The sequence below is a fragment of the Pelodiscus sinensis genome, chromosome 2 (genome assembly GCF_049634645.1).
Source record: "Pelodiscus sinensis isolate JC-2024 chromosome 2, ASM4963464v1, whole genome shotgun sequence".
NCBI lineage: Eukaryota > Metazoa > Chordata > Testudines > Trionychidae > Pelodiscus > Pelodiscus sinensis.
Window position 1 is genome coordinate 20,476,841 of NC_134712.1, and position 288,358 is coordinate 20,765,198.

A 288,358-nucleotide genomic window follows, 5' to 3' on the forward strand; every position below is an offset into this window, starting at 1 on the left:
ATGGGGCCAGTTCGGGTGTCACTAATATGCCACTAGCATAATGACTAGCATACCCCCCATGAATAGGGGAAATGTCTTATTGAGTGTAAGTAGCTCGATGTTAGTAATGAATCCAAAGCGATAGTTTAAAGTAACTCCAAGGAGGCACTATCTCTTCCTCCTCCATAGTGCTAACCCTTTAAAGATGAAAGTTCTGCAGCACACACTGAATTGCGTCCTAATCAATCTTCCTCCTAGTACTGGAGTTTGTGGCAATGACTTAGGAAAGCAGTTGGGAATCACGCTGTGGCTCAAACATTTGGTCCAAATTCATGCCTGATGTAATTCTAATATAATAGAGTTGACCTGGGGATGATTCCCCCCCTTGCCTCTCTCTAAATTTAAAAGAAGATTATAATTCTAGAAAATCATAGAAGATTAGAGTTGGAAGAGACCTCAGAAGATCATGTAGTCCAACCCCCTGCTCAAAGCAGGACCAAGCCCAGTTAAATCATTCCAGCCAGGCCTTTGTCTTAAAAACCTATATGGATGGATACTCCACCACCTCCCTAGATAGCCCATTCCAGTACTTCACCGCCCTCCTAGTAGTTTATCCTAATATCCAGCCTAAACTTCCCCCACTGCAACTTGAGACCATTGCTTTTTGTTCTGTCATCTGCCACCACTGAGAATAACCTCTCCAACCTCTTTAGAACCCTCTCCACCCCTGCCCCAGGTAGCTGAAGGATGCTATCCAATATCAAGATATCTAGCTGCTGTCAGGATATTGCTTGGCAAATACAAGCTGGAACACTTTTGTGTCAAATGTGCACAGCTGCAAGTTCATCAATGTGGACATCATGCAAGTCCATTTGCAGGGACTTCACATGCCAGTTGCAGTACTCACTTTAGGAAGATCCATTTTGGGGGTGGGAGGAATCACAAAACCAATTATTGTCCGTTCCCAGTTCAAGGTGCACTTGCCTTTTCTAAAAAACAGAGCAGAATGTTTAAAAATCCCTCTACCAATCCAAAACATTACAAGGAGGAGTCACGTGGGCCAGATGTAATTAATTTCACTTGATACACTGCTGAAAGTTGCACAGATATTTCAGTGGTGCATTGAATTTTTTTTTTTTATAATGGAGATTGCCTATCTCCTAGAACTGGAAGGGACCTTGAAAGGTCATCGAGTCCAGTCCCCTGCCTTCTCAGCAGGACCAAGTACCATCCCTGAAGAGCCTATATTTAACAGAAGAGAACATATGTTTGATTAATCAGAGGAAGAGGATTACCTCTTGGTATTAGATTAATGAATGAAATGTTCATGAAATGGCTAGCCTACACACAGCAGCAGAACTATCCCCACTGTCTTGGCTCACAGTACCCCACCAATGTTGTTTAACTATGATTTGGATGGGCCTTTCCCCAGATGGAAAGCTCTTTTTCTCATTCAGTCTTTAGCCTCTTTGCTGAAATTTCTTACACAGTGCCTATTCTGATGGGAATATCCACACATTAGGAACTGATCTGAAATCACGGAGCTACTTGTGCCCATGTAATGCAAGTCAAAGTGATTGCACAGGAGCCATTGAGAGCATAATTTGGCTCACTAGTTTTGAAAGTCCTGGTAAGATGGCCACTAGCAAAATGGCTAGTGAAAATCCAGTTTTGTTTTTGGAATCTATTGTTTCCTTCTTGGTCTATTCATCCAATCATTTGAAAATGTGTGAAAACAAAAATTAATTTTATTGACCTTACTTAACAGAGAGATACACACTTAGGGTATGTCTACACTGCACGGCTATAGCTACCCCACATCTACATATGCTGCCCATTTTATTGAAATATTTTTCGAAATAATGGGTGAACTATTTTGCCATCCTGGTAAACCTCGTTGTATGAGGGATAAGGGATGGCTCGAAATAGCACATTATTTTGAAATTTGGTGCTGTGTAGATGCACCAAATTTCAAAATAAGCTATTTCAAAATTCAATTGAAATAAGATATGCAATTTGTGTGGCACAAATTGCACATCTTATTTTGAGTTTAGGGTGTTGTGTAGATGCACCCTTATTTAATATTTACTGGCATTATTTGTTACAATAGAAGCATATACGGAGTTCTTTATATGCTGCAGGGGACAATTTAAATATTTTGCAGCTTCTTAGAATCACTTAAAAACTATTCTGTCAACAAATGTGTAGAATGTGTATAGCCTGTCTCTCCAACCACTCTCAAAAGCAGATTACAGTTGTCTTTCATGCTGATTTTAATGAAGGATTATATTTATTCAGCAATAATTATTGGATGGAAATAGTACGTTTTTACCAATGCCATTTATAAAGGAGCACGGATTAAAGGATTATTCAGGTAGTTTATTCGCATTTTAATGAGCGTCTGACATTCTAACAAACTATCGAGTTTCCAGTGATCTCTCATGCAAACAATACAAAAGGAAATTTCTTAGCACCATATTCCTGAGGTTGTGATTATAATAATTGCAACCTCAGTAGAAATGGTCATTTAAATTGGTTTTACAAAGAAAAGTGATCAAACTTCTGAAATCCATAAACAATATAATTGATGAGACATAAGGAAGTAATATCTTCCGCAGATGTTTCATGTCAGACAATAATCCTGTTAGATTTTGTAAGATAAGCAGGGTTGAATCTGGCCAGTATTTTGGATGAGAGCTCTCCACAGAAACATATACACAGAAGAAAGTGGTGTTTCTGATTCAGTAGATGGTATTATTTTCTCTGAAAACTAATGGAAGCAAAGTGGTATTAGGAAACACTGTTCTGTTAGAGGTATGTCTTTTGGATGAGAGGCAAAACCAAGATCCTGAGCACTTCTGATCATTAAAATATCCTATAGCACATTTTTCAATTGCAGGTGTGTTTCCCTATTGGACACCTTCCAACACAGGTAATTATATTCTCCTGGCAATAAATGATTCTAGAAATCCAAGAAGAATTTATGGCAGAAAAATTGATGGTCTGCTCCTTATTTTTTGTGTGACAAAGATGCATGCCCCATTTTCTTATATCAAGGATACTTTCTTCCTGGGTTGGCAATGGGACAATTATTCTCATGAGTAATGAAGCACATCAGAACCAATTTCTCTTTTCTCTCTTTTTCTCTTCTGTTTCTTGCTTAGAGAAATAGGAAACCATCCAGATACTTGTCCTTTGTCTATTGAAGGCATTGCAAGAAGGGGAAAGACTTGCCTGAAAGACCCTGTTTACCGTTACAAGATGGCTAATGGGAACCATCACAAGCAAAAATGCTAATAAGCTTATTTATGTTGAAATGAACAAATTACTGTTAATGTTTTTCAGCTTTTTTATCAATTCATGGAGCATTTTTTTAAATTAACCCACCACTGTATGCATTCCCTGTAGATAAAAACCAAACATTTTTCTCAGTAGTATATTGTCCAAGCACAATAAGTATGGGATTCTCTATCACAAGGCAATTAGGAGTTACGGGTGGTTACGGGAGGAGTGGGGATGGGCTATGCTCAGGTGAAGTGGGAAGGAAGAGGAGGGGTTGGGATGGAGGTGAGATGAGAAAGGGCATAAGTTTGGGGGTAGGGCCTGGAGCGGAGCAGGGGGTTGAGCACCATCTGGCAAAATGAGAAGTTGGAGCACATGGTTTGTCATGTATCTTCTGTTACTCCTGCAGGTTCCATATTAGGAGTAATGATTTTATTACAAAATGATTGCTGCATGAAGAAGTTTTGTCTCCAGGTTTGGGGTGTATGTGGAATGGCTGTTGCTCAAATGTACTCCCCATCCACTTCCTGCACCACTTTTCTCTGTACATGCCAGTGTTCAAACTGTGGGTGTGCAGGGACTGGCTCAGGAACTGGGTTCCCTGTGCAAAGGCTGGAAAATGGTTTTGTGCATGTATAACATGATGGTGCATTGGGTCTGATGTAGAAATGTCCTAGATAGGGGAAGATAATGGATCTATAGCTCTGTGCAGGAGCTAGTACATGATAGGTTGGAATATGCTTAATTACATTTGTTTTTTCTTTTCTTGTTTTATACCTGGTAATCAAGGTCCATATTTTTAACCATTTATTGTAACTTTTCTCAGGACCTGCCCATTGAAAATGTCAGTCTTGCAATGTCTGGAATAGCCAAATACAACTTTATTGGATCTTAGTTTATTTCTATTGGATTTAATCTACCTTTTTTTTTCTCATCCTAGTTCTCTGACTTGCTCTTCTTCTTTCACTATATGTAAACAGCAGGTGGGCCTAACTCGTATCCCATACAAAGAGCTGGTCCTCTTCTCAAATGTAACAGATGATATTCAATGGGGAAGAATATGTGGTGGCATAGCTTTTGAACAAATATGTAAAGGAAGCCAGAGAATGTTCCTGGCTTTTGAGTCTCAAAGCAATCATTGAAGAGGAAAATTGATTTAACCCTATCAAACAGATCCACATGTGACATTTCATTACTCCAACAAACATATTTCATAACTGAGAAGACTGAAAAACTCAAAAGTGATGGAGCACAAGTTTTCTTCTTGTTATTCCAAAAATCAAGAGAGGTCTCCATTTTTGCAAGGAAAAATTTACAGTTTAAGCTACAGTATTAGACTTCAGATAAGAGAAGTATGAAGGCTGGCAATCATTAACACTAGTATAAATGAGGTGGATTTGAACATTGCTAATATATATACTCCAGTTGTGGCGCTCCCAATTTTTTCCATATGTTGTCTTAGAAAGTACAAGACATGAGTATTAACAGTGTTATCACAGAGGAAGGTTTTAGTCTGACAATAGAGTTGATGTTGTACAGATCTATAGGAATACATCCAGAAAAAAATATCAAGCCATGAATGAAGCTTATTCAACTTTTTAAAAGATGGTGAAAGATTTAGGTTTGTTGAAGCATTCATCATACTTTTTTTTTTCTCCTTCTCATTATGCTGTAATTGGGGGTTCCTTGCTTTCCTGCAGCAAACAGTATGTCACATTGCACTATAGCTACATATTATGGTAAGATTGGATCCTGTTCTGGGATAGTTAGCCATTAGTAAATAATGACCATTCTTCAAGTATTTAGTACATTTACCATGTAAATGTCTGTACTGTAAATAACCCAGAAGTTGTAATTTCCCTTTCAGGGTATTTGCAGAATGTCATTCCCATTCAAGGCAATTATTGGGATTGCTTGATGCACTTCAGAGGTGCAGCAGGCAAAGAGCAGCTGGAAATTCCAGAGTCAATACTTCACTTCCCTGGAGTTCTGATTCAAATTGAATAAGTCAGTCTGGCAACTTCATAGCTTTTTTGAAGATCATACCTTACCAACTAGTGGCTACATTTCTGTGAACACACGAGTTAATTTCCTATGCCAGACTAGTAGGCAAATAACCATCATTAGCATTCAGTGGAAGAATATGCCATAGAGATAGCTCAAGGATCTTAAAACTGCAATATCCAAATTGTTTGCTTAGGACCAGGATGTGCTTGGTCCTCACATTTGTGTAGTGATGCAAGGAGGAACATTCTCTCTTTATGAACCTGTCTGCTACCAGTCGTCTAAGCTTCTCCTGGCAGACCTTACTAGCTGTTTGATTATATACACCAGGCATCTCCTCACATCCAAAGTGTTTGCAAAACTTCAGTTCCACTCTGAGGCTACGTCTACACTGGCCCCTTTTCCGGAAGGGGCATGTAAATTTCACTAGTCGTCGTAGGGAAATGCGCGGGGGATTTAAATATCCCCCGCGGCATTTAAATAAAAATGTCCGCCGCTTTTTTCCGGCTTTTAAAAAAGCCGGAAAAGAGCGTCTAGACTGGCCCCGATCCTCCGGAAAAAGTGCCCTTTTCCGGAGGCTCTTATTCTTACTTCAAAGTAAGAATAAGAGCCTCCAGAAAAGGGCACTTTTTCCGGAGGATCGGGGCCAGTCTAGACGCTCTTTTCCGGCTTTTTTAAAAGCCGGAAAAAAGCGGCGGACATTTTTATTTAAATGCCGCGGGGGATATTTAAATCCCCCGCGCATTTCCCTACGACGACTAGTGAAATTTACATGCCCCTTCCGGAAAAGGGGCCAGTGTAGACGTAGCCAGAATGTAATGATATTCTTTGGAGGTGCACCAGCTAAGAACAAATACAGATGCCAGAGTTCATACTTCAGTTCCTCTGAATCATTCAAATATAAATTGAATGAATCAGTCTGAAAACAACAGAATAGTAACGGGCAAAGTCAGTAAAGCAAATATAAGGGAAAGAAGCTTACTGGGGCATTCCTTTCTTTTTCTTTATCCAGTATCTATTTGCAATGTGTTGCTTTTGAGCATCGTAATATATCTCTGTTACTTAATAGATCCCTGTTATATTTTAGAAGATTAACTGATTTCCTTTTATCAAAGATTTACTCATAAAAATGTCAGTTTATCAGAGTTAAAAAAATGTAAGTCTTTGGGGGTATGTCTACACTAGCTCGTTAATTTGAGCTAGGTAGGCAAATCAGGGAACCGGGGTTGCAAATGAAGCCCAGGATTTAAATACCCCGGGCTTTATTTGCATGTTCCCATCCAGCCGCCATTTTTAAATCCCCCTTAGTCCGAACGAACTGCCCACGGCTACACGTGGCAGTTAAAAGTTAATCCAAACTAAGTCTTTAGTTCGGATTAACTGTTACTCCTCATTCTACGAGGAGTAACAGTTAATCTGAACTAAGGACTTAACTTTAAACTGCTGCGTGTAGCCGCGGGCAGTTCGTTCGGACTAAGGGGGATTTAAAAATGGCGTCTGGACGGGAACATGCACATAAAGCCTGGGATATTTAAATCCCGGGCTTCATTTGCAACCCCGGGTACCTGATTTACCTACTAAGCTCGAATTAATGAGCTAGTGTAGACATACCCTTATTTATTTTCATTAAAAGGAGTCTGGCTGTGGCATGAATTCCAAAGGCATGCAGATTATCCAGGAGTTTCATCACCCTTCAACCACTTTTCCAGGCTCTTATGAAGAAATTGTATCAGGTGGATAGATTTTAAAAAACCCCAAAAGATCAAACACAAAACAGAAAAAAAAGAGACAAAAATAGTGAATTGGATTGTTCAAGTTACAAGAGGCTGATAAGAACAATTTGCAACTCTATAAGTACCCATTGGTTGGTTGGTTGGTTAAGTCTAGGATGTGGAAGGTAGTGTGCGAGCCAGTCAATATCATTCCTCTCTGATAACTTCATTTACAAGTTTGACTCTAAGTTCCAACCCTTCCCGTGTATTTGGCTTATGGAATTGGCCTGAAACAACACAGTGACTTTGAGATCCATTACTGAGTGCCTGGGAAGGTTAAAGTGTTCCCCAACAGGTTTGTGTGCATTGCTTTTTCAGATATCTGATTTGTGTCCATTAATTCGTTCCTGTAGAGACTGTTCAGTTTGGCCAATATACATGGCAGGGGCATAGATCACATTAGTGGATGTGCAGTTAAATGAGCCCCTGATGTAGTGTCTGATGTGGTTAGGTCCAGTGATGAAATTGCTTGTGTAGATGTGTGGACAGAGTTGGCACTGGGGCTGATTGCAGGAGTAGATTTCTGGATGATTATGATGGAGGTATGATGCTTGGTTACTGGAAAGAATTTGTTTGAGGTTAGGGGGTTGTCTGTAGGTGAGGACTGGCCTGTCCCCCAAGGCCTGTGAGAGTGATGAGGGGTCATTTTCCAGGATAGGTTGTAGATTGTTGATAATATATTGGAGGGGGTTTAAGGTGGGCTATAGGTGATGACAAGTGGAATTCTGTTTTCTCTTCTTGACCCTATCCTCCAAAGCAGTTGCAACCCCTCCCAGCTTGGTATCATTTACAAACTTAATAAGCGTATTCTCTATGCCATCATCTAAATCATTGATAAAGATATTGAACAGAACTGGTCCCAAAACAGATCCCTGCAGAACCCCACTTGTTATGCCCTTCCAGCATAATTGTGAACCATTAATAACTATTCTCTGATTATGCACCCACATTATAATATCTCCATCTACCTTGTATTTCCCTAGTTTATTGATAAGAAGGTCATGCGACATTGTGTCAAATGCCATACTAAAATGTAGGTATACAACGTTCACCGCATCTCCCTTATCCACAAGGCTTGATAGCCTATCAAAGAAAGCTCTCAGATTGGTTTGACATGATTTAATCCTGATTCCTGCCTTTCCTTAAATCCTGATTCCCGCCTTTCCTTTCAGCCTTCTTAGAGTGGAAAACATCCAACATCCTTGCTCATTGAGCCATACTAATTAGAAGTAAAGTCTGAGTTGGTCATAAGCTTGTGGGGCTGGTGCCTGTTGATGCCTACTGTCGGACTGGTTAGAAGACATAGTCACCAGTTCAGAAAGGATGAAGTCATCTTATTTTTGAACTAATTTACTGGCTTCCCCAAGCCCATCACCACACAAGGCTGTTGCAGGTCAGTTGTCAACCTCATCAGTAGCACCTATTGCCTTGTGTTTATATATCTATTATGAAGTAATACAGTGTGTATATCTGAAGGGAAATGGAGTCCGTGTTTCATCTTTCTTTACCTCTTTTACAGTGACAAGGGCTGGATAAGTGGAACTGTTGAAAGAAATGTCCCCAAACAAAGGCATGTTTAGGTTGGGACTGTGAAATGTGGCTGTTTATTTGATAGTGTGATTTATTTTACATAGGGGATGCCTGGGAAAGTGTTTCTTGTGCACCCTTCTTTGGAGGAACCTGCTTTGCATCACAATGCTCAACTTCTCCTTTTTTTATCCTGAAATTCAGACTGAATGCAACAGGTAGAGTTCCTGTAGTCAACATGGAAAGTTCTTGGGCCCACGAAAGCTCATCATCTAATAAACCATCTTGTTAGTCTTTAAAGTGCTACATTGTCCTGCATTTTGGTCCTCCACAGTTACCAGAAAGGACCAGGATGTGTTGCCGTAGGGGCTTTATACACATTCCTGGTTAGGGAGTTTTTAGTTGCTGCTTAAAATGTGGCTCTTTGTATCTATGTCCTCCCATTACAATCATCATCTCAAGTACACAGAATACCAGATGCATGTCCACAAGTTGTAGCTTTCTGCATGTAAGCACTTATGCTCATGCACCCTAGACTTGTGTGCTCCAAACAGAAGTTTTGCCCACACAGCTCCTAGAACCGTGGTCACCACCGGCACCGGTGGGGTGAGTCTAGCGCAGGGGTTTCCCTGCGCCGCGGGAGTGGGGGTCGGCCTGGGGTTTGGCCCGGGGCAGGCACCCGCAGGGGTTGGCTGCGCCACGGGAGGGGGGAGGGTCAGCACGCACCGAGTTTCCTTGAGGCGGGTGGAGGGGGGAGAATCCTGGGAGGAAGCAATAGCAGGGGACTCGGCCCCCACTCCCCCCTCTCCCCAGTCCCCAGCCTCAGAACCCTGTCTCCACTGGTACCCTGTCCCCTGCCCTCCCAGCACCCTGTCCCTTCTCCCATCCCCAGCTGCAGAAACCTGTCCCCACTGGCACCCTGTCCAAACAGGTTCCCTGCCCTTCTCAGAAATAAAGACAATGCAGAAATTTTTGGTGTTTGACATAGTATTTTATTTGAAAATGAAGCCTGGCCAACAAATCCCCAATTGGGGCCAAGCCCCCATCTGGCCACAGCATCATGACACTCCTGCATTCCCCTTTCCCCCAGACCCTACATCTCAGCCTATCGTACACTGGAACCCCCTGCCCTGAGCCCCTCACATCCCCCAACCCAAATTCCTGAACCCTCACATCCAGAAGTCTGTGGCTTACATCTGACTCCAACAATGCCCAGCCTGGAACTCCCTCCCCAAGCCAGCGTTCCCTTATCCACTTCCTCCTGCATCCAGATTTCTTCCCAAAGCTTGCACCTCTCAACCCTTCCCACACCCAAATCCCTCATTCCCACCCCGGAGACTACATATCCTGTCTCAACCCAGTGAGGGTACGTCTAGGCTGCAGGAGTTTTTCAGGATTCCGGAGATACCCCAGAAAAACTCTTCTGCATCCAGGGATGTGTTTGTTCTTCCACTTTTTTTAGTGGAAGAGCAAACATGATCTTTCAGTCACCCCTATGTTCCTCTTTTCATGAGGAATAGGGGGGTTTCCAAAAGAAGGGGTTTTTCTGACATTTGGTCAAGTCTAGAAAGGCCAAATGTTGGAAAAACTTCCTACAGAAGAATTGGGGGGGGAAAAAAAGCAGGGATGGGTTGGGGATAGCAAGTGATGGAGAGGAGGAGAACAGAGAGGGCGGGGCTTCAAGGAAGGGGCAGGGCAGTAGATCTTGGCTTGTTCTGTCATTTAAAAAATGATCTTGGGTGTAAAAAGGTTGGAGACCACTGTCCTAGAATGTGTGCCTTAGCATTACTATACAAAATTAAGAGTCCTTCATGTTCAAAGAAGCTTTCTCTCTCATTTAAAAAACAGACTGAATTCAGTATAGGACAAAAGTGTGGCACTGAGTAAACAGGCAAGAAAAAAATGCTACCATTCCAGTAGATGAGAATACAGGCTATTCCTGCTTAGTCTGTGCTAAGGAGGTTGGGAAAAGCTTCCCACAAGCATCGGGCCAGAAGGAAAACACTGGTCAATAGACTGACTCATGCAATGCCTTTGAAAGGGTGCGACTTGTGGATTTAGGGCATGTCCAGCCTTTAAACTGGCAACAGCTTACATTGCTATCTGCTGCACTAGCTGGCCTTGCAGAGACTCAGAGGAACAACAACAAACAATTCCTTAGCCCTTGCCGATAGGATTTCTGTGAACTGGGTTTGTCCTCTCTTCCCTCACTTGTGGCAGCCATCGGTGGGTGCAGCTCTTTTACAAGCTGTCAGTCTTTACCTGATGCCAGGAGGCAGAACGACCTAGTGAGTAGTGCACAGGACAGGGATTTCAGAGACTTGGGTTCACAGCTTTGCCCATGGCCTGCTGCATGATTCTAGGTGAGACACTTTCCCCTTAAATAATATGGGGATAACAATACTGACCTTTGCAAAGTGCTTTGAGAGCTGCTGAAAGAAAAGTATTATTAAATGAAAAACCTCACTTTTTTATTGTAGAGCAGGGACCTGCCCCCACCCCTCCATTTTAAGCCCTCATCTGTGCATAATAATTTTCAGCTTGTGGCTGAGGAATACCTGTCCTTTTTATTTCCTCACCGTTTGGGAAAGGGCAAACCTTCCTATTCCCTAACACAAGAAAACAAACAAACTTCCCATGTGATTAATTGGAAAAACTCAATGAGCTAGCCTGGCTATAATTACTACATAAACACAGTCCCCAGGCTGAGACCAACTGCCCCTGAGGCCCTCTCATGAGGCCTAGGTAAACCCGGGTAGTCTTGGAAGCCTACTTGGCAAACAATAAATGAAAGAGTGATGAAGTCAAGCTGTCACTTGCTGTGAGGTCTGTAGTCTACATCACGCGGTGGGAACCTCTTAGCAAGGTTTTAATTCTAGTATGAGAGTCACTACTTTCTAGATCCAAACCTGACAGTACTTCCGGGCTCACTCCTTGTTCACCCACATTAAACTCTCAGTCACTCAATGGGGGGCTGCAGGATTTTGACCAGTTTGTGATAATAGAATAGTAATTTATTAATTTACTAAAACAGTTATTTGCTGTACAGGCAGTCCCCGACTTACGCGGATCCGACTTACGTCGGATCCGCACTTACGAACGGGGCTTTCTCACCCCAGAGGTCGAGGTGGCGGATGGCTGCCTGCGAGCTCCGGGGCGAGAAAGCCCCGTTCGTAAGCTGCTCCCGGTGCCCCTGGTCTGCTGGGGACCGTCTCCAGCAGACCAGGGGCACCGACTGAAGCCGCAGCAGCGGCGGGTTCCCGTGCTTCTGAGGCTTTGCCAGAGCAAAGCCTCAGAAGTGCGGGAACCCGCCGCTGCTGCGGCTTCGCTCCCGGTGCCTGTGGTCTGCTGGGGACTGTCTCCAGCAGACCAGGGGCACCAGGACTGAAGCCGCAGCCGCGGCGGGGTCCCGCGCCTCTGAGGCTTTGCCAGAGAAAAGCCTCAGAGGCGCGGCACCCCGCTGCCGCTGCGGCTCTGCTCCCCGTGTCCCTGGTCTGCTGGGGAGGGGGTGCAGCTAGTGTGCCCCCCCCCCCCAGCAGACCAGGCTTTTGTTGTGGACCCTGGGGCAGAGCAGCTGGGGCACTGCCGATTGGTCCTGCAGCGCCGCTCTGTGCACTACTGGACCATCCCGGCAGCACCCCAGCTGCTCTGCCCCAGGACCTGATTCAGCCGCTGCTGGTCAGTTTCAGCAGTGGCTGAATCAGGACGCCTGGGGCAGAGCAGCTTGGGTGCTGCTGGGTTGGTCCAGTAGCGCCAAGGAGCGAGGAGCGGCGCTACTGGAGCAACCCAGCAGCACCCCAGCTGCTCTGCCCCAGGCATCCCCAAGTCAGCCGCTGCTGAAACTGACCAGCACTGACTACAGGAAGCCCGAGGCAGAGTTGCTCTGCCCCAGGCTTCCTGGAATCAGCCGCTGATCAGTTTCAGCAGCAGCTGACTTGGGGACGCTTGGGGTTCTTAAGTTGAATCTGTATGTAAGTCAGAACTGGTGGTCAGTTTCAGCAGCGGCTGAATCTGGACGCCAGTTCCGACTTACATACAGATTCAACTTAAGAACAAACCTACAGTCCCTATCTTGTACGTAACCCGGGGACTGCCTGTATTTTGAATCCGGCCATTAGTCTTTGTAGGAGTCCTGTTACTATTAATGTAGTAGGATTGAACAACACAAATCTTTGTTTTTAGAAGATTAAGCCAAAGGAAAATTATTTTCAAGAGTCCTTACATCCTGTTTTCAAGAGAGATTTAGCATCTTAAATACCTGTCACTTTTGAAAGTAGGACTTACGGTCCTGAAAATATTTTCCAAAGGCTTTTCTTTTGTTTTCTTTGCATGCAGAGTGTGGTCTTAAATTTTCAGTAGTTTTCTTTCCTTAACTAGTATGTATAACTGCAATTAATGTTACTAAGTATGATATATGTATGTATAAAAGGTCAGATCCAAAGATCATTGAAGACAATGGGAATGTATCAGTCAATTTCATGACTTTAGGATTAGGCCACAGATATAGGCAAATTGATTAGGAATAACTGTATGAAACAAGATAGTGAATTAGCTATATGACTCATTCATGTTACTGGGGGAATACAGATGACTATGGACTAATCCTGCAGAATGTTGAGTGTCTCCTGCCACTCAGAGAATGTTCAATTAAGGACATTAAGAAGGAGGTTTTATTAAGTATAATAGAAACAACAATAAAAAAGTTATTTTCCATTACTAGATGGAAATATAATTATTAATATTAATTACAAATGGTAGAAGTATCGAGTAAATATTTGTTCTGTATTTGTGAAAAACAGATGATGTAGTCATATCACATGCTAGTAAACTTTCCTTTTCATTAATCTCAGAAGGATGTTAAAGCATCTAATAAAGATAAACATTTTTAATTCAGCAAAGCTGGATAACTAGCATCAAAGAGTGTTAAAAGAGCTTGCTGAGGAGTTGCTGGACTGTTAATGTTGTTTTTTCAATAAGTCTTGGAGCATGGGGGAAGATTCAGAAGACTGGAAGAAAGCTAATGTTGTAAAGTTTAAAACAGGGTAATTATAGGCCTGTTAGTCTGACATTGCTCCTGGAAGGATAATGGAGCAACTAGTATGGGACCCAATTAATAAAGAATTAAAGCAGGGTTATATAATTAATGTTGATGTAACATATTTAGACTTTGGAAAGGCATTTGCTCAATGCTGTGCAGCATTTTAATTTAAAAAATGTAGAATCATATAAAATGAGCATGACACATTAAATGGATTAAAAGATGGTGGATAGGTCTCAAAATAAACCTAAAAAACAACAAATAGTCTGGTAGCATTTTAAAGACTACCAAAACATGTAGATGGTATCATGAGCTTTCATGGGCACAGCCCACTTCTTCAGATGACTGGAGCGTTGTATATCCAGAACTAAAATAAATAGGGGAAATGGGGGGGGGGGGGGGGAGGCGGGGAGAGAGGGACGACAAGAAGAGGCAGTGGGTATAAAAATATCAAGGGGAAAACGGAACTGGAATGTAACAGGAAAAACAAATAGTCCATAAGCACCTAAAGACTGGATATTCAAAAGAGGCAGATAAGAACCATTAGGCAATTAGAGAGGAAGAGTACTAACACCAGATACTATACAGACAAAGAACCATTGGCACCTTCATGGTTTGGTAGATTGATAATCCGGTATCTTTATTTAAATCGTTAGCATGAGTATCAAACTTTTTGTGAATGAATTGTAGTTCTACTCCTTCCTTGTGTTTTTGGCTTGTGGAATTGGTCTGTAATAGAACAGCCACTTGAAGATCTGTTAATGAATGCCCAGGCAGATTGAAGTGTTCCCCAATAGGTTTTTGTATGTTCCCTTTATGGATATCTGATTTATGTCCATTCATTCTTTCCCATAGGGACTGTCCAGTTTGTTCAATATATTTTGTAGTGGGGCATTTCTGGCATTTGATGGCATAGATTACATTCCTGGATGTGCAGTTAAATGAACCTCTGATTTAGTGATGAATTCTCCAGTACTGGAAATTCTAAAATCAAGATTGGGTATTTTTCTAAAGCGATACACTGTAGTTCAACCATAGCTGCTAGACTTGAAGCAGGGATTCATTCAGGGAAGTCATATAGATTGTGTTACACAGGATGTCAGACTAGATGATCGCAATAGTTACTTCTGCCCTTGAAAAATCAATAGTTTTTTGTATATGTCAGAAATAATTTAGAAGCCAGCATATTATCACCTTTAACACTGGAGATGAGAAAACACAAATATACTAAATTAAGCCATGTATTTTCACATCCAGGCGTATTTTATTTGTGTATGATGTAAAGTTTTTGAAAACTTTGTCAATGGACAAACCACATAAAAACACTCAGAATGTATGACATGGAGAAAAATATATACAATGAAAGCTTTGTTAGAGGAAATGGCAATTGCCGGTTAACGGAATGTGCTGGATAACAAAGCAGCCCTTGCCGGCTCCATTCCAGGCCCAGGAGTGGAACCAGCAGCCTATCCGGCACTCTGTTAAATTCAAACTTTGTTAACCAGCTGTGAGCAATGCTGGTTAACAGTTTTTTCTGGTTAACAGAGTGACGGATAACAAAGCTTGTACTATAGTGATAGAAATGTAGCCATGTTAGTCTGGGGTAGCTGAAGCAAAATGCAGGACAATGTAGCACTTTAAAGACTAACAAGATGGTTTATTAGATGATGAGCTTTCGTGGGCCAGACCCACTTCCTCAGATCAAATAGTGGAAGAAAATAGTCACAACCATATATACCAAGATCTGAGGAAGTGGGTCTGGCCCACGAAAGCTCATCATCTAATAAACCATCTTGTTAGTCTTTAAAGCTTGTACTATAATTAGTAATTTTCCAAATTGGATTCCTCTGTTAGAGTCACTAGTATTGTGAATAAGCACGTAGCCAAATCCAGCTAAAATACTGTTGGAGTTGCAGAGGATACACGATATCTTTCATCATTTAACACACATTTTCTTAAATAAATGTATTGGTAAATTTCTTATGCTCCATCATGAGAGGACTGAAGCGGAGCATATCTAAGTTAATTTTACATAAGTGATCAAAAAGAGGAGCATTGTGTGTCTTTAGAAGCATAGCAGGAATGCTTCTCTTATTTGGATAATAACAAAACCTACATATTTTTTCCTAGTAGGAGTTCTTGACCTTATTAACCTTAATTTGTAAACATCCTTTCTGAAGCTGGATGAGCTTTGAAGTACCCAACTTCTTATCACTATTCAAATGTTGACTTCGGAGCTCTCTTTCTTTCTTTTGAATTATCTTGCAGTCTGAAGTGGCCTCAGATCCGATACTTTTAATGTGACACCCCCGTCATCTAGCATATGATGTAAAACAGGAGACCTGATTTTTCAGTGGGCTCCCTTTCCTGGGGGAGATAGCTGGGATTCAGTGTTTCACCGGAGTGACTCTTCACTTTCTAGTAAGCCATGCAAGAGAACAATAATGTATCTTCAACTTTTCTGGTTAGTCTGAACTATTTCACACTTCTGATTTCTGCCTCCCAGCTGAGGGGTGAAATCCAAGCTCTATAGAGTCAACGGGAGTTTTACCACTGACTTCCGTGGAGCCAGAATCTTACTTTAGGGACTTGGAATTTGCCCTGTTACCGAATTTGCCAAGCCTAAGACTTTTATTTCTGTAATTGGCTTGTTTGGTTACATCATAATGGATCAGATCTCAGGAAGGAAACCAGGATGGGAAAGGGCATCTTGTATAGTAAACATCTAATGACATTCTCAGTGAGGTCACATTACATTATATAGTTGCTGCTGCTGACAAAATGAGCATGTGCTTTACGCAGCCAGTGGCAGCCCAGGACAAAGATATTGCAATATCAAGTATTTGGGTTTGCTGGCAGTTCCCCAAAATTGGGAAAAAAATATTCATTTTTGGTCAAACAAAACATTTTGTTTCAACTTTGAGCATTTTTTAAAATAATTGACAGTAAAATGGAAAACAATTTCAAAATGAAAAGTTATTTTGAATTGAAATAAATCTTGTTTAAAATGTCAAAATAAAACATTTCAACTTTTTAATGTTAATTAATTAATTTTCTCTTTTTTTGATAGAAGTTTTGCAAATATCATAGATCTGCATATTTCAGGAAAAGAGGAGCATTAGCTTTTGTTAGTGGATCATAGCACTGTTCTATGTTCAGCTATAAAACTGCTTCTGCTTCTGTCAGCAGAGGTAGCACTAGTTGCACTCTCTCCCACTTCCAGAACCTAAGCCTTTTTGGCTTACCTTTGGGCTGTGTCTAGACTGGCCAGCTTTTCCAGAAAATCAGCCGCTTTTCCGGAAAAACTTGCCAGCTGTCTATACTGGCTGCTTGAATTTCCGCAAAAGCGCTGACGATCTCATGTAAGATTGTCAGTGTTCTTGCAGAAATACTATGCTGCTCCCGTTTGGGCAAAAGTCCTTTTGCACAAAACTTTTGTGCAAAAGGGTCAGTGTAGACAGCTCAGATTTGTTTTCCGCAAAAAAGCCCCGATCGCGAAAATGGCGATCGGGGCTTTTTTGCAGAAAAGCGCATCTAGATTGGCACGGACGCTTTTCCGCAAAAAGTGCTTTTGCGGAAAAGCGTCTGTGCCAACCCAGATGCTCTGTTCCGAAAATGCTTTTAACAGAAAACTTTTCCGTTAAAAGCATTTCCGGAAAATCATGCCAATCTAGACATAGCCTTGGAGTCTGAGGAATTTGTTTACTTGCTCTGTATGTCTATGGATAAATAAAATTCCACTTCAGTTTTCTGATCCAGTTGCAAGAATCATTTTATAGTACTAGGGTCCATTCCTAATGACTATATCTCATCATACTACTTACGATTTTACCCTTCTGAAGTGCACAGGTTGCTTGAATCACAAATTTTTATTAGAAGGAAAATAAACTTTTTGGAAGTTTTATCATGTCAAACATACAAAGTTACTGCTTTGATATTCACTATATCCTTTCTTGTTTTTACTTTAAATCTCATAATGACATATATAGCAAAAGTCTCATCATATATCATGCCAGATTATTGTTTCATAACAACCTATCAGAAACAACATAACTCATTATGTTAAGGGCAAGGCACATAATTGCTGATGGAGTGAATTGACCCCTGAGTGAAAAAAGAACCAAGCTATTTAATAAAATAAAAGAGTTTTAAATGGGAGATGGAGATTCTTTGGAAAGAAAATTTACTTTGTACTTGTAGGATGTGCATTTGAATTGGGTGTGGGGAAATAACTATTATCCTTGTTTACATTTTCCCAGTTGTGTTATTTTTTGTATTATAGATGTCTTTTGGCATAGTTGTTTGTATACGGAAAAATGTCACGCACATTCTGGTTTCCATTTCAAATCAGAGAAAGACAAACCCCTCCTTCCCACAAATATACGTTGCTAAGTAGCAAGTTGAGTGCTAACCTAAACTATATAACAAACCTTCACATGTAATGTTCATAAACAGACCTAAGAGGAAAACTTCTCCTGTATGTAAATTTGTTTGGTATGTAAACATATAGTCGCATTTGCTTGTGAAAGTTTTGAGATCAAAATATTGAAATCCAGTAGTTTTGTTGCATTTATCTGTCCCAATTTGAGCTGTTTTTAATGCATTTCAGATGTCAAGTGAAGAGAAATAATGAAGAATATTATCATAAGGAACGGGAAGATTTTGCAAAATAACTGAAAAAATACTTTGTCCCACTTAAGGACTACAGAGGTTCACCATGCAGTTCATGTGTCAGTTCCATGGGAAAATTATGTTGTGTCAAGAATGTATATCTTTGAACTTATGTTTCAGAAAATATATGTTGGTGTTCTACCAGTTTTAGTAGAAACTATTACATCACCTCTTTTGAGCAGTGTGATCTACTGGAGAGCGAGGCAGTAACCTCTCTTTACATGCCAACTCTATCCTTTGAGGTTCCATTTTTCCATTTCAATTAGCCCGTGCTTAATAGATCATACAAAGTTCCCTTTCCCCCCTTGATCAGATGCTGATTTTTCCTCCATTACATCTGTGATTTTAATTCAAACTGATGGTTTCAATGAAAACCAAGCAAAGATTTTCCATTTAGTAAAAGGGTTGGCTTCTGAGATGTTAGGATCTATTTTCTAAATCAGTCCTTGTATATAACCACTGATGGATAAAATTACTCGGCTGAAGAGCATCTTTGATAAAATCTGGTGTTTATTCAATGATGTATGTCAGTTCATCAAGCCCAAAGTGGCTGTGAATTGCTGCTAACAGCTGCCTCTTAGCTCTTGTCCAAGTTACAACCTTTAATTAAGTCCCCCACCCTGCCATTTGATCCACACAGGTGATTCCTTGTGCTCAGGAAGAGCTGCCCTGATATCAATGCAATTCTTTTTGTAGGAGTCTATCTGTGTGGATCTGACTGTAAGGCTCCAAGCTTGTAATTAGTCATTGCCATGGCAAGTTCAGACTATGGGTTGTCTCCACATGTGTCATAGCTTTTATACTGCAATTGTTCACATTGCAGTCAGGAGGTACAATTGCTGCTTGTATAGGCACACCCAGAACTAGCTTTAATTCAGCTAGTCAGTGTAATAATAGCAGTATAACCATGGCCTCAAAAGCTGTCATGGGGTAGGCTTCTGAGTAGAACTCTGCTGAAGACCCTGGTCACATATCCAAGGAGCTAACCTGTACTGTCACCCCTACTGGCACAACTTTGCTGTTGTTACTTGAACTGGCTTTGATCTGGTTTGGAGAGGCCCACATGAGTTGTGGCACATTTCCTGAATGCATATTCAGTTAGAAACCTTGGCAGAGAGCAGCATTTCCCCTATCCAGGTAAGCAACTGGTTTACTGTAACCAGTGACACATCCTATCATTGGTTCTGTGTGCAGTATTTTTGCATGATTCAGGTGCCTCTCCTGTGCTCCATATGACAGGATGTCCCAGAATGCATTGCCCTACCTGCTGCTGGAACCGTTCTGAAAACTTGTCCTCTGGGTACACTAGTCTCTGCTTAGGCACTACAGTGAGTAACTGCTAAATTCCCCCCAGGTTACACTTGTACAAACATGATTAGGCAGCAAAAGCTCGGTCATGGTTCTACTATGGCTGGGAGGCAAAGAACTTGTATTTTTGGACCCAACTCAAAACATATTTGTGCATGAATAATAAATTGCTTTGTAATGTTGACTATAATGTGTGATCAAATGCCGCATGTATATGTGGAAAGTGTGTTTCACTTCTAATAAATCCTTTGAATGGTGCAACAATGCTGATTAATATTGGCATCGTGTTTACATCATCTTGACATACTATTACCTACTGTAGTGGAAAGAAAGGATGGATCCTTCATTCTGCCTTCACATATGGGGCACACATGTGGTCAAAATGGCAATTATACTGAATTGGCTGAGTACAGTAATTTATTAGGGCATAAAGCCAATTTATTAAATAGTAAAACAAGCCTGAAAATTCATCATGTAGGTTTATGGGCTCATTTGCTGCACAGGTGAATTTCGGTACAGAGACTTCAATCAATGAAAGTGCATGTGCATGGAACACAATATGTAAAGACAGCCATTGAAATAATGTTCATTTCCCTAGATGTTGTTTTCATGAGTCCTCAACATTAATTTTCTTTTGCAATTGACTAATTTCACTTTTTCAGACTGTGATAAGGGTCTTCCTGCTTGCTTCATGATCTTCATACATCTGTTCAGCAAGGTAGCTGGCTATAAAGTAGTATCACTCAGCTCTTACCTGTTTCACAGATGGAGAAACAGAGGCATGGGTAGATGAAGGGACTATGGAACACCATGGTTAGATGAATGCAGTCAGACAGATGCCCAAGACACCACATACAAAGTGCAGCAGAAGTGTTGATAAAATCTACACATTTAAATAAAAAGAATCTTATTTTGGGGAATAACTTCTTTAAATTAGTTATTATAGACATTATTTGTCAGTAGAAGATATGACACTTTAATATCAATGGGCTTGTATAAGCGGTATCTCTTTAATGTAAGAGATGCCTTATTTTAAGATATGCCTTATTTTGCAGAAACTAGTCCAAAATAAGAAAAAACCCTTTATTTTTCTCTTAGTATTTCAGTCACTGCAGGTTGGGTGAGCTGATCCTTTCCTCACTTATTGTGTCCCTCTTCAAAGCCCTCATGCTCTTGTAAAGGCAGATATGCTGATGTCAGTAGCCAACAAAAGATGACACATCCAAATCAGTAGCATAGCAGAACAAATTGTTCTTCCACTTGACCTTTGAAATGAATGAATGCTTAAATTATAATGCAATTAGTTAAATCCATACTTGTTCCAGCCTTTGTTGCAGTCTAATGGACAGAAATATTAATGTTTCACATATGGTGCAAACAATAGAGGTCTGCTCTTCTGTGTTAAATATTTTTACTGGCCTGGCAAATTTGTGAAATAGCCAAGATGAATTTTATGTAAGGAAGCAAATTACATGGAAATATGAGCCCTGAACTGACTCATCATAGCTTGGATTTTCAAAATACCCAGCATGCCTTAATGGATCTAACTATAGGAGGGCGTGGAGAAAGGCTGTGGACAGTGTTTCCCAGCTGTACTTACATATGGTTCAATTTGCACTGTCAATAGCCTGTTTGGATATGTCTGTTCCACACAATGACCCTGCAAGACTAGCAGCCAAGTCTTAGCACTGTTAGAGAAGAAATAGGTGATCCAAGAGCGGATGGGGTAAACGGAACCACTTTATTACCTACGCACGTATACCTCGGACATTCAACACAACGGCCGAGTGGCAACAAACTGGCATTAGTCAAACCCTTTTATCTATTTTAGTATGTTAATTCACACGTCTATCACTACTTTCCCTACAGCCTTATTTAATAATGTTAACTCCCATAAAATGAATATTAATAAGCAAATAATAAATACAATTATGCCCGCCCCTAATTACTATTTACAGAAAGAATCAACACTTTCTAAATCAACAGGTTACAGAGATTACAAGAAATTTAACCCTGAAGATATTTTATACAGCGCCAATGAGGATAAGCAAAAGACACCACAAAGTAGAGCAGCTGCCTGCTTATCTATTTCTCTAGGCTGTAAAAACGAAGGGAAAGAGCATGTCCACGGGTAGTGCTTGCTGTGGCTGAAATCCTTACCACCATCCCAGACCTGTATTCATTTTACATATCGCAACAAGCACTAGATAACCTTGCCTGAGCATGAGTGTTCCTGCAGAAAGCCCCGTCGCCCGCATGATTGTCTCTTCACTGTTCCTGCACTTCCCTGTGTTTGTCTGGAGGTATATTTCAGGGTTCTGCAGGCTGAGACATTCTAAGATTCTTTTCCAGTCAGCCGTGGACATCTTCTCTGTCTGAGCCTTGTGGAGAATTGTGGGAAGAGCACACAAGACCCATCAGCACCCAAGTGATCTTACCTGCATCCTCACTGCGAAGTTGGGCAGGTTCCAGCTGGAGCTAAGACATAGCATGGGTTCTAGCCCATACCCCTAGCTCTTTAGGCATACATGGCTTCAAAGGGCAACTTTGCACATAGTAGAGAAGTGTGTGGCTGTTAGGGGCAGAGGGGAGTTGGAAAAAACACATGCAAGGGGATTGGCTAAGACGATGGTGTAGACCAGGGGTAGGGAACCTTTTTTGGATCAGGGGCTGCTGACCCACAGAAAAATCAGTCAGGGGCTGTACACAAATGAAAAGCAAAAAACCGCAACTAAACCCTCACTGATGTGGCTCCTGATTGAAAGGAGAAAGACACTCCCCACTAAAGCCTAGGGGGACCCAGGCAAGTAGATTTGGTGTGCGCCAGCGCCACAGGGAACAGCATGGGGGCTGGAGTGCCAGCACTGGCTCCCCAATGTTGGGGGGGAGCCCTGAGCCTGAGGGGGCCAGATCCAGGCAAGCCAGGGGTGGCATCCAGCCCCTGGGCCTTAGATTTCCCACCCTGGTACTCTGAGACAGTTAGCTCACTGGGCCAAGGACTCTGTCTTCCAATGTGTTTGTACAGAGTGTAGGACCCTGGTATAGAAATCAGAGATAGCCTCTGTGTGGTTGAAAAATGAAAAGCCCATGTACACAATATGAATTTTACGTGGGTGAAGTTTTTGTGTCATGTTTAAAGGTGGGATTTTCCCCTCCAGCTTGTATAGTGTTAGGAAGACATACTCTGAGTCTGGAGAGCAGTCAAACCAGTTTCACAAAGGTAGAAGACAAACACCTCAGCCAGGTGTAAACAGGTCAAATGCTGCTCAATGACTACTCAGTGGCAGGAAAAAGGAACAAGCGTAAAACATTTCCATCTTAAAAAGAAGCAGCTTGGGGTTCCTCCCATCCATGCAGACTTTTTGTGTCTCCTGAACCTCAGCGGGAAGTTGTTCTCAAATAAGAGAAAGAACCACATGAAGGAAGGGGAGATACCCCAAAACATTCCCCCCTTTCTCTCTGCCCACGGCACCCACGATACCTGAAGAACAAAGGAAGCAGAATTGGCTTGGGGGAGAGAGCCAGGTTAAAAGCAAGTCCACCAGGACTGGTGAGCCATGGTGAGAGAGAGACCTTTGCTTTGAATTCAGTCTATTTTAAATTAGGCATTGGTTGTGTTTTACTCCTGTGCTGAAATCAATTCTGATTTTTAGTCCTCGGTACTAGTGTTCACTTAAAATCTATCATTTTGTAGTTAATAAACTTGTTTCATTGTTTTGTGTAAAGCAGTGTGTTTGAATGGCTGTGTTTGGGAAACTCCATGTACGATAACAGGATTTCTGCATATCAGTTTTATTAAGAAAATGAGAAACTCTCTGAGCATGTATTTTCCAGGAGAGATCTTGGAAGTACAAGACATACATTTCTGGGGAAAGTTTGGTGATGCTGTTCTGTAGTATAATTCAAGAGTAGCTGGCTGCAACTCTCAGATAACTGGAAATAGCTTTTATGATGGAGGCTGTGTGAGAGCAGACTAGGAGTGATAGTTTTCACAGTGAAACAGTCTAAAGGTACCCCAGATGAGAGAGTTTATGGGACACAACTATTCATAAATTCAGATTATATCCTGGGCATGTCACTGATGCAAAGTGCTTGAAAAGAAAGCAACAGCATATAACCAGTACTAGCCTGAAGCAAAATATCACTGGAAGACTTTATTCAGACTTCATGCCTGGGCTAGTCTGGCTGGACTACTAAGTCTCTACCTGCAGGGTATTTGCATACACTTTTACATACACTTATTTAGGGACAATACCATTGCCACCAACTTTAGCAATCTGTCAGGAACAGCACTGACCAACTGCATTTGTTCTTGGGCTCAGAGGTGAGATAAACAGACATGCCTAACTTGCGTGTTTGCCCTGCAGTGTGACAAGATGGGTCAGATAATAGTTTTTATTGGACCATCCATTGTTGATGAGGTGAGAGAGACAAGCTTTCAAGCCAGAGCTCTTCCTCAGGTCTGTCAAAGAGACTCAGAGAGTCATAGCTACTTCCAAGATCAAACAGCTAGCTTAGCATAAGTAGCTAGCATATATTCTAACAAGCCATTCAAGGTGAAAAGGCCCATTTAATAACCCTGTAGTTATCGGCCTAAAAGCACAGGGGGCAGGTATTAAGCAGGTTGCAGATTTTAATGAACCATAAATCCAATGTATTTATTAAGATCATGACTTTTAGTGTTTAGCAAAATTATGACTATAATAGCCCAGACTCATCTTTTGAAAGTGTGGTACAGGTTGCCATTGAAGATGGGGACTGACAGGGTCAGCTGTAGAGTGATTGTTTTGTGAAAAGTCTTCATCCACAAGCTACAGAGTGGATTTTTGTTGTTTATCATTTTTCTGTGTGAGTTCATTTGAGAGTGTGGTGATGGTCTGGTTTAACCCTTATAGTTGTGGGACATTTAGTAGACAGGAGGTAGTACACCACACTTAGTGATAGGCATGTGTCAGACCCTTGGATCTGGAAAGGTGTGTAGTGTGAGGCATTCTTCATTCTAGCAATGCAGCTATGTCCATGGATTTTGCATCTGTTGTTCTGGCAGGTTCTGATGCCATTCTGAGTTGCTGTGTCCTGGTCTGTGGGAAGCTTGCTTCTGAAGATGAGCTTGAAGAGAATGGGGAGGGGAGGGTTGTTTAAAAACCAGAAAAGCGGGTTCAGGAAAGATTTCTTTCAGGCTGGGTTCCCCGCTGAGTATGGGTTGTAGTTGTTTGATACCCTGTATGGGTTCCAATGTGGGATGGAGGGTGACAACTAAAAATCTGGGGCTGAAGGGGTTTTATTTTGTGTTGAAGCAGTTTCTCTTGGTTGCCCCATTCCACGATGTGGTCTACTTCTCTGGTGGAATAGCCTTGTTTGGAGAAGGTGGCTTTCAGTGTGTTAGGGTGTATATCTTGGACTTTGTCCTCGGAGCATATGCTAGGCAGAATATTATATTGTGGTGCAGACCCTAGTCATGGAGCATGGAGAAACATGTAGATGTAACAAAGGTATCAGGAACAAACTAGCCACGACACAGAGAGTCAGCACTGAAGGTGGGTACAGTGAGATCTAAAACTAACTCTCTAGGTCACTGCCAGCAACCAGAGTAAGTGGGGATGAGTCCTGGAATGCTCTCCCTTATCCCCAAACATCTTCCACCCATTGCACCTTTTCTCACACCAGCCATAGATTTGATAAGGGCTAGATGTGGGGCGAGCGTGTCCTGAGAAGCCCCATTCAGCATGTGGAAAACCGTTCCAGGGCTTACTCACTGGAAAATGTTGCTTAAGTGGCCAGCTCTGGGGGGTATGCAATGATCAGGATTTTAGCTGGAAGGTTTCCTTGTTCATTCCCAGAAATTAGTTGAACGGAAGAAACGGTCAAATGCACACAGTACTATATATCAATCTATACCCCAATGCAGAGAAAAGTGGCCCTGTCTAGTACTGAATTACTAGTATTTCAACACTGAATATACCATACAAGCTATTTCAATTTGATAGCTCAGCTCTCTAACACAATATAGCACAGTATTACCCTGTCCTTGTGCCAACAGTTACTTAAGAAATGACACAGAATTCAATATACTTATGTTGTGCTGGATACTTTCAAAAGCAGTGTACACAGCTTGCTACAGTAAAGATGGTCTTTCTCCTCTATGATATTTTAAAACTACTATAGGAATTTCAGGGTTTTTAATATCAGAATTAGCACTTTGCTCTATCAGATTCACTGCACCCTCCATCCCAACCCAACAGAAGTTAATGTTCGATCTTTTTTTTTTTTTTTTTTTTTTTTTCAGATAGCATTTTTTAACATTGGGATCAGCCTTTTGAAAGCTGAATTTTGCCAAAGTGTAATGAAGCCTGATTTTTTAATAACATTCAGATTACTGGTTTTTATGTGCTGTATGTGTACCCATCAGTTTACAAAACCAGCAGAAAGACAGCATCTCTGCCCAAAGGCGTTTTTAATCTACCTCATATAAATATAATTCACAACAGCCCAGTTCCAAAAGATAAAGTTGTTAGGGCATGCTCAGTGGAAAGATTTTGAAGTTTATTAGCTTTCCTTGTATAAATAGTCTCCACTGTTTGCTATGCATAAAACACTGAGAAAACAGAATATTAACTACAAAGGTATTTTATATTCGTTCGGGTCTTGATTCTGGAAAACACTTACGCATATCTCCAAGCTTAAATCCACCTCTTTTGGAACATATATCCTGGACTGAAGCACCTCTCCACTGGCTTTCCTGAATTGGAGCCCAGGACTGTACGGGTATGTATATATTCTTGCATAGTGGAGTCTTCACAATTGGGACTTCTAGGGCTATGTCTAGACTACGTCTCTCTTTTGAAAGAGGGATGTAGTTTAGACGTACCCTAGATGTTACTACAACATAGAATAATAGATTTACTTGGTGCCTTTTATCTAGTAATTCTGTCTACCTGCATAGTATATCTCTTGGTCTTCAAAGTACTGATTCACAAAAGAACGTATCTTTCAAGGCTTTTGTGCTATACTCATCTCTATGGGGTTTCATCTCTGAGCACTAATCATAGGTGGCTGGATTCTGCACACTTTGCTCATGCTGAGTAGCACTTGCCCACACAAGTAGTCCCCATGTGCTTTGGGGGGGAGGGGGTGTTAATTAACTTGAATAAGCTTCAAAATTTGGGTTCTAGAAACCAAACCTGCATTAGCCACCTGATTTGAGTAACTCTCTATAATTAAAAATGCTCTGGTCTTCTACCCTTATTCATACAAAGCAGTATCATGAGCTTCCATTGCAAATAAAGGTGGACTCCTTTAGCTGATGCATAGCAAATGCAATAAAATATATTGAAAAGTAATGGATTAACAAATGCACATGCAGAAAAAAACAAATGCCTTATGTAGAAGAGTAAGGAATGTGTTCAAAATATCAACCAATACAAAACCATCATGGAAGGATGATGGTGTCTTACAACCTATGTTAATCCAACATGTTAAGTCTAATGAAGTCATTGCAGAGTGTAATGTTCACATTTCCATCATCTCCATATTAGTTCTTTTTTTTCTGGAGATGAGGGGGGTATAAACTCAGATATTTTAAAACGATTTGATTTGAAGAAGGGTGGTCTCCATGGTGTTAAGATGTCAACTTAGAACACATGGGTTTCCAACAAAAGCTCTTTATTTTAAACAGATGTACAGAAACAAATGAAAAATAAACTCACTGGCTTTGGTCAAAGGAGTAGGCAAAATGCTGCCGGCTGCTCATTTGAGCAGTGTAACAACTGCCTTTCAAAAATCCTTCACTAACTCATAACTCTCTTATTTCAGCTCTTCCATAAGCCACAGTTATTTCACACCCCTGCAATCAGAAGCCAGACGAGCTCGGCTGTTCTGTTTTGAACCATGTTTCCTAGAATTCCTGATGATTAAAGAATGCATGGCCTGCCTACCAGGTTTTTCCAGTGGCTGGCCTAGAGCAAGGAGGGCGCGCAGGCCATCCTCTGGCTTCTCCCTAGGGCCAGCTCAGACTGGTGGGAGCCACTCGGCGTGGTGGGTGGTTTCTCCTTGTAGGCAGCCCTGGGTGGTGGGGACTGTGCTGCCAGTCAGATGATGTTCCCCAGGCAGGGCACTCGCTGCCCACTGTGGTCATTCATGAGTATAACTGTCCCTGCTGTCATATCCTCCCCTTACCATTTGATGTGAAACAATCACAATCCACACACATCCCATTGTCCTGGCACAACCACCCCTTCACCTTGCTTTTAAGTTATGATAAGAGGAAGCTGCATTCCAAATTTGGTGGTCCTAGCTCTTGCCATTTAGGAGTTCCTGAACAAATGGACTTAGACGGATGGACACACAGACAAATGCACAAACTCTCTAAAATATATAATAGATAAAGTCTGCACATATAAAGACAGTGGACAAAATTGTGACTTCAGTTACACCAGTGCCTCTACCATTAGCTTCACTGTTGATGATGGAAGGTGAAACTTTCAGTGGTGAGGATGAATTTTGCCTAATATCTCCCTAATTGGGCCAATGAAAAAATTTCTAGAAGATCCTTAGTGATTTGGGAGCTGAATCCCCGTTGAAGAGAATTCATAAATGCAATGGAAAATGGTGCTGAAACATTTGCATCTCCTTGTGACTGATTTTGTCCAGGACAGCTCTGCTTTGCAAATCTTTTCTGATAGGCAGGTGTGAACATCCCGGGCATGAGGTTTTCAGCAGCTCACAGAATTCTATTGTGATTCTGCTCAATTTACCAGAATCATCTGTAGATATAATGTATCATATATGTGGCAGCTTGGAAAATAGCACAGATACTCAATCTGCTCTTCCTTCTGGTGGGGGAAGCAGATACACTTTGAAGAAACTGGTCTATTGGCTACGGTCTCTTTTCTTTTTTACAAAAATATTATGGCCATCAATGAATAACAATGCATGTGAGCTACGCAAAACACATTAGTCAGATTAACAACATTGTCATGATTAATCACAGTTTTCATTGCACTGTTAAACAAGAATAGAACATGAATTTAAAATGAACATAAATATTTTTCTGCATTTTCAAATATATTGATTTCAGTTACAACATACTCGAAAGTGTACTGTGCTCATTTTATATTATTTTTATTACAAATCTTTGCACTGTAAAAAAAGATAAACAAAATAAATAGTATTTTCAATTCATCTTATACAAGTTCACTCAGTCCTGTTTCTCTTTATAAAATTATTCAACCACGCTCCTCCCTGCCCCAAAAAGGACTCATTTAGCATGAGAATGAAACCAAATTTTGAAAACTCCATGGGCTGTGTCTAGACTGGCAAGTTTTTCCGCAAAATCATCTGCTTTTGCGGAAAAACTTGTCAGCTGTCTACACTGGCCTCTTGAATTTCCGCAAAAGCACTGACGATCTCATGTAAGATTGTCAGTGCTTTTGTGGAAATACTATGCTGCTCCCGTTCAGGCAAAAGTCTTTTTCCGAAAGACTTTTCGGCAAAAGGGCCAGTGTAGACAGCAGAGATTTCTTTTCTGCAAAAAAGCCCCGATCGCGAAAATGGCGATCGGGGCTTTTTTGCGGAAAACTGCGTCTAGATTGGCCACGGATGCTTTTCTGCAAAAAGTGCTTTTGTGGAAAAGTGTCCTGCCAATCTAGACGCTCTTTTCCGAAAATGCTTTTAACGGAAAACTTTTCCGTTAAAAGCATTTCCGGAAAATCATGCCAGTGTAGACGTAGCCTACATGTTTAAGGAAACAGAATTTTTCTTCCCCAGCCAGCCGTAGTCATGCCCAGAATATATTATTAATAACGTATACAAGCCTAATATATAATCCTCTTCTTCAACTCTGCCTGTTTATTAGTAAGGGCTCGGCTGTTCAGAGCTCTTAAGATTTACAGCCGTTCTGTATGTAAGACTTTACTTCACTGTTAGCTTTATTTCCTCCAACACATTCCCTCCTCACATATCCTCCATTTTAATTTTCACTGGGAAGAAGCACAGCTCAAGGACTCTGGTATTTATGAGCTGAGTCACATTTACATTTACAATGTGATGAGCAGGAAGCTTGACCATGGGCTACTACTCCGTTCCTTCATGAGCTCATGGGCCATGAGCTCATGAGCATAAAGGAGGAAGAAGGGGCTTGTCGCAATGTATGCACACCCCATTCTGTATGGGCATGGCTAGTGTGTTCAGGAACATCACAGTTATGTCTATGGGATGCTCTCTAGGCCTCAGAACCCCACAGTTCAAGGCCTAGGGTGAAGGCACTTGGCCCAGTGCCCCTAGGGAAGCATGGCCTGCTAGCCCGAGATGGTATAGCAGCCCTTTGCCATCAGACAATGTGTTCTAATAGCCTGAGTCTCTATCAACAAGGGGCTAGCAGCCCAAGAAGTGTTTCCTGAGTCAGGACCCAGGCAGTAGCAGAGTGATACACCATTGGTTCAGCAGGGAATCCCACCGAAACATACTGAGGTCACTCAGGTGTGAGGTACTTAGGGCCATCCAAAATGGGGAGTGGGGCCTGGAGGAGTCCCCCCGCCTCCACTCCAGGCTCCTTTGGCAAGATTTCTCTTCGTGGGTAGTGTACTTTTTATTATTAGTAAGTACCTAGAGGCCGCAACCAAGACATGGGCCCCATTGTGTCAGGCACTATATCAGCATAATAAAAGACAGTCCAGCCCCACAGATCTTATAACCCTTTCTGTATAATGCTGCATATAAGCGGATTTTGACATCTCCCAGTCACTTTACCAGCTTGGGAACTAAACAGACAAGGACTGGAAGAAGTATCCCGTTTTCACAAAGCTTTTGAAAGGCTGCTATCATAACAGAAGCAGTTTTCCTGCTAAGAGCAATATAACTTAATAATTAATATTTGTTTATCGTAATGCTTGGGCTACTCTACCCAGTACTACTACTTTTTAAACAATTAAGATGATAGTGAAGCGCAGAAAGTGATTTTTTCATGGGGGTGAACATTTGTGATGACAGTAGTACTTTGAATGGAGGACAGAGATTCTGAAAACATGGTAAAGCTTTGAAAGCAGTACTTTCATAGAATCATAGAATACTAGGACTGGAAGGGACTTAGAGAGGTCATCAAGTCTAGTCCCCTGCCCTTACGGCAGGACCCAGTACCATCTAGACCATCCCTGATGTCATCTAACCTGCTTTAAATATCTCCAGAGATGGAGATTCTACAATCTTTCCTTGGGAGGGAAGTACTACTACACTAATATTATCAATAGGTCATTTATAGATAAGTAAATAGAATACTTCGTAATGTGTTCAATGGGTTATTGGGTATTTTGCAAAAGGGTTCACAGACACCATCGCAGTTCCTGAGGTAATTGCACCTCTGACCTCTTTGTGGCCTTCTTGAAGGAATCTTTCTTGGTTCTCAGGCGTGTAGCTGGCGCCTTTCTGGGGGTGTAGGGCCTTAACTCATTCCCTCTAGACTGGGGATTTAGGCAGCAGTGTGTCCTGCAATTTGTTCTGATCACCTTAGCAAGTCTGACTTTAGTTCAACAGTTGCTTCCTGCTCTCTGACGGGCAAAGACACGGTTCATCAGTGACCAGATGGCCTTCATAAAGCCAAATACTATTTACTGAGAGCAAAGGTTGGTAGCAGAGACAGTGTATCTTAAAAATAATAAAGAGCTTCTATGCACTTAGCTTACCTAGTGCCACCCATCTTCCATATGGAGACCCTAACAGAATCTAATTCATCTCCTCTCACAGAGCCTGTCCCTCTTGTCACAAACTCACATCAGTCAGTTCTTGGAGAGAGTTGTGACTCTCCAGTGTCAGGCCTGTTCTTCACACAATTTTCAGTCTTTGCTTGCTAGGCCTCCTGACCCAGGGCAAAGCAGAACATGAGGTAAAAGTCCTTCAGACTTGTTGCCTGCCTAAGAATTTGCATTAATTACTAACTCCCACCCAGTAATTTTAGTTCCTGAGGGAAGTTCCTGCAATGTCCCCATGGATCTAGAATCCAATCCCTAGCCCATAAAGATGGACGTGACACTTATAAAGTTGGTGGAATTGTCTTTGGATAGTCCATATGCCCAGGACTTATTTATTTATTTATTATTTGTCACAGGCAACAAAGTTAAGGACTATGATTTTGATAAGGCCTCATCTTTTGTGATTTTCGAGGGCCTCATCTTTTGACTGCTCATTTTAGCTGCCTAAGGTGACTTAGGCTGGAGATGCAAAAATATATGCATACAAAATTATGAGCAATTTAAAAAATGTGGGCCTGGCAATGTTTTGTCCAAGGTTATGCATAAAAGCAGTGGCAAAGCCAGGAAAGCAATCTAGGCGTCCCTACTGCTCTAAAGCGCAGATTGCATTTTTGTCTCTTCTTTCTTTAAAAAAGCAATATAGTGTCTCCAAAGAACAACCTTCTCTTCTCTCTCACTGGTTGGAAGATGAAAAGGCAGAACACATCAGTGATGGAGAGACGGCTAAATGCGTGTGCAAGGAACAACAGGATCTGTGTTACTCCTGCGTGCATTTAAGGTCCTTTACCCAGCAGCCAACTGGTGAAATCTGAGCCAGATATGTTTTATTCCCCCCTTGACCTCTCAATGTTCATATGAGCAGCCCTCTCAAGGCAGCGAGGGAGCTGTCTAATCAGCTGGCCAGCCAAACTGCAGATGAGAATAGGTGAGGATGTTATGCCTTCAGAGAAGGTACACATCCAGTATCAACTTTTTTTGGGAGGGGAAGGGAGAGGGGGAAAGCTAACTCTTCTGATTAAAGAGGGCTGTGTTGAGGATGTTTGTAATTGCTTCAGTACTGTTGTGTGAGAAAACACACAATAGCTTTGTATGAGGGTATAATATAAATCTCTTCCACTAGCAGAGCCTGGTAATTGAATCAATATACAGCAGAGGATAGAAAAGTAGTATGAAAAAGTTTGGTTTCAGGTTAAATGTGAAACAGATGTGCAGTGACTTTCCTCCCATGTCCTGCCAACTGCAGAAAGGAAACAACTTCCAGTACACAGTCAAGTTCAGAAAAACAGCAATTGCATGATCCTTTGGCATTGCTAACAATGAGTTGTTGATCGTTTGAGGCAATGCATCATTTTTCTGAGCGTAAATGGCAGTGACTGTGAAAAGACCGAGAGGGGTGGGTGACACATACACTTCGTGTGAGGCTATGGGGGAGGTGGGCAGTGCCTCTTTGGAACATTTCCTTTCTAACCCAAAGTTTGCAGAAGGAGGGTGGAGAACCAGAGACAATTATGCTGATTAAGACAATAGCTGCAAAGAAAAGGGTGCTTGTGTTGCTGAGGATTTCTGAATCAATGGACCCTTTCCATTCAGAAGAATTAAAAGGTGCTATTTTTGAAAGGAGGGTCTGTTGTGGCAGACATAAATATATAGTTCTGCTGCTGCTTAGTCTTAGACATAGACTATGGGCTCCTGGAAGATATGCAGGTGCTGAGCATGTGTGGCAATGCAGCATGTGAGTGGAGGTGCTATGAAGCATTCTGCCTTCACATGATAGATGAAGGCAGAGAGCCTGAGGCACACTGAAATGGTGGAGGACACTGAACAGAGCTGACCCAGCCTTAGGAAGGTATAAGGAGCAACACATGCTCACCCCAGCCAAGCCTGCATCCATGCTGTGCATGAGAGGCCTTGATGGCTATGCAAAATGAAGCTATGCAGAATTAGGAGCTGCTGCAGGACATTTGAGACTCACCCCTGGCACAGAAAGAGTCAGATGAGAGCAATAGTTGACCCTCATGGTTCGCTGTCACCAAACCCAAGTACCATAATCATCAGCCCCTTCCCCTCAAAAATGTTCCTCATCTAAGATGTGGTTCATTATCATCTCTAGGTATGAAGAGGGGAAGAAGAGAGGGGAACATTGCATGAGAGATGGTCAAATGTATTTCCTGAATATTTTATGGGACATATTTCACCATTTTCCATGGAATGATTTATTCACTGGGTATTCCTGTGGCATTCAACGTACTGTGCCATCATTTGAAAACTTGTGAAATTTGTTGAATCATCAGTCTGGCAAATACTTCAATGTCCTTGCTTATAGATGTCTTTGAATGAAAGGCGTGGTGCTTCCCAGGGGTGTCACAGCTCACCGGCTTCTGAGACATCTCACTAACACTTGCTCTTAGTATATGAAAGCCTTCTCTACAGCTGCCACAGCTCATCTCCCTGACACCACCAGCCACAGGCAGCCCGAACCCCCCTGTCTCAGCCCACGCAGGCTCTCGAAATTAGCAAGAGGCACACTTCATCCCCCGAGTTCTCCAAGCACCCCCTGGAGTATCCAGCCTCTTATTCACTGGACACACACAGATTTACCAGTCCCACGCTTCCCAAAGGAACAGTACACCACAGCTTACCTGTTGTACCTTACAACATAGCTCTGCTAAACTCACAACATGACAGTTTGTTTCTAAAGGCTATGTCTACACTACAGAGGTTTTTTTTGGAAAAGCGGCCGTTTTTTAAAAAAAACTTCAATTATATACACACTGCAATCGCATTCTTTCAAAAGAAAATTGACAGAACAGAGGGTTTTTTCCAACATTGGTAAATCTCTTTCTATGAGGAAGAAGCCTTTTTCTGAAAGAGCTCTTTCGGAAAAAGTTGTGTGTGGACGGGGAAGAGGGAGTTCAAGAACATATTAAGGAAAAAGCAAAGGTGCCCTAGTGGCCATTCCATCCATAGTAATCCCAGTTTACATGCAAGAGAGCGTCTATTCAGTGTGAATGCTATCTTTCAAAAAAGCAGATTGCTTTTTCGATGCACTTTGGCAGTGTGGATGCTCTCCTTTGGAAGAAGTTTTTTCAGAAGATCTCTTCTGGAAAAGCTACTTCCAAAAGAAGCCCGCAATATTGGGAAAAAAGCATGACACTTAGATAAAATCATAAACGACAGACAAGAATCTGAACATAACTAACAGGATGTTATTATGTCATAAAAACAGAAGCTCACTCAAAATCCTTCCAGTGTATGATCACAAGGCATGGCTGTGATCTTCTGTTTGTAAAGCAAGGCCACTGTCAGCTTACATGATAGGTAAAAGATGCCATGATTTCCCTTTGAAACTCCAGATATATCAAAACAATACTTTGACCTTTATTCGTAAACTGGACAGAGACCTGCTTGCTGTGTGTTGCTTCTTGTGGATTTTGGCCTCTCATATTAATTTTTTTTTATTTTGATTAGCTGGCGACTTAATATGCACATATCCATTGCGAAGTATACTATTCTGAAATGGGACTGATGGATAAGTGTCTCACAACTGCCTGAAAGGACCATGATTGTTGCTTCCTGGTGATCTTCTCAAAAGCACAGACCCAAAGAAAATAATTTCAAGTACAGGTTCATAACTCTTTACTTATTCTTCTGACATACATTTTGCAATGTTTATAATGACCACCGTGTCACTGGCTCTCAGTTGGTACTTCTAATGACATCCTTTATCAAATTATTACACAAGTATTATTATTAACATTACATGGTTGGTTTAGGGGACTCCTAAAATTCTGTGCCCTCTGCTAGCTGCCATCAAGTGGTTCCTGAGTAACAAAAGGATATAACATTTTTTAAAATGAGCATGCAGTTGGAGTGTGGCAGCCTTTTGTGTTTGGTAAAAATAGAAGGATGAAAAATGCATTTACTCAGAATTGACCTTCGTTGTAATCCAAAGAAGGCAAAAGTAGAGCTGTTAACGCCTCACACAGTTGTCATTGTCTTACTATTACAAGGAATTAGGATTGGAGGTAATGTTTCAATTTTAATGAAGGCCAGTGTGTATTGAAGTTATGTGCCCAGAAGCTACAGTAAGGATGTGGTTTCTAATCCTGACTCCACTACTGACTCACCAGATAACTTTGGGGCAATCACATAATTGGTCTGTGCCTCAGTTTACATTTCTGTAAAATGGGGTTCTATATCCCTCCTTTCAGAGGAGACTGAGGGGGGATATGATAGAGGTATATAAAATCATGAGTGGTATGGAGAGAGTGAATAAAGAAAGTTATTCATTAGTTCCCATAGTATAAGGACTAGAGGACACCAAATTAAATTAATGGGTAGCAGGTTTAAAACTAATAAGCGAAAGTTCTTCTTCACACAGCGCATAGTCAATCTGTGGAACTCCTTGCCAGAGGAGTCTGTGAAGGCTAGAACTATATCAGACTTTAAAGAGAAGCTAGATAAATTCATGGAGGTTAGGTCCATAAAAGGCTATTAGCCAGGGGGTAGGAATGGTGTCCCTGGCCTCTATTTGTCAGAGACTGGAGATAGATGGCACAAGACAAATCACTTGACCATTGTCTTCGGTCCAACCCCTCCGGGGCACTTGGCGCTGGCCACTGTTGGCAGACAGGCTACTGGGCTGGATGGACCTTTGGTCTGACCCAGTACAGCCATTGTTATGTTCTTATGTGGTGTTGTGACTCTTAATAAATATGGCCTCAAAGTGAACTCCATAACACAGGTTGTTCTGATAGCTTCCTTCATGCATTTCTTTCCTTACTCCTGATCTGCTCACATAAAGAATATCGGGGATTCATTGACAGAGCTTTATTGCTGTCAGATAGGCCCATCGCAAGATATTAGGTAGATACTGTTGACCTTATTCTCCACTCTCTTGCATGTCATCTGTTCATTTGGTTGCGAGCCACCCAGGCTGAGGACAGACTTTGCAGGGCCTAGGGTGGGGAGGAGCTCTTGGCCTTCAGGAGAGGCAGGGCCTTGAGCAAAAGGGGTGGGCTGGAGGCTCACCTCCCCCTAGCCAGTCCTTCAGCGCCTCCAGGAGCATACCGCCCATGGCTCTGGGAGTGATTTAAAGGGCCCATGGCTCTAGCCCCTGCTGCTGCTGAGATAGCAGAAGCTCCAGGTTCTTTTACATCACCAGGCTGCAGGCCAGCTGCCCTCCTGGCCACTGGAGTCATCACTGCTCAGACTGGAGTAAATGAAAATTCATTCATTATATTTATCTAGAGCATGATCACGTTTCTGAGTTTACACCCACTTGGCAGAGGTGTAAATGATGACACAACTCCAAGGCAGAAAGGACTTGAGCATTGTGTTTAGGGCTGTCCTCATGTACATCCATGAGATTCACAACAACTTCAATCTCAGTAAATGCATCCAAGGGCAGTATTTACAAGCACAGGAAGAGACACAGGCAACTGATCCAGGAGACCATTTAATTGAAAGCAACAGACTCTCAGAACTCTTGCCTCTGTTGAGAGCCCTATTTCTTGCTGATTACCTGGATTCAAAAGAGCGCTGCCAATTTTATCCAACTCTAACACAATCTGATTGCTGTTTAACTTTCAACCAGGATAATGAATTGCAGCAATCTCTCAGACAACCCACACAATCTATTTCTAAGCATCTGTTTTAAGTTACTTCTTTGAATCTGTAAGACACAGTAAAGACATGACAAAATGGTAGTAAACATTGCCTCTAAGAAATTAATTGGCTTGTAGTGACTGGGTGTAGCGTTAAATCATACGTGTGTAACATTTTTCATGCGCTTTATAGACTTGAGCTAAACTAGCTCTATAGAAAAAGCAAGTGTGGTGTCAGCTAATATGAAGTCAGGAAAATCCCACATAAAGCATGAAGCCCTGAACATATGCTGCATTTCTAGCTAATCTTTGCTAGTATTTATTGATTCAGATGAGGAATGTTGGCTAGGATACTGGGCTATCCCATATTAGTGGAAAAGCAGGTCATAGCTAACAGACATGAAAACTACAACTTACATGAACTCCAAGCATAAGAAAAAAGGAGCAATTTAAAGATCACGTAACTGACACATTTCCTTTTGAAAGACTATAGTCTTTCCATTCAACTCACTTCCTGTTCCAACTGTGAAATGATACTAACATGGGATGTGGAAAAATCTCTTTGCTTTCAGTTTCACATCTCCGTGCTACTGACTTAAGAACCATTAGAACCAGACCTCTGTGATTTTTGGTTACTCATACTGTAGCTGCCAAAGTATTTGGGTTACCTTAGAGCTTTCAGGGAAAATTTAGGAGGCTTTCCCTCTAAAATATCTGTCTATGTTTAATATTCTAACATGATAGCAACTGATAACATAGATATATGACTTCCCAGTGACTTGGCTGGTGGATGATGGCACATTCTCAGAGACTCAAATTAGCAGTTTGAGCAAAATATTAGTTTTTATATTTCCTGTGAAAAACCACAGCCATTGAGAAAAAAATATTTAAATTAATAGTGTTTGTATAATATTCAAACCTCTGCTCCTTGTTCAGGAAATGACTGCACCTGTGTAAACATTTGGTCTGGAGAAGTTAAAGGTCATGTTACCACTGCATAGTCCATGACCTCTCAAGGATAAAATATCATTTTACAAACAAAATATTCATGCCCTAAAGGGGATGGTAGGTATTCTCCAGGCTGTTGCTGCAGCCGCTGGCCCCAATCCTACAAACACTGATGCACATGCTCAATTTTTCAGCATGCCAGTATTTGCTCACAGGAGTATTCTGAGATTTCATTCATTAGTGTTTATAGGGTTCTTGGACACTACATTGATGGGTCCTGGGGGAGAGGGGTTCTCTGGGACAAGAGCAGTCAAAGAACAAGCTATGCCAATCCTCAGGGCTAACCTAACCTGAACAAGCCCCAACAGAGAGTTGGCAGGAACCCAAAACGATCTGTTTATTCAGGAGCCAGGTTAGTCTTTTACAGAAGCCCTTCCCAGCATGCCTTTCTGGGAGCTATCCCTTTAAATGTAGCGCAGACCACCAGCTACAACCTTACAATAGCTATTTTGTTGGCAGCTGCTGCTTGCTATATCTTCATCTCTTCCAGCTGGTGAATGCTCTTAACTCCTTGTATGTTTTCTCCTTTTCATTCCTGAGGGAATGGCACATTCTGAGAGCTGCAAATGAGAACAGCTTCTACAGTACTTGGGGCTTTGGGCTTTTTTTAGACAGCACCAGGCACAATGGGCTCAATGACTAGGTCTTCTAGGCACAATGGTCATGCAAATAAATATGAAAAATATTCTCAGTAACTGCAGGGTGAACTTTCAAAAGTTCCTCAATGACTTAAGAACCAAAGGCTTCAGAGGGGTAGCCAAGTTAGTCTGTACAGGATAAACTTTAAAAACAACAAATAGTCTGGTAGCACTTTAAAGACTAACAAAACATACAGATGGTATCATGAGATTTCATGGGCGCAGCCCACTTCTTCAGATGACCAGAGCGTTGAAAGTCCAGAACTAAAAATAAGGAAGGAGGGAGGGGAGAACAGGGGAAGAGGAAAAATGGGAGGGGAGGGAGGGGAAAGAGGCAGTGGGTATATAAATATCAAAGGGAAAGCCAAGCAGTATGTAATAGGCAAAACTATAAGAACCTAAAGACTGGATAGTTAAAAGAAGCAGATAAGAACCATTAGTTAGCCATTAGAAAGGAAGGGTAAAAACACCAGATTCGACATAAACAAAGAACCATTGGCACCTTCCTTGTTTGGTTGGTTTATAATGTCAAGGCCATTTGGTATCAGACCATTGGCATGAGAATTAAACTTGCGAATGAATTGTAGTTCCAACCCTTCCCTGTGTATTTGGCTTGTGGAATTGGTCTGTAACAAAACAGCAAATTGAAGATCTCTTAATGAGTGACCAGGCAGATTAAAGTGTTCACCTACAGGTTTCTGTATGTTCCCTTTATGGATATCTGATTTGTATCCATTGATTCTTTCCCATAGGGACTGTTCAGCTTGTCCAATATATACAGCAGTGGGGTATTGCTGGCATAGATCGCATGACTGGATGTGCAGTTAAATAAGCCTCTGATTTGGTGGCATATGTGGTTGGCTCCAGTGATGAATTCGCTTGTATAGATATGTGGGCACAGTTGGCACCGGGGTTGATGTGGGCAGAGTAGGGACTGGGGCATGGCTGGGTTCCTGGACCAAGGTCTAGTTAAGGGAACTAGACAGTTAAGAGCCTAAGGCCAGGTCTGCACTTGGGGAGAAAATCGACTTAAGATCTGCAACTCCAGCCAGAAGAATAGCATAGCTGGAGTTGATGTACCTTAAGTTGAATTTCTGTGGCATTCCCATTGTGGTAGGTCGACAGGAGAAACTCTTCCGTCGACTTCCTGTACTCCTTTTGACCCTGTGGAGTACCAGGGTGGACAGGGGTGTCATCAGTCCTTAAGAGATTTACTGGGTCCTTAATAGACCGTCTAAATTGAACCCTGGAAGAGTGATATCTTGAGCATCCATCTTCTGGTAAGTATAGACAAGGCATAAATCTCATGAAGGGTGGACTAGCATTAACAGCTTTACATAACCACTCTGTACAAGTCTATAAGTGGCAAGCACTTGGAGCAGTTTTGCTAACACCTTCTACTATGATTCCCTGTGGTGCACATTACACGTAATTCTGGTGTAGAATCTCATCAGATCGCCCACTTTCTCAAATCTACAATGTTAATGACTCTTGCACTCAAGTTTGCTCTTAGAGAGCATCATAAATTGAAATGTTTAGAAGAATGCACAGGATTAGCAACACATCTTCCATCACTGTGGCACATGGGTTATGTAATGTTAATGGAAGATATGTGACTAAATATGAATTATGGTGACTACATCCACATTCTGGGAAATAGTTCAGGAATTGGATCCATTTGGTTATCAGTGATACTGTGCAAGCTAATCTGTAGCCAAACATACCAGATGTAGCTATATTACAATAATTGGTTTGTGTTCTGTCTTTTATTTATTGCACTGGATCTGATGGCATGATGGAGCATCAAAGTACATCTCTCCATGTAGCAGTAAGTCTCAGGCAGTGTTTGCCATAAAAAAGTTGGTCCTTGCCAACAGTTGATTCACTGAATATTAAGCTTCCCAATATCTTTATAACAGGAAATAACTCTTGTACATGTGGTGTGACTATGGTAAATGTTGACATTTTAATAGTAGCCAGTAATATCTACACTTAGACAATGCTTTTACATAAGCCAAGCACTGTACGTTATTATTTAGTATTTATTTTTATTGACCATTGGGTGCTGACCACCTTATGGAAGAGAGAGATATATGCTCCTTGCCTTGATTTGCTTACAGTCCAATGTCATACATGATGCAATAAGTAAGATTAGAAATAATAGGAGGGGAATTATGTAAGTGGCAGATGAGGGTTACAGAAATAAAGCCATATGGTATCACAGTCGGCATGTATCTGATTCTAAAATATAGTCCTCAATATGTACAAAACTCTTCTCACCACCATATGCTCAATAACCACATCCCTAGAGCAAAGTGTCCCCTGGCCTCATCCCTGCCCAACCTCTCCACCCAGTTGCTTACTATCCAGCCACCTTTTGTTTCCCTTTATATGGCAACATCCTATGTATCATCCAATAAACCTTTCATATCTCTGGTAACTTTCCTTCCTTCCCTTCTCCTCCCTGCCAGCTACCTGCTGATCAGATAAGTGGCCCTGTCTCTGTGGCAGGAAAGGTCTGCTCCATCCCTCTGCTTTCAGAAGGGAGTGTAGTTGTTCAGGAAAACAGGACCAATCAGTGTTCAACCTGGTTCAATTATGCCATGAGGATCCTGAGGATACGAGTCACAATTCTGGTTGCTGATAGTGCAGTTTCTGGCTCCCGCTGCCCTACCCTGACTCTAAGAGTAATTTTTCCTCCTTTCAGCACCATAGGAGGGGGATGCTGCAATGGACTAGAAGTAGGCACAGCTGGGCAATTGGCATTTATTTAGTGTCAAAGAGGTTGCCATTTCTACACTGATAAAGGGATTAATGACAGCTGTTAAAGTTGTATTAGGAATCTTGTTTGAGCATGAGTCTGTTGCTGTAATCATCACATTCAGGTGTGATCTCATCTCTTTCATACAGTGTTCTTGATACCTCACATTCAATGCCACAAAACAAACATGTCTCCTATTGAGACCGGTTGACTGCAAACATCTGCTCTTTCAGGTCTCACTACAGCAATTGACCTGGAGAGCTGCAAATTACAAATATCAGTGAAGTGAGGTTCTGAACTCATGAAGATTATCTCTTCAATATCTAGAGGGGGTCAAATCAACTCTCCTTTTTGGGAACACAATTATGTGGAGTGTCTTCCCAAAAAGAAGTTACCAATTCCAATATAAGCTAACTTAGTCTTTTTATAGAAATGCTGGCATTGAAGCTGCATATAGCTTATATTTTTAATGATTGCTCTTGAATTTAATGCCTACACCAAATTTATCTTGCTGTCACAATATAAAAATGACCATTACTTTGATAACTATACAAGGCAAGGTACTAAATTGGCATTTCTCAAGAGCCACATAAACTACTTTCTTGTATTCCCTTCAGTTCAGGCAGGATACATATAGAAGGAGCAAACTGGTTCAGATTCTTTGAAGGCTGCCAGTCCTCATGGAAACTTGTGTTTCAAAGAGGACACAGTCTGATAAGAGCCTCAGACCCTGGGGTCTTCTCAGTTTTGCAGCCATTTCTATAGCCTTATAACATGTCTTGCATCTATTCTTTGGGGGCAGAGTTACAGGAGGAGTGCAGCATTATCACTGAGAGGCAGAAGATAAAACACACCAACTGCTAGAGCCAAAACAAGAAAAGAAAAAAGTTTGAAAAAATCCTGTTTTTCCCTTGAAATTCAAAATTTTGACAAAGAAATTATCCCCAAATTCTGAATTTTGAAAAATGTTAACTGGTTGTAGTTAAATACAATTCCAAGAGTTTTGCTGTCTATCTCTAGCAGTCTCTGCAGTTGCAAATCTTAGGAAGATGTGGGTTTATTTAGAAAGGGAAAAGTGCTCACAGTGAGAATGAACTACATTTTTGACAATGAGGAATCTGCTGGTAAGTGAGGAATATGAGGAATGAAGAGTGCATACCTACCATGTGCATATGTATGTGTGGGCTTTCTCTGTTGGATCTCTGAGCAGCAGGACAGGGAGAGTGAAAGGATCCTCCCTCTTTCAACACTTTGGCTATGTCTACACTCGCGGCTTCTTTCGCGAGTAATATGCAAATGAGGCTAAACGTGGAATATCGCCGAGCCTCATTTGCATACCTAATGAGCCACCATTTTTTCAGAAGAGGCTCTTGTGCAAGAAGGATTGTCTACACTGCCCCTTCTTGTGCAAGAAAAACCCTCTCGCGCAATGCCGTTCTTCCTGAAAAGCAATAGGTGTAACGGCATTGCACAAGAGGGTTTTTCTTGCACAAGAAGGGGCAGTGTAGACGCTCCTTCTTGCGCAAGAGCCTCTTCTGAAAAAAATGGTGGCTCATTAGGTATGCAAATGAAGCTCGGTGATATTCCACACTTAGCCTCATTTGCATATTACTCGCGAAAGAAGCCGTGAGTGTAGACATAGCCTTTGTGCCAAGGTTAAGGACCACGGGGAGTAAGAGCTGCTCCCTCTGGGCATGTCTACACAGCAGGGCAAAAGTTGAAATAAGCTATACAACTTCAGCTACGTCAATTGTGTAGCTGAGTCGAAATAGCTTAATTTGGCTTTTGGCACTGTCTACATAGCAGGAAGTTGAAGAAAGAACACTCATCCTTCGCCTTCCCTTTCTCCTTGTGAAATGAGGGTTAGAGGAGTTGGAGTAAGGAGTCCTTCAGCTCGACATTATTTCGAAATAACGGTTTGCTGTGTAGATGTGCACTTTGTTTGAAATAATGTCAGTTATTCTGAAATAACACTGCTGTGTAGATGTATCCTCTGTGTGCACATCATTTCACAAGGGGTAAGAACATGGAAAAGGTGCGGGGAGGCACTTCCCTTGTCTATGGCATTGCTCTGGAAATAGAATTATTTCTGCTGCTGATTATGTCAGGCAGTGCCTAAACTGTACAACAAATAGCGATAAAACCAGATTTACACTATGGTGTTGGAATGTAGTACAAGGTATGGACCATGTTAAGCTAACCTCTTTGAAACAGTGTTACTTTCCCATCCCTACCACTTTCCCAGACCCATGCGGTGCACAGGACCAGGGAGACCCATTATTGTCATGCAGTGATGAAGAGGAACACCTGCTCTTTATTAAAGAGATGTGGAATTAATTTTGTGGGCAATGATATGTTTATGTTGGTAACTTAAGCAGCTTCTCTGCCTTATAATAATAATAGTAATGCCTTGAATAACCCAATGAGCCACAAAGTCCCAGAGTAAACCCCCACTAGCACCTGCTGCTCTAAAACATCTTCTCTTGTTCACCAGGCCCTTATCACTAACAATCAGATACTTTTGTATTTTGTTTTCCTATGTTTCTGCTGAGTGAGTGCTTGTCTCTCATAAATATGCAGTCAAAGTTTGTTCTCTGTTACATTGTTGAAAGTACAGTCGTAAAGTAAAGATAGTAAGCAAGATTTTCTAACGTGGCTCCTGATTTTAGACTTCTGGGTTGATGAATGCTAACCCTGAGATACCTGATGGGGCCAGATTTTCACAGGGCACTGAGCACTTCTCTCTGAAATTCATACATCTCCAAAGTATCTCCAGTGGGGGACTCAAAATTCACTATTGTCCTTTGAAAATCTTGGCCAGGTGATTTTACATCTGTGCAGGTGACCGCAAAATCTGACTTTAACAAACCCTGTAGGTGGCACATGCAGAGTGAACTGAATAGCTCTGATATTTGATGGAATTATATGAAGAATTTGCAAAATGCGGACACTTTGAAAAATGCTTTCCTAAATATGCCATTAAAGCATTGACAGCCTCCTAGAGGCTTCAGTGCAACATACTTCATATTACAATTTCTTTGCCTTGTCTATCAGTCTGATTTGTGCGGTTAAACAAATTGTGATAGAATAGATGGCAAGTATACTTTTGAGAGAAGGTCACTGTAGGCACATCCATATTTATGGTCAGAGATATAGAAGCTGCATTATTTTCTGATTGTGTTGCTACTATTTATATAATAATTGCTAAAATGCATTTGCAGCCACAACACTTTAATATTAAACATAATGAAGTTTACGTTTTACCATGTGAGAACTTCAGAACTGTTTTAAGTCCCTTATATCAAACACCTGAGCATTCAAGGTATACAATACCTGTAACATTCCTTTGTGCTTTAATATACTGTAGTAACTACCATGAATGCTACAAATACAGGGGGTATTTTAACTTCAAATGTTTATTTAGAAATAAATTATGATCCTCTCTGTATGTGTATGCAACCTTATGTTCAATATTATGCATCTTTCAAACTTAGTTTGATTCTTAAGTCTCAATGAGATCTCCATATTAAGTCAAATTTGAAGAAAACAGGTTAGCCGATGTTGAAAGCATGGATATATAAAGGTGAGTTTCTGAGCATCATAGATAGACTAATCTTCTGAGTTCTAGTTTTGAATTGATGAACTTCTGCTTTAACCATTAGAACTAAAACTAGAGAGACAAAGTAGGTCAGGCAAATATCTTTTATTAGACCATTTTCTGCTGTTGAGGGAGACAAGCTTTGGAGTTTACTCATGTCTAGGTAATCTTTAGGTTTGGGCAATCTGATTACATTTCCCCAAAGAAAAGCTCTGTGTATGTTCAAAAGCTTGTCTCTTTCATCAAAAGAGGTTGGTCCAATAAAAGATATTGTCTCACATCCCTTATCTCTCACATATCCCGGCACTACAATGACTACAAAAACACTGAAAAGAACTAAAGCTTAAAGGAATAGATAAATAAAGCACTGGGCCTGATCCTGCATAACCCAAACTTTCACTGAAGTCAAGGAATCAAGAACAATGGCATAATGTGTCATGAATAATCACTCTTCTGTGGTAACTTCAGAATGAAAGAGAAACCATATATTTTTGACAGCGGGCCATATGTGTCAAAATAATGTACAGCCATTAAAACATATTTAATAGCATGTTAAATATATATGACATTAAAGTACAGATCCTGAAGTGTATTTAGGTTCCTAATGCCCATTGATTTTTACTGGGCCTTGGGTGCCTAAACAACTTTCAGGATCTGGGCCTAAAAAGCAAACACACAATTTCACGATTTTAAGTAATGAATAGCTGCGATATTCACTTTTCTGTTTCAAAGTATTTATAGCTAGACCAGTTTTAGGGCTCAAAAAGGTACAGAACAAGTTGTGGCTTCTTAAAATGCAGGAACTACAGCTAAGTGCCGAACATGTGGGTGGTCTAAAATCTACAAAGGTGGTAGAATCTAAACGGACAAGGAGATAACTGGGAGCTGACAGCTATCTGGAGGAGTAAAGTATCACGTATTCCGGAATTACAAGTTTTCCTAAGAGACTAGAAATATCTCAATATTTGGTTTGGGAACACTGAAAAACAGAGCAAAGACTTGTTTCTGCCTGACCTCCTGCATTGCATCTAACCTTTCAGGGTAGGATTTTACACCTTCTAAGCATCTAAAGGACTGTTTCAATTAAATGAAGTGACAGCTCCCCTCCCCCAGCTTCCTTCCCCAGGGTTAAGTTTCAGCTATGGCACATTTGAGTTAGAATTTCATAGGGGACCATTACTCTCTAGTAATAACCATTCAGTGTCAATCACAGAATGTCTGGGATATCATATAGGGCACAGAGAGTGATTGAATTTGGCCACTATAGAAGAATGGCAACTGCCTATACTGGTTTTAAGATGATATGGTGTATAATGGTGGAACATTACTCTTTGTGGTAAGGATTTATCTTCCTGCATTTTGTACGGGAGGGAAGTTCACAGAACACATTTCAGTAATGCCTTAGCAGAGTATCTCATTTAATGAAATCAGTGTTCTGGGAGCAGGGTGAAACTTAGGCAATCACAGCTGCAGCAGATTCCCTCGGAGAAGGGAACTTTCAGGAGCACAGCTTTCCGCAGCAATGTGGACTCGCACAATGGAAATCTCCCTAGCAAGAAAGAAAATCTACCTCCCAGTCTGTGCCATGCTGAGCGGTTGATATTTGGAAGCTCCCCAAAGATGTGGAATGTATACAAAAGGGGATCTACAGAGCTGAGTCAAAGGAAATCCTTCTGATGTAAAGAGTTTGCAAGGAAAAACCCCCTTCAGCAATGGGACATTTGGGAAGTCTGATCTTCAGTGGAGAGACATGAATGAATTTGCATTGCAGTGGGAAAAGTCCCTCCAGTTCACTCCAGTCTAAACAAAAACTCCACAGCTGGACTTAACCAATGAGGCAAGTTGATATGGTTTGGAAGAAGTTGAAGAGTTAAGAGGCTTATCCTTTTTCTCCCTCCCAAACATAAAGATTTTTAAGTGCACATTTACTGTGTGGATAGGATTGCTTTGTTTTTTATCATGCGTAGAAAACATAAGGAAAAACAAAGAAAAACTGCTCGGTTCAAGGCTTATCTGTTTCACTATTTTCCAAGCTTCCTCAGAGAAAGGCATTTGGGGCTAGAAGAGGGTTGGAAAGAGCTGCTGACATGCTAATTGTGAATTTATTTGTAAATTGATCTGTACATGTGCTTTTTACAGTATGAATAAACAAACAAACTCTCCAGGATGCTAGCGCCCCCTCTCCCGAAGTTTCTGTGATTCACAGAATAAACAATGACCTTGTGTTTGGAAGATAATTATCCACCAGTTTAATGGCCTCAGTCAAGTCCTGGTGGATGTACATATTCTGCCTTGAACTACCACCACAGTAGGTATTTCTTGGAACTTATTTTGACAGCCTCAGCAGAGAGATCCAGGATCAAATTGACCAGCAGGACCGAATTGCCTTTTCACTCCTACCCTCTCCCCCATATTGGCAGGGCAGAACGAGGACATTTGGACTCCTGCCTGTGCTATCTGCGGTATGTGGATATAAATAGGAGACTCCATTTGCCAATGCTGACAATGTGGCATTTTTCACAAGCCCAAAATCTGAAGTCAAATACATAGACACACTTATCTATCTCCAGATGGGTATAAAACAATTCTGGGCTGAAATCTGATCTCCGTTATATTGGTGGAGTAATTGTGGATTAATACTGGGGACAGGGGTATGAGAGCAGGATTTGGTCTCCCTTGTTACATTTAAGGGCATAGGTTCCCTCTCCAGTTCTACTCTGCATTTGCTAAAAAGAAAAATATCCCTTGCAAATAAAAACTACTGATGCCAGCATGTGAGCCAACACAGCAAGCTGAAGGCAGGATTAATATCTATCTGACCAGAGCACCCTTCTGTTCCAAGTGCCCTTCTGTTCTAAGTGAATGAGACTGGGGAACACTTTATGATCAGGATTGCCAGGCCCTTTAAATTGCTGCTAGAGCACTGCACAGTGTGCTCTGGGCAGCTCTAAGGGCTGGGGGTCCCTGCTTCTTCTGCCCAAGGCCCCACCCCTTTTCCCAGGGGCCCGAGTGGCTGTGAGCTCCCTGACCCTGTTCTGCCTCTTCCCTTGACATCCTATCACTGTTCTGTCTCTTCCTCCAAGACCTGCCCTTCACTCGCTCCTTTTCCTCCCATGTCCAATTGCCCTCTGCTCTTCCCCCGCCCCCTTCCTTGTCCAATCCTCTCCAACGCCCTCCATGTCCAAGTTGGGTTCCTTCTGCTCTGGGCTGGAATAGGAGTTGTAGCCCCTGACACAGAACTTGCCTGCCCACAAGATGCAAGTAGGAGGTGGTCCCAGCTGAGCAAAGTCTGGTACATTGATGATTCAGTGCTATGCCTCCTGCCCCGTTCATGGTAACTGGACTTTTGGAGTCTGATCAGTACCTCTGAACCAGACACTAGAGAGGCTCCCTTTTGCCCAGACTTTCTGGTTAAAAAAAACCCAAACACCTGACAGCGACCCTGTATTATAATGGTTGCTGAGGAAGGTTTCAACTACGTGCAACAGTTTATATAATAAGAAGTAACTGCTTGGAGCAGACGGTATCTAGTTAAAGAGCAGACAGCAAGGTTCAAAACTAACAAGGTTACATCTAGACTGGCATGATTTTTCGTAAATGCTTTTAACGGAAAAGTTTTCTGTTAAAAGCATTTGTGGAAAAGAGCGTCTAGCTTGGCACGGACACTTTTCCGCAAAAGCACTTTTGCGCAAAAGCATCCATGGCCAATCTAGATGCACTTTTGCGCAAAACAAATCTGAGCTGTCTACACTGGCCTTTTTGCCCGAACGGGAGCAACATAGTATTTCTGCAAGAAGCACTGATTTCTTGCATGAGATCGTCAGTGTTCTTGCGGAAATTCAAGCGGCCAGTGTAGACAGCTGGCAAGTTTTTCCGCAAAAGCAGCTACTTTTGTGGAAAAACTTGCCAGTCTAGACACAGCCTTGCAAGTGTTTTTGTTCAGACTTAAAATGGGTAGAGATTTTGGGTAGAGATTCTTCCATTTACATGAAATGATCCTTTCAATATAAAAAGGTCTGCCTTTAGTAAAGAAGTCTCTGATAAATTAACATTCCTTAATGTGATCATTTTACACCAGCTGGTTGGAGGGCTGTTTTGTGCCAGTGGGGCAGAATCTGGCCTATTTCCCTGCATTAGACTGACCCCCAAGATGACGCCAAAGTTTATGTTAACACTCAAAATTCTGCCCCAATGACACAAAACAGCCCTCCAATCATCTTATTTGCCCCCTTAAAAATGCATCCTTCTTGGATGGCTGTAGCTCCGTCCAAGACATATCTTTCCTCTGGTGATTAACTAATTCAAATTACTGACTCAAGTGTCACAGTGTGTGATTCATGGTGACTGTGATGTTCTAGTGCTTGTAGAATTCAACACAGAGTCATTATGGAGGTACAGTTTATTTCTGGCTCTTCTGTAGTGGGGAAGGGGGGAGGGAGAGAGAGGATGGCTGCACCTTCCCACAATGCCTCCAGGTGAAAGCAGGATTAATATCTATCTGATCAAAATCCCCTTCAGTGCCCCACAATGTCCCCTGATGCAGCCCTGCAGTGCCCCAGCTCAGGAAAATGATCTGTGAGCGTGAACATGCCCTTCCCCCATTGTGAATGATCAGATTTTGTGACACTTCCTGGAATAGAGTGTTGATAAATGGTCTGTAACATCTTATTAATATGAAACCTCTTTAGATAAGATCCAGCTTTTAAATCATTGCTGAGAATTGGAGTGTGACCTCTGGTCAGGGGGGAATGGGAAGGGTTTTTGAGATAATTATTGTCTTTCCTTCATTATGAAGTCAAAATTAGTAAGTTTTAACTATCATGACATGCATCTGACGAAGTGGGTCTTTGCCCACAAAATCTTATGCTCCAATAAGTCTGTTAGTCTATAAGGCACCGCACGACTCCTCGTCCTTTTTTAAGTTTCAACTCTCTTCTTTATATTTCACAAAGAAGATATTCCTGTCATTGAAGAAAAGATGGGTAAGCCTAAGAAATATTTGCATGATAAGAAGGCAAAGAAGAAGGAGGAAAAGTAATAATAATAATAATAATAATGATTATTAATAATAATCACCTGGCCAGAGCCACCCACGGAGAGACCACAGAAGTGAATAAGGAATACATTAACATGAAAGGAAAGTTGAGGATGTTACATGTCTCACGGTGCTATTTCAGTAACCACAATATCGTGTTGACAGGGCTAAGCAACACTACAATAAAGAGAATTAAATAACTATTCAGCAGTGTCACCAAGAGCTTGGGAGATGTAAAGCACTGTACATCTTAAGAATTATTATTATTATTTTATTTTATTTATTTATTAGTCTAATCTTCTGCCTGATTGTTCACATCTAAGGATATTTAGGAAGCACAAGCTATGCTTGGACAAATCCTGAATTCTTTGGAACCCCAAACTGCCACTGACTTCAATCCCAATCTTGCAGCAGCGAGGCAGACTAGATCTGGCCAAAACACCAGATTTCTGGTTTGTGAGATTTTTTTTTTCATTTTGCATTGGACCAAACCCCAATTCTTCCAAATGTCTTGTGAATCAGAAATCCCAGCAAATTTTCCTTTTGGAAACTCTGGCATGTGGGTTTCAAAAAAGAAATATGCAAACCAGAACCTGCGACTGAAACTGGAGTGGGGAAACTCAGGGTATGTCTACACTACCCCGCTAGTTCGAACTAGCGGGGTAATGTATGCATACCGCACTTGCTAATGAAGCCCGGGATTTGAATTTCCCGGGCTTCATTAGCATAAGCGGGGAGCCGCCATTTTTAAATCCCCGCTGCTTCGAACCCCGTGTAGCGCGGCTACACGGGGCTCGAACTAGGTAGTTCGGACTAGGGTCCTATTCCGAACTACCGTTACTCCTCGTGAAACGAGGTGTACCGGTAGTTCGGAATAGGCACCCTAGTCCGAACTACCTAGTTCGAGCCCCGTGTAGCCGCGCTACACGGGGTTCGAAGCAGCGGGGATTTAAAAATGGCGGCTCCCCGCTTATGCTAATGAAGCCCGGGAAATTCAAATCCCGGGCTTCATTAGCAAGTGCGGTATGCATACATTACCCTCCTAGTTCGAACTAGGAGGGTAGTGTAGACATACCCTCAGGGAGCAAGCTGGCCTGGGAGCCTGGAAGCTTTGGGATCCCTAGCCATGCCATCCATGTGCTGGGACTGTCCTAGAGCTGGAAGCATATTCCAAGAATCTCTTCCAGTTCCATAGAGGTCAGCCTGGAAGTCCTGAGAGCTCTGCTTTAAAGCAGAGTTGTCAGCAGGGATCAGCACCACCATCTTGTGTGATGGACACTAGACAAAATTACCAGACTTAGCGATGGATATTGATGGGGGGAGGGGTATGTTATTCAGTCATTCAACCCATAAAAAACTGCACATAATTTTCTACACTGAAGAAAAAAAGGTAAACTAGCTAGTTAAATAAAATGATGATGATGATTTATTTTATTATTTAAACTCATTAATCTGTATTTCCTCTAATGTTTTCCACCCATGTGCAGAATAAATTTTGTTATGTGCACCAATATGGAGGTGGCATCACCTTCATATTGGTGCACTTAACAAAATTCCTGTGTCGGGAGGGGGGTGAGGGATTCAGAGTGTGAGAGGGGGCTGAGGGTTGGTGCAGAAGTTGGGGTGCAGGCTGTGGAGTGCGGCTAGGGATGAGGGGCTCATCAGGGCTGGGGCATTGGGTGGAGTTCAAGGAGATGAGGGCTCTAGCCGGGGGTAAGTGTTCTGGGGTGGGGTTGGAAATAAGGTTTCAGAGCTAGGACAGAGGGTTGGAGAGCAGGGGTCTGAGAGCTCCAGTGGGGCTGTGGGCTGCGGGGAAGGCCTGGCATGAGGAGTTTGGGTGCACAAGGATGCTCTTGAGGAGGAGCAGCAGCATGTGGGCTGAGGGAGAAGAGGTGCTTTTCCCTGCTGTGGCAGTTCCAGGGGTTAGGGTGCAGGATAGGCTCTCCTTTCCTGACCCTGGCAAGTATGGATCAGGCTGGGTTTGGGCCAGGAGAGGAGCGCCCCAGCCACAGCAGTTCTGGGCTGAGTCACAGTTGGGCCTAGGGGAGGGGCACCTTAGCTGCGGCAGGTCCAGGCCCAGGGCTGGCCCAGCTATGTCAGATAGGGGAGTTGTGATCTCTTCATGCTCCCAGCTGATACAGCTATTCCAGTAAGACTTTGTAGTGTCGACATGGTCTATAATCTTAATTGGGAATGTGGGAGGCACAAGGAATGCAGGATGAAGCAGGCTTTAATTTTCAGCCCTTAACACACAATGCATCAGCTATGGGAAACACTGCGAGAATCACAGTATATCAGCAGAGCCCAGGAATCCCTGTAAGTGTGTGACGTTTCTTTTCCAGCTGTTTAAACAGCCTGGGAATTTCCATCTAAAATAGTCATGCTTACTGGAAGATTCTGATCCCATCTCCCAGGAAAAAAATGGAATTTATTTGTTCCCACTGGACCCCCTCCTTGCCGCCTCTCCCACACCCTCCCCTTCTTGTAAATTTAAGGAGATTGTTGTGTCTTATTTCAGTTTCCTATATTGGTTTTATAATTTGGATAGGATTATCTGTTGGGATTTTTTTTTCAAGAGAAGAGGAAACGAGATTTTAGAAGCCACTCAAACACTATTGCATCCTGCGGCATAAATCCTGGAGAGACATAAGCACCTGCATGTAGTTTTACAATGGCTATTACAAGCCTCAGAAAATGAATGTAACTCATTTTAAGTGTGTTTTCTAAACACTGACAATCAGCCAATCAGATAGCTCTGAATTTTAAATTCTGTGGAGTCCTAAAATAAGACTATTTTCCTTTTTAAGCCAAAAAGGGTGACCCGATTTCAAAGTCAACATTATTTGAAAGCTTACTTCAACTGTAACAGGATGTGATGCTGAGATGTGCCAGGAGCACAACACCTGTTACTTGGGGTTTTTTTCTGTGGGAAATATAGCAAGATTGACTTTCTGTGCCTCTCAGAGGGAGCCTAAGACACCAGTTGCTCTCAAAGGTTTGGAATAGGATACATTCCTGCTCTGACTTGAATGGGAAATGCTTTTGACCCAATAAAAATTGTGAAAAAGCAAAAGCAAGATTGCAAAAAATGAGTGCCTAAAGTAAGGACTCAGAGTCCATAGTTAGGGATTTCAGAGGTTCTGAGCCCAGAGCGGTTGCTGGATTCGTCTTGCTTTTGACAACCTAAACCACTTAGGTCACTAACATTAGGCACCTGTTTTTGAAAGTCTTGGCTTAAATGTTAAGTAGTTGGGAGGAGTGCAGTATTGTATGGAAAAACCATCTGCAGTACAAATAAGAATTTCCATGTGCAAACAATCCATTGGTATTCTGTTAGTATAAACCGGTGATTTAGCAAGCTAGCTACTTGATTTATGCTTGTAAATCTGTTCTTGTAAATTTTGCTGGCACAGCAAGTGATTGAGAATAGGCTAATCTAGATTTAAAATCATCTTCCTGTTGCAGAGAACTAGCATGAGGCTCTTCTGCTACCACATTCCTTTCCATTTCTTGTGGGAAGCATGAAAAAGAAACATGGAAAAAACTGTTCCCAGCAATCCTAGTTGTTGTAATAGCCCTTAGTGTTGTGCTTGCAAAGCTGAACTCAGGATATGAGACAGACAAGAAAGGAGAGGTAATGCCTTTTATTGGATCAACTTCTTTTGGTGGTAGAAATAAGCTTTTGACCTTTGCAGATCTCTTCCTCGGGTCTGGAAAAGATAACCAATGCGTCACAGCTCAATCGAAGAGGGGACAGATTGATAAATCTAAGGGGTTAATACATGTTGCAAAAAACCCTTTTAAAAAGAAGCGGACTGTAGTGAGAATAGAGGGATCTTCCTTGGAGATTATTGGGGAGGAGCCAGTGCCCATCCCCTGCTGGGTGGTACCAGGGGTGGCCCTAGACTAGCTGCCAGCTACTGGCGCCCTAGGTGAACCATGCAATCGGTGTCCCCAACTCCAACCCCCTTAATGATATTTCACCACCATTTGGCGCCCCATTTAACTTGGTGCCCAAGACGACTGCCTAGTTCGCCTATATGGACGGGCCGCCCCTGAGGACAGTCATGCCCATCACTTCAGAAGCAGAGGGACAGGAAATATAACAGGTGGGCACTGAAACTCAGTTGGATTGGAGCCAGATGCCTCCCATCTGTTGGTGGAGCGGGAGCTGAGGACCCGTCAGCACTGTCAGCTAACCAGGATGCTGAGGAGCTGCTGGGACTGCCACTGGTTGTATACGCTGAGGAGACAGAGGACACACATGGAACAGAAGTACACTGTGTCCAGGTCATAGGAAGTAGTCCGGGGAAATAGACTTCAGTTCGGTTTTAGGTGCAAGAATCCAGGGAGCGTGTTTTGATTGGATCTCTGCTGTTCCAGCGGCAGAACTGACTCCCACTGTTAGGATCCTGGGTTGGGACCTGAAGGAGTAGAATTACCTGGGTCCCCTACACCTGTTGCTGATAACACTGCCCTTGTTTGACAGCCTCCCTCTTTTAGGCCAAGTGGTCTGTGTTCATCTGCCATAGCCCAAATGTTGGATCTTTTTTTGATGCTCTGTCCTGCCTGGGGGCCTGAGTCTTTAGTCTGCCTATTGCTCTCCCCTGCCCAAAGGCCAGAGCCCCTAGATTACTTGGTACTCCTCCCTGCCTGCAGACTTGAACTCACTAGACTGTAGCTTAGCCTTGCCTGAGGTTAGAGCCCTGGACTATTTGCCACTGGGCCCTGCCTAGAGGAGCAGGCCAGGCCTTAGAGACTACAAATTCTACAATAACCCTTGCCTTGATAGTGACCCAAGAGCGAGAGGGTGTCACAGGCAACCAGCCTAATTTAGAGTAGCATCAGGTTGTTCTAACTTACACATCAGCCTGAACACTGGCAATGCAAAAGTGGCTTAAAGCTGCCTTCAAGATCAGGGCAATTCAAAAGTGGCTTAAAGATGCCTTTATCCCTACACCAATTTACCTGGTATGATCTTTGGCTGCAGCCACTAATTATGACAAATTAACAATATGAAAAGATGTACTAAAACTTAATGCCTGCAGAAAATACAGTACTCCAGATTTTAGCTTTTTTGTAAGAAATGCACAAGGAAGTATCTTTTCTCTTTTTAAGACAAGTAGGGGGATTTGAAACTGTAGATTTGTATTTTTATTTTTTCACAGGCTTTTAATACCTCAGAGACTTTCTTATGGAACTGAAATAAAGCAAAATCTGGGTTTATTCTCTTTTGATTCCTGCACGGTGGAAATGTTGGGAGAAGATCAGAACTTTTGGTGCTTTGACCCCATAAATGGCTCTCTGAGGCATTAAAAAAAGCTATAAAAACATAAAATCCAAATACTGGTTTGTTTAGGTTTTCCCATAATTCATAGTTTGTATTCCTTTGCAGAATTTGAATGGCAGAGCTGGTGGAAGGCAAACATTTATCATGAAAAATTGCTCAAGACTTTTGACTGATGAAAAATGACCCTTATTGAAATTTCAAAAATTAAAAAAAATCTGGTGATTTTGACCAAAAAAATTCTTGTTCACTCCGCTTTTCTTTTTTACCTTTCATCTTTTTTTTTCATTGCCTCTATTTTTCCATTTTGTCACTGAAGAAATGAAAAGAGGGGGAGCTGAAAAGGAGAAAAAAAGTTTTGGATTTTGTTGTAGTAAAGTTGATTTTTTTGACAATTTTCACAAAAGATACTATTTATTTTTGACCAGTTGCATGTTGGATGGGAATGAGGAGAAAGAAATAAAAGAAAGGTTTCCTAAGAAGGGACTGGGTAAAATCTGAGTAAGGACCTAAGGATTTAGCCAAGGGAGAATTGGATCTATAAGCATCTGCTGTGTCATGGAGTCTTGGGACTCTTGTGGGAGATGGTGATTCATAGCTGCATGGACGGCTGAGGTATCAGCTCCTCAAAAAGCACCTTCTCTCCTGCAAGTAGAGTCTTTTGTCTGGGAAACACGGAATCCCATTTACACTCCCATCTATCCTGTTGTCTTTCAGATACATGTAGATAAATATTCAGAAGTCAGGGACCTTCCCTAATTAATGGCAAACTGTATCACATGGTCCCAATATACTTCATCAGGTGTTCATATCTATGGGACAAACTGAGGACCTTTATCAGGCCCTGCATAAGGAAATCTTTCCTATTCAGGGTGTCACTTAAGCATATGCTTAAATGTTGTCTTGAAGAAGGCTGGACTAAACATATGATTAAGTGCTTTCCTGAATTGGCAACTCAGTTTTTTTTCATCAGACATTACTGACATGAAAGGAGATTTGCTATTTTGATTCAGGTCTTAAGGGTTTAGTTATGTGACCCCAACCAAGCAAGAAATTCTAAGCTGTTGGAACCCTGTATCCAGACAAAGTCCCTTTGTAGTCAGTGGGTCTCCATACAAATTCAAAGATCTGCCAACGAGGAAATCTTTGCAAGGCTGGAATCTATATGGACAATTATTTTGGATAGAGATGCATTTCTGCATTTTTTTCTTGTAACAATGTGTTCCCAGCTATAGTTTCAGAAGTCTGAATAGATCCGAAAAGAGAAGAACAGCACAATATGAACTTGATGTTTCTTTCTGATTGGAGACATGGGAATGGATACTTTGGAAACTTTGAAGCATGCTTGTTAACCTAAACCGTTCCCTTAGTCTCGTGTCATTCAGGGACCAGCAAGCAGATCTTCTTTGACTATGCTCCAGTGGTATTTAAATTGCTCAAACTACACAGGATGGTTTGAATTAGCTCTGAACAATGGTGCCTATTCATATTTTTGGTGAACCTACTAAACCTGTTTTGGCTGGAAATAAAAAACCCTATTCTTAATATTCCTGCTGTTGAAAAATAATAATAAAAATAATAATAAATTTTTTATAAGCTCAGGTTTTAGAAGTAAAAAGACACTGAGCAAATGTCCTTTCATCTGGATTTGATTTGTATGCTCCAATTACTAACTTTCCAGTACATGTTTTCATACAAAATAATTAATTGTCCTATTTTATAGTTATAAAATCAAATAATATGTCAGAAAACACCAACAAGTAAAAGTATGGCATGCACTATGCTGGGGGCTGGGGAAAATAGTGTAATCATTTTTTATTTGACTCGTGTTCAATGTAACCTGGGTTTGTGTAAATTTTATACTCTTCTGCATTTTACATTTGAAGGCAGTTTCCACTGATGCATGAACCTAATCACAAAATTCTTTTAGCTGAGTGTGAAAGAGTTGGGTGTGAAACATGGAGACTTCCTAGAACTACATGCTCATATCCTGACTCAGCCCTTCCTCCTATTGACGCCTTGTAGATAAACTGAATACCACATGCCAGAGTGTTGTGAAAAGACAGACCCCTTTTGACTTACACATTGGCAACTCTTGTATAGCTTGTCATGCCAATAAAGTCCTATTGAATTAACTGAATGCCATACCGAGTTGGCATTTAATAGATGACGTCTTAAAAACCAAGATTATGTCTGCCTGCATGGTCACTGTGACTACTTGCATGACCTGGATAATTCAACAAACAAATGGCTAGCTATATATGTAACTGATCTTTTGCATATGTAACTGTTAGTGTTATTTGCCTCAAACTAAGCTATGTTTTTGGTAAGAGTGTTGGCTTTTAGCCTAATATGTCCCCTCTTCCCATCTTTGTGAAATCATGTAGGTTAGTTGCCATTTTCTGTGAGGCCATGTCTACACTTCAGATAAGATCAAAGCAGCTTCAGTCGATCTTCCGGGGTTGGAATTAGCGGATCTAGTGACGACATGCTAATTCAAACTGAAAGGGCACTCCCATCAATACAGGTAGTCCTGCTTCTACGAGGAACAAGGGAAGTTGAAGGGAGAGTGTTTTCCCTTTTAGTTCCTGAAGTGTGGACAGCACCAAAATTTGACTTAAGATCCTTTGACTTCAGCTACACAGTTAACATAGATGAAGTTGCATATCTTTATTCAACTTTGGAAGCCCCAGGAGCCACAATGATGCTCACAGCACATGCTGAGGGACGGAACTTAAGTGTGGTTGCATATACATGCAAATATATATGCAAATATATGCAAATAGCTTCTTTCATACATATGGGCATGAATAGCAAGATTAAGCCTTAAGTGCTGGACCCAAACGTGGCCAGTGTGAGCCACTCAACACCTCTCAGGCTTTGCCCACAAGGCTAAGCAGCCAGCACTTCCCATGATGCCCCGGCACCTCCTCCCTTGGGGCTAGAAATGCCGACACCCTGTATCTATCTGTTCCAGCCATGCACGGTGTGTGACTCTGAGTGCTGGGTGGGGCTGAGTGCCTGCTGCACTCCAGGCCGTGCTGAGAGTTAACGGGGGAGAGAGAGTGGTGGTTTGCTCTTGGGCAGCATGGCGAGCTGGCTGCCCCAATCCTGGCCCTTCTGCCTGAGGTCCCTCCCATTCTGGGAGCCGGCTCCCCCACCTTGCCCAGAGGTTGACAGAGGCTGTTGGTGCCCTTGGGCCTGATTGAATGGCCATTACAATCAGTGGGTATTGGACAGGGTCCTTAGGCTATAATATTCAAATGTCACGTGAGTGGTCAAAATTCTACACCCAAATCAATATTTAAGTAGTTTAGAAGAGATGGTTTGGATTCTAGAGGTGCTCCAGTTCCCCAGCTTTGGGAATGTCTCAAAAAGAGCCCAGAAACCAATTCAAATTTTCCACAACCCTATCTTTAAAATATCTGAGCCAAATTCCCTGCAGATACTCATGTTCTGGATCTCAGTTTGGCACCTGGAATCAATTACTAATTGCTACAGTGCTGCTTCTGCTACCCTTCCTCATAGACAATTAGTACCTTACCTTACTCCATGATTATTCTCTGTGGCTATGTCTACACTGGCAGCTTCTTGCACAAGAACAGCCTTTCTTGTGCAAAAACTTACCTGCTGTCTACACTGCATGAGCGTTCTTGTGCAAGTAAATTTACAGTATAGCATTGTAAAACAGGGCTTCTTCCAGAAGAGTTATTCCTCTCCCCATGAGGAATAAGCCCCCTTGCACAAGAGCTCTTCCACAAGAGGGCAGTGTAGACAGGCAACATGAATTTTTTGAGCAAGAAGCCACTATGGTTAAAATGGCCATCAGAGCTTTCTTGCGGAAGAGAGCGTCCACACTGCCATGGATGCTCTTGCGCAAAAGCACATGGCAGTGTGGACACACTCTTGTGGAAGATTTTTTTCCACAAGTACTCTTCCGCAAAAGAGTTCTTGCACAAGAAGTCAGTGTAGACGTAGCCTGTGAGTAAAGGGGCAGAGTAGCCCTTAAGAAGGCAGAGACTTTATTTTGGACAGTAGAGATTGCACAGGAAATCTGAATCAAACTCTGGCTTTGCTGATGCTTCCAGGATGTAATTTTCAGACACCAGAAATCCTGAAAGAGTCAAATATATGTAAAGGCATTGAATAAGACTGGAGAATACAGTGAAGTCCTTACCACAATGTTTTTCCTGCTAATTCTAGCTAAGCCAACTAGATTAAAGCTAGAATGTGTACAGCTATCCCAGTTGCAATCACACACTTCCTAATCAATGCATGGCAACACACTTAAAAGAGAAACCCTCTTGGTAATCTGACCCACATTATGGGTGCTGAATACTTGAAAATCTGGCCTCTGCTTATATGATTTTTATGAAATTTTTGGACTAGCATTTCTGCTGCAATGAATAATTTATAAATTTAAGGTCAGACCCTACACTTCTCAAATGAATAGGAATGTTGTCATAGTAAGCGAGTGTTGGACCAGAGTCTACATGTATTGCATGGGTAAACGCCAGTTAATTAGTTTCTATTTTTCATTTGTCCAGTGCAATAGTTACTGGCATCCCATGCAATGTGGTGACAGCATCTGTTGTTTTACCTTCAGGGCTGTGCCAACTCTTTGACACTGGCTGACATCCTGAAACAAGGAGCAGAATGGCTAGACGAGAGGGAAAGTTGCTCATTGAAACAATGACCTTCCTGAAATAAATAGAGTAGTTGTACATCAGCAGGCCTGTTCCTGCCACTGGAACAATGGTGAGCATTTGCTGCAGCAAAACGAGGCTTGTGTCTTGCCAAATCTTCTGGAACAGACTGTATCACTTTGGCCACCTGCTGATAAAGCCCTGGTGATAAGGGCTGAAGTCACCAAAAGGCAAAAGGAAATAAAAATGAGATGTGCACCCGATTTTAAGTTATTGTGCCAGTTAATTATAACTGATGCTGTCCCCCTATTGTTTCCCCCTGTTTGTCTCTAACCAATCCTTTGACCCACTGTGTTTGTCTTTTAACTGATATGAGTAACAGAAACAAAGTGAAGCTACTTCAACTGTCCTCACAGTGGAGCCAAATATCTTCAAGCCTCAACATCCAAGGTTTGGTTACTACATTTCACAATGAAAACCAAAATGATGGGATAAAATGTCTAAGAATATCGAGGGGGTGGATAATCTGGATAATCTGGATATTACCTCTCCGCGGTGTCTGCCATTCTACCTCTGGTTTCTTGGTTTTGCCTGATTAAAAGTAGGGATTGTCTGCATCTGTTTAGGATGAATGAAGAATTTCAATCTAAAACACAACACAGCTTCACAGTAAAAGAAGCAATACAAAATACAGGTGAACCCTGCTATATGTGACTGTTTGTTAATGCGTGATAGCTGCTACATTTTCCAAAGCAAGTAGAAATTACAGTCGATCCTTTCAACTATTTTAAACTGTGCTAACTATGTAACTATCTTAAGATAGGCAACAAAACTGTAACATTTGCTTTAATTCCTGTAGGAAGTTTCAGTGTAATAGGAAGGCTAGAATTCAGGTTTTCTTCTTGTTCAGCTATACAATAAAATTGTAATGCTTTATCTTACCCACATACTGGCCCTGAGTCAAGAAGGCGTTTAGGTATGTCCTTAAATCCCACTGTAGCTTGAAGTTAAGTATGTGCTTAAACACTGTCCTCAATAGACATGCTTTCTTGAAGTCTTGATTTGGCCCAGGCCTGCACAACTCGGAAAGTGACGAGGGCCATATTACTCCAAAGAAAACAGCTGCGGGCCGCAAGTAGGGATGCTCTCCCAAAAAATACCAAACACGCAGCTAAAAATATTTGTTGAGAAAAAACAACAACACACATGTGTCTCCACTTGGTCCCCTGGCATTTGTCTCTCCTTCACCCTGCCCCTTGGTGTCTTCCCCTTTCTCCTGACCTGCCTCCCTCCCCTCAGCACAAGCCCCTTCTCCTCCTCTACCTGCCTTCTGCCTTTTTGAATCCAGTGGTTGCTGGCCGTGACATCATGATGTCTTGCCAGCATCCTGGCGTCTGCTGGCATCCCACCCTCTTGCTCATGCCCCGCCTCCTCGTGCCGGAGCTGCACACAGGCAGCCTGGCAGTGAGAATTGCCACACTTCCCCCACCCCGGCGACACTTTGCTCCTCCTCCCAGCCGGTGGATCAGATGGGGCTGCGCGGCCCCTAGTTGTGACGGGCCACACAGTGATCCCCTGCGGGCTGCATGTGGCCCTCGGGCTGTATGTTGTGCGGGCCTGATTTAGCAGAGAGCTATATCATTTATTTTGGGTTAAGTGTATTAGGAAAAGAACCTCTACCTGGGTTCTGTAATTTCTGTTGGATTTGCTTTTGATATTAATTCTGAAATGGAAGTATTTTTCCATCATGCCGCACAACTGACTAGATGGAGCTTTCTGATGGGAATCTTTGAGTTTTCTGCGATTGATTTTTGCAGTAATATTGGTCAGCTTGCTGCTGGGAGCATCTTGACATTGTCAAAGAGGGAATTGCAAACATTTAGAAAAATGAATTCTAATGCTGAGCTAAAAATATGTTCTGTGAAGTTAATGTCTTTGTCTGCTCATGGATTCCAAGGCCAGACGAGTCCCTTGTGATCGTTTAGTCTGACCCATCTAACACACGTCATAGAACTGTCCCAAAATGATTCCCAGAAAAAAATCTTTTTGACAAATATCTCATTGCACAGCAATGGAGCTAACTCAGCTAGTGACAGCTGTCAGGGACAAGCTCGAAGTAGCCCTAATGCTCTTTGCACCAGTCCAGTTTGCACTTTTCCCACAGTTGCAAATTGCTCTGGGGCTCCTGTTAAAATGAAGAGAGTGTTGCTATGGTTTCAGAGTGAGGCCCCACTGCTTGATGTTTGGTGGTGTCAATGTAGTTCCTAGCAGAAAGGCCGCACACCACAAAATCTGCCCCAATAATTAACACCTAGCTCCTCAGAGAAGCCAACAATTGAATGGGGAAGTGAGATAAGTTACTACTCACCCCTAGAGGTGTTTACTGCAAGTTGGGGTTTGGTTACATCAGTGAGGCAGCATGAGAAAGCCTTGCTTCAGTGGATAAACAGAAAACATCCGTTATCAGGGTTGTCGATCCAATGCATTCTAATGGCAATAGATCCAAAGACAACATGTTTATAACATTTCAGGACTCAAAACCTAAGGACATTTAAAGCAAAATGGGCATAATTGGGAAGAATTTACGACAGTTGAGAGAAACTCGTTAAGTATAAGATTTTTTTTTAAATATATGCCACTTAACATAGTTTTAGGTGCTGTATCAGTATGATTCATTCTGACAATTTCATTTGTTGCAGTCAAAAAAGAGGCAATGACTGCAAGGAAGGGGGCCCAATCCGACAATCCTTACTCACTTAAATCCCATTGTGGCTTACAGACAGACAACACATTGGAGTAGGAGTTGTATATGTTTTTAGGACCCATAGGTGGTAAATACCAGCCACATGGCTTTTAGATAAGTGCCAGATATCTTGGCTCCTGACTTAGAGGTCCATCCACACTGAACAGAGGACTTAAGCAGATAAGCCAGGGGCAAACAATAATTTTTGCCCAGGGGCCACTTCAAAAATTTTGTGAAGTAGGCCCAGGCCACCCCAGAAGGGGCGGGGCCTAAACAGGAAGGGGCAGGGCTACCCACCCCCAGACCATGATTGGTCTGGGGGTGTGGGAGCCCCTTTGCCCTCCCTTCCTACTAGGCACCCATGCCTTGGAAAAGGCTTGGCATGCTCCCCCACCCCCAGGCCAATCAGAGCCTGGGGGCAGGGGAACATGGGAATCCTCCTCCCGCCCTGTGAGGAGCATGTGGCATTTTGAAGTGATGCGAGCTCCTTGCAGGGCTGGGGCAGGGCGACGGAAGCTTCATGCAGCTCCCCCGCCCCAATTGGCCTGGGGATAGCAGCACACAAAACCTCCTCCGCTTCCTCCTCCCCCCGCCCTGCGAGCAGCACACGGCACTTCAAAGCACCACCTGCTCCTGGCAGGGTGGAAGGAGGCTTTGCGTGCTCCCCTGCCCCCAGGCCAATTAAGGTTTGGGGGTGGGGGAGCACCTGAAGCCTTCTCCGCTCTACCCCTGCCCTGGGGTGCTGCAAGCAGGGTGAGGGCAGAGCATAGAAGGCTTTCTGTGCTCCCCCGACCCCAGGCCCTAATTGGGGCTGGATCTATCCACTTGGCAGATCAGATCCAGCCTGCAGAGGCCCTTTTGCTCACTTCTGAGATAAGTCCTGGTCTTTGCAACCTCCTCTGGCAAGGAGTTCCACAGGTTTACTGTGTGCTTTTTGAAGAAAAAATTCCTTTTGTTTATTTTAAACCTGCTACGTATTAACTTCATTAGGTGACCCCTAGGCTACATCTACACTGGCGCGTTCTCGCACAAAAACTCTTTTGCGGAAGAGTTCTTCTGCAAAAACTCTTCCAGAAGAGAGCGTCTACACTGGCATGTGCTTTTGCGCAAGAGCATCCATGGCAATGTAGATGCTCTCTTGCCCAAGAAAGCTCTGATGGCCATTGAACCATCGGGCTTTCTTGGGCAAGAAATTCATGTTGCCTGTCTACACTGGCCTCTTCTGGAAGAGCTCTTGTGCAAGAGGGCTTATTCCTGAGTGGGAGTGTCAGAGTTCTCGTGCAAGAAGCCCTGATTTTATACATTAGAACATCAGTTTACTTGTGCAAGAACACACGGACAGTGTAGACAGGCAGCAAGTTTTTGTGCAAGAGCGGCTGCTTTTGTGCGAGATCACGCCAGTGTAGACATAGCCCTAGTTCTTATGTTATGGAAACAAGTAAATAACTTTCCTTACTCAGTTTCTCCATACCTGTCATGATTTTATAATCCTTTATCATATCCCCCCCCTTAGTCTCCTCTTTTCTAAGCTGAAAAGTCCCAGTCTTTTTAATCTCTCTTCACACTTAATTAAAGCATAGTTATCTCTTAGACAGATGACTCCCCACTGAATTTTTCAAGCTTGTGTATTGATTTTGTAAATCCTTTCATGTTGTTTCACTTGCTAGTCTTTTATATCATCAGTATTAAAAAAATCCAGAACAATAGCTCTGCTTGACATTTTGTGGCATTCTTTTACTTTTGTGGCATTATAGCCATTGTGGATAGAAGATACCAGGGGAAACACTTAATAGTTAACATGAGTTTGCAAGATAATTTTCCATGTCTGCCTGCAGTTAAAGGTTAAGTCCCCTGGGCTGAAAATGGGTGGTGGTGAACATTTAGGGAGGTGGTTCAGAGAGAATATTGGTAAGCCTATGAGCAATACTACCACATTTTTGACAACTGAATTACTTTACTGATGAAGCATTAAAGAAAATGGAACTTCTGGGGAATAATTATTTTCTGCAGTTTTCCTGTTTACCTTGTTTTTGAGTATATGTTTGACATTTTGAAAGGATATGTCAGTATCTAACATTTCTTCCTTTCCCCCCCTCAAGCTCCCAGATTCATACGGCAGGCAGACTGGTATTTCTCCAGAGCCTTTCAGCATTTCTGCTTTAACAGAGATCGAAACCAATAACACTGTCTTTCTTTTATACCTCATTGATTTTATTACAATTCCAACTTGTTTGTTATGTTAACCACAGCAGTGACATGAGATCCAGAGGTTGTGGGATAAAATAGCAACCAGATTGATTAGTTCATTACTTCTTTTAAAGCTAAGACAACATGGTAATTGATTTTGTGGGAGTGATTGGTAACAGATAGTGGGATAAGCAACATGGGCCTCATTTTGAGAGGTGCTGGTCACTCACAGCACTTAGCCCTGGTCTACACTAGGAATTTATTTTAAAATAACGTCCCCCCCACCCGGTTGAATTTATAAGCGGTGCTTCCACACTACCAAGACTGTTATTTCAAAATAACGGGCTGCAGAATTAGAAATCTGTACTCCTGCTTTTCATTGGGAGTAACTCTAAATCCAAAATAGTTATTTTGAAATAATTACTCCCCAGAGTAATTAGAACAAATTACTCTCCAGGGCTTCCTGGTGCTCTAAGTCCAAGGTAGCTCATCCACATTAACGGAGCCTGCCTCAGACCAATTTCAAGGCTTCCCTATAGTGTGGACACACTAGTTAAATCAGGAGTTATTAAATTGAATTTAGTAATTTCAAAATACTTCCCTAGTGTAGACATGGCCTTGCTGAATTCAAATGGAGTTGCAGATTCAGAGCATTTTGGAAAATCAGGCCTCATGTACTTGAATTAATTTCTTTAAATTGCAGGTGACTTTCAAAGTAAAAAAAACAAAAACAAAAACAAAACAATACCAACCAACCAAACAAAAAACCCTCAGTGGAATTCTGATAATTTTTTGGGTCAGGGACTGCTGACCCACAGAAAAATCAGTCAGGGGCTGCACATAAGTGAAAAGAACCCCCCCCCCCCCCCCAATCCTCACAAAAAAGCCTTCACTGATGTGGCCCCTGAGTGAGAAGGAGAAAGACACTCCCTACATTCCCCGCACACATCAGAGCCTATGGGGTCCCAGGATAATAGATTTTTTGTGGTCCAGCCTTGTGGTGGGATAGTGGGGGATCTGGAGCACCAGGCAGATGCCTCAATGCTAAGGGGGAGACCTGAGCTTCGGGGGCTGGATCCAGAGAAGCCAGGGGCTGCATCCAGCCCCCAGCCCTGAGGTTTCCCACCCTGCTTTATAATAATGAAATTACAGCTTCTTTCATCCTAGAATGTGGGCTCATTAGTCTCTGGGCTCAGTTCAGTATCTTCAACTATCTATTTCTATATGGTTATTTCAATTGATAGTGGAAGCAACATTTTATTCTATTCACCAGAATAATCATGTAGGATTAGAAAAGGGAGCAGAAAATGGATAAGTCATGTGTTGCTTTTACATACAGAAAATAGTGCACTCATTCTAAGAAAAGGGTAGTGATTCTTTATTAATGGCACGTGAAAGATTAATGGAACAGCTGGAGTATGACAAGCATAAATACAGTGGTCAGATCGGTAAGTACAAATTATTATTGTAGTTGTTTACATAGTGCCTAGTTGAGATACAGAATAATTGAATAAAAAGGAAAGTGGCTTGAAAGTAGGAATAAGAAATCCTCCGGAAAAGGGCTTATTTTCCGGAGAATCACGTCTAGACTGGCACTTTTCTCCGGCTTATCCCCAAGCCGGAAAAAAGCGGCAGCCATGTAAATGCAAATGCCACGGGGGGATATTTAAATCCCCCGTGGAATTTGCAATTCCAAAGTCTACATTAGCATCCCTTTTCTGGAAAGGGATGCCAATGTAGACGTAGCCCTTGTGAAAGCAGGACTACCAGCATTGACCAGAGTGTCCCTCTCACTTCAAAATAGCTGTCTTAACTATGCCCGCTAATTTGAACCCTGAGAGATTGACAACTGCAGCTTCGATCTTCCTCTGTAGTGTAGACACCTCTCAATAGTTCTCTATGCTTAGGCCAGATTTATTATCACTTTGCATCCCCTTTGCACCACGCTGCTGACAACAAGAGTCTAAAATCAGCATAACCAGCTGTCAGAGTTCCACTGCTGGTGGTGCTTCTTGCCAGGAATTTTGCCCCTCTCTGGTGGTGTCTCTCCTGCTGTTCTCTCATCTGGCTCCCCAGCTCCTTCCTGGAACTGCACTCTTCTTTTTTGACTCAGCCCTCTAGCCAGGTCATTACATGACTTCCCCTTCTGGGAGGAACGTAATAAAGTCTTTCCCAGACTAAATGGTCCCAAGCCACTCCACTGTCTTCTGCCTGGTATTCGCCACATCCCCAGTGGCTGGTAGGGGAACCCAGACTCATCCTCTACTCTGGGCTCCAGCTCAGGTGCCCCCTGTCAGCAGCCAGGGCCTGGGCACTGCTATTCCTTGCTACTGTTCCCCTGAGCCTTCTTCTACCTTCCTGGCTTCCTCTACTTTGGGTTTGCCAATGTCTCTCCTCCCAGGAAACAACTGTGGACTATCCTCTAGAGTCCCAGCACACCTTACTTGAGGGATTACAGCCTGCCATTCTGTTGCCCTCTTCTGCTCTCCGCTCCTGGGCTTTATACAGGTCCCTCCTCTTCCTGCCCAGCTGGGCCTGATTAAATCTACCCCTACTCCCTAGCTCTTTCTCAAGGTACAGCCTGAGAGCTAATTGGCCCACCTGCCCATGTTATCCCCTTCTAATCCTGTGTAGGATGTACACCAGCCTTGGAAGGTTCACAGCCCTTCAGAAGGTTGATGTGGTGATGCCGATTTGAAAGATTGCCTCGTCGCTGCTGGTACTTGTGATAAGACCAGATGTGGCAAGGTGTATCAGCCCCACTCTGGGGAAGCTGGGCCTAACCAGGCTCACCTGGTTGAAGAAGCCCCACCCCCACAGCCCTGCTGGGCATACTTGGACTGCAGCCCAGATATAAAGGCCCAGGAGGTACCTACCTGAGCTCCTGCAGGTGAACCACATGGGACCAAATCTGGGTACCAGCCAGCAAGACACCAAGGACCTGGCTGAGGATCTGGAGGAAGGAGTCTGGTAGGAAGTAGCCCAGGATGGGAGATTTTATCCTGAGGAGCTCAGTGTTTTGTGGTAGGATTCACTACTGAACCAGCAGTCAACCATGACACTGTTAATAGCTCCCTGAGCTGGGACCCAGTGGAGTAGGAGGGCATGGGTCCCCCAACCCCTTGTCAGTTCCTAACCTGTGGGTCCTATGCTCACTGCTAAAGACTCTGACTGCTAGGCTGCACTGCCCCTCCGGGAGGGGTGCTTGCTAGGGACTTTGGCTGCTAGGCTGCACTGCCCTAGTGGGAGGAGCATGAGTGTAGAACTGCTGCTGAGTTTCAGGACATGTGGGGTTGGGTGTAGGCCCAAGAGCCCCAGGGGTATGACAGCCTTCCCCAGGAGAGGGACGAGTACCTCACCGTGTGACCACAGGGGGGAAAAAATCTGGCTATGATGCAATGCGGCTTAGCTATCACCAGCTGCAATATTAGCCCATTGGCGATTTTTGGCATCAGGACATGTGAGCGAACAATTCAGCCCAGAATAAAATCAGCCTAGGAATGCTCATTGGCTTGCCGCCAATGGCCAAAGATATAGTCCCTGGAGCCTAATTTCGGCTGAGAAGTCATCCTCTCATTCAGAATCTCTTTCAGTTTCCTCACTGCTGTGGAAGCTGAGTGTACCCATCACCTCTGAAACTCATGCCACTTATTCCAACTCCTGTATTAAAATAGACGAGCATATCAGTTTTAGGGACCTGAGTTTAAAAACTGTGGCTTGAAGGCTATTTTCAAACAGTGAAGCTCATTGTCCATTATGCGCAGGCCCTTTGACCGGAGTGGGGCAAGTGGGCAGTTGCCTGAGGTCCAGCGATCAAAAATGGCCCTGGTCTCCCACTGGCTGCCACTGTTTAGAGTAGCAGTGGCATCTGGAGACTGGGACCTTTAAATTGCTGCTGGAGCACCACATAGGGCATTCTGGGCAGCTTTGAGGGCTTCCTGGGGCCAGAGCGGCCATGATGCAGAGCAGCATGTTCTGGGTGATGCAGCGCCAACCCTTCCATCTGAGGCTCTGCCCATCTGAGAACATGGAACCACTTCCCTCTCAACCCAGGGGTCCAGCAAGTGCATTGGCTCCTCTGATTATGCTGTATAGAAAAGCGATGTGTTCTCATAAACATCAGGACTGTCAAGCTGGTCTTCTCTGGATTTGCTGGTGAAACTTTATCTCAGAATGGTTATTGTGCTTACACATTAATTGATAGGACTTGGCTATTAAGTCTTTCAAAGATATCTTTTATCCAGAATGATTATTAGTAATTGAAGTTAAAGGCTTTAACAAAATAAACAGAAGAGAAAAGGCCTGAATCATTGTAAAGTTACATCACTTTTAGGCCAGAATATTAGTCCTGGTTGTGACAGACCGGGCCGTGTCTGGGCACAGCTGAGGGCGTCAGCTCAGGGTGAATTGCCCGAATCCGGGGCTCCTTACAGCCCCCCCAACTGGTGACCTCTCCACACAGGCCACAAACCAGCCCCACAGAGCGCTTCAGCAGCCTGCCTGAAGCCTCACGAGCAAAACCCCTCCGACACCCCAGCAATAACCGTGCCCCAGATGGCCCCAGACCTCATACACAGGTGGGGGGTCCTAGCACCCAATCCCACCTACAACAAACAAGTTCTGTCGGGTTCCAGGAAACCAGCCCCAGATCTCTGGCCAATTTATCCTTTGGACCTTACCCACAAATCACGCTGGGCCAATCCTTTAGAATCTATATCTAAAGGTTTATTATTACAATAAAGAAAAGCATGAGAGTAAGGTTGTTAAAGATTAGTACGTTACATGCACCGAATCTCCCAGTACTCGATGCAGGCTCTAGCAGAGATGTTACAGCTGCTGGTTTAAAAGTTCTTGTTGCACATCCTATCATCAGGATGGGTTCACAGGTCTTCCGGGCTCTTCGATCCCTGCAATGCTGCCTCTGGGATGAAGTGCTGAGCTGAGAACAAAATGGCATCGACCACATGGCCTCTTTATTCCTCCTTCCTGGCCTCTTCTTGTATGCAGCAGGTCACCTGGTCAGAGGCCAATCTCTGTGTTTCCTGCTGGCTGCTCTCAGGTGACAGCCCCCATTCTTTGGGTGTGTCCATAGCCCATTGAGAGCCATTGTTCCACAGGGCCTCGGTAATTAGCATGTCCACAGGCTCGGCCCTGCCCAATGCTTAACCACATGCAGGGAAATCTTCAGTGTCCATACAAGTACATGCTCATATTTGCACACACAGACATTATACAAACACAAGAACAGCATACATAGGATTATCAGATAATAAGTTTCTATTCAATACCTCACATGGCCCCCTCCTATGCCATTTTTGGGGCCAACACCCCCACCTATGGGTGCATCAGTGACCTGGCTGCTCCCCTCAAGACCCAGCAACGTGACACTGGGCAAGTGACAGGTCCTTTAATATATAAAAATACTATGCCTTTAAGCACAATGTATCATATTCCCGCACTATTGGGTCCATGCATTTGGCTAGTAGGTGGAGAGTTACATAAAATGGTCCCAATATAATATTTTAAACTTTCAAATATTTGTAAAATATTTTAATAACATATTTGCTATATACACAATTACTGTATATGGATGGCACAACATTTTATCAATATCAAATATGGGATTATCTGCATAACTCATAGGTAGACTCCTTATAGTTGAGTAACAAGGCCATTTCAAATTTATGCCGGTGAAATCTTTACACCATACACTTACACAGAGATTCATGTTATGCACACACATCTGTCAGTTTCATGATGTGGAACTAATTCATGGAAATCTTCTTATCCTCATGAGGCATCATGATCACACCATTTGCGTTGAGCCCACACCCCTAGCATGCTGGAAAAGCTAGTGAACAATGGCAGTGCAGAGTGTTTTAACATCCTTGTTTTTTGGCACGGTGCAATGGGAAAGTAACAAAGACAGTACAGTGGTCAGGCATCCAACCAAAACACTAAGCCAGCTGACATGTAATAGAAGCCTGGCTGTTGTTGTTGTTAGTAATATTACTAATATTTAGTTGTGCTCTAGTTGCATCCGCAGTGTACTAGGTGCCTTCCAAACATGTGAGAGCAGACATTCTCTGTGAGAGCAGACATTCTCTGCCTCAAAGAGCTTGCAGTCTAAAAAGATACAGCAGACAGACAATAAGACACCCAAATGAGATGGCTGAAATGAGAGAAAGTAAGTGGGCGAACTTTTTAAAAAGCATAGTGATTTGAGTGCCTCTATTTGAAAGTGTCTCAAGCTGAGAATCCAAAAAGGGCTTGATTTTCAGAAAGTGTTGAGCATCCGCCTTTTGAAAGATAGGCCCATTTAAGATGGCTTATGTCCGACACCAAAAATTGAGAATTTTGGTCATTAATATCTTGTTAGATGTCTTTTTTAATCCTGTTCCTTGCCTTATTATAAGGACGCCTCTACAGGCCTTGCCAAGTCCAAATGCGGCAACTGCCCATGGCCTTTAAATTGTTGCCAGAACCCCTGGTGGCACTGAGGGCTGCTTGGGGGAGGGTATTTCCAGATCTGCTCCTTCCACCCAAAGCCCTGCACCTTCCAGGGGCACAGCCACCCCCCTCTTTGTCCCCCGGCCTTGCCTGGAGGCCCAGTGAGTCTGTCAGCCCCACTACACCTCTATGTTCTGTGTATAAATGTGATTAACTCTTTTCCATTGTATATGCTGCAGTCATGAGACTGAATATATCCTATAACCATGATGCTGAAGGTAGAGTGCACTTAAAGATAATTTAGATGTGGCCCCAAAACTAAATTAATACTTTGCCTCAGTTTTCAATAAGGATGATAATATTAAATATGGGTATGAGGGCAGGATGGCTGGTGGAAATGAGAATACAGGCAGTCCCCGGGTTACGTACAAGATAGGGACTGTAGGTTTGTTCTTAAGTTGAATCTGTATGTAAGTCGGAACTGGCGTCCAGATTCAGCCGCTGCTGAAACTGATCAGTTTCAACAGCGGCTGAATCTGGATGCCAGTTCTGACTTACATACAGATTCAACTTAAGAACCCCAGGCATCCCCAAGTCAGCTGCTGCTGAAACTGATCAACGGCTGATTCCAGGAATCAGACCAGGGGGACGGGGAGCAAAGCGGCGGAACACGCGGGCAGCGGACAGCCCAGACGCGTCTGGGCTGTCAGCTGACCGCGCGCTCCGCGGCTTGGCTCTGCTTTGCTCTGCTTTGCCCCCCCCCCATCCCCTTGGTCTGCAGACCAGGGAGACGGGGGGGAAAAGCAGAGCAAAGCAGAGCAAAGCAGAGCCAAGCCGCGGAGCACGTGTCCTGTCCGCTGCCCGCGTGTTCCACCGCTTTGCTTCCTCTCCCTGGTCTGCTGGAGACCAGGGAGAGGAAGGGCCCCGTTCGTAACTGCGGATCCGACGTAAGTCAGATCCGCGTAACTCGGGGACTGCCTGTATGTAAATGAAAATTAACATATCTGAGTTGGAATGCATAAAGAACTTAATGTGCTCAGTTTGGGGGCACCCTATAATTTCCATCCCATAATGTGTGTAAGCAGGGTCTGAATGACTACTTGCAATGCAGCCAGCTGAAAGGGGAGAGCAGCTCTAGGTGTGGTTATGCTCATGCAAATTGTTTAGCCCTGCAAAATTAACTGTTGATATGTAAATACAGATCATGCTGGAATGGGGAAGGAATCTGGGGTGTGGTTATGTAAATCCAATTCAGCCAGGCCTGATGGATGATGATTTGTTGGAATGGAATGTAGTGTATTGTAACTAATTTGGCTGTTGTGGAGTCACAAACCATGCTACCCCTAAAAGTAGGAACTGTAAAATGACACCAGTGCTTGCAGGAGAGACACTGTCATTGTAAAGGGTCTCAGATGAACAAGCCTTCCCCCTTCCAGATTTGAGTGGAGTGAGTTGGGGGAGAGGAGAGGGAAAGGGCAGTGAGGTAGCTAGCTACATGCCTACCAGGCATGAGCTGTAAGGCTGGTTCAACCTATCTCCGTTCCCCCTGTTCTAAGGATAGACCTAAAGCAGACTCCATAAGGAGTCTCTTTGTTCTTCCAGTAGAAGATGGAATCTTTTGGACAATCTAGGTGGTGGCTAAGAGCTGAAATCACTAAAAGCTGAAGTTGCTAGTTTGGCCTGGAGCCAGACCCAACATGACCAGTAGGCTCAGCGGAGTGGCTGGCAAAAGCAGGGCGGCCAGCAGGGAGGCCAGCAGAAGCAAGTGGTCAGCGGGGCAGCTGGCAGGAGCAAGTGGGCCACAGGAGCAGTAAGGTGGTCTTACCTCTGACTCAATGAGTGGAGTCATCAGGGTGAGATGTCTGGGTCCGCACTGACTGGACTGATCTGTAAGTGGGGCATCTGAAGTAGGGTACGGAGAGAGTTTGGGCACATGAATGGGACTCTTACATTGTTGGACGAGTGAGCCTGAGAGGCAAAGGACATTGCTCAATCCATTTGAGCTGGGACAGTTACTCATGGGGCGTTATGAACTCTGGTTGTGGTATTTTCCCAAGCTAATGCTGTATGACTTCTCTCCCTCTTTCATTAAAAGTTTCTTTTCTATGCTCAGACTCTGTGCTTGCGAGTGGGGAAGCATTGCCTCTCATAGGCGCCCAGGGGTGTGTGAATTTCCCAGGCTACTGAGTAGGGACTCGAGCCGTTTCTATGTGAGATGAAAAGGAACCCCTAGATATTGAACCTGGCTCTGACTGCTGCCAGTGCTACAATTATGTGAAATAATTGGCATATGAGATTGCTCAGTTAGTGGGAAGGATTATTAATACATCTATCTATTTGGGGGCAGTACAGTATGAAGAAGAGTTAATGTCATACCTGTATTTAAGAAAAGGGGAAGAAGTGATCCAGACAATTTCAGACTAGTTAGTCTGACCTCAATAGAATGGAAGTCTTTATAATTTGTGAAGGAAAGAATAATTAAATTCACTTAAGTAAACAGAAAAGGGGATACAATATAGCATTGCTTTACCCAACAGTATAAAAATATATTGTTCCAGATTAACCTGATTTATGTGAACTCATTTTTCAGATAAGGAAAATGACGTATATCGAAATAGATTTCATTATAACATTTGACATGGTACTACATGAAACATTAATTAAATTAGAGAAGATGGGGAATAATATTGTAAGTTGGGTAAGGAACTGGACAAAGGGGAAAAGGGAGTCAGTTGTGCATATTGGTGAACAATCACACTGGAAGAAGATTACTAGTGGAATTCCTCAAGAAAAGACAAATCTTATTTAATGATTTCTGCACAAAAAGTAGGAGCATGTTAATGTAACTTGCTGATAACCCAAAGCTGTGAGCCCTTGACAATACAGAGTAGGATCAGAATATTATAGAGGAAGATCGGAAGGCTGGAATAATGGCAATGGGTATGAAATTCAACAGTACAAAGTACAAGGTCATGCACTTAAGATCTAATAAGATTTTCTTCTGTAAGCTTTAGGCTAGTAAGTTGGAACAAAAGAGGAGAAAAGAAATCTGGGTGCATTGGTTGATTGAAGTGTGACTATCTGACCCAAATGCATCATGTTGCAAAAAAGATCAATGCAGTCTCAGATGTATCAAGTGAGGCATTTCCAGCAGAGATTGGTATGTCTACACTACAGATTTTTTTCAGAAAAACTGATTTATTTTCATTCCACTGCCTAAGAGTTGCTAGATCCATTTTTCTTCCATGCAGTACAATAAAGCTGTTTGGAAGCTGAGAACATGCACATTAATTTCAAACACAAGTGAATCTGTCCAGCTTATTTATAAACCCCTCTGGAAGGAGACCCATAGAAAAATAGTAGCACAACTTCAGTGATAGTTCTATATAGTGATAGGCAAAATATGGTCAGGAAATGTTCATAGACATCTAGTTAAATTCTGTGTTCATGGACTTTCTTGTTCACTTTGAACTTTCATTCTAATGGAGTGTCTTTGCACAGTATTTTGGGGAATGGCTATTCTTTGCACAAATGCTCATTTCAGTATTGGTGAAATTTATTCCTGTGAAGAGAATTAGTCCCAGCCTAGGAAAATTTACTATCTAACCATGAAAGCTCATGATACTAGAGGGTACGTTTACACTGCATGGCTATTTCGAAAAAGGCTATTCTGGAATAGTTATTCCAAAATAGCTTATTTCAAAATTGCATATCTACACTGTATGGCTACTCCTCTGAGACCATCTATCTTTTTTTTCTATGTTAGTACAGCATCTATTAAGCTACATCTACACAGCGAAGCTGTTTCGGGTTACCTCCAGTATCCCCAAATAGCTATTCTGCGTCTTAAAAGCTAGCCCCTTATATTGAAATATAATGGGCTCACTACTCCAACATCCTTGTAAGTCTCATTGCATGAAGGATAAGGGATGTTTTGGAATAGCACCTTACTTTGAAATTTGGCCCTGTGAAGACAGTGCCAAATTTCTAATAAGCTATTTTGAAATAACATTGAATAAGCTACACAACTGATACAGTGCAATTTGCATAGCTTATTTCAAGGTGAGCCAAGCTATGTAGACGTACCCTAAGAGTCCTGTCCTCTAGATGCCAATGTAATTAATAAATAAAAATTATAGTGTGTGTCTGTTAATAAGCCCCACGTAGGCCCATGTATTATATAAATCCCTTACTAACAATGTCTGTCTGCACAGAAGAAAATTTCATTCCATGCATTTATTTTGCTCCCATTAAAGTTAGTGTTATAGCTCCCAGGGCATGTCTACACTAAGAAATTATTTCAAAATAATGTACTTTGAAGTAAAAACTCCTGAAATAATTATTTTGAAATAAGATTACTCCCCCAGGAAAGCAGGAGCTGATGTTTTGAAATAACTAGCCCCTTATTTTGAAATATCAGGCTTGGTAGTATGAATGCTCTGCTTGTTGTTTCAAAATAAGGGGAGTTTTTTCAAAATGACTCCCTAAGTAGAGCAGGGCCCAGTGACTCCAGGACTGGTCACCATTTGACACCGGAAGTGCTTCTTCCCAATGTATAGATATCTAAGCAACCAATCTTGGAACAGAAGCAATGCTTTTGACTTAAGTGACCATTCATACACTACAATTAATGAATAATGAAGAGTGAAAAGTTATGCATTGGTGTTTGTATGTTACATGTCTCCCTCTGTGCGTCCTGAACAGAAGACATGAATGTGTCACAGCTCCCAACTACAGGGGTTGGCTCTTTTGCTCAAGCTGTAGCAGCTCACATTTTTTTAGCATTGAAGACCCCAGGTTCAATCTTCAGTGTATTGGCTGAGGATGATAACCAAACTACGGCCAAAGTGGATAGTTTGTAAATAGCCTATAGGTCAAAATATGTTTGCAGAAATAAAGTTTTCAATTTGTATTTTAAAATAATGAGCAAATCAAATGAATAAATTTGTAGACATTTGTCTGTTCACCCACATAATTCATGCAGAGAAAAAAAGGGCTCATTTTAGCAGATAAATGGTTTGCTTGGCATATTTTGCCAATCCATGTGCATATAGAATGGCTGGAAAAACTCACATGAATGAGTTAATAGTTTCCATGACCACTGTTCCATCCTGTCTATTTTCAGTGTAGGTTTAGCCTTTGAGTGCTGTTATCTTGAGTCACCACTTGGTTCCGGTCTGAACTAGCCCCTTGTGACATCAGAGGAGGCAGTCTGAAGGGTCTCTTGTGATTCTCCATATCATCTAGCACTCTGTCTGTAGCTTTGTTTTTACCCATTCAGAGATATCAGCTACATGTTTCCATCCATTACTGCCTCCACTTATTTTACTAACACTACCAAGTACTTCAACTTCTATATTGTGTATTCTTAAAGAAACAGAAGTGATTTCTCATTGGTAGTACTTTGCTATGTTATGACAATACAAACTTATTGGACTAGAACTGAACATATCAAATATAGTCATGGTCCTTTTGTAAGTTTTGTATTTGTTTGAAAGTACTAACAGGCAGTATTACACTGGGAAAGTCAGTGCTATTGCTAATGTTGTTGTAGTCTTTTGTCTAGGGGATCTTTTCATACTTTGGTGTTTTCCTGACTTTTTTGCAGTATATGTACTTAGTGGCTAGAGGTCAGTATTCCTGGATCCTGTGCCTAGCTCTTGCATATCTTGCTAGGTGACTTTGGGCAAGTGACTATGGCCAACACTTTCAAACTCTAATTCACTAGGTCAGTTTGCTGACTAATCCACTAGGTCAGGTTACCCACTGATTTTTGGTGCTGTAGATTTTAGAGGACCTTGACATCTCTGAAAATTGGAACCAATGTGCATGAGTTGGACATCCAAGTGGTCAGGATCCCTAAGGGTACTTTTGGAAAAGACAGGCCTTATCTTTTCTGTGCATCAGATTACTCACCTGTAACATGGATGCCGTCTTTACCAATCACCATCATGGGGGGCCTTCTTAGAATGAATTGTTTAATTAAATCTAAATCAATTCCCTGCCATTTCCAGGGCACTGAGACCTCAGTCTCACTTGTCTTTGTCAGAGACAAACAATAGTTCAGTCCACTGAACACTGTAATCATTCAGACTAATTCTGGTTGTAGGGCTCGGTGTGGGTATGTCTACACAGCAGGGCTAAAGTCGAATTAAGCTACGCAACTTCAGCGACATCAATTGTGTAGCTAAAGTTGAAATAGCTTAATTCAGCTTTTGGTGCTGTCTATGCATCAGGAAGTCAAAGAACACTCGTCCCTCAACTTTTATTATTCCTTGTGAAATGAGGGTTACCATTCCTTGTGAAATGAGGGTTACCATAAGTCGGAGGAAGAAGTCCTCCACTTTGACATTATTTTGCAATAAAGGCTTGTATTGTAGACGTGCTTTTTGTTGTTTTAGAATAATGCCAGTTATTCTGAAATAATGCTGCTTTGTAGGCATAGCCTGTGTGAATGATGTTGCCTTGGATCAACAGGAGAGCAGATGAGAGAATCCTGAGGTTCCCTTTGGCCTGAAACTCTGTGTCTTTACTAAGGAACCATGGAACGCTAAGGAAAGGTATTACCAGACAACATACAGTACAATATGTCTAGGGTCCTATCAAATTCTCAGTCCATTTTGGTCAACTTCAGTCATAGGATTTTTAAAATAATAAATTTCATGATTTCAGCTATTTCAGTGTTGTAACTGCAGGGATTCTGCCCCAAAAACAAGTTGTGGGAAGGTCACAAGGTTATTGTGGTATAGCTACGATTATTTCTGTGCTGCTGTTGCAGCAGTGCTGCCTTCAGAATTGAGTAGCTGGAAAGAGGCGGCTGCTGGCTAAGATTCTCTAAAAGCGGAGCCACCACCATATTTCATAGCTATGAAATTGGTATGGCCCTAAGTATATCAGTGCAGAGTACAGGGTTGCTATGAATGCATACAATCCAGTGAGCTCAGGGCCTAGCTTGAGGACGGAGGATACAAAGGAGTCATTTATGACTCTCTGAGCTTGGGGCTGGTTCTATGGTGATGCTTTCCCTAGTATAGTTTAGAGCAATCCGGCAATGATGCCCTAGAGTGTTTGTAACACCTGAGGAATGATTAATAGAGGGACACCCATGTTCCTGTCATGTCCCTTTGCCCCTGAAAAGTTATCCCTTGCATTAGGATTCAGAGGGGCATGATAAAGGAAGTAATTTAGCAACCCTTTGACATGAAAATTCTTCTCACACTAAGGAAACACTCCACTGGCCTGAAGAGCCTGTTAATTCTTCTTTGAGATAGGGAGACAAGTACAAGTTCCTAGGCCATTGAACTCTGTACTCTTCATCTTAGGTCAGCTTTTCCAGCAGGGGTGCAGTGAACATATTGCAGCCTTTCCCTCAAATTACAATGAGCAAATATTTCAATACTACACTGCCATGGAGAAAAACTAATGAATAAATTCTCAGAGGGGTAGCTGCGTTAGTCAGTAACTTTAAAAATGAGTAGTCCTGCGACATCTTAGAGGCTAACCAAAATATATAGCAGGAGTACTCAACACGCGGCCCATGAGTCACATGCAGTCTGCAACCCATTTGCTTGTGAACCATGATACGGTTTGAATTTGTGGGGCTCAACACACGGTCCACGGGTGGGAGCCAAAACAAAAAAGTAGTGAATGTAATGGTCTTCTTTTGATATGAATTTTAGTAGTTAAATTCCTGGACTGTCATTGCTCATTGAAAGTGCTGTCCTGGGGTGGAAATCAGGAAAATATTGCATTTTATTAATATCAGCAGAACTGACTTAAATGGGGCCTGCGTGTTGTGTAGTCTTGCCGTAATCTTTTTATTCATGCTCATCAGTGTCAACGAAGCTGTTTGAATAGATTTGCATATAGATTTGCATGTATATGCAACCACACTTAAGTTGTGGCCCTCAGCATGTGCTTTGAATATCATTGTGGCCCTTGGAGCTTCCAAAGTTGAGTAGCCCTAATATATAGGATCATGAGCTTTCATGGACAAAACCTGCTTCATCAGATGAATTGGAGTTATAGAGAAACTGTTCATTTTCTTTTGGAAGCAAATGTGTTAAATATCACAAGGGAATTTTGTGGGGAGGATAATCAATTGTTTTCTGTTTGTGTGGCTGTTTGATTTGATCTGGGATTAACTGACAGACTTTGAAAAGATTGTCATGGGTTGGATGTTCTATAGAGGATTTAAATAAATGGAACACATAAAATGTTTTTTCTTTATCTGTATGATTCACATTTGGCACATGGTGGTGTTTGATTCATAGCATGTACTCAGGATAAACAGATTCAAGAGACAGTCCAGTAAGCTCTTCCAGGATGTCCCCCCTCATATCCAGAGCTGTGGAATTCTGCGGAATGTTGAATAGCTCAACAGTCTCTTTGGAAAAGGGACCCACTTCTAATTGGGTTTGTGCTTGTGGGTTTATTTGTGAGGTATGTGAATGACCAAATATCAAAACTAATGTTCAGAAATAGTATTGGGTCAATAGATACAGCAGAAGTTTGTCTGTGGGCTTGTTTCACTGGCCTTCGTATCAACTTTGCACCACTCCTGTGATGCAAAACAGCAATGCCTCGATGTCCCAGACAAGGCTCATTGAGCTGGGTATGGTACACACACATCATCACTATCCTAAAATCAAAATAAGCAAGATAGACAAAAGATGGAAAGGGGACAGAGATTAAGGAGCTTGACCAAGCTCATAAGGAGGTAAATAACAAAACTGGGAGTAGAAAGTGAAGTTACTCACCTTGGTGCAGTAACTGTTGTTCTTTGAGATGTGTGTCCCCGTGGGTGCTCCACTATAGGTGCTGGGCTTGCCCCGGCACCGCAGGATGGAGATGTTAAAAGCTGTACCTGAACGGACTGCGCATGCGCGACAGGGCGTCTCGCGGCGTTCACCATCTCCCACGCTGCACAGTCTAGTCCCAACCAGTTCCTCTGACCTGCCTCAGGATCTGCAATAAAGAGAAACAGACTCCGAAGCATGGAGGCGAGTAGGTACTGGAGCACCCATGGGGGGGACACCTCTTGAAGAATGATAGTTACTGCAGTGAGGTGAGTAACTTTGCTTTCTTCGAGTGATGTCCCCATGGGTGCCCCACTGTAAGTGACTGAGTAGCAGTACCCACCCGTGGAAAAGAAGGTGGGATTCGGAGACTACTATCTATTAATGGAGGAAAGAACAGCAGATGCCACGGAAGTATCCGGAAGCCACCTGCAGTGAATAGCATAGTGTTTGGCAAATGTGTCCTGAGAAGCCCAACTGGCTGCTCTACAAATATCAGAAAGAGGGATCCCCTTTAGAAAGGCAGTAGAGGTAGCTACTGCCCTCGTTGAGTGGGCCCTAGGGCACTGTGGAAGTGGCACATTTTGTGCAGTATAACTTTGGGTGATGCAGGAAACAATGTTGGAAATACATTGTGAAGATAAGGGCTCCCCTTTAGAATGTTCAGCAAGGGAGATTGTTAATCTGTCTGTTTTCTTAAGAGTTTTTGTGCATTCTATGTAAAAGGCTAGAACCCTACAAATGTCAAGTGTGTGCAAGAGTGCCTCACATGGTGATGCGTGAGGTTTCAGGAAGAAAGCAGGTAGCTCCACTGGTTCATTAAGGTGACATTCCAAAGACACCTTAAGGATGAATGCTGGGTGATGCCTGAGGGTCTCTCTGTTGAAGATGGTATATGGAGGTACTGCCATAAGAGCTGAAATCTCACTCGCTCGTCGCGCAGAGGTGATGACTATGAGAGAGACCAATTTCATGAGAGTCTGAAGAGAAATCATAGCTAGAGGCTCAAAGGGTGGTGCTGTAAGAGCCCACAGGCCGGAGGGCAAGACTCAGTACCGAAAGTGATCTGTACCGACAATCATAGAAATTTCCTGTGGGCGGGATGAATTGTTATGTGAAAATAAGTGTCCTTGAGGTTGAGAGCAGCAAACCAATCACCCCACTCCAGAGTGGGGAGTATGGAGGCCAAGGTCACCATCTTGCAGCGTTGTTTGTGGAGGTATTTGTTTAGCTGTCAGAGGTCCAATATAGGTCTCCATCCACTAGTTTTCTTTTGAATCAGAAAGTAGCGGGAGTAGAACCCTCTCCTTTGGAATTGAGGAGGAACCTTTTCTATGGCACCAATATGAAGTAGGTAAGTAATCTCGGTGCGTAGTAAGTCCTCGTGAGATGGGTCCCTGAAAAGGGATGGAGATGGTGGGTTTGTGGGAGGTAGAGATAGGAATGGGATGGCATATCCTGACTGGGTTATTTCCAGAACCCATCTGTTGGTGGGAATGTTGAGCCATTGATGGCAGGAATGTTGAGCCATTGATGGCAGGAAGGCCTCAGCTGGTGGTGAAACATATTGGAGGTTTGGTGGGGTTGTCTGCCTGCTCTCGACCAACACGTCAAATGTGCTGCTTGTTACCCGATTGACTTTGCGCATGGTTGGCTGGATTTCTACATCTCAGGTCTTTGACGTTGTGGTTGATGTGGTTGATCAAATTGTCATGGCAGCTGCTGCCACTGCTGTCTGGTGTGAAAGTAATCATAACATCTTTGAAATGGAGTATAACGTCGTCTTCTGAATGGTGGGGTGTATATTCCTAGTGATCTAAGTGTTCCAGAGTCTGTACTGGAATGTAGCACAGACTCTGTCTGTTCACTGAATAATTTGTCTTTATCAAAGGGTAAGTCCTCTACTTCTGTTTGTAACTTTCTAGGAACTCCAGCTGACTGTAGGAAAGAGGCCCTTCTCATAACCACAGCAGTAGCAGTGGTTCGAGCTGCAGTGTCGGCAACCTTCATCGTCCTTTGTAGACTTGATCACGTAGATGCGTAACCCTCCTGGATGATGGATTTAAGGAGCAGCCTTTTGGACTCTGGCAGTGCTTCCATTAATGGAGTCAATTTAATATAATTGTCAAAATTATGGTTGGATAGGTGAGCAAGGTAATTCGCTATCCTTAGGAGTAGAGTCGAAGAAGTATAGACCTTTTTACCAAATCAAGTCTTCACCTCCTTGTCTGATGTATTAGTTTTATATTGAGGTGCCTTTACCCTTTGGTGGGCTGCATCAACCACAAGGGAGTTGGGTTGTGGGTGAGAAAACAAGAACTCGGAGCCCCGGGGGGGGGGGGAGGGGGGGAGACAAAGTACTTATCGACATGCTTGTTAGTTGGGAGGGCCGAAGCAGGTATCTGCCACAATTCATTGGCCATCTCTAATATTGCTTCATCCAGAGGTTTAGCTAGTTTTGTGCTCTGGGTTGTTTGTAAATTTAACAGGTGATTCTGTTTTTCTTTAATTTCTTGTAATTGTATTTGTTGTGATGCTGCAACTCTTTTAAAAAGGTCTTGAAATTGCCTCACATCTGGTGGAGAAACATCCCCAGGTATAACAGCCTCATTGGGTGAGGAAGACTGATCCATTGGGGATACCTCCAGTGGCGCTGCATCCTCCATATTCAATTGCATCTCTCCCTGGTCAGAAGGGAGGATGGGTGGGACGTGGATCTTGTTCTGAGAATGCAGGAGCTGAGAGTGCCTGAAAGATGAATATCTCGTTGTGGATCTCGGTGGGGATGTGGGCAAATAGTGGGAATGATGGTAACGAGGTAAGTAGTCCCTGAGAGGTCGATAATAGTCATAGAGGTCTCGATGATGGTATGAGGACTGTGATGGAGAGCACCTATAGGGGAGGTAGCTGGGATAATTATGTCTAGAATAGGATCTCAGAGAATGAAGTGATGGAGAATAAGATTGCGTATCCATCACCTCTTCATAGACAGAGAAACGAGAGTCTCTTCTGGCTGCCCTTACAGGTGTTAGGCTACCATCATCATTCCTATCTGGTGCTGCATATCTCTGGGAAAGCCATGGAGATCTCCTTCAAGGTGGTGATGGTGGAGAGAGAGAATGTTAAGGGGGCGATGGCGGGGATGGGCTACGGAGATGGTGAGTCTTTGCCCGCGCTTTAGCTGATGCTGATGTCTCCAGCACCAAGGGGAGGGGGGCGAGATGTGTGGTAATAAGGCCAAGACAGTGCATCTCATGTCCGTTTTGCATCATGGCCGTGTGCCGATGGTGTCAGTCAGTGCCACGGAGGAGTTAGTGGCTCACTGTTCCATGCTGTAGACGGTGCCATGTGGTCTCACACTGGGGCTGGTTCCATGAGCTCCCGTGCTGGTGTGTGGCTTGTTTGCTCCCATGCCTGAGTTGGGGCCGAGTCTAGCTCCAGTGCCGGAGGGGCTCTGGTCAGTGCCAACTGTCTGCGGTTCCGTCGCTGCGGACGGTGCTGATGGCTGCGGCACCGAAACTGTCGGTGCCGCTGTTGTGGAAGCAGCAGCTAAATGGCCCAATGTTCCACCCAATTCTGCCTTTTTGGGAATGTTAGAGGAAGGTCCAGCACTGCTGGAGGAAGTGGCCGACTTCGCAGCCCTTGACATCTCAGGGCAAGCCTAGCTCAGGAGTGATCTGGCTGGGGATGGCTTGGACTTTGGGGGTGCCCAAGTTGGGAAGGAGGCACTCCTTTTGTGGCTGACTTGTGCTTGGCAGTGAGGATGATCCCTGGGGCTGAAGGGCTCTGTCAAATTAAATCATCCTCAGCTGCATTTCAGTCGCAGCAAGTCCTGGCCGTTAGCTTAGAGCAATGCACTCATTTCTGCAGCACATGGCTCTCTCCCAGGCAGCAGATACACGCCTCATGGCCGTCTTAGGCTGGCATGGCGTCGCGGCATAGGGAGCATTTTTTTGAAACCTGGGGACCAAGGCATTTTAGCAGAGAATGAAAAACTTTTCTTTGGGGTGTAGTGTGTTTTTGTTGTTTGTTAAACTATATATACAACAATGTGTAAGAGGAACAGAAACTTAGCCATAGAAGAGTTCGAATGAGGTATTATGAAGGTGGTGTTTTTTGTTTTGTTCTCAAAAAACAAACAAGAAAAACCAGGAACAGGTAAGTTGAAGAATTTAACAGTTTTGTGTCAGAGTGGATGACGAGGAGAGAAGATCTTGTCCACCTGCAGCCTGAGGCAGTTGAAGAGGAACTGGTTAGGACCAGACCGTGCAGCACAGGAGACTGCGAATGCTACGAGATGCCCTGTCACGCATGCGCTGTCCGGTTGGGTACAGCTTTGAACATCTGTCTTGCAGTGCCAGGGCAAGCCCAGCACCTACAGTGGAGCACCCACAGGCACATCACTCGAACTCCTCTTCCTGAGTCTGAAGCTAGTGCTCTAGCTATTGGATCATGTTGCTTCTTTCTGGAAAGGATTCCAGCTTTGATTGTGACACTTTAGACTCATGGCTATGTTAGCTATAGCTCTTAAGTGGGATAATTTTGGGTTGGGGGATGGGGGCGGGGGACAGTAGTAACTGCAGTTTATAGATTTCTCTTTATCAAAAGTTACCTCCCATTTTTACCAATGTACTTACTCTTGATAACTAGGCCTGTTGTGTTGAACATATTCTTTCCAAAAAGACTAATTTATTATCCCTCTCCTCTGGCCACAGGAGATATTCTGCTCCATATGGCAAGATTTCAACCTATTGTCTCAGCCAGCTACCTCTTTAGAGACTACTTGATTAAAGTGCCAGTTCCTAAGGAATTAGAAGAAATCTGCACTGACTTGGGCAATAATTCAAAAAAAAAAAGTTTTACTGTGTTTGTCTGCCACTTTTCTATTCGCCCATGACAATGATAAATCGAATGCAAATGGGCCATGGTTTGAAAAACAAATTGCACAATTGCTAGCAAGATGCATGGACTTTAGTTTTGCAGCAAGAGTCATGCCTTGAATACAGTGCCCTTTCTAGCTAATAAATGCCCAGGGCTCGACAAATAGTGTAATCTACTAGCCCGTGGCGAATAGATTACACCCCGGAAGAGCCGCCGCAGATCGTTCTGCGCATGCACATGCACAGAGCACAGAACCGCGCGGCTGGCCAGCAGGGCTCACCACCGCTCAGCAAGCCCTGCAAATGCTGTTATGTGCTGGTGATTCGGTGGGCTAAAAAGAATTGGCAGAAATAAGGGAAAAGAGAACAGGGCTTATGTTAACCCATTGGAAGTTCTTGCACTTATTATACTTGGTGCTTCATTACATCTCTAACATACAGAACAGTGAAGACTGATATTGCTGCCAATATAAATAACTAGCTAGGAATAGATGCAGAAAAAACAGCTGCTGTTCAAGATCTGGAAAAATCAGACCTATGTACTGTCTCAGAATCATTGGGCTATAAGGGATAGCAAGAGTCAACAGGTCTAACCCTCTGCCATGGTGTGGGATCTGTTGTCGGCAAAATATCTTTGCCTGCAGCATACAAATGCAAGGAGATCTTGTTTTCTTCTGTCCCAAATTTGACTCTTTGCTGGCTTTTTCTTACTGATGCTTAAGACCTTCCTGTTCTTGTCTTGGTCTCCTTGTCTATACTACTCTGTTCCTTTGTGCACTGATCTGTTGGCAGACAGCAGAATGAGACTGGTTGGAATGCTAGTTTCTGGGCTGGTCTGCTGAACAGCCCTGTAGAGATCAGCATTCTAGATTATTTTTTTTCACTCTCTTAGTAGCACACTGGTGTCAGCAGCATGGCAGGGGAGTGTGATGAAAGAAGGAATGCCATCCTGCACAGGTAACTCTATGCTACCGAACTGACAGCAAAAGAAACCAATAAAAGCCCTTTTCTGGTGTAATCCTTCTGCCAGATGGAATCAGCAGCAGCCAGGGCTGGGTTCAATATCTAGGGGTTCCCTTCCATCCATTCAACACAGAACAGGCTCAAGCCCCCACTTAGTAATGGAGGAAATGCACACACCTCCCCAGGGCACCTCTGAGAAGCAGTGCACCGCCATTCGCAAACAGAGTCTGAGTGTAGAACAGAAACTTTTAAGAAAAAGGAAGGTGGTAACTTGGCATTAATTTGGAAACACCACTAACTGGGTCATAAACCATGAATAAAAGTCCCACCTCAAGTAGGTTGGGCAGTGTCCTTTTCCTGTCAGATTCTTAAGTCCAGCAATCTAAATCTCCCTTGTCCTTCTCTGCACCCCATTCATTATTGCTATCCATGGTCAATGCAGACCTGGAGTTCAGAGGTGCACCAGCAGAATTTACCTTGCATCCTAGATGAGGGGAGATAAAGAGGCATCTTTTGTTCTGCTGGTCACACACCACCCATCAGTTCAGTGCTCTCTGCCAGCCACTAGTTACACCTCTCCAGTATCCCCCTAGGCCATGCAGGAACCCACCCCACCACCTTACTGTCAGGCCACCCCTTATACCTCCTGTCATGGGGCTGCCTGGATTTTGGGTTGTCCTACCCCAACCACACCTGGGGGAAGGTAGGACTTGAACCCACCACCCTGTTCTCCCCAGGAGGGGGGTCCCCTAAGCCACACAGGGCCTTGCCCCACCACTTTGTCCTGATGGCTACTTGGTGCACCACCATCCTGCTGGCTTCTCATCACATCTCCACTGCTGCCCTGTTGCCTGTCAGTTGCCATCCACCTCTTGGTTGAGACTTCTGCCCATCAGTCTCAAATGATTTTGGATCTCAGTGATTTCAACTCTTAGCAAGCAGGATAGAAGAAACACAGCTCTACTATAATTAATGTAAGAGATTCTCAACAATGCCTATTCAGCTCTGTTCTTTGAACAGTAAAGGGACCAGGTCAATCTAGCCCAGGTAGGGGAGGGTATGTAGTCTCCTGATAGGAATAACCTTCTTTCAACCCTTCTTAATCTCATAGGCTACGTCTACACTGCGATATGCTAATGTATAAGTTGCAATCTCCGTAGCATATTTCCTGCTGTTTCTTTTTGTGCAAGAGGTTTTTGCGCAAAAAGAAGCAGTGTGGACCCCCCCCCCCCCCCCCCCCCCCCGCAAAATCCCCATTTTGTGCAAGATCCTTATGCCTGTCCTGGAGACATAGCTCTTGTTGGACACAAATTAAGTTTATTACAATGAGCAAAACACCACCCCAACTGCTGAATATCTAACAAATCTAAGCAAAGCAAGGAACAAACTGCACCCCATCCAAAGTCTCTGTCCCTTTCTAGCTACCTGATGGGAAACATTCCTTTAGATCCATCTTACACTGTTTGTCCTGGGACTAATCACATCTTTTTTTGTTTTTGGTGATGGTGGGTTTTGGTTTTTTTTGTAAATGTTTTTCCTCTATGAAGACTTCTGCAGAGCAAAACTTACAGGCCAACATTTCTAAGCATGGCACATCATTGTGTAAACTAATAATATTTTCACTGAGTTTTTGCTTGCAATCCCTTTGCACATCAATAGGAGATCTTGCACAAATAGAATCTGGCTGTCCACATACATTCTTATGTGGTTATACACAAACACTTGTTTCAAATGAGTACAGTAATTTATAGCACATATGAAATGAAATTGTGACCCCTTAAAAATCCAACCCATTGTTTCTATCATGCCTTTACAGTGACAGATACTTATTGGGTCCTAAAGTCTCTTCCAGTTTCTTTTCATTAGGTGGCAACGCAGAATGGACAACTTTTTAAAAACTATTTCCCTATCTGATCTGGGAGCTGCCTACTTAAAACACTTCTTATTTTCCTTGTTTCATTCTGCAATCAAGCTACGGCCTCCATATTTAAAAGTAAGGCTCAACCATTGGAACTCCTTGATCCAAGTATCCTGGACTTGTTAGCTATTAAAAGATGCCACAAGACCCATTCATTTTGTTGGGGAGGATTGTAGCATAGTGGGTTGGAACCTTTGAAATACATTTTCAACTGTATAAGTTTTTGTTGCTATGATGATTGAATTTGAAAAACTCGATTCCTCTTTTTTATTGTATGATTTATGATTAAAGTAACCAAAGACTTGAATTGTGTGTGTACATTCATCTATTTGAGAGAGAAAATTAATACCTCAAATCCTTTCTTGATATTTTTTTTTGCTACACTCCCTCCTCACATTATTTGATGCTGTGATAGAGTTTGAACTGTATCTTTTGGCATCATTGTTCCCAGCAAAAGCCAGACAGGGAAAAACCCCAAAACAGTAGAAGATTATTTTGAGTAACATGAGCGACAGAATTTAAGAATCTTCAGCCATCCTAAAACTTTTACAAAATTTTTACTTACTTTTTTTTTCTTTCCTGACATCTGGATTTGGTCCCTTAGCTAAAATGTCTTTAAAACTATTTAATGCATTATTTCCACCAATAAAAATGGAAACATGTCACACATATGAAAAGGAAAATAGAAAAGAAAAACAAAGTGCTGAAGCAAAGGTTCCAAACTCTCTGATGATCCATGTTAGTGTCAATATGATTCCATGTGGTAATTTTTTTTCAGTTTAATTTTTTTAAATAACCAAAGAAATTCAACATAAAACTTCCTGCATTAAAATAACATTATTAAAGTTGCAAAGCCAAGCCCTCAAAAGTTCAGAGATGCCAACATTAAGGTGGCACGTGAAACCGTATTTCAGCTCTTTGTACCTATGCATTATGATACAGTCTTTAATTATGTGATCATATACTATTTTTTCCATAGAACCCCTACTTCATTCAGTACCTTTTTCAAGTTTAAGAGTTGGTGTGACACAACTGCCACCACTAATTGGCACCTGATTGATAGGGATGCCAGGGACTTCACTAGAGCTAGGAACACTATCTTTAGATTGTTTAGTTTAAGTATGGTGGCAGAGGGAAGCTTCCATGGGATTATGTGTATGGTGTATGTACTGGAGATTGGCTTTAAACTCTAAAGCTGTTACAATTGTTCTTTTGAACCAACTACACACACACGCCCTATCCTAAAAACACATATGAATAAATGTAGCAAGAAAGAGCAGTGAGAGAGAGATAAAAAGCTGAAGCTCCCATTGATTTCAGTGGGATCAGACTTTCAGCCTTATGGTCTTATGCTTGTAGCTGGGGTTGCATAGCAATTTAATTCTTCAAGCTCTGATGTAAACAAAAAATAAATACCGGTAATTAAAAAAAATAAAAGGCTGCACCATCTCTTTGTGCAGATTTATCTCCCTCACCTTCCTCTCCCATATGAACATGTTTCTCCCAGGCTCATCCAATCATTCCCTCTTACACAGCAACCCACAAAGCATTCACATCTTTAAGCACTTTGGCCAGTATTCCAGACTGCTATCTCCTAATCCTTAGTTACAAGCTTCTGTACACATACACACTTCATGAAACACAGCCGTACTCGAGATAAAAGTACTCTTAAAGCACTTCCTTTCCTGTTAGTGCTCTTTTGTGTGTGTGTGTGTGTGTGTGGGAGGGCGAGGGCGGGACAGGGCAGGGGAAGGATAGGACCCTTTCTAGTGACTGAATATTCCTTCTTAAATCCATCAGTTAGTGAAGGAAGTGGGGGTAGAGAGCAGTTATAGTATTTATCTTCTGCCAAAAATGATTCAAGACCGTGTGCATATGTTATCTTACTGTAACCACAGAAACAGTAGGCCCAGATACAGCCAGCTCACTTTCAGTTTCTGATAAGCCAACACTCCTCCTCCCACACCCCATTTCCCCCACTTTGTGTGGTGACCATTGCATGATTGGTGAACGGCACATACTATCTGTACGTCTGTAAATGCTGATATATATGATGGCTATTTTACACACATTTTAGAAAAGAATTTCACATAAATTTTGATCTGCTCTGGTATTTGCTTAAATTGTGAGATCTTTGATGCAAGGTATTGTCGTCTTTTGTGTCTGTCAGCTCTGAAGACAATGCAAGACATTAATAAATGATGAGACACGGAGTAAGTTTGCCTCTCGTATTCATGGTGCATCTAAGGCTGTGTCTAGACGACATGCCTCCGTTGACGGAGGCATGTAGATTAGACAGATAGGCAAAGGGAAATGAAGTGGCGATTTAAATAATCGCGGCTTCATTTAAATTTACATGGCTGCCACACTGAGCTGACAAACAGCTGATCAGCTATTTGTCAGCTCAGCGCGCTAGTCTAGACGCTCCCCTGCCGACATCAAAGCCCTTTGTCGGCAGCCCCGTTATTCCTCGTGGGATGAGGTTTACTCGGGTTGTCCACAAAGGGCTTTGATGTCGGCAGGGGAGCGTCCAGACTAGCGCGCTGAGCCGACAAACAGCTGCTCAGCTGTTTGTTGGCTCAGCGCGGCAGCCATGTAAATTTAAATGAAGCCGCGATTATTTAAATTGCCGCTTCATTTCCCTTTTTCGAATACACAAATCTACATGCCTCCATCGACGGAGGCATGTAGTTTAGACATACCCTAAGTGACTGGTTCAAATGCTTGTTTACTAATCACTAGAGCTGGTCTTACTGTAGGAAATTGGAAGGGAAATTATTCTGATTTTTTTTTTTCATTGTGAATTTTCGATAAATGTGATCAAATATAGAAACTTTTGAACAGCTTTTGTAATATTTTTTTAAAGCCATTTTGTCTCAAATTGTAGGGACTTCCCAACATGGAGTGATATCTTTTAGAATACAGCACATGCTGTGATAGTAAGACATGGCATGTTTATCTTAAGCACAGATTGTCACACTTAACTTTGAATTTCCTTTCTTTTGCTTGTTTGTTACACACACACACACACACACACACACACACACACACACACACACACACACACACACACACACACACACACAAAGCTCTGCTCTGCTCTGCTCTTTAATATCCCCTCCTTATGAAAGACATATGCATAAGCCACATCATGATTCTTGAATGCATCTGGATACATCCTAAATGCTACTCCAGGAACTAAATTGTAATTCATGGGAATAACTATTGACTTTACATTATTGTAAATATACTTTGCATAGACAATGACAGTTCCACACTTTGCATGATATTCTCTAGTGCCTCCTAACTAAAGGTAATCACTTGTAAGCTTTAAAAACACAAATCTGTATGTGTTGTCTGTAATGCTATAAAATCTGGCAAAATAAGAACTAACATAACTGTAAACTTATGCGCAAAAAGCATGTTTTTATTTGAATTCAAAACTTCATAGAATATAAAACACTACCTTGTCTCAGTTTTGAGAGATACATACAAGGGTTGTGTTACGGGTGAATGTGTGTATGTTGCCTACACTGTAAGCTCTGTTCTGTATTTGTACAATATCTGGCACGGTTCATAGATTTGAAGGTCAGAAGTTACCATTATGATCATCTAGTCTGACCACCTGTGAAGCAAAGGCCATAGACCTTCTCCAGTATAATTACTTTGGGGACCTAGCCCATAATGTGGACTAGGGGCTCCTAAACACTATTGAAACATAAATAATAATCTCTGCTTTAGGTCCAGTGCTGTGCCTCCTAAGAATGTGTTTCTCTAACTTTTTTTGAATGATGATGCTGTGGGGAGCATATGTGTACTGCATATAAAACTGGAAAAAAAAGGGTGTAAGAGTACTCACAGATATCAGTGAGATGACTGTTCCTGCTTCTTCCCGCAGTCTGTCTATCTTTAGGGTGGTTATGGTCAAAAGTGAAATAGGGGTGGGGACGTGCCCCATACAGATCGCTGCCTTCCGTTTTTCCCTGCGTCAAGAAGTGTTGTGGCTCCTTGGCAAGCTGCTGCTCGCTTGGGGTACAGCTACACTAGTTCGTTAGTTCGAGCTAGCTAGGGTAATGAGGGCAAGCGGAGTTGCAAATGAAGCCGAGATTTAAATATCCCGGGCTTCATTTGCATGTTCCCGGGCGCCACCATTTTTAAATCCCCCTTTGTCCAAACTCCATGCCCACGGCTACACGCTGCATGGACTGGGTAGTTCAAATTAGAGATCCTAATTCGAACTACCGTTACTCCTCACTCCATGGGCTTCATTTGCAACTCTGCTTGCCCTCATTACCCTACCTAGCTAGAATTAACGAGCTAGTGTAGACATACCCTTGTGGAGCAAATGGCTATGAGGCAACTCCTTTGGATGACAAGGGAAGAGCTCTCTTCTGCACTGATGCTGCAATTTTTGGTTGTGCCCCCTAGCCCTAGTTTGACAACCTCTGGTGCTCCTTTCCCGAGCCTGTGGAGGGCACAGAAGCATGTTTGGGGGAGTAAGTGATGATGGCAGACAGCTCAGCACAGCACTGCATGCTGGGGCAGGGAGAGGAAGGATCAGCCCCCAACTCATCCCAGAAGCTACGCAGCAGATGTGTGGACCAGGGATGTTAATTTCAGGTAATTGATTAATCGAATAGTCGATGAAAATTAATCGACTATTTGATTAGTCGATAAGGCGCATCTGCCTTTGAAGTGTTGCTACATTTCAAAGAGGAAAGTGCTGCGGGGACCACGGGGACAGCGGGGCAGTACTCCACACTGACCCTGGGCTCCATGCGGTGCTGCCACTTTGAAACACCACGGGGAGCCCAGCACCAGGCTGCAGGTGGAGTTTCAAAGTGGCAGTGCTATGTGGAGCTCAGGGTCTGGCCCCAGGCTCCACACAGCACTGCCGCTTTGAAGTGCCCCTCCTCTTCTCCCTACTCTTGCTGCCTCTTTTTGATAGAGGCAGCAAGCGAAGGGAAGGGGAGGGGAGGAAGTGACTAGTTGACTAACCTATTAATTAGTCATTCACATTCACATTCACATTCCTAATTTGCGGACATCCTGTGCAGTCTCTAAGGACTCCCTGTGGTCCATGGACCCCAGTTTGAGAACCACTGTTCTAAGAAATGAAGCATACAAGGGGTCTCACTTTTGTTACAGAACTGCTGCAAGGCCCTTTGCTAAAATGAAGTGATCCTGGGGGCGGCTGTGACTCATGGAAGTGTCTTCACAGATGCTTCTCAGCTGAATCGCTGTAGTACTGAGTACTACGATTATTTTCTTCCACCTCTGATAAGCCTCCTTCTGGCAGGCTGTGCTAATAGGCCCTGCTGTAGGAGGTTATCATGAGGACAGACTGCATAGAACTGCCTATATCAGCTCTGTTCCTACAATGCAGACATTTTCCATCAGTTCTTTGGAGATCATTTATTGCCCTCATATGGCACCGGAGTGTATACTTGGCCCACAGAGGGTTCCAGAATTAAATCCTCACTTTATTAGTGCCTAAAAATTGGGGAGACCCTGCCCTTATCTACCATGTCCAGGGTTGAATACCAAAGCCAGAAAGAACAGGACTGACATAAAACTTTAAATTCCCCCACGGAAGAGGACATCCATAGAGGGAATGAATCAGGGTTTCCATAATTCCAGATTTGCCCAGAATCTAGGAGAATTATGAATCCCACCTCTCAGTTTCTATTTGTTTCCCACTCAGATCTGGCCTCTTACAATGGCATCTTTGTACTCATACAGATCTCTATTCATCAGTATGAGTAAAGGGTTCACTACCCAAAGCTTAATGAGTAAAATTGACCATGGAAATGGTTATGGTGCCAATTTGTTTTCCCTGCATTCTGAGACAGAAGAACTTTGAAATGTTTTCATGGCATTTGTTATAATTACAGTCTTTGGGAAACTTCTTCCTACATGCAGGATCTCCATTTACTGTTAACTTTATTACAAAAATAAGTATATTCGCTGTGAGAAGCATTTTCTCTCCCCCCTTCTTTGATAGAGATCATAGAATCCTAGAATAATAGAGCTGGAAGAGATCTCAGCAGGTCATGAAGTCCAGCTCCCTGCCCAAGGCAGGACCAATCCCAACTAAGTCAACCCAGCCAGAGCTTTGTCAAGCTGAGACTTAAAAACCTCTGGGGATGGAGATTCTACCACCTCCCTAAATAACCCATTCCAGTACTTCACCACTCTCAGGGTATGTCTACACTACAGAGTTAGTTCGAACTAACTTAGGGTATGTCTACACTACAAAGTTAGTTCGAACTAACGGACGTTAGTTCGAACTAACTTTCATAGGTGCTACACTAGCGCTCCGCTAGTTCGAATTTGAATCGAACTAGCGGAGCGCTTAGTTCGAACTAGGTAAACCTCATTTTACGAGGACTAACGCCTAGTTCGAACTAGCTAGTTCGAACTAAGGGCTGTGTAGCCCTTTAGTTCGAACTAGTGGGAGGCTAGCCCTCCCCAGGTTTCCCTGGTGACCACTCTGGCCAACACCAGGGAAACTCTATTGCCCCCCTCCCGGCCCCGGATCCCTTAAAGGGGCACGGGCTGGCTACGGTGCCCGTGCCAGGTGCAAGCCTGCCAGCACCCAGCTAGCAGACCCTGCACCTGGCACGGCACAGAGCCACCCACCCGATGCCCCCCAGCCCACCCCCTCTTGCCAGGACCAGGCTGGTGGCTCCCGGGAGCTTGCCCGGGACCGCAAGAGGCGGGCACCTTCCTGGGCTAGTGCGGACATCGTGGACCTCGTCCACGATCTCCGCACTAGGCACAGGAAAGTGGCCGGCTAGGGCAGGAGAGCTGCCAGCCTGGCCACCCAGGACCAGGTGTGCATGAAAATCAAGGGGGTCCACTGAGACCCCCGACCCTGAGCCCTGAGCTTAGAATGGCCGTACTGGGTCAGACCAAAGGTCCGTCTAGCCCAGTAGCCTGTCTGCCGACAGCGGCCAACCCTAGGGACCCTGGAGGGGATGGACCGAAGACAGTGACCAAGCCATTTGTCTCGTGCCATCCCTCTCCAGCCTTCCACAAACCTTGGCCAGGGACACCACTCCCACCCTCTGGCTAATAGGACTCCATGGACCCAACCTCCATGACTTGATCTCACTTCCCTTTAAACTCTGTTCCAGTTCTATCCTTCACAGCCTCCTGCAGCAAGGAGTTCCACAGGTTAACTATTTGCTTTGTCAAGAAGAACAACTTTCTCTTACTAGTTTCAAGCCTGATACCCATTCCTTTCCTTTGGTGTCCTCTAGTCCTTCTTTATGGGAACTCATGTAGAACTTTTCTGAATGCACCTCTCCACCCAACCCCTGCTTTTAGAGACCTCTATCCTGTCCCCGCTCCGTCTCCTCTTTTCTAAGCTGAACAGTCCCAGTCTCTGTAGCCTTTCTTCATCTGGGACCTGTTCCCAACCCCTGATCATGTTAGTTGCCCTCCCCTCTCCCAGCCTTTCTCTTCCCCTCTCCCACCTCCTTTTCCTAGTCTCCCCCAGTTTTTTTCAATAAAGACAGAGTCAATGTTGGAAGAAACGTTATCTTTATTTTGTACATCAATAAGAAGGGGGGCTAGGGAAGGGTAAGTGGAAGGAGGTGAGGGAGGAATGGGGTACGAGCCCCCGATGGGGAGGACTGGGCTGGCTCTGCGGGCTTCTGGGGGTGGAAGCTCTCCTGCAGCCCCCCAATTGCTCCCTCTCCCCAGATGGCAGCCTGCGGCAAGTGCAGCCGGTCTGATGGCCGAGTGCTGTGATGTGCCCAGTGTGGGCACTCCGGGCACTCCAAGCCAGAACTTCTTTGCAAGCGGGGCACCCCTTAGAACTGTGTGTCCCGTTCCAGGTGCAGGGTCTGCTGGCTGGGTGCTGGCAGGCTTGCACCTGGCACGGGCATCGTAGCCAGCCCGTGCCTCTTTAAGGGGTCCGGGACAGAGAGGGGGGCAATAGAGTTTCCCTGGTGTTGGCCAGAGTGGTCACCAGGGAAACCTGGGGAGGGCTAGCCTCCCACTAGTTCGAATTAAGGGGCTACACACCCCTTAATTCGAACTAGCTAGTTCGAACTAGGCTTAATCCTCGTAAAATGAGGTTTTCCTAGTTCGAACTAAATGCTCCGCTAGTTCGATTTAAATTCGAACTAGCGGAGCGCTAGTGTAGCGCCTATGAATGTTAGTTCGAACTAACGTCCGTTAGTTCGAACTAACATTGTAGTGTAGACATACCTTCATAGTGAAATAGTGTTTCCTAATATCCAACCTAGACCTCCCCCACTATAACTTGAGACCATTGCTTCTTGTTCTGCCATCCGTCACTATTGTGAACAGCCTTTCTCCATCCTCTTTGGAACCTCCCTTTAGGAAGTTGAAGGCTGCTATCAAATCCCCCCTCACTCTTCCCTTCTGCAGACTAAAGAAACCCAAATCCCTCAGCCTCTCCTCATAGGTCATGTGCTCCAGCCCCCTAATCATTTTGGTCGCCCTCCTCTGGACCCTCTCCAATGCATCCACATCCTTTCTATAGTGGCGGGCCCAGAACTGGATACAATACTCCAGATGTGGCCTCACCAGAGATGAATAAAGGGGAATAATCACTTCTCTAGATCTGCTGGCAATGCTCCTACTAATGCAACCTAATATGCCATTTGCCTTTCTGGCTACAAGGGCACACTGTTGACTCATATCCACCTTCTCATCCACTGTAATCCCCAGGTCCTTTTCTGCAGAACTGCTACTTAGCCAGTTGGTCCTCAGCCTGTAACAATGCTTGGGATTCTTCCATCCCAAGTACCGAACTCTACACTTGTCTTTGTTGAACCTCATCAGATTTCTTGTGGCCCAATTCTCTAATCTATCTAGGTCACTCTGGACCCTATCCCTGCCCTCCAGCGTATCTACCTCTCCCCCAGCTTAGTGTCATCTGCAAACTTGCTGAGAATGCAATCCATCCCCTCATCCAGATCATTAATAATGATGTTGATTAATAAAGAAGTGCCTAGAATGGCACTTCTCTTCCTCTCACTGCTTTTCTTTCTTGTCCCACTTCTGTTAACAGGAAAAATAAATATTCAATATATTATTTTACAGGGCATGCTGCTATTATGCCATTAAACCAGTGAGAATGGGTTAGTATTTATGGACCTATTTGATTCCAACCAACTATGAGATGCAGCAGAAGGAAATACATACTAGATCTCTCTGAACCCTCCCCCCAAAAGGAATTCCCTTGATTTCCAGGCACTCCCCATGTAATGCTATGTGTTAGCAGCTAGCAGGATAAGACAACTGAAATGCCATAGAATATAACCATACTAAGAATAATGAGACTGGAAAACTCGTTCTGTAATACTATTATAACATCATTGGTAGATCTGCTAGTCAAATTGCACTTTGCCCTGTGGTGTAAAATCTCTGTGAGCCGCAAAGGTTTTTCACCACAGTGGCATTGGGGGCACTGTGATTGATAATGTTTGGTGACATTAACATCCATGTGGCTAATGAATCTTCTGGATCAGCTCAGGATTTTATGGCTACCACAATGGTTAGAGGGCTATCCTAGGTCGACTGACCTAACTCTTCATCTAATGCTTACGTTGATACCGGAAGTGAAGCAGTTAGAAATGTAGTCTGTCATGAACCAATCATTACTTTATATCATTTGATGGTGGAATGCAACTAATCTGTCAGGCTACATTTACACTATAAAGAAAAGTTGGGAAAAGATACACAAATTGTAGTTCCTGTCTACACAGGGCCAAATGTTGGAATCCCCCCCCCCCTTTTTTTTGGGAACATCCCTTCTTCCTCATAGAATGAGGTTTACAGGGATGCCAAAAAAAGCATCCACTTTTTCCAATTTTTTTTTTTTTTTGGAAAAGCAGACACATTATTTGGACGCAACAGAGATCTGCAGTGTAGACATAGCTTCAATGAGGTACCATTCTGACAATCCACCTTTAAGGGAATATGAAACCAGAGCATTTTGGAAAACCCTGAGAGGTGGTTTTGTCCCTCTCATATGACAGAATTCTCTTTCTTGGTGGAACTTACAATCTTTCAGTCTTAACTCTTGATGGGATGACCACTATGTGTCCTCTTGTCTGGATTTGACCTCATAACTCAATTTAGTTTACTGGTCACCTGTGATGAACGTGGAGGAAAGATGTTTTTAATCCTGTGTTTATACAGCACCTGACACAATGGGGTCCTGGTCCATGAATTGAGCTTTTAGGTGCTACCATGATACAAATCAATAATTGGCAAAGAAGATAAGAATGCTAGCTGGTGGCAGAAGTCTCTTGCTGAATCTAAGTAGGTGCACCAGCAATTTTTTTAAAAATTCCAAATTTGTGGTTGTGCAAGAGACAAAGAAAAAGCTCCACTTCCACCAAGTCTTACTCAATAGATGTTTCCAAGATGTGGACAGTTTGGCTATTTCATGCAGCCTTTATTTGGTGTCTGATTCAAGTTCTTCCCCATGCCAAGAAATTTCTCCTCAGCCCCCATTATCCTTCCAGACCTAAACCTTTCTGCTGAAAATAAAAATTCCTTAAGAACTCACAATGTGTCTGGAATCCAGAGGCACAAGTTGAGAATATTTTGGTGCTTCTGGCAGTTAGCAACAATCCAACATTTTTTCCTGGTTACTGGGTACTGAATCATTTCTGTAAGAGAAAGTGTAAGAGCCTGTGCCAAGTATGTTCGGAAGGAAAGTTAGAGGGAATCCTGGCTGAACTTCAGCAGAAAAATATTTTGACATAACATGGAATGAAACAGGCAGTTTAAATTAATCAGTATGCATAAAACTGGACTAACTAAAAGCTTTGACTCGTTTAAAGGTAATGACATGCACTATAATGACTTTCACTCATTTGTGTTTAATCGTCCAATTGGAAATCTCTTCTACATCTATATACATTTTTCACTAAGAACACAAAGGCTGCTAATGTTTAAAGCAGGTTTTGCCTCTTGTGTGAAGGGGACAACATTACAAAACTGGAGAAAGATATACATATATCTGCCTAACCATTGTCTGAATAAAAAATATTTAACAATGAGAGCAGCCCATCATTATATATTGGATATTTAGAATATAATTCCTCATATAATAGAATGTACAGTAGTGACAACAATATGAAACATCTATGCCAAGCTCCATATTTTGTGAAAATTGATTCTATTAAAGCAGTAGGGGGAACCTTTTTGGGTCGGGGGCCTCTGACCCACAGAAAAATCAGTGGGGGGCTGCACAAGTGAGAAGCAAAAAAAACCAAATACCTAACCCTCATTGACGTGGCCCCCAACTGAGAAAGAGAAGGGCACTCCCCACATTCCCCTTGCACACCAGAGTCTAGGGGGGCTTAGGCTAGTAGTGGATTGCCAGTGCAGGCTCTCCAATGCTGAGGGGGAGCCCTGAGCCTTGGGGGCCAGATCCAGGCAAGGTTCCCCACCCCTGCGTTAAAGGCACATTGAAATCTCTTCAGCAGAAACTATCCATGGCCAGCATTGCCGTCCAAATCATTGGCAATTACAGAACTTGAATCTGTAGAAGTCTTGTCTGACCTGTTGTGCAGAAAGCCCCTCCTGATGTGGAAGTTCTTACATTTCTAGGAGCAAGGGAAGAAATATGCTTGTCACAAATAGCTCTCCTGAGTTGGCCTCCCAAATTTATATCCAGTTGATCAACATTCATTTCCCTGAGGATAAATCTCTCTGTTCCTGCATGTGGGGGCATCCAGGCGTCTTCCAGGGCAGGGTTAAAATCAAGAAAACCAAGCCAAAATTTATTGATATCCTTTTAAAAACAGTGGTGTTCCTGAATCCAAATGATCTGTGATTAAGCTCCGCAGGGTTACTATCTGGCCAGTTTAGTAACCATACCTCAGAGGCTGTGGAAGGAGTTGTCTAACGATGCTACCTTTGATTTAGCCTAAAGCTGATGGGCCATGCGGGCTGTTCCGGAGTCGGGTGAAAAAAATCAGCAGCAGGCCTCCCACATTGCTTCTCTCCAATCCATGTAAGTGCAGCTGCTGAAATCATCTTCCTAAGTAATCGTTCTGACCACAGCATTCCCTTTCATCTTTCCAGTAGCTTTCCTGGCTCCATTGCTGCAATTTCAGGCAACTTGCCCTTGTTTTACATAACTTTACATCTATCTATCTATCTGTCTCAGGTCTTAGGTCATTTGTCATACACATACTCCCCCCCCCCCCCAAGCTTCCCACCCAGCTAGTAATGACAGCCAAATTCTCTTACCTCTTCTCATTTGCTCCCCTATAACTATCTCCAGATCATTTTTCTGTGCCATACCTTATTCATAGAAAATACTCTCATGCTTGCTCTCCAGGCTCCTTCCCCAACCCTCTGCACATTCAGATCCTCATTTTAGATGCTGTCCTCACAAAATGTCCTCCAGAAGTGATTTGAGTAAGACATTTTTAAGGCACATATTCTATGTACAGCGTTTTATCACAATCTACAACAGACCAGTCAAACTTGTCCGGTCATGCTGTGAAGAAATCTTTGCTGAGTAACCATGTGATCCTATTCCCATGCCTTTTTCTTTCTCTCTTCCTTCCTCATCTCATTATTTCGTTTGTCCTTTCATTGTGTTCTGTGATGGCTCTATGTGTCAGGGGTCATGTGCAATTTTTCTGCGCTGTGGGGTACCTGGAACAGCATTGGGCACCTTGAGGTCATAACAAATAAAAATAATTGGTGGCGATAAGTCTGTTATTCAGGAAGAGAGAAGTCAAATTTATGGCAAGAAAGGCCTTTCTATTTCCTTCACTAGAAAATATCACACAGGACAATAACAAGAGGACTACAGGTTCCAGAGCTGTCCATTTGACTGCTTCTGAGAATGCTACATTCACTTTAAAAAACTCCACTCAACCACAGAAACTCCACTCAACCACAGAAACTAGTTATTTAATCTGGAATTAGCCTCGTTAAGCCAGGAATTCCAATTTATTGTATGGTTATTTCTTTGTAGAATCAAATTCTTGTTCTCTCTAATGGTGGTTGAGGTTCATAGAGTCACAGCTATTATAAGCTTCATATTACTGCAGGGTTGACCTATCAAAAAAACTGATAAGCATTATAGCACATTTCAGTGGATGAAAATCCACTGCACAACATCATGTCTTTTTTACCCTAATTGTTTCAAACCATTTGGACAGCCCACTTAAAGGATCTCATTATAGTGACGACAACATTGTCTGAGGGGTTGCCAGCTAAACATTCTTTGGCCTCCATCTTGATGACTATTGCCAAGGTGAGATTACAAAAGAGCAGACGGTCTATAGCCTACTTATGCTGATTGTACTATAATGAGGTGCAAATATATACTGGGGAGACAACGGTTATCACAGGGCTGATGTGTTTAAGATTTTGCATCAGTCTCCCAGCATATGAAATCAACCTGACTTCCTGTGTTGTTCTTCAAGTATCTTCCACCATTTATTGTAAGTGCTCTAGTTCTCTGTGACAGTTACAACCAACTGCTGATGCATTGCTTCCTGTTCATTTTCTATAGATTTTTAATTTTTTTTGCCTCTACAGGCACAATCACACAACTGCAACTTTTTCTTTCCCCTTATTTTTCTCTACCTGGCTTAGGTAATTACATGGCTTCCATTACTGGGTGTCTGCAAACACCGACTTTATTTATCCTCCCATCTCTTCTGTAAATGGGAAAGTGCTGTTATTTCAATTTTAAAGATGAGGAAATGAGGCACGGAGAGTAAAAGGAGCTGTTTATTAAAGGTATTTAGGTACCTAAAGATGTACATAGGCCATGGTGTGGTAATTGGGCCAACGGATTTACCCTAATCATGAGCTCAGCTGTAAAAGTATGTGAAAATTCACAGGATGTCACAATCTCCTGTCATTACAAATGTGGATGGGAAAAGGTATGAAATGGACAAAGACTGGCTCAGTATAAACAAAACACTCAAGGACCATGTTAAAGTCATCATGCCTGGTAAAGAGGAACATGTGGGTCCACAAATTAATGAACCAAAACGGGTGTGTTGGATATTAAGCCTTATTGGTGGACAAAATAATGAGGGTATGGACTATTATACCAAGCACTCCATTTTTGGTTCCTTAAGGAAGGAAATTTGAAGGATAAAAATGAGCTGCTATCATGACTTTCGCCATCATGGCTGTGACTCCCACTGTCTCCGGGGGCCCTGGGTCTTTGTCCTATTCCAGAGAGATGTTCTGGTCAGTCTTCACCAGAGAGAGAGAGATCCAGTTGACATCATCATCTTCACTGGCTCCAGATAAATCCATAATACTACCTGGAACAAAATAGGATTGGACTTTAACATCAAGTTCAACCCATCTCAATTAACTTCTTTTTTCCCAAAAGGACCTTTATAATCTTTGATACAATCTAACAGACTGTCAGTTTTTTCCTTCTCCAAATCCTTCCATTTTAGGAAGGGGAACAAGGGCTGTTGTAAAAATGAAAGTCCTACTTAATACTTTTTACTTAAGATGCTATACCTGTTTTTCCTTCTTTTCTTTATCTTTCATAAAAGGTTGAAAGGATTGCTAATGGTGCACTTGCCCTGGCCCTAAGCAGGCTTAAGTCTCTGTATAACAAAACCCAAATATTGTTTAGCACTTTTTCATGTTGGACAGTGATTGGATTATGTTAACACCTTTGGTCCATTTCTTTCAGCTAAATTAATACAAGCGCAGCTGGTGGGATCTTCAAAGGCACCTGGACTCCTAGCTCCCAAATGAAGCAACCATCTTCTCTGCAGCTGTACTATAGATGATGCAATTGCAATTAATGCATAGGACTTTCCATCTTCGGTATAGGTTAGACAGAATAGTTATTTAATTATAACAGCAACTCTTTGAAGCAGATACTGAAAGAGATTGGCCCTGCTCCCCTTGTGCACCAGCCAGAAGATCTGGGATTTTTGACATTGACTTCAATGGGGCCAGGATTACATCCCAGATGTGCAGTAAAGGACCAGGATGCAGAAACCTGAGGAGTGGTGTGCACACACATTCTCCCAGCATCAGTCTGAGGGTGATCATGCCACCCTCACAGGCTCTGTCTGCGCTCGGAGCTAGGGGGTGTAATTCCCAGCTCCAGGAGATAGCACACTAAAGACAGTAGTGAGTCTGCAGTCATGTGGGAAATGCTGGAGGCAACATGGGTGAGCCATACCAAGTATGTAACTTGAGTGGGTCACTGCAGACAACATGGCTCTGGGAAGAAGGATAAAGGATTTTGAGGAGCAAGTTGTTTTCTTGCTCATTCTCCTTGTTGAAGAAAAAGGCCCATTAAATTGTGGAGGAATTGTGGTTGCAGACCTTTGCTTCTCATTTTTGGGTTACCAAATTTAGGCACTTAGCATCTGTTTTGTAGCAGTGCTGAAAACCTATAGTCAGATTAAAGCTATTGAACAACAGGTGTTCCTGATATCTGAAATTCAAGTAATATAGCACTCAAGTTGGACATTCAGAATTATTGCAAGTTTTGAGAGTTTTGGCTCAGTGTCTTCTCTGATTGAGTATACACTGGTGTCTCACTCTCTCTGAGGTCATGTCTACACTACGCAGAAGATTGACGCTGCCACAATTGATCTTCTTCTAGGGTTGGATTCAGCGGGTCTAGTGAAGGCCAGCTAATTTGAACTGAGAGGGCTCTTCTATTGATGACGGGTAGTTCTGGATTGGTTCCTGAGTTAGAGTTATTATGGTGCGGTGTATAGTTGCTGGGACTATACACTGCACCATAATAACTCTAACTCAGGAACCAATCCATGCAAAAAACCTCGGTGCCAACTCTGCCCACCTATATACACCAGCAACACCATCACAGGACCTAACCAGATCAGCCATACCATCACTGGTTCATTTTCCTGCTCATCTACTAACGTAATATATATCATCATGTGCCAACAATGCCCCTCTGCTATATTCATCGGCCAAACTGGACAGTCCCTGCGTAAAAGAATAAATGGACACAAATCAGATATTAGGAATGGCAATATACAAAAACCTGTAGGGGAACACTTCAGTCTCCCTGGACACACAATTGCAGATCTAAAGGTAGCCATCCTGCAGCAAAAAAACTTCAGGACCAGACTTCAAAGAGAAACTGCTGAGCTACAGTTCATCTTCAAGTTTGACACAATCAACTCAGGATTAAACAAAGACAGTGAATGGCTAGCTAATTACAAAAGCAGCTTCTCCTCTCTTGGTATTCACATCTTCAGATCAGCTACTAGAAATGGGCCTCATCTTCCCTGATTGGATCCACCTCGTAATCTCTAGCCTGCATATTTATACCTTCTTCTGGAAATTTCCACTACATGCATCTGGCAAAGTGGGTCTTTGCCCACGAAAGCTTATGCTCCAACACTTCGGCTAGTCTATAAGGTGCCACAGAACTTCTCACCGCTTTTGCAGATTCAGACTAACACAGCTACCCCTCTGATACTTGACACATTTACATGGTATTTGCAGTGACTTTGTAAGACACTCATGAAAGGCACACATTTATGAAAAACATGTCACTTGCAATCACTGTTATACTTGAAAGGCCAATGAAAATTTCCTTAAAGTAGTTCTGGAGAAAATATTTTTGCAGAAATTAAGTGAATATTGGGAACATACAATATTTGGACTTAAATCTATGTCAGATCTCCAATTTTGGCATCTACTTTATAGCTTCAAAGAGGGGAAAAATCAAATAATTTATCTCCTTATAGTTCTGTGTTGGCTCATTAGCCTGACAAAAATATTTTTTCACTTAGAATCTATTTAGAATCCTGACACATGATTCTGTTTTCGGCACTTCCCACACACACGTTCTAAAGAACAAAACAACATTGGGCAGTGTGGGAACAAACTGAGAGGCAGGAATGTCATTTTAGCAGTTTGGAAAACTGAGTTCCAGAGATTTGCGCCAAGTTAGGCAGCCAGTCCGTGAAAGGACGAAGATAAAACACAGGTTTACGAAGTCCTAGGTTAGTGATCTATCCAGATGAATTTTCTATGGGAAATTAAATTGAAAAGGGTAACCTTGGACAAGTCTCTTCACCTCTGTGTGGGCTCAGTTTCTGTATCTCTAAAGGAGAATAATGATACAAACTCCTTTGTAAAGTGTTTTGAAGTCAACAAGCGAAAAATACCATAGTAGAGTGAGGTGGCATTGAGTGCTGAGCTGGCATTGAGTGCTGAGCTATTGTGCATTTGAGAAATGCTCTAACTACAGTAGTCAAGCTCTAGTTCAAGTGCTTAGGAGTGTGACAATTAGTGCTTGAGATGTGAAGTATTTAAAAAGGAGGACTATGATCAATTGTCAGGGATTAATCATTCTCTATGTCCATTGAAAGTAAGACAAGAAGTAATGGATTTAATCTAAAGCAAAGATTCGATATTAAGATAAACTTTCTACCTGGAACAGGCTTCCAAGGGAGGTTATGGAATCCCCCAAACTGAAGGTTTTAAGAACAGGCTGGGCAAACATTAGGCAAACTGTGGTTATTCAATACTGCCTCACCACAGGGGACTTGATTACAGGGCCTCTCAAAGGCTCTTTGAGCCCTACACTTCTATGAGTCTAAATAATTACTGTAAATTACACTTTACCCTTTTATGACTATCAAATTCTCCTACATGCTTTTCATGAGTAGGTCTCAAAGTGCTTTAGAAAGGAGGTCAGTATCCTCTGCATTTTACAGATGGAGAAACTGAGGCACAAGGAATTAACATAGCCTGTCTAAACTCATCCAGCAAACAAATGGCAGAGTTTTAAATAGAACACAGGTCTTCTTACTCCCATATCAGTGCCTTATGAACTGGGAAACAGAGCGAGAGACATACAGGCAGGCAGAGAGACAGATCTTCTTGCTTACTACCTTGAGCTATGAATAGATAATGGTTATCTTTAGTTCCAGATCCAGACTTGCTAAGCAGGATGGGCCAGGTTATGGGTATATCTATATTACAGAAAAGATCAAAGCTGCCACTGTTGATCTTCCTGGATTCGACTTAGTGGGTCTAGTAAAGACACGCTAATTCAAACTGAGAGGGGCAGTGTGATCAGTGCTGGTAGTCCTGCTTCCACGAGGAGTAAGGGAAGTCGAAAGGAGAACACTCTGCCTTCAACTTCCTGCAGTGTGGACAGTGCCAAAAGTCGAGTTAAGGTACTTCAACTTCAGCTACTCAATTAACATAGCTGAAGTTGCGTATCTTAATTCGACCTTATCCCGTGGTGTAGAAATACCCTTGGATACCTTTATTTACAATAAGTCAAATCTTTTCTACAAAAAGTTCTATTCACTGCAGTGAAGTTTCTCTTGAATTAAAGGGGTAATGTAGAGGATAATGGGTACAGTAACGTGCAGCTCAGAATCAAGGTAAAATATCACATATCAGGAAACAATTGGAACAGAAAAGCCTGACTCTGGTGTCTCATCACTTACACCCTATTACTACAAGTGTAGTTTTTTAAACTATCTAATATATTTATTGGCTAACTAAACAAATAGAGTAATTCTCTTTGTGAGAGAGTAATGCAAATATTATGTATTTGAGATGCTCTATGGGAAAATAGTACTTAGGAGCAACAGAACAATTTTCATCTTTCCAGTGCTTTCCAGGCATTGGTTATGGAATCTGCATTAGCTTCTCTTGTTTTAAGGGAGTAATTTATGAACAAAGATTAAGAGCTGTGAATATGCTACATTTTGCAGAATGGCTACCAAAGCAGCTTTGATAATTGTTTATAAGTATTGAAAGAATATAACTACAAAGATGGGAAATAGTTACTTAGGATGCTATTTGCAGTACGTACGCCTAGAAATAAAGGGATTAAATGGAACAAAGGAAAACTGAACCTCCATGAAAGGAAACATTCTTTACAGTAGGTTCAATCAGAGTGTAGAATAATCATCTGAAGGACTACACTGTTTGAGTCACTGACAATGAGATTGAAGAAAGCAGAACAGACTTTAATTTGGAGAGGGATGATTTAAAGACTTTTTTCCATCTGTGATTTCTGTGACTATATAGTTATTATCAATGATTAATCATCTTTCTCAGAAGTATCTACATATATGGTCTGATTGTACAAGTAATATACAATCAGACTTCTAGAACATACTTTAATGTGCTTAATTTGGAGAGAGGGCACCTTATTAAAGCCTTAATCTCATCTAACATGGGATCTTCATTGTTCCAGATAGGAATGTAAAAATATCCAGTATATGTATGAAGTGCGTTTTTTATTTTCCTTGCTGCTGGTTAATCTGCAAATTCATCAGTTCTTTCCCTAGAATTGAAAAGAGAAAGTCTAATTGTAGATAGAGTACTAACATAGGAACAAGTTACATGGAGGGCTGGCTGACAAATTTATATCAAAGCTGGATAATTTGACAGAAATCTTTTTTTGTGTGTGTGTTCATCAAAATTCTTCATGGATGAAACCCCCATTTTTAGTTAAAGGAACGGGGAAGGATAAAAGGAAGGATATTTACTACAGCAATAGGAAAGCTAAATACATATTATAAAGCTAAAACATTTGGTACAAAGACTAATGGTTGAAGAGTGTTCTGTAATACAGTAAAGTTGGGTGTTCAAGGATGAAACCAGTAAACCAAATCAAATATAATACACATTTTGTGCAACATGCTTTCCCCTTCCTCTTTTGTTTGTGTCATCTGTTTAGATTAGAAGTAATTTAGGGCAGTGATCTAACCTATTACATGAACGTAAAGCACCATGGACACTTTAAATAATAAGCTACATACAAAACAATTATGCAAGAAGAACATTATTAAGATTGTAAAGTAATAAAATTTCCTCCATTCATCATAATTTTTTATATATTTTGTCCATGACTAATCAAGAGAGTCTTTAATTATAGAACCACATACTATTTCGTCCCCACGCCACACATGGGATCTCAGCTGTTCCATACTACACCCTTTGCATAAGGCCTGTGATGGAGTGTACATACCCCACACAGGGCAACAGGGGGTTAAGAAATTATTTGGGGTTCAGCCAGCATTGCTCCCCTCCCCCACAACTGCAGAAAATGCTCCATCTGCTGGAGGAATTAAAAGACATGGAAACAGCTAATTAGGGTTGTGGCGCTGGAGGTGAACTAACCTACAGAGGGAAACCTAGCATTCTGATGCAGCTGCCCAAAGGAGCCCTCCCTGGAGAAAGGGAGGACCCATCGCTGGGACAATCTGAGAGGGAAGTATCCTGTGGAACTTGGATGTTAACCTCCCTTGCTTATTGTCGTTTGGGATTCCACAGCAGGGGAAAGCTTTGGGTTAAGCTGGATGAGAGAAAGAAACCCAAGGAAGGCAGTAATAAACAGAATTAGTTGCCAGACTGCAGGTGGGCCAAAGAGCCATGGGTCAGAGCCTGGTGGAGAGGGAGGGCCCAGGCTCTTCTCCCCACATCTCCCTTGGCAGTCAGGAGTTGCAGCTGTGACCACAAGACCATGCTCCCCAAGAAAGAACTGTTACAGGCCTGTATAAACTCTCAGTAACAGATGAGCTCATGGCAGTTGGATACTTCTAGCTATGTCTGCTCTTTTCTGGTCAGTGGTTCCAGGGACAGACCTAGGAATCAAAGGCTATATCTACACTACTAGGTTATTTTGAAATAAATTATGATTTTGAAATAGCATGTCCACTCTACAGGGAAGCCTCAAAATTAGTCCAGGCAGGCTCCCTTAATGTGGATGCTCTATCTCGACTTAGAGCCCCAGAAAGCATTGGGGAGTAATTAATTTGAATCACTCTGGGGAGTAGTTATTGCAAAATAACAGCAGCTGAGCACCCACACTAACCCTATTTCAAAATAGCAGTTTCAAAAAAGACATTATTCCTCGTAGAATGAGGGGTTATTATTTTGCAATAATAAGCATATTATTGCAAAATAATTTTGAAATGATTTTAGAATAATGGGCTTGCTGTGTGGACGCTCACCTCTATAACTCTATAGTGTAGACATGCTCAGAGTTATCTGTGTGCTCACATAGTAGCACAGAGCTCCCTCAGTTCTGTTTAGACCATACAATCTGATAATAGGGTTTGCCATTGCTTTAATCTGTTTAATGTAATTAGCTATTTTTTAAAAAACAAAACCAAAACCAGAAGAAATGAATTAACATGGCTTGTATTTAATCTCTAATTATTTGCTCTGGAAAATGTGTGATCAGAGTTTCATAAAAAAAAAGCAAACCTATTAGTCATAGGTTTACACCAAATAAAGGCCTAATCAAAAACGCATTGAAATCAGTTTTCATTTTCCATTTACTTCAAAGGAATTAGGATCATGTTCTCAATACATGTACCTTATTATAAAATGATAGGATCTTATTTTCAAATCAGGCTTCCTGGGCGGGCGGGGAGGGATTTTGCACCCACATTGGAGAACAAGATCAAATTTAGTGGAGTTGTAGGTCCACATGCAAAAAATGGAGAGCAGTTTTGAAAAGCAGAGTAATTGTAGCTGTATTTTTTATATTAAAGTCAACTAAAGAGTGAGCTTTCCAAACTTTCTTCTCTTTCATCTGAGCCATTTTGCCTTCCCAGAGAGGTTGAGCAAATTGCAGATTGCAGTAAGAAAATGATATAAAAACCTGGGTTATATTCTTAAGTGGTGTAAAATAACTTCTGTTGACTTCACTGGTGCTAGACCCATTAACAGAAGCTGAAGATCTGGCCCAGTGTTTCCAATTTTTCTTCTGCTTTGAAACCACATGCGCTCCCAAAGGTGTTTGGTGGAATATCTAGACAACTTACCACTCATTAAAACAAATGTAACGACTGTAAATAGTATCTTCATTTTGTCACATTACCACTTTTCATAGGAGCAGTTAGTAAAAAAAAAAAGTTTACTGATTTTCTTTTTTCTTGACTATAACATCTCATCAGTTTATGGTCATGTCGGTTTCAACCACAAGGATATCTCATCATGCTCACCGGGCTGCAATTCTATGATGAATTCTGATGAAAGCAGCTTCTCAGAGGGATTGAATGTATCCTGCAACTATTTATTGATCCACGGTGATGAGACATTTTTCTGGCTAGACAGAAGAATCTGTGTTTTTGCTTGTGTCTTTCAGCTCGGGAAGAATTTCAGAACATACTGCTCGCTGCTTTAAAAGCAATGTTGGAGCAGAGATCTGAATTTGGAAGATTATATAATCAGGATTTAAAACTTCTCATGGGTTAATGGGGATTCTCTCATATCTTTAGCTAAGTAATAAAAGTGCTTGTAAAGCTCACTTTAGAAGCACTTTTCTCTCTTTATTCCATGGTTTCTTTAAAGTTTTTCTTTCCTTGGAAGACCATTCATTCAGTCTGGGATGAAGTTAACCACCTGATATCTGGAGTTGCAGTTTCACAACATTCCTTGTTTGTTTGATCCAGATGCAATAGTGTTTAGTGCAATTGTGGGACTTCTTAATACCAAAAGGCTAGAATCCTATTTAGAGATTTTTCTTAGCAAAAGCATCTAGATTTTTTTGTAAGCACGGCAATGTTAAGTCACTTTTTGTTAAATAAAACTATATTCAGTACATTATGAGCATTTCTTTATGGGTAAACCTTTGAGGGCAGCCTATATTGATTATGATCCAATTACTATGAAAGGCCGTTTACATATGTAATTTTGAAAGGCTTTCTAAAGTCAGTAGAGAGAAGATTTGGCTTGTAGTACATATTACACTTCAAAAGTATATTGGTGCTGTGGGGCCAAGGCAAGTTCCCTGACTGCTCTGGCTCTGTGCTGATCCCAGAAGTGGCTGGCATGTCCATTCCCTATGCGGAGGGCTGAGTAGCATTGCACAGTGCACTCTGCCTATGCCTATGCTTGCAGGCACCACATCCATGGTTCCTATTGGTCACAGTTCCCGGAAAATGGCAGAGTCTGCACTGGGGGCAGGGGCAGTGCATGGCGGTTCCCTGGTCGCCCCTGCACCTAAGACCACAGGGAAAGGCTCAGAGTTTCCAGCCCTTGGCACAAAGATTTGACATAGGCTGGATAAAAGGAAGCTTCAGGCCAGATCCAGCCCATGAGCCACAGATTCTCCATCCTGATATCTAGGGTTTCAAAATCTCGGGACAGTGTTGACCTCAATACACAATTTGCACTGTCTTTGCGGCCCATGGAAGAAGAAGAATCCATTCCCGGGATATTCAATGGTAAAGGAGTTAAATTAAAAACAAAATTAAAGGGGGCTCACACCCATTTCACAGCAAATTTCCTGACTCTGTTATTTTGACTTTATTAAATCAAAACTTAAACAAGTTTCATCCAAGAGAGGCTAAGGCAGCGGTGGCAACTTTGTTTAATCTTTAAATGACTGGAAACTTCCCAATCTTCTACCTCAAAGTTTGTTTTTTTTAGTGAAGTGTTTGGACTTCTGACCATTAAAATCATTTTAGATTGGAGTCAGGGATAAGATGCTGGACAGCTCATCAAGTGATTCATTCCAAAAATAATGCCTGTCTCTGTGATGAGTATAATAAAGCCTCTGTGTGCAATTATGAGACATATAATATGTTTTCCATGACTTCTCGCTTTAGCTGTGTATTATCATAACCTCTGTTAGCCTGTTACAGCAACCAAGCCCTGAAACCTTGAAACCAAGGCTACAACTTATTGTTTAAGAGTAGATTAAGAGGCGGCATTGGTGTCCTAGCATCCTGTCTCAAATGAGACCACATCTTTTCATCGCAACAGAAAAAACACTGCTTTTGTGAGGAAGAAAATAAGGCATTGTTTTTTGTTCCAGTTCAATGATGTTTTATGCCAAAAAGAAGAGAAAACACCTAACTTTGACCACGGATAGTGAAATATAGAAGCAGAATTTAAATTTGTCCATACATAGACTGAAAAGGCTCAAAGTGGTAGCTGTGTTAATCTTTAAAAACGAGTAGCCCTCTGGCACCTTAGAGACTAACAAAAATATATATGGAATCATGAGCTTTCATGGGTAAAACGCACTTCATCAGATGAGTTAGAGTGGAAATAACAGAAACCAAGATATACATAACAGTAAAAGAAGTACCTGTCAGTTGTGGGACCCATGTTTATGCAGCTAATTAAGTGGTTTATATGTGTCCCATTCAAAGCTTTTGATGTGAAAATGTGGATGTTAAAGGCAGGAGAAACTGGCAGGAGAAAAGGTTATACAGGCAGTCCCCGGGTTACGTACAAGATAGGGACTGTAGGTTTGTTCTTAAGTTGAATCTGTATGTAAATCGGAACTGGCATCCAGATTCAGCCGCTGCTGAAACTGATCAGTTTCAACAGCGGCTGAATCTGGACACCAGTTCCGACTTACATACAGATTCAACTTAAGAACCCCAGGCGTTCCCAAGTCAGCTGCTGCTGAAACTGATCAGCAGCTGATTCCAGGAAGCCCGGGGCAGAGCAACTCTGCCTCGGGCTTCCTGTAGTCAGCCGCTGGTCAGTTTCAGCAGCGGCTGACTTGGGGACGCCTGGGGCAGAGCAGCTCGGGTGCTGCTGGGTTGGTCCAGTAGCGCGGCCGCTCCTCGGCGCTACTGGACCAACCCAGCAGCACCCCAGCTGCTCTGCCCCAGGTGTCCTGATTCAGCCGCTGCTGAAACTGATCAGCAGCAGCTGAATCAGGACTCCTGGGGCAGAGCAGCTGGGGTGCTGCCGGGTTGGTCCAGTAGCGCCAAGGAGCGGTGCTGCGGGACCAACCGGCAGCGCCCCACCTGCTCTACCACAGGGCCCAGGCTTTGATCCACGTCTCCCTGGTCTGCTGGGGGTGGGGGGCACTAGCTGTGTCCCCCCCCCAGCAGACCAGGGAGCCGCGGAGCAAAGCGGCGGAGGACCCAGGCCGGACCGCGGCGCTTCCAGATCAGACTAGGGAGACGGGGAGTAGCTTTTCTCGCCCCGAAGGAGGCGGGCGGCGGGACCAGGCGTCCCGCCGCTCCAGTCTTCCGGGGCGAGAAAATCCCCGTTCGTAACTGCGGATCCGACATAAGTCAGATCCGCGTAACTCGGGGACTGCCTGTACATAGAGAACAAGCCAGGTTAAAAATAAAGGCCAAGACTGTGAAAAGTGACTAGTGACTTTTGAATACCTCATTTTATGGGTGTCCAAGTTGAATAACCTTTAAAGTGGTCTGATTTTCAGAAAATGCTGGGCATTTTGATTCTCAAAATCAGACTTAAAGGTCTCTCAGAATGGGCACCTGAAAACGGAGGGATCCAGCGTCACTAGTCCCTTTTGAAGGTCTCCCTGTTCTCCCAGAAAGATAATGACAGAGGTATAGAACCTCACAGCAGGCTGTCCTTATCTCTGGAGCATCAGGAGTCCTCTTTCCCACTTACAGAGACAGGGATGGCATCAAGGTTTCCCTTACTAGTGTGAGGTGCATTTATTTTGTGTGAGGAACACAAGCTCACTCATCTCTTCCTGCCATAAACAGAGTACTGTGTAGGGTAGTGTTAACGGGGGAGAGGGGGCAACAGTAGTAGAGTTTGGAGTTATCATCAAAAGATCTACCCAACGTCACAATCAGATTGCTCTCCCTATCCCTCAGGGCATGACATCACAGCTTCTTCTGGAGTGTGCCACCTTCTGGAGTGTCTGGAGTGTGAAGCTGACCCATAGCAGATCAGGTACGATACACATTAAAACATTCTCATCAGCTTCTATTTATTGTTACCACTGATATCTCCCATTTTAAGTTTCAGGGGAAATTCTGTTTATTATTATTTTTATTATAGCATCTGAGAGGGTCAGTCACTGGCCCGGATCCCATTTTCTTTGGTGCTGGACAAGCAAAAAATGAAAGGACAATTCCTTCCACATGGGTCTAACAATCTAAGTATAAGGTAAGAGTCAGCAGATGACCACACACACATTTGAGGGGAAGGGAAGTGAGCAGATACAAGGAAACAATGAGACAATAGTGGTGATAGATGGCAGTCACAGCATACCAAGAGCCTATGTTCATGGTTTTTGTAGACAAAGGAAAGTTTTGAGGAGGGAACTGAAGGTGGCTAATGAGGTAGTTTTGTACATGTTTTATGAAGAACATTTCCCAAGCACAAAGGGCAGCATGGGAAGAAAGCATGAAGGTGCTTGTTTGAAAACTTTACAAATGCATGATTGAGACTGAATCATGAGCTGATCAGGACAAGTATTAACAGCTTGACAGTGAATGAGAGAAACTTTGGTAAATGCAAATGCCATTGCATTGTAATTATTCACAAATGCTGAGTATCATAAATGGATTTTTTTCTTTGGTTGCATGTTTCCAACATGTTTTTTCATCAAATGTTTCATTCATTATGAATTATTTTCATTGGGCCTAATCCGACTTTCTTTTACTCACTCCCTCGGGCCAAACTTTATCACAGTCAATGGACCAAATCCTGATCCAATGGAGTTCATTGGGAGTTTTCCATTAATTTTACTGAGATACTATCAGGGCGGGGTGAAGGCTTTTAAACATTGTTTTACAGTTATGTTATTAGGCTTCTCTGTTGCTAGGATCACAGCTGCTGCTGCATTCTTTTATCAACATTGGTGCCTCCAGCAGTCAATTCACAAAAGCCTATTGAAATACAAGTATAGTTCATAGCTTCCACATAACGAGAATTGCATTTCACTTTCTGAACTTTCAAATGCTGAGCTGAACAAGATGGGTGGAATTTGTCATTACTCTATTATGAAAACAGAATGGAAACTGTCTGACATTTTCTGACACCTGGTTCTTAACTGCTTACAAAGACTAGATATTGTCGTCCAGATTATGGCTGCCATCAGGAAGCTTAGAAGGGCCACGCAAGTAATCCTTCCCTTGAGGGAGGTCACAGTGCAAAATGGGTCTGACTCTCATTAAAACTAAAGAATTTCATGAAATAGTTTTTAGCTACATTAGTAAATTGTTACATGAACTCTCTGTGATTGAGTCCAACTTTCCTCTTGTTTCTCCTTCGTCATCTTCCTGTCCATCTTCCATAGGTTGTACTAGTTCTTATGTTATGAAGAATGTTTTTATTGGGAAGTTGTGTGAAGTAACTTGGCAAATACTTCTATGACCGAGGAAAGACACTTTACCTCCATGCATAAGAAACTCTTGTAAGATGCCAATCTCCTTCCCCCTCAAAAAAAACCCCCCCAGCTTTCTGACCAAACAAGTATTTTTTTTAATGAGCTTCATTATTCTTAATTTGGCCATCCACTTATGAGTTACCCCAGGGTGTAAATAAACACTGCAAGAATTCACAGTAGCCATATTATGCAACATGTACGAGAATATGTACAGAGTTTATAGCCAACTGGAATAATTTTCATTTCACCAACTGCTGATTCTTTGCAACTGAAAATGAGCTTTGGCCAGGTCAATGCTATTATAAGAGGGGAAGGCAACAGAGAAAATGTACCAGTGAAAATTCAAACTTTCTTCCAGCCAAGGTGTTACTATTTCATACATAATAACACTATCCTATGATTAAATTAAGCTGAGAATTTGAAACTCTTAATTTCAATTAAAAATATTCTAACAAAAGGCCTGGAAGATGGATAGATTTAGGGGATTACCAATGCAATAAGGAGGCATTTACTTGTGGTTACTCTTTCAAATCCAGCCCAGACTATGAGTGGCTGAAAGTCCTTATTAATCTAAAATCTACTGGGAGGTTTATGGGAAATGGGCACCCGATCTCAGCCCAATTATTTGCTTGTTAGCAGTGTCCAGCCTGGGAAGCTGGAGGCGGCTGCCCATCTGTTGCAGTAGCTGGAGGACAACGGAAAAATGAATGGGACACAAAGAATGGAACAAATACCTCGTTTTTTCCATGGTGATCCCTCTGTACCAACTTCCAGGTATGACCGTGAGGCATGTGGAAAAGTTTGAAATCACTGTCTATAGTGTAAAGACTAAGAGGGAGACACCCTGGCTGCTCCAGGGTTACCACTACAAGACCTTTCTCCACTCCGGGCTAGTCAAATCTCACAAGTTTTTCGTGAACTTCAGTGATAATTCTCCTTCCTCTTTCAGAGCTGTCCAGAAATTTTAAAAAGCAACAAAGCGCTCTACTGTTCCACTGTTTATGGTGACCTGAAAAGTAAGTTCAGGTATTTACAATAATGTTAATCACTCAGCGGCTGGTGAAGATCAGGTACGCCCACACGCAATCACCTCCCAATGTAACAATATGCCGTTTTCTCATTTCTGCTCACTGGAGAAAGCGTTCACCTCTAAGAAGCCCATGGAATGGGAGGAGTGAGCCTTCTGGGATGATATTACTACTCCATAAATATTGTACAAGATTAGTTAAAGTCAGCTCCAGTTTATGCAATCACCATCATGTCACCAAGCATGTAAATCCAACACTGTCTGTTTCTCTAAACAATATGGAAGGAAAGAGAGCTCAGTCCTTTCTCTGAAACTGTATACCTATGAGAATGCAGGCCACAGACCTAGCCCTTAACAGCTTTGCCCCTTAAGGCTGAGATATAGTCACACAGTCTGGGGTCAGTGCTAGAGAAATTATGAGTCTGACAGGTTTATTGCTGGTTATGGATTGTACAAACAGTTCTGAAAGATTATCACTTTGTGTTGAGGGTTTGATTCCTCTATCAGAGAGAAAACAGTTTAAGGTTAAAATAAAGTATCCAGTTAATAGTATCGTCACTATGGCAGAAATAATACTGTACACTAGGTCTGAAAAAGCATCCGTACTGAGGGTGGATGGTCAGAAACAGAAGGACAGGCAGAGCTTAGATTATTTGGACTGAAGGAACAAAGCCACTGATGGCAGTGGGAGAAAGGGAAAATATATAAGAACATTAGGGAAAGAGGGGGGTTTAAGAATGGGTCTCATGCTACAAGTATGGAAGTGACTAGGCAAATATTTTGTGGGATCGTTCATAGATTACTTAGTATTTATGATTAGAGGGGATCATTAGATTATCCAGTATGATCTCTTGCATAACACATTTCTCCCAGATACCCCTATATTGATCCCAATGAGGTTAAGTGTACCAAGGTATTTCAGTCCTCAGGAGTCTAAAGTATTCTGTGATACAAACAAAGAATATAAGAGACCAAAGTGTCACCAATTTACTTATGTTCTGTCTGATCTATTCAGTTAGCATTGGACAACACAAAGCCTCCCTCATTGCCACAATACGATACAGTTGTTAAATCAGGGGCAGGTATGAGAATTTGAGTGGTGACACTGCTTCTACTGGCAAAAAAGGTGTTATACTAGCAGGGAGGTATAATGGAGGTTACACTAGGGCTTCTGGATGTACAGAAAGTCACATCCATAAATAGAACAATGCGGCTTGTGATGTTATATCAGCAAAAATTTCCCATGTAGATATGGGCTTTAGTGAAAAGTTCATTCATAGGGTGAACATCTGGCTCAATAGCAAAATGCCCATGAACTCCTTTCGATTTTGAGCTCTAAAGCATACATCTACACGGGAATGAAAGACCCACAGTTTGAAATAACTAAATTCAAAATAAAAACTCCTGAAATAATAATTTTGAAATAAACTTATTCTCCAAGGAAAGCAAGAGTACAAATTTTGAAATAACCAGCCTGTTATTTCGAAATAACAGGATTGGCAATGTGGCTGCACCGTTTATTATTTCAAAATAAGGGGGGTTAGTTCGAAATAATTCTTTAGTGTAGACTTGGGCCCAGGCTCACAGGGCTTGGCTGCAGGGCTAAAAATGGCTGTGTAGACATTCAGGTTCAGGCTGGAGCCTGAGCTCTTAGACCTTGCCCCTCACAGGTCCCCAAGCTCAGACTTCAGCCTTGGCTAGAAAATCGACAGGACAATTTTCAGCCCCCTGAGCCTGGGTGAACACGCCTGGATCAACTAGTTGGGGTGCCTGTAGACCTAACCTAAGTGATACAATTTTTGCTTCTTGGCACAAGCCATTTTGGAATTCTTGAAAATATAATAATGTAATATATTGTTAAGGGTTCCATTCATAGCAATGTATTGTCTTTCTTTAAAATTAAATACTTGTGAAAAAACTGAATATACATAAAATAATGTAGGCTAGACATGAAAAATTAGGTCACCTAGGTTATTTATCTGTTCCGTACAGTATCCTACTCCAATTTCAATTAGATTTCACAAGGCCACTGAAGTTCATTTAGATTCCATACTGTACATGATTCTTCTTCATGAAGAGCCCACTGCTTATATTCTGCATCTGAGTCACAAGGATAACAAGGAAGTTGAGTCATTTGCATATATAGAGTGCACCTGGAACAGAGTTATAGATAAAATGTAGCTATAGGTATGAGAGAGCTAATTTTCAGCATGTAAAGTAGTTAAAATTTGCAGCAGCTGTAAAAATGTGCAAAATTTTATTTGCCATTACTATTCTGATTGTTGAGATGTTGCTGTCTGATAAGAACTGTATTTAGTACATAAATCTTGGGGAATTTAAAATTGTGTTTTGTAACTTATTGTCATATAGCATTATGACTGAAGAGGTACTGATTTCATTTCAATGGCATTAGGGCCTACTTCTTTAGCACCAGTTGCTATTCCAGCTATATTTTGATTGAAATATTCCTCTCAAATAACTGTCAGCAACAGAAATCTTTCTGAAATTAAATAGTTGAATGTTTCTGATCAGATTGGTAACACTTCAGTGGAACAGCATCAGGCCCTAAATACATTGTTTAGGATCAGACACTTGGAACTCATAGAATTCTTTTATTTAGATTTGGACATAGCAACATGAAGACAGAAGCAATAGTTGTCTTCACGTAAACTCTATAGACAGTAAATGATGGACATTTTATATCCATACAGATTTTTATAGTGATAGATGCTAAAGAACATAAAAAAACTGGGTCATTAGAACCTGTAGTGAGATTTCATGCAATTGTATTGTTTCAAATTGTAAATTTTATTTTGCATCTGAAACAATGACACACGCAGAGTCTCAGACTTTAAGTGGTACCAGAACTGTTTGCTTGGAGAAACTCGGATGTCTTGTCGCCAGCATTATCTATGGGAGATCTTTTAAAACAGTATCTTTGGCCTTTTGACTTTTAAAAAAAGGAAAAGGTTTTCTGAGGTTTTTTTATGTAATACAGCATATCAAAGATTATGAAAAACTAAGCCAAATTCTTACTTTAAAAATGAATAATTTTGCAACATTTTGGAATTTTTTTCTTTACCTTGAAGATGCCTGCTGCCAGAGACCAAATCGGTATTTGAGCATAATGTGAGCCATAGTTTGTAAATCCTGAAACAGATTGCCTGATTTGAAGTGGCTATTTCATTGTCACATGTATTGTTTAATTATTATTTTTATTCTTAAACTAAATACGTCTAATAAATCTGAGTTAATGCACATAAACAATGAACAGACTTAAACCCCCTATTCTGTCCATGTTGTACTCCTGGGGGAATGCTGCACAATGCAGATTCTGCAGAAGGTAATATGCATGCACAATTTTCTGTTTGCTGAGATATAGGCTGCAAAGCTGCTGACTGCCACTTGGGACTACTGGACCTAGTAGAGCCCACCCTGCAAATAGAAGACGAGGCATGTGTGTGAGAGACAGAGACAAGGTGTGTGTGTCTGTGTGTGTGTGTGGCTGCGTCTAGACTGGCAAGATTTTCCACAAATGCTTTTAATGGAAAAGTTTTTCCATTAAAAGCATTTGTGGAAAAGAGTGTCTAGATTGGCACGGATGCTTTTGCACAAAAGCACTTTTTGCGGAAAAGCGTCCGTGCCAATCTAGATGCGGTTTTGCGCAAGAAAGCCCCGATCGCCATTTTCGTCATCGGGGCTTTTTTGCGCAAAACGGTTCTCAGCTGTCTACACTGGCCCTCTTGCACAAAAGCATTTGCGCAAGAGGGCTTTTTCCCGAATGGGAGAGTCATTGTATTTGTGGAAGAACACTGACTATCTTACATTAGATCGTCAGTGTTCTTGCACAAATTCAAAGTGGCCAGTGTAGACAGCTGGCAAGTTTTTCCGCAAAAGCAATTGCTTTTGCGGAAAAACTTGCCAGTCTAGATGCAGCCAGTATGTATGTGTGTAACTGAAGGGTTCCCATGCAGGAGAATTGGAGCAACCTTGGGACCCAGCATCAGGCTGTTTCTTCCTTTGGATCCCTTACAATTGCCAACTCTGACTGAAGCTATTCTGGGAAATTTTTCCCCAACATGATGTAATGTCAATTTCTTAAAACATCCTATTAAAATCTCCAGGATTAATTTCAAGTGTCATGAGGAAATCAAAGCTGATTCCAGGAGACTCCAGGCCAAAGCTGGAGGATTGGCAACACTAGGATCCTGAGACTCTGGGGGGTAGACTGTGTGAGAGTTTGGTTGGGGGTCGGCCATGTAGATGTTGCCAGGGCATGGCTGGGCTGTGGGTGTAGAGGGTCTGAGCGTCTGGGTTAGGGGGTTGGCCCCACACCTAGTCTGGGCAGATGGCACGGCTGGGTTCTGAGTGGGAGGAGGTGTCTGACCACTTCCTCAGCTGGGCTGTAAGGGAGCAGAAAACAGGAACTGGGGTATTGTAGGGAATTCTTTAATTTTATTCCAGGGGAATTTTTTTGTGTGCGCCTGTATCATTATAGACATACTTGCTGATGAGTATTTTGAAATAAATTAGCAAAATAATCGAAACAGGTCCGATTGTATAATGTTCTTTTGAGAAAATAACATTTTCAGAAATTTGCAAAATTTTAAAATATTATGAGCAGCATTTTTTATTTTTTGTCACAGAAGTCCTCCTGGAGTAATATCAGGCCTGATTTGCTCCTTACACCTCATGTAGTCTTTGAGTAAGAGTCAATGAAGTTAAATGTTAGCCCAAGTTCCAGTGGATCAGTTTATGATGCTCTTTAGGAGCTATCATTGTAAATCAGTGGGGATATAAAATTTCCATTATTTACAGTTGATAGATTTTACATGAAGACAGCTCTAGCTTTTGTCTTCATGTTGTGATATCCAATGCAGTCAATGAAGTAGTGAAGACCAGGACTTTACAGGGTTCAAAAAATAACTAGATAAACTCATTCCTCAATCATCTCCTGTGTTTTAGGGAACACTGCAGAAAGTGTACACGAAGCCTTATTTGAACCATACTGTTATAACTGCATATACAAAATCACTTTCTCCAATCTCCATATAAAATACAAGCTTTGTTATGTGGCATTCATGGGGTATGGGGGTTTCCAATTAATCAGATGTGCTGGTTATTTTAACTTTACACTGATGGTTCATGAATTTTTCACTGTACGCTAGCCATAGTTGTAGGATGGGTTAGATAATATCCGATAATGGTATTATATGTAGAAGCACAACACGAACAAACTTTACTGCTGCACATTTACAAACTTGACTTCTGCAAGCACCAGAAAATGTTGAAAAATTATGCCAGATGGCAATTGGAATTTTTCTGGTTAATTGAAGGATGTATTGCCATCTATGACAGATGCTAGTTAACTGAGTTTTCTTGATATTAAAGTGCCGGATTATACAGCTTTTACTGTAACTCAAAATGAGTTTAGAATTACAGTAGAGGAATGTCAGAAAAAAAATCTCATTTTCCTTTAACTTTCAACCCATTTTTTTAAAAAATTAAACTTTTTTATAAAGTTCTGAAAGAATTAGATACATATTTTGTACGTTCTGTTTTTAAAATACCAGAATTTTAAGCACCAAAATACTTTAAGAAAGGTTATTTCTATAACTTTTTTTGTCAACAATGAAAAAGAATATTTACCAGTTTTATAAGCTAAAACAGTTGAGATAGTTTCAATCAGACTTAGATACATTTAGATAGCCAAACCCACACTCAGAAACTTTTAGCTTCACTTATCGCTAGCTCAGTAAAAACCAATATAAACCTGTTATTGACTTTGCTAGTGTAATAAATCAAGTAATGTGACATAACAGAGTAAATGTTTTATTTTTTGTTCATAGTTTCTGTAGCTACATGTCTAAGCTAAAATGAGCAGTAAGTTGTATACAATACTAGATTCATCCCTAGCTATAATTGAAGTTCTTTGTTTTTTTTCTGTTTAAGAAAAGTTACAGCGGTCAGATCTTTCTGTGGCCTCAAAGTTTAAAGAGAATTTTTCTATACAATGAGAATATAATGAGGAGAAGAGAACAGGGATTAAGGAGGATAAAATTCAAACACTGATGTGGCCAGCACAGATATTGCACAGATTTAAAATGTCCTTGGAGATGAATGAAATTGTATGGAAAACGTATGTGAAATTACAATTTTCTTTTCCCAAGGAAGTAACAGACGTTTTTAATTTTTTTCCAACCCCTGATGATTAAAAAGAAAAGTTTTTTTAAAAAGTGAATGAATTTCAGCTAGATGTACATTGTATCCAGTGTTGTTTAGGACTATGAAAAAACACTCCAGACTCTGATATGTGAGTCATATATCCAACATTTTGTCTCCACACTAATTTTTGTAGTTGCTATAGGAGTTTCTCTTCAAGATGTTTGTATCCTTCATCAACCTGAATGCCAAGGTTGATACACATTTGAATGAGAAACACCATTTGGTATAAATTAAAGATACTTGTATATCAAAATTATTCTATTAGCAAATTTTTCATTACTATTGGTGCAAAGTCACATGAGCACACAGTGGGTATCAGAAATAAGTATTGTGAGAAACAATTCTCTCATTTTTCAAGAACATTTACTCGTGTGTTTACTTCCTTTCAGCATGTTTTAGTCTTCACTGTGGGCTTGTCTTGACTTGAAAAATACTATGACGGGTCAGGACACCTTCCCTTCATGTGCCTAGATCCCACTGAGCCTTCTTTTCTTGACAGCCTGGGCACCTTGTAACTCTATCTTGCTATGCCCAGCTGTTCAGCCTCTGCTTAAGTACAGATACAGGGACAGGGCAGGGAAACACCCCTAAGGCAGCTCAGTGTAGGTACGTCTACACAGCAGCGGTATTTCAGAATAACTGATGTTATTCCGAAATAACAAAGAGCGCATCTACACTGCAAGCCATTATTTCCCCAGTTCATTCTTAGTTGTTTCCAGCAGACATTTTGGGTAGGGTAAGTAGAGAGCACTGATGGCCTGATTATGTCACTTCCCAACCTTCAATAGACATTTAGTAGTACTGTAGCACCTTAGGGTATGTCTACACTAGGAAATCATTTCAAAATAATAACTCCCCAAATACTATTTCGAAATAGCATGTCCACGCTACAGGGAAGCCTAGAAATTAGTCAGAGGCAGGCTCCCATAGCACAGTCTATACAGCAGGGTTTAAATTAAAATAATCTATGCAAATTGAGCCATGTCAATTGCATAGATTATTTCAAAATAGGGATTGTCTACACAGCACTAATTTCAAAATAGAGCACTCTTCCTCTGACTTTTCTTACTCCTCATACAATAAGGGTTACAGAAGTTGGAGTAAGAAGTCCTCCAGCTTGACAGTATTTCAACATTATTTCAAAATAGTCTGTGTCTATACAGCAGGCAGTTAAGTTATTTCAAAATATCACTTGTTATTTTGAGATAATGTTGCTGTGTAGACATACCCATAGCATGAGGACATGCTACCTCAATTTTGGAACCCCAGAAAGCACGGGAGAGTAATTACTTTGAATTACTCTGGGGAATAATTATTTCAAAATAGCAGCAGTGCAGCATCTACACTACCGCTATTTTCAAATAACCAGGGCTCGACAATTATAGCCCGGCACGGCGCCACAGCGCGATCAGCACATGCGCAGTGTGGTCTGTGCATGCGCAGTGTGCTGAACCGTGTGGCTGGCAAGTGGGGCTTGCTGCGTCTTGGCGAGCCCTGGAAATAACTATTTTGAAATAAGCATTATTCCTTGTGGAAAGCAGGAGTTCTTATTTCAAAATAACCAGCCTCTTATCATATATATAGTAGCCCAGTGTCTGTGAGTCTGTAACACTGAAATGCTGGCTGTTCCCTCTGGGGGGCGCTGTTGCCTGAAATGCTAGCTGTTCCCTCTGGGCGGCCTGTGCTGCATGGGGAGTGTGGGGCCCAAAAGGCTGCTTGCGCCACTTGGTCTCCTGCGGTGGCCCAGCGGAGCAGTGCAGAAGTCAGCTGAGTGCCACGGCAGAAGGGGAAGGGGGGGTGGGGCGGTGACGTACATGCCCAGGAGATGGGGCCTGGCCATGTACATCACCGCCTTGCCCCCTTTCGCCTCCTGCCGTGGAGCTCAGCTGATTTCTGCGCTGTTCAGCTGGATCGCCACAGGGAAGCCCGAACGGCTGCTTGCTGCCTCGTGGTGGCCCGGCTGAGCGGTGCAGAAGTCAGCCGAGTGCCACGGCAGGAGGCGAAGGGGGGGCAGGGCTGTGACGTGCGGCATGACAGCGGCTCCAGGCCCTGCCCCCTGGCCGTGAACGTTACTGCCCCCCTTCGCCTCCCACCATGGTGCTCTGCTGACTTCTGCACCTCTCAGCCAGGCCGCTGCATGGGAGCAAGTGGTGCAAGTGATCGTTTGGACTCCGCGGTCCCCCGAGTGAGAGGCAGGAGGGGGAAGAGAAGAGAAAGAGAGAGATGGAGAGAGAAGAAGGAGGTGGAGGAAAGCTGAGAGAGAGAGGAGGAGGAGGGGGAGGAGAGGGGAAGAGAGACCGGAGGCTCAGGAGAGAAAACCAATGTGGAGGACAGACCTGAATATCCCGTCTTATGATGGGCTAATTGGCTAGTTTTGAAATAATGGGCTTGGTATTGTGGATGCTCCGTGTGTTATTTTGAAATAAGGAGAGTTATTTTGAAATAACTTCCTAGTGTAGACCAGGACACAGAGACTAACAAAAATATTGTAAATATATTATCATGAGCTCTCATGGGCAAAACCCACATAGGTTTTGCAAAAGGCAGGAATCTTTTGTGTTCAATCTAAGCTTTCCGTTTGCTCTTGTGAAAAGAATACCACATCCAAGATGGATCCCAGCATTAGGCGACATGGTCACATGTCTCCGCAAGGCCCCTGTCTCCATATTTCATAGGCTGACCCACATGTCGGCAGGCAGGTTAAGCTCCATTTTCTTTTGCTAATCGGCCATCACAGCCCTGAAGTGTAAACAGTAGGAGGGTCACAAAGGAGTGAGTATACAATCACAGATACACAGGTCAATATTCCTAATGTGATCTTTGCAGTTAGCATAAGTCATGTGCCATACCAGGTATTGGTTTACGAGTGAAGTATATTGTGGTCAGAGTTTCCCCATAGTTAGCTGACACAATAATGAATATAACTTGTCTTGTCTATACCAACTGCAATGTTCTGAACAACAATTATGTTAGTTAAAACAACTCAGGGCTGTGGTCTAGCTCGCTGCAATATTCTAATTAAGACAAGCCTTTACCTGTGAGACTGAACATATCCCTAAATCATTGAAATTAGACAATTCTTACCCTATTAGATAATTTCCTTCATTCTCATGCCTAATCAAGATTTTAATCTAGAATATATACATAAAATCTTTGTGCAATCTAATTTCATATGACTGAAGCCATCCATCACTTCCCTCTGAACTATTTCTCATAGACTGCATAGCAAAATCTTCTGACATTTTCCTTTGTTCAGTCTCATGCCATTACTTTCACCTATACCATCCGCAGCAGTGCCTTTCATACCTTGATATTAAATCCTTCAAACACTGTCCTTGAACAGTCTCACACGCTGTGTCTAGACTACGGAGGTTTTCCAGCATATTGGAGGTATCTTGGAAAAACTCTGCTGTGTCCAGGGAACACCTCTGCTCTTCCGACATTTTTTGTGGAAGAGCAGATGCGCTCCATTGGAAGGCCTGTTTTCCTCATGCCACGAGGAAGAAGGGCTCTTCCGAAAGAGGAGGTTTTTCCGAAATTTAGCCCAGCGTAGATGGACCAAATTTCAGAAAAGCCTCTTATGACAAAACTATAGGAAAAAGGTACGCAAATTGTGCTCCACAATTTGCGTACCTTTTTCCAATAAAAAGTGGCAGTGTAGACATAGCCACAGTCTTCTGGGTTGTCAGTTAATCAAGCATAAGTCCCAACATCACTTTTGTTTCTCTTTTCTGACTTCCAGTTCATTAGTCTATTTCTAGTCTTGAAAAGCCCCTGGGTGAGTACAATATTCCAGTTTCTTTCCACAGTGTTTTGTGATGAGATGCCTCTGTGTCAAAAGCCACACATCACAAGGGTTGCTTTGGCTATGAAATTACACTGTATGTTCCTATCCCCCTTAGTGCACACTATCCTCCCTACTGCTATTTTTTGTGTCTGTGTTTCAGATTAGTTGTCACCAGATGGAGTAGCATGCATTTATTCGGGTGAAATTCATTTTGTTTTCTTTATTGATACTTTTAGTAGAGCTGCCTTGAACTGTTTTATTGGTTTCACTGGCAATTTTTACAGGAAAGTTTCACAGCTCCAGGATTGGGAGGAAGAGTGTAGACATGGGTCCACACAAACCAGAATAACTTGCTGGTTAGGATATACTCACCTAAGGCACTCACGTAGGCTTTGTCTGCATTTGTAAGTTTAAAGTGCAGCTGTGTCAGCACTTTAATGGGGCAGTGTGGTCATGCAGCAATGCTGGGAGAGAGCTCTCCCAGTTCCTTTGGTAAACGACCTGCACCAGGCAAGCAGCTAACAGTGCTGAGAGCACAGTTTGCAGTACTGGGAGCCTGTTTACACTGGCACTTGACAAAATTCTAACTTGAGACATTTGGTGTTGGGAGGCATTTTTTCACACCCGCGAGAAAGTTACAGTGCAGTGAAGTGACAGTGTATACAAGCCCTTCGATGGAGCAGGAATTAGGACCTGGTTCTCCCTGATGAGTGCCTTAAGGTTAGGATGAGGTCTGTCTTGGCTTTGCTTTTGTGAATTTTTTTTAAAGATCTCAGTTTTGTTCTACATGAGAACAAAAACAAATTTTGAAAACTCAGTTTTTTTCATAAAACAGAACTGTTGGTTTCCAGCCAGCCATGATTGTTAATCTCCGTTGGTTCCTTTATAATTTCTCTGCCTGCTCTGGTGTTTGCAAATTTTTAACATCTGTAAACAAAACCAATGTACTACAATTCCTCTATACTGTTATTAAAAATGGTAAATGAAACTGGCCTAACATTAATGCAGGCAGAGAATTTTGAAACTCAGTTTAAATATATTAGGGGTTTGGGGTATGATTAATTCTTTATAAACATTGAGGACCATATACGGCATTGTTTCAGTGCTTGTGTAAGACAATATGCAGACAATATAGTTACCAATGGTGTAAAGCAGAATAGAATTTGGGCCAAATTTGTTAGGTTTCACTTATCCTATAGGCTTATTCTCTGGGCCCTTATTCTGTGATGTTCTAGGTACCTTTCAATAATTGCGTTGGAACTGGACAGTTGTACACTATGGCCTGATTTTTTAAAGTCATTTAGATGCCTGAAAATACAGAAAGGGACCTCACAATATTTACAAATGTCTAACTGTAATTGATTTAAATGAGAGGTAGGTACCTACACATATTTGAAAAGCAAGGTGCTTTACTTGTGATGAAAACTTACGGAGATTTTTCTGAGATTTCATTTTTTTGCAAAAAATGCAGATAAAGCAACATACAAACATTTAATAAATTAGTGTTAGTTTTATTGAATTGTTAATTCTGGAGAAAAAATAAACAACAAATCCAAATATTAAAAATAAAGTCAAAATGATTAATTTTGGCATTCTCAGGTACAATGTTTCAATTTCAGTTCAAAATGACTTAGAGTACGTCTACACTGCATCTACACTGGCCCCTTCTTCGGAAGAGGCATGCTAATTTAGAACTTTGGAATAGGGAAATCCGCGGGGGATTTAAATATCCCCCACGGGATTTAAATAAACATGGCCGCCGCTTTTTTTCCGGCTTGGGGAAAAGCCGGAAAAGAGCGTCCAGACTGGCGCGATCCTCCGGAATAAAGCCCTATTCCGGAGGATCTCTTATTCCTACTTGAAAGTAGGAATCTCTTACTTGAAAGTAGGAATAAGAGATCCTCTGGAATAAGGCTTTATTCCGGAGGATCGCGCCTGTCTGGACGCTCTTTTCCGGCTTTTCCCCAAGCCGGAAAAAAAGCGGCGGCCATGTTTATTTAAATCCCGCGGGAGATATTTAAATCCCCCGCGGATTTCCCTATTCTGACTTGCCTGCTTTGCATTCCTCTTCCAGAGAAGGGGTCAGTCTAGACGTAGCCCCCGGCTATTTCGGGATATTGGAGGTATCCCAAAATAGCTACCCTGTGTTTACACAAGCCTCCCATTATTTAAAACTATTTTACGAAATTACAAGCACACTATTCACCATCCCGTTTAACCTCGTTGCACGAGGGATAAGGAATGGCTCGAAATAGTGTGTTATTTCAAAATTTGGCTCTGTGTAGATGTGCCAAATTTCAAAATAGATTTGAAATAAGATACGCAATTTGCGTAGCGCTAATTGCATATCTTACTTTGAGATTAGTTTCAAAGGGCATGTCTACATTGCACACTTATTTCAGAATAAGCCATTCCAGAAGAAAAACTCCGAAACAGCTTATTTAGAAATAGCGCGTCTCCACAGCAAATGATGAGGCTCAAGCTTAAAGGAACCCGTCTGTACAGTTGTGTCTCAGGTTCTTCACCTTTGCATACCTCATTGACGGATAGCAAAGCCTTTTCTCTGCTTGCTGTCGTTGCCCTTGCAGACACCACAGAACTCCAGCCATGGAGCTGGAGCAACACCCTAGCATTCGAGGACTCTTGTAGGTTGTGCTGCACCTCCTGCAGGTCTTTCTGTGGGTCGCCTTCCATGCCCTGCAGGAACAGAACCCCCGCTTATAGTGGGGCAATTCCTCATTTCTCTAGGGATACTGCTCATGCAGCATGACCCTACCTGCCCACCCTTGCACACCATGCACTGCTGCTTCTGGCATCTGGACACCAGTTCCGACTGGTAGGACCGGATTGTTATGGAGTGGTGAGGTGACCAGCAATGGCTCTAGAAATTCTGCATGCAGGAGGACACCTTTCAGGAGCTGCATGAGTGGCTCGCTCCTGCCCTCAAGTGACAGGACACACACATGAGACCTGCCATCCCCCTCCAGAAGTGTGTCACCATCGCCATTTGGAAGCTTGCCATGCTCCATCGGGCGTGGGAAAGTCGACTGTCAGGGCCATGCTGATGCAGGTATAACTCTTACTATTGTCCCAGGAGGGTGGAGAAGCACTGAAATAGGGCTCCCTAGGGAAGTGGGGTGGTGGTAGTGGAAGCCCCCTTCCTGGGAGGTTTTTCAGTCCCGGCTTCACAAAGCCCTGACAGGAATGGGGTCATCAAGGGGTTTCTCCTGGTGTGTGGAGGGGGGATGGTGGGCTTATGGACCTCTTGAGGGCCCTGGCACTGCTGTGATTCTCTGTTTGTTTTTCTCCTCCCACAGGTGGTGCGGGTCATCAACACTGTCCTGCTGTTCAGGATCATCAACTTGGGTGACCTGGACCCTATCATTGCCGGCTTTGCCACCATTGGCTTCCCCAACTGCGGGGGGGAGGGGAGATTATTGACAGCACCCACATATCCCCATCCAGGCCCCCATCCACTGGGCAGCCGAATTCATTAACTGCATGTGGTACTTTTCAATGGTCTTGCAGGCCATCATGGACCATCGTGGGCAGTTCACAGACATCTGTAGCGGGTGGCTGGGGAAGGTGCATGATGCCCACATCTTCCGCAACTCCAGCCTCTACCAGTAGCTGCACACCAGCACTTTTCCCCCGACTTCACCAGCAGGGTGAGGGATGTGGACATGCCAGTCTATATTGTGGGGGATGCTCTCCTGGCTAATGAAGCAGTACAGTGGACACCTGGACCAAAGCAAGGGACGCTTCAATACCAGGCTCAGCAGGACCCTCATTGTGGTAGAAAGCACCTTCAGGTGTTTGAAGGGGAGGTTTCGCTGCCTCCTCAGCTGGATGTCAGGGAGCAGAACATCTCCCAAGCGGTGGCTGTGTGTTGTGTCCTTGCAGGGGGGAGATATTTCTCCCAGGGTGGAGGACAGAGACTGAACAGGTTGGCAGGGCTTCTGAGCAGCCATGCACAGCTGCCATCTGGCAAGCCCATCAGAGGGCTGTGAACATCCTGGAGGTGTTGAGGGACAGTTTCACATGAGGACCCCAGTGACACTCTCCCCTGGGCCTTCCCACAAGTGTCCTGTGCATTGCCCTTCCTTGCCTTTCCTCTCACTCTTTTCCTCTCCCTTCCCCTGCTCCCTTACAGAGACAATAAATCTCACTGGGTTTTTTTTGCAAAAAATAAACTCTTTGTTTTTATTTGGGGTCAATGGTAACTGGGGAGGGGCTGGGGAAAGAGCCTTGGAGGGGGAATGAGGGACTTAGAAGAGGAGAGAGGGGAGATGAGAACCTTGGACAGGGAAGGAAGGATTTGGGAGGGGGAAGAGGGTAGAGGAGAGGCTCAGGACTAGAGCTGGGAATGGTGCCTGGCTCTGGTGGTCCCACGGCCTTATGTGCGGGGCCCTCAGCAGCCATGAGATGGGGGGCTTAGAGGGAGAAGCAGGAGTTGCAGAAGCTGGGGAAGGAGCAGCAGAAGGAGCCGCAGCGGACGCGGGCACCACAGTGGCAATCACTGCCTATAGAGCAGAGCAGATGTGCCATCCCTGCTCCCTCATCTCCTGCCAGGTCTCGTGGAACAGCTGCAGGTCCTCCTCCGTTCTGAAGTCCGTGTGCAATAGCACAAGGATCTTCTGTAGCTCATGAACCCACATGCACAGGCTGCTGTGTGATCCCCAGGCTGAGAGAGGCCATATTATGCCTCAGCCCCTCACCACCTGCCACCTTCACCCGTGTGTGTGTGTAGGGAATGAAATGGAACTCACCCGATAGGCCTTCCCCAACTTCTGATGATGCCTGGAAGACATCCAGGGCCTGGGGTACTGGCTCCAGGGACTGACCCACCCCCCAGGATGTGGTGGAGCTGGGCATAATATGGGCAGGCCTGTGGTACCACCCCAGAGCAGGAGCTGCACTCCCTGGTCCTGGCATAGGGCTGCCTCATTTTTTCTGGAGTATGGGTTCTTTCAAAAAAGGGCATTTTTTTTTTCAAAAGAACCCCGTCTAGACTGTGGGTTCCTTTTAGAAAAACCCTTTTTCGAAAAAGTGCTCTCACACGATTATGCAAATGAAGCATGAGATTTGTAAATCTGCACTTCATTTGAATTTTCTATCGGCTTCATTTACATTCCTCTTTCAAAAGAGGAATATAGATTAGACGTGCCCTTTTATATGTAACATTTCTTCCATTATTTAATAAGGACTGAAGTTAGATTGACCAGGAGTTATATGCCAGGATTTGCTCTTATTCTCCTTTTTATTTTTTGCTCAGTCCTAGTGTGGGGATGATAATTGCAAACTGTTGGCTTTTTCACCACCAACTGGGTTCTTATTTGATGTTTTCTGGCCTACCAGATGGAAATAGCAAGGACATTTATTTTTAGGGCTTTATTGATTGATAAAAATTAAATATATGTAAGTGATCAGATTTGTTTCCCAACCTGTTCTCAAACATAGTTCAGAAATTTGAACAGTTCAAGTTCACCCCTTTCCTTGGGTTTTGATTTGATAACACAGAACAGAACAATAAGATAAAGTTGTTCTCCAAGCTTGGCGGTTTCTAGGTTTTCTCCCACTGGACTGTTCAGACTACATCCTTGATCCTCTGATTATATCTTTAGATTTCAGACTCACTGGATCAGCAGAATCCACTTAATATTCCCCAGCAGAATAAAAACGTCTAACAATGAAGTGTTTCAGGCAAATACTGCAAGCCCATTGCTCATATTTAAAATACATAAACGTTACCTGTATTGGACAGGAAGAATATCATCTTTATCATCTGAGATTACATGGTCATTTGAACATTTTATAGTGAGTACTCAATGTTTAAAAAAACTATTTTATTTTTCTCTATTGAAATTCTAATGTGATGAAAGGAAGACACCCCTTCACATGATACCTCACAAACAAGGAGTGCTAACACAAGCAAACATTTACACACTGAACATGTTTAATTCAATACATGCAAAAAAAGTATTCCACGAGTTGTAGAAAAAGTAGGAAGAACTGGGTTGTTGGGCATGGAGATTAGCAGAGGGAGACTTGTTGAGGGGGGCCCTGAGAAGTCACCTTTCAAATATTTTGGTCGGATCATCTTTACGATGAAAAAACAAAGGGTATGTCTACACTGCAGCACTAATTGGAACTAACTTAATTCGAATTAGTTAATTCGAACTAAGCTAATTCGAACTAACGTGTCTAGAACTAAAAACTAGTTCGAATTAGCGTTTTGCTAATTCGAACTAGCATGTCCACATTGAGTGGACCCTGAACAGGGCTTAAGGATGGCCGGAAGCAGTGCCGGCAGGGCATCAGAGGAGGACTTAGAGCGTGGAGATGCTGTCTCAGGCTAGCCGAGGGCTGCGCTTAAAGGGACCCGACCCCCACTCCGGACAGACAGTTCTCAGGGGTGCCCCGCTTGAAAACCAGTCATGGCTTGGAGTGCCCGGAATGCCCACACTGGGCACATCACAGCACTCGGCCATCAGACCGGCTGCACTTGCCGCAGGCTGCCATCTGGGGAGAAGGGTTAATTGGGGGGCTGCAGGAGAGCTTCCACCCCCAGAAGCCCGCAGAGCCAGCCCAGTCCTCCCCATCGGGGGCTCGTGCCCCATTCCTCCCTCACCTCCTTCCACTTACCCTTCCCTAGCCCCCCTTCCTGATGTACAAAATAAAGATAACGTTTCTTCCAACATTGACTCTGTCTTTATTGAACAAAACTGGGGGAGACTGGGAAAAGGAGGTGGGAGAGGGGAAGAGAAAGGCTGGGAGAGGGGAGGGCAACTACAATGATCAGGGGTTGGGAACAGGTCCCAGATGTAGAGAGGCTACAGAGACTGGGACTGTTCAGCTTAGAAAAGAGGAGATGGAGCAGGGACAGGATAGAGGTCTCTAAAAGCAGGGGTTGGGTGGAGAGGGTGCATTCAGAAAAGTTCTTCATGAGTTCCCATAAAGAAGGACTAGAGGACACCAAAGGAAAGGAATGGGTATCAGGCTTGAAACTAGTAAGAGAAAGTTGTTCTTGACAAAGCAAATGGTTAACCTGTGGAACTCCTTGCTGCAGGAGGCTGTGAAGGCTACAACTAGAACAGAGTTTAAAGGGAAGTGAGATCAAGTCATGGAGGTTGGGTCCATGGAGTAGTCTTAGCCAGGGGGTAGGAGTGGTGTCCCTGCCCAAAGTTTGTGGAAGGCTGGAGAGGGATGGCACGAGACAAATGGCTTGGTCACTGTCTTCGGTCCATCCCCTCCAGGGTCCCTAGTGTTGGCCACTGTCGGCAGACAGGCTACTGGGCTAGATGGACCTTTGGTCTGACCCAGTACAGCCATTGTAAGCTCAGGGCTCAGGGTCGGGGGTCTCAGTGGACCCCCTTGATTTTCATGCACACCTGCTCCTGGGTGGCCAGGCTGGCAGCTCTCCTGCCCTAGATGGCCACTTTCCTGTGCCTAGTGCGGAGATCGTGGACAAGGTCCACAATGTCTGCACTAGCCCAGGAAGGTGCCCGCCTCTTGCGGTCCCGGGCAAGCTCCCGGGAGCTGCCAGCCTGGTCCCGGGAAGAGGGGGTGGGCTGGGGGACATCAGGTGGGTGGCTCTGTGCCGTGTCAGGTGCAGGGTCTGCTGGCTGGGTGCTGGCAGGCTTGCACCTGGCACAGGCACCGTGGCCAGCCCGTGCCCCTTTAAGGGGTCCAGGGCCGGGAGGGGGGCAATAGAGTTTCCCTGGTGTTGGCCAGAGTGGCCACCAGGGAAACCTGGGGAGGGCTAGCCTCCCACTAGTTCGAATTAAGGGGCTACACACCCCTTAATTAGAACTAGTAAGTTCGAACTAGGCTTAATCCTCGTAAAATGAGGTTTTCCTAGTTCGAACTAAGCGCTCCGCTAATTCGATTTAAATTCGAACTAGCGGAGCGCTAGTGTAGCGCCTATGAATGTTAGTTCGAACTAATGTCCGTTAGTTCGAACTAACATTGTAGTGTAGACATACCCAAAGTGAAGAACTTCCAAGAGGCTATAGCTACTTAAGAGTATAAGAGAACATTTATGTTTGTAATACTCATGTAACTCTGATAGCATTGCCAGACCATCGATAATTTCAGTTTATTTAGCCTGACCACATTTGTGAGCTCCAGAAGGGCATTAGTCCATTAAACATTGCTCAGCTTATCTGAGAGAAACAGAAAAAGAGAGGATAATTTTCTTGTGTGTTCATGGTGGCTCTCAACAACTACTCATTATTATAATTATCTAAGTTTGTTAGTTGATTGTTATCTCCCCATTAACAATTAAAATCCATATTGTATTTAAGTAAAGTCTAATGGTGGCCTCTAACAATATAAATTGGATTTTAAAGCATTCCAACACGTACCTTTAAATTGCTCCAGGAGAAACGCACTGAACACTCTTGGCAGCAGTGCGGGCAGTCTGTGGGAGACATGATGTTCTCTGGACAGTGCTGAGGGATTCCTACCCACAGCCTCACCCCTGCTGGCCGAGGCTCTGCCTCATCCAGGGTTGCAGAGAAGGGCTCCTCTTCCTTGCCCAGGAGCCCGGCAAGGCTGTTGGCCCTCCATAGTCTACACATCTGCTCTGCCCATTCCCTACTCACTGTACGTGAAGGGGGAGTGCAGCCCCAACTTCTTCACTTCTGCCACAGTAGAGTAAGGGTATCACAATTGGACCCTGAATATTTTCTGTTTTATTTATTCACATTTTTAAATAGCCAATCTGGGGTCCTGTTTTTGGTTTCCCCATGGCCCCCAGTTACTTGTTTAATATTGCTGATGGCTTGTGAGCACTCCACATTTGAAAAAAAACATTATTTTGTTTTAACATGATCATAACAGGCTGCTTTCCCCAAGCTTCCTCAGCTGTAATAATAATTGGGAATGATTAAGAATACTACAGTGACAGCCTCAAAAAATGAACTCCACAGCGTCTAAATGTTGTAGCTGCTGATTCTTCATCCTTTGTGATTTGACGTTCCACCTCCCACTCTGGGCCAGTTCCTTTCGATAAATGAAAGCAACGCTTAGGCAGTGATTTATGCCAATTGCAGGATGAACGTGACAATGCAGGACTGCATGTAAAAGTGACTTCCAAACAATCTTACACATGATAGACTGCCAATTTGAGAGTGAAAAACGGTCAGTTTTCAGGCCCCTAAAACCACAGAGATGTGAAATTCAGGGTGTTTCTTTAAAGGTATTATATAGTTCACAAATAGGGTATGTCTAGATTGGCATGATTTTGCGCAAAATCTTGCCACCTGTCTACACTGGCCACGAGTATTTGCGCAAGAACACTGACTTTGTAATGTACAAAATCTGTGGTTCTTGCGCAAATACTCCGATGCTCCCGCTCAGGGATAAGCCCTCTTGCACATGTATTCTTGCGCAAGAGAGCCAGTGTAGACAGCCACGTTAATTTCTTGCGCAAGAAAGCCCGATGGCTAAAATGGCCATTGAAGTTTTCTTGCACAAGAGAGTGTCAACACTGGCATGGATGCTTTTGCGCAAAAGCAAACCTTTTGCGCAAAGGCACATGCCAGTATAGATGCTCTCTTGCACAAATACCTTTAATGGAAAAAATACCGTTAAAAGTATTTACCAAAATCATGCCAGTCTAGATGCAGCCATAATATATTTTACGGGCCTGTTATTGAGGAATGGTCTGGGGAGGAATGGGTTAAAGAGCCTTTCAGCTTGTGGATATGCATTCAAATCTAGCCCAGGGTTGGAGGTGACTTAAAGTGTTTCCCAACTGACAGCTATTCATTGACCTACAGCATGTCAGTTATGTTGGTGGTCTTGGTCCAGTGGCTAATGAGCAAATGTTCATGTCACACACATACAAACACTCTCTGCACATCCCCATTGGAAATGGTCCTAACAGGTATCCTTACTGACAACCTAAGCGAAGGGATACTGGGAATTATTTGGCAACTCTCAGGAGTAAAGAGTGACTGTGAAAATAAGGAATAAAAATGAACATAGCTGGGAACTGGACAATGTTATTTCATTCGAATGTCAGCCATCCAGGTTTGTCTCGTTAGACTCTGATTTCACCCTAAAGATCATCTAATTGTTTATTAAATGACCTTGGTGTTCCTGCCCCTGTAACCCTGTCTGGCAGGCCACTGCACACATTTATTATTCTGAATGAAAATGTGCTTTCCAACATCTGTTCTGTGTTTGTTTTCCTTTAATTTCCTCTAACTCCCTCTCCATCCCTGATCTCTCATCTGTGCTGGTCTGAACAGAGTAATATGGGCTGATGTTAATACAAGACTGTTTATCTTGGCTTTACCCCTGCTATGGTGCAAGATTCTCACCTCTCTGTGCCCAGCCAGCAAAGTGGACAAATGGAAAGGGGGAGGGACCAGTCTATGCATCTGCCGCCTCACTGCCCCTTTTGGGGGAAATGCACCCCAAAGCAACAGCTTAATGCCCTGCACAGAGTCATGACTCTGTTATCCCTAGTGTGGGCATGGGGAGGGTAGTGTTGGCAGAGGCTTCTTTTTCCCACACCAACCCTGCACACCAGTGTAAGGGTCTAGGGCAATCCAGGTCATATTGTCCGGTGTGTGTAATCCCAAACAGGGATCCCGAAGCACACTTCCTGGTTTGGATCACCTATTGAGTGGAGTAACGCACCGGCGAGATCATGCTAACGAAGCATGGGATATTTAAATCCCCGCTTCATTAGAAATTTTGGTCGTCTATATTTGCATCCCTAGCTCGAACTAGGGAGCTAGTGTAGATGTACCCTATGAAATCCACTGAGAATTTTGCTATTGCCAATCTACTTTTCATGGAAGATTCTCAGCTATCATGGGGATAGGTGACAACAACCATCTCTGTCTCCCCCTCCTCACAAGAAAGATAGGGTTCCTATTTACAACAGCTAAGGACATTTTGCACCTGAAGATTCTCCAGTGCTCCTTTCCCCAGTGTCTGGATGGCAGCTTTATTTTGAATGGCCTCCTGCATGATAAGCTATAGCCACTTTAAACTCTAAACATTATGAATTGTTCATGTCTGGTTCTGAGTGCTGACACTTTTTAAAGCTATACTTTGGTATCCTTTTCTATTCATGCTCCCAGTATTAGGTAGACGCCAGTAATGTGGGTTAACTGAATCATATTAGTATTTTATTACTCGTTAAAAACCCCATGCAACTAGTCTCTTATTAGAAAATCCGTGAACTGCTACTTAGCTACTGTTACAACTTAGGTTGGTTGCTTTGAATACATGAAATTAAATTGATGGCTTCCTTTGTCTTTTCTTTTTTCAAGTTTACTTGTTGGGGACAATCCTGAGTTCAGATTGCAGGTGTGCATTGCTGAGTCCCTTGTTAACCTAGAAATGGTGCCTGTGCATGCATGCATTGTAGACGTTTTATAAGATATGAACTGATGCACCACACTGAGTTTATATATTATATTATTTTATGGTTCTGGGACCATAATTGAAGGTACAGTGGACTTGTTGAAATACGTAGCCCCACCAAAATTTTCTGAACATATGTTTTAGGCTTTCACTATACACTAGCTTTGAAAAGAGTCAATTTTCAGCATCATAAAGACACTTCAAGTCTACTGTTTCTCAAAGGTCCCTTTCAAATCCTTGAATGTTCATTTACTTTTTTCAATGTTAAATTTTATTTGCCACATGGCAGCTCAGTCATAGAGCAAAGCCAACTCCATTTCTTGCTCCCTAATTTCATTAATCAGTTAATATAACCCACATACAGTTTCCAATCTGTCTCAGTCACTTATATAGATTAAAAACAGCCAAAGTACAAGCAAAGGACCATTGTGGGGAGAATTCCCCACATCTGGGTGGCTTGTCTTGCAAGAAATTGCTTTTTACCTTGTTTTTTTGTAGTCATTGCATTCTCCATTTGCATGTCTATAGATTCTTAGATATTTAAAGCCAGAAGGGATTCATCTGACCTCCTCTATAATATAAGCCACATCATTTCTCCCAGTTACTCCTGACTTGAACCCAATATATTGAGCTGGTCTATTCCAGTTTTTTTCCCTCTTACCAGAAAAGTCTTATGAGGTTATTATACATTAATCTCAGTAGGATTCCCATAAAATGCCTACACAAAGCTCCACAGTTTTCAGGCCTTTTTATTGTCATAAAATTTGAAACTTACAAGTATCAGAACATATATGTAAATATGAGCACTTAACTTCTGTGAGTTTTCTTTTCAAAGCCCTGTGCTAACATTAATTAATTGATCCTCATATCTCACAATGTGTGTGAGCATGTAGGATCAATGTATTTCTGTTTTTGCATGTGGTTGATGATATCTCCATTTTTATAGATGGAGAAGAAAAGTTTAAGGAGTAATACCCACATCCTCATAAGTATTTATGCACCTCTCTCTCACTGATTCCAATGGGAGGCCTAAATTTCTGTGATCTGGACCTAAATTTTCAAGCTTGGGTGCCAAAAACTGATGCATAAAATGCCTGATTTTCCTAGTTTGCCATATAACATTCTTTTAATATTAAACCCAATCTACATAATAAGATTCCAATATCATAACTCGGTCTATATCTCACTCTGAAACATAGGCTGTCCATTGAGTCAATGTGAAGTAAGGAGGACTTTTTGGGTATAGAGTATAACCCTCATCACAGTGATTCATATTTTGTTAATCAATTTTTAAAATCTCAGCCATTTTGACTTTACAAATTACTCTTGTGTGTACAGCCAAAGTAAGGAATATATGTATGCCATGCCAAGAGTCCTAGACAATTGCAGTAACAAAGGTAACTCAACCAGTCATTTTCTTACTCTACAGCTAATTTGCATGCAACAATTTCATTGGTTGTATGATGACCATACAAAACGGTGATCACTCAGTGGTTACTTGGCTACACTGTCACACCCATACAATAACATGGACCTTCAGCCAATAGGCTGCATCTAGACTGGCAAGTTTTTCTGCAAAAGCAGATGCTTTTGCGGAAAAACTTGCCAGCTGTCTACACTGGCCGCTTGAATTTGCGCAAGAACACTGATGATCTAATGTAAGATTGTCAGTGTTCTTGTGCAAATACTATGCTGCTCCCATTCGGGAAAAAGCCCTCTTGGCAAATGTATTTGTGCAAGAGGGCCAGTGTAGACAGCTAAAAACTGTTTTGCGCAAAAAAGCCCCTATGGCGAAAATGGCGATCTGGGCTTTCTTGCACAAAACCGCGTCTAGATTGGCATGGACGCTTTTCCGCAAAAAGTGCCAATCTAGATGCTCTTTTCTGCAAATGCTTTTAATAGAAAAACTTTTCCGTTAAAAGCATTTGTGGAAAATCATGCCAGTCTAGATGCAGCCAATAGTGTTTCATTTAATACACCAAAGGGGTGTTATTGGCCTGACTTCTCTTCTACCAGAATAAATTAGGACAACTCTATTAGAATTAGCATAATCACATTGGTATAAAACTAGTGTGGAAAACATTAGAATCAGATCTTCAAAAATTGAAAGTGAAACCATGACTCCATTAAAGCCAATGGGAAAACTCCAATTGATTTCAATGGCACCCGGATTTCATCCTAAAAGAATGCTGATTTGTATTTGCTCAGTTCCAAAATATTTAGAAGCTTTTTTCCAAAGATTTTAGTTTATAAAGTGCTGAGGGTATAATAGATGATATTTTAATTTGGGTTAGGGATCTCAAAGAACACAGTAAAGGATTTAGGGAATTTTTACAGAACAGCATGAGAAAACAACTCATTCCAGCAAAAGTGAGAAAAGAAACACTTGCTATAATATATAAGACTCAGTTGCATGTAACAACATGTAAACAAAAGGCAAGTGAGTTTTTGTTTCCAGCCTGGGGTGAGTACTCAGGTATTAGACATAAATCAGTGTGATATGTATGATCCCTCCTCAAAAGCAAACAAAAGAATCAATATGAGTTTGTGAATTCCCACGCAGATCATGGCAAAAGATAAAAAGGGGGGATTTTAATTTGATGAAGAAACCTACAGGTATTTACTGGTTAGTGCTGTCACTTAATGGAAACTTCAAACCCAACAAAAACAAGCAATGAAAAGATGGTTATCTTTATTACATTAATTCATAGTATGTAAGGAATAGAATACAAGAGGTTCTGGTTGCTGAAAATTGACCCTAGAATTTTAATAAATTGCTTAGATCTACCAGTTTGAGTCCAGATACCTTACTTGCAGGTTAGCAAGATATTTTGAGAAACCTATTTATACAGTGAAAAACTCACATGAAGTCCTTGGAACAGAAACAGTCTTTTTCTCTTTGTACAGTATCTGCCTAACACAATTTTGTTTAGACTCTACTGTAGTACATACAATTATAATGGAATAATTATTATCATATATAGATTTGTTGGACATTAGAGATGCACCTATCAGGAGGCAGCCATCCATCCAAGTAGACTTTGCTTCCCACAAAACATGAGTGAGGTGGGAATTAAAGTTCTTAAAACTCTGAAGGTCTCTGGGAATTGCAGGACTGGGGATGTCCATAGACACAGGAACTGCTCATATGGACATGGACACTTGAAAGCCATTTGAATCTCTCCTAAATTCCTGCCCAAATGCTCATCTTACAGGGACACTGTTCTCAACACTTTTCAGCACCTCTGAGAGAACAACATCTGTTTCAAACCCTAAATCCAAGGGTATGAGAACATCACAGATGGAAGGGTAATTTCCAGCTCAAGTAGAACCACACATGCTAACTTTGATCAAGCTAGAGCACTTCAATTGGCAGTGTAGTTAAGGCGGTATGGACAATGGCCTGGGCTAGTCACCTGGGTACATATCTCAAGTCTCAGACAGGGTTGTATTTGGACAATTAGATTGTGCCATCACCTGCACCATTGTGGCTAATCTGATATTTTTAGAGTGCTAGCTTGATCCAAGCCACTGTGTGCACATCTACTTGAACTGAACTTGCACCTCTGACTGTAGTGCAGACATAGCCAAAGGGTTCTCTTTTAATTACATCATCCATTTTAAAAAGCTACCTTGCTGTGTAATGCAGTACTAATTAAGGTTGACTGGCTGTTCTGAAAAATTACACCCTTTTTACGTTTAACAACCAGTGTTCCAGAAATCAGTAATCGGAGCCTCATCAGAACAAAACTGATGAGATCACTTCATTTGCCAGCCTCATTTATTCCACCTCTTTCATGGTCAGAAATTCACCATGAGCTGTTTATTAATAGATGTCCCCAGAAGCAGGTGAAATAAAATAATTTAGCAGTGACGAGACTTACACATTCTATTACTGGAGATTACGAAGTGAGAATGTCATACAGGGATATTGCCACTTTGACATCTCTAAATCAGATGTGATCAGAGAGGAAGAATGGTGCAGGGATTAATAAATTTAGGTTCAAATCCCACAGGCTTCCTGTATGGCCACTTAATCTCTGTATCCAGTCCCCCCATCTGTAAAATGGGAAGAACAGCATTGCCCTACCTCACTAGGATTTTAGGGAGTGTAATCCTTCTGCCAGGTGGAATCATCAACCACCAGGGCTGGGTCCAATATTGAGGGGTTCCTTTCCATTGATCCAACACAGAACCAGCTCAAGCCTCCACCCAGTAACCTGGGAAAGTTGCTTACTATCCCCAAGCACCTCTGAGAAGTGGTACTTCCCCACTCACAGAGTTATTAAAACTTTTTTTTCTACACTAAAAAAGGAGGAAAGTAACTGAGCATTAATTTGGGAAAACACCACAAACAGGATTCATAAACATAAACATGAACATAAACATAAACATGAATAAAAAACCCACCCCAACTAGGTCCTCTCAACTCAGGTTCCTAAGTCCAGCACCCCAAAAGTTCCCTTCACATGCCCAATCCTTCTCTGAACCCCACTCACAGTTGCTGTCATTGGTCAGTGTAGACCCAGAGCTCAGAGGTGCAGCTGGCTGAGTTCACCTCCCATCCTGGGTGGAGAGGGGGAGTAAAGACGCACCTTATTCATTCAAGTGCTCAGACCCTTGCACTGTGCTTCTGTCTGACAGCCGCACTGCTGACCATTCGCTGGCCACTTCCACCAGGCAGCTGATAACTGCTCCCACCACACCCTGCCAACCACTGGCTCACTACTCTCGCCATGCCTCTCCACCAGCCATCCAATTGGCCAATCATCATGCTTCTTTGCCATCACCCTGCTGGCCACTAGTTACACTTCTTCATCTCACAAGTCACTCATACTTTAGCTGACTGTCAGTCACCATCTGCTGCCACCTGCCTATCAGCTGTGACGGCTACACATCAGTCTCACTACACGAAAAATGGATGCTGCCGTGGTCAATCTTCTGGCATTTGATTTAGGGGGTTTAGTGATGAATCGCTAAATCAAACTCAAAGGTGCCCCTCTCGGTGCCAGTACTCCTGCTCCTCACGAGCAGGATTGTGCGGAAACACAATCAGGGCCAGCCCACAACATTTTGGCACCTGAGGCAGGGAGCTCATATGACACCCCCATGCCCCCTCACTTGGGCAAAAAATTGGAAAGGTCTCAATTCTGCCTTCTTCCTGTTCTACTTCTCTCGTGGTATTGCTCTGCTACCTACATATGCACCAGAAGTAGACAATTTTCTACACTCTGGGTCCTAGTGGTGCGCCGCTCCCCCTCTCCCCCCCCAGTCTGGTACCTGATGCGGCTGCCTCAGTTCGCCTCATGGTAAGGCCAGCCCTGACCACAATGTAAGATACGTTGACTCCGGCTATGAAATTAATATACCTGGAGTTACATATCTTAATTTGACCTTCTGCTGTAGTGTAGACTAGGCCTTAGTGATGTCCAGCTCTGGGCAGAAACACAGTCTTGCCACAAGTTGGTGCAAATCTCAGTGATTTCCAAGGCAGGGCACAAACACAGTTCCACCACTACCGATTTCAGTTCCTACTGAGCAACTTAAAATAACAAAACAAACTCCTAATGAAGCCTATTTAGCTCTATTCTTTGAACAGTGGGGAGAAACAGGTTGAACTAGTCTTACAGATGACTCTTGCTGTGGGTGTGCAAACTGATAACAAACTGGGAGACTTGTCCACTACCCCTACAGGCCTCTGACGTTTGAGCCCTTGTCTCATGGAGGTTCCTTTAACTGAGAGTGATTCCCTGATTTTGCACAGGTTAGGCATAGTCCTGCTTTTCTGTATTCCCACTATAATTACAACATTAGTAACCATGTTTCATTAGCCCTGTATTCTGAGGTGCTCAGATACCCCAGCTGTGATAGATGAAATACTCTGATGAAGAGTTGAAATTATATAAAAGTAAGGCAAAGAATTGTTGCACTTGGAAGATTTCTTTGATTTTGAGGGTTCTACTGGTTTGAGAAAGATCTCCTGTACCTAAAATGAGGAGAACCATATTGCTCCTCAGTAAAATGCAGTCTGCCCCAAGATACTTTCAGCTAACACAGGTTAAGGAACACTAGTTTCTATAGCCAATGGTACACCAAGAAGTGATGTGGCTAGTATCACACACAATCACCTTTAATGTCCTTAGCTCAGGTACCCATTTTGTGGCCAGGTGAACTGAAGGCAGATTTACAGCATAAGATTAAGTGAGACTTGAATACAACACACAACCTGTGGAACTCCTTGCTGAGGATGTTGTGAAATGCAGGACTTTAACAGGGTTCAGAAAACCTAGATAAATTCATGGAGGATAGGCCCGTCAATGGCTATGAGCAAGGTTGTGCAGGAACGGTGTCCTTCGCCTCTGTTTGTCAGAAGCTGGGAATGGGTGACAGAGAATGGATCCCTTGATGATTGCCTCTTCTGTTCATTCCCTCTGGGGAACCAGGCATCAGCCACTATCAAAGCACATTATACTGGGCTAGATGGGCTTTTGGTCTGACCCAGTATGGCCATTCTTATATTCCTGTATTGAACGCATAACTTACGGGATTGCAGGTGAGCACCTTAACCACTTGGTCACTACACCTCAGTAATCCCATCATCTTGATATAAAAAATGTACAGGAGAAACATTTTCTGCTAAATAAATTCATGTTGTTTTTAACTGAAGAACTGAATACCAAATACTGTGCAGTGTTTGGCCAGTGCAGAGAACATTAGATGATACTCCCATATATCTGATGTTTTACTGCAGCAGGATGTTAATAATGAAAACCAAAACCAAGAGTTAGCCAACTTCAAAGACTCACAAAACATATGAACCAGATACCACTTCCCCTACTCCATTTTACTGATAAAACTAGTTAATATCATATCATGAGCTATGATCTACTTAGTTCTCTACAGAATTTGAAAAGTAATTTCAGGCAGGGATCCAGGCAGCCATAGAGCTGAATAGCCAAGGAACAGAGCAGCTGGAAGCTGGAGAGTTGGCTGGTTTCAAGCTCAGGAGAACCAGGCAGCCTGCTGTCAGTGTGTCCGACAGCTGGTAGGGTGGATGGCCACCTGATTCTATGGAAAAATTTGACAGAACTAACACATTCCCATGGAATATTTCAGTTCCATCAAATCTTCGCTTCTGAACAGAAAACTTCCACCAGAAAAATTCCATGCTGATCAACTCCTAAGTCATGTAGGTGCTTTGGAAAATGTTACCCTTTGTCCCTTTGAGTGATTACAATGAAACTCCTCTCTCACCCTTATTTGTAATGGTCCTAGAAGCCTTTGCAATCTATATAGTGTAATATAAAACTAATTTTAGACTAAAAATGGGCTGCTTGGTTTCTGATTTGAGCTACTGTGAGGCTAAAACTTCATGTGAAAACTCAAACAGTCAGAGTTGTTTTTGAAAAGGATCAAAATAATGTAATGCTCTTGGTTAGATTAATTCCTTAGGGTCTTCAGTAAATCAAGTAAAAGGTCTTTCAGCCAATTATTAAGAGGCTGCTCTTTGAAGGTATTGCTATAGTGCCTATAAATCTGCAAATACATTTATTGGAAAGTCAAATACCACTTTAATCGGCTATCAAGTAAAATCAATTCTGAATCCAGAAGAGCAACCTCACATTCCCAAAAGGATTTCTTCTGTCTCATCTTTATCTTTTCTATCTCTTAGAGGGGGAAAAAAATCAAGGTTGTTCTTATTCCCAGAATATATTTTATCCAATATGTCCAAGATTTCTCATTTGTGTGTCAAATCAGCAAAGCTAGGGAGGATAATGAGATACAGGATAGTTAGAAACCCGACTTCTCCACCAGGCCTGAGATATGCTTGGCACAGAAATAAAGATGAAGTTATTCCCTGGAAGAGAAAATGGCTGCCTTTATAGCTACTGTGACGTTTCACCAGCCAACATCAGTTCCCAACTTGGTGTTAGAATGTGCCTGCTTGTCATTGGGCTTGATTCTGCTGTCAGCAACACCAATGTAAATTAGAAATAGCCAATAAAGTCAAGTGAGTTATCTGGGTGTAAAATTGGTGTGAGTTCACATTAAAGCTCCTTAGACTGTGGAAGAGATATAACTGGGGAAAAGAGTGGTGGTGCATGGAATTTTTCCAATAATGGGCACAATTTATGGTCTACAGGTTTTTTAAAAAGCCACCCATCTTTATTTCCTTAGATATTCATAGACTTCAATGCCAGAAAGGATAATGGGGAGGATCTGGTCTGACCTCCTGTGTAACACAGGCCATAAAGTTTCACCATGTGATTCCTGTATCATGCCCATAACCATGAGCAGTGGGTACAAGAGGCAAAGGGAGGCAGTGACTTCCTTGGGTCTTAGCACTCAACCTCTCCCCTCTTCTTATCTCTACTCTGAGCCAGCAGGCTCCCATAGCAGGCTATTTGCAGCCTGGGTGAGAGTCTCTCCTCTCCCCCACGCCCCTGTAGTGAATCTATCATCTTAAATGTGAAAAGCCTTCCAGCTTGCCAGACCTATTAGCAGAACACTGAACCCATCAAAGAGCTATTAAGTGGTAATACAGCCATTTAACGAGCATGTGCCAACTCCACGATATGTACTGTCAGTTTCTGAATGTACTGTATGCTAGTATAACCTTCCCACCCCTCAACATCTGGCAGGGAGGGATGGGGAGGAGGGGGAACAGAGCATGAATCACCAGATCCATGGCACTCTGAAAGCTCTGGGCGGGTGGAGAAAGGAGGTAAGTAGGTAAGTGTGGCGCTCCAGTGCCCCAGTATGTGAGAGGCATGCGGGAAGGGGGCAGAGAGGAGGCGCATGGGCTGCAAGTAGAACCCCAAAGGACCATGGGCTGCAGATTACCAGCCACTGGCAATCATTCTTCCCAATGAGAAGAAAGAGGGCCACTGATGAAGCCCAATAGTCTTGGTTGCCCATTGCTGCTTTTGGCTATCAGCCAGTTCCTGGGGTCTGTACTCCAGCAGACACCTTGCTGTATAGGTTGGCCCTGTATGATCTAGCGCAAACAGGAATTATTTCAGGAAAGTTCTATGGTCTTGGTTAGATAGGAGGTCAGATCAGAAGGATCACAAAATGTTCCTTTCGGCTTCACACTCTACGAATCTAGGCCATGAAGAAGTAATGAAACAGCCAACATTTTTGGAGACTAACCAATTGGTCATATTGTAATTCAAATATCCTTGGCAACCAACTATTTTCTCTGCAAATAGAGAGATGTTCTCTGGTCATTTGTTTCCATGTTCTCATCTCTACTTGGAAAATGTCTAGAGTGCTTTTAAGGACTTGATCTGGAAAGGTGCAGAGAACCTGCAGTTCTTACTGATGTCAGGGAGAGGCAAATGACAGCTCTCAAAATCAGACCCAGATCCTAAATCCTTGTCCTTTTTAATACTCTCACCAAAACATTGTATTAATTCCGCTCATAAGACTTTGTGCTCCAGGTCAAACTTGATCCTAGAAGTGGGAATCTCCATGTCTAAATCTTTAATCCGTACTTAGCTTTTGGCATTTAATTGTTCCACCCCGGAGTCAAGACACATATGGTAAGTGTCAGCCACTGCACTTCCTTTATGACTCACATACAATGTCTGGGGCTTGTCACAAATAAACTTTCTGCAGAAGATTAATGTTAAATAAAGGCAGATTTTACTGATAACTGGTAGCAGTGTTCTGAGTCATTTTAGATAGTCTCACTGCTCATGGTATCCATTAGGCTTTAGCTGCTAGTGGTGTTTCCATACTGGTCCCTGATATCCTCCTTAGAGTAGGAACTTTTTCCCAGCATGACTTTCTGGAAGCTGGTCCTTTAAATATAGCAGAGAGGTAGCAGCCACCATTTTAAAACTGACTGAGGCTCACTCTCCCTCCATCTTTTCCAGCTGGTAGGTACTCTTTAACTCCTGTTACATTGTCTTTTTTTATTCCTGGAGAGATTGCACATTTCATAATCATATGCTTGCCCTGCATTTGATGCTATGTGAGATACAAAGGAAAGGACTGATATCCCTACCCTGTGGTCTTTGTGCTCAAGTACAGGGATGAATCAGACCCAAAAGGACTACTTCTCTCCCTCTGTGTAACTATGTAGAAGTTTTGTTATTTATTTCAATGAACTATTGAAGTGGATATAAAAAAGGTATAATTCTTGCCTTACACAGTTTATAATCTAATGGCCCAACTGCTCTGTGAATACAACTTTGATTTTGTAGCCAGTTTGTGACACTCCCCTCTGTCCTGGTTACAATAGTACAGTTGAGTTGTAGGAAGCTCAGTAGTATTGTTTTGCAAGATAGTCAATTGCCAGCCAAGCTTGTGTGTCCACACCCATCATGTTGCCTAATTATGTTTGTAGCTGTCCAGTATGGGAAGATCTGCCTCAGCAGAGGAGAGAAGGCCAAATGGCACATGTGCACAATAGGAATGGTAGTACAATGGAATGTCCTACTACAAAATGAACTGGAAGGAAGGCGAAGCTGGAATGTTTATGGGGGTCTATTTATGCTGAAAATAAATTTAATGAACACTTTACAAGAAGGTAAGTCTGGAAATTTTGCAAAAACAAAAGATGCCCTAGTTACTGACAGTCTGGTTGTATGTGGATGCAAGCCATGGTTAAGTCAAGTATGCAACTAAGAGTTTGTATGCTTGATTAAAAGTCATAATGAAAGCCGGGCCCATAGGACAGAGTATATACTGGGAGACTCAGAGGTACTTGAATTTTGCATAGATTCAAATTCCATGCTTCCTTTTGAGACTTTTCTTCTAGGTTACTTGGGTTTAGATTCTGCCCTCCTCACTTGAATGACTATTTTGTTCCTCAAGCAATCGCACTGAAAACAGTGGGACAACACTCAGAATCAAGTACTACTCAGTAGATGAGTGGTAGAATTAGGCCTTCAGTTTTTCTTTTCTTCTCTTGCAGTTTTATTTGGTGGTGCTGTAATGAACTTTAGGTGAGAGACATAGCACTGTTTAAAGCCGGGCGTGTTGCAGACAACATCTTCTCCATTTACCAGTATTACAGAACTGTAAGATCCCCTGATAATCCAATCTTGAAATTCACACCAGCTGTCCTATTAAATAAGAACAAGAGAAACCTACTATTTTATGGCATTTTATCATTCCTCCCTTCAAGATTAACACAATCTCAACTGCCCTTAATTGTTTCAGAGGATTTGCAACACACACTTTCCTCTCACAGCTCACTCTCCACAGTAAACAGCTGATCCTCCTCTTAATTGGATATAGTTTCAGATAATTAAATTAATATTTTATTGAGAAGCTTGTTTAGTCTTTGTAGATAAGTATGTTACAAAACATATCTGACAGCACTGAGTAATGGCCAGATGAAAAATATAAACACAGTACAGTAAACATAACACACACAAGTAATGATAGTTTTTTCATGAATTCAATACCGATGCCTTCATGAGAAGAAATGAAAAATGCCTGGCATTGTTTTTATTTAGTTAAACTTGATTACTTTGGAATCCTGGTGTAATATGTTGTGTTTTTGTTTTCATCGCAATCAAACAGTTTGCTGAAAAAAGGATTTTTTTTGTTTCCCAGTTGTTCACTCTGAGGACAAACAAAACTAGTACAAAGCAGAGGGACTTTTGGTAATAAGGAGTCATATAGTAGGATCTACTACTGTAAACAAAATGAAACTCACCCATTCTGTTGGTATCTTGCCTTTCAATTTTATTTTCAATTAAAATAAGTAAACTGTATAGCTAACATCCTGGTTTACTTTCTAATTAGCAACTGATTTCCCCCTCTTTTTTTCCCCCCACAAAGGAAAATAGTCAACCTTTACAACTAGTGCAGCTGGTTTGCCCAGTCCCCCTCAGATATGTCTTAAAGGGGAAATACCCCCAACCCTGAAAGATATTGCTGCACAAAATAATCTCATCACCTCATTCTCTCTCACATGTAGCATTGTAAATCAGGAATAACTCCCCTGCCTTCAGCATTTATACTGATATTAAAGTCCCGGGCTGTGGTAAGCAAATAGGAAATCTGGCTCTCAGAACATAGGAATATGAAAATTAGATACTCGGAGGCTGCGTCTAGATTGGCAAGTTTTTCTTCAAAAGCATCTGCTTTTGTGGAAAAACTTGCTAGCTGTCTATACTGGCTGCTTGAATTTCCGCAAGTACACTGATGATCTCATGTAAGATTGTCAGTGTTCTTGCAGAAATGCTATGCTGCTCCTGTTTGGGCAAAAGCCTTCTTGCGCAAATGCTTTTGTGTAAGAGGACCAGTGTAGACAACGCAGTATTGTTTTGCGCAAAAAAGCCCCGATCGCGAAAAGGCTTTCTTGCGCAAAACCGCATCTAGATTGGCAGGGATGCTTTTCCACAAAAAGTGCTTTTGCAGAAAAGCATCCATGCTAATCTAGATTCTCTTTTCTGCAAATGCTTTAACGGAAAAACTTTTCCGTTAAAAGCATTTGCGGAAAATCATGCCAGTCTAGATGTAGCCAGAGGGTCTGGTGTAAGTAGAATTCTGCAGAATTTATGCTGTTGCAAATGAGACCAGATCAGAATCTAACTCACAGTGAGCTATTTATATTTCAGACCTGGCATAGTTGGTACACCTTTCTTAGCTATTCTAATAATGGGCGCACATGCGCGTGCACACACACACACTTTTCACCTTCCTCCAAGTGAGAAGCCAAAACACAAAACCAAAACAAAGCCTCACTGCTCACCTGCTCCCAGTGTGGGAAGCAAATACATACGTATATACATACATAAAAGAAAATCCACCCACACTCCCTTTCACATTTACTTCTGCACAAGCAGCATGCTCTAGCCCCATGGGGCAGTGGGGAGGAGGTGTTACCTAGGCTCTGGGCTTCTGGCCTGAGGCACGGAAACTTGTTGTGGGCTGGATCAAATTAAGTTGGGGGCTGGATCTGGCCTGAGGGGTGAAGTTTCCCCACCCTTGCCCTAAACAAAAAAATAAACCAACCAGCCATACTTTTAAAAAGGATCCTATAGTGATTTGTAAGAAAAACCTCAGACAAAGTTGGAAGACACAACTATGGCTCTACTTTTGAAAGGCATTGAGCTCTCTCATCTCCCTCAGAGAAAACAAATCCATCAACTGGTCTGAAAGCTCTAAATCTTATTTTTCTGACAACGCCCTCATTTCTACTCTATCCCATCTGTGGTTCAGAGGAAAAGGGGATCTTCACACATCCACTGCCAGAGAGTCTTCCTACGAGGTCCCTAGGATTTTAGCAACCAGCTGTGTTAGCCCTTTGGCTCCAACTCCGAGGAATTCCTTAATAGAGCTAAAGTACGAAGGGGCTGAGTCATTGGAGGCAGATTAGTGCACCCAACAATGCAGTCAGTGAGAGGTGACCAGTGAGGGGCCAAGGACAGTTTCCTACCCAGTTCAAGATAACCACAGAAGTTATCCTCCTTGTCTATTCTAAGAGGGAGGAGGTGGAAAGGAAAGGAAAGGAAAGGAAAGGAAAGGAAAGGAAAGGAAAGGAAAGGAAGCACAAAGCAATGGACTGAAATGGAAGGATTATAGAGCAAAGAGTAGAACAGGAGATAAGAAGATTGTGGTGGGCCCAGGATTTTTTAATATCCACGATTCATGATACAATCACAAGAGTTGGCAACACTGTTTTACTGGCATGAATAAGTATAACCATGTGTGTGTTTGCAGAAGTATTTGGGTCTTAGCCTTCAATATCAAACAGCATGGATAGGTATCATAAGAAAAACACCATCAAAGGAATAAATCCCAGTACATTTACTGTCTGACATTGGACCAATGATTCTTTATGCATCTATATAAGTGGATGAATATATATTTGCATATATACATCTATTTATACCTCTTTAGATTTATAGACATCTGTTATGCATCTACAACTAATAGCTTCTAGATATTGAAATGCCCATAAAACACACATACTGTACCTAAATATTTACCACATATACTTAGCCTGCATCTTTCTTTCTGTTCAATAACTCTGAGCATTTCCTCATAGCTCCAGTTAGTTGGGTGTTGTGCATATTAGAGCCAAATGCAGGGACTGGTTGAAACAAGGTAAAAATATTTAAAGCAATATTCTGCTTCTAAAAGAAGACAATGATTGAAGAATTTCTAAACAAAGATTGGTGTGGGTGTGTATTTAAGGAGTAGCTTTCTACTTACTAGGATGATTCTACATGTGAATGTTGTGTTACAATTTTGCTTATATTCAGTCTGTGAGGTGCATTGCAGAGTCCAGTGCAATATGCTCCAGAGGGCACTGTGGCGGGGGTGGGGAGAGTGTGTGATCCAGTCACTGTGGAAAACTGGCTGCCCGGTCCCGCCCTTTCTGCCCGAGACCCTGCCTCTAACGGGAGCACGAAGCTGCATCCCCCCACCTTGTGCAGGGGCTCGGTGAGTCTGTCAGCTTGCATAGCCAACCCCCTTCTGAAACATATCATATGGGAGTTGCCTAAGATGGCAAAATATCCAGTGCGGAGTATGCTCACTATGGATACATCCAAACTACACACTTCCTTTGGCAACAAGTGGAGAACCTACATGAGCAGGATGTGGGTATGTACCATACGGGGGGGGGGGGGGAAGGGGGGCACAATCTAAAGCAGAGGACATGTGACCTCATATGTCTCCTTTGCCCAAATGACCACTCTACCCTGTGCCCAGCCCAGGGCTGCTGCACTCTTCCAGCCCCACAAGAGTTACCTGTGGGGTGCATGGGGCTCTGTTCTTCTCCCACTGCACCTTCTGCCTCTGGCACATTCAGCCACTCTTCCTCACAGCTGGGCCCACAGGGCAAGCTATGTGTACCTACTTCTCATGTGGCTGTGAGGAAAATGACCTTATGCCAAAAACTCAAATATTTTTAGTTCACAGTTGACTAAATCTTGCAATCTTTACGCAGACTGCCAATAACTTCAGCAGGCTTTTTTCCCATATAAAGACTCCTACCTTTTCCCTGATGTAAACTTACATCCTTTCGCTTTGGAGCGGGAGGGAGGAGAAACAAAACAAAACAAAAAAGCAAAACAAAACATGTAAATTATCTGAAAGTTACCAAAAGCCATAAAGGTGCCATAACTTAAGGAAATTAACAAGCACAGTCCTGAATGCATCGTATATTTTCTGGGGATTGTTCCATAATCTTTTATTACTTGGACTGTTAATATGAAGCATGAGAATTGTTCCTTATAAATTTGTCTCATTGTGCTGCTTATTTGGCCATCTGAACTAACCATCTTCCTTGGATCATCATAATCACCAGCAGCTAGCAACCAATTGTGACATTAGAAACAGAACTGTTATTTCAGACTGAAAATAAACAGAAGCAAACATATTTATTTCAGTGAAGTTATAAAATGCACACTGTCCAAGATGTCTTTGGATACTTATATGTTTGTATTATATCATGTGTGCTGATTACATCCTTTTTTAAAGGGAAAAGGGCATTTCCCAAGACAAAACAATTGAGCATGGTCACCCCCAGCCCTGTTTGGAGTAGGTTCCATTGTCATCTAAGGATGCAGAGGATGGATGTAGAGACACCAGGTCACCCTCCATCTTAGAAAATGGGTTTCTGTACTTTGGGGTCAGACCAGAGAGAGGAATCTTGCGCCACAGGGCAGCTTCTGGCTTCAGTATTATGTAAAATACTGGAATAAAAGTAATACCATTGTTATATATGAGTTCTTGTTGCCATGACTCCCATCTCATGCTAGCTAGGCTACCCTTGAGTATACTTTTTTTTTCACTTTTCGTGCATGATACTACTTCCCGAAGCAGCTGTACCAGACTTCTTGTGGCAAGAGTATAAATAATGACTTGTTTTCAGGAAAAGAGACATGAAACAAAGGCAAAAATATAAGCACAAACTTGAAACCAATCAACAAAACAAGGAGTCCTATAGACTTTGTGACAAAGAATAAATAAATAAAATGACAACATGGGAGAATTCAGCTTCCAAGTTTCCTAGCTAGCCTATGGCTGTATTAGCCTTTTAGTTTAGACAATGTGGTCCTTTGTGTTCCCTTTCCCACGCAAGAGAAGCTGTACCACTAGACACAAAAGAACGGATCCATCTCTTATTGAAAACAATGGAAGCAGTACTCTAACCCAGGCAGTCATTCCCCATTTTGCATGTGTGCAATTGCTCCTTCCTAAGTGGAGTCCTTTGCCTTTGTCCCTTTTGAATTTCATCCTATTTACTTCAAATCATTTCTCTAGTTTGTCCAGATCATTTTCAATTTTGATCCCGTCATCCAAAGCACTTGCAAGCCCTCCCAGCTTGGTATTGGCTGCAAACTTTATCAATTTACTCTCTATGCCTCTACCTAAACTATTGAACAAGACCAGATCCGAGACTGATCCCTATGGGACCCTACTCAATATGCCCTTCCAGTTTGACTGTGAACCATCAAAGTAACAAAACTTGTAGATGGTATCATGAGGTTTTGTGAAGAAGTGGGTTGTGACTATGAAAGCTCATGATACCATCTACATCAGTGTTTCTTAAACTGTGTTCTGTGGCAAAAAATCCTTGGTGTTCCTCTTAAAAAAATTGTTTGGTGTTTCTCGATCTTAAAAAGTTTAAGAAACGCTGATCTACATGTTTTGTTAGTCTCTAAGAGTATGTTTAGACTACATGGCTCCATCGACGGAGCCATGTAGTTTAGACGTACCCTAAGGTGCTACCAAACTGTTTGTTTGTAAAGCTTGTGAATCATAAATTATTATTCCCTGGGAATAGTTTTCCAACCACCTTATAGTAATTCCATCGAGGTTATACTTCCTTAGTTTGTTTTTGAGGAGGACCTGTGAGACAGTATTAAAAACCTTATTAAAATTTTCCTCCCTATACACGAGGCTTTTCTCCCTATCCATGAGGCTTGTTATACTGTCAATGGAAGCTAGTAGGTTGTTGGATATTATTCAATTAATTCTTGACAAACCTATACCGACTGTTACTTATCACTGTGATGGGGTCCCCAGTGTGCGACCTGGACTGTGGGGTGGCTGAGTCCTCTGTGCCACCAACCTGGGTCATCTTTCCCACTATGTGATGCTGTGTCAAACTACAGGCAGACACTGCACTTCCATGGATATCCATAGGCAAGGAAACACCCAACTGAGTTACATGAATGATCTCCCAGCCACTTGTAAACCATCAATAGGGAGGCTTCAATCAACTTCCTCTAGCTCTTCAGCCTTGCACCCCAGAATTGTATCATCTTGCACTTGTCCAAAGCCTGGCCAGAGTGAGCTCATTAGCCAGCCCACCTTTCCTCAATGTGTGAAGGATGCACACTACAGGTTGGACCTCCCTGGTCCGGCACTCTTGGGACCTGACTGGTCCTTGAGTATTCCAAAATGTATTTCCTCGGGCTTTCATTTTCACTTGTATTCACTACTAAACTTTCTGGTGAAAACTGAAACAAAAAAATTGTTTAGTACTTCTGCCATTTCCACATTTTCAATTGTGGTTTTCACTCCCTCATTGAGTAACAGCCCTATCCTGTACTTGGTCGTTTTCTTGCTTCTAATATATTTGTTATCCCTCATATCTCTAGCTAGTTTAATCTCATTTTGTGCCTTGACCTTTGTACTTTTGCTCCTACATACACTTGTGTTGTTTGCTTATATTCACCCTTTGTAAAATGACCTAACTTCTACTTTTTGTGGCACTCCTTTTCTGAGTTTCAGATCATTGAAGATCTCCTGATTAAGCCATTGCTTAGACTCATGAATTCTATCCATTCATGATAACTTTTATCCAAGCTGCTATGCACTTTCAAATTCTCAACCAGTTACTCCCTATTTGTCAAAATCAAATCAAGCATAGCCTCTCCCCTAATAGTTTTGTCCACCTTCTGAAATTAAAAAAATATGTATGTTTCCAGTACACTCCAGGAACTTTTTGGATAATCTGTGCCCTACTGTGCTATTTTCCCAACAGACATCTGGGTAGCTGAAATCCTCAATCATTGCCAAGTCCTGTATTTTGGAAGATTTTGTCATTTTTTTAAAAAAAGCCATATCCATTTCTTCTTCCTAGGTAGGTGGTCTGTAGTAAAATGTTACCATAATATCCTTGTTTGCCCTTTTTATCATTAGTCAGAAACTTTCTACTAATCTGCCTCCTATTTCCATTTCAACATCAGTCCAAGTGTACACATCTTTGATATACCTGGCAACACCACCTCCCCTTTTTCCCTGCCTATCCTTCTGGAGTAAGTTGTATACTTCTATACCAATATACAAGGGTATGTCTACACTACCCTCCTAGTTCGAACTAGGAGGGTAATGTATGCATACCGCACTTGCTAATGAAGCCCGGGATTTGAATTTCCCGGGCTTCATTAGCATAAGCGGGGAGCCGCCATTTTTAAATCCCCGCTGCTTCGAACCCCGTGTAGCGCGGCTACACGGGGCTCGAACTAGGTAGTTCGGACTAGGGTGCCTATTCCGAACTACCGGTACACCTCGTTTCACGAGGAGTACCGGTAGTTCGGAATAGGACCCTAGTCCGAACTACCTAGTTCGAGCCCCGTGTAGCCGCGCTACACGGGGTTCGAAGCAGCGGGGATTTAAAAATGGCGGCTCCCCGCTTATGCTAATGAAGCCCGGGAAATTCAAATCCCGGGCTTCATTAGCAAGTGCGGTATGCATACATTACCCCGCTAGTTCGAACTAGCGGGGTAGTGTAGACATACCCCAAGTCATGTTTATTATTCCCACCAAATCTTTGGTGTCAGTAGTCATAGTTGTATTTATACACCAGCATTTCTAGTTCTTCCTGCTTATTTCCCATACTTTTCACATTAGTATGTAGACATTTAAAATGCTGATTTGATTTCCCCCTATGTCCCCTCTTGTTTCTCCCCTATCCCTACTATAATGGCCCATGCTTTCCCCAGATTCTGATCCTGATCTCCAAATTTTTATTTGCATGTAGTTTAAAAAGCCTCTGACCAGGTCTACACTGGCAAAGAAAATCATTGTAAGATGTGCAATTCCAACTACAACAATTGCATAGATGGAGTTGATGTACCTTATATCAATTTTCTGGGGTGGGCTCGCAGAAAGGTTGATGGGAGAAAGTCTCCCATTAACTTCCCTTACTCCTCACAACTGAGGGAAGTACCGGGGGTGTCCTCCGCATTCAATTTACCGAGTCTTTACTAGACCCACAAAATCAAGCCCTAGAAGATCGATCACCAGACTGTTGATCCTCCTGTAAGTACAGACAAGTCTTCCCTGTTGTTCTGTTAGGAACTCAAACCTATGTAACCACTATAGCACTTGCTTTGTAAGCAGCAGTAAGATTTGTGTTTATTAAAGTAATTTCATGGTCAGCATTTGTTTCAGCAATTCTGAAAGGATCTTTTCATTTCATCCATCATCTGCTTGGAATCAAGTCAAGTTGCTTTAAATCTTTCTAGTTTTGTTGACAGTTTATGTAAGTACTAGCTCTGTTATGAAATATAAACTTAACATTCATCACTCATCAGATACAGTTTCATTTTCATCCAGGCAGCTTTCTCTGGCTTTCTCTTCATTGCACTTTACTTCATTCTCCTGCATGCACATGTCCTTCTTTTACACTATAGGCCAGAGTTAGGACACTCACCTGAACTGTGGGAGACCTGAGCACTTGACATCAGGTGCCACACAGCTTTGGTGAGTATCCCAATCAAGGTCTCTCATTCCCACCTGCTGAAGTTGTGGGGGTCAGAGGCATGCTGATAAGAGAGCTGTGTAAAGCAGATCATTTATCTTGCTTGCTCTGTGATAGTAACTCCCTCTGTCAAGTTGCAAATACATTATTGTTGCAATTATGAATCTGCTTAGAGGGCAAATCTGAAGTATAACTTTGTGCCATTCATTTATTTTTTTCTTAAATGAAGCTATTACTGAAATTTGCCAGAGTCAAGTATTCTGAAATGCTTGCACACAATGCTAAACATTAATAAACTGGAATTATGATATGTAGTATGAGTGGTGTGTAGGAAAGGCCAGGTAAGGCTAGGCTTCCCCAAACAGCCCTTCATGACCCTGCTTATGCTTTGAACCCAGACTCCCTCTTGTTTACTAGTGCTCTGTGGCTCTTCTCCTCTGGTACGGGCCCTGGGATGGTAGTTGGAGCTCACCTGTGGCCAGGGACTCCAGGTGGCAGGAGCAAGTGCTTGTCCAGCATCCGTGGGGTTCCGGGATTGGGGCCTGCACTACCCAGTGCTCTATGCTGGAGGTTCTCGGGTAGCCCAGGGCTGGGGTGGGGATGTGCAGGCAGGTGGCCATAGGGGTGGTTCTGGTGGGGGTAGTTGGTAGAAGGGGCGGGCCAGCCCACTTATAGTTAGCATAATAGTTAGCATTTATCGAATATTCTATTTGAAGTATTGTTGTAGCTCTGTTGGTCCCAGAACAGACAAGCTGAGGCAATATCTTTTACTGACCATCTTCAACCGATGCAAAACTTACAGACATATCTTCACTGAGATGATGATCAAGTCTCCTACAACACATCTTTCAAGATTCATAGTCCCACACGTGCTTACCCCAACATGGGGCATACCTCATCCAATGCATCAAATGCTGCAAAAACAACAATGTGGACAAAATCAGGTGATATGCTCTCATCTGAACTCACAGAATAATAGTAAAAACCAAAAACGCCATATTACAAAGTGATGACGATAGATCTGATCTGTCGATATTTGGCCTCAAAGGGAACTTGCATAACACCTTCAAAAGATGAGCCTAGCGCTAAGATTCATTTCTGTATTTGGCTATGCCTAGACTAGAAATACTTTGGGGGCACAGCTGTAGCACTGCACTGTATCCTTGTAGCACTTTAACAGAAACACTGTCTAAACCAGGGTGTGGCAAAATTTGTCCCTGGAGCTGGATCTAGCCCATGGACCACCCTGCCAGGACCCTCAGGCACACAGCTGCCGTCGTTTAAAACACAGTCAATGTGACTCTGTTCTGCGAGAAGGGGGAGGCTTTGTGTGATCTCTCCACCCACAGCCCAATCCTCAGCTCTTATTAGCTGTAAACAACTGGTGAATTGGAACTGACCCCAGCCAGTCTCTCATCTCCTATTGGTTGGAAACAATCAGCCAATAGGAGCTGAGAGATTGGTCTGGGGGATGGAGGCAGTGTAAGCCTCTGCCCCTCCCGGAGCCTAGAGCCACATGGAGGGAGCAGCCTGCAATTTCAAGAGGTCTGGGGCTGTAGCAAGCAAGGAGCCCAGCCTGCCTTGGGAGTGCTGCTGGACTCCTGGCCAGGAGACACTTAGGTAAGCGCCTCCCAGACCGAGCCTGCCTTTGGCACTACAACTCCTCCTGCACCCCAACTCCCTCCCCCAGATCACCATCCAAACCCTTTGCACCCTGTGCCCCAGGTTACAACTCCCTCCCAGACTATACCCCTCCCCCAGGCCAGAAACCTTTCATGCATCCAAATACCCTCCCAGACCCTGCACCCCATTTGCCTGCCCTCAGTTACACCCAAGCCCTCTGCAGTCTACACCCCTTTTTTCCCTTCTCCCAGGTCATAATGCTAGCTCTCTGTAAAAGCCAAGTCAACACATTCTCTGCAGTGATGATGATTAAAAATCAGAGTATTAACGCTATTTAATAAAACTCAGTTCAAGCATATAAACGTTAAACACAGTTTATGATCAGGTTATTATCTGTGTTAAAACAATGTGCTGACCAGTATTCCCTCTAATTTTTTACATCTGTGTGTGGAATAAATCTTGTATGTGCACTGAGGTATGTGCAGATGTGCACCACCAATAGAAACACATGCTGTCAGTTGAGGGCACTCAGCTAATTAGCTGGGCGGTTTTTGAATCTCTCTTGGGTGGCCAAGTGCTCAGCTTATAGGGAACACTGGTGCTGACTCTCGTGAGAAAATTCTTATGGGAAACACAATCATGGGTCATACAGTAGAAGATCACCCAAGAAAAGCATAATGTCTGTCAAGAAACTTGACAGCAATTCATGGACAGAGTAGCTGAAGACACCCACATTTATATAAAAGGCATGTCTCCTATGAATTGGGGCATGTCAAATAAAATGTTGCAAAAGTAACAAACCTGTAAGGAAGCCTTATTGTGAATATTTTCCTGCAAAGGAATATTCTTCTAAATAATTGATGCACACTTTAATACAATTATCCATAGGCAGTAAGCTCTATGCATTAAAATTACAACAGTGGGACAGTATAGAAAAGCTATGTCTACACTACAGAGTTTTTTCAGAAAAATTGCCATTTTCCCAAAAGCACTTATGTCCACACTGCAATCATGTTCTTTCGAAAAAATTGAAAGAACAGAGTGGTTTTTTCCAACATTGGAAAATCTCTTTCTACGAGGAAAATGCCTTTTTCTGAAAGAGCTCTTTCGCGAAAAGGCGTGTGTGGACAGAGAAGAGGGAGTTCTTTTGAAAGAAGAGAAAAAACCACAGGTGCCCTGGTGGCCACTCTGTCCATAGTAATCACAGCTTAAATGCAAGATAAAGTCCATTAAGTGTGGACGCTATCTTTCAAAAAAGCAGATCACTTTTTCGATGTACTTCGGTAGTATAGGCGTTCTCTTTCAGAAGAAGTATTTTCAGAAGATCTCTTCCGGAAAAGGTTCTTCCAAAAAAAGGCCTGTAGTCTAGACGTAGCCAAAGTAATAGAATTATACAACAAAGCCACTTTTTCTGGATTAATATGCTGTAATGTCCAGCTGTACAGTGTGCATGGAGCTCACATGTGAATCATGCTGCACAGTTTATATAGGGTGCACTGACTACAGTTTACAACTGGTGATCCCTGCTCTGTGCCAAGTCTTCCTAGTTCCCAAGACCTGAGGGTTCGAAACCTCTCATCTATCTTAATCACAAGCAAATTAGGGTATGCCTACACGCGCTAGTTCGCGCTAGGGTGGTAATGTAGTCAACCAGAGTTGCAAATGAAGCCCGGGATTTGAATTTCCCGGGCTTCATTTGCATGTTGCCGGGCGCCGCCATTTTTAAATGTCCGCTAGTTCGGACTCCGTGCCCGCGGCTACACACGGCACGAACTAGGTAGTTTGGACTAGGCTTCCTATTCCGAACTACCTGTACTTCTCGTGGAACATTCCGAACAGGTAGCAGAAGAGGATACCAAGTTGCCCACTTATTCCCCCTGTGCTGGCTGCCCACATTGCATATAGCAACATGAGAGGAGAGGCAGGCTCTGCAAAAGTGCTGTCATACTTTGGCAGGTGGGAAGGATGGAGAAGAAATAAAGTCTTTGCCCCCAAGTACCCTTTACCAGGTGTAGACTCTTGTGTTATGTTAGATGGCATACACGAGCCACTGTGCTCACATAACCCAATCATTGTACAACATGAAATAGTATTAAACAAAGTTTGGGATTTGGTACATAGAACCTTAGCTTGCTTATTGCCAGGGCAAAGCATTAAACTTTTTTAAACTTTTGTTAAAGATACAGAAGAAGGAGGGAAAAAAAATCTAGGCATTTGAAAGGAAAAGCGTTCAATCATTTTAGCAGCATTTCTTGTTCCCTTTCCGTTTAACTGGAGCATTCCAGAAGGGGGGGGAACCCTCTTCGACAGTCTTTTAGATGGTGTGAAAGATAACTATCCTTTTAGGGAAAGAAGTTGGTTGAGGTGGAGCTGTTGCCATTGCTGCTCCTGTTAACATTCATGTTTCATCTCCAGTGGTGTTTGGGATTGAGCTGGAGGTGGTAGGGACGGCTGCTTCCCTCTGTGGCCAAGACCAATCAGGACATCTGTCATGATCATGAGAGATGGCCAGCAGCCTGGGTACTAAGGGGTTAATTATACCTAACTCAGGTAGAGTTGGCCAATAGGAATGTAGGTAGGAATTTCAACCTGGGACAAAGGAATTTTTGTTTTTCCCTGGGCAGTTCCCTCCAGCTACTGAAGGAGATAGACATGTCCCTCTCTCCAAGAAACAATTCTTCACTCTTCTGTAAGTAGGGTAAAGTTTAGCTAAATCTGTTTGATGGTGTTGTTTTATGGTTTGGGAAATGGGATCTGATGTCTGTGTACTCTTAAAAATGTTTTGGCTTCCCTTTGTAACTAAGTTCTAGACCCATGGTGGAGTTTCTCCATGAGTAATACTTTCCCATCTAGTCATTATGCTTGCAACAGGAATATTGTGGTGATAATAAAAGTTCTTTCTCTTTCCTTTTTATTAACCTGGTATTGGTTAATGATTGTGTCCTGGTTTGTACTTTAGGGGTGAGATTTCCAAGTGATCTCTCCCCTGATTTTTGTATCAATACTTCGGTGGTGGCAGCAGAGTTTTTATCCCCAAAATCTAGGTTAAGATTTTGGGGGGAAGTTTTATATCAAAGCCTGGTAGACAAAGTTTTGGGATACTTTTGCTGGCCCCCACTTCTGCATTTTTCGTGCCGGAGAGGAGAAGGAGCCATGACATGGTGGCAGAGGTGGGATTATTTTGAAAACCCAGGATTTTTAAAAGTACACAGACATCAGAACCCATTTCCCAAACCATAAAACAATAAAACCGAAGGGATTTATCTAAACTTTACCCCACTTACAGATGAATGAAGAATTGTTTCTTGGAGAGAGAGACATGTCTGTCTCCTTCGGTAGCTGGAGGGAACTGACCACGGAAAAAGAAGAGGGAAAAACAAAAATTCCTTTGTCCCAGTTTGAAATTCCTACTTGCATTCCTATTGGCCAACTCTACCTGAGTTAGGTATAGTTAACCTCTTAGTCCCCAGGATGCTGGCCATTTCTCATGATCATGACAACATCTCTCAGGGTTAGAAAGGCAAAGGCCTGGGGTCTTGGGAGATGTTAGGGGTGGCAGCCATGATGTGAAGCTCAATTCAGTAGCTGATTGGTGCTGCAGCTTTCTGTTCTTCCTCCCCCTCTGTACTTTCTGGACTCACCAATTTTGGTTCCTTAATTTCCAGTTCTACAGCTTCTTTTACTAAGCATGATTTGAACATAGTCCTTGAATTATATTAGCATGGACTAACTTTGTTAGCATTTGTTAAGAGATTATTCTAACATTTGATGAATGTTCATATACTTCTTAGAATAGAGCTTACAATTAGAGTAAATCTGTAGGCCCAAATAACCCACTGCAATAGGGAGACAGCAATTAGGATGGAGTCTTGTGATATCTCCTAGTCCCAAACTTCTTCCCAGGATGCTCCTGAGACCACACAACAGCTCATTGCCCCTTGCTCCGGGCTCCTGGCAAAGCCACAAATGAGCCCACAATGCATACATAGTTCTGGCTTGGAGCACTGTGTAAGAGAATGGAAATGCCACTGGGAAGACAACTAGACAAAATAAAATTGACTCCTCATAAGGCAATGATCAATTTCCTCAAGAAATATTCAGAACATGACTTAGTGCCAAGGCTTAGTTAGTCCAAGGTTCTCATGACCTCATTTTGGGTGTCCATTCTAACACTTTCCTAAACAATTAACTTTAGGAAAAACAAATATGGGCATAGACACATTCAAATCATTGTCTTTATATATTGCTAGCTGGGAGTCTGCTGTGAAAACAGATGTTTGTATGTTTTGTTAATATCATTTTTCAAACAGACTTACTAGCCCAGACATTTCCACAAATTTGCTAGCTACCTGGGAGGCTGTGAAAAGTGATATTAACTAACATACAAATACCACTTTTCACAGCAGACTTGCTAATCAATCTGGTGTGTAGCCTGCACTATTAGGCTATGTCTGCACAGCAGCATGATTTTGGAATAACTGACATTATTCTGAAATAACACAGTCTACATCTACACGCAAGCAGTTATTTCAACATAATGTCGAGCTGGAGGACTCCTTACTCTGACTCCTGTAACCCTCATTGTACGAGGAGTAAGGGAAGTTGGGAGAAGAGGGCTCTTTATCAAAATAAGTGCTGTATAGATCGCTTATTTCAGCTTTTGGCGCTATTTCGACTTCAGCCACGCAATTAGCGTAGCTCAAGTTGTGTAGCTTATTTTAAGTTTAGTCCATGCCCTTAGATGCCGGGAGCTGAACTCGGACACAAAGTAAGAACTGGATGGAGGAAGTGAGGGAGGCAGCATAGGGCCATTGGTGGTGGTGAGCCCCACTGCCCTGGGATGGTGGATCATTGTGCCCCACATTTCTCCAGTGGTAGCACAAGATGCTGACCCTTACTGGACGCCCTAACAACCAGCACCAAAGCAGCACATCCAGGAACAACATGGAGGGGAGAGGCCACTGCTTTGTCTCCTCACTCCATCCCAGAAGCTCTTTTGGTCACAAGAAAAGCCACTGTTGGCCACATTTGAGAAACATTGATTTAGTCTACCTAGTGTACTTTCTCTAGCCTATGTATATGAAGGAAGCAGGACTGTCAAGGAACTCTAGCTAAAACCCAAGAAGTGTGAAAGAAGATCACATCCACAAACACTATTTGAATTAAAAGCCAATTTGAAGCCAGCACACCTTACCCAGACATTCTTTGGGAACCAGGCGCACAGACAAAGCAGGAGACAACAGAATGGCCATACAGCTGAGAAAACTGCTCTCTTTGGGTGAACGTTTACTACACAGAATAGACCAAATACTTGTGTACATATTTTAGAATGCTGTGTCTTGTTTAGAATGTAGTGGTTAGCAGCAAGTCTTTGCCAGTAGCCACATTGTATGGCCAAGTACAGAAGTGAAACAATGTAATTAAAGCTGGTCAGGAATTTTTTGATGCCACATTTTTTTTTTAAGGTTGAGAAATGCTGATTATTTGAATTTGAAATATTTCCGATCAAACACTTTTTATGTCAAGGATGAAATTTCTCACCAAAATGAGAGTGAGATCCTAGAATTGCTAATAGCCCACTGGTGCACAATTGATGTGGGAAACCTCTGTCCCAGCTCTGGTCAGCCAGATTCACATCAGGAACATACATTTGGTTTCGCATCCCAATATGTGCTCTAGCCACTGGGCTATTGGTTATTTTGGGTGCCCTCTCTCTCTTTTGTTGTTGTTGTTTGTTGTTGTGGTTCCACATTGGCACAAAAAACAAATTCTAAAATCTTGAAGCTTTTCGCAACTTGAAAGTCTTGTTTTCTGGGAAGCCAAACTTTAATTAGTTCATGGTAAGGTAAACAATCACTTCTGTGTTAAAGAATGCAGGGCAAATAGCTGCAGTTTGATTTGCATGTAACTGCAAAAATCATGCATGGCTATTCACTTGAAGGGGGAGGAGAAAATTTTGAAGCACAGGCTCCTTGGAATAACAAGAACCAATGTAAAGGTTTGTATTTTCCTAAGAAGTGTTACAGATAATCTATAAGCAGTTGAAGAGGGGTGGGGAAGCGGGGGAAAGAAGAAGAGACATCCTTTATTGTCCTGAAGATGTCCATTAACATCTGTATGAAATCACAAATTGGTGAAAAACTTCCAGGGCTTTGGAATAATTTTTTGAATACCATGAATGTTTAGTATTTGTATTGAGAGAGTTCCCAAACAGGATGAGGACTGTGCTGTAAAGGGTTAAATTTAAGTGACACCTTTAAACTTGCTACTCTCCTGCAGGACACACTACATCATCACACTCATAGGGCCAGGTTGATTCTTATACTTGGGCAGGTACCACCATAGGAAAGTGGCAAGAATCTTTTCTATTTAGGAACAGCCAGGACTTGCTGTGGCCCATAGCGCAAGCTAAGGTGGCCCATGTTTCAGTGACCCCTACAGCTTGTACTGGGACACAGACTTGCATAGGTCAGCTCTTTTCATTAGAGTAAGCGGCACCAAAATTTGTCAGAGCTGTAGGAAAGATCTTTACTGAGCAGTCAGTGTCATGTACAAAGAGCCTTGTGGGCCTGGCAATAGCATGGCCCCAGCTTCTGTTACTCAGACCCAGATATCACGCTGAACTAGGTCCTTCCTGAAACCTGATACTTTCTCCATTTCTACTCATACTACAAATCCTGGAGGGTAACCCCTCCTTCTTCTGGCCTGTACCAGAATGTTCCCTGCATAATCAATGTTGTTTAGTACAAGATACATCAGAGGAAGTAGCAAGAAACCTGAAGTAGAGTTATGGGGTAACCTGTCTCTAAAGAGTTTCCTCCCAGTCTCTGTTAGAGATTAGCTTAGTCCCTGACACATTCCTTCCATAGCCCCTTTTTCTGTTTTAAATCAATCCTTAACTTTGGATGTTCTCATAATCCATATAATGTTCAATACTTTCTTTTCAAACTTGCTGAATTTTGTATTTCTTGTGGCAGAGAGTTCCACAAGCTAAGTATAGAGAAAGTTGTTCTTACTGTATTTACGCCTCTTCACAGAAGGGAAAGGAGGAAGAGTGCTCAATCAAACCAGTCTTTTACTCTATATCTAAGGGTATGTCTACACTACCACCCTAGTTCGAACCAGGGTGGTAATGTAGGCAACCGGAGTTGCAAATGATGTCCGGGATTTGAATTTCCCGGGCTTCATTTGCATCTCGCCGGGCGCCGCCATTTTTAAATGTCCACTAGTTCGGACTCCGTGCCACGCGGCTACACGTGAAACGAGGAGTAACGGTAGTTCGGAATAGGAAGCCTAGTCCGAACTACCTAGTCCGTGCCGCGTGTAGCCGCACGGCACGGAGTCCGCACTAGCGGACATTTAAAAATGGCGGCGCCTGGCGAGATGCAAATGAAGCCCGGGAAATTCAAATCCCAGGGCTTCATTTGCAACTCCAGTTGCCTACGTTAACATCCTAGTTCGAACTAGGGTGGTTGTGTAGACATACCCAAAGATAGTTCCATCTCTGCTGCCGATTTTTTTTTTAATTTAAAGTGTGTACTTTTTATTTTGTAGCAGTCACATAATGTGCCTTCTAAAATATCAGTAGGGCAGTAAACAAAACCAGAGGAGTCTGAAAAAATACTGTCCAGTTGCATTCGTTTTTGTTTTTAAAAAGCTAAAAATATTTAAAATTCTGTCTGCACTGGATGCCGATAAGTAGCCTCATACCGTCAACACCTCATTCTGTGCCAGCTTCCTGTTCGCTTGTTTGTTATTATTTGGTTTCCTGTTACATGCAGTGCGTCGGGGGGGAGGGGGAGACTTGTTTTTACATGATCAATTTACAGCTTTGTTTTTAGTTCCATGAAATATTGATGTTGGATGCATTAGAAATCCTTATCCTTGAAGGAAGTCTGTTATGTTTCCATTGGTGGTTAGTCACATCTTTGTCTCCGCTGGATGGAAAAATTTCCTATCACTTTGACTTTAAAATTACTGAGATCTATTTGTTCTTCCATAGAGCATCTGGAGGCTTCACCTTCCCAAGTGCAGTATTTTCACTAATGTCAAGTCATGATCACTGCAACTGAATAAGAATTGTGGATAGCCTATTATTTAGAAAGGGTTGGAAAATGAATCTAGTTTTCATGAATGAGCAAAAGTGGAGGTTTTTCAATGTTGTCACAATTTTTAAGTTTTCTTCAAAAAACTCAGCAGCCAAATATTGGGTTATTTTTGGTCTTCAGCAACTAAAATAAAACTTTTTTAGTCTTCTGAAACTGAAAACCAATAATTTTCAAGTAGAAAGCAACAGTTTTCAATATTGTAATGTACACTTGAAAATATTAGAAAAACAAAGTTTCCTGAAAAAACCTAATAGCAAATGGCTATCTTACTCCTTAGTTATAATTATTCATTGTTATGGTGGCACCTGCTGAGGTTGGGCCACCCTTATGCTAGGCTCTGTATGTACATTATATGAAAGCCTGAAATCTTACAGGCTAAATAGAGAAGACTGATTAATCATGGGACAGAAAAATAATTTGCTCAAGGTCATACAGCAGAGCCAGGTCTCTTAAGTTCCAGTCTTGTGACCTTTCCATTAGGTCATGCAGCTTCTCATGTGGCACTGTGGCTACCTGTGAAAGTTAGCCACAGTCAATAAGTAGCACTCATCAGATAAGCCCTCATCTCTAACACCATCACAGTGGATTTTGATCTAGAAATATGAAACTGTTTATTTCCAGCAATGCTGACTGAAGTTGCCCCCAAACCAACTGGTTCCAACACAGACTATGTAAGTTACCCACAGCAAGAGGGGTGAAGGACACACAATAGATAGGGTACAAATGGATGGGATAAGGACCAACCAAGGGGGTGACTTGCTTTGAATGTCTTAGTGCTTTTAGTCAGTTTGCATTAGATTCTTCATAGCTTTAGTGTTGGTTTATTGTTATTTAATTATGCTTTAAAAAGTCACAGCCTGTTGAGCAGATGTGTTACTGGCTGCAAGATTGCAGAATAACTGCTGAGTGCCCATCTTACTCTCCAGTTGTTACATAAGAGGAAAGCCAAACAAATGCCTCACAGACGTGTTGGCTTCGAGTGTTAAAAAAAATAACAAAATTATGGGTATTTTTTTTGGTGTGATTTCATAGAAGGCAAGTCACCATGCTGTAAAATAAGCAGATCTGTTACTGATATTTATGAACAAAGATGCTGACAGACTCTCAAGCTAGCATGTTGGTTGCCATTCTTTTTACAAAGACTATTGAAGGTTGCTGTACATGTTTGTTGCTATGTATGAAGAAAACCAATAGCAGCCAAATTGTTTGCTTGCACAGTAATATGCAATACAGCAAAACCTGTGTTATCCGGCATGCTCGGGGATTAGGGCGTTCTGGTTATCTAAAAATTCTGGTTCTGAGGGTCTCATCAACCTAGGAAAAACCAATGGACAATAATAGTAAAACTCAAGTTTTTAATATTGGTAGTTTTGTAGTGTGAGGCAGTTGGGCTCACATTTCTATTTGTAGTTAAAGATGATTAGTACGTCTTAAATAAAATATTGTTAAGCCAATCATGGTAAACCAAGCCAGGCCTGTGTGCCTGAAGATGTGACAATAATGTGGCTGGGGCAATGCCAGTTAACAAAGTTTTCTGGTTAACAGACTGCCGGATAACAAAAGTTTCACTCTGAAAGGAAAGTAGGGCTGTTGATGGCTGTGATTGCAAGGATACGTTTTTTTGAGTGGACACATCTTTCAGGCTGTTATATAATCACCATACCATGATCCTTTTTGGAGCAGTTTCAGATTTAATGCGAAGACAATTGGGTTAATTTAAACTACAGCAATCCCCAGATTTTCAGTCAGTGCCCATTTTCATCCTGAACATATGTTTTTTTCCCCCCTAGATTGCAGAACAAAAAGGAAAAAAATAAATTTTTTTTGAATGGTAACAGATTTCCATTGTAGATTTCCATTTTCCATAGAAATTGTAGTTCTCTATTTCCCTCCCTGGTCCATGAGTGAATAAGTGTCTATTTTAAATGTCTGTCTTCCTTAAATGAAATATAGCTTGATTCTGATCATTCACTTTCAGCAGCTATACTTAGTTGTAACTGCATTGACTTCATATTGGCTACAGGTCTAGTTCCACACTGACCTGAATGGAATTATTCTGAATTTTCACCAGTGAAGAGCTTGAACTTCGAAAGACCAGAAGAGTCAAAAATCCCTAAAGTTGCATAGATAGATGGTGTTTGTTGTGCATTCTGATCTGATATTAAAATAAAATACTTCACAACCATCCCATTAATAGTCAAGGTACTTTAAAGTGATTAAAATATCATTTTTCAGGTACTTTAAATAGCACTGTTTAGTGTGCATTGACAAGACTTTGCTAGAATACTCACAGCTGAAAAACATCTTGACAGTTTTAGCAGATTTCTGTAAAGATAAAATCAGGGTGTCCACTGTCAGAAGTAAAATGGAAGCCATACTGGTGCTATATTCAGGCCCTGCCCTGCAATCCTTACCCTGACGACTATTCTACTGACAGCACACTCATCATGTGAGTGAAGGCAACAGGACAGGAGGTAACGTGGCAAACAAACAAACAAAAAAAAAACTGGGAACAAATGTGCTGCATATGAAGGCTTATTGTGCAACAAAAGTTTCCATATAGTTCTAATATTTACAGAAAGTTCTGAAACATCCTTTGCCTTTCTTCTGGTATTCAGGGAGCTGGCAGGAGAGCACAGTATAACCAACCAATGAGTCATCAATATATTGCAATAGGCATTGTTTAGGCATTTTAACTACCTGTCTTTTACAATGCAATTCCTAGCTGTTCCATAATGAAGGAATAGCTTCAACATCAAGACCATTCTGTAGTAGCCCTTTCCCCACTTGTGGGATTGATGTTCTTGGCATGAAAGGACAACCTGGTAAATGTAAATGATATGTGAGAAATTCTGTTGGCAGGCTGACCCGCTGCGACCACAATGATGATATATTGTGAAATCCAAATGAAAAGCTCATTAAATGAGGGGAAAGCTTTGCTTAAACGCTAGGCAGCATCTAGGAAACCACACACCAATTGGAGGGAGAAGAGAATGTTCTATTGATTCCTTGAAACGATTCAGCCTGTTGCTTGCGTGGGCACTCAGGGCATTTTTGTCATAGTATCTTCTGTCGTCTTCATTTCAATTATGCTAAAAAATGTCCTGATCGTTATTTTACAAGGGCAAAGATTAACACATGGAGAAAAATTCTGGGAGAAAGAGAAGGGTTCAGGGAGCCCCCTCTCTATCTTTATTTAGTGCCTCTCTACACTAGAAACTATATAGGTAAAGTTAAATAAGCACTCCTCCTTATGGTAGAAACAGTTATAGTAGATTAAATATGTTTATGCCAGTATAAATTATTCCTGTGTAAGGCCATGTCTACACTAGGAAACTATTTCAAATTAATTAAATTCAACTTAACTCCTGATTTTACAAAATTGAAATAGCGTGTCCCCACTATGAGGAAGCCTCAAAATTAGTCTCAGGCAGGCTCCATTAATGTGGATATGTTTCCTCGACTTAGAACCCCAGGAAGCACTGGGGAGTAATTAGTTCAATTTTTTTTCTTTTCTTAAAACCCATCTATCTTCTAAAGCTCTATTTCTCCAATCCTCTCCCTCAATATCCATGGGGAATCTCCCCCAATTAGGTAACCTTAAAGTCTAATTAACAATACCTCTATGTGGCATCTGTTTAACTCATAACACATAACAATACCCTTGCTGCTAAAAGTAAGAAAAAATTATGCTAGTTGTATTTCTCAGTTTGCTTGGCAATACACACTCTGCCATGACTGAAGGCTTGAATGACTTGTGGTACATGTTCTTTTTCTTTATCCTCCTGCACCATCAGCCACATAGCACATCTACCAGCTTCCACCACTTGTTTTCGTTTTATGCTGGTTTATTCAGGCTTCTTAATGTCATGTTGATGGATTTGGCTTCTTTCTCTATTTGGGTTATCAGCAGTGTTTCCCATAAGTTGTGTGCTTGTGCAGATGCTCAGGATACATTCAAATGCTGCCCAGCTGATTAGTATAGCGCCCACAGCTAGGTTTTGTACATGCCTTAGCACACACAAAACATTATTTTACACATGAATGGGAAGATTAGGGCATGTCTACACAGCAGGGCTAAAGCTGAAATAAGCTATGCAACTTGAGCTATGTCAACTGCATAGCTTAAGTCAAAAATAGCTTATTTCAGTTTTTGGCCCTGTCTACACAGCCGGGATATGTCTACACTACCACCCTAGTTCGAACTAGGCTTTCTAATTCGAACTACCGTTACTCCTCGTGGAAAGCCTAATTCGAACTACCTACTCCATGCCGCGTGTAGCCACGGGCACAGAGTCCGAACTACCAGGGATTTAAAAATGGCGGTGCCCGGCAAGATGCAAATGAAGCCCGGGATATTTAAATCCCGGGCTTCATTTGCAACTTTGATTGACTACATTAACCACCCTAGTTTGTAGACATACCCCAGGAAGTCCGAGAAAGGGAAGTCTCACTCCTCATAAAATAAGGGTTATAGCAGTTGCAGGAAGGAGCTTGATATTATTTTGACATTATGTCAAAATAACTGCTTATAGTATAGACACGGACTATATTATTTTGGAATAATGTCAATTATTAACACTGCTGTGTAGATGTACCCTTAGAGAAAATATTGGTTACCAGACCCATGAACACCCTTACGTCTATTATTCAGAGCTATGCACATGGGAACATTCCTCCATCTACCACCAAGGGGACATGCTTGGTAGCGTCTAATGTTATGTGGAAGCACCAAAAAGAGAAGACTAATATTGTGGTAATTCTCTGTCTTAATTCAGGATGGGTCCAAACACCTCAGAACTTTGGGGAATTTTCGCTCTGGATCCAAACTTAACATCTCAAACCCATCTCTGTAAAGCAGCAAGAGGAAAACAAACAACATCTGTGAGACTAGGGCAAAGACTCCATTGGATTTTTAATGGGGAGCTGTCTGAGTGAAAACTGAGTGTAGATATCAAGATCTGACCTTATATGAATTCTAGTATTGCTGTGACCAATCTTGTCCTGGGAATAGAAACAAAGAAGTAGGAAGAGTAATTTTGAATTTAAACCAGCTATACTTAAAGTGTACACTATTGTATCTTATTGTTGCTCTGGGTAAAAATGGACTAATTATTAAGTTTATATCTATCAAGTAGAAACAGATGTGAAGAAAATAAAAGGATCTAGTTGGATAAAGTTGAGAGAAAATTCCTGTTGATCATTAAAACATAACTACAATTTTTTTTCTTAAATGATCAGCCACCCCACGTATTGGTGATTTGGAAAGAGGAGTTTTGATGGCAGTATGGAAAATTCCCTATTTCACAGCAATGCTAGAATTCATATAAGGTCCATATTTTAAGGGACTCTTTGGGGGCTATAATGTGTTTAACAAGCCACACTGGACTACCATTTAACATGCATGTGAAATTTAGTGGTTGAACTACTGGAAAGTTTTGAGGTGTGAACTGAAAAGCAATGTCTACACTACTAGGTTATTTAGAAATAAGTTATTTCAAAATAATAACTCCTGAAATAATTATTTCAAAATCAGCTTATTCCTCTTCAGAAGCAGAAGTTATTATTTTGAAATAACAAGCCTATTATTTTGAAATACAGTAGATTTCTGATAATCCGGCACCTTTGGGACCTAGGTGGTACTGGATTATCAGATATGCCGGAGTATCAGGAGGTGCTGCATACTCCCAACCCAATCCCTGTCACGTTACTGAACTTTAGGGAAGCAGCCAGATCACTGCAGCACTCATGGGGAGAGGGGGCAATTGGCCCCAAAAGTGGCACAAAGGGGGCCATGTGAGGTGTCAAATAGAAGCTTGCTTTCTTCTGATTCCATATATGCTATTAATGTAATTGTATAATGTCTGTGTGTGAAGTTATAAGCATGTACTTTGTGTGGATACCAAATGTTTCTCTATATGTGGTTGAACTATGGGCAAAGCACCTCAGCCTATGGACATGCTAATGAGCAAAGGTCTGGAACAATAGCCCTCTATAGGCCAAGGACACACCTCAAGAATGGTGACTCATACCTAGGGGCTACCAGCAGGGAACACAGGGATAGGCCACGGGCCAGGTGACCTGCTGCAGCCAAGAAGAGACCAGGAAGGAAGTATAAATATGCCATGTAGCTGACTCCATCTTGGTCTTCAGATCTGCTTCTGACCCCAGATGTGGCCTCGCAGGGAATCACGAGCCAGAAAGAACTGGGGACCCATCCTGACATAGGATGTGCAACAAGGACTTTAAAGCCAGCGGCTATAACATCTCTGCTAGAGCCTGCATCGAGAACTGGAAGATTTGATGCATGTAATGTATGATTCTTTTAACAGCCTTACTCTCATGCTTTTCTTTCTTGTAGTAATAAACCTTTAGATTGTAGATTCTAAAGGACTGGCTCAGCGTGGTTTGGGGTAAGATCCAGAGAGTAAATTGGCCTGGGATCTGTGGCTGGTTTCTTGGAACCAGACAGAAGTTGTTCGGGGTAGGTGGGATTGGGTTCTAAGACCCCCCACCTGTGTATGAGGCCCGGGGCCATCTGGGGCATGGATATTGCTGAGGTGTCAGAGGGGTTTTGCTCGTGAGGCTTCAGGCAAGCAGCTGAAGTGCTATGTGGGACTGGTTTGTGGCCTATTTGGGAAGGTCTCCAGTCTGGGGGCTAGAGAGAGTCCCGAATTTGAAGAATTTGCCCTGAGCAGATGCCCGCAGCTGTGCCCAGACCCGGCCTGGTCCATCACAATCCCCTTCCCCCTCCACCTTATGCTCGGGTCCCGGAGCCACCGGTACAGCCATGCGTCTCCCTCCAGGTACTGGGGCACATGCGCTGAGCAGCCGGCTTTCCAATGAGCTGGCTGGAATGTTGTGCACAACCCAATCCCCCTCTCCTTCTCCTACCTCTCCCCTGGAGCCAAACACCTCCCCTCCCTGCTGTAACCTGATCCCACTGCCCCTGCAACCTTATGCTCAGGTCCTGGAGCAGCTGCACGTCTCCCTCCAGGCGCTGGGGCACGTGCACTGAACGGCCGGCTTTTCAAAGAGCTGGCTGGGATGCTGTGCGTAACCCAGTCCCCCAGCCCTCCCCTCCCCTTTCCTTCTCCAGAGAGAACCAAATACCTCCCCTCCCTGCTGTAACCCACGTGAGAGCGGCTGACCTGAGCGGTTCCGGGTTCCGTCCCGGTTCCGTCCCGGTTCTGTCCGAAGCACTTGCAATTTTGATGCCGGACTATTGGGAGTGCTGGACAATTGGGTGCTGGACTATTGGAGTTTTACTGTAATAGGCTTGGTAATGTGGACACTTGCTTTGTTATTTTGAAATTAGGGGAGTTATTTTGAAATAACCCCCCAGTGTAGACATGCCCAAAGTAGTTAGCGGAGATACTAATAGTCTTTTGTTGTCTTGGATAGAACTGCAAAGATTGAAGTTCAGCATATACTGAAACACAGTTCTCTTCCTCTCTTTGAACAGCTGTATACAAATCATAGACAGAAAATAATATTCAATACTTTGCTCCTTTTCAGAAAGTTAGATTGTTCTAACTTTGTTTTTATTAGAGTTGTTGAAGAAATATTTGGGAGAAGATGATGACAATGGAGGAGACCTTCCTACTGTCATGAAAGTACAATGGAAGAACATTACATTGATCTTATAGAAATGTCTGACTATATTTCCCGTTAATATTTCCAATAATGCAGGTTTCAGAGGCTGCTATTTCCACAAATAACATTATACCACCATAAACGCTGAATCATTGGCACTGTGCTTTTATTACACAGCCCTAGTGCCTGCTATTTCAAAACTGTTCTCATGTTTCCATTACATATGGCTAAAGTCATATTTTTTAAAAGTGCAGACAGCTAACAGAAAAATATGCAAAAAGGAGAAAAATAAAATGAAATGGTGGTTGTTTTTCATCCATGATTGCATTGAGGTTTGAAAGTAAAGGAGTGTTTTGAGGAAAAATCTTGATGTTGATTTGAAATAGTAGTGAACACATTGCTATCTTTACATCTCATAGAATCATAGAGCTGGAAGAGACCTCAGGAGGTCAAGTCCAGCCCCGTACCCAGGCAGGATCTCCTCTGCCCCTGTCCTCCAACTTGGCTGAAAAGAGACCCAAGGTTGAGTAAACCGAAAATAAGCTCTCTTAAAAACTGTTTAAAAAACAATAGTTGGATCTAAGCAGGGTCAAGAACTCTGGTTTGAACTTGGGTACATTGTTGCTCAATTTTTCTTCCATTGGTTGGCTCGCTATCCTTTGTAACAGATAAGGAAAGGACATGAGCTCCTGAAAAAGATGAATCAGATTCTGATAGTATCATTAGGGTGCATATGTTTGAAGATAATTGCTATCTGCAAATGTACTTCTAACACTCACTGAACTATCAATAAGATGATCTGGATGAAGTACTAGCTGATGTGCCACCCTGATGTGCCACTCTGACGCACATTCCTTCCCATAAGTATGGCCTTCAAAAGAGGCACTTACACAATAAAGTTCCAAATTCTAATTTTCCCCCACCTCAGAAAGTCTTTGTGTAACCTACATACTTACAGGATGTGTGGTTCACTGTCCCATATAGTGGCTCTTAGACCACAAAGGGTACATCTATACTGCACAGAATAATTATTATGAAATAGCACGTGTACAGTGCAGAGAAACCTCACAATTAGTCCGAGGCAGGCTTCCCTAATGTAGACATGCTATCTTGATTTAGAGCCACAGGAAGCAATAGCTTAGAATGGCCCTGGTGAGGGGCTATTTTGAAATAGCAACAGTGGAGCATCTACACACGCCTTATTTCAAAATAGCTATCTCAGAATAGGTGTTATTCCTTGTAGAATGAGGTTTACAGATTTCGGAATAAGCCATCCGTTATTTAAAAATTATTTTGAAATAACGGAATGGCTGTGTAGACGCTCACATTATTTTGAAATAACGCTAGTTCTCAAAATAACGGTGCAGTGTAGATGCACCCTTACAGCGAGAGAATGAATTTCCTCTACAACCAAAGAAGAGCTCTAGCTGGTGGAGACTCATGCATGAAGATCCAGAAGTCCCACGTTCAGTTCCAACTATCAGCATTACAAGTGGAGGCCTGTTCAAGTGGGTCTCTGAGGCTAGGGATGCACTTCCTCAGCTAGGGGAAGCATGTAACCCACACACCCACTGGGTGTATTTCACTGTTCCATGTCACTTAGACCCCTTACAGAGAGAGAGAGAATGAGTTTCCCCTGCAGCCATAGCTGAGAGGCTTTTAGCTCAAGCAATAGAGGCTCATGTATGAAGGTCTAGGAGACACAGATTTGGTTCTGCCTGTTGCTGTTACATTTTCAGGTTTAAATATCATTGTACTCACCCTCTTTGCTGCTTTTTAGATAGGAAAAATCCCTGTGGAAATTTAACTATTCCTCCAATGCTTGTGAAAGGGAAAGGTGCAGACATTACTCACCAACACTGCTCATTACCTGGGGAGATATTCGATAGGAGTTAGGCATCTTATTGCTCTTTGCTTTGGAAACTCCTCTCCCCTCCCAATGAGTTTTCAGAGACAAAAGAATGGAGCCACAGACATGCAATTCTTTCTAACCATGGCTGGAACCACAGTCATGTTCACACCATCCATTGGTCTGAGGATTCTTTTAGCTCTGTCAAAGGCTCTGCATGGCCCTTTTTTAGCTCTGTCATTTGCCAGGAAAAAATCATTGATCAGAGTGATCCAAGCAATTTCAGTGCCACCCCAAGTCCCCAAACCAGAAAGAGTTCAAGGAAACCTGACGACTCCCATTTTTGGAAAACTGCTTCACTGCAACCATGGTGGTGATCTGAAAAGAAGGCTTAAGACTGGTGATGGAGTCTACATCAAGAAGTTATTTGAGTCGCGTTCTATATGCACTAGTAACATGTGTTAATGTGGTGACCTGAGTAGTTACTCTATTGTAGATCTCATAATTGTTCTAATGAGATTTTGTGACGACTCAGTGGAGTTAGGGACCTGTAGTTACTGATCAATGTTTTCAGTCACTTATAACGTTGCCAAATTCTTATCATTTGGGCTGAAAATTTCTATGTCAGATGCCTGGTTCAGGTTACATCTAGACTACAGCTTTTTTCAGAAGAAACTTTTTTTGGAAGAGATCTTCCGAAAAAACTTCTTCTGAAAGAGAGCATCCACACTGCAAAAGTGCGTCGAAAAAGCGATCTGCTTTTTTGAAAGAAAGCATCTAGACTGAATGGATGCTCTCTAGCATGTAAGCTGTGATTCCCATGGACAGAAGGCCACCAGGGCGCCTATGCTTTTTCCTCTTTCTTCTTCCAAAAGAAATCCTTCTTCCCCGGCCACACTTCCCTTTTTTCAAAGAGCTCTTTCGCAAAAAGGCTTCTTCCTCATAGAATGAGGGTTACCAATGCTGGAAAAACCCCTCTGTTCTTTTGATTTTTCTTGTGGGAGAACGCAATTGTAGTGTGGACGTTGCTCAAGTTTTCTGGAAAAATGGTCATTTTTCCGACAAAACTCTGTAGTGTAGACATAACCTCAGATTGAATCTTTATAAAAAATTTGAGCCAAAATGGTTCTGCTGTTTCTGAGACCAGAACTAGGGACAAATATTATGTTATGCCAATGTTCAAATATTCTGGTAACCTTTTGTTTAAGAAATGTGAATGCTCCCAAGGCTTTTGAGCAGGGACTTGTAATTTGGCAGAGGCATTTTGTTAGGAATGCTGATTTTGCCATCCCCATGGAAAATAAGTCCAATTTTGGTTGACCCACAAGCCTTTGAAAGATCTCCCAAGAAACCACCGATCTGTCAGCTTACCTTTTGTGCCAGGAAAGATAAAGGTGCAAATAATTAAGGAATCCATCTTCAAACATCTGGAAGATAATAAGGTGATAGGTAACAGCCAGCATGGATTTGTAAAGAACAAATCATGTCAAACCAATTTGATAGCTTTCTTTGATAGGATAAGAAATCTTGTGGATCAGGGGAGAGCCGTAGATATGGTATACCTAGACTTTAGTAAAGCATGACCTTCTTATCAATAAATTATGGAAATACAAAACATTTACCCAAGGATTTTAATAAAATGTAGATATTTATATCAATATTAAAAAATAAAGATGAAAATCCTCATTTTTCAGATGATTACCAGCTGAAAGCAGGACAATGTTACCCTTCCTTTAGTAGAAAGGAGCTGAATCAGATGAACTTGCATCTATTTTTCCTCCTCTGAAGAATGTGCCTTTGGCCACATTTGAAGCCAAAATACCTGCCCAGATGGAACATTGAGCTGTTGTGGTAATGTAATACAGCTACTACCACTAAGGGTCAACTCAGGGTAATATATATGTCACCTTGTGCGTCCAAAATGAAAGGAGAACTGAACTGTGTTGTTTTCAGAACCTCAGTTCACTGTTTCTGCTCAGGCTTGTATTTGTCCAGTTCTACTACAATTTCTGAATTTTTTTTCACTCTTCCTCTCATATGCTTGGGGCTGTTTAAATCAGGGGTCTCAAATTTCTGGTCTGCAGGCCAACTCTGGCCAGAGCAATTGTACAACCCCCTTGGTAGAACCAGCAGGTCAGGGAGGGTTTTGGAACCATCCCCCAAGCACCACCCCCTTCCCACCACTGCCCCTCCCTTCTTTCCCACGACACCCTACTCTTGAGCAGGGCAGCCTTGGAGTTCCCCAGGGGGCCTAGCAATGCAGCAGTGTTCAGATTGCCCCGCCCTCCCAGAAACAGAAGGCACTGGGGTGAAGCGGAGCGAGGATACCTGCTGAATAAGCTCCACTTCCTCGCAGCTCCTGCCACAAGTGATCCCCAAAGCTGGGGGTTGGAAAGCCATGGGGGGTGGGGGAGGACAGGGTAGGGAGGTGGCAGGAACAGGTGGAGCTTCAGGGATGGTTCCAACACATCCTACTCCCCCCTCTTCTCACCTCCCCCCCCCCCATTCCTGGGCCAGATTGAACAATCACTCCAACAGGGAATGGCTCAAGGGGAGGGAGTCTGAGATCCCTGGTTTAAACAGAGGTCTCTTTATCTAGCATTGTTTAAGTGCTACAGGGATTCCTGAGAGCTACTGCAACTATTTCAAGAGGCTGTGAAAACCAAGCTATAAAAATAAGACAATATGGTTTGTGGTGCAGCAGGGCTAAGCAAACATCCACTTAGGCTAGACCATCGTTATTGTCTTTGCTTGTCATTGAAAGAACTTCAGTATACAGAACAGGAATCCCAAGTTACGTTCCTGAACCCCGCCCCCCCCCCAAATATGAAATCAAGTGGGCTTGCTGCCCAAAAGAGATAGGAAAAGCGGATTTCTTAGGATAAACTGAAGCAAAACAAAATCGGTTCCATCTGGTGCAATTATAAACTTGGTGTCTATAAACAAAAACATGTTCTGTGTTTATATATTGTCATATAAAAACTCCCATGGAGCTATTGCTTATGGCAGACCCAGCGCGAGCACCATTTCCCCTCTTTTAAGTAAACCTTCAACATAAAAGAACATTTGACAGGGGAGAAGCTACATGTGTTTATGGCTGAGGTGTGTGCCTCTAGCAGGGCCACTGACAGGGGTGGGGAGGGAAGGCAAAGGAGGCAGTGGACTCAATGCCTAGTGATTAAAAGGCCCTGGGCTGCTCCTGTGGCAGCAGCAGTAGCTGCAGCTGGAGCCGTAGGCCCTTTACAGCACCTCAAGAGCAGCAGGCAGCATTGAAGGCTAGTTGGGGGAAACTAAACCCTAGGCCCACCCCTTCCAGGGGGCCTGGAACCAAGCCCTCTGCCCCCACCTTGCCTAGGGCTCAGTGAAGTCTGTCACCAGCCCTGGACCCTGGACAGGAGTGCTGTGGGCTGGCATGCTCAGTGTAGGGTGTTAAGACTATTCCATTGATCTTCCCTGCCACTGGCAATAATTCCCTCCTGCCTATGCAGGCTTCCAAGGGAGATGCAACCACTTCTCTTTGGCAGTCATAAGGATGACCAAATTCATGCCTGCACAGCCCAGCAGTGATGTTCCCTTCTATTCCCTCCCAGTGCACTGAGCAGTGATCTAGGTCCATTGTAGCTTGGGGAATTTCCCCAGAGTAGTGAAAATCCTTTGAGAGGATGAGTCCCTTGGCCTTGCTTGGGAGAAATTTCATATCACTTCTGTAAAATGAAGGAATTTAATCCACTATTCTCCAAATTATGTTCCATATTCCTCTGGTTCAAAGGTACCATAGGACTACAGCTGTGTGATGATTGGGCCACAGTTGAGAACCACTGACCTAGAGTGTTCAAGGATCTGACATACTCTATTGACCCTCCTCATCTGAATTCACAGTAAAATAGAACATAAAGAACTAGAGAGAAAGCCTAAAGATTCACTGGTGTCTTTAATGTAATCATCAGTCAGTACCCAAAGAACAGAAAATGGAAATAATCTGTTTTTCTTCTTTAACCAAGAGAGGATTTTATAAGCTGTCCACTAAAGGAGAGGAAAAGAAAACAAATATTTAAAGTTAAACCACATACTATTGTTTTGGGGGTTTTTTAAACTAAAAACAAATATAAAATACTTTCTTGGTTGACTGTGACAGGACAGCTGTGCCACTGGGTTTAGACCAGAAAGTGCTTCCAACTGTACTGTTGCAGGCAGGCCTCCAAGCATCAATAAAAGGAAAGATTTCCAATTCTGAATGGGCATTTTCAACAGAGGGAGAGATATTGCTTGCGGCTTTTTTCTTTATTTTGCTTTCATTTTAATCACCCAGAAAATCAGATAGCTTTAGGAGCATACCTGCAACCCCACAGACTGTGCCATGAGTTACCAAGCTGTATCAAAAATTCAATATTCTCCTGCAAGTGGCCACATGTATTGGAGTGACTTGCTCAGAGAGTCAGCTGAGCTTTCAGAGTCCCAGTGAACCCTCTTTGGCATCTGTTATTAGTTACTCATCCAACAAGAAGCAAAGGTATCTGGCAGCAGAGCTGGGGAGGAAGGGATGAGTAATTGAATCAGGGCTAAGAGAAATTGAAAAATACAAGCAAATTGAAAACATGAACAGTGAACACAGTTATTACTTGTATATGCCATGTAATCACGGAGTCAGAGAACAAGAATAATAGTTCATCTTGAGAAGGTGGAGTAAAAGTGAGGAATGCACACTGAGGTTTCAGACCAGGACATGTTAGGGGAATGGTTATAATACCATGGTTGGATTACAGCCTTATGGCAATGGATAGAGGCCAAACTGTAATACTAATAGTACTGTTAAGCTTTGCAAAAGGAGAGCTGAGCAAATACTTGGTTTTTTGTTTAGCCACCAAAACTAATAATCGTAATATCCTTCCATACATTTTACAGAGTTTGTCTGTTTGATCAAGAACCCATCCTAAACGGTAAGAACTAAGGCAACCAAATTCGATATACAGTTTCCTCTTATCATAACTTAAAGCAACATGCAGTTTTGATTGTGCCAGGAAAAAGGGATGTGCATTCAATGGGATTGCTTTTCATAAAACCAAACAGAAAAGAAATGGAATTACCAAATCAAGTACGGATCTCAAAACTGACATAACAGAATGAATGCTGAAAGAGTCTGAACCAAGATAAGACAGAAAAATAAGATGAACCTGGAATAGGATAAAACAGAGAAATTCGGAGTAGTGCTCTGTTTTGGTACAGCTACTTAAGGTTTGAAAATTAGATTAAAATGTTATTGGAAACCAAATTGACTATATTCCCTATTTTGTTAAAATTTAATGAATGATAAGATTTTATAGGGATGAAGAAAAAATCCTTTTGATGGAATTCCCATTAAAAAATTACTAAAAGAATTAAACTGAAAAATACTAACAATTCTTTTTTTAAGAAATCCAAAATAAAAATTAACTTCATAAAAATAACATTGCATTTAAATAAACTATGTACATTTTCCTTTTATTTTCTAAAACAATGCTGTATAAATCTGCTAGTTAAAAATATTAAAAATATTTGTTTTGAACTGAAACTGAAATTTTTTCTCATTTCTCATTGAATTTGATTCAATGACTTTTTAAATAATTGTATTATATTCTTGGTTGTATGGAATCTGTTGCTGAAATGCTTCTGTTCCAGATGACAGAAGACAGCTAATATAATGCTTATTTTTTTAAAAATAGGGACACAGAGAAGACCCTGACAATTTTAGGCTGCAGTCCTGTGCAAATCGTTAGATTTGCAAATTGTTAAATTGTTAGATTATGAAATTACATTTCAGTCCTGTGCAAATTGTTAGAAACTGTAGTAAAGAACAGAATTATCAGACAGACAGATAAACATACTTTGTTGGGAAAGAGTCATTATGACTTTTGTAAAGGGAAGTTATATCTCATAAAGGAATTTTAATAGAGGGTATCAACAAGGACAATCTGGTTGATATAGTACACTTGAACTTTCAGAAATACCTTTGACAAGGTTCCTAACCAAAAAGTTTTAAAGAAACGAAATAGTCATGGAATAATAGGGAAGATCCTCTCATGGGTCAGAAACTGTTTAAAAGATAGAGAACACAGAGTAGGAATAGATGGTTAGATTTCACAATGTGGAGAGGAAATCAGTAGTGTCTCCCTAGGAGTTGTACTGAAATCTGTTCTGTTCAACATATTCTTTAATTATGTAGAAAAGGGAGTGAACACTGAAGTGGCAAAGATTACAGATGATACACAATTATTCAAGTTAGTTAAGTCCAAAGTTGCCTGCAAAAAGTTCCCCCATTCCCATTGAACAGGGTCTAGGGAACCTTGATGTTCAGAAAATAGACATTTTATTTGTTTTCACTGATCACACTGAGGATGCTCAAATACCATACTGGCTCACGAATGACAAAGAATCCATCAAAACAGCTATGACCTTCTGGGACAATGAAGAAAACAGAATTTGCCAGATAGTAAGTAATGGATATATTAACTGGTCAGTTCTGACATGAACTTCTACCAGATTTTATTCAACCCATTTTATTTTAAAATTGGCTGATTTAAAGAACAACAAAAGTATAGAAAACATATTTATAGGTCTTAATTTTTTTTACTCACTAGAAAGCTTGGGAACAAACCCACACCTGAATTGCAAATAAGCCAACTGTTCCATTTGCACTGCTATTGCACATGCAAAACATCATGCTACAGCATGTTCTTTTCCTAGAAATATAGCAGTAACAATCTTTTTTTTTTTTTTTTTTTTGATAAAACACCAAGCAAACAGGGGAGCAATTTAGGTGAACAAATGACTTCCATCTGTTTTGAAGGAAGCATGAAAAGAGCTTCATTATTCAATTATAAATGTACATGAAGCAGCTCCAATTTTTTGTTCCATGACAACGGATGTGTCATCCAAGTATTGCATATACTATACATATTTTGAGTGGCATGCATATTACAGAAGTAAAGTGCTGTCTTGGGGTGTTTAACGAAGCTTGCAAGATGTATATTCCTTTGGGTGGCCTATTTAAATGTGCAGTAACATAAACTTCCCTCAATTTTGCAACATACCATTTCATTGAGAAAATATTTTCTACTGCTTCTTATGTTTTGCATTTAATAACATATGTATTTGGATACTAGAGTACTGTCATGCAAATACTTCTGTAGAGCTCTCCTGTAACTTCATAGAATCATAAGACTGGAAGGGACCTCAAGAGGTCATCGAGTCCAGCCCCCCGCCCTCAAGGCAGGACCAAGCTCTGTCTACACCATCCCTGACAGATGTCTATCTAACCTGTTCTTAAATATCTCCAGAGAGGGAGATTCCACCACCTCCCTTGGCAATTTATTCCAATATTTGACCACCCTGACAATTAGGAATTTTTTCCTAATGTCCAATCTAAACCTCCCTTGCTGCACTTTAAGCCCATTACTCCTTGTCCTGTCCTCAGAAACCAAGAGGAACAAATTTTCTCCTTCCTCCTTGTGACACCCTTTTAGATATTTGAAAACTGCTATCATGTCCCCCCTTTATCTTCTTTTTTCCAAACTAAACAAGCCCAGTTCATGAAGCCTGGCTTCATAGGTCATGTTCTCTAGACCTTTAATCATTCTTGTCGCTCTTCTCTGTACCCTTTCCAATTTCTCCACATCTTTCTTGAAATGTGGCGCCCAGAACTGGACACAGTACTCCAGCTGAGGCCTAACTAGTGCAGAGTAGAGCGGCAGAATGACTTCACGAGTTTTGCTTACAACACACCTGTTGATACAACCTACAATCATATTTGCTTTTTTTGCAGCAGCATCACACTGTTGACTCATATTCAACTTGTGGTCCACTATGACCCCTAGATCCCTTTCCGCCATGCTCCTTCCTAGACAGTCGCTTCCCATCTTGTATGTATGGAACTGATTGTTCCTTCCTAAGTGGAGCACTTTGCATTTCTCTTTATTAAACTTCATCCTGTTTACCTCTGACCATTTCTCTAACTTGCTAAGGTCATTTTGAATTATGTCCCTATCCTCCAAAGAAGTTGCAACCCACCCAGTTTGGTATCATCTGCAAACTTAAAAAGCGTACTCTCTATCCCAATATCTACATCATTGATGAAGATATTGAACAGTACGGGTCCCAAAACAGACCCTTGTGGAACTCCACTTGTTATCCCTTTCCAGCAGGATTTAGCACCGTTAACAACAACTCTCTGACTACGGTTATCCAGCCAATTATGCACCCACCTTATCGTGGCCCTATCTAAGTTATATTTGCCTAGTTTATCAATAAGAATATCATGCGAGACCGTATCAAATGCCTTACTAAAGTCTAGGTATATGACATCCACCGCTTCTCCCTTATCCACAAGGCTCGTTATCCTATCAAAGAAAGCTATCAGATTAGTTTGGCATGACTTGTTCTTCACAAACCCATGCTGGCTATTCCCTATCACTTTATTACCTTCCAAGTGTTTGCATATGATTTCCTTAATTACCTGCTCCATTATCTTCCCTGGGACAGACGTGAAACTGACCGGTCTGTAGTTTCCTGGGTTGTTCTTATTCCCCTTTTTATAGATGGGCACAATATTTGCCCTTTTCCAGTCTTCTGGAATCTCCCCTGTCTTCCATGAGTTTTCAAAAATCATAGCTAAAGGCTCAGATACCTCCTCTATCAGCTCCTTGAGTATCCTGGGATGCATTTCATCAGGACCTGGTGACTTGCTGACATCTAACTTTCCTAAGTGATTTTTAACTTGTTCTTTGTGTACCCTATCTTCTAAACTTACCCTCTCTCTGCTTGTATTCACTACGTTAGGCACACCTCCAGACTTCTCGGTGAAGACCGAAACAAAGAAGTCATTGAGCATCTCCATCATTTCCAAGTTTCCTGTTACTGCTTCTCCCTCCTCACTGAGCAGTGAGCCTACCCTGTCCTTGGTCTTCCTCTTGCTTCTAATGTATTTATAAAAGGTCTTCTTGTTTCTCTTTATGCCTGTAGCTAGTTTGATCTCATTTTGTGCCTTTGCCTTTCTAATCTTGCCCCTGCATTCCCGTGTTGCTTGCCTATATTCATCCTTTGTTAGTTGTCCTAGTTTCCATTTTTTATAGGACTCCTTTTTTATTTTGAGATCATGCAAGATCTCCTTGTTAAGCCAGCTGGTCTTTTGCCGTATTTTCTATCTTTCCTACACAGCGGAATTGTTTGCTTTTGGGCCCTTAACAACATCCCTTTGAAATACTTCCAACTCTCCTCAGTTGTTTTTCCCTTCAGTCTTGCTTCCCATGGGACCTTACCTACAAGTTCTCTGAGCTTATCAAAATCTGCCTTCCTGAAATCCATTACCTCAATTGTGCTGGTCTCCTTTCTACCTTTCCTTAAGATCATGAACTCTATTATTTCATGATCACTGTCCCCCATACTGTCTTCCACTTTCAAGTTCTCAACTAGTTCCTCCCTATTTGTTAAAATCAAATCCAGAACAGCTTCTCCTCTGGTAGCTTTTTCAACCTTCTGAAACAGAAAGTTGTCTCCAATGCAGTCCAGAAACTTATTGGATAGCCTGTGCCCCGCTGTGTTAGTTTCCCAGCTTATGTCTGGATAGTTGAAGTCCCCCATCACCACCAAATCTTGGGCTTTGGATAGTTTTGTTAATTGTTTAAAAAAGGCCTCATCCACCTCTTCCACCTGGCTAGGTGGCCTGTAGTAGACTCCTAGCATAACATCACCCTCATTTTTTACCCCTTTTAGCTTAACCCAGAGACTCTCTACACAGCTATCTCCTACGTTCATCTCCACTTCAGTCTAAGTGTGTACATTTTTAATATACAAGGCAACCCCTCCTCCCTTTTTTCCCTGTCTGTCCTTCCTGAGCAAGCCGTACCCTTCCATACCAACATTCCAATCGTGCGTCCCATCCCACCAGGTTTCTGTAATACCAATGATATCATAGTTGTATTTATTTGTTAGGAATTCCAGTTCTTCCTGCTTATTACCCATACTTCTCGCATTTGTATATAGGCATCTAAGATACTGATTTGATCTTGCCTCCCTGTTGTGCCCTGACTCTCCTTTCTCCTTGCCATTATAGGCCGTAGTCCCCCCCCCATTTCCAACCCATCTCCCAGTCCCGCACATTCAGCACTTACCTGTGGGCTTTGCTCACCTGTCCCCGTCAAACCTAGTTTAAAGCACCCCTCACAAGGTTAGCCAGTCTGTGTCCAAACAAGGCCTTCCCTCTCCTGGAAAGGTGAACTCCATCTCTGCCAAGCAGTCCTTCCTGGAAGAGCACCCCATGGTCAAGGAAGCCGAAGCCCTCCTGGCGATACCATCCTCGCAGCCAGGCATTCACCTCCAGGATGCACCTCTCTCTGACCAGGCCCCTACCTTTGACAGGAAGGATCGAAGAAAATACCACCTGCGCCCCAAACTCCCTCACCTGTACTCCCAAAGCCCTGTAGTCACGCTTGATCCGCTCAGTGTCACACCTGGCAGTATCATTTGTGCCTACATGGATGAGTAGCATGGGGTAGTAGTCAGAGGGCCGGATAATCCTCGACAATGCTTCCGTAACATCTCGGATACGGGCCCCTGGCAGACAGCATACCTCTCGAGATGAACTGTCAGGGCGACAGATGGGCGCCTCCGTTCCCCTCAGAAGAGAGTCTCCAACCACCACTACCCTACGTTTCTTCCTCGCAGTGGTGGCAGGAGACTGCTCAACCTTGGTGGTGGAAGGCCTGGTCTCCTCCACTGTGGAGGGTGACTCCTTGTCTCCTGCAGAAAGTATAGTGTAACGGTTATGTAACAACACAGTGGGAGGGTTAGGAGCAGGGGTGGAACACTGCCTGCTGCCAGAAGTAACCAGCTGCCAGTGCTCACACTGCACCACCTCCTCCTCCATAAATGGCGGGTCAGCAGTCCCACATCCTAGGACAGTGACCTCAGTGGACTCCACAGGAATACTGTCCAGAGATTCCTTATGGCCTCGAATGCTCCTCAGCCTGGCATCCTCCTCCTGTAGCTCTCCCACCTGCTGCCTGAGAGATTCCACCAGCAGGCACCTTTCACAATGGTTGTCTCCCCCAGCCTGGATATCAGTCAGTGGGAATTGCAAGCCACAAATACTGCAACACCACACCAGGACCTGGGTAGAGGCATCCATGCTCAGGTTCTCTGTCTGGATACAAGCACAGGTGGAGGAGACAGGAGAAGTACTGGCACAAGTGCTTTGGGTCTTCATCACCATCAATCACTCCCTCTGCTCAACTCCCTCTTCAACTCCCCTGTCTGCAGTCCCCTGTCCGCTTCGCTCCCCTGGTCACACTGCTCTGGCTTTTTAAAGCCTGTTTGCCTACGTCAGTCCTGCCCCCTTCTGAGTCGCACAGGGGAAGGCTGAGCCTGAGGCTAATCAGAGGCAGTGCTTAGTCCACTGCCCTTATTTAAATAAAACCATTTTCTCTCCCTTGTTTATGTATCAATACACTTTGCAGTTATAGGATGACTTTCATCAAAGATCTCAAAGTAATTTGCAAAATTGGGTAAATGTTATTAAAACAGGGATATTGAGCCTAAGGCCAAAAATTCTCAAAGGGGCCTACTAATTGGGATTAATCAAAATTCTAGTTTTGAATGCCCAACATGATGCCATGATTTTCAGAGTGCCTGAGCAAAGGACTCTATTCAGCATCACTAGAAGAGTTAAGACCCTGTGGTATTGTGAATATCTGATTCAGTGTGAGTATCTAGTACGTCTAACCAATATTTTTTAAAATGTCCATTAATTTTTTAGTGCCCTTTATAAGTTTCCTAATGCTACACACTAAGTCAGTGGCAAATGGGACTAGCATACAAGTCCTGGACCTAAATCTGGGACCCTGATACAAGAAAGTACTTTAAGAGTTAAGTACACACTTGATTTCTGTCTTAAATAGGGACAAACTTCAGCTGGTGCTTACGTGCTTTCCTGAATCTTAGGGTACATCTAGACTGCAGAGCTTTTCCGGGATACTGGAGGTATCCTGGAAAAGCTCTACCATGTCCAAGGAATGCATCTGCTTTTCTGAAAACAATGTCGGAAAAGCGGACGCGTTTTGTCAGCATCCCTGTAAACCTCATTTTACGAGGAAGAAGGGATGTTCCAAAAGATTTTTTTTTTCCAAAATTTGGCCCTGTGTAGGTGGGCCAATTTTTGGAAAAGCGTCTTTCGGCAGTAAATCGGAAAAGTAAAATACAACTGCAGATTGTGTTTCTTTTTCCAGATTATCTTTGTAGGCTAGACATAGCCTCAGTGAATATGCTGCTTTAACTCCCAGACACTGTTGCATTCTTTATGTGAGCCACACACATTGTGCCCAATTGCCTCCTACTATTTGAAAGGTATCTTAAGAAATTTGCCAAAAATTTCCTTTTCTCCTGCCCATACCCTTCATCTCTTCTACGCACTCTCAGTTTATGCTTCAAAGTACTCCTTAAAACTGACTTTTCCCCCAAAGACCCCTTATCCTCACCTTCCTAAGAACAATGATGTGGACTGTCACTTGTGTGTTGTATTTGAGATTTTGGGAGTCTTCAAGAAAGTCTCAGAGGGGTAGCCAAGTTAGTCTGTAACAGGAAAAACTTAAAAAAACAATGAATAGTCTAGTAGCACCTTAAAGACTGACAAAACATGTAGATAGTATCATGAGTTTTTGTGGGCACTGAAGAAGTGGGCTGTGCCCATGAAAGTTCATGATACCATCTACATGTTTCGTTAGTCCTTAAAGTGCTACTAGACTATTAGTTGTTTACGTTTTTTCAAGAAAATATGTTATAGTGATAGCTCAGTACGTGTTAATATCAACAGTGTAATCTTTTTTTATGAGATTACAAGTTTGGCTGATAAAGACAACAGTACTGATGTAATACAGTTAGATATCGGCAAGGCATTTGACTTAGCACTGCATGACATTTTAATTAAAACACTAGAATGATATGAAATGAACATGGTCCCCATTAAATGGATTTCAAACTGGCAAGACTCAGTGTAATTGTAAATGGGGAATTATCATGGAGCAGGTATGTTTCCAGTGAGGTCCTGCAGTAAAGGATTGTTGGCTATTTAACCTTTTTAGTAATGACCTGAAAAAGCACAAAATGGTCACTGACAAAGTTTTCAGGTAAAACAAAAACTGGGGGAGTGGTTAATAATAATGAAGAGTACAGGTCACTGAATGGTTTGCATCACTTGGTACAATATGCATCACAAGTATACAATATGTATTTTAATAAGACTAAATGTATACATGTAGGAACACAATGTAGGCCATACTTGCAGGTAACCAGTGACCCTGAGAAAAACTGGAGGTCATGGTGGATAATTGGCTGAACATGAGCTTGTAGTATTGTGCTGTGGCAGAAGAGGTAATGTGACCCTGAGGTGTATAAACAGAAGACCCTGAAGTAGGAGTAGAGCAATCAGTTTACCTCTGTATTTGGCACTGAGAAATGGCTGCTGAAATACTGTGTCTAGTTCTGGTGCCTTCAGAAAGATGTTGATAAACAGACAAGGGTTCAAAGAAGAGCCATGAAAATGATTAAAGAAATAAAAAAAAGTCTTACAGTGATAGCCTCAAAGAGCTCCATGTTTAGCTTAACTACGCAAATTGAGCTACATCAAATGCATAGCTTATTTCAAGTTTTGATGCTGTCTACACAACACTTATTTTGAAAATTGGGTATGTCTACAGTGCATGGCTATTTTGGGATTCCGGAGGTTTCCCGAAATAGTTACCCCATGTCTACACAAGCCACCTATTATTTCAAAATATTTTTTTAAATAACGGGCTCACTATTTTGCTATCCCGCTAAACCTCGTTGCACGAGGGTTAAGGGATGGCTCAAAATAGGGCATTATTTTGAAATTTGGAACTATGTAAACATGCCAAATTTCAAAATAAGCTATTTTGAAATAGATTTGAAATAAAATATGCAATTTGCAAAGTGCAAATTGCATATCTTATTTCGAGTTTAGGGGTGTTGTCTAGATGCACCCAAATAGAACACTCTTCCTCAGACTTCCCTTATTCCTCATAAAATGAGGGTTACAGGAGTTGGAGTAAGAAGTCCTCCAGCTTGACAGTATTTTGACATTATGTTGAAATAACTGCCGGCTGTGTAGACGCGGACTATGTTATTTTGAAATAATGCTAGTTGTTTTGAAATAATGTTGCTATGAAGATGTAGCCTAAGAAACCTAATGCTCAGAGCCTCAGTCTCATCCTATCCCTTTTGCAGATGTCTTGGGTTTGCAAGTCTTGGGTTAAGGGACTCTTTCATTGTGAGGTAGACATTTGGGTTCAGGCTAGAGCCTGGGATCTGGGATACCACGGGGTGGGAGGGACCCAGAACTTGGGTTCCAGCTTGAGCCTGCATGTCTATAACACAATCAAACCGCCCCTTAGCCTGAGCCCCATGCAGAGCCTTCCCATCCACAGGACAGCTATGTCTACACTACAGAGAAGATTAAAGCTGTTGCTGTCGATCTTCCAGGGTTTGAATGAGAGGGTGTAGTGGAGACATGCTAATTCGAACTGAGAGGGATGCTCACGTCGATGCCAGTGGTCCTGTTTCCACAAGGAGTAAAGGAAGTCAAAGGGAGAATGTTCTCCCTTTGACTTCCTGCAGTATGGACAGTGCCAAAAGTCAAGTTAAGGTACTTTGACTTCAGCTATGCAATTAACATAGCTGAAGTTGTGCATCTTAATTCAATCTTGTCCCATAGTGTAGACATACCATTAGGAGCGGTTGCCCAAGACCGGTTGCGACTGCCTCAGTCATACTATGGATGGGACCCATGGGGCCCTGGACGGCCCAGGGGATTACTTGGGGGGTTGGCAAGGGGTAACATTAGGGGGCAGTCCCCCCAATCACCAGAGGGCAGGAGCCAGAGTGACCCAGCAGTCTGCTCCACTCTGTCCTACCCCACCGCCCTCTCCCAGGGTGTTGCGCTCCACTTCACCACAGCAGCAGGAAGCAAAGGGACCCAGGACACTCCACCATGGTGAAGTGGAGCACAGTGGGCTAGGAGGAGGCCAGGTTGGGAGCAGGATGGGCAGGTTGACAGGTCACTCCAGCTCCCATTGCTGCAATGAGGGCAGGAGAGGGGGTTGAGGGGGCAGGAAGTAGCAGAGTGGGGGCAGAACAGGGCTTGGGGAAGGCATGGACTCATAGACTCATAGACTTTAAGGTCAGAAGGGACCATTATGATCATCTAGTCTGACCCCCTGCACAGTGCAGGCCACAAAATCTCACCCACCCCTCCTAGAATAATCCTCTCACCTATATCTCAGATATTGAAGCCTTCAAATACTTTGAAGACCCCAAGATGCTGAGAATCCTCCAGCTGTGATCTGTACCCCATGCTACAGAGGAAGGCGAAAAACCTCCAGGGCCTCTGCCAATCTACCCTGGAGGAAAATTCCTTCCCGACTCCAAATATGGCAATCAGCTAAACCCTTAGCATGTGGGCAAGACTCATCAGCCAGACACCCAGAAAGTTCTCTATAGTAACTCCTATCATCCCTCCATTGACCTATTTCCCACTGATAATGAATGGTCAATTAGTTACCAAGATCATGTTATCTCATCAAACCATCCCCTTCATAAACTCATCTAGTTTAATCTTGAAACCAGATAGATCTTTTCCTCCACTACTTCCCTTGGAAGACCGTTCCAGAACCTCGCTCCTCTAATGGTTAGAAACCTTCGTCTAATCTCAAGTCTAAACTTCCTACTAGCCAGCTTATATCCATTTGTTCTTGTGTCCACATTGGTATTAAACTTAAATAATTCCTCTCCCTCCCTGGTATTTATCCCTCTAATATATTTAAAAAGTGCAATCATGTCTCCCCTCAGCCTTCTTTTGGTTAAAGTAAACAAGCCAAGCTCCTTGAGTCTCCTTTCATAAGACAGGTTTTCCATTCCTCGGATCATCCTAGTGGGCCTTCGTTTTACCTGTTCCAGTTTGAATTCATCCTTCTTAAACATGGGAGACCAGAACTGCACACAGTATTCCAAATGATGTCTCACCAATGCCTTGTATAATGGCACTAACATCTCTTTATCCCTACTGGAAATACCTCGCCTAGTACATCCCAAGATCATATTAGCCTTTTTCATGGCCATGTCACAATGGTGGCTCATAGTCATTCTATAATCAACCAGGACTCCGAGGTCCTTCTCCTCCTCCGTTACTTCCAACTGATGTGTCCCCAGCTTATAACTAAAATTCTTGTTATTAATCCCTAAATGCATAACCTTACACTTCTCACTATTAAATTTCATCCTATTGCTATCACTCCAATTTACAAGATCATCCAGATCTTCCTGTATGATATCCTGATCCTTTTCTGAATTGGTAATAGCTCCCAACTTTGTGTCATCCGCAAATTTTATTAGGACACTTCCACTTTTGGTGCCAAGATCAGCAATAAAAAGATTAAATAAAATTGGCCCCAAAACTGATCCCTGAGGAACTCCGCTATTAACCTTCCTCCAACCTGACAGTTCACCTTTCAATATGACCCGCTGTAGTCTCCCCTTTAACCAGTTGCTTATCCACCGCTCAACTTTCATATTAATCCCTATCTTTTCCAATTTAACCAATAATTCCCCATGTGGTACTGTATCAAATGCCTTACTAAAGTCGAGGTAGATTAGATCCACTGCATTTCCTTTATCTAAAAAATCTGTTACTTTCTCAAAAAAGGAGATCAGGTTGGTTTGGCACGATCTACCTTTTGTAAAACCATGTTGTAATTTGTCCCAATTGCCATTAGCCTCAATGTCTCTAACTACTTTCTCCTTCAAAATTTTTTCCAGGATCTTACATACTACAGATGTCAAACTAACAGGCCTATAGTTACCCGGGTCGCTTTTTTTCCCTTTCTTAAAAATCGGAACTATATTAGCAATTCTCCAGTCAAATGGAGGCTGGGGTGGGATCTATGGCAGGAGGGTTGCCTGGGGCCCTGTACTCTCTTAGGGACATCCCCGGCCCTGGCTCCGGCCCCAGCCCCGGCCCCAGCCCCGGCCCCATAAGCTTGAGTCGGCTGACAAGGACCATCTGCGGGTAGTTAGTTACAGTGTTGATATACTCTAAAAGCCCTGTTTCCAGCTGAGGGAGAATTCTGCCTGTGCAGGCACAATGGGAGACACATCTAAGGCTGTGTTCTCAGGTCACCCTTGAAATCTCTGTCATAAGAGCATGTGACAGTGGTGGGACTGGAGGCAGAAGGGCCATACTGGGACAGGGACTGCATCACTGGGGAGTTTCTAGGCAATATGCCACAGCTCACAAAGTAGCCTCAGGAGCCTGTCTTAATTTAGACAAGCCCTCAGGGGTGCCTAAATTAAAGCTCCTGGAGCAGACCAAGGCTTAGCGCCACTTTCACCTTCTGTTCTCTGTAACTTTTAGTTCTGTGCTGTGACACTTGGCGTATATCTGTATTGCACCTGAAGCATGCTCCTCACCACTAGTATAAAGACATGTGCTAACCATAGCAACAGTGGCTTGGGCTTATTACCTGAATACAAGCCCACCCCACCCCTGGATACATATTTGCATGGCTGGCCTGAGCCACTGTCTGTGCTGCCATGGCCACACTGTTGTTTTTAGCATGGTAATAGGAAGGATATGTCCACCCATGGCAGGAATGATGGCTCTAGCCTCTGTTTGTCAGAATTTGGGAATGGGCAAAAGGGGAAGGATCACTTGATGACCGTGTGTTCTATTCATTCCCTCTGGGGCACCTGGCATTGGCCACCATCAGACCAGATACTGGGCTAGATGGATCTTTGATCTGACCCAGTATGGCCACTCTTATATTCAAAGTCATTGGAGATGGGCTATGCATTGGATCTCATATATTAAACCTTTATGCCCTACAGGTAACTCATCTAAAACTGGTAAGTAATAGGAGCTATAACTATGTAATGAACAATTTAAACACATGAGGCTATTTGTGACATATAATGTATATAAAAATAAATCTGTATCCACAAACCCCACATTTGAGAATGCAAATTAAATTGTCAGGTGCACAACATTGAATGATTTTTCACAAATGCTCATTATACATGGGATCAGGTGCATTTGCAAATTTCTGCATGCTTTTAACTACCTACCTCTTAAGTTTGTCTTGAGTTAGCTCGTTATCTAATTCTAACAGGGAACTCCGCTACCTTTGCCAGTGATGTCATCATATGACCTAAACTTTAGATATTCTGGTTCACTCATCTCAGATTGGAGTATCATTCTGCTATGAACAAATGAACAATTTACAGGCTCTTTTCCAGTTTTTGAAAAAGATTCTTTAAGTGATTACAGATGCTCTTAGTAACAGATGTTCAAATTCATATTCTCAAGATCTTGTACTGTAAAATATCACCTGGGACATATGTCCAAAAACCTGTATTACCGGCCCTTTGTATCTTCCCAATGCAGTCATGTTCTTAGTTAATGCCAAAAAAAAAAAAAAAATGGAATCAGTTTCCTTTCCTTTTCCCATCATCCTAGTAACTGTCATTTTCCTTGATTACAGCATTGCTTATTCTGTTGGATACTCAACATGTCCCAAAGAATATTTTGTTGTGCGGTACAGCAGAAATACCCTTTTTTTCCAACAATTTGCTAGGGTTTCTATCTCTATGCCACAAAAATTCCTGCAATGTCTTACTGGAATGAAATTTGATACTTATTTATCAGTAAAGCATTCACATTACAGGGCCCAGAATATCTGTTTGGGTTCCAGTGGGCTGACTTTTATTGGCTGTGGGTTCCCACAGGGGAATTAAACTTAAAATAAACATACAACCACCAAGAACTACATTTTTAATAGAGCCAAACTGAATTTGAACCTCATGTTTTGAATTCTGTTCTAAATAAAGAAGCTACCACTTATTAGAAGGTCCTAAATTTGGCAAATTGAGTTGTCCTATCACTGCTCTCCTCTTGAGATTAATTTAATCTGTTTAAAATATTTCCTTCCAAGATATAGCAAACATTGTCATAGTAAATAGCATCAGCTAATTCCTTTTTATCCTGTTACAGCTACTGGCCACTGTCTGATTATTGCTAGCCTGGTTTATATTAGTACCAGTGTGAGAGATGAATATGAAAGTTTAAATGGCTCTGTTTTATGATTTCTGTTTCATTCCCATGTATCCAACCTGGCAAGAATCTCTGTATGTTGGCTTACTCTTGTCTAAGGCTCTTAATTTGGATAGCAAAATGGCTTTATATATTTATTATTAGCTAGGTCTTAGGAATATTCATATAGGGTACATCTAGACTGTGTTGCTTTTTCGAGATACTGGAAGTATCCCAAAATAGCAATGCCACATCTTTAAAAGTGTCCCTATCTCCCAAAATAGCAGGCATATGTTTCTGGCGTCCCTGTAACCTTCATTCCATGAGGGTTAAGGGATTTGTTGGAATAGCACCTTATTTTGACTTAGACTCGGAATAAACTACAGGAGGTCCTCGCTTTGCGATGGCCCAATTTATGACCCCCCACCCATTTATGACCTTTTCCGTAAGTGCAGAAGGGGCCGAAATCCCACAACTTATGTCCTTGGCCCCGCATTTACGACGGCATACGACGCCTGTTGTAAATGTGGATCCGAGTTATGACGCCTCCGACTTGTGACGCTATCTCCAGAATAGATCACGTCACAAGTCGGGGGCAGGCTATACGCAATTTGCATAGTGCAAATTGCGTAGCTTATTTCAACAGAAGGCTGCCATCCAGACACACCTATACTCTGATGTCTAAAGGAAGGAGGTGTCTGATCACTTTGACTGTTATAATATACACGGTGCTACAGTGCTGCATCCAACAATGTCTTTAAACATTTAATAAAACATGATTTCACTGTTTTCAGACTACTCATAGCTTCACTCATACCTTAATATCCTTTGGTACAACAAGATATTCTACACTATCCTTTTGAATACTGAATTCGATCTCATTGGGGTCTAGACAGTTTGAAAAAAAATAGCCAAATGTTATCTATGAGCATCATCATCTTCTCAATAGAGGTGTACTAGAAAAGTCCTAAATGTCCCTTTTTTTTCATTGCCAGCTGACAAATTCCACTCAACCACAGTTGCTGTTTTATTGACCTGAATTCATACTTCCTGGTCCCACGCCCTCTGAAGCCAATGGAAGTTGAACTGGGCACTTAGGGAGAGATCATTAAAGGTATTTAGGCCTCTAAGTCCTATTTTTAGGCACGACTGTGATCCACAGAACTGTCTGGCTGCTGCCAAACCCTGTAGATTCTCCTCTGAGCATGCGCATTGCAGCCTCACTGTTGCCTGTGCACCTAGTGCCTTGGGGTACATGTACGCTACAGAGGAAGTTAGAAGTTGCCACTGTTGATCTTCCGGGGTTCAAATTAGTGTTCTAGTTAAGACAATTAATTCCATGTGAGAGGGGCACTCCGGTCTATGCTGGTAGTCCTGCTTTCACGAGGAGTGTGGGAAGTTGAAGGGAGAGTGTTCTTCCTTTGACTTCCTGCTGTGTAGATAGTGTCAAAAGCCGAGTTAAGCTACTTCGACTTCCAATTCATGAATTGCTAACAGAGATAGATGTTTCTGTGCAGCCTGGACTTAGGTACTTATCTCTGATGTGTAGGTACATACAGGTAATAAACTGATGTTTAGTCTCCCTAGGCAGCCAGCTCACCCCCCTCTCTCGCAGTGCCTCCCATCCACCATTGCCCCCACCATGATAATTCCCCCCCTCCTACCACCTTCCGTAATCAGCTGTTCCACAGCATGCAGAAGATGTGGGCGCAGGAGGGAGAAGGAGAGAGAGGACTAGGGACGGGGAGCGCTCAGTGGAGGGGGTGGAACTGGGTGGGAAGAGGCAGGGTGGTGGTGAAGTGGGAGTGGAGCTAGATCTGGGGCAGAGTAGGGGTTTGAACACCCCTGGGAACCGAGGAAGCCAATACTTGCAAGACTTATCCCAGCCTCCCCCTTCACATCAGTGCTGCTTTTGGCTAGTTTAGGTGTTTTCCCCATCTAGAGTGCTGTCTGTGGATTTTAGTTTTCATAGAATCATACAACACTAGAACTGGAAGGGTCCTTGAGAGGTCATCGAGTCCAGTCTCCTGCCCTCATGTCAGGACCCAGTACTGTCTACTATCCTAGATAGATGTATATCTAACCTGCTCTGAAATATCTCCAGAGATGAAGATTCCCCAACCTCTCTAGGCAACTTATTCCAGTGTTTAACCACCCTGACAGTTAGGAAGTTTTTCCTAATGTGCAGTCTAAACCTCCCTTGCTTCAGTTTAAGCCCATTGCTTCTTGTCCTATCCTCAGAGGCCAAGGAGAACAATTTTTCTCCCTCCTCCTTGTGACACCCTTTTAGATACCTGAAAACCACTATCATGTCCTCTCTCAGCCTTCTCTCTTCCAGACTAACAAGGTGTCTATCTTTCCCCATTCTTTGTGTAAAGGATCGTAGGCTCTTTACTCAGGCATTGTAGATCACAATATTGTTTCTGTGATTTTCTATGTGTCCAAAAATAGAATCCATGACACACATCTTTGCAACACCTAAGTCCCCTTGAGAATTTCACCTTTAATCGCTATACTAATAATGTCTTTCCATTTCCTAATGTCAGTTTAGGTCCTGTAATCCTGCCAGCTGTTGATCATTCTATATTTCCCCTGTCTTACAAGAGGCATTTAACGCTTCACAGGATAGTGTATTTAACTAGTACTCCACTGAATTATTTTTTAGCTTAAGTAGCTGCACTCCATGCTTTTGAGGCTGGAGGTCACAGAAGCATATCCTGCTGGGGACCTGTAGCTGGTTGTTTTGTTAGGCCTTTATATTTTCACACATGAGGTAGGCTACTTTTTGTATGAATCGTTGATGAACATGTGTGAGTAACATCTGTCAGAGCTTCTCCAGCTTCTTCACCAAACATAAGATCTGTTCTAGTTCCACAGATTGGAGCTCCATTTATTTTCAGTCATTGTACCTATCTGCTCTTCCTCCTCTCATTAAACCTGCCTTTCCTCAAGCACAGCGTTCAAGGTTAAATAAAAAAAACCCTATTTCTATTATTTCATTGCAAATATTCAGCATTTCCGCTACATTATGGGTTATGTAGACTTTTCTGGACTAGCCGGGGAATCTAACCACCATTTATAACATTGCTTCTATGGGAAAATGTGTTCCAAGTTCCAAACAACTGTCTTACCATCACATTTTTGGAACACAACCCGTTTGTAAGTCCCCAGCTTACTGTACTGTGAGATCAAAAGAGCCAGAATGGAGCTCTTAAGCAGTCTCAGATAATGTAATATTTATTTGAATGGCAACTTGCCACCTGTCCTAGGTTTGAAATTTATGATTCACTTTTAAAAATGTGAATGGATTCTATTATATCATACACATCAGGAAAAGATCCTATCACAGGGTGGTCTTGCCCTAGGCCTGGGTCCAGTTCTTCCCTGTTCCATATTCTGGCTCCTTATGGAAAGTGTCTCAGAAGTCAAGACTCTAAAGGAGTCAGATGACAGACAGAGGATCAGGTGATCACAGAGCTACAAAATCACTGATGGTATGAATAGAACATATGTGAGTGGTGGTTCTTAGGGTCCTAGAAAAGTGGTGTGGAAAGCTATGCAAAGACAGGGAAAGTACCCAGGAAAGGCATGCTGATTGGGCTAGAAAACCAGATAGGAAGAATTAAAATGACCAATGAGCCTCTGGAGCAAAGGAAAGTGAAGCCAGCGTGACAAAGTGAAGGTTTATATCTTGATGGGCTGTGTGTCCTGGGACAACTGAAATAATGAAAAATAGGATGTATGGTTAGGTTTTTAAGGAGCTCAGGCTAGGACTTTTGAGCAGGATGGAATTTCTCTAAAGTCAGTGGAGAGAAGAACTTCACTGAGAATGGGGAGAAATCTTTTGGTTTTATTGGATTCTTGCCTTTTCGTTCAAAGGGCACACTTTTGGAATGGTCTGAAGGCTAAATCATGCAAGGATTCAACCAATTGGAGGGAGACTGCAAGAGGAAATTGGGACTTGACTGTAACTTTGCTGCAGAAATTGGAAAGCGGACTCTTTTGCACTCCTTCCTCCTCCCTCCTCCAACTTAAAGGAATATATATAGGCATTTTCAGATTGGCAAGACTTCATTGCACAGAGATAATATTGTAAAATTCACGCTATGAAAATCTTGTCTGACTCAGACTGTCGGAATCCCATTAGCAAACAAAGCTTTATTGTGTAGCTGATGACAATGACGCCCATACTTTAAGGTAACTGGTTCAACATGATTTATTGAAGGTTGATATTGACAAGGCGACAGATGCCAAGATTATCCACAAAAGAAAGTGAAATAACAGACATTTATCATTTGGATGGGTCTTGCAGTCTATGTTTTTTGACCTTAAGTGTCCACTGATCAATGAGATCTTTCAAAACAAAGCGAGAGAGAGTAGTAATAAATATAGTTAGTCTGAGGATTTTGCTCATAAATTAAAATTAAAATCAACTTTATCATAGTGAATTAAGTTCATAGTGTTTATTGGAACCCTCTTTTATGTTCTTTGTAAGACTGCATTGGCAAAGGCTATTCTCCTTTGACATACTTCTTGTTCCTTTACATATCATTTCATCAACTATATGCATCAAATATGATTCCAATTCCTTTTGTCCCTTGTTTGTTGGACCATTGAACCTGGGTAAGTGAAGGCACATGGCCAACCATATGGTAACAATAACATCAGCACTACAGGGGAAGAAGATCAAGAGTCATATGTACATAAGGTAATATGGAGTGCATTTGTACAATTCTGAAGAATATCAATATTCTGTTTTCTTCTATGGTATATATGCTCTCTGGGTTGACAGAATGAGGTCAGAGCCAAGATGAATTACATTAAAAGTACTCGTCAAAAAGAGCTTTTCTCTTTTATCTGCTCCGAATTTTGATCTTGCATATAACTCTACAGAGATTACTGTAAATTGGGCACTGCTTGTGTTTGCCTAGAAAATGTGTAGTTTTTTTCTCAGTAAAACCACAGAAGTCAAACAGTGGTATAAAAGTGTGTTCAGAAGGTAGATGAACTAGAAATTGGGACATCAGCTAGGGATGGAAATTCTGTTCTGCTTTATATTTCAGACAATCTCTCATTGACTTCAGAATACTCTGTTTCATGAATAATCTATTGTTTCAATTAGGATAATTGAGATTGTAGCGTTAAGGAAAACAGTATCCTATGTCAGCCTGATCAGAATTTTTGTTGAAAATTTTCAGCCAAATAAAAAGAAATTTGTGAATAGTCGTGCAAAAATGTCTTACTATCATTTAATCCATCTTTAGTTCTATTGAGTTAGAATGAAACATCCAAATAATACCACTTTTCAGACCTACTTGTGCCTGAGTCCTGGGTGGATTTATATTTACTTGTTTTAGCGCTGCCTAGAGTGAATGTAGTTTATCACAATTCAGTTATGTCAACTGGGGAATTGGAGTGATGCCCAAAAGTTGCATGCAGAGGTGATCCTACCAGAATTGGATAGAAACTCTTGTCAAAATCATGCTGTATTAGAAGTGAAGCAACTGTATGGCAAAGGAGGAGATGCTTCCTTTGAAATCATATGGGATTCAATGATGGAAAAAATTATTTTCCCCAAGGCTATGTCTAGACTGCAAGCCTCTTTCAAAAGAGGCTTTTTCGAAAGTATCTTTCGAAAAAGCCTCTTTCGAAAAAGAGCGTCTAGACTGCAAGCAGTACTTTCGAAAAAGCAAGCCGCTTTTTCGAAAGAAAGCAGCGAGTGAGTATGGATGCTCTCTTTCTAAAAAGCCCTGTTGGCATTTAAGAACGCCTTTTTTCGAAAGAGTACTTTCGAAAAAAGGCGTCCTTCCTTGTGAAATGAGGTTTATCGCCGTCAAAAGAAAAGCCACGTTCTTTTGATTTAATTTCGAAAGAACACGGCTGCAGTCTAGACGCAAGTGAAGTTTTTTCGAAAAAAGGCTACTTTTTTCGAAAAAAACCCTGAGTCTGGGCACAGCCCAAATGTGTCTCTGTCAATAAGAAAAAGGCCCATACTAAAACTAGGGACAATTTTCAAACCTGGGCACTTTATTAAACTCCTAAATATAAATCTCTCTATATAATTAGGCTCCTAAATTCATATACATATAATTAGAAACATATTTAGGACCCTCAATGTCACTTGGTTGATATTTTTTAAAATGTCAAACCTTGACCAAATAAAATGAAATAAAATAAAATGATCAAGTTTTTGACCAAAGCTATTAATGAGGGATTTAGAGGCATAATTTCAGGTACCCAAAAGTAGCAGAATGTTCCTGCTACACTGGAATTGCTATAGACAACTCCTGAGATTACCATAGAAAACCAAGTACATGTGAGGAAAGAAAAATATGGTGGTCTTGAGTTTTAATTACAAAAACATTTTATTAAGATCCTACTTTAACTACAATAACTGGTGGCATTACCAGTTATGTCCTAGAACTCTTTCCGCCCATTATTAGCTGTTCAAAGGGTATCTCATGTGATAGAGCTACTAGGGATTTTAGTGGGAAATTTTCCTCTAGAAGAGAACAATACAAATGATTAAGAGTCTGGGAGGTGAACTCTGCAGATGCACCTCTGAACTCTGGGTCTATAAATGACCAAGGACAGCAACTGTGAGTGGGAAACAGAGAAGGATCTGGCACATGAAAGGGATTTTTGGGTTGCTGGACCAAAGAACCTGAGGGCGAAAGGGTGCTGCCCATCCTACTTGTGTGTGTGCCTTTTGCTCATGGATTATTTTTATGAACCCTTTCTCTGGTGTTTTCCCAAATTAAAGCTGAGTTACTTCCTTCCTTTTATTAAATGTTTATTTTCTACGCTCTTAGACTATGTCTAGACTGCAGGCTTCTTTTGGAAAAAGCTTTTCTGGAAGAGATCTTCCAAAAAAATGTATTCCAAAAGATAGCGTCTACATAGCAAAAGCGCATAGAAAAAGCGATCTGCTTTTTTGAAAGATAGCGTCCACATTGAATGGTCGCTATCTCGCATTTAAGCTGTGATTACTGTGGGTGGAGTGGCCATGAGGGCACCTATGCTTTTTCCTCTTTCCTCTTCTTCTGAAAGAACTCCCTCTTCTCCATCCACACATGCCTTTTTCCAAAAAAGCTCTTTTGGAAAAAGGCTTCTTCCTCGTAGAAAGAGGTTTATCAATGTTGGAAAAACCCTTCTGTTCTTTCAATTTTTTTCAAAAGAACGCAATTGCAGTGTGGACGTAAGTGAAGTTTTTTTTGAAAAATGGACATTTTTCTGAAAAAACTCTGCAGTGTAACATACCCGGATTCTGTACTTGCGAGTGGAGAAGCATTGCCTCTCAGTGGCACCGAAAGCCAGTGTGCAATTTTCCCAGGTTACTGGGTGGAGGTCAAGCTGGTTCTGTGTTGTATTGATAGAAAGTATTCCTAGATATTAAACCTGGCCCTGGCGGCTGCGGATTACACCTGGCATAAAGTTTACAATGGTAAACTTTTTAGTCTCGCACTATGTGTTTGTATAGAAATTAGACCATTCTCCGTTCCATAACATTGCTATTTATTAAGCTTGTTTCAGTTTGTTTTCTTAAATGTTCAGGAGTATTGTAAGGAATTTAGTATCAAATCATCATGCCTAATCTGTGACTATATCTTCTGTTATATCTAACACCATCTGTAGCTATTCTAACAGTATGTATTGCATTCCATCTGGCACTGCACATTCCCACCCACATACTAGTAACATACAAATAAATCTTGTGTGGAATTGGGAGTCCCACCTCATGTGTGTTTTAAATGTTCAAAAATACATTCAAGCCAGCTGGGAAGGACATTTTTAGAGGAAGAGGACTGAGAGTTTTTGGCAATAAGCCAGAATGTGTCTTATTCCTTTCAACTTGCACTCATCTTATTGGATGTTTTTGTACAAATATATTAAGCTTAACTTTAATATTTACCTTGTAATTCCCATTTGATTTAAGAGAAATTCCATCTGTCCTGCTCCTTGTCTTCATTTTTGCAGCAGATTGCTATGAAGAGTGAAGAAGGGCCAGGGCAGCTTGCAATATGACCAGGTCGACTTCTCTAGATTTTGACAGATTAGCTTTATTAAATAGTTGTAAGCATCATGTCAGTCATCTGTTGGCTCCCTTTGGAGATGTAGTTGTATGCTTCTGACAGAGACTTTTGTTAGAGCCATGGAGATTAACATTAAATTCCATTTGCCTCTGTAGCTGCCTCAGCCTCTTCACAGAGGCAAGAAGGTTGATTGGTGGAACCAAGTCACCCCATAGTCATGCTCCATCCTGTCTATTGGCTGGTCTCTGCTCTGCAGTGACCTAGAAGAAGCCTCCATAGTGAACAGCGAAAGCAAGGCAACTGGTGTGTATATACAGAACAATGTCCCGAACTTGATCTCAACTAAACCCAGCTATGTGGCACTTCTCTAGTAAAGCCTACTCTCACAGTCGGACAACACATTGGATTGTGTCCAAGCTCTTCTGCGTTGCTAATTTCCAAAGCCTTCTGTAAGAATGTGCTATAAATCTGAAATGCTAGCCAGTCCACTTACGCTTGTTTTTTTTCTTTTTCTTTTTGGCACTGTAGTGGTGCCTCAAAACAGCATAATGTTTTCCCAGAACAAATTCAGTACATCTGACACTTCCTGACGTGTTCCACTTATCACAGGCAAACATACTGGTAGAGGAATTGCAGTATAATTTGTGCCCAGTTTGATATTCTAAAGAGTCGAGACAGGGCCAGCTTCTGACTGGATGTAAAATACCATAACACCCCTGGCTTAAATGCAGTGACACTGATTTTCAAAAGCTGGGGGGCTGGGCCCAGGACTTTTCAGCATGGAGTTCAGAGGCGGGAAAGATCTAGTAGGTCATTTAGTTTATTTCCCTGACAGTGAAAAATTATTTCCTGTTGAAAACCATGTGCTTGTCTACATGAACGCTTAATTCATGGCAAGCTAGGGTATAAAGCTACCCCTCACTAGCCTGCTGCACACTAGGGACATGTGTACATAGCAGTGTTATTTTGGAATAACTGACATTATTTTGAAGTAACAAAATGCACGCCTACACAGCAAGCCATTATTTTGAGATGATGTCGAGTTGGAGGACGTCTTACTCTGACTTCTGTAACCCTCATTTCATGAGGAGTAAGGGAATTCAGAGGAAGAGTGTCCTTTCTTGGACTTCCTGCTGTGAAGACAGCACCAACAGCCAAATTAAGCTATTTCAACTTCAGCTACGCAATTGACGTAGATGAAGTCGCGGAGCTTAGTTTGGTTTTTGCCCTGCTGTGTAGACTTGCCCGAGGTGTCCAGGTGGACCCTATCACCCAGGGCTGAGGACAGACTTTGTAGGACACCAAGTTGCAGAAGGGCTGGGGCCTTGGGCAGAAGGGGCAGAGCTGGAGCTAGCATCCCTCAGCCAGCCCTTCAGTGCTTCCAGGCATGCACTTCCAGAGCTCCAGCCGCTATTTAAAAATTCAGGACTCCAGTTGCTGCTGCTGCTGCTACTGCTGCTGCCTTTTTAAATCACCAGGCTTTGGGGCAGCTGCCCCCTTTGCCTCCCTGCACTCCTTGTTGGGGGCCACACTGTCACTGCACATTAAACGTTCTGCAAAGTGCTTTGATCTACCCTATTTTGAAATGGACATAGATTAAAGTGCACGAGGGAACTTTGAGTGCATAGCTGCAGATCCACACAGATACCTTGTGCGTGGTAGGCTAACATAGGATACACTTACACCACAGCTGGCCAGAAACCAAGGCTTCATTTATACTTGGCACCGGGTGTGATTCCCATGCTTACATTGTAATGAAAGAGCTGCGAGAACTCAAGCAATTAGGTGCTGGGGCCTCGGCGATCATTTTTATTTTACAAGCCCTAGCACCAAGTAATCAGTGGGGGATTCCTAGCTCAGGTAGACGTACTAGCATTAGCTATACTTGAGCTGCTATGCTAAAAATACTACTCTAGCTGCGGTGGCATGGGCAGCAGCAACACACTGAAGCTGTGCTGAGTACAGCCCCCTCCTGGAAGCCGTGGGTAAGAACTTGGCAGGGCTATGCCATTCTGCTGCTCACTACTATGTTTAGCTCTAGCTCAATGAGAGCTAGCCAAAATATGTCTCTCTGAACTGAGACTCATATCCCCAACTCCAAATACCCTGAGTGCTTGTGTAGTGAAGCTCTGGGTAGCATTCAGACCAATCTTGGTTCAAACATTCCAGCCCCCATGGTGATCCTACTCTTTCTCTTAGGAACTTATTCCTTGCCCTAGTACATCTGACTGTTGTGCAGTTATTGCCGATGCTCTGTTTGAATTTTACCTTTAATTCAATCCCATTGGTCCTGTACTATGCTAGGTGTTTTCTCATGCTTTATAGTTTTTACCCTTCAAATATCTGGAGGCTGTTATGTCACAGCTTATGTGATCCAGCGATGCTGCACCTATTTAACCCTTTTAGTCTTTCCCTCAGAAGTCAGTTCCCTTCAGCCCTGGAATCATTTTTAAAGGAACTTCTCTGAATTGCCTCCATCTGACTCTTTCAGCTGTCCAGAACTGAATGCACTGTTCCAGTTGCAGTTGAGCATAGCCACATGGGAACTTGCCTCCTTCCTCCTACATAATACTGGTGTGGAGGTATCAAGTGTAGAACTTCTCCTTGATAACAGCCAATGGTGCCATTTCTATCCCTTCCATAACTGACAGCCACAGAGACACTTCCTAAAATTAAATTAAACTAGAACTGCATCAAATCCTATTCATGGGAATATCCTTACTTGGGTAACTGTCCTGCCCCCACGTCAGGAAGGCAATCTGGCAAGGATCCTACATCACTGTGCTGTTGTCTCATATCATGGTGGTGTGAGCAGCAATCTTTTGGCTAGACATGACTAGTGTATTTGAACACCCACAGCGTACAACTTTTTAAAACTACATTGGGTGTGGAAGACAATTTCTCTTCCAAGAGAGACAGCCAGGAGTGCTTCAACAACAAAGACTTACACTTAGAATGAAATTTACCCCAGAAATATTTAACATGGCCTGGATTTCCACTGTAGCACTACAGAAACATAGTTCATATTCCTGTTCTTTGCTGTGTTGAACATGCTACGCATCTGACAGCAGGGCTGTTAGACAGCAGGGCTGCTTTCTGATTGTCTCCTGTGCCAACTGTACTGGTCTTCATGACAGACTTGATTCCTCAAACAGTCACTCTCATGTGTAATCCTTACTCATGCAAGCAATAATGTATGGGCTGCCAGACTGGGCCTGCAGATGGCAGTATTGTCACCCTTAAACATTCAAAGGTCAGGAGTCAGGCTTAAAATCGGAGAGTCAAAAAGAGAGTTCTATTTGTCTTCAGGATTTCGAGTCCTAGAGTTCTTCAAGATGCCAAGCACTTCTTGGCAAGTATTAGGGCTGGAACCTTTTTTAAATGGAAGCTGAGATTCTCATTATCCCAGGACTCGAGGAGTTGAGGCTTTAACAAGGAAAAGTAACGAGATTTGTGATAAAATCACAAGAGCTATGAATGCTTTCGGACAAGGCCTTTGCAAAATTAGAAATCATCTACTGAAGTCAGTGTAAGATCAGAATCTTTGTCTTAGTCTTATGAAGCATAAATGATATCTGAGATGCTATTGTAATCATGATTAACTGCATGAAGACCTGTGATGTGAAACAGACAGAAATGCACCTAGACCAGTGGTTCTGAAATTTTTTGGGCTCCGGAGCCCTTTACATGGGTAAAAATTTATGCGGAGCACCAGCGGTCCACTGATTGTATGTGTTGTACTTATGCGGAGCCCCTGCGGTCCACTCATTGTATGTGTTGTACCTATCGATGTTTCCAATTTGTCAATCTCACAGAGACCCTGGAGATGTCTCGTGGAGACCTGGGGCTCCGTGGAGCACAGTTTGAGAAACACTGACCTAGACTGATTTTTGGTATAGCAGTGACCTAGGAAATCCAGTCAAAAATTGTGTATGTGTACTTCTGCATGTATAACCCTAAAGAAGAAAGCAAAAGTCATAGAAATATACAGGAAAATTATCTTCTGGAAATATATACCATGGAGTGGTATACTCCATAGATGTCTTGAATACCAGAAGTAGTAAAGATCATAAATAAATCATATTCTCAGGGCTACGAGGAAATCATTTAAATTCATTGTAAATAAAGTTTTTTTTAAAAAGAAACCAAACAGCCTAGAATTGCAGGAAACAGTCTTCTATATATCGTGCAATCTGAACTGCATCAAGTGAGCTCAGCTTTGTACATTTAATCTCAAATTGCTGCCATTTCTACTACATTGATTTGGCTACAGGCAGCCTCAGAAAATAAATATAAAATTGCTTGTAAACCCATTACTAGCCAGATGGCTGAAAAGGATCATGAATGCAAGGAAGAATAATGACCTGTTGTGGAATCCAAGCAATAAATGTGGAAGCTCTCAACGGACACTCCAACATGTACATGCTGGGGCTAGGGAAGGGAAGGGAGCATTACAAGGTAAAGAGAGAGCCTTTATCAATGTTAGAACAACTACTAAATGGATATCTACAGCATTTTTAAGGGAAAGTAAAATACAGCTACATGACAACAGCTAGCTCTTTGCTTTATACTTATCTTAGTTTATATGCACTATACTGCTTCTCTGTCTGGATATCTTTACACATGTGCCTAGTGGGGAAAAAATGTTCAAGGGCACAAGGACTCTCAAATCCTGTGCTCTCAGGCTATTTGTATGCAAAATTCAATCTTGGCTATTTGTTTTAAATGTAATTGGTTCAATGCTAATTTTGTCTCCACCATGGCCCTGAGCCTAGAAACACTTATACCCACACTTAACTTTTCCCTGTGCCAATTTTAGGGCTGTTGAGCCACATGGGACTATTCACATGGGACTGTTTGTAGGGCCAAGGCCATAGTTTAATTTTTCTCATGAGGCAATGTGGGCGAATGCACGGCGCAAAGAGTGGAGATCCATGAATTCCTACATTCTTAAACTAGGATCTTCTAAAGACTCATTGTGTGGCCTTCGGTCTCCATTCCTCTGGACATAAAATGGAGTTTATAGCAGTTACTAGATCTGTCTCTTGGGGCTGCTATGAAGACTAATTTATGAATATTTGAATGTATTATGATGATACGAGGGATGGACTAAAACAAGACCATTCCAGCATGTACTCTGTCTCTATTGAGGGTGCAGGGCCTGGGATAAATCAGCCTACACCAGCTTCGGGGTGTATGCACAGGGCATGGGACAAATCAGCCTCTTCCATCTTGGAGGCTCTGCTCTGCATCAGCAACTGGGCTGGTGGGATAGATCCAGCCTGGGCCTTCCAAGTCATGGATTTGTCTTCTAACACCAACTGCACCTGTCTACCACAGGGTCTGGAGTGGTCACTCTGATTCGCCCTACCAAAGGCACGGCTCTGAGTAAGTGTCTTGGCATTGATGGCCAGGCATAGAGTACAAGGCTCCACTTGAAAGCTTAACACTTAACAAAAGAAATCACCCCTTTTTCATAAAACAGGACTTTGTAGCACTTTAAAGACTAACAAGATGGTTTATTAGGTGATGAGCTTTCGTGGGCCAGACTCACTTCCTCAGATCAAATGGTGGAAGAAAATTGGCATGACCATATATACGAAAGGATACAATCAAAAATCCAGAAATATAATTTATGCTATCATGTGCCGAAAGTGTCCGTCTGCTATGTACATTGGACAAACGTCTCAGACACTTCGCCAAAGAATCAATGCCCACAAAACAGATATTAGACAGGATCACAAAGAAAAAACAGTTTCTTGCCATTTCAACTAGAAAGGGCATTATCTCAACGACTTGATTACCTGCATCCTGCTTCAAAGACCTTTTAACACCAGACTTAAAAGAGAATCCTCTGAACTGTCATTCATACTTAAATTCGACACTTTTCACCTAGGTCTAAACAAAGACATTAATTATCTTACCAATTACAAAGATAGCTTCCCCAATTATCACCTCTAATATCATTAGCTCACAGACATTTCCTCCCCCCCCCCCTCATCCCCCTTCTGTTCTGAAATTTGATTTGTCCTTTTCATATGTGCTCATTTTTTTGATTGTATCCTTTGGTATATATGGTTGTGCCAATTTTCTTCCACTATTTGATCTGAGGAAGTGGGTCTGGCCCACAAAAGCTCATCACCTAATAAACCATCTTGTTAATTTTTAAAGTGCTACATAGTCCTGTTTTTGTTTCAGCTATACCAGACTAACATGGCTACATTTCTATCCCTTTTTCATAGGCTTTCAGCCTCATTACATGTTTATGTCTTTCCTCTGAAGCACTGGGAATGCTGGAGACGGGACGCTGGTGGGATGGTCAGAGTACTGAGGTGTCACTGTGCATTCTCTCAGGTGCTTGGCTGGCTGGTGCTTGCTCATATGCTCAGTGTCTAACTGGCCTCCATATGTAAGGTCAGGAAGGAATTCCGCTCTGGTCATCTTGGCCATGAGCTGGATGTTTTTTTCACTTTCTTCTGCAGTGCATTGGTACAGGTTACATGTCAGGATTATCAGGGTATAACTCATGGAATCATTTCCCTATTGTTGCCAGGACCTCGGGCATAGGGGAACTCTTCTATTCTCTGCCCGTGCAACATGACAGTCTAGTCTCCTGGGGGCTGTAATACTTTGGTCTAATTTTGGTTGTTGAATTTAATGTGCAGGTGTTTGTGGCCTGTCATATGCAGGAGATCAGACTAGATGTCCTGATGATCCTATATGCCCTGAAGCTTTGAGTCTAAAAAGTGTGGGTCATAATGCTCAAACATTTGTGCTGATGGTAGAGTTGAGGGTAGTGGTAAGCTGTTCTTGTGTGTCTACCACAAAGAGTATGGAGGAGGATTCAGGGTTATACCTTTGACCTCTCCTGTACTGGTCCAGGGAGCTGACCATATACAGCAAGTAGAGGAGGGATGGTATAGCCTGCACAGTCTCCTTGCATGTATGTAGATTCTGCTTCCGAAGACACAATTTCTCTTGGGCTATGTCTAGACTGCAGGCTTCTTTCGAAAGAGGCTCTTTCGAAAGCATCTTTTGAAAGAGCCTCTTTCGAAAGATCGCGTCTAGACTGCAGGCGGATCTTTCGAAAGAAAAATCCGCTTTTTCGAAAGAAAGCACCCAGAGAGTCTGGATGCTCTCTTTCGAAGACGGCCTCTTTACATTGAAGAACGCCTTCTTTCGAAAGAGGAACTTTCGAAAGAAGGCGTTCTTCCTCGTGAAATGAGGTTTACCGCCATCGAAAGAAAAGCCGCGTTCTTTCGAAATAATTTCGAAAGAGCGCGGCTTGAGTCTGGACGCAGGGGAAGTTTTTTCGGGAAAAGGCTACTTTTCCCAAAAAAACCCCTGAATCTGGACACGGCCTTGGTTCTTCTCCATGTGGGGAGAAAGAGAGAACAGTCATATACCACTCTTATCCTCTATAAATTGTATATGGCTCTTCCTTAAATGTGATGTTAGTCATACAAATGTAGTATGGCTCCCACTATGGCATTGTCTATATTACTTAGGTGCATTGCTGGTTTGCTTTGATATTAACAACAAACAAACCCAGAGTTTGTTGTCTGTATGTTATTTTCTGGATCAAATTTTGGTAAGAAAAGTAGTGAAGGAAAAGCAAAAGACACTTGTTGGCATTATTTTTAACAAGTGAATGCTTCTCTTCATTCAATGAGTTATGTGAAAAGGCCAGTTTTTGACATAGGTAATGTTGTATTGATTGTACCTCTCTAGTCCGGCACCCTTGGGAGCTAACTAGTGCCAAACCAGAGAATTTGTTGGACCACGGCAGGTCAATAGAGGCTATGTCTAGACTGCAGGCTTCTTTCGAAAGAGGCTCTTTCGAAAGCATCTTTCGAAAGAGCCTCTTTCGAAAGATCGCGTCTAGACTGCAGGCGGATCTTTCGAAAGAGAAATCCGCTTTTTCAAAAGAGAGCACCCAGCGAGTCTGGATGCTCTCTTTTGAAGACGGCCTCTTTACATTGAAGAACGCCTTCTTTCGAAAGAGGAGCTTTCGAAAGAAGGTGTTCTTCCTCGTGAAATGAGGTTTACCGCCATCGAAAGAAAAGGCACGTTCTTTCGAAATAATTTCGAAAGAACGCGGCTTGAGTCTGGACGCAGGGGAAGTTTTTTCGGGAAAAGGCTACTTTTCCCGAAAAAACCCCTGAGTCTGGACACGGCCATAGTCTGGCAGCATTACCAACACTTCCGCTGATTACTGGGGTCTTAGGAGTAAATTAGAGCTGAACAACAGCACAGAACACTGAGAGCTAGGACTGGTGGCTGTAAACAAACTTTATGGGACCAATTAAAACTAGAACACATTCATGATAAGTGGACATCTGGCTAACTAAATCATGGCCGACCCAGACCAGAGTGTGCTAGACTAGAGAGGTTCAACCTGTTAATAAACTGATTTCAGAAAATGCATTATTTCTAGAAATAGACATTTTTAGCCAAGTTAGAGGGGACTCTTATTTTGTGATAAAGGTTCTGTGTTCAACTAAAGTACTGCAGCATGTCAAAAGTTTTCCATTTCCTAAATTACATCCCAATACTTAAAGTTCCACATAAGGAAGGAGACAGATTTTATATGCAAATTGAAAGTCTTTTCAACAAATCTGATGATGTGTCCAGTGTGCATTGTCTATATCTACAATCATATCAGAGACAAGCCTGAAGTTCTAAGGGTTTTACATTTAATAAGGTCACTGTTTAAAGACTTTGATCTGCAATATCACTCAGCGTTCTGTCTGATTCCAGCAGGCAGTCACCCACTCAATTCGGAAACATTAAAATGATATACAGTATTTTAGTGTCTTTTGCAAGGAAACTTCCTGAGCACTGCTCAATAAGAGAGCTAGATAAGCTGTTCACCAATTTCCAGCATGCTAAGAAACTCCTGTGGATGTCCATGAAAAGAATCATACTGTTGGGAGAGTAGCCAGGGAAAACTCTTTGCGGTTGTGGATTCCCTGAGTATATTACTCTTGTGGCCTAGTTTTCCTATGATAGCAGCAATGCTCCTCTGATTTCTGTGCAGGTATATTTTATACTTCTATACTTGTTGCTATACCTTCTGAGTACTCTATGAGCATTAGTCACTGTGTTTCTCCCTACACCTCTCTAGATGTGAGTACCTTTTATTATCCACTTTTTACAGATGGGGAACATGATTAGATTTGCCTAAGGCCCCACAAGAAACTGTGACCCAGCTGGAAACTTAATACTGATATCCCGAGATCCAATTCAGTGTCTTAAACACAAGAACATCTTTCCTATTTACAGAAGTACACATGAGAAGTGATTCACATCTCTGGAGCGAATTGAACAATTCCAGCAGTTACTGTGAGCCAAGCCATGAAATGGGTCGCAGAACCAGGAAATAATATATTTTCTAAAAAGTGAGTTGTATAATTGAGGGGGTAGCACATTTTTAATTCCACCTGAGGGAAAACCTTCTGATTGGCTGGTTTTCCCCAAAAGGCAGGCCACTGGTGAAAGCAGCCAATCAGAGCTGCTGCAGGAAGCAAGTAGAACTCCCCTCATGAGCTGACACATTTCTAATGGGAGGGGAGCAGGAAGGATGGAATAATGGAATGGCTCTTCTGTTCTCCCTCAGAGAACTGATGGGCAGGATCCCCTGGGATGCTAACATAAAGGGGAAAGGAGTCCAGGAGAGATGGCAGTATGTTAAAGAAGCCTTAAGGCACAGGAAGAAAGCATCCTGATGTGCAGTAAGAAAAGCAAATATGGTAGGCGACCAGATTGGCTTACCAGGGAAAGCCTTGGTGAAATTAAACACAAAAAGGAAGATTATAAGAAGTGGAAACTTGGACAGATAACTAGGGAGGCGTATAAATATATTCCTTAAGAATGCAGGGGAGTAATCAGGAAGGCGAAAGCACAATTGGAATTGCAGCTAGCAAAGGATGTGGAGGGAAATGAGAGAGGTTTCTACAGGCATGTTAGCAATAAGAAGGGGATCAGAGAGGGTGTGGGGCTCTTACCGGATGAGGGAGGTAACCTAGTGACAGATGATGTGGGAAAAGCTGAAGTACTCAATGCTTTCTCTGCCTCTGTCTTCACAGACAAGGTCAGCTCCCAGACTATTGCACTAAGCAACGCAGTATGGGAAGGAGGTGGTCAGCCCTTGGTGGGGAAAGAACAAGTTAGGAACTGTTTAGAAAAGCTAAACATACACAAACCCATGGGTCTGGATTTAATGCATCCAAGGGTACTGAGGGAGTTGTCAAATGTCATTGCAGAGCCTTTGGCCATTATCTTTGAAAACTCCTGGAGATCAGGAGAGGTCCCGGATGATTGAAAAAAGGCAAATGTAGTGCCCATCTTTAAAAAAAGGAAGAAGGACAATTCAGGAAATGGCAGACCAGTCTGCCTGACCTGAGCCCTCGGAAAAATCATGGAGGGGATCCTCAAGGAATCCATTTTGAAGCACTTGGAAGAGGGGAAAGTGATCATGGATTCACCCCGGGCAAGTCGTGCCTGACCAATCTGATTAGCTTCTATGATGAGGTAACTGACTCTATGGACATGGGGAAGTCAGTGGATATGATATACCTTGACTTTAGCAAAGCTTTTGATACAGTCTCCCACAATATTCTTGCCAGCAAGTTAAGGAAGTATAGTTTGGAAAACTGAACTGTAAGGTGGATAGAAAGCTGGCTAGTTTATTGGGCTCAATGAGTAGTGATCAATAGCTCGATGTAAGATTGGCAGTCATTTTAAATGGAGTGCCACAAAGATTGATTCTAGGGCTGGTTTTGTTCATCATTTTCATTAATGACCTGGATTAATTTAAAGAAGCCTTAAGGCACAGGAAGAAAGCGTCCTGATGTGCAGTAAGAAAAGCATCCTCAGCAAGTTTGTGGATGACACTAAGCTAGGGGGAGAGGTAGATAAGCTGGAGGGCAGGTATAGGGTCCAGAGTGACTTAGGCAAATTGGAGGATTGGGCCAAAAAGAAATCTCATAAGGTTCAACAGGGACAAGTGCAGAATCCTGCACGTGGGATGGAAGAATCCCAAGCATTGTTACAGGCTGGGGACTGACTGGCTAAGTAGCAGTTCAGCAGAAAAGGATCTATGGATTACAGTGTATGAGAAGCTGGATATGATTCCACAGTGTGCCCTTGTAGCCAAGAAGGCAAATGGCATATTAGGTTGCATTAGGAGGAGCATTGCCAGCAGATCTAGAGAAGTGATTATTCCCCTTTATTCAGCACTGGTAAGGTCACATCTGGAGTACTGCATCCAGTTCTGGGCCTTCCACTATAGAAAGGATGTGGATGCATTGGAGAGGGTCCAGCGGAGGGCGACCAAAATGATTAGGGGGCTGAGCACATGACCTACGAGGAGAGGCTGAGGGATTTGGGCTTATTTAGTCTGCAGAAGAGAAGCGTAAGGAGGGATTTGATAGCAGCCTTCAACTTCCTGACATAGGTGTGCACACAGGGTGTGCTGGGTGTGCCGAGGCACACCCTAATGTCTCGGGCTGGCTAGCAGCTACTAGAGGAAGAGGGGGATTTGAGATGGGGTACCACAGCCCGTCACTTTTCCTGTGGCCATCTATGGGGCACTTTGGGGCAGAAAGCACACATGCACGGAGGAAGCAGCTGGGGCTAGACCAAAGACACCAGCCCGAGCCATTTTTTCTCCCCGAACCCCTCCCAGCCCGGCAGCACCGCATGGCGCCCTTTCTGCAGCTGGGGGCACCCCTGCCCGGCCCGACAGCACCACACGACTCCCCTTTTGCATCCGGCGCCCCGTCCTCGACCCCTCCCATCCAAGCAGCACCACGTGGCGCCCCTTCTACTCCTGGGGCCATGGCCCTGGCCCATCCCAGCAGCACTGCACGGTGCCCCTTCTGCACCTGGGGTTGCTCCCGCCCGGCCCAGCCTGGCCGCACCATTCAGTGCCCCTTCTGCACCTGAGGCCTCGTCCTTAGCCCTGCCCGGCCCAGCAGCACTGTGTGGTGCCCCTTAAAGTGAGGCACCCCAGGCTAGGGCCCAGCCGGCCTGTAGCTTGAGCTGGCTCTGACTCCATCCCGACAAGCTGGAAGGCAGAAGCCAGCTTAGCCTAAGGAAAGGGAAAGGGAGAGGGGGAAAATAGGCAGGGGTGGGAGAGGAAGAGGCCTGTGCTGAGGGGAGGGGGGCAGGTCAGGAGAAGAAAGGGGAAGGCACTAAGGAACAGGGTGGAGGAGAGACAAATGCCAGGGGGCCAAGTGCAGACAATGAGGAAAAGGGCAGGATGGGAGGTGTCAGTGGGAGGGGGGACAGGATGATACTGGGAGAGGAGAGGGGAAGGACATTGGGGGCTTGAGAGGGAGGGGGAGGTGTTGGGAGAAGGCTTGAAAGAAGGGGTGGGCATGAGGAAGGCAGGGATGGAGCAAGACATGTGAGGGCACAGGGGCATGAGGGAAACGGGGGCAGAGGGTGGTGAGTGGATGGGCATCAGGAAAAAAGAGGGCAAAGGGGGAAGAGGCAATGAGGGAAGGGGGAGCACCAGGAGGGTGTAGGGCTAAGGGAAGTTGCAGGTGCCAGGGATTCTGGGGGTGAAGCAGAAGGACAGACACCTGCAGGGGAGGGACCAGCACCAGAGGAGAAAGGCAGAGCAGTTGTGTAGAGGTTGGTGTTAGAAGAGGGGATGAGGAGGGGTAGCTCACATGATCAGAGTGGGGCTACTGGAGGAGTGGGCATTGGGGGTGGGGAAGAGAGGCTGGTGGAGGGGGGCAGGTCTCAGGAAGGCTGAGGACAGTGAGAAGGGCAGTAGTCAGGACAACAGAGGAGGGGGAGGGATTGGGGAGCAGCAGGCACGAGGGGAGCTGATGGAGCAAGGGGAGATTTAGCAGCAGAAGGAAAAGGTAGCAGTTTATAAGATATTTATTAATAACAGTGGCACATCAAACAAGCCACATGAACTCAGTACTGGTGCACAACACAAAATTCATTCTGCTCATGGGAGGAAACTCTTAGAGGGAACACTTCCCCCAGCCTCTCTGCCCCTGAGTTAATGTCACACACATTGAGTTAATGCAACTGCAGGATAGTTGCATAAGGGGGGTTTGGTGGGGGCCAAACTAATTCCTATTAGTAGGAGGATAGTGGGAAAAGTCCTTAGACGGGGGTCAGATGACACCTTTTACTTCTGGTCATGTGTCCATCTTGCCCTGAGAGTGTTACCTCCAGAGGTGTGTCCAATGGGAGTCGGGGTGTGGCCAATGGGGTCAGGGGTGTGGTTAACAGGGGTCGGAGCATGGCTAATGGGGGTCAAAGTACATTTAAAAAAAATCTTCAGGTGCACACCCTAATGAAATGTGCTGCGCACGCCTATGCTTCCTGAAGGGAGGTTCCAAAGAGGATGGAGAGAGGCTGTTCTCAGTAGTGACAGATGGCAGAACAAGGAACAATGGGCTCAACTTACAGTGAGGGTGGTCTAGTTGCATATTAGGAAAAACTATTCCACTAGGAGAGTGGTGAAGCACTGGAATGGGTTACCTAGGGAGCTGGTGGTATCTCCATCCTTAGAGGTTTTTAAGTCTAGGCTTGACAAAGGCCTGGCTGGGATGATTTAGCTGGGATTGGTCCTGCTTTGGGCCAGGGACTGGACTAGATGACCTCATGAGGTCTCTTCCAGCCCTAGGATTCTATGATTCTTCCCCCATCCCACCTCCCTCTCTGAGCACCTGGCCTCAAAGGGGGACCAAGATACTGCTGCAGCTCCCCTAGTCCTGGGATGGGGTCAGGGAGAAGGTACCCAGGAGCTACAGGAAGAACTGAGGTGTGGGTGGGAAGGCAGAATTGGTATGGGGATAGAACTGATGGGAGGTTAAAGAAGACAGAATTAATGGGGAATAGAGCAGGTGTGAAGACTTGAGGAATAATAGACCCCAACTTTTTCCAGATAATTTGAAACAAAAAGGCAATTAGTTCAATGCTCCTACACAGCACCAAATTTTGAAATAAGGTACTATTCCAAAACATCCCTTAAGCCTTGTGCAATAAGGTTTTCAGGGACATTGGAATAGTGAGCCTGTTATATTTTGATATAATGGGCTTGCTCTTAAGACACAAAATAGCTATTTTGGGATACCTCTGGTATTTCAGTATCCCACAATAGCTCCACAGAGTAGACGCTGCCTTACAGACTCATATGGCTACCCCTCTGCTACTGGTTTTATTACATCTACAGAACTGCAGGCTGAAGCAATCAAGCAGACTTGTGTGGTAAACAGAAGTTAAATGTGTATAAAGAACATATTTAAGACTAAAGCTATTAACCTTGCATTTTCATTGTAGACATTTTATATATTTGTAAAATTGTAAGTTTAAGGGTGCCTGCCATCTACTCAGACTAATTGGTTTTAAGTCTATTAGCTCCCCAATTAAGGCACATGATTTCTGATGAGGATGATTCAAAGTGCAGATGTTACCTATTCATTTCACTGACAGTGCCAGCCAAATTGGAAATGTTGATTCTTTTCCTTATTAGCTCACATTTTATATATCTCTACCTGCCCTCCCAGTGACATTCTTGGAAACCATCCACGTTTCTGTCCTCCTGTTACACATCAAGGTTGTCAGAAGCCCTGGATAATAATTCATATTCTGGACCCTACATAAAAGAATCAGATAGTTATGAAGTGTTGCTGGAGAGAGAGACTGAAATCTTAGCTTTTTGACTCCCCATTGGTATTAAGGCTGTGTATTCTCACTAACCTTTTCTTTGTGCTTTTGCACTAGGTCAGTATAGTAGAAATCATTTGGACCATGAATCACTCATCCACTTACTTTAGACAGCCAGCCCCGGTGGCCCTGCCTGTCCTTGTGCTACAGAAAGCAGGTTTTGGCAGCACACCCTGTAAGGTTCCAAAGAGGCTTTTTTATCTTTCCTTCATTGTGTATAAAAGTTTAGAGTAACAAGACACCCTGTAAGTTCCTCCCTGGCCAAATCTCCCTGATAAAGGCTCACTATTTCTGCCTGGGTCACACAAACGCTAGTCCATTCCAGACTTCCTCCTACCCAACCGTATGAGAGAGGAAGGAAAAATAAACTCTATTTCAACTACCCCTCTTTTATGTTGTGGAGTTTAACCTGGATAAATGAAGGGGTTGACTTCTACTGCCCAGTTATTGTTGGCATAATGACCCCAACATACACACCCAGGTCCCAAATTCCCACAAAATTGTCTCCCTGCAGTGTCCAACCCTTTCCTGTAACAATCACAGATATTAATTGTGCTGCTCCTTTAAAAAGACACAAGCAGCTGCTTGTTATCTTGACTGCAGTTAACAATCACTTCTGTTCAATCAAAACAGTGGGTTGGTTTAGATAAAAAGTAAAACAAAGTTTACTTGATCAAAAAGAGAGAGGTTTTGTGTTCAAACGTAAGGGATAAAGATAGAGAGGGCTTCAAACGGATTAAACTAAAAATACACTTTCTAATATCTAAGACCTAACTTAAGAAACTACAATCATTGTTAAAGGTAGTTTTCTCACCAATCTTCCTGCCAGCTGGTGAGCTCTTAGGATCTTCACAGAGTGGAAAGTGCTGGTTTTCCTCATCTCCTCAGGTGAAGGATCACTTAGGAGTTCTCTACTCCTTATTTTATAGGCCAGTAAACTTTTGAAAAGTATCTACTTCCAAGTTTATTGACCCATACTTCAAGAGGCAGAAAGGCTTCCTTGGAGTGCAGTCCCCATCCCCGATTGGGATGTTAAATGATCGTTTTCCCCCCACATGTTCTCCTAATGGCTTTGTTTGCCTGGCCTGTATAAAGTCACACCTTGCTCATTTTACATGGGAGACATTTCTTTGTCTGGAAGTAAAAACTGTTTTATCAGTTTCCCCTGACATGCTTGGTTTAAACACATTTTAGTCACAATTCCAGCATGTCTGTATAATTCTTTGTGGATTATTAATGATTATTAATGGCCAATGAGTCATTCGTTTTCCAATAATGCATTACATGACACTTTTTTAGATGCAAAAACACAATTCTGGAAATAGGTGGTTTGTTTAGTTACCTTTTGCTCCCTCTACTGACTATTTGCCTTACTAGCAACAGATTGGAAATCTATGAATCAATGGTGGCATTGCTTATATATTCAATACCTATTGAAAGTCCAGGGGCCATTCTTTATTTGCTTTAGGATAATTTTAAGCCAGGCCATATTCTTAACCTAAATCACTGTGACACAAGATTTACTCTACAGATTTCTTACCCCCTTGGATACTGAATTGTTGCATTTTCTAGGAAAGTGCTGAAAAGTACTAGAGCTCAATACACAAAAGTTAATAAGAACAGCAAAGAAAGTACCACCCAAACAGATAAGAAAGTGGTGGGATGCCCCAAAATTGCATGTACTGAGAAAAGATTATGGGTTGAATTTGAATAATGTTAGCAGACGTGCCTTGATTCATCAGTAGATACTGTGATTGACTGACTCTCAGCAGGAAGGGAGTGGACTGTTCTTTTCTTGTTCTGTTATTCTGTTTCCTGACTTAACCTTTGTTCTTCTGTGGGTGATACTAAGCATTCTGCCTGGACACTTGATAATCAGTATTAAGTTACATCTGTCTGCCCCTATAATTGGCTAGGATAGATAAACAGAAGCATTGCTACATTAAGTGCTTCTTCTGGTGGGAAGAAAGGCACAGCTGGAACCAGGATGTTGAACAAATGGCAACCCACATCACTTCCAAAGAATGGTCATGATGATGAACTCAAAAGTAGGCACCAGAAACCAGACTTGATGCCCATGAACTAAAAAAGGCCAGATGAAGCAATCCCAGCTACTTAAAGGATTTAGACTAGCATTTGGCTTCCTAAGATTAACAGCTGCTGTACTGCAGCGATGAATCATTATGACAAAGGCCTTAGAAGTAGTACAATGGCTCATTGCTGGATGTGAATGTGGCTACACCACAAAGGAGAGATGCATTTGTAAACTGAACTGACTAAGAAGACCCAAGAAAATGCTTTGGCTGTGTAGAAAATAATCCTACTCTTTTATATTGATGTGGGTGAATGAAAAGAGGGTGAAGCATCTGTGGCTAGGTAGAATTCTTTGGGAAACCAGGAAAAGGAAGTTTATATATAGAAATTCAAAGAGTCATAGCCAAAAAAGGCTATTAGATCTTCTCCATAGTACAGGCCATGAATTTCTCTGTTACCTCTTCATTGAGCCGAGTATTTGAACACAGCTGCAATTCATGACCACAGCCACCAAAAGGGCAATGATGAAAAGAAAGACAAAGGAAGAGAGTCTACACAAGAAATAGCCACTCTAGCTACTGTGAGGGTATCTAAAACATTTGACTTCCTATGTGACACCACAGCTTTAGAGTGCTTGGCGAGGGGAAAGACACTTGCCCAGACAGTCCAGGCCCATGGTCACAAGCCCGTTAAAAGTTGGATCTGATCCTGGTTTACCAGTGAACCACAGGAAGTAGCTGGCATTGAAGACAAAGAACTCACTCTGTAATGCACACTTAGGTGCTGAAACCTAGGTTTGGCTGAGATGAGACCTTAGAGAGCACAGGGAAGCCCAGTAGTACAGGATCGTGATGAATTTAATATAGGGTTGACTCCTATCATAGATTCATAGGGATTGGAGAGACCCTTGTGGTCTAATCCCCTCCCAAGATGCAGTATTTCCAGCTTCCTTTCAAAAACCTCCAGCGATGGACCTTCCATAACCTCCCTAGGCAGTCTGTTCCACTGCTCTACTGGTCTTACAGTTAGGAGGCTTTCCTGAGATTTAATCTATTTTGCTGTGCTGTAGTTTGAACCCATTGCCTCTCCTCTTGTCCTCTGGCAAGAGAGAACAACTTTTCTCCATCTTTTTTATGACAGCCTTTCATGTATTTAAAAACTGCTATCATGTCTCCCCCTTAATCTCCTCTTTTCCACACTCAGCATCTCCATTTCCTTCAGCCTTTGCTCAGATGGCTTGCATTCAATCCCTTTGATCATCTTTGTCACTCACTTGAGGATCCTTTCCTGTTTCACTGCATCCTCTCTTACACTGATGGCCAAAATTGGACATAGTACTCCAGCTGAGGCATAACCTGTGCCGAGTAGACCAGTACCATCACTTGCTGTAGTTTGCACGCAATTCCTCTGTTAATGAACCTAGAATTGTGATTTATTTTTGGGAACAGCATTGCATTATTGACTTGTGTTGAGATTCTGTTTCACCACATCTCTCAGACCCTTCTCAGCAGGACAGCTGCCAGGCCGCTTATCCCCCATTCTGTGTTTGTGCATGTGGGTTTTCCTCCATAAGTGTAGCACCTTACGTTTGTCTTGGTTGAATTTCATTTTGTCAGCAATAGACCAGTCCTCTAATTTATCAAGATCCCTTTGAATTTTAGCTCTGTCTCCAAAGTGTTGGCAACCCCCTCCCCCAGATTTGTCATCTGCAAATTTGATGTGTGTGCTCTCTGTTCCTACATCCAGGTCATTAATAAAGATGTCAAGCAATCCTGCCTCCCCATTGACCTGGACAGAAGAGATTAAACCACAAGTCTCCCCAGATAGGAAGAAACTAGAGGAAAAGGAGGACCCTGGTGGATTAGGAACAGGGAGAATGGCTGAAGTTGGTATGAACAAAAAGCTACAGAGGAAAACAAGGTAGCAGGAACTACTGAGCAGCCCCTGACAGAACCCAGGAGAGCTGGAGCTGAGATTAAAAAGCCCCTTCCCAAAAAGGGGAGGTTTCCCATGTGTGTATAGTGGGGGGGGAGGGGTTTATTGACACAAAAGCATACGTTTTCCCCAGTGATTACTGCTGAAATTCCAGAGACCATGGCCTCAGCATGAGCAGAGTTAAAGCAGATTGAAATAGCATGGAGAGCTCTTGCTGCACCAGCTAAGGAGAAGGAGCATTCCTTTCCTCAAGCCCGGGACAGAAGCGGTCTCCCACTGCTTCTTGTACAGAAGGGCATTTGACCTTGTCTCTCCCAGTCTTTATCTTCCTTACCTTAACCCCTGGACATGCGCCATTACAATAAGGGGATGGAGGGCCACCCCGCTGGCCTGAATGGAACTAGTCTGTTGATGCAAATGCTGCCAGTGTGTCTCGCAGTGGAACATCAATGCTAATGAGTAAGAGTGTGCACTGTCCTGTCGGCATGGCTGTGATTTTGCAGTCCTTGCCCAGGCAAAGTCCCTCAGGGTATGTCTACACTACCACCCTAGTTCAGACTAGGGTGGTTAATGTAGGCAACCGAAGTTGCAAATGAAGCCCGGGATTTAAATATCCTAGGCTTCATTTGCATCTTGCTGGGTGCCGCCATTTTTAAAGCCCCGGTAGTGTACTGGTAACGAGGTGTACTGGTAGTTCAGATTAGAGAGCCTAATCCGAACTACCTACTCCGTGCCGCGTGTAGCCGCGGGCACGGAGTCCGAACTACCGGGGCTTTAAAAATGGCAGCACCCGGCAAGATGCAAATGAAGCCTAGGATATTTAAATCCCGGGCTTCATTTGCAACTTCGGCTGCCTACATTAACCACCCTAGTTTGAACTAGGGTGGTAGTGTAGACATACCCCCTTTGACTTCAATGCGGGTTTGGCCAGGGTAAAAAGGATCAGGTCAAACCCACTACATTGAGAAGCTGTGAGGAAAAAGCACATCTGGCTGCCCTCCCTAAAAGCCAGCAGCCCAGTTCCTATCCATCTCATCCCACTCTTAGTCATCACACTTGCTGTGCTGTTGTCAAGTCCCTTGTTAACATTTGCTGCTAATGGTTTGGTCTTTGAGGTCTAGAGAATCACCAGTTTAAACCTCACTAAAGCTAGCTGTACAAAGGCATAAACCCCTTAAATACAGAACAGATGCTCAAGGGCATGTTGGAAATGAATGTGTTTTACATGTGGAGGCATCATCACACCCTTTCATAATCTTCACCTGTGCTCATGTGCTGTGTACATCTGTGGCTTGTTTGAAAAGTAGTAAATTATCTTGTGGGAAATGTTCAAGTTCAGAAGTGATCTTTTATCTTGTATTTTATTTTTCCCCCCTGGCTTCTTCATGCTTTTAAAAAACAAATCTGGTCAAAGGAAAATTAGCGCAGAATAAGGAATCCTTCTGATTGCTCCATCTAATTACAAAAGAGATTAGAAGAGCTGATTACCTTAAAAAATTACAAACAATTTCTTCTTTATTTAGCTAGATACTTATAGAGTAAATCCTTTGACAAGTGGCTAAAGATTTTGGGAGTCTCAGTGCTTGGGTTTTGGATGGTACCACAGTTCTGGAGGTTGGTTATTCAGTATTTTCAGAAACTTGACTCCTTTTAACAAGTCTTAAATTGAGCAGCCAAAACACTAGTCATCTGCAAACACTAGTCTTACAGGCATGCTGATAAGAGAGGGGCAAATGGGCAGTTGTCTCGGGGACCTGCGATTCAAAGGAGCCCAGGGATCCAGGCTGCCACTGCTGCTACTGCAGCAGTAGCAGTGACCAGAGCCCCAGGCCCTTTAACTTGCTGCCAGTGCATGGTGCTGTGTACTCCGTGCAGCTCTTAGGACTGACGGGTTAGCCAGTGCCTGGGTCTGGGCAGTGATGAGAGCTGACTGCCGCAGCCATGCCCCTTCTGGATGCATGGAGCTGGGCCCCCCACACATTACCTGGGGGTTTGCTCTTAACAGCGTTGGTCCTTGCGGTCTTAACAGTATTGATCATCCTAGCTCCCATCACTGCTGTAACTGAGAATCTTGAATTTAATGAGAAACACATCTGCAAGAGCTGTTTGAGTCTTTTATTGAATGTGCTAGTTGACAAATGTTTCTCATTATTTGTTGATAGCTACTTCCCTTCCCTTCCTCTTCCCATCATCATCATCATAATTATTATTATTATTATTTATTATTTATTTATATAATGTAACTAATCTAGTAGGGAGCTGTCCTCCTCTGAACAATCTAGATCCATGATTGAGACACTGAGACATGCAACTCACCTCTGGGAAATATATACTTTCTCAAGCTTTTTAAAATAAATTAAAACAGCTTTTTCATTTTAACTAAATGCATCAAATGACCAGGGGTAAAACCCCTGTTTAAAAAGAAATCGAATTTGTCATCCAGTCACTTGGAGTATGAGTTTCTTGCTTCCTTACAACTAGTGAGCTACACCGCTTGGGCCTGATCATTCTCTGCTTCCCCCAGTGCTGACTCACTAATTTTGATGTAAAGTGGATCAGCCTGTTTTTGCCTCATTCTGGTTCCCAAGTGGGAGGTCCAAGCTGCTGAATGCTACTAAAGGAGTCATCAGCATTGTGCACTGAATGGAGGTGCTGAAACAGCAGCAGAAAATTTTAAAAGTAGATTGGGCATTCATTTAATAATGTTTCTCATTTGTTGATAGCTACTTCCCTTCCCTTTCCTCATCTTCTTCTTCTAATAATAATAATAATAATTAATAACTGGTATCCTGATTTGGGGTCCGATTCTCCTCTTATTGACACCATTGTAAATCAGGAGTATCATTCACTTCCATGAGACAAATGGAGTTATGCCAGAGTAAAACTGGTATGAAAACAGAGTCAAAGCCTTTCATTAAGTATTTCTCCAGATACCTAAGGGATTATATGTAATCACTGCAGTTTTCTTTTAACAGAAGGAAAAACAGGGCTCCATATCATATGATCAAATCTCATAATCAGTAGAGGGGAAAAACAACCCTGTAGGAAGATTTGAACCAACATCCCTATGTTTGTAACATAATCCCAGGGACCATTAGACCACCCCATAGCAGATAAGAAATAAGGTGCCTGGGAAGCAAATGAGCTGAATTTTTATACTGAATAAGCATTGTTATGAAGCACAGATGTTTCTGCGATTATAGCAGGGCTGGGAAAATTCAAGGTTGACTGTCCTTTAAACTTTTACTTCCCTCCTTTAGAGTGGTATTATAGTGTCAGTATGCTTAGTATTAATAACTGCACAGAGCAAAAAGGCTGATTGAATTGCCACCAAAGGTAGCTGTCTAAGGTCTTGCATGGCTTGTGCATCTTTTATCATTGCTTTTATTGAGCATTTAAAAGAAAAAAACACTTTTAAAATCTAGGGATGGTTATGCACCCCAACAGCTTCATTTGGTCTCCAGGTCAGGAATCTCTCAAAAAATAGAGCTTTCTTTTGAGAACAACGTAGCTTCTTAGTTCTAGTCAGTGTGTAATTATCATGAGATCACCTGGCTGGAACTTGGAAGCACATGAAATGCAAACTTTTCAGGTCTCCAAAAAGTTGAGAGTTTTGTCTGAAGATTCGGTGAGATTCACGTTTTCCCCAAATTGTTAATCTACTATCTGTTCAAGTAAGGTACAAAGTAATCTTTGAACTTGGTAGCCTCTAATGCTGTTATCAACTAACAAGACACAGGTAGGACTGCAGAAGAGCAACCGAATAGTATCTGATTGCAAGGGGATGTGGTGACATGACATAAATACTGAAGTTTTCTTATGCATCCTATTCATGGCCCTGATTCAGGAAAAAAAACGCTTAAGTCCCATTTCCAATGTTTTCCTGAATAAAAATGGATGAAAGCATATGCACCAATGCTTTTCTCGATTACATTTTGCTTCTCTGGTTATCTAATCCAGTGTTTCTCAACCTTTTAAAATAAAGTACCCCTTTTTAAAAAAAATTATAAGTACCCCTCAATACCTACAGTTTTCAGACACACAATTTTTTTTCTACCATTGCAACACATTTGTTTAAACAACTTCATTGTAGCCGGGAGGGCGACGACATTTTTGGGTGTAAAAAGTACAAAAATAATATTGTAAAACTTAAAACAAAAATTCGGTTTTCTCCAAATTTCAGTTGTGTGATATATCCTCCAGACTTCTCTAGAGTACCCCTAAGGGTACTTGTACCACTGTCTACAATATAGAGGTGTCTTTGAACCTATCTGGTGAGGCAACATGTGGAGTATTGTGTCCAGTTCTGGGCCCCCCACTACAAAAATGATGTGAATGCATTGGAGAGGGTCCAGCGGAGGGCAACCAAAATGATTAGGGGGCTGGAGCGCATGACCTATGAGGAGAGGCTGAGGGATTTGGTTCTGTTTAGTCTGCAGAAGCAAAGACTGAGGGGGGATTTGATAGCAGCCTTCAACTTCCTGAAGGGAGGTTCCAAAGAGGATGGAGAAAGGCTGTTCACAGTAGTGACAGATGGCAGAACAAGAAGCAATGGTCTCATGTTGTGGTGGGAGAGGTCCAGGTTGGATATTAGGAAAAACTATTTCATTAGGAGAGTGGTGAAGCACTGGAATGGGTTACCTAGGGAAGTAGTGGAATGTCCATCCCTAGAGGTGTTTAAGTCTCGGCTTGACAAAGCCCTGGCCGGGTTGATTTAATTGGGATTGGTCCTGCCTAGAGCAGGGGGCCGGACTTGATTACCTTCTGAGGTCTCTTCCAGCTCTATGATTCTATGGTTCTATGATATCTTATGCTATGGGATCTGAGCATGCATCCATCATACATTTTGACTATTTCCCTCTTATGTTTAAAAAGTAAAATAATAGACGTATTGGCAAACAGTGAGGAGACATGCAAAATGCTCAGACGGGTGAGATCAGTAGACCTGAGTTAGAAAAACTTTAAATTCTTGACAAGGCTAACCTGTGACTTTTCTGTAGTGGTAAAGTGCCTGTGGCCTGTGTTGTCTGCCGAGAGGGTGAACATTGGGCAGTGAGAGGTAAATAGACGATGTCTGTGCTTCCTCTTCACTCGGGGGAGATCTGTGTTGCTGGAGGTACACAGATACAGCAGGCTGGGATTGTGACCGACCTTTCCATGAAGATATAAGGAGCCACTTAGTGGCCAGGGAAATCTGTTTCTCAGCTAGAAGAAACAGAAGCAGAAATACTGGTAATGTCTAGCACATGTCTTGCATGGGCAACATCACAAGCTATTCCCCAAGCCTACAATTCAGATTTATGGGAGCTTTGTGCAAGACTCAGCTCTGAAAACAGTCTATGTTTTCTTTGTTGGCTCTCAGGTTTAGTTCCTTCTAAAATGAAGTTGTGTGCAAGCTCAACACAGTTCACCTGAGGAGAGAGACAGGGACGCACTAAAAAGCCACAGATGTAAGCTATGCCTACACTATAGACTGGACAGTGGCACAGCTGTCATGGTGCTACTGCACATGCTCAAGCGAACAGACGGGGGGAGGAGAGAGAGAGAGAGAGAGAGAGATTCCCTCCCCTTCACCCCCCCCCCCCCCCCGCAGATTATCTTTACCTTTGGCCAGGGGTACACTAGACCTGGAAGGTTGGCTTAAGGTATGCAACCTCAGCTACGTAAAATTCGTAGCGGGAGTCAGCTTACCTTAAGCTGAGCTTGGTGCCACAGAGGGAGGGATGGGAGTAAATGCTCTCATTGGCTTCCTTTACTCTTCATGACTGTGAGGAGTATAGGTGCTGACCAGAGCTGCCCTCAGTGGTTGATTTATGGGTCTTAACTAGACCCACTAAATCGAATGCTAGAAGAGCAATCTCTGGTGCAACGAGTGAAGACATGCTCTTAGTCAGCAGGAAAAGCTCTCCCACCAGCTTAGTGCTGAATAAGTGTGAATAAGACAGCCTCCAAATGACATAACTTGGAGTAACATAATTTATACCTACTTAAGATGTAGTGTGTTCATAGCCTTAGAAAAAGAGAAATCTTGGCTATAACTGTAGTGCTAGGTCAATTACTTCCACCCTGTTCCCATCCTCAAAGCAAGAATAATCTGCTTCTCTGCAGGCATCACTGGATGCAGCTGATGAGGATGACTGACATTTATAGATGGTAGCACCTTTCTTCCAATGATATCAACATGCCTGAAAAATTTTATCTGCAGACATACACATATAGGGATCATTTCATCCATTCCTGGAGTGCAGCAAAGCATAGAAATGCTGCAAACTCAGGGCAGAAAGTCATTTGAATTTTTGAAGAAAGTTATGTCTTCAAATGGCTATTTATGTGTATTTCAGTGGCATCTAAAAGAACCAACCGAGACCAGGACCCAGTGTTAAAGGCACAAAATAAGCAACATTCCCATCTCCAGAGAGCTTATAGTCTAAATGGATAAAGCAGATGGGGGAAAATGAGTATTTATCCCCACTTTAAAGAGGCATGGGAGGAAGAGGAACATCACACAGAGAAATGATGTGATTTGCCCAAGATGTCAGGCTATGACAGAGCCGGGACAAGAACACAGATCTCCTCAGTTCCCATGCAGTGCCTTAACCACAAGGACTTTATCTGAAAAAGTTTTTCATCTACTTTAGAAATAGGTTCTTGGAATTTGGGCAGAGCTTAGTAATTACATGTAAATGCAAATTTGGGCTACACAAAGCTGGACCAAACCTTCCAAAGATTACTCGTCTAAGCTGTGTGGTGTAGTCTCTGTTGCAGGGAGCTAGGAAGGACCTGGTCATTACTGCATTGTAACAAGATTCTTCAATGTGGCTAATAAAATGGTTTAGGTCCACCTACACAATCACAGAAACAGTCACAATGTCACTGGGGCACTGGCCTCTTATAACTTGGGCCCCCAGAGTGTTAATCCTGGGCTGTGTGCTTTCCCTGCATTATACCTAAGTGAAGGTGTTCATGGGTAGGTATGTCTACATTGTGAGGGTTTTCCAGGATACTAGAGGTAGCCCGGAAAAACTCCACTGCGTTTGTTCCTCTGCTTTTTTGGGGGGGGGGGAAGCAAACGTGCTCTTTCTATGAGGGATAAGGGCTCCACAAAATAAGGAGGCTTTTCCGTCATTTGACCCCGTCTAGACTGGGCCAAGTGGTGGAAAAGCCTATTCCAGAAAAGCAATTGGAAAAAGCTACGCAAACTGCAGAGCGCAATTTTCATAGCTTTTTCTGAAATAACCCTATAGTGTAAACCTAGCCCATGTGTGTAAATGTTTACAGGATCAAACCATTAGGATGGAACTTTTAAAAACATTTCTTTACAGTAGCCCCGGTAATGTGTGATGTATTTTCCAAACATCCAGCACTCAGAGGACAAACATATAAGCAGCATGGCTGACACAGCTAGTGGTCTTTCAGTGAACTGAGGGATGGTACCATGTGTAGTGAGCCATATGGAAGAAGGCACAGATTTGGTGATTGTAACAGGAGCTGACAAACAAGCTGATTAAGCTGGGAATATTAATGGAGTGAAAGGGATGAGGACAATGTGAATCATAAGCCAAATTGCTTACAATAATTATACGACGATTCGATTCCATCCATACAAGCAAAGCCAAAAACATGCTATTAACCTTGCTAGAGAACTATCATGTAGTGCCAATCTTTATTTTGGTAGTGTCTCCCATCTCTCAGGCACATACTATGATGGAATCACATGCAGAAATCTTGCCAGACCCTAGATGGGCGATACTCTGTTCAGAGCATGCTTGTTCTTAAGGCAATCCCTGTCCACACCCAGAGAAGCAAGCCATGATAAAACATCACCTTTATATTGGCCAAAACTGTATCTGGCAAACATTTTAGTGTAGTTTTCTCCACTCATGCAAACTGGCATAGCATTACTCACTTCAATGGCGCTATGCCAATTTCCATGGGCAGAGAATTTTGACTTTACAATAGTTTATCAGTGTGTGCTCCAGTATAGGCAGTGTGTGTCTTGCGGTGGTCCAGGTACCAGATTGGACAGTGTTTTGTTTAAGAATTAAGTCCTGATCCTACAAAGACTTTTAAAGTTTGTACATAACTTGATGCACATGGCTAGTTCTATGGTTGGGCTGAGTTGCATATATAAAGTTAAGCATGTGTTTAAAAGTGTTTGTGAGTGAAAAGCCTTATTCAAAAAGGATTAGGTTTTTTTTCCTCCATTGAGAAAACCCAGTGATGAAGATTAAGGTCCATATTTTTAGAGCAAATTTTATCAGATTTGTCTGTTTGCTGCAGGTTTTTGTTTAATAAAAACCAAACAAATAGACCCCTAAAATCAGCCTAATCCATTTACTACTTTGTTTTTGCACAGACCTTGTTAGAAAGACCGCAGTTCACCCGAGCTGCAGAAGGGAGTAATCAGTCCTCTTTATTATCAGCAGAGCTTAGAGTGTTTGGGATAAAACCACCTGGTGAGCTGACTTCCTTACTCCCTCATGCACAGAGGGAGCTGTGTTAAAGTTAATCGGAATATCAAAAGAAGGAACATAAGAGGAAAGCAAGACAAACGGAAGATAAAATGGAAGTTGGGCCCAGTTCCAGAACTGTGGAGTCAAACACTCCTGAACTTTGGGGACAGTGGGTTCCAGGTTAAAATCTAGATCTGAACTTCCTCTAAATAACCCCCAATTCTTTGACAACACTCTCCTTGCTTTTCCTGAGTTCCAATTCTTTGAATATACTGAAACATATATAATGATGTTCTCTTTGCAGACATCCTTTTACCTGTCTCCCAGGTCTTCTATGATCTGCATTCACCCGGGTGCTCCTTTGAACCTTACTAATAAAAAGGATACTTCTTCAAACTGGAGCAGTCTGAATATTGTGGTTGTTCCAGGTTGCCTTATGAATACTGGCGTGTTTACTATCTTCTTGCCAGATGCTCAAAACTCCCATTAAACCTAGAGGGGGCTCTGCGCACCTGGATTGAGATGTACCCCAATGTATTTTTTCATGTCTAGCATGGCTTAAATTGTGCTTCTTCTCTCCTCTTCTCTTTCATCAAAACAGTCAAGCACAGAGGAAGATCACTATACAGTGCTCTCCTTGTGAAAGTTAACTTATGGTTTCGGCAGCTCTGTCATCTTGCCGCTTTGCAGCAGTTTGAATGTTTCAATTTTCTGGCAGCTTGACTGCTCGGTGGCTCTCTCTCTCTCTCTCTCTCTCTCTCTCTTTTTATTCTCCTTTTATTGGGAGCCTAACAATCTCCAGATGTTCAGGAGCTTTTGCAAGTGAGCGGGAAAGGTCTTGATCACCACTTTTGAGTGTCTGGCAAAGAGCTCACTGCAACTCTTTGTTCAGGCATCCAGTTTACCAGGATAAAGCACACAGCATATCCTTACTCCTAAGCACTCTATATATTTAAACCCTCATTACAGTCAGCGTTAGGTACAGTCCTTCCCCTTCCCACAGCCTAAGCGGCCAGATAGAAGACTAATACTATGGCATTGCTCCTCATAGTATGTAAAAGTATGTCAATAAAATGCACAGTAAGAAATGGCCTATGTGGTAGAATCCAGTTTCAGAATAGTAGGGTGGCCACAATTATTTAATGTGATGTAGCTTTTAAGTATATGTGTACCAAAATTCAACCCTTAAACCACATGCTAATGCTAGCTGGTATTTCAGAGAATGAGGGCTTAATTTCCAGCTCAGAGGAAAGGTTTTTAAATCGTAACACTGGCAGAAGCATTGATAATTCTTAAGGGCTACGTTGTGAACTGGCCTATACTCCTAACAAGGGGGGAGCAATCCTTCTTGTGCCCTTGCCAGGGCTGCCTGGACCTTAAGTTCAGGCATGTAGGGATAAGGGCATGTTGTACCAGAAGCAGAGAGACAGGGAATAAAAGAGTCTTGACTCCACCTCTGTTTCCTGCTGGCCACTGTCGCTGAGATGACACAGGGGGATGTCATGTCCTACTAACATAGACACGCAGCAATTTACTCCCATTGGAGTAATAAGGAAATGTGATTCAGATGTGAGTCACAAAGTCTCTTGGGGTAGCATGTCTCATGCACCTTGGGCTGCCTTGGGGGCAGGAAAAAGGGGCAGTTTGCCCAAGGTGCCCTGTTTTAGAGAGAACCTCAAGCTGAGAGGTGTTAGGATGTGGTGCACTCAGGTGTGGCCCATCAGGACAGAGAGATGGCTGGTCCAAATCTGAATGAGAGCACCACAATGTATTGGAGCAGGGAACAAGGCCCAGCCTCGTGGGACAGAAGCTGATCTTGTGGTGTGAGAGAGAGGGATAAAGTCAGGGTTCTCAGACTTTATCCTTTCTCTGTCCTACTCACCCCAGGCCTCCCCTCAGTGTTTTTGTGCCTTGGGGATTTGTGGAAAACTTTGGGAACCTCCATTTCAGAGTGTGCCACAGGACTGCCAAAATTCTGTTTGGTCCTGCATGCACCTCCCCTGGCTCAGATCTGTGTCTAGAGTTACAATCTAGCCCAAGGGTGGGCAAACTATGATCCACATACCATATCCAGCAAGTCAGGCATTTTAATCCAGCCCTTGAACTCCTGCTGGGGAGTGGGATTGGTGGGATTGGAGGTTTACCTGGATTTGTACATGCTGAGGCTCCAAGCAGCTCCCAGAAGCAGCAGCATGTCCCTCCACCAGTTACTAGGCATAGGAGCTGCCAGGGACCTCTACATACTGCCCCTTTCAATGTCATCCCTGCAGCTTCCATTGTCTGGGAACCATGGCCAATGGGAGCTTCAGGATGGTGTCTGTGTAACCCACACACCTCGTGTGGGGACCTGCCTGGGGATGGGGACAATGTGCTGCTACTTCCAGAGTTGCTTGAGTTAAGCACCCCCCAGATCCTGCACCTCTGAGCCCTGCACCCCACTCTCCAACTGCCTGCCCCAATCCTAATCCCCTGCCTGCCCTCAAAACCCCTCAATCCCAGACTTGAGCCTCCTCTGCATCCCAAACTCATTATCCCCAGCCCTCCCCCATAGCCTGAAAGCCCAGCCAGAGCCCTCACCCCTCACCTTGCATGCAAACCCCCAGCTTGGAGTCCCCTCTTACCCTGCAACCCCCTCAGTGTCAGTCTAGAGCCCCCTCCTGCTCTTCAAACTCCTCATGCCCAGCCCCACCTCAGAGCCCATACCCCCAGCTCTCACCATCTCTATCAGAAGAAAGAGATTCAAGCCTTCCTGTAAAAAGGCCTATATGCTAAGAATTTAGGTGTAATCTTATCATTTAACTAGTTACAGGGATAAAAAAACAAAGACTGAAAATCGCAATATGCCTGTGTATGGGCCTTCTCTCACTATGACAGGCTGAAGCCTTGTTCTCTGAGTAAGCAGCAGGGGCAGCCATAAACTAGGAAGTATATGGCCACATCCTCACTTTCCAAATCTCACTTGGGGAGCATCTACACTGCACTGTAACTCAAAATAAACTATGCAGTTTGAGCTATGCAAATTGCGTGTCTTATTTCACTATTATTTCAAAATAGCTTATTTTGTCATTTGGCATTGTCTGCGCAGTGCCAAATTTCGAAATAAAGCACTATTCTGAAACATCCCTTATTCCTCGTAGAATGAGGCTTACAGGAATATCAGAATAGTGAGCCTGAAATAATGGGCCTGCTGTGAAGACGCAGGATAGCTATTTCGGTATACCCCAAAATAGCATTGCAATATAGACGAACCCTTTGAAAGAAGGTAATAGGCTTTAAAGAAGGCGATCCAATAGAACACTTCTAGGTAAAGAAAAGATCCTAGATTTAAAGAAAACTTAGCTTGATAGCTTTCAGTCTGGCAAGAATTCATTTTTTATAGATGTAGTTGTGAAACCCCCATTTCTTTATAGATGTAGTTGTGAAACTTTCATTTCTTTATTGTTTTCTCTTTATGATTTCCACTTTTCCATTGTTAATCTCTATGATCTCTGTCTGGTTCTTTAATTGTTTCTGTCTCCTGTATAATTAATTTGGCTGAATATAAATCAATCAAGGCAGTGGAACATAATTGTCTAGGGAATTACATTACAATATGTTTGGATTAGTGACTAAAATTTCAGTAAAATGATTGTTTAAAGGTATAGCTGAGAATATTATTATATAAATTGGGAGCAAATGGGAAGTAAGTGGAAGGGGAATAAAACTGGAATCATACTTGCTGGAGGTTAACCCCAATATACATCAAAGTGACTGCACTTTGGACTTCTGGTATTGTGGCTCTCTGTCTGCATGAGAAGTACTAGGGAAGTGTAAGGATGAAACATCCTCATGCACCCCTGCTCCAATTTTGTGAGTATTCATCATACAATTTCTCCAACCTTATGTGGCCTCAGGACTAAAAGTTTGCCCACCCCAATCTAGCCCAAAGGTGCAGGATGCATTATAAATGTTTCAGATGATTTTGAAATATCAGAGGGATTATGAAAATTGCCAGATTGCAACCAAGAAAGTGAGTACAAATCTAGCCATACTGTACTATTGAAGCAGATTTCTTCAGGGACACATGGGAGAAACAATGGTAGTCTCAGGAAATTAACAATTAAAGAATGCATCTTTAAGATCATGGAATTTGTCTTTGTTTTCTCTGCCTGCTTTAACAGCTCACTTTCAATGGGATAAAGAAAATGTAATAAATTTATGAATACTGTTTGTGACTGTTGGGTTAGTGGAATGTTTACATGCTTATGTTGCTTTGTTTCAATGGGGGAGAAAACAATAGCTCCTATGTAAGAAATCTCAGTCCACACCTGAAAGACAGCAGGAAAACTATTGGATTCAAGGATCCTGCATCCAGTCTCCAAATTGCAACACTTGGTCTTCCAGAGCTGGAAGATAATAGGACTGTAAACAGTTAAAAAATGAAGTGGGTCCAGGTCATTTAGGTGCCTAATTCTTTAGTCCCTGCAAAGGGGGAAGGATTAAAAGATTAAACAGGTGTTAAAGACACACTCCTGAAAGCAGAGAGAGTGACTTTGATTGTGAATTAAGGGAACAGACTGTCACCTATATCCTAAGGATTTGGGGGAATCTCTTAGAAGTTTAAATCTATCAGGATTCCCATGTGGAATATGCATAGACACCTCAGGGTATGTCTACACTAGCCCCCTAGTTCGAACTAGGGAGGCTAATGTAGGCATTCGAAGTTGCAAATGAAGCCCAGGATTTAAATATCCCGGGCTTCATTTGCATTTTCCCGGGCGCCGCCATTTTTAAATCCCCCTTAGTCCGAACTCTGTGCCCGTGGCTGCATGCGGCACGGAGTAGGTAGTTCGAATTAGGATCTCTAATTCGAACTACCGGTACACCTCGTTCCACGAGGAGACCAGGGACAGAGATGCAGATAGCCTTGTCCTGGTGACAACAACAACAAAAAATTTCCCAGTCCCCTAGTATAGTATTACTACAATATTATAAAAATCATTGTTACCTATTATCTGCTGTTTTTTTAAGAAAGCCAGTCTGGGTTGTTTTAATTTCTGTTGGTCAATGTATCCAGGTTCCACTTATCACTTGAGTAATGGTTAAATGCTCTTTATCAGTTTCCAAATGGGCTACTTACAAATCCCTCTAAAATTCATAGGAAAAAATCATGCAGGCATGGCACTGCCATGCTTCAACACTTTGACATCTGTTACGACATTACATGTCTCATTGAGTTACAAAGCAGAAAAGAAAATTAATGCAAATTGTGTGTGTAGGTGGTTGAAGAAGTATATAAATAAATATTCATTCCAGAGAGCAAATGACAACTCTCATTGGCAGATGTTCAGGCATATTAACTTTGATTTACTTCCCCCACTCTGAGCTTGCCCAGCTGATAGTATTTTAGCTTTGGCACTAGCAGCACCCTTGATCTGCTATAGGAGTTAAACCCCATGGGACTAAAGTCTCAGCTGGTGGCCACTGGCATAGCTCCATTGATTTAAATGGAGCATACTGATTTACAACACCTGAGGATCCAGCCTCATGTCTCATTTTCAGAGTAGCGGAGAACCTCTAATAACTATGAGAAGAGAAATTTTCTGGCAGGTACACGACACTGTTCTTCATGCCTATTGGTGTGCATGATTGTCCTTGATATTAGTGGGACTTCCGCATGTGGAATGATTCCAGGACAAGAGCCTTCTCATAGGTCCATGGGTTGTGTATGTGGTAGTAATAGGGGAGTTGGGCTTCAGTCCCCCCCCATTTGTATCTGTCAAGTGTAACAAAAGCATTTGTCTCCAAGAATGTGGATGAATTGTCCCCCTGTGGGGAGAAGGTAGAAACAGGACAGTTGAACCGAGCAAGGACTGAGAAAGTTTGACTGGCAACTGGAGGAATGAGCAGGGGTGAGGGTTGTTATGTGAAGGCAAAACTTGTGGGGGAGAGGGAGAAATTGCACTGCACTTGTACATTTTTATTGTTGGTTTGTCTTGTCTTCTCTAGACTAAGCTGTTTGGGGCACAGACTGTCTTCTGCTCTGTATTTGTAAAATGACAGAGCACAATGGGAACCACCTCTGCTTGGGGCCCTTTGACACTACTGGACTATAAAGAACAAGTAATAAACAAAAGCAGTGGGCATGTTTATCAGTTGTTATCCACATCCTTGAAGGCAGGACAAGAAATAATTGATTTCCTCCACAGCAAAGGAGATGGAAGTTAAATATTAGGGGGAAACACTCTAACCATAGGGACATAAAAGCTCTAGGAAGATGTTAAGAACAGCTAAGATGAAAACCTATCAGCGATGGTTTAGGTTTACTTGGTTCTGCTTCAGATGTCCTTCCAGTTCTACATTTTTCTGCCCATGGGTGCACCTTTATGGATGGCTCTCTGTAAATCCATTGATTTTCACTGGAGTTTATCCTTAGTTCCTCCAAAATGAGGCTTGGGTTCCACAAGCTAGCATGTTAACCTTTACATATTTGGGTAATTCTATTGTAGTCTATAAGATTACTTCCATGTGTGAGGTTTTGTACATTCATAAGAATTTACAAAATGGTGGCCCAAGTGTGAGTAGACATATTGAAAGATTAGACATATTGGACATATTGACCTAATCTATATTACCAGGAGCTGTCAATCTATATTATGAAACTTCAGCTACATAAATAACATAGGGTAAGTCGATGTACTTAGATCTATTTACCGTGGCGTCTTCACAGCAGTAAGTCAACAGCTGACATTCTTCTCCTCTTCCTTTACTCTTCTCATTCTGGTGGAGTTCCAGAGTTGACAGGAGAGCGCTCAGCAGTTAATTTATCACTTCTAGTCTAGATGGGATGAACTGACCCTCGCTGGATTGCTCTCTGCCTGTCATCCAACGTGTTGTGAAGACATGTTCATTGACTGAGAGTTGCATGGACATAATTGAAAGTACAACTTGAGCTAAAAGTTGCTTGGGTCTTTGCATTGCTGCCCACATCACCCTTGTTCACAAACCTTGTCCTTTGGTCTAAACAATTGTTTCATTGTAAGTGACAATTTCAAAGAAGGAAGATTGTTATATAAAAGCAAACACATCAAGATATAACATTAGAACCATTTTCACCATCCAATTATGATGGCGAATTCTGTGCAAATGGATCACATAAAAGGAAAAATAGTTCAGGGGGAAGAATGACAGCTTTTTTCCCCCTTTTTTCGTTTAAACATTTGGGCATTAGCAGGGAGTCTGGAAACTTAAATCTTCAAAGAGAGAGAGAGAAGCAGCATGTCATATTTCTCTGATGGCTGCCATGTCTCAGCTTACATCTGTTTCCTGTACAAGGAAGCACAAGTAGCAATGAAATCACAAGGAAGAATGTCAGTGCTCATTATTTATTTTAAGCTGAATCATCTTATTTGAATTTACAGTTTGGTTTCATATCGCCATAAAGCACCTTTTGAAGAACACAGTTGGGAAATAGTTTTAATGACTTTTAAGCAAGGGAGCATCTATGTTAAATGGGCAGACTTTAAATCATATTTCCACTGGGCAAAGAAACAGACAGTTAGGATTTCCCAGAAATTTAGTGCTGTAGGTCATGTGACCCTACTAATGCATTCCTCCTTCCAACGGCTGATACAAAGCTCCCATGAATCAGAGTCTAAATATTTTCCTGAGGATGACAAGGCATCTTGAATGCTGAAGGGTGTGGGGAAAGAGTAAAATTCATTCATTTGAATAAATAACATTTCAAACAATTAGCAAAAGTATTTGAGAATTTTTACAACAGAGCATGGGAACATTGTCCTTTCAGTTCTTTTCATGTGGCTTAAGAGACAATAGCAATTATATGAGCCAGAGTGACTTGTGATCAGCAGCGTCACAGAATATTAGGAAGATCTCTAATGTGGCTGAACAAGGATATCATAATCCCAAGCCAGCCTCCATCGCAGATGGGCCGCTAGCCCGGGCTCCAGCAGTGACGGAAGCCCACCTGGCGGCAGAGGGAGGAGATGTAGGTGAGAAGCCGGAATGGATGCCGGGGACATCCCGCAGGGAGACCCCTAGGGGCCGAGGGCCCGGATCACCGCAGCCTAAGACGGCATTGAAATCAACCCCTACGGGGGGACGCCGACTATCCCCGGTTTGGCCTGGGCGACCAGGAGGGGAGCCCCGCAAGGCAAAGGAGGGGCCGCAGGACAGGGCCGGAGACTGGAGGCCCAGTACCCGCAATGCATGTTTCCAGTGTGGGCAGGAAGGGCATTTCAAGAGGGATTGCCCATTAATGGACTGTACCCTTAGCTCGGCTACCGTCGAGCAAAGCTTGCCGGCCACATCCGAGCAGCCTCGGCTGACAGTGACAATATGGTTGGACGGGAGGCCCACAGAGGCCCTGGTGGACTCAGGGTCAGCCATCACCCTGGTCCAGGAGGACCTTGTTCCAAAGGCTCCTGTCACAGGGGAGGTGGTGTGGATGAGATGCATGCACGGGGATGTAAAGGCCTATCCCACAGTCTGGGTGCGCCTATTTGATGGCTGGTGGAAGGAAAATTGGCAAGTAGGGAAAGCGCCGGTACTCCCCTGCCCCATCGTCCTGGGGAGGAATTGGCTGGGGTTCGCCCAGTTGCTGCAAGCCAGGGCCCGATTTCCCGGAGGGATGGGCCAATCCAACGATCCCCCTAAGATGGAGAGTTATGTCCACCCAAGGGCCCCGAAGGGAACTGCTCAAGGACAGAAGGCGGCCACTCAGGATGAAGTCGAGTCCGACTCACGGGCCAACCGCGACTTCCTCGAGGAGCAACGGGGAGACCCCACCCTGAGGATCCCCAGAGGACAAGCGTACAGGGACCCGGTTTCCAGGTATCTGAGGACCGGTTGTACCGGTTGGTGGGAGGTCAAGGGGAGGAGGAAGAGAGGAAGCAGCTGGTGGTGCCCCAGAGCCACCGAAGAGAGGTGTTAGACGTAGCACACACCAACCCCTGGTCGGGGCACTTGGGGCGGGAGAAGACATTGGCCCGGGTTTTGCAGCGCTTTACTGGCCCGGAGTTTATCAGGCTGTGCGGGACTTTTGTGCATCCTGCCCAGACTGCCAAAGGGTCTCGACGGGAGGAGTTCCCCGGGCCCCCCTCGTTCTCCTCCCCGTAGTAGGGGTCCCCTTTGAAAGGGTCGCTTTAGACTTAGTGGGCCCCCTGGAGCCCTCACGGAAGGGGCATCGCTTCATTTTGGTAGTCATTGACTACGCCACCCGGTATCCGGAAGCCGTACCTCTCCATAACACCAAAGCACCCACACTGGTGGCCGAATTGCTCAAAATGTTTGCACGGGTGGGATTCCCGAAAGCGATTTTAACGGACCAGGGTACTAACATAACCTCCCGGTTAATGAAGGAACTCTGCACGCTGTTGCGGATAAAAACTCTCCAAACGTCGGTGTACCACCCACATTCCGATGGACTGGTAGAGAAGTTCAACTGGAAGCTGAAAGATATGCTACGGTGGGTGGTGCAGGAAGGGCCCCGAGATTGGGACCAGATGCTGCCGGCCCTCCTATTTGCCATCCGGGAAGTACCCCAGGTGTCCACCAAATTCTCCCCCTTTGAACTCCTATATGGGCGACAACCCCGGGGGATATTAGACATTTTGAGAGAGGATTGGGAGGCTCAAACCACCCGGTGCTGGGGTACGGCCCAGCATATTTTACAGCTACGTGAGAGACTACGACGGGTCGGAAGATATGCCCAGCTGAACCCGTTGAAAGCGCAAACCCGGCAAGCGCATTACTACAACCGCACCGCGGAGGTCCGCCGCTTTGAACCAGGGGACCGAGTGCTACTTCTGCTCCCTACCAAAGAATCGAAACTCCTCGCCAAATGGCAAGGGCCGTACGAAGTGATTCGGAAGGTGGGGGACGTAGACTACGAGATCCGACTCACGGGGAGACGGCGGAGTAAGCAGATCTTCCACGTCAACCTTCTCAAGAGGTGGGTGGCGTGAGAAGGCCTTCTAATGGCCCCGGTGGAACAAGAAGAGGACCTAGGACCCTCCAGCGAAGGCTGCGCGTTAGACGGGGAGGTGACGCTAGGACCAGACCTCTCAAAGGAACAGCGACAACAGGTAGTGGAACTGCTGTGAGAATTCCAAATTGTCTTGGTGGCGGCCCCGGGACAGACCGAGGTAGGGATACATCGCATCCGGACAGAACCGGGACAGGTAGTGCGTGAGGCGCGTCGACCCCTCCCGCGAAAGGTGTGGGAGACCGTGAGGCAAGAGGTGCAGGCCATGGAGCAGTGGGGGGTTATCGAGGAATCACAGAGCGAGTGGAGAAGCCCCATTGTCCTGGTCACGAAGAGGGACGGGTCAGTATGGTTTTGTATCGACTTTCGGCGGGTTAACACCGTGTCCCAGTTCGACACCTATCCAATGCCCCGGGTCGAGGAGCTGTTAGAAAGCCTAGGGCAAGCTAGGTATATATCCACCTTAGACTTGTTGAAGGGGTATTGGCAGATACCGCTGGACCCACCGGATCGGGAGAAAACCGCCTTCTCGACCCCATTCAGCCTATACCAGTTTTGCAGAATACCCTTCGGCCTCCATGGAGCCGCCGCGACCTTCCAGCAGGTCACGGACCGGGTGCTGGCACCCCACCGGGGATATTCCGCCGCCTACATCAACGACATCGTGATCTACAGCCGGAGTTGGCAAGAACACCTGGAAAACCTGAGGGCGGTAATGCAGGCGCTGCAGGCGGCGGGGCTCACGGCCAACCCAAAAAAATGTCATGTTGCGAAGAAAGAGGTGTCCTACCTTGGCTACACGGTGGGAGGAGGGTGCCTAAGACCTCTGCTGGACAAGGTGGAGGCCCTAAGGGATTACCCCTCACCCACGACCAAAAGACAGGTACGGCAATTTTGGGGGCTTGCGGGGTATTACCGTAAATTCGTACCAGATTTCACAATTGTAGCCACCCCGTTAACTGAATTAACTAAAAACGCAAGCCCCACCAAGGTCCAGTGGACGGACCAGACGACTCAGGCTTTTCGGGAGCTAAAGCTCCGATTAACCCAAGCCCTAGTTTTAAAACAACCGGACTTTGAAAAACCTTTTCTCTTATGCACAGATGCCTCGGAATGTGGACGAGGAGCCGTCTTAGCACAGGAACACGGTAGTGAAGAACACCCAGTTTTATACCTCAGCAGGAAACTTTTACCTCGGGAAAAGAATTATGCGACCATTGAGAAGGAGGCCTTGGCCGTAAAATGGGCCATAGAATCCTTGAGGTACTACCTAGGGGGTAATAAATTTAAATTAATCACGGATCACGCACTGCTGGTACCTGTCCCTACAACCATACCGATTTGAGGTGGTGTACCGGGCAGGGGTGAAACATCAAAATGCGGATTTCTTCTCCCGAGTCTTTGAGCCGGGAGGAGAGGGGAGAGCGCCCCCAAAAGGGGGGAGGTGTATGACGGGCCGCCGCTGGCCCACACTCCCGGTGGTCCAGCCCCCCGGAGGGCTCGCGCGGTGGCAGGCAGAGCACACCAGCACCGGAGCTGTGGCCGCGGCGGTGGCAGCTGGAATCTGCGTCCGCGGCTGCGCCGACGAGAGGCAGGCAGCCCCCACCCTGGGGAGTTAGGGGGAGGGGCCGCGAGCGCCGCTCGGGACACCGCCGACATGCTGGCAGCGTCATCAGGGGGGCGGGGCTGGCAGCTGACATCAGGGCCGGCGGGACATTTTAAAACGGCCCGCAGGCACGGGGAGGCGAGGTCCCCTCCGGGGGAGCAGGAGGTAGACCGTGTCTCAGGATGGACCGGGGACGCACCCGAGCACGGCCAGTGGCACAACCCCGCGCTCGGGGATCCCAAGCCACCCCCATCGCAGACAGGCCGCTAGCCCGGGCTCCAGCAGTGACCCGGATAGTGCGCGGCGACTACGGAGGGAGCGGCCCGACCGGGTGAGAAGGCGTGGCAGACGGCTGGCCCCCGGGTTTGGTACGGACCAACCCCCGACTCCTCCAACTGAGGCACGGTAAGCCGGATGAATGGACAGATCGTTCAAGGGCGTAGGGTAAAGGGAGGAAGCAGCCCGGGGCGGAAGCCTTCTGGCGCCCGTGGGTAGACGGGTTACGGGCGGAGTGACCCCCTTCTACCACGTCAGGGCGCAAGCGAGCCCCGACGCTTAGGGCCCCGGGCTGGGACCCGGAGAGAGGGCGGGACCGGGTCCCCCTCTCTCCACCGAAGGAGCGTCCAGCTCCGAGCAACGCTGGCGTGGGCGTGTAGCAGAACCAAGTCACGCACCTCCAGGAAGTGGAGGTCGGACTAAGGGGCTCAGGCCCCACCCCGCAGGGACGGGTAACGACTACTGGGTCCGCTGACCCCCCCCTTCTTTCCAGGGAGGGGGATGATCGCACCCGATTGCCCGGGCTTCCGGCTAGGAGCCCGGCCACGAGACGAACCAAAAGAGGCGAAGGGGTCCGCCGAACCCCCCTCTCAACCTGGGAGGGGATGATCGCACCCCTCACCCTTCACAGTCATATAATCCAAAGGATTGGATGATTTAGGCACTTTGTACCAGATTTATAAAGGTGCCGAGGTGCAGAACCTCATAGGTATTTAGGTATCTAACTCTATTGAAGTTAATTGGAGTTGACATTTTCAAAAACTCTTGGGATCCAGATCCTCAAAAGGTTTTTAAGCTCCCTCTAGACAACTTTCTGCCTCTTTAGGCACCTAAATACTTTTTTAAACATTGGCCCTTTGACTTTAGTAAAGAAATGAAGGGCTGAGATTTTCAAAGGTGACTAGCAATTTTCAGTGCCCATGTTTGAGGTTACTCAAAGGACCCTGAGTTCCAGAAGGCAGATACTCAGCACTTTCTAATAATTGGACCCCTTTATGGATTCTCAGGTTGAACACCCACACTCACTGGTCACTTATGAAAACCTTGGCCAGAGCCTATTTCAAATTGTCTTCCAATAGCTGCTGTAGTCTCTTCAGGAGCAACAGTAAACATCCCCAATACTATACTGACTGCCAAGTTGTTAAAGGCAACAGTCCTCAAACTGCCCCCTTCCTGCCCTTATCCTGGGACTTCAGGAGGGTGCCCTTCACCTGGGAGAGGAGGATGGTGTACCAGGCAAGTATATTGCTTCTATAACACCCAGGGACTTCATACTGGAAGAGCATCCAAGTAGGGAAATAGAGGAGATTTCTCCTCTTTTTATACTGAGCAGAACAACAGGAATGAGAATTTGTCCCTTGACTACCCTTATCTAGGCTCCTGGCATGGCATTTTTGTATAGGTTTCCCATCTCTACCCCAAAATCCAGATGAGAACATGCAAACTGTTTGAAAGACTATTACAGCTATTTGGGGTGGAAAAGAGTTTACTGTTGCACTTTTTAAGTCTTTGTCCACATTTTCTTTATTGCCCTGATCAATAATTTGTAATAGTTTTTGGGTTTATTGAAAAAAAAATACATAATGCTGTTTTGAACACTGTCTAATGTGTAGAATTAAAAGCCATTTAGGGCTTTGCAGAAGAGATATTTGAGCTCTAAGTAAATAAAGGGTTAAATCTGTTCTGCTGTCCATCTGTCTAGTTCCTTTAGTAGTGGATGGAGAATTGCCTAGCATACAAGTACAAGATGTAGCAGCTGAACATAAGACCCCAAATGCACGCTCTTCCTGTGCTCATCAGACAACAGTGCTAGTGGTTCAGGAATTCCTTTTGAGGTCATTTAATTAGAATGCTGAGCCAATAACTCAGTCGCCCCAAAAGCATCATTACCTTTGACTCACCTTTGTTCTTGAGGATAACTTGCATTATCTATAAAATCAGTTCCTGTACCAATTCCTTATGATAATATATGCAGGACTTCTATGTCATCTGGCTAAATAGATGCACTGCCTTTTGGGATCATTCATATCCTGTTACAAGGGTCACTTGTTCTTCAAATGTTTCTTTTCTGAACCGTGAACTTCACAGCTTCTGTGTATACAAAATATTGGGCAGCTTTTCCCTGCCCCAAAATTGCTACATGGGAAATTTCTATGAACAAAGAGTTTGGCGACATGGGTTGTTGAAGGCCATGTGCAAGTTAGATTGGACACTTTGCACTTCTTTGTCTTAGCCTCAGAGGCTGCTTAACCTGCTTTGAGCACTCACATTATTCTGTTACTTTCCCAGAAGCAAAATCTATCTACTGAATGTTTGTGTTGCTATTTCCCCCTCTCATTTCGGCTAAGACCAAAAGGAATTGGCAAACTGATTTCCCACTGGAAGGAAAATGCCAGCAACAACAGTAAAACATAAGACAAATAAGAGAAGAGATGGGTCCAAAAAACCACTCTATAGGAACATACCCAAATCTTGTAGCTCAACCTATTTCTGATAATTGTAAGGGGGGATTTAACTTTCTACCATCAAATATCACAGTGTGTGCTTGCTTACAGGCACACACACCTGGCAATTAGCCTGTTTGAAATATCTGTGAGTAACTTCCTAAGCCAGCATGGGAAAGAAGGTATCAAAGAATAAATCACACGTGACTTTTTTCTTTAAGCGGAGTGAAGGATGCAGTCACAGAGGTAAAGGCAGATAAAGGTCTGTGACAAGAGTGACAACAATGTAATGAGTACGCTACAGGGTAAATACCAGAGGTTATCAGTAAAGAGGATTAGAGGAGATCATTACACATTAACAGGGCAAGCTTTGACAAAATGACAGTAACATTGGAAAGAGCTGACTAGGAGAGGGCAATTAGGTCTATGAATAGCAAAGGGGAAATTAAAGTTTCTAATATCAAACATATTCCAAACTCAGAAATAAGCACATTGCTTAGAAATAAAAATACAAGAAGGGTGAGAAAGATTAATTTGGTTGACCAAGGAAGTCAATACTAGGCGGAAAACATAATTTTATTACGTATCGAGGCACAAAAATATAAACTAAATACAGAGGTTTATCAACCAAACTGGATAGGTATAAAAACTGCTTGGAAAATTAGCATAGGTAATACATAAGGCATTGCTGTGATGTATATGGTCCACTTATTTGCATTTTAATTCTACCAAATATAGTTATCTGAATAATTTGTTTATTGTTGTGTTTGGGACTAAGGTACCACCTCAAACTGCCATGCAATATTGCACGCTAATCAAGCAATGTGTTACTCTTTGGGGGTATGCCTACACAGCAAAGTTATTTTGAAATAACTTTCCTAGCGTCTACACAAGCCAACTGCTATTTCGAAATTAAATTGAAAGAGCAGAGGGCTTTTTTCGAAATTGGTAAACCTCATTCCATGAAGAATAACACCAATTTCAAAATTGCTATTTTGAAATAAGCGCTGTGTAGACGCTTATTTCGAAATAGAGGGCCTCCAGCCCTTCCCAGGGTGCCCTGCTGGCTGCCCTGTTCACAAGGTAACTTCTGACCTGATGCCTTGCTGGAACCAGTTCCGGCTGGCCTTAAATGAGATTCAGTGTCCAATCAGTGTGGACGCACTATTTCGAAATAGCAAAAAGCTATTTCAAAATGCATTTTGTGTCTAGACGCGTTATTTTGAAATAAGGTATTCAGAAATAACTAATTTGAAATAAGATATTTTGAAATAATGCTGTAGCGTAGACATACCCTGGGGGATTCTGTGCAGGCCTGTATGCAGTGAGGAGGTGTGAAGAGTGCAAACATACCCCACATGATTCCTCAAGTAAGCATGAAGGGGCTCCACAGCTGCCTTACAGGTGTTCCATGGCTTGATCTGAGCTCCCCTCTTTCCCCTCACAGTGGGGGAGTGAGGGGAGAGAAAACCCCAAGCCTCACTGTGCAATCTGGCTCGTGGGGAAGAAATGTTGCCCCTCCCCCACTTCTCCCCTCCCGGCTGGGGGAACAGCAGTGGGAATGCTGCTTAGAGGCTTTCCCGCTGCTGCCATTGGTTGGAATCTGGCCAATGGGAGCAGCGGGTGCCTGGGAATAGCATGGGGTGCAAAGGCAAATAAGTGCCCCCCACCCCCTCATGCCCAGACTCTCACACCCTCAGCTCCCACATGCCCCACCCTCCACTGAGACTCTGCACACCCACACTGCTCCTGCCCCCTCCTCCTGACCAGATACCCCACCCCCCAGTCTGCTCCTGTAGCCTCCTTTTCTCCTGCACCCACCCTCCTGGCCATACACTGCACCTTCCTATGCTCTTGCCCCCTCCCTTCTGGCTAGACACCCTACCTCTAGCCCATTCCTGCACCCTGCCCCTCTGCCAGACACCCTACCCTCAGCCCACTTCTGCATCTACCCTTGCTCCTACACCATCCCTCCTGGCCACACACTGCACCTTTCTTTGCTCTTGCCCCCTCCCGCTGCCTAGACATCCTACTCCCTGCCTGCTTCTGCACTCTACCTCCCATCCAGATCCTCACCTTCACCCCCTCTTGTACCCTACCTCCTGCCCAGATCCTGCACCCCTATGCCTCTCACTGGCAGCCGTGCCCATGCACTAAACTCCCCATTTTTGTCCCAACCCCAAAGTCTGGGGGGCTCCACAAAATCCATTAATGCTGGGACCCCAGAAGAGTAAATCTGGTCTATGGCAAGTTCTGGATCTCCCCCTCCCCGAGTGGGGCTGGAGTGGCCTTCATCCCCAAAAAGCTTCCCAGCCCCTGCTATAAATAAAAAAAAAAACCAACCATGGGAATCTTTTGTGCTGAACATAAATTAATATTTTACTTTATTTAAAATGTAATTGGATAAACGAGCATGAAAAAGTTAAAGCAGTTAGTCTTTTCAAAAATGTTAATTAATATTTCCTTTCTTACTGGTTAAACTGTTCTCCCCTAGCTGCAGCACTAGCAAAATGGCTGAGTGTACGTATGTAATTAACAGCAAGTTTCCATGGAAAGGTTTCCATTGAGGCAGGTGGGCCATGGGCCAAAACTTTTGAGAACCACAGTGTAAGGGGGATGAGAGAGCCCTGAGTTGTGGGGAGATGGGCAGGCGGGGCTGATGGCAGTGCAACAGGGCCAAGAGAACGGTGCCCCCTACCTGCAAGGAGCGGCCTGGGTTCCTTACCCTGTGCTGGCCTCGTCTAGTACGTAGAGCAACAGCAGGCAGAGGTGGCTGAGGGAGCAGGGGGCCATGGTGACTGCGCTGCCCGCCATGAACCCAGAAGGTAATTTCTATAAAACCTTTTTTAACCATAGACAGATTTAGTATGTAATAACAAAATTATTTTACCAATCACTGTTTTCACTCAATTTTTTCTTTAATCTCTGTTATGTACGCTCATTGCCTGATTATTTTGAACTCCGTTATGTCTAAAAAAATTGCAGTCCACATTTACAAAAAAGCAACCCCCCACAGGGATATTCCTGAGTATGGGCCTGCTGTGTGACTATTCCTGCACTCCCCACACTAAACACCACAACCCACACAGAATTCCTGTTCTTCCCTGCAGATAATGGCAGGGAAGCAAAAGGAAGCTGCGAGGGAGAGGGAGTGCAGGAGGACAACCATGCATTCAGCTTTTTGGAGAAATGAACTTGGGAAGGGTACACGGGATTACCTGCCACTGCCCCATCTCATTTCTACAAGTGCAGAGCTGCTTCAATGAAGCGGGCCATGTCTTGGCTCTGCTGAGAGCCTGCAGCTGAACACTGCCTCCTGGGGCCTCCCAGTAACAGTCTTGCACTCCTTTTGTGTGATGGCAGCCTTCCTTTTACTGTGCAACAGTGAGTGCCAGGGTTGGGGCTGAGGGAAATGAGGGAGGGGAGCTGGGGGGCAGAAGGTAATGGGAAAGGAAGGGGGGTTTTACCCATTAAAAGCTTATGCCCAAATAAATCTGCTAGTCTTTAAGATGCCACAGCACTCCTCATTGTTTTAAGAGATACAGACTAACATAGCTATTCCTCTTATACAATGGGCAGCTGGTATGTTAGGTGGGGAAGCATTGCCTTCCCAAACCGCCACCCGGCCCCGCCCACACTCTGCTCCCAGAATGCTTACAGTAGGTGTACTGGGGGTGGAGTGTTGCTGCCCCCAGAGCCCGCCCTCTCCGTGCTCCCAGACAGAGAGGCGGGAGCAGCGTGCTCTCCTCCTTCCCTAGATCCCTCCTTCCTTGATCCATTAAATCGAACGCCGGAACATTGACCTCTGAGCATTGATTTGCTGGTAAGTATAGACATGGCCTAAGTATAATTGCCATTGACTGTAGGTTAGAGTGAGCATTTGCTCTATGTCTTGTGTAAGGCAGAGTGTTGCAATTCCTTCTTTGCTCCTTGGTAGAAGTAATTGGTGCCATTCCTTCAAATTGCTTCTTCCTGTCTGCCATGCCCTGCCAGCTGGCTGGCACATGGGGGAGATAGAAGCAAGACTCTGCCCAGCCATCTGTTCTGTGCCTATTTGTTTCTGGTCCCAAGGAGCCTGTATGTCCAGCCACATGCTCAGAGCACTGATGCGGGAAGGCCACAGGAGAAAAAGAAGAAAACGTAGTGGTTTGTGCCCTGTATTTCTTTTAGCTGAGTAGAGTGGTCTGGTTGATTTGATGGGTCTAGTATACAGATTTATTTGTAACCGTAATGAAGTGTATGTGTGCGTCTGCATGTGTGTAGGTGTGTGTGCACATACACACAGTCACAGCCCTAATCATAAGTATTAAGGGACATTTCAAGACAAACTATTTTGAAAGACACTCAAAATAAGCTACGCAATTTGCATAGCTCAAATTGCATCGTTTACTTCAAGCTACAGGTTCAGTGTAGAAGCACTTCTACAGAATAATAGAGGAATCCTAAAAGATGAATTGTGTCACAATACCTGCTAGGAAGAGGTTTAAGGGTAAGTTCTTGAATCACCTGAAATTCTGTGAAAGATTTCTTACAGACTACAGATGTGGCCTCTCTGAAAAGAACCTGTTTATAAGCGGGAAGGATGGCTGCCATGATTAGGCGTATGCATTAAATATGTTTCACATTTTGATTTTTTACTCCTTTCACTAATTTGGGTCCCTGGGGAGAGTTTAAACTTAATGTGACAGTGTGCTTGTCTGTGCCCCGGACTTGTCAATCCAGTTGTGGACAAGGAAGAAAAACTAAATTGGAGAGTCATACTGCTTTATTTCAGTTACTCTCTCAAAAATAGATATTAAGTAGATGTGAAAGGGCTTTTGTGTATGGATTTATCCTATCGTAGCAGGGGTTCCTGCAATGAACTGAGGTAAAGTGAAATGAAGTGGGAATACAGACATAGGAGTGGGGAGTGAAGTGGCTACAATGTCAGAATTTCTTTTCTTTTCTTTTCTTTCTTTTTTTTTTTTTTTTTGGTAAATCTAAATGTAGAACTGAAACCAGAGCTAAATGTATTAAATAACAGTAAACAGAAAATTACTTATCAGAGGGGTAGCCGTGTTACTCTGAATCTGCAAAAGCGGCGAGGAGTCCTGTGGCACCTTATAGACTAACTGAAGTGTTGGAGCATAAGCTTTCGTGGGCAAAGACCCACTTCGTCAGATGCATTGCATGCATCTGACGAAGTGGGTCTTTGCCCACGAAAGCTTATGCTCCAACACTTCAGTTAGTCTATAAGGTGCCACAGGACTCCTCACCGCTTTTTTAGAAAATTACTTGGCGCTGCCTTTGGTTCTGTGTGGAAGATGCCTTTCAAAATACTGAGTAGCTACATTTGAGCTGGTCATTTATAAAACTGTGTCTTCATAAAGCAGTAGGGAACGTAAACTATGGGGCAGATTTTCAAATGCTGTAAACTGACATCTCTGATGTTTGTGGAGCTAGACTGATTAACTCCGGTTAAGGTTTCTGGCTATGGATGTAGAAAAGTCATGGACATCTCAAGGAAGAGGCTGTATAAGGAGAGAATTGAGGCATAAAAACACACTCACAAAGGCTGAAATGCATATTAACTGCTCTATTGCAGTTTTTGTTGCACAGAATGCAAGTAAAAGTACAGTTTAAACTTCTCTAGTGCAGAACTCTCTTGTCCTGAAACATCTGTTGTCCTGAATTATTTTAGTTAACTGGATATACATTTTTCATGGGTGTGTCCAAGTTTCCCATGGTCCCATAAAGTTTATTTACAGCCAGTCCTGGCTCTTAGGGTTCTGTGCTGTTATTTAGCTCTAATTTACCACTAAATGTCTTCTGACAGCCCAGGAAGCAGTGGAAGTGTTGGTAATACTGCTAGACAATATTGACCTCCCATGGTTCAGAAAATTCTCTAGTTTGGAACTGGTCAGAGCTGGAGGATGCCAGACTACAGAGGTTTAACCTGTAATTTAAGACGATAAAAATCTCACAGTCTAGGTGCATGTACAACTCCTGTAGAAGCCAGTGGGAGTTCTACACGTGAAAAGATTGTCTATGAAAGGTTCACAGCACAAAAATCAGGAGGCAACAGAGCCCAATGAAAATATGCACTAAACTTATCAACAGAAGCACAGAAACCATTGGCATATGTGGTCAGCAAGCCATTTGATCAGTGACCTGATGGATCCGTGCGAGCATTCGCTGCTCAGAACGTTTGATACAATGGTCCTCTCTCACGCTCTCAGCTATTTCAAAAATTGGTTTTGTTCCAATTTGGAATGGAACCAAAAAAAAAGTCAAAATTCTCTGTGAAAGAGAACTGAGAGGCAATGGAGCAACATGCCTAGCTTTTTGCTATGGAGCCATGCACCCTGGCAGAGGATCAGCCAGCCTGGCCAGCTATCTAAAAGCCCTGGCTGAAATGGGAGCTCAGGCGACTCAGAGCTCAGGATGCAGGAAGCCTCTAGAGAGCACAAGGTGAGCTGCAGAGGAGTCCGGGAGCCGGAATCTGGCTAGCTGCCAAAGAACTAAGGGTATGTCTACACTACACAGCTTTTAGTGATGGGGTATATTGACACAGTCAAGTCCCTAAAAGTCAGGCAATGTAAACACTAGTGCCAACAAAAAACTTTCAAAGGATAGGAGCGGTGTTTACTTTGTCAGGAAAGCGCTGCTGCCAACAGTGTGCTGTTTACACTAATACTTGCCATGACAAAGCTTTTATCATTGGGGGGAAAGGGGTTAGGCACCTGTAAATGGCAAAAGCTTTGTTGCTCAATTACCAGTGTAGACAAAGCCTACACTCAATGGTAGGGTTGCCAGATGGTTTCAACAAAAATACGGACACACTTGACATTATTTCACAATCTACATTACATCTTATTTAGAAAATACCAGACATTGATATTTTCTCATTTATATTTTCTCAACTTGTTTCCCGAAATACTGGACTGTCCGGTTCAAAACCGGATACCTGGCAACCCTACTCACTGATGTGGAGGGGGGAATGAGGCAACTGCCATGGGGCCCAAAAATTCAAAAGGGTCCTGTAGCTCCCAGCTGCTGCTACGATGGCAGTGGTGGCAGCTGGAACACTACACCACACGATCTGGATGGTTCTGAGGGCTGGGGGGACATGCCATGATTTGGGCGGTGCTGAGGGCTGGTTGCCCTGGACTCACCCCTTCTGTGGGTGTGAAGCCAGCCTTTATCCTGCATTGCCCAAGGTCCTGGTGTGGCTCTCAGCTTTCCTGACAAAGCCTAAGAACCCAGGTTCTCCAACAGTCCACCAAGGACTGGGTGAGTGAGCTGGCAGGAAAACAAGCTGGTTTTGCAGCCTGTCTTGGTTTCATCACAACTTTGTCAAAACCAAGCCATCTCTACCAGCAACTATACACCATACCACACCACAGTAACTCTAACTCAGGAACCAATCCCTGCAACAAACCTCGGTGCCAACTCTGCCCACTTACCTACACCAGCGACACCATCACAGGACCTAACCATATCAGCCACACCATCATGGGCTCATTCACCTGCACATCTACCAGTGTAATATATGCCATCATGTGCCAGCAATGCCCTTTTGCCATATACATTGGCCAAACTGGAAAGTCCCTACGTAAAAGTATAAATGGACACAAATCAGATATCAGGAATGGTAACATACAAAAACCTGTGGGAGAACACTTCAATCTCCCTGAACACACAGTGGCAGATTTAAAAGTAGCCATCCTGCAACAGAAAAACTTAAAAAACAGACTTCAAGGAGAAACTGCAGAGCTACAATTCATTTGCAAATTTGACACTATCAATTTAGGATTAAACAAAGACTGTGAATGGCTAGCCAACTACAAAGGCAGTTTCTCCTCTCTTGGTGTTCACACCTCCACATCGTCCCTGACTGAATTGACCTCATTATATCTGGCCTTCCTCTTGATTGATATTCCTTTCTTTTCATGTGCCTGTGTATTTATATCTGCCTCTGGAATTTCCACTACATGCATCTGATGAAGTGGGTCTTTGCTCACGAAAATTTATGCTCCAATACATCTATTAGTCTATAAGGTGCCACATGACTTCTCGTTATTGTTACTGAGAGTTTCCAACATGCTTTTCTCTTCTCTTCATCCTTACAGGGCAACGTGGGCTCTTACTGGCAACATGTATGTGTGGAGTTTGGCAAAGAAGTCTCCACCTGTAGCTCTTCCATACTATTTGAGTCACAACTTCAGGGGTGCCATAGTTCTGTAACAATGGCAGGCTGGTGTTTAGTGACTACAGCATGGCTAGTCTTTTGAAAAGGCCACTTGGTTGGTGCACCAATGCCAAAGTACCCCTTCTTGTCAGCCAGAGTGTAGCACCAAATACACTTGGTCTGGCAGGGTGATCAGTTGATCACTCGTGCTCAAGTCCTGCTGCACGGTCTAAAAACCCCTTTGGTTCAGCCTCAGCTGGGCCTTGAACTCCTTCCTGTCTCCCTGGACTTCTGCAGGCATTTCAGCGTGTTGGTCTAATTATCCCTTCTTGGAGTGCTTTGTTTGAGAGGCATTCGGCAGCTTGCTGGCAGTTCCCTTCTCCAGCCTTGTTTGTTCTTCTGACTGCCAGGCATCACACACTTCTGCTCCCAGCTCTTTTATCATCTCAGCTGCTGTAGCACTGTCAATCACCACTGCCGCAGTACCTGCATTAACCCCTTGGTTGCTGGGCCAGCTAGGGATATACATTCACACTATGACAGCAACATTTCAAGGTGTGGAAAGAGAAAGACAAGACACTGAAGCTGGACACATAGTTATGGAAGGCTGTAGTAAGAAAGGGTGAGGACAATGGCTGGGCTTTCAGCTTTGCCTTTACTGGCAGCACTGAAAGCCTTTATCTAATGTGCATTTTCTGGAACCACATCTTCAGCCTGTTGAATCTTACAAGTTATGCAAATCCTGCCAGCCAAATCACAAAGATGATGCCACAACACTGTAGTTTTTTTTCACAAATGAAAGCCAATAGAACTGGCAAAATACAAAGCCTCTTTATAAACAGCTTATCTATGTCTCTGAAAAAGCCTTGATTTCATAATCTAATCACTAATGTTAAAAAGGCTTAACCATTCAGCAAGAGACCATCATCGGTAACTGGTCTCGTACACACACACATGTGCGCGCACACACACACACTGGACACAGATTAAATCTCCCCAAAATGTCTCTCAGGGTGCATCTACACAGCAGGGCTTAACTCGAAATAAGCTATAGAAATTGAGCTACAGCAATTGCATAGCTTATTTCAAAATTGGGAGCATTTACACAGCACTTATTTTGAAATAGAGCACTCTTCCTCTAACATTCCTTATTCCTCATACAATGAGGGTTATAGGAGTCGGAGTAAGAAGTCTCCCGGCTTGACAGTATTTTGACATTATTTCTAAATAACTGCCTGTGTGTAGATGCAGACTCAGTTATTTTGAAATAATGCTAGTTATTTTGAAATAATGTTGCTGTGTAGACATACCCTCGGTATTGACATGGGCCAACCTGACAAAATGGTATTTGATGTGACACTATGAGTGATTGATAAGATACCTCACAAAAACTTTGGCTCTTCAATTTGACAAGTCAGTCATTGCTGCCCAGACTTGAATGTTGTTTGATGAAAGAAGGTAAAAGCCTTCTGCTATGTAGACTAATCCCTACATAGATCACAGGTGAGCAAGCCTTCACCCTCTGGGTTTTTAAAAAGAGCATGACATTGACAGGAGATGGTCTGACACAATCTGCACAAAAGGCACAGCTGTTCAGATGAACAGAAAAAAGAGTGTCCCAAGAATCTAACTGTGACGCTTGTAAATGGGAATTGTGTCATTCACGTGGGGCATTTGTATCAGAACAATTGTTTGTGGAATTTAACTCTATCTTATGCAAAGCTTTGGAAGTAATTAATTTTATCAACTCAAGGCCAATGAATGGTCAGATCTTCTGCATACTGTGCTAGGATTCAAGTACTGTCAATGTCAGAAGCTGGTTAGTCTGAGAAAATGTTCTGAGCTGGCTGCTTTGACCATAATGTCTTATGGAGCATCCCATTATTTGCCTTTCTGCTTTATTTTTCTCCTGTGAAGCTTAAACTGTGGGAACTAAGAAATGTATGTTGTGGCCAAGGGTGGGGTGACAAAATCTAATACTGTTTTGCACGTACTGAGATTTAACATTTGCTGATAGGCTTGGATTGTTTCATTTAGCCCAGATTAGATCTGCCTGCCTTTTGATCACTGACAAAACTTGAACAGATTTGTTCTCTCTCTCTCTCTCTCTCTTACTGTTTTTAAATGGTATTTGCTGTAACTAAGTCTGGCATGAGATTGTCTTTACTTGAGAAAATAATCAGTATATTTGTTCTGACTAATGTATAGCATGTTTTTGTCATATATTTATTCAGACAGTTGTTCCGATGAGAAGTGGCCTAAAATTCTAGAATTCTTAGAATCCAGGAGAAATTTCAGTCCTGTGAAATCCAGACAAAACTCATGCATGAAAGTTTTTCAGTCATACAAATTAACTGAGCTCAGAGCTAGGATACATGACTATCTGGGGTGCTAATGGACATGGAGTAATAAAGATGTGAAAAGGAGTAAAGAGAGGTTTTCCAAGGCAGTGTAACAAGACTAAACCCCACCACAACTGGAAGTCCCAGAGGTCACAATAAAATCCTCTGCTAATATGGCAACTCATTGGAGGGTTAAAAGGGTCAATTGCCCACCTTGCACTCCTCCCCTCCTGCAACCAGGTCAGGCAGGGAGAGGAAGAGGAAGGGACAAAGCCAGAAGTGAAGGGCTGGGGCCAGAACATACTTCCAGCTATACTGTCTGGGACACTGCCCTGTGCAGTGGAGCATCAGGGCTGGCTGGGAGAATGCCTCCTACCCAACCTCAGCTTCTGGGGATATAAGAACATAAGAACGGCCATACTGGGTCTGACCAATGGTCCATCCAGCCCAGTATCTTGTCTGCTGACAGTGGCCAATGCCCCAGAGGGAGAGAACACAACAGATAATCCTCACATGATCCCTACCCTGTCACCCATTACCAGAGAAACAGAGGCTAGGGACACCATTCCTACCCATCCTGGCTAATAGTCATTGATGGTCCTAACCTCCACGTAAATAACTTTTCCTTATTCACTTTTTTCCATGCCATCCCCTGGCCCCTCCAGCATGCTCAGATCAACTTCTGTCCCCAGAAGCTAAGCCTGGGCAGAGGGTGTACAGCTGCTGCTGCCCCTTCCCAACCTGGCTGCAGGCTCTCAGCCAAATCTGAGCATACTGGGGGCAGGGAGGAGACCGAGGGGCTCTGATTTGCTTAGCCACTATTGTGGAAACCAAACTTGGGGGGGAAGCGTCCAGGCACTCTCGGAGGGAGGGAGAGCACAACAGGTGGACAGAGCCCCCCTCCCCCACACCATACACAGACACACACAAGTAACATGGTCTGGTTAGGAGAGCCCTGGGGCTTCAGGTTGGGGGTGGGGCAGGAAGACTTGTGTGGAGGTCATGTGTGAAGGTCATGTGTCCTCCCCTTCAGCTGGGGCCCCTCCAAAGGGTGGGGGAGAGCATCGGTTCTCAGATGTGATGCTATAGCACTTAGCGAAGATGCTACGATGGAAGAGTTTCTCCCAATTGTGTTAGGAACTCCACCTCTCCAAGAGACAGTGCCTATTTCAATGGGAAAGCCTTCCCATCAACACAGCATCGTCTAATAGGTCAGTTGATATATCTGGGAGATCGGTTGATATATCTGCATGTCCCAAGGTGTAGATCTTCCACATCCGTGAGAGATGTAGTTATACCAACCTACGTTTGTAAGTGTAGACAAGGGCTTAGTCATGGTAATTTACTGTAGATTTGACTATTACAAAAGGACACTCCACTACCATAGTCCGAGTCAGCAGAGGCCCCTTGGGCTGTTTCCTCCAAAGAGGCTCTAGACCAAATCTCACTCCACGTCCTCTCTGCAATAGTCAGTATAACCTGTGAAGTGCATCTGTTTGTGCTGGCTGACACAATGTGAAAGGGTTAGCTCTGCGGAGGTAGAGGGAGATTTGTGCCAGGATAAGTGACTATTTTAATGTTCTTGTTACGTATGTCACTGCTGCTCAGTCAAAGGCTTTGATAAACACCCCTTTCAATTACCGTATGAATCCAAGTAAATAAATAAAATTACCTCTCTTGTGGTCTCAGGGCTTGTCTATACAAGAGATTTCCCAATTATACCAGTGTAATTATATCAGCCTACTTAAACTATTAGGGCATGTCTACACTATAGAGAATATGGACCTTCCGGAGACTGATCTTCTAGCGTTCAATTTAGCGGGACTAATGTAGATCTAAAGACCTCCAAATCAAATGGTGAGGGCAGCCCTTGCTGGTGTCCAATACTTCTCATTCTGTGAGAAGTCGGGGAAGCCAATGGGAGCGTGTGCTCCCATCAGCCTCCCACAGTATGGACGCAATAACTGCTTGGCTTAAGGTAAGCTGAATCTAGCTACCCATTTTGTTATATCAGAATACCTTACTCATGTGGACATTCTTATTGTAGATTAAAATGACTTTGAGGAAAGGGGTCGTACAAAATCACCTTCTTCCTCCTTAGTACCCAGAAAAGGTAGTCTTATATTGGAATAAAATGTCCAAAAATGATTTATACCAGTATAACTTGAGTGGCTTAAATTCACATTCTACTTATATCTTTCCAGGTAGATAAGCCTGCAGTCTCATACACCAGAGAGCCCTGTTGTAGCACAAATGAATGTAGAACTATTAATTGTACTGTACAGGAGAGAAAGATGGCCTAGTGGTTAGGGCATTGTAGACCAGTGTTCAAGTCTCTGCCTTGCCATGATATTCCTATATTACCTGAGACAAATCACTTAGCCTCACTGTGCCTTAGCTTCCCATCTCAAAAATGGGGATAGTAACCCAGCCCTGCCCCATGGAAGCATTGCTAGACTAAAAACTGTGAGAGCTACTAATGAAAAATGCCACATAAGATATAGATTTTATTATTAACAGGTAGAACTATTTTTTTGGAAGGAAACCCTCTCTTCTTTTAACCTGTTTCTGAAGGTCAACATTAAAAAAAACTATTTCCTAAAACACTGTATTCTCTTTGCACCAGCACTGCCTTTTTGTTCTGTGTTTGTACAGCAACTAGGACAATGGATTAAGAAGCTGGAAGTGAAAAAAAGTGATTGTCTCCTCTATTAATTCCCTCTGAAGCACCGGGCATTGGTCACTATTGGAAGACAGGACACTGGGCTAGACTGATCACTGATCTGACCCCTAGCGGCTCTCATGTTCTTATGTTCTGTAACTAGGGATCGAAAGCACTACAGTAATACTTATAGGAAGTTACCACAACCAATACATGATATAAAGGGGAATCTAAACATAGACATGGTAAGTTGTAATTCAATGTGTGTTAGCTAGTCTATCTCAATTATCAATCAACTAACTCGAGTTAAAAACTCTCGCACAGGAAACCCCTTAGAGTGCTGACAGGATATGCAAACAGCATACTCTTCAAAGAGAACTCATATGGGCTGCATCGCTTAAGGGTATTACACTATTGCTGGGGAGGGTGGGGAGTGGTTAACCCAGAGGAGCACAGTAATGACATCCTGGCCAGTAAGGGTATGTCTACACTGCAAAGTTAATTCGAAATAACAGCCCTTATTTTGAATTAACTTTAATAGCGTCTATACGTGCAAACCTCTATTTCGAATTAAATTCGAAATAGCGGAGCCCTTAATTAGAATTTGGTAAACCTCATTCTATGAGGAGTAACGGCAAATTCAAAATAGTTATTTCGAATTAAGTGCTGTGTAGACACTTAATTCGAAATAGGGGGCCTCCACCCCTTCCCAGGGAGCCCTGGTGGCCACTCTGGGCACAACCAGGAAAACTTATTCTCCTCTCCCCAGCCCCAGAGCCATTAAAGGGGTAGACCCTGGCCACAGTGCTTGTGCCAGCTCCAAGCCTGCCAGCCCAGAGCCAGCAGTGGCCACCGGGGCCCCTGACCCAGTGGCCCCAAAACATGAGCCAGCAAGCCATTGGCAGCCAGCCCTCCACCACTCCCCAGGAGCAGTCTGCCAGCTCCCAGGAGCCTGATAGGGGCTGAAGAAGGTGAGCAGCTTCCTGGTCCAAGGTGGAGATCACGGACCTTATTCAGGTTTGGGGGGGATGCCCCCAACGTCCATGATCTCCGCATTAAACGGAGGAATGCGGCCGTCTATGGCAGCATAGCTGCCAGCCTGACCACCAAAGGCCACATGTGAACCAGGAGCAGGTTTGCATGAAAGTCAAGTTGGTCCGGCGAGACCCCCAACCCTGAGCCCTGAACTTCCCCTCCCCCTTCTTCCCCTTGCTTCCCCCTTCTAGCTCCCTCCTCCCATGTTTCCCACTCCCCTCTCCAACCCTCTCTCTTTCCCTCTCCCACCTCCGTTTCCCAGTCTCCCCAGAGGTTCATCCCCCCCCATTTTGTTCAATAAACCCAGTTTCTATTTTTGAACATATGTGTCTTTTATTTGACATCAGGAAGGGAGGTTAGGGAGGGGTAAGTGGAAGGATGTGAGGGAGGAATGGGGCACGAGCTCCCGGTGGGGAGGACTGGGGAGGCTCTGAGGGCTTCTTGGGGTGGACACTCTCCTGTAGGGCCTCCTGGATCCTGACAGCCCCCCGATGGACCCCTGGATGGCAGCCTGCAGCAAGTGCAGCTGGGCTGATGGAAACGACCCGACAAGATGCACCGGCATGCCATGGGGCAGCTCTGGATCCATGTGGCAGAGATCTGTGGTGTCCCGAGTGTGGACACTCAGGGCACTCCAAGACAGGACTGCTTTGCTGTCCCTCATCGAAGTAGACAAGAAAGCGGGGAACCCTGAGAACTGTCTGTCCGGGGTGGGGGTAGGGTCCCTTTAAGCATGGAGCTCAGTTTGCCTCAGGCAGCAGCCCCACACACTAAGTCCTAACCTGATGCCCTGCCGGCACTGGTTCCGGTCAGCCTTAACTTCGGTTCAGAGTCCACTCAGTTTGGACGTGCTATTTTGAAATAGTGAAACACTATTTTGAAATAGTTTTTGTGTATAGATGCGTTATTTCAAATTAGCTTAATTCGAATTAACTATTTCGAATTAAGTTAATTCGAAATAGCGCTGTAGTGTAGACATACCCTAACAGCTCTTTGCTATACCATGGTGCTTAAGGTACACCTCATGGCAGCCAACCGCAGTTCTACAGTAGAGTATGTTCTGGGACAACACTGGGTTTCAACTGGAATGTGAACCTGATCCTGCTTCCTCCACCTTTCTTTTCCCACAAGGACTCTGAATCAGTAAAGGTGGGGACTGTGTCTTTGTACAAGCTCTTTTGGTAACTTCAAGTTACATTTCCAATTGTAATGGATTTTGAAATACGGCTGTAATTAAAGGCTTATAGAAAAGGCCTAGCCCTTTCTGCAGTGTCTGTTTGCCTTGAAATTATGCAATGCACTAGGAGACTTAGAGGGCTTTTGTTTGATTATACAAGTAATTAAATTTTAAATTTTATTAAACTTGTTAATAAAGACATAAAATGCAGAGGCACATGTGATGCGAACTTTCACTAAACCCACAATTTCCTGGCACATGAATATGCTGTGTTTAATGCTGCTCTGGTTTAACCATGTAAATTCAACAGCAGTGACATCACATCAAAGGTGGAAGAAAAGAAAACAAGGGAGCAGAATCAAAAGCCCTTTCAAAGGCACACATGGAGTCCTACATAAACTGCTGTGTGAGCTTAGAGTTGGAGTCTACTACAGGCATTGATCGACATTAATGTAAAGAGAGAGTGCTGTTAGCTCAGCAAAGTGGCTCACAGAGTGCTAATGAGAAGATCAAAAGTCCTTTTTGGGAATCGCTAGAGATGAAGCTTAGATCTAGATATGCGTGCAAGTTGTCCTAAAGTTCAAGAAGGTTCAGCTCTGCGGATCTGGTATGGGGTATGAGTTCAGTCTCTTTCCATCTATCTGAAGGAAAGGTCTGAGAGGCAGGATGAGTCTTTGGTTCGGACACCAGAGTTAAACTCTGGAGGACCTGGGATGCAGGGCTGTCCCAAGCAATGCTGATGCCCGACGCAGGCCAGTGCCTGTGCAGACACCTCCTGCGGAGGTGGAGAGAAAGAAGCTATGGGATGCAGCAGCGCTGTAAGGCAGCGAGGCTCACCTGAAACCTCAGGGAAAGAGGCAGGAGGCACAAGCAGTAGTGAGCAGTGGGAGCCTGCAGGATGGATGACTCAAGAGGAGCAATGGGTGACCAACTGGGGAGAGTGGCGCTTTTGCAGAAATGTGGTGAGCTGGGGCTGAGTGCAGTGCACAGAGGGGGTAGGAAGGTCCAGCTGGGTGATGGGACTGACCATTGGATCCAATACGCAGTGTGCAGTTGCTAGGACACTATGAAATTTGGTTTCCGTATCAGTAAGGACGACCCGGCTGGGATGAAATCTTGGCTCCATTGAAGTGAATCGGCAATTGTTTCTTCTATATCTTGACTTATTTCTTGTGGTTCAGCCCAGTAACTCCATAGGAAGTGTCTAGTAAATTACAGATTCTTATTTTAACTAATGGTGACCTACTCATGAAATATGGAACAGGAAATAGGCTTTATATCAACTTTACTCAGATTCCAGATTTGAAAATTTTCTCCTGTAGACTTTCTCATCAATGCAAAATCAAGTGGTGAGTTTAAAGCCTAATGGCCCTAAGCTTTCCTTCTTTTAATTTTTTTAAATGGGAATTAAAATCCAAACTCTTAAATATCTTAAAGATGGTTTAATCAATTTAAATGCTTAAAAGCCATCAGATGAAAAAAGAAGGTTCTTACAACAATGTTAAGACATAGATATTATACAACTATTGCATTTTGTATTTCAGTGTTTCTTTTCAAATATAAACACTGGCATATTAATGTTTGTAATTCTGTGTATAGTCCTTAAAACATATGAGCTGTGCTGTGTGGTCTAATTAATTGTACTGTGACTCACCTGATTTATCACCTGATTTTTAAGCATTTCAATTTGTCTGTTCAATGGGACATTAACATGCATTTTTACATTTTATATTCTATATAGAAAATTCTGCTCTCATAACAGCACGAGGGGAACTTCTGCTGAAATGGACAGTTACTCCAGATTTAGTGATGTAACTCAGAGCAGAATTTGGTGCTGCATGTGTGTTTGCACACACTAGCCATTGTACTATATACAGACAGACAATATGTGGATCTATATGTACATAGATAGATAGATAGGTCTGTATCTATCTATCTATCTATCTATCTATCTATCTATCTATCTAGTTAGTTAGTTAGTTAGTTAGTTAGTTAGTTAGTTATAGCTAGATAAGCAGAAACACTGACACTGGCCATTTAGGCTAAGTCTAGACTGCATCCCTCTGCCGACAGAGGGATGCAAATCAAGCACTTTGGAAGTGCAAATGAGCCCGTGATTTAAATATCCCGGGCTTCATTTGCATACTCACGTTCCGACACTGTGCCGATCAGGCTCAGTGTCGAAAGTGAAAGTAAAGTGTAGCGCGTTTCTGCCGCATTTCTGCCGACAGCGGGGGCTTTTCCAGCAGATCCTGTACTCCTCCAAAAAATGAGGAGTACAGGATCTGCCAGAAAAGCCCCCGCTGTTGGCAGAAACGCGGCTACGCTTTACTTTCACTTTCGACACTGAGCCTGATCAGCACAACGTCAGAACGTGAGTATGCAAATGAAGCCCAGGATATTTAAATCCCGGGCTCATTTGCACTTCCAAAGTACTTGATTTACATCCCACTGTCAACAGAGGGATGCAGTCTAGACACAGCCTTAGAGAAACATGGTTTTCCAAGGGTCATCTCAGTAATGTTCTTCATCAAAAAGTTTTAAATTATATTTTTCTTACATAAAGGTTCTATTGCTTAGAAAGGAAAATCCACATATTCTAAATTATGATTAGTGAGTTAAAATTGCTTGTAGCAACACAATATATAAAGCCTTGTCCAAGCAACTGCCTTTTTCACACATCTGGAATGGCTCTCCCATTTTTATCTGCTCAAGTCTTACAAGGGAATTTTATTACATAAATAAACATAAGCATATATGTGGTCATAGAGTCTGAATTGAGTATAATCTTATCAAAACAAACCCAGTCTCAATACTCCTTTGTTTGTTGCCTTTAGGCACTATTACTGACCTTCTCATGTATACTGTATAATCACTACTGCATCCACTTTGTCCCTAATATGAAATGAGGACATAACTCTCTAGCCTTTCTGCCAATGTAGCTCATTAAACCTGAAGAACTAGCTACAGCCGGCATCTTCTTTGAAGGGATACTTTCAATGGACGTTAGGTGCCTAATACCCACTGACTTTCAGTGCACGTTAGACATCTACCAGCCATTTGTGCCTTTGGAAATATCTTCCTTGAGGCTCAATGTTAGAAATTTGGCCCAATTTACCATATAATATTTGCTGTAAACAGCAGAAAGCTCTACAAGGAAGTGGTCCTGGCACAATGACAGATTTTCTCCTTCTACCTTCCACTGGAGCAATATTATGGCTGATCAGCAGGATTAGGCTCATGTCATAGATTTTTGCTCTCTATGGGCCATTCATTAGGACAGCCATGATAGAAACCCAATCATCTTGGGCTCTAGACCCTCAGTTCTTTCAAGCCCTGGAGTCTGAACTGACTCCAGCAATTAATCCAATATCAGGATCCACTCTGAGGCCGTGTCCACACTTAGGGGTTTTTTCGGGAAAAGTAGCCTTTTCCCGAAAAAACTTCCCCTGCGTCCAGACTCAAGCCGCGTTCTTTCGAAATTATTTCGAAAGAACGCGGCTTTTCTTTCGATGGCGGTAAACCTCATTTCACGAGGAAGAACGCCTTCTTTCGAAAGCTCCTCTTTCGAAAGAAGACGTTCTTCAATGTAAAGAGGCCGTCTTCGAAAGAGAGCATCCAGACTCGCTGGATGATTTCTTTCGAAAAAGCAAGCCGCTTTTTCGAAATTTCTCCGTGCAGTCTAGACGCGATCTTTCGAAAGAGGCTCTTTCGAAAGATGCTTTCGAAAGAGCCTCTTTCGAAAGAAGCCTGCAGTCTAGACATAGCCTGAGGGTGCAGATCTACTGTCTGACACCCCTTACTGAGTGTTAGAACCCACAGTCCAGCCACCTAGCTTCACTAGGCACAGTGCTAACCCTTCAGAGTGCAGTGCTTAAGTACACCCCTCTCTCAAAACTCTACTCCAAAAGTGTGAAGTTTCTGGTTACAGGATAACGCTTTCAGGGACATACTGTATTTGTGACAGAGTTAACACAGGTATACTTTGCACAGATTAAGACCTTTATGCTCTGTTATATATAGGGCAGGTCCACACTATGGAGCAATGTTAACCTAAGATACGCAACTCCAGCTACTTGAATAATGTAGCTGAAGTCAAGATTCCGTAGATTGAGCTGCTGCAGGGTCTGCACTCAATGGGGGGGTGGTCAATCAGAGAAATTCTTCCCTCTATTTCCATTATGCTTCTCAATCTGTGGAGTACTGGGGTCAACAAGAGAATGATTGGCAGTTGATTTAGTGGGTCTTTACTAGGCCAACTAAATCAACCCCCTTCCACAGGTATCGATCACCACAGCACCGATCTCTGGGTATGTGTAAACTTACCCTTATTTCTCTAAAACACGGGAGAATACAAAACAATAAACACAAAATGCAACTCCATAGCTTAATTTTGTCACCCCTCCAAGGCTTTCTTTGGGCTGGGATCTGAGTCCCTTGGGATATCCAAATTTCTTGGGGCCATCTGGGTTCAGGAAAGCAGGCAGTTTCCCCACAGTCCCATAAAACTGCCTCTTCCTCCTAGAATTCCTCACACATCCTCTGTGCCCTTGATCTCTCTTGTCTCACAGTTGCTCTTCTTGTCTGTTCTCTGTTCCTGTGTGTTTATTTTAAACTCCTCCTGGTCACTTGGATTTTTTGTTCTCCTCCTAATAAAGTTCCACTGTTTCTACTTTCCCCGTCGTTCCAAAGGAATCAGCTAAACTGTTTTTATTCCCTTAAGGATGCAGCTGCTTTTTCACATAACCTTTGTGTGCTTTAAGTACCACAGTTAAACTTCAGCATTTCCCTTTGTGCCTGTTTGGTGTGTACATGCTATAGGCTCTGACAGCATGGGCGGACACAGAAGATAAGCACTTGTAATACAGCATTTTTTCATAATACAACTTCACAATATCAATCATAATCAATAAATTATACAGACTTAGCTCCAGAACTTGTAACTGAAGAGGGTGAAACATTCACAAGATCCAGACCAAGATCAGAAAGCTCAGTTCCAGAAAAAACAGCCACCAATCTTGCCATACTCACAGCCCAGTGTAAACCTCTGTTGCATCCAGGTCTCGCCACTATAATATCTCCCTAAACAGCTGCTTGGTAGCAAAAGAGGAAGAGAAAGAGAACATTGCAATTTTTAAGTAATGGAAGGCACACAGACATCGTGGTGAGAAGGGCCATATAAATTACCTGAACAAACAGAGATTGCTTGTATTTCTCATTTTTCTTATCATTTTGATTACTGTTATGTGATATAGCGGAACAGAAAATGACAGAAGTTATCTACAATGTTTTATATTCCCAAGGAGAAAATTATTGACTATATTTGCTACTGAATAATATTACAAGCTGTGTCCCTAGGTTTTGGCAATATAAAGACGCTAAGGAAATTTTTGCAAAGGTATGTGGGGTAAATCTCAGATAGTTTTAATCTGATGAATTCTGGTGCAAATCAAACTGTAAGTTCCTCTTATTATTCTTTGTTACATCCTTTCCTTCCTTAGGGTGTGTCTACATAGTACCCTAAATGTGAAATAACTGATTTTGAAATTTGGCATGTCTATACAGTGCCAAATTTCAAAATAACGTGCTATTTCGAATATCGGAGGGGTAGCTGTGTTAGTCTGAATCTGCAAAAGTGGTGAGGACTCCTGTGGCACCTTATTTCGAGACTTCTCTTAACCCTCATGGAATGAGGGTTTCTGGGATGACAAAATAGCACACCCATTATTTAAAAAAATATTTCAAAATAATGGGCAGGTTGTGTAGATGCGGGGTAGCTATTTTGGGATACCTCTGGTATCCCAAAATAGCCGTGCACTGTATTGTACCCTTACTTAACAATATAATAACACAAGAATGGCCATACAGGGTCAGACCAATGATCTGTCTAGCCCAGTATCTCATCTTCTGGCATTAGCTAATGCCAGGTGCTTCAGAAGGAATGAACAGAACAGGGCAATGTATTGAGTCATCCATCCCCTGTTGTCTATTCTTCCCAACTTTTGGCAGCCAGATATTTAGGGACATTCAGAGCATGGGGTTGCATCCTTCATCATCTTGGCTAATAGCCATTGATGGAGCTATCTTCTGTGAATTAATTCTTCTCTGAACCCAGTTATATGTGTATACTTTTCTAATGACCACTCTAGGAATGAATTCTAGTCAGCCAGTTAGGGGCAGTGGAAAACCCCCTAAAAGTAGAGGGACCATCAGTGCCCAAACCAGGGACCTGCCCTCCATGTCATCCCCTGTCCCAGAGGCCCTACCTCCCCTCTCCCTGAGTCCCTACCCTTGCTGTGACCATTCCCCGGGATGCTCTGTCCTCATGCTATCCATTCTGCCCAATGCCCCACCCCCATACCACCTCTTCCCTGGAAGCCTCACTCCTGTGCCACCACATCCCCCAAGACCCTGTCCCTCTTGTTCCCCCCTCCCCCACTCCTCTCCATCCCCTGTAACTTACTGTTATGGCTGGTAAAAAGAGGGAAGGCATAGTCCTCCCACTTTCAAAAGTGTGGGGAGGGGTGAGATCATGGAAAAGAAGATAAACTGAACCATCATAGGACCCAGAAAAGTGTTGATTTGTTTTGGAGAATGGGTGATTTATTTACATGAGCCGAGTTGTCTAGATCCCACATCCTGTTGCATAGAGCTTTATGAATAACTGATTTTTTTTTTTGTTTGCTGGCAATTCAAAAAACAAAACAAAAAAACCCAGGAAAATCAATTAGTTAAAAAGTCAGAAAAAAATTGTTTCAGACCAACTGAAACATGTTGTTCAACCAAAGCTAAGTGTTTAATTTCAAACTTGAGCTTTTAAAAAATGGGTTTATTTTAAAAAATAAAATTGAAAGAAATTTCTAAATGAGTAATTTCAAATAAAATAAAAATTGAAACATTTCAACTTGTCTGAATTTTGGGAGGTTTATTTAAGCAAAACAGTGTGATTATATTGACATGAATTCACTGACTGTTTTGGGGTTGCTGAATTGGCCTTTTGCCACAAAAAATAGTTTCAGCCAAAAACATTCACCTAGTTCTAATATTGTACCCAGTTTTTTGTGTTTTATGAAGCTGAATAGTAAGCAGTATTTTTTGGGGGGGGTATTTTTCCAGGGAGTCATGAATACTTTGAATTTAAACATATTTATTATAACTTAGCTCTATGTGTTCTCTGCATTTTCTTTGCCTGACTTTCGTGTTTCCTCTCAGTCTCCCTCTCACTACGCTGCTCTGCCACGTTCTAGATCTAACTTGTCATTACAATTTGTGACACATTTTTCTCGATGTTCCATATTTTACTGAAGTCTCATATTTCCAGCCCGCTGCTATAGTCTGTAAGAAAGCTTCTAAACATGAAAAAAATAAAGAGGATTTTAAAAAAGAAAATGTAATGGCTATGTGCCCTACCTCTTCTAAATATTTGGCTGATTTTGTAATGCACAAAACTATCAAAATCACTCTAAAATTTCTCAGTTCAGGCAAAATGATCATCAAAAGACCTCTTTTGGGATAAAAACTAGCATTTTCCCTTTTTTCCCTTCCTTTTGAGGAATAAACCATAGATGCAACAGAAGTCAGTTTTTTCTTGATTTTTTTAACTGTTTTAGTGTATGCCTGGTATATTTGATGCTTTAGGAAAATTTCTTGGAAATGTATGTCCCTTTCCTTTATTACATTTTTGTGCCTAGATATTATGGTGACTGGACTTTTATATATAAAACAGAAAGGTTGGTCACACACAGACTAAGTGGGACCAGCTGACTATATTCCTTACCATACCCTTTAAAAAGATAATAATTAATTATTAATTTATTCATTAATAATTCAAACCAGGCCCTTCACAAATTATAGGACATATCTCTGCTTTTTCATAGCTAGATCTATGCAAATTGCTGCAGGCGTGTTGGCTATCAAGTATTCAGTTGAGCTTTTTCTATGGTTTCAATTGACATGGACTTGTGCCCTCTGTGTTATGGTTCAGTACAAAACTAAAAAGGAAAAGCAAAACTCATTCACATGTAGAGCTGTGTGGGAATTTCTGTTATATGACAAAAATAAGATTTATCATCAATATAAATTGGAATGAAAACTTTTTGAAATTTTCTATTAAATGAAATTTTTGAAAAAAATTCAGGTCAGCTGGAACATGCAAGTTTTGATAAATATGAAATGTGTCATTCTGATTTTGACACACTTTATTGTTTTTAAAAAGTAAAAGTATTTTGAATTGAAAAGTTGTTCTGAAATGAACCTTTGAAACGTTCCATTCTGATCATGCCCAAATGGTTTTATGCAGTGTAGCTATAACTATATTAGTCCCAGGATATTAGAGGGACAAGGTGAGTGAAGTTAAAAAAAATTACATCACCCACCTTGTCTTTCTAATGACCAAATTAAACAGTTCCGATTCATCAAAATGCTTCATCCAGATTCATTTGTGAAAATATTTTTTTTCCAAATTAATATATTCCCAAGGGAAGCTTGGGTTTCAGCACAGTGACATTTTGCAATGGCAAAATGTTATGTTGCAAAATCTTCAACCAGTTCTATTCCACATTTCATTCTATTTCCTCCTGAACCCAAATACCAGATCCACACATCTTGGACTGGATTCTGGGTTTCATGTGGGAAATGAATTCTATAATGCAGTTTAACAAGTCATTTGATGTCAGGAAGTGGCACCAGCCAATGTCTCCAATAGTTTTTACAACAGAAACACAGAAGGGGAGACCAACTCTTTAGGTTAATGGGAGGAGCCAAAGTCTTTGGCGATGCAACCACATCTTTGTCCCCCCCTACCCCACATCACCACCATTTCTATAGCAGCTTGAAGGATATTATAATCTTGAAATTGATGGTCCTACCCTTGCTATTGGGGAACTGGGCCAAAGGAGAAAAAGGATCCTTCTTGGTTACATGTGAAAATCAACATAAGCTGTTTCTAAGGCAAATGTTCAATACATTACAGACAAAATGCCCCCCTGAAAAAGCTTTCACTCCCATGGTATAAAACTTCCCCTGAATATCTAACAGAAAAGGTATTTAAAAAAAAAACAGTCCTGCAAAGGCTACAACTCCCCTCCAGCCTTTTAACAGTCTGCTTCCTCTGAGGCTAATAGGTTAGTCTGTTCCCTACTAACCTCATTTCTACATACACAGACTTCTTACTGGTGAATCATTTTTATAACACTCCCTTGGGTAAGCTCCTAGTTCCCGACTGAGCTCAGTTAGAAACCATGCTTCATTATCCCAGCCCTTTCCACCTGTGTGGGAATGGGACCCTTGACACTTCAGCAGGGAGTTACCTCGCTGTCTGCCAGATGCAGGGTGGGTCCTTTGCAACTCTCCCACCCTAATATTAAATGATATCTTTTTAAATGAAAATCTTATGCAATATGTTGACACTTTTTGAAACTTTTATGACCTGTCCCTGGGTTTTGCATTTTGGATCCAACTGTTAAGAGCTTTCAGACTGACTAGAGCTAGTTGGAGAAACTTTGATGGAACAGTTTTGTGAAGGGAAACACATTTCCGTAGATAGTGAAATGCTTTGTGTGACGTGTCGGGGTGGTCTCGTCAGGTTATTGGCTCTCTCGCCGTCCTGCTGCACCAATCATGACGTGCTCACCACCTGATCCACAGTACAGTTTAAGGCTGGGCTCTACAGCTCAGTAGTCTTGACCCTTCGAGGGCAATCCTCATGCATTCCATCTGGGGCGAGGGGGGGGGAGGAGGGCCCAGGCCCACCCTCACTCATGGGCCCCAGCCCAGGGCCCTAAGGACTTGGACCATTTACGATCCCGTCCAGCTGACGGGGCTTTCTGCCGAAACTCGTCAGCCCAACCAACCATCTCCTGGTTCTGCCCTGGGCTGCTTCCTCCCCCCTTCTCCTCCTAGTATCCCCGGGCCGCTCGCCCTGGGGCCTGTCCGGAGGCCAGTGATTCGACCACGTCTGCCCTGTGTGAGCAGAGTGTTGGGCTCCCTTCTCCCATCCTGCATGCCCCTCGGCCTAGTGCCCAGGCTCACCTGCCCTCCATATCCGTCAGGTGTAGCCTAAAGAAGGAGAGGTTGTGGGACCCCTCTGCCCGGCGTCCGTTCCCTTCCCCCTCCCCGTGTACCACTTGTAGCGGCGTTTAAATTCCCTGCCGCATCTGGCACCGGGCACGCTGATGTCTTCACACCACCACGGGGGGGGGGGGGGGGGGGGGGAGAGAAGAGGGCTCCACCCTCTCCACTGAAGCGACCAGAGCGCAGCACCGCTGCTGCATACGGGACCGCCCAATGCTCTGTGGCTCTGGAGCAGCCGGCACAAAGCCAGTGCCACTTTCTGGGCCCCCCAAACAGGATCGGCACAGTGGGGGCTTTAGTGCAGGACTGCAGCGTCCTGTCACACTTTGCAAAATCATGCCCATTTTACCAGAATTGTATTTGAAAAAAAGTCCCAAGAATGTCATAACTTCTTGTCCTGTTTTGGCCAGTTCAGAATTAAACATTTAGATTTTTCCTTTTGAAAGAACATTGTTCCAATTTTTTTAAAAAAATTGTAGTAGATTCTATGTTATATTATAGTATAATATGTCAAAATCAAAATCAAACCTTTTTCTGATTGATCTGACATTCTATTTTTATAAAGGTGTTGGAGAATTTTGTGATCTTGAGTTTTTGTTCCAAATAGAAATAAAAATAAATTTCAGAATTTCAAAGTCCTCTATGAAATAGAATGTCTCTGCACAGCTTTGTGACTAACCTGCAGAAAGCAAGTAATGAAACCTTGGTTCAAAATCTGCAAAGAAAGCCGGGCAGTTCCATGTGCAAAAGGATCCTTTGCTAGCACAATGACCCACTTGAGAAAATACGTACAAGAACCAAGGTGACGTCTAGATCTGACGTTTTAGAGTTTGGGCTGTGAATCCAGATTTTTTGCTTTGAGCTCATCTCTAATAAATACCTATCTTGTACATAAAATTTAAGTGCTATGTTTTGAAAATTTGCTGTCAGGAGAAAAGTTGCCATTGATTCCTTGTGTACTCCCTCCCTTTATTCAAAAGGGCTGCAGACTTGGAAGTGAATCTAGACTGATTGAAGCCACAATCTTCAGGGAGGGAGTATCTAAGAAGTCCAAAGTCTATAGAAGGGCGTGTATCAGGCTTTTACTGCAGAAAGACAGGGTGGGAAGCTTTGCTCCCAAAGGGTGCCACTGCTTAGGACTCAAATCTAAGTTGTTTACAAGTATGATTGGGAGACTTCAGATACCTACAGAAGCCAATTTTTAAAGGGTTTAGTACCACCGCAGGAATTATATTCCTGCCTGAAAAGCAGAACATCTTAATTTAATTATCAGTTTTACCTCACAAAAGCTTTTTCCTGTGTAACAAAAGCAGGGAAAACCCTTTAAGTGCTCCCTTAATGGAAAGCAGTCCTGTGAGGGAGAAATGTTGTGAGTCATCTCCACGGCAACCAAGAAATGATGACATGAGTGGAGCAATGGATTATGCTTGTTTAGCAACAGCCGTATAACACATAAATATATATTTAGTGACCTGAGAATTAGTGAGGCTACGATGTATTGTCCATAGCTCTTGACCCACCAAATTAGCCAATAAGGTTGGCTGACGGTAATGTCTGTCTGATATCATCTGTGCTAATGTTGTGGATCCTTAGGTTAGTGTTTTATTTTTAATGCCAGCAAAAGGTTAAGTGAAAGGGGAAAAGAAAAACGCTATTAAAGGGTGGTTTTTTTTTTCAAATAAAATAAAGGAGCTGAGTTTTAGTCTCTACTTGTGAGAGAGAAAATCTGTGCCTATATAAAAACTCTGATTCTGGGCTATCAGTAAGGTATGGCGCAAAGACTTTCATCCCCTAAGCACAAACCATTGTCACCAGGTCTCAAGTCCACCAGCTGTCAGCAGCTATTCACGGGAGACAGCTATTCACGGGAAACAGCCCCCATGAGAGATGTTTTTGCATGCATTTCATATGAACACACCTTCATATGCAAGCTACAGAATTTTCCCTTATAAACCCCGTATTATTTTACTCTTTATGGAAAATATCCCATCAACTATAATAAACAATGCTAATATTTTACATGTTTTTAACCATGATATAGAATTTAATAGAGAATAATAACCCTGCTGTGCAGAATTCTAGAGGATGGCTTAAAAAAATCTATAGAAAAGAGATCATTATCTTAAATTCTAGTGGTCTTAAGAGTAATTTCTAGCTAAACAAAGAAAAAACTCTTTGCATTTCTATGGGACCCTTGTTGGTTTAATCTGAATCAAATGTTATAGAGCTTTTCTATATGGGTTGGGTCCCTATCAGTAGTGTTCCCCTTTGTAATGCATGTACGAGGTTTCATTCATATCCTCCGAAGGCTGGAATATCAGACCTGCAGAAGTGTGTAAACTCATGTTGCTTTCTTGTAGCTGAGCCATTGAAGTTATTAGGGCTACTGCTATTGTGGCTGATGGAAATTCTCATTTAGCTCAGGTGATAGTGTCTTTGTTTTTGGAGCAGATACTTTGTCTCTGATTACAAACTTGAAGTCCATATGGCTAGACACCATTCAGTACAGTTGAAGTCTAGGGCTAGCTGTGGTCAGTGGAGACAGAAAACTGGACTGAGATGAACCATGGATCTGATGTAATATGGCAAGTCCTATGTTCCTGCCTGCATGGAGTCCTTTGTGATCATGAAATAACTTTTTCCACCTTTTCATCATTCCTCCAAAGCTCCTATTTGCAATCAGGTGGACCTACCTCCATTCCCATTCATAGTCATATACCATCCCAGAGGCAACTGCAGCAATTGCTCATATAGAAAAATAATAATAGGAAAGAACTTAATATATTTCTTTATGTCTTTCTAGTGAAATAAAAACTGGAAGCAAAAATGCCACGACTGCAGTTTATCCGGAAGTGCTTCATGGATCACTTCACAAACATGAAATACAGTCTAAACCAGGGGTGGGAAACCTAAGGCCCCGGGACCGGATGCAGCCCCTGGGGTTTCTGGATCTGACTCCCAGGCTTAGAGCCTCCCCCAGCTTTGGGGAGCCTGTGCTGGCACTCCAGCTCCCGTGCCACCTCCCCACAGCCACTGGACCTATTGATTTTTCTGTGGGTCAGCAGCCCCTGACCAAAAAAACCCCCAACCTGAAAAAGATTCCCCACTCATGGTCTAAACACTAAACACTTTCTTATAATTCTAATATCTGTTTTAATAATGCTAACACTCAGGTGATTCAGACTGATTCCAGCTATGTACAAAGATGCTCTTGATAAAGAAGAAGGAAGAAAACATGGATAGTGAAGAATCAGCTGTTGTAACTTGCAGCGAATGTGCCATGTTTGTCTTTCTCATGAAGAACAGAATTGACTTCATTTGTATAAAGTGCAAGCTAGTCTCCATACTGGAAAAAAAGGTTAAAAGTCTAGAGGCCCAAGTATTGTCTCTGCATTGCATCGGAGAACATTAAGACTTCCTAGATAGAAGTCAGGATTTGATACTGCAGGCACAGCATGCTAAGGGATCAGGGAAGGCAGTGCCGGGGAGAATCGACAGTAGGGAAGAAAGTTGGTAGCATGTAACCTCTAGAAGAAGAAGAAGCTGCCAATACAGGCAGAGGAAAGTAACCACTTTCAGGTTCTAGTCATCACAGGTAAACATAGCTGAGAGTGCCTTGGTGGAGTCATCTGAGAGAAAGGTCCAGAAGGAGACACTCATCAACTAGAAGACATGCATGTATTGTCCTAGGGATGTGGGTTCCATAACCACCAGTCTCCAGAAGAAGAGAATGGTGGTGATGGTGGCGAGGGACTGCTTTCTTAGGGTGAAGAGACATTTATCTCTCTTCTGTACCAGGAATCGTGCTATACGCTGCTTTCCTGGAAGCCAGAATTCAGGATGTGATGGAGAGTCTGCCGAGTCTTCTCAAGCCCGCAAACTATGTATCCAAGTAGTCATCAATGATACTATCAAGAATAACTTTGAGCAGCTCACTGAAGACTATGTGGTTCTGGGGGAAAGGATAAAGAATTTGGGGCACAAGTGATGTTCTCATCCATCATCCCTGTTGAAGGAAAAGGCACAGGCAGGAACTAGGGATAAGGGACTAGAAACCACATCTGTACTAAAGAAGTAAGAAAAACAGTAGGGCAGTCTGTAAATTATCTTTGATGACTGAATACCAATGCAAAAGAGTATGGGGAACAAGCAAGATGAACTGGAAGTCATGGTATATGAAGACAATTATGACTTAGTTAGCATTACAGAGACATGGTGGGATAAATCCCATGATTGGAGTATCACTATTCAGGGATATGGCTTGTTTCAGAAAGACAGGTATGGGAAAAAAGAGACAGTGGTGAGTTGTATATCAAAAATATATTCACTTGCTCCTCAGGTCTCAGAGGAAGTGAGGAGCTGACCAATTGAGAGTATCTGGGTGAGGATAAAAAAAGGGGAAAAGAACAGTCGTGGATGTTTATGTTGGTTTTCTTTTGGAATTTAACAAAGGCCTAGTAATTACTAAATGTCAATAATTATCAACAAATGGGATATTTAAATCATGCCAAGATTTAAAAAAAAATGAGTGATTCTGGATGCTTTGATTTCTGGTACCTAACTTGAGACACCCTGAAGGAACCTGATTATCCAAGTGTTTAATTGATGGGATTAGCTTGACATTTTATGCATGTTTGCTTCTGCATTTATGTTCATGTCACCCTCTCAGTACTGCCATATGCCAACCCCAAGAGTTCAATCATGATTCAGCCCCACTGTGCAAAAGAAATCATGAAATTATTATTTTTTTAATGGGTTCATGTTTGGTCTATCCCCTGATTTTTCAGTTCTTCATTCATAGACCCTGTGACAGTGAGCATTGCCAGCTCTTCTAAATGTGTAACTCAGAGTGGTTTGGACCCCTGATGCAGATGCTCCTGCTTAATGACCCAGCTGAGATTAAGTTATACACATTTTTACAAAATGCTGCCTGATAGTGTGGAACTTCCAACACCCAAAAGACAATTAACTAATTCTGCATCCCCTACTTCAGGGGTGGGCAATAATTTTTGATGGAAGGTCACTCTAAGATTCTGGTAAGTAGTCAAGAGCCATACTTTCCTATGGAGGGGGTGCAGGGTCTGGGACAGAGGCTGAATACAGAAAGGAGCTCTAGGTAGGGGATTGGGGTACAGGGGTAAGGGACTGGGGTGCAGAAGACTGAGTGGGGTTTGAAAGGGAGTTTGGGTGAAGGAGGGGGTTGTGACCTGGGAACAGAGGGGTGCAGAGGGTTTGGGTGGTGACCTGTGGTGGGAGGGGCTAGTGATCCGGGGCAGGGAGTTGGGTGGGGGAGGGAGGTGCTGGGGTGCCAAGGCAGGCTGTGGCCAGGAGATGCTTACCTAGGCAGCTCCTGGCCAGCAGCCCTGTAGGACTCTGAGGCAGACTCCCAGCCTGCCACATCCGCAGGCTGCTCAAAATGGCTGGCTACTCCCTGTGGCTCTGCTCTGGGCACCCAGGGGGAGTGGGAGAATTTGGGTGCTGCCCCAGCACCTCAGCAAAATCTTTCAGCTCCCATTAGCCAGTGTCCAAGCGCTCAATGGCCAATTTCCAAGAAGAGACAATTTTGCTAGCGGGCTAGGGCAGTACGTGAAGCCTTCCCTTCCCCCCAGCACCTAGAGCAGAGAGCTACATGGAACAGCCAGTGGGACTGCTCTGAAATGGCTAGCTGCTCTGTGTTTGAGGGTCCTGGTGAGGTGTCCCATGGGCTGGATGAGGCAGCCTGTGGGCCGGATCCAGTGGCGTGGTGGGCCAAATCCAGCCCACGGCCTGCATCTTGCCCACCTCTGCTGTACATGCTCATCTGCCCATCCTCCAGTCAATGAATGAATTAAGCACTCCACATAATTCATTTTGCATCCTGGGCAGCATCCACATCTGGCCAAGATCCCAGACCCACATCTGCACCTCCTTTGCCCAATCCTTTTTCTTTTATCTCATCTCTTCCTTTTGCCCCCGCCCCATACGCCTGTACTCTTCCTCTAGCTCCAGCTGCTGTTCATAACTCCCTCCCCCCTTGCTTTTAGACTAGGAGTGGGCCGTGCAAGGGCCTTTTCACTCCCCACCACCATTAGGCACTATTAATTTAATGGGACTGGAGATTCCTGTGTATCAAGGTGAATAAGGCTTGCACAATCTGATTTTTACATACTTAACCAATATGCAGAAACCACATATATATAAAACCTACACCATCCTCCTCTCTCAGCTCATCTGGGAATTTCTTCATTAGGGGAATGTGACATATTCTTTTGAAATACATGATGATGTCAGGGCCTTACCTACTCTTTCAGAAATGTTGTCAAGCACCTTTTGATGGTGTCCAGAAATCCTCGCCTACTAATTGGCTCGTTTTCAAGTTCAAAATAAAATGCCTAACCATCTTGAATTTCCAGTTGCATTGCATGTCCCTGCAAGTAATACACATATTAAGGTCTGCAATGATGTTGTGCTGAAACCAATATTTTCAAACCTTCGTGCATTTTAGCAGAATGTTAGACTGGATGATCTCTTCTAATTTATGAGTTTACTCCTGAAGTTAGATTTGAAAACATTTGGGGCCTTAATCCAGCCCTGATCTACACCAAGGTGTTATTTCTAAATAACTCCCCTTATTTTGAAATAACAAGCAGAGCATCCACACTACCAAACCTGCTATTGCAAAATAAGGGGCTGGTTATTTTGAAATTCCACAAGGGATAACACTTATTTCAAAATAGTTGTTTCAAAATAGCGGTAGTGTGGATGCTCAACTGCTGCTATTTTGAAATAACTTCTCAAAATCATTCAAAGTAATTACTCCCCAGTGCTTCCTGGGGCTCTAAGTCGAGTTAGTGTGTCCACATTAAGGGAACCTGCCTTGGACTAATTTTGAGGCTTCCCTGTAGTGCAGATACAGTATTTTGAAATAGTTATTTCGGGAGTTATTATTCCAAAACAAGTTATTTTAAAATATTTTCCTAATGTAGACATGTCCCCAGTGAAAAGTGGCTTTTTTAACCAAAATTGTATAAATTTGCATTTTTATTTTCCTCTGTTTTCGATATATTTCAAAACTATGAATGGAGCAAAAATGTGGTGGATGAAATTGAACAAAACAAAACTGTGTAGATTTAAAAAAAAATCATTAATTTAGCTCAACTCTGCTTACTCCCTTTGAGGCATGTTCTGTTAATGAAACTGGAGACAGATGTCTGCGGTGAAACAGATGAGAAAGGAGCAATGAGCAAAAGTCAGGGTAATGGTTTTGTTTGTTTGTTTGTTTGTACGGATGGATGGATGGATGGATGGTTTTTATATGAATGAGGATCAGGGTGTGGGAAGGCCATGTTGCAGAAGCTCAGAAAGCGTCTGTACCCAGTGCCCAATATGAATTCCTACTAAGCAGAACCATAGATTTATTACTATATTTGCATAGGAAAACATGTCCCTGTGGAGTGATGGCTCCTGCTGTTTTATGGCTCACTGGCACTTTGACATGAGGGCAGCTATTTCTGGGTGGCTGCAGGCTAACACAGATGTTTCTCTACTAACCATTTACTTGCTCTCTTGTGGATTCGCCTTCCTCAATGTATCAAGAGTTTCATGTGAAGTGTTACAGATTCGACATAAGAAAGTTTCTAAAGTCATGGGGGGAAAGCAAAGTGATTGACGAACAAAAGGCCCAACAGGCTTTTATTTCTGTGCTCCTTTGTAAGGGGCATCTAACTGAAATCTGTCTTGGGAGCCTGTTTCAGAGGAGAGAAAGCCTCAACATGCTCATGCTGGCTGGCTGATCATTTCTTCTGGTTTATACACGTGGATACAATGCTGAGTGACAAAAAAGAATTTTAGTTATTTTTATTCTGATTATACTTTTCACTGCTAACTAAAAAGCAGTCAATCAGTCTGCAGCTTTTCTCTGTGTAATCAGCCTGAGAGGGGATGACTGGTGAAAGATTTCTGCAGAAATGATGAAAGACATTCTTGCTGAAAAATACAGAATGGGCTTTTTCCGGTTAAGAGGAAAGTTTTGGTAGGGTGAGGCCGAACATTTCAGTTATTGATCTTACTGCAGGCAAATGTTTCCATTAAAATAACAATCCAAGAAATATTAAAAGAAGCTTATTGTTATTTGTGTTACTGTTGAGAGGAGAGGCCCAGACTAAAATTGAGTGGCCTGTTATTTTAGGCATTGTGTACCATGTGTACAAGAATATAATAGGACACAGTCCCTGACCCAAATAGCATTACAATCAAAATAGATGTAGGGTTGGATTCAGAGATACTGAGTCTCTAAGAATAGTAATAGAAACATAGCCATGTTAGTCTGGTGTAGCTGAAGCAAAATACGTGACTATGTAGCACTTTAAAGACTAACAAGATGGTTTATTAGATGATGAGCTTTCGAAGTGGGTCTGGCCCATGAAAGCTCATCATCTAATAAACCATCTTGTTAGTCTTTAAAGTGCTACATAGTCCTGTATTGAGTCTCTAAGCTATGTCAAGTTTAAAAGCCCCATAGCATTACTAAAAATGTGTATTATTCCAACAGAAAGGATAATGAAAACAGAAATAATTAAGTTGTATATCTGCATATATACTGATGCAATTGTGGCTGCAATTAAAATTAGCAAATTTTTTTGGTAGTAAGAGGCCCCTCACAGTCTGAGATCCTAAACTGTAGCTTACTTAACTTCTGAATAAATCCAGCCCTGGTAAGAGCCTAGTTCTTACATAGCATTTTTCATCTGTAGGTCTCCAGTTATAAAGGAGAGCTGTGTCCTTAATTATCTCTGTATTACTGGAGGGAAAACTCAGGTGCAGACTGCCTCACATGTCACTTTTATTTTAAAAGACTTTATACTCTGTTGTGTTGGAGAAATACCATGAAGCAAACTCCGTTGTCAATCCTGCAGTCAACTCCATTTGGAAAACCCCCTTGGCAAATGTGAGGCCCCATTGATTTCAGTGGGATTTTGCACAGGTGAAAGGGTCTGTCCATACTCATCTGAATGCAGAACTGGAGCCATGGTTCTGACTTCACTGGTAACTTATGATTCTGTACTATTCCTATAACATTTTTAATAGTGGACCCCAAATACTGAATTTTCGGACCTTGTCAGAAAACACGTGGCAAAATGGCATACTGACTAACCACTAGGCATCATTGCCTAGAAGATCACATTCAAACACGTGGAAGACTCCATCAATTATTTGAATATCTTTCTCTTTTTTTATTTTTGTTCTTTAATTATGACTATTTTAAATGGCTATGTTAAAAGTAAGCAATAAAGCACCTAGAGCTATGGAGGAGCGCATTAAATATAAATGTGAAGAATGAACAGATAGTTACATGAATAAACAAAACTATTTCTGACAACTGCTGCCAAGTATTGGGATATGTATCAAATATCAGACCACTGGAGACAGATTCTGGTATTATTAATCATATTGAGTAGTACCTCACTTCTCTGGTAGATTATTGGTTCAATGGGGTCTATTTGAGAAGTGAAGCATTATTCAGGGGCTGCGTCTAGACTGGCATGATTTAGAGCAAATACTTTTAATGGAAAAATGTTTCCGTTAAAGTATTTGTGCAAGAGAGCGTCTATACTGGCACATGCCTTTGCGCAAAAGATTTGCTTTTGCGCAAAAGCATCCGTGCCAGTGTAGACGCTCTCTTGCGCAAGAAAGCTCCGATGGCCATTTTAGCCATCGGGCTTTCTTGCGCAAGAAATTAACATGGCTGTCTACACTGGCCCTCTTGCGCAATAATACTTGTGCAAGAGGGCTTATCCCTGAGTGGGAGCATCAGAGTATTTGTGCAAGAACCACTGATTTTGTACATTACAAAGTCAGTGTTCTTGCACAAATACTCGCAGCCAGTGTAGACAGGCAGCAAGATTTTGCGCAAAAGCAGCCACATTTGCGCAAAATCATGCCAGTCTAGACACAGCCAGGGTGAATAAAGCTATTGCGATCTGGCCCTTTAATGTCTTACCTAGAAACATTACAGCTGGAACTGACTGGAGAATTACAGTTCTGTCTCACAAAAAAGCTTTAGAGCAGGGCTACTCAACACGCGGTCCATGGGCCGTACATGGACCGTGGCCCATTTGTTTGTGGCTTACAGTGCAGTTTGGTTTTATGCAGAGCTCAACACACGGCCCGTGGGTGGGATCCTTTGAACATGGCCTCCACTGGGAAAACGCTCTGAAGCAATATGCATGTTTTAAGGTCATTGAGAGAATGGTCAGTCTGGCTGAAATGGCAAGCAACAGCTTTCTCTCTGTGAGAGAGTCTGATGTCTGTTTTGTGGGCATTGATTCTTTGGCGAAGTATCTGAGAAGTTTGTCCAATGTACATGGCAGACGGACACTTAAGGCACATGATGGCATAAATTATATTTCTGGATGAATAGGAATTTGTGTTCTTGATCTTGTAATAAGCATGGTTAGGTCCAATAATGGTGTCAGCTGGCACCGGGGTTTGTTGCAAAGGAAAGTTCCAGGGTTGGTATTAGTGTGGTATGTCCTGTAGTTGTAGGTAAGAATCATCCTGAGGTTAGGTGGTTGTCTATAAGAGACTATGGGTCTGTCTCCCAGAGCCTCTCGGCAGGTAGTATCCTGTTCAAGTATAGGTTGAAATTTATTGATAATGCGTTGGACGGGTTTAAGTTGGGGGCTATAGGTGATGACAAGTGGTGTTCTATTGTTGGTTTTCTTGGGTCTGTCTTGAAGTAGATGGTTTCTGAGTATTCGTCTGGCTCTTTCAATTTGTTTTTTTATTTCTCTGGATGGGTAGTTGAGGATTATAAATGCTTGGTAGAGATCCTGAAGTTTCTGGTCTCTGTCAGTGGGATTAGAGCAGATGCGGTTGTATCTAAGGGCTTGGCTATAGACGATGGATCGCATGGTGTGTCCTGGATGGGAGCTGAAGGCATGTAGGTAACTGTAGGAGTCAGTGGGTTTTCTGTAGAGAGTGGTGTCTAATTTACCATTGGTGATTTGTACTGTGGTGTCCAGGAAATGGCTCTCTTGTGTAGAATGGTCCAGGCTGAGATTGTTGGTGGGGTGTAGGTTGTTAAAGTCTCTGTGGAATGCATCCAGTGTTTCTTGGCCATGGGTTCAGATCATAAAGATGTCATCGATGTAGCATAAGTAGAGAAGGGATAAAAGGGGACGGGATCTGAGGAAACGTTCTAAGTCAGCCATAAAGATGTTAGCGTACTGTGGGGCCATGCGGGTACCCATGGCTGTGCCGCTGAGCAGGAGGTATAAGTTGTCCCCAAATTGGAAATAATTGTGGGTGAGAACAAAGTTACATAGGTCTGCTACCAGATTGGTAGTGGTATCCTCTGGGATAGTGTTTCTAATTGCTTGTAATCTGTCTTCATGTGGGATGTTGGTGTAGAGAGCTTCTACACCCATGGTAGCAAGGATGGCGTTATCATGGAGGTTAGCGATGTTTTGTAGTTTTCTCAGGAAGTAATTAGTATCTCGGAGATAGCTGGGAGTGTTGGTTGCGTAGGGTTTGAGAAGAGAGTCTACATAGCTGGATAATCCAGTAGTGAGCGTGCCAATACCTGAGATGATAGGGCGTCAGGGGTGTCCAGGTTTATGGATTTTGGGAAGCAGATAGAATGATCCTGGCTGGGGTTCAGAAGGTGTGTTTGTGAGGATTTGGTCCCAAGTAGAGTTAGAGAGTTTTTAAAGGAGACAGCGTAGTTTCTTTTGGTATTCTGAAGTGGAATCAGAGGAGAGAGGTTTGTAAAATGTGGCGTTGGAGAGTTGTCTAGTTGCCTCCTGGTCATAGTTGGACATATTCATAATGACCACAGCACCCCCTTTGTCAGCTGGTTTGATTATAATGTCCGAATTGTTTTTGAGACTCTGGATGGCATAGTGTGGCTGAGATTGTATGTCGCTTGTTGTTTGTGAATAATGTCAGTCTGTGCATTGTTGCGGAAGTATTGCATATAGAAATCCAGATTGTAATTCCGACCATCGGAGGAGTCCATATAGAATTATTTTTCCTTTGGTGCTGATAGGAGGGATCTGGTTGGTCAGACTGATGTTCATTGGTAGCTTGGAAATATTCTCGTAGGCGGAGGCGGCGAAAGAAACCTCAAGGTCACCACAAAATTGAATCCAGTTAGTGGGGGAGGTGGGGCAGAAAGAAAGCTCCCGGGATAAGACAGACTCTTCTGCTGGGTTGAGTTTGTAGCTAGAGAGGTTAAAATCTGTTTTTTCTTACATTTTTAAGAACAGCAGTAATATTTTAAAGGAGCACAAGATCAGCACAGAGGGTATGTCTACACTACCCCGCTAGTTCGAACTAGTGGGGTAATGTATGCATACCGAACTTGCTAATGAAGCCTGGGATTTGAATTTCCCGGGCTTCATTAGCATAAAGCCGGCGCCGCCATTTTTAAAAGCCGGCTAGTGCGAACTCCGTGCCGCGCGGCTACATGCGGCACGGGCTAGATAGTTCAAACTAGCTAGCTATTCCGAACTATCTGTACACCTCGTGGTGTACCTCGAGGTGTACAGATAGTTCGGAATAGCTAGCTAGTTCGAACTATCTAGCCCGTGCCGCGTGTAGCCGCGCGGCACGGGGTTCGCACTAGCCGGTTTTTAAAAATGGCGGCGCCGGCTTTATGCTAATGAAGCCCGGGAAATTCAAATCCCGGGCTTCATTAGCAAGTTCGGTATGCATACATTACCCCGCTAGTTCGAACTAGCGGGGTAGTGTAGACATAGCCAGACTGAGGCCACAAACACCAACAAGATGACAAGAAGGCAGACCTAGGTGAAACCCTGTGATTCTGGCTTCAGAAAAAGCTAGGCCATGGTTCTTGACTCTTTTGGTCAATGCTGAAATAGAAACCAATTCAGCTGGCAGCAGAGCAAGGGACGGAATGCAGCTCTTGAGACAGCTGGCTAAGTCATTGGAAAGTCTGACACAACATTGTTCAGCATAAGGAACACAGTGAGTAACAAGATGCTGACCTTCTTGCTATTGAATGTTGGGTAGAAACCCTGCCCAGCATTCTAGTTGACTTCCATCAGCATGATAACTTCAGGACTGATGAGATTTCTCTCTTTTCCTGGACCTTTCCAAAAAGATTGTGCCCCTGATCTACTTGTAGCACATTATGGACAGTATAATACTACAGTGTAACAGTTATCACAAGTTTGGATTCTTCATTTTTATTTTATTTTTTAGCACTGTAGTGGACAAAGATTTAACAAAGAATTGTAACTACAATGAGTTGTCACTCCACACTTTTCCGGGAATATGCATGCATTTGAGACCAAGGTCTTTCACTTTTGACAACTATCAAAGAATAGCAACTTTTTGCTGGGAACAGAGAGGTTTCTAAGAAGCAGCATCTACTGTAATGTTTATCTAATGGCTATTCTAACAGATGACATATCTTCATGATACACTGGTTCATGGGGAAGGAAATGATAAGAAGGATGACACATGTAGCAGGTTAAAATAAGATGTTTTGGAAGGGCTACACAACCAGGCAAGTATCTTTAAAATGTTTTGACTGCAGAACTCGGAGTACAGCTGTTGTCATTCCTCCCTGTAGGTCGGTTGGCTGTGCTCCTGTTCAGCCATAGGCCTTTGAATAAACTATAGTCTGAGGAGCAGTTCTTGAGGCCTGTAGAATTGTGGTGGTTTCGTTATGTAACCTAGAGACCACTAGCAGGGCTGACAGGGCAAGGTGTGTTGGGGGGCTGTCAACATGCCCCCGAAAGAGGCAGGGCTGAGGGCTGTCAACACTTAGCACTATCCAGTCCGTGGGGCCTCCCCTCCTGCAGTCCTCAGAGCCGTGTGAAGCAGTGCTTCGGTTTTGCAGCAGAAATTCAAAGGGGCTCAGGGCTCCTGCTACCACAGATGCCACAGTAGCTGTGGCTGGGAGCTCCAACCCCTTTGAATCTTTGAGCCCTGGGGAAATTGCCTCCTTTGTCACTCCCCCACCCATCAGCAGGCCTGGAGGCCACCAAGAAATGGAGAGTGAAGTCTACACTACAGCCTTAGATAAGAGCCTGTCAGCTTTTATCTCATGCAGTAGAAGCATATGGCTTTAGCCCCAAGGCACCAGGTTCAGTTCTACCTGCCAACAATCTGGGTCCATCAGCTTTACAATTACATAAGACTAACTATCAGAATTACACATTTAAATTTACCTACTATTTATACCTTTTACTAAAACAGAAATTCATAGAGGCCCGAGGACATGGAAAACAAAGCTTGGTGTATTCTTAACAGCTTAGAAGCCTAAAGTGAAATTGGATTACTTTGAGATTCAGATCTGGAGCTGTTCTATGCATTGCCATTTTATGACTGTTGTGAGAAAGACTTCGTAAGACAAATGGCAAGCCTAATAATAGGATTATTAGTAGTATACCAAGCCCTGTAAGACAGAAAGGACATGTCTACACAGCAAGGCTAAAGCCGAAATAAGGTACACTGTTTGAGCTACGTTAATTGCATAGCTTAAGTCAAAATAGCTTATTTCAGCTTTAGGCGTTGTCTACACAGCAGGAAGTCCGAGACAGCACACTCTTCCTCCAACTTCCTTTTCTCCTTATGAAATGAGGGTTATAAGAGTCAGAGTAAGAAGTCCTCCAGCATGACATTATTTTGACATTATATCGAAATAATTGCTTGCTGTGTAGATGCAGACTGTTATTTCGGAATAACATTTGTTATTCTGAAATAACACTGCTGTGTAAAAATAGCCTGAGTGCCCTCACTGCACATCTCATAGGATTTGGGCCCATTTTCTCTGCCAGTCTGTCTAATTTATTGTAAAAGCTTCCACTTACAGGAATCCAGAGATGGGATCTTGGCCCCTTTGAAATCAATGGCAAAATTCCCATTGATTTTAGTCACCCCAAATTTAAAAAAACATAGATGCCAGTCTGTTTGGAATACTATCTCAAAGTAGCTGAAGTGTTCAACAGGTCAGAAGTAAGCAGGGTTCGTGATAGAAGAGCTAACTTTGTCAACCCTAAGGCAATGTCTAGACTACAGCATGCAAATTGCGTATCTTTTTCCGATTTACTTCCAAAAGAGTCTTTTCTGAAATTTGGCCTGTCTACACAGGGCCAAATATGGGGGAAAAACCTTCTTTGGGAGCTTCCCTTCTTCCTCGTAAAACAAGGTTTACAGGGATGCCAACAAAACGTGTCTGCTTTTCTGACATTTTTTTTTTGGAAAGCGGATGCGTTCCTTGGATGTGGCAGAGCTTTTCCGGGATACCAGAGGCATCCCGGAAAAGCTCTGCAGTCTAGATGTACCCTAAGTTTGTCAGGCTAAAAGCAAACATTGTCCAAGTCTTTACCCATGCTAATGTTTATCTGATTTTTGTTTGGAAAGGAGAGAAAAATCCTCTGTAGTTTTCAAGAATTTTATTAAACGTAATAAAATTTATACCTGGCTTTTTGAGCTCTTTGTTTAATTAATAGAATCCCAGTTATGTTCTTTCTAGTGTGTTTTTATTATGGCTTATTGTTATGTTTCTGTTAATTATTTTACACACATTTCAAGCTGATGTTCAATCTTTATATCACAGGACACAGTCTGTTACTCATTATGGGCCAGATCCTTCCCCCATTCAAGTAAAATGCAATTTTACTCTAATTGACTTGCAATTTTAGCCTTTTATATTGTCATTTATCTGTGAAAATAAGTCTTCTAGGGTACAAGGTCCAATGGCGAAACAGCCTATTTTGAAACTGCAGACTAGCACATAAATTGCTACTGCTTCTTCAAATAGTCACACTTTTAAAATAAGTGGCCAATCATGTTTTAGTAGGACAGAAATGGCACTGTGCATAAAGTATCAATTACTTAGTTAACTGGTAAAACAGGGAACTTTAGAAAGCTCCAGAGGCATCAGAAAATAACTGCCATGTCTCTGGCTGGAGCATTATAATAATGCCAGCCTTAAAAAAAAAAAAAAAAAAAAGAAGAAGAAGAAGAAGAAGAAGCCTAAAGGGTTTGTAAAGAATTATTTCCATGTGAGAAACAGTCTATCAAAGAGACATTCTGGCCTTCTGTACTGCATACAGTGCACTCTTGTCTGCTAACATGAATGGATGCTATCATTCCATGAGACTAAAATGACATGAATGGATAGTGAGTAGTTTAAAGTTTGATGGTGCTTAGTGCCTCTGTTATAGAGGGGTTGCCAATGAAAGTGACAAAGCACACAAAGGTATCTTAGAATTTAAATCTCTTCAATCAATATAATTCCTTGTGAAACATCATCACCATCAAAAATGGCTATGAATACATCCTTTCCCCATAACCACTATGAATCCAGGGAGAGGTTTTTGTACTTCATGTACCATCTTGTAGATGCTTAGAATTGAAAATAGCTTTTGGGCGGGGTGCTGTTTTGTAATTTACAAGGGGTGCCTAAGAAAATATTTAGGCCAGGATAAGCAGGACATTGATTCGCAACAAGGCATCTATTAGGCTACGTCTAGACTACAGGCTGCTTTCGGAAGAAGCTTTTTTCTGAAGAGATCTTTGAAAAAACTTCTTCCAAAAGAGAGCATCCGCACTGCAAAAATGCATTGAAAAAGTGATCTGCTTTTTCGAAAGAGAGAGTCCAGACTGAATAGACACTCTCTCGCATGTAAGCTGAGATTGTAATCGACGGAATGGCCACCAGGGCACCTGTGCTTTTTCCTCTTTCCTCTTCTTCTGAAAGAACTTCCTCTTCCCCATCCACACTCACCTTTTTGCGAAAGAGCTCTTTTGCAAAAAGGCTTCTTCCTCATAGAATGAGGATTACCAGTGCCGGTAAAACTCCTCTGTTCTTTCGATTTTCTTGCGGAAGAATTCAATTGCAGTGTGGACGTTCCTCAAGTTGTGTTGGAAAAACGGCCATATTTCCGACAAAACTCTGCAGTACAGACATATCACTAGGGAACACCTTCATGGCTCTTGTACCTTCTCTATGCTATGCAAAGTTTTGTGGGGCCAAATATGATCTTGCAAACAGCATTAGTTTCACCATCTTAATTATGCCAGTTTGTGGTAGGAATCTGACTTCCCAACAGGGATAGACTTATGGTTATGATACATGGTCCATGGCATACGGTAGCTGCAGAAGAGAGAATGTGAATTTCCACATGTGGAGGAATAGATGGTATTTACTTCTAGTTGGCTTAATTTAGAATTTCCCTGCTTTTGCGGTTTTGTGTCATCTATGTTATATCTGTGGCAACCTCAAGTTTTCCAAAATTAGGGTATGTGTGTGATCTACACACACGCACATTTTATGGGTACTTTAATAGGAATAAAAATTGTATTCATTGTAACAAACCCAAAAATGTGTACACAAGAGAAAAATAAATGGTCTGTCTACTCCAGTTACCTATTTTAGGCTTTGACTAGAACCAGCTGCTTTGACCAGAAGCAGGTGCAAGAAGTCCTTCAGCTTTAATCTGAGAATGGGGCATGTTATGTTCATTTATGTGCTGAAGTGTGAGGGTTTATATCCCTTAAAAAACCATGAGAATTTTATTTTTGTTTGTAAACTGTTCTAATGAAAAACACTTGGATTTTGTTCTCATGGTTTATCATAACAGAACTGCTTGATTACATTCAATTTTTATTAGGTTGATTTTGATGCACTGCATATTATTTCTCATATCCTAGGGCATTGGAAAGGCAGCTGGTGCACTGAAACCACAGCCTATCATGCTGACCAATATTGTTTCCTTGTGCTTCCTTATCTGTATCCAGCTGTTATATCTTCTTATACTTAGGCCAGGTCTACACTGGTGGAGAAAATCAATGCAAGATACGCAACTCCAGCTATGTGAATTGTGTAGCTGGAGTCAACGTACCTTGCATTGATTTTCTGGAGCAGTCTCACAGTGGGAGGTCAATGTGAAAAATTGCTCCCGTCAACTTCCCTTACTCCTCATAACAGCAAGGAGTACCGTGGTCAATGGGGGGGTACCCTCAGCGTTCAAGTTAGTGGATCCTTATTAGACGTGCTAAATCAATGCCAGAAGATTGCTCACTGGAGCGTTGCTCCTCCAGTTAGGGTATGTCTACACTACCCCAC

At 42.9% G+C, this 288,358-nt stretch overlaps 1 long non-coding RNA gene across 2 annotated transcripts; it reads left to right on the plus strand.

Moving 5' to 3' along the window:
- Positions 1 to 26,188: 26,188 nt before the first annotated feature.
- Positions 26,189 to 172,263, plus strand: LOC142826695 (uncharacterized). Of its 2 annotated transcripts, none has more exons than XR_012900897.1 (7): positions 26,189 to 26,346; positions 34,791 to 34,946; positions 113,415 to 113,493; positions 113,602 to 113,709; positions 115,571 to 115,708; positions 115,884 to 115,950; positions 171,561 to 172,263. It is a non-coding gene; the product is annotated as an uncharacterized LOC142826695 (long non-coding RNA). The 2 variants fall into 2 exon arrangements; XR_012900898.1 differs by having other exon boundaries at positions 115,574 to 115,708.
- Positions 172,264 to 288,358: the final 116,095 nt, after the last annotated feature.